Source organism: Cotesia typhae, unplaced genomic scaffold, assembly GCF_013202065.1.
Source record: "Cotesia typhae breed Kobodo isofemale line unplaced genomic scaffold, CoteBio_Ctyphae contig_26, whole genome shotgun sequence".
NCBI classification, from domain to species: Eukaryota; Metazoa; Arthropoda; class Insecta; order Hymenoptera; family Braconidae; genus Cotesia; species Cotesia typhae.
This window is the reverse complement of record NW_027423732.1, coordinates 267438-514195: the sequence shown is the minus strand read 5'-3', so window position 1 is coordinate 514195 and position 246758 is coordinate 267438. Positions and strand designations below refer to the sequence as shown.

Here is a 246758-nt window from a genome sequence, read left to right as displayed (position 1 = left end):
TCAATTTTTCTAAATTTTTGTCAAAAAATAAGAATGCTTTTGTAGTAAGACTTACCGAAAAAACTGCAGTGTCCGGATGAAAATAAAAATGACTATTCGAGCAATGTAGTTTAAAAAAAGTAAAAATAGTTGACAATAACCGAAAGGAAGGCAATAAAAAAAAATATGAAATTTTCGATTACAGGTAGGTGGAAAATGTAATTGTCGAATTCCCCCAAACGGTTGTAAATAAATCTAAAAAGTTTTTTCCTCGGGAAAAATATATGTATAGGTATCCTCGGATATCCGTCCGTCAAATATACCCACCTGAAGCACTTTCAATATCCTGTCTGTATTTTGAGAAAATAAAAACTAAAAAAAAAAGGTGAATGCAAGCCCTGTAGGCATTATAAATCGATGCTTTGACTTTGTCGGTCAATGACATCCTCTATATATATATATATATATATATATATATATATATATATATATATATATATATATATATATATATATATATATATATATATATATATATATATATATATATATATATATATATATATATATATATATATATATATATATATATATATATATATATATATATATATATATATATATATATATATATATATATATATATATATATATATATATATATATATATATATATATATATATATATATATATATATATATATATATATATATATATATATATATATATATATATATATATATATATATATATATATATATATATATATATATATATATATATATATATATATATATATATATATATATATATATATATATATATATATATATATATATATATATATATATATATATATATATATATATATATATATATATATATATATATATATATATATATATATATATATATATATATATATATATATATATATATATATATATATATATATATATATATATATATATATATATATATATATATATATATATATATATATATATATATATATATATATATATATATATATATATATATATATATATATATATATATATATATATATATATATATATATATATATATATATATATATGTATATTAAAAAAGAATAGACTCGTCGCAAGTCGCAAGTCGCAAGTCGCAATGTCGCAATGTCGCAATGTCGTATAAGAGGGTGATTTAGAGTAGATAAACAAAAGAAACGGAATAGTATAATTCAACTTGGCAAACGGTATATAAGTAAAGAGAGAGGAAAAAAGTATAAATCGGTAAGAGCTAGGCAGCAGCAGCGGTTGAGATTGGATGGCAATGGCTTTTCAAAAGCATATAGCTAAATCTCCTCCTAAAGAGGATTCTTCTGTTTTCTGCGAGGTAAGCGACCACCAAGAGGACTCTAAGGCCGAATTCAATCGATTCAAATAGACTAACTAGAATTTCGAGAGAACGCAAGAGGAGAAACTTTAAATCCAATTGTCCGTCGATTTGCTCTAAATTAGCAGTCGGCTTTTATTTTGAAAGTATAATTTTTCCGAGTACTTTATGTATGTTTTATTTTTTTTTTTACTTTTGTATAAATCTAACTTTGGATCAAGGTTCTTGGATCCTCATGTTGATTTTTGAGGGGCTTTACATTTACAGAATGGAATTTATTGAGATGTACGATGTTATATCTCCGGGGACCCAGGTAGATCCGAGAGGAAATTTAACGCGTGAAAACGTCAAGGTTGTACACGCGAGACCGAATATGTGACTCACAAGAACACCCTCGTGCAAGATAAAGCTTCTAAGGGGGAGATACCGCCCTCGTACTCCCTCGTGGACAATCCAAAATTATATCGAAACACTACAATGCTTCCAGTAAATTTTTTATTACCTCACAGTCAACAAAATTCAACCTTTTTTCAAGAGAAAAATGGATTTGACGAGGGTGATTCAGTTCGTTTAAAAAATTTGAATTTCGATTTATTTTCATAGCAAAAAAGTGGAAATATTATTTTTTAAAAATCCAACCACCGGATTTAGCTCATCTTCAAACTGTATCTAGGTATTGATTCATAAAATAAGTCCACTGAGTTTCATAAAGATCGGTCAAGAACTTTAGGCGCAATCCTGCTTACACCCCGCGTTCTCTCCCAAACATGTAAACTCTTGGGCGGATTAAACATATCCAAAAATTTTCTTTAAATTGCGACATAATCCCTACAATATCTAGATTTCTAAAGAAATCTTCCTAAAAAATGTTCAAATTATTATATCTCGACAAAAAAAAAAACGATAATGTGCGACTTTTTATGTAGATTTCATTATAAATCTGTTGCAGAGGTACTCTTGTAGGAATTAACATCAAATTTAGCTATAATGTGTTTTATTTTGTTGAGTTATACCAAAAAATAGCTGAAAAGTTTATATTTGTGATAGAACCGGGTTTGTAAGCACGATTATACGGCCGCAATTCTTGACGGATCTCGATCAAACTCAATACATTTATTCTATGAACGAAAATCTCGGTCAAGTTTGAAAATAGGGGCAAATCGGTCCATTAGTTCCAAAGTTGTGGGTGCGAGAAAAATTTTTTCATTTTCATTAAAATATAAATTTAACGAGATTTTTACAAATAAATTCAAAAGCATAATTGATAACTAAATTCTGGCAATTTAATTTTAAAGTTCATGTAATTAGCTTCAATTTACCTTATTATCATTTCTTTTTTAAATAATTTTTAATATTTTTTCTCCAGCTTATAAAATCAGCAAAAATATGAAAAATAATTATTTTTATGTGATTATCCTCGACATAACTACTGCATAACTAATTGTATAAAAATTCCTAGTGCAAGTTATAGCTCATTAAATAAGTTACAATTTTCATTATTAAATCTATAATTTCCCTTAATTTTATAAATTTCACTACTCTAAAATAAATGAAAGATTTAAAATAACACCATATCAATTGTATTAAATCCGTCAAAAATTTCATAAGCTGTAGATTTAACAGAACCTACTAAAAATGTTAAAAAATTTTTTAATTAATGAAATGGAGCAGGGATTTAAAAAGGATTAGTCTGGAGAAATGTTAAAATAAACAGCCTTCATACTTTTTTTTTTTTTTTTTAATTAAAATTATTCTTTCAATCACAAAAAAAAAAAAAAAATATTCCAGCCTATTTTAACGTTAAAAAAACAACGAATGTTCTAAATAATTTAAATATTAAATCGAAATTTATTGGAATGAGTTACATTGGCAGTAGTAGCGTAAACGTAAAAGCAAAGTGATAAATGAAAACAGAATTAAGTATGTTCACATATTTTTAAACTCGTCAGTCCCGTTGGCGTTTAACATAAGAATATTTGGATTTTCTTTTTCAAAGGCAGTCGCGTCTCTGCCTCCAGGTCTTTCCTCTTGTCCCCATTCGCCTAGAGTTCCTTGCATAACATCCGGCTGTCTTCTCAAAAACTCCTCTTCTTTCTGTGGTATATAACATTACTAAAAAATTTACCCAGAATAATAACAAGCAATTAATAAATTAATCTACAAAATTAATTAATAGAGAAATTGCATATTTTTCTTTTTATTTAATTAAAATTATCATTAAAATGAAAAAAAAAAAAAAAAAAAAATAATAATAATAATAATAATAATTAATTAATTAATTTTTTAGAGTGATTTTTAGATAATAAATTATTTTTAAAATTTGAATTTTCGCGGGCGAATGACGTAGTATATTTAATCCAGCGCGCAGCGCCATCTTACAGAGCGCGGGAAAACTAAAATTTTCAAAATTCCCGCAAAATGAATAAATAAATGTAAAAATCAATAAAAAAAATAAAAAACAAGTTCTCTATTTATTTAAAAAAAAAATTATAATTAAATAATTACCTGTTTATCGGCTTTTGCCATTTTTTCGAACATATTCGCGTAGAGTTTTTTCTCCTGAGCGCGGTTTTTCTGTATCATATCTCGGCAAGCTGCGATCTGTTTTACCGCAGCAGTATTGTTCGGCTTAATCTTAATCACCATTTCAAAATTGCTCTTAGCTTCCTCGGGCTGAGAAAGCGCCAGTAAAGCTTGTCCACGCCTGAACAGAGCTTTCTCATTGCTGCTATCGATCGCGAGTGCTTTTGTGCACGCGTTTTTCGCTTCAAAGTTGTCGTTTATCATCAGGTAAAACAGTCCAAGGTTCAAATAAGCAGACAGGAGCAATTGATCGCGCTCTGGCTTCAATTTCTCGTCGAATTCGCTGTCGCTCTCCAGGTACTCGACAACCTTTCTGCTCATCTTTATCGCCAAGTGATATTTACCAGACTTGAAGTAGTTGGTTGATTTTTCTTTGCTTATCTTCGCTTGCTCGATTATCGTTTCGGGTTCCATTGACCAGACGTCCGCAAGCTGAAATTTATTATTGTAATTATTAATTAAATTTATTTTTATTTTATTTAATGTAATATAATATTGAAAATTATTAATTAAAATTTTCAATTAACTAATCATAAATTATTCATTGAATTGAACAATAAATTGAGTGACAATAATAAAATTAATTTTCAATAAATTTTAAATCAATCAATTTTCAAATTTAATAAACAAAAAAATTTCTTAATTTTAATTAAATAAAATTAAAAAATTCTAGACACTTTAAGTGTAAAATTTTTTTTTAGTAATAATTAAATGACTAAGTACCTTTTCAAAAGATTTCATCTCAACAATGTACTCAACATCAGCATCAGGTGGAATATTAAACTCCTTGTTCCCAGTTTTTTTAAAAGCAAACTTGCTTTTAATAACCAACCTAGATTTTTCCCCAATACGGAACTTGGCCAGCGCAGCTTCTAATCCTTCGACAATTCCTTGGTCTTCACCTTCTCCGAGGTTGAAAGTTACATCTCGTTCCTCGAAGATTTTATCGTTGTACTTTCCCACCAGGTGAACTATAGAAATAAATTAAGTTTAATAAAAAAAAAAAAAAAAAAAAAAAAATTTTTTTTTTTCAATTCCTTATCTAAAAATTAATTAAAAAAAAAAAATTATTATTTTAAATTTTAAATGTAGAAATTAATTCAGAAGACTTTAATAAAATTTTTTTAAAATTAACATAGTAAAAAATTTTTTTTTCAATTTTTGGATAAAAATTAATTAAAAAAAATTCAATATAGAAAAATTTAATTAAAAAAAATTCTAGATAGACGGAAAAAATAAGATGACACTGGATATCATCCCAGATTATACTCAGTGATATCTGGATTATACTCGGTGTAATTTGGATTATATTAGGTATTATCTAAAAAAATTTTTATTTAAATTTCTCTTAAAAAAGTTTAATTAATTTTTTTTTTTTTTTTTTTTTTTTTTTTTAAATTAGAAGTCTAAAATAAAAACTTACTTTGCACCAAAGCACCATCATTAGGATGTCCGTCGTCCTTATTACCAGCAACAATTTGGAACCTCTGAATACTAGCATCCTTGTTAGGACTCAAGTCCTCGCCGATCCAGTCTAGAACCTCAACCTCAAACTTGAGAGTTGCATCTGGAGGAATTGTCGGCGGAGATCCAGCCTTGCCGTAGGCGTACTTAGCGTCGCATGTGAGCATGGCGACCTCGCCCTTCTTCATAGTAGCAACTCCAATGTCCCAGGCCTTGATGACCCGGCCCTCGCCGAGATCGAACTCGAAAGGTTCTCCGCGGTCCTTGCTGGAGTCAAACTTGGTGCCGTCCAGGAGGGTCCCGGTGTAGTGGACCTTGACCTTTGATCCCGGTGCCGGTACCTCTTCCCCGACGCCCTCCTTCAGGATCTCCTTCAAAACTCCTCCGTCGTTGTTCGGCGAAATGTCGACAGCCATTCTACAAGGTTAGTATTTCTATTTTTTATAAATTTATTTAAATTGTTCAATTTATTTTTATACAATTTTTTTTGGCTTGCTCTAGAAAATTCTCAAGACTTACCTGGACAATTTTCGTGACAATTATAATTTATAATTTAACTATTGTCTTAAAATCTCGAATGTTCGCACGATTAGCTTGGTAATTATTATTCTGTTTGTTTCTAGTAGGTTCTATTTCCTATCGCTCTTGTAACTTTTGCGCATGCGCAGATATCTTAGTTTGAATTTAGAATTTTTTTTACGACTGCAGCGCCAGTGTCACCATAGTGAAGTTAGCTGACAGCTATCAATTTTTTATTAAAAAATTTTAATCATTTTTTTTTTAATAAAAAAAAATTATTTTAAAAAATTTGATGCGTAGAAAATTTTTTTAAATATTTTTTAATAATTAAAAAAATAAAATCAATTTTTTTAGTGAAAAAATGACTACAAAAAATGAAAAAATATTTTCATTTGTAAAAAACTTTAAAAATTAGTAAGTGCAATTTTAAAAAAAAATTTTTTTTTTAAAAACAATTAAAAAATTAAAAATGTCAGTCAATTTTATTAATATAATTTATTTAAGTTAAAAAGTTCAACTAATTATTTTTTGACATTTAAATAAGCTGATAATTTTATTTTATTTGTCAAAAAAAAATTATTAAAAAATTGCATTATTTAAATTTCTAAATATCAATTTTTTTTTGTTGCAATTTGTTAAAAAAATTTTTTTTAATTTATTAAATTAATTTTTACAAATAGAATTTTTTTCATATAAAAATTTTAATTTCAGTTAACTTCAGTGTCTTACTAAAACTTACCAGCTGTTGAAGAAAACGGTTGCTGCAAAATGGCGGATCAAGCTTCTTCTATGCAAGTCACTTTGTAAATTTTTTTAATAAAGTAAGTAGTTTTTATTGTAAATAATTAATTATAAATTTATTTAATAATAGAAAAAAATTATTAATGATATTTATTATAAATAAAATGACATTTAAATTAATTTATAGAAAAAAAAATTGCATTAATAGTTTTTTAAAATTTCTAGACAAAATTTTTTTAATTCTTGTAAAAAAATTCCATTTTTAATTTTTTTTTCAAGTTAAATTGAAAAAATAATTTTTTATTTATAAATAAATTATTTTGAGGTTATTGGTGAATAAATTTATCAAGAATTCCTGTTGATCTTGATTTTGCTGTCGGGTGAGTAAATTAAATTAATTATTAATTATAACAATTAAAAGAACCCATAAAAATTCAACAAACAGTTGAACGTCAAATTAACTGAGTGATTATTATTATTATTACAAAAATTAACTTAACAAATAAATTATGGCAAAAAAAATTTTATAAATAAAATTGACATTTAAAAATTTTTAAAAATTACAAATGCAATTTTTTGGAGCAAATTTATTTGTTAAAAAAAATTAAAAAACTGTCATAAATTTACCCACTGAGTTTTATGGAATGAATGAAAATACCTCCTGGCTTTTTATGTTCTCCCAATACAATTTAAGATTTTCTGGCTCGAAATATGGCCGTACGGCGCAAGTTTCTCATTTTTAATCTCATAAAATAGAAAACAACTCTCAGTAAGTGGACAGTGTAACCTAACTTTTATGTAAACTGAAAACTGTAAACAATACAGGTATGTATTTATTTATTTATTTATTTATTTATTTATTTATTTATTTATTTATATATTAACAAATTAATCTACTTTAATATTTTAAATACTAAAAAATTAATTTATAAGATATTTAATCATTTTTAGAATTTTTGTAATAAACAAATTGTGGCAAAAAAAAATTGACATGTAGAAATTAAAAAAAATTTTAAATGCAATTTTTTTTAAATAATTTTTTGGCGCGAATTTTTTTATTAAAAAAAATTTTTTTTAAATAATCAAGACTGCTGTATTTAATGTCATTAATTAATAAAGCAGATATTTATTAAATTTGAAGAATTTTTATGACAAATTGTGTCAAAAAAAAAAAAAAAAAAAAATTGCTGTGCAAAAATAAATTGCCTTTTTTTTACATTATTTAAAAAAAATTATTAAATTTTTCTACAAATATTCTAAAACTGTCAAAGAAAATTATTTTAAATTGTTCAAAAAATTTGTTAAGATTATTTATTCAAAAAATATTCTATGTAAGATTTTAACTAAATTGTGTAAAATACATTGATTCTAAAATTGTCCAAAAATATTAAAAAATACTTGAAATTGACTATTTTAAAATTTCCAATTATTTGTTGGATTTTTCAAAATTTTTAAAAAATGTCAAAATTAAAAAAAAAAATTACATTGAAGAAAATTTTATTGTAAATAATTAATTATAAATTAATTTAATAATAGAAAAAAATTATGAATAATATTTATCATAAATAAAATGACATTTAAATTAATTTATAGAAAAAAAAATCTCTAGCTAAGAAATAAAATTATTAAAAATTAAAAATAAATTAATTAAGAAAGGGAATTTTTAAAAAATAATTTTTTGGAACAAATTTAATTAAAAAAAAAAAAAATCAACTGTTAACTTTAGTGTCTAAATTTCTAGAAAAAAAAAATGGAGGAAACAGAAAAGATGGAGGTAGACTTGAAAGACTCAGACTCTGAATCATCAGCTTCATCGGACGACGAAGCGTCAAATATCGAGCTAAAAAATTTAAAATCAAAGCTGGCAGAGAATCCGTACGATTACTCAAGCCACATTTCCTTGATAGGAAAGCTGCAAAGCTTAGGGGAGCTGGATGAGCTGAGAAAAGCTCGGGAGGAGATGAGCAAGATCTACCCGTTGTCTCCAGACTTGTGGCTATCGTGGCTAAGAGACGAGATGAGAATAGCTATCAGCGTTGAGGAAAAGAAAGCAGTGAAGGAATTATTCGAGCGTGCTGTTGAGGACTACCTCTCTCCAGAAGTCTGGCTGGAGTACGTCCAGTTTGCGATCGGAATCTCCAGCTCTGAGGAAGTCAGAGAGTTGTTTGAGCGAGCGTTGACCGCCACTGGACTCCACGTGACCTTCGGAGCCGTCATCTGGGAGGCTTTTCGGGAATACGAAAGAATCTTGGGCTCCTCGATGGAAGGAACTGCCAAAGAAGAGCAGGTTAATAGGGTTGGAGCTCTCTTCCGAAGACAGCTGGCCTGTCCGCTGCAAGACATGGACAAGACTTTCGAGGAGTATCAGCAGTGGCGGCTAAATGAAGGCAAGGAGGCCAATGTCAGCGATGAGGTCGTCAAAGGCGGCTATCAGCGGGCCGTTAAGGACCTGGAGGATCGCAGAGGATATGAGGACAAGCTCCTTTGTTGCCAGGCTGATGATGAGCGGTTTGATACTTATAAAATGTACTTGGAGTATGAAAAGCTTCATGGAGATCCTGGAAGAGTTTCCGTGCTTTTTGAGAGGGCGATTACTGAGCTTAGTCTTGAAGCCAGACTTTGGGAGGATTATATCAAGGTAAAATAAAATAAAATAAAATAAAATACTAAGGTAAAGGCGCCAATTATTGACACCTTATTTTATTTTAAATCTTATTTATCTACAATATTAATAACAATTTTTATACAATTTAAGAATTTAAAAAAATTTAAGAAAAATATATTGATTAATTAAAATAATAAAGTTTACTCTAGGATTCTGAAACAGCGAATATGTTAACTATTTTGAAGTAAGCACTAAAATTAACAGATTTTTAATTATTTTTTAAACTAATCAAATTAAACATTTTTTTTTTAATAAATAAATTAAGGATTAAAAATTAACAATATCGGTTATTTACATTCAACTGAATGGTTATTAATTATAAAATAATTGGTGTCAATAATTGGTACACAAAATTTAGGCTGGATCTGATATTGACAGGTGAGTTTATACGGCGCTGTAACCTCTCGAATTAGACTTTTCTTATATTATTGTAGTTAGATCAGATGAATGGTCACGCGTAAGCATTAAAGGTGTCAATAATTGGTGCAACGGTATGTCACTAGTTGGATCAATTGATTTATCAGCCTGTCAATAATTGGTGTATCCGGATGATTGACTTTGTCGATTTAAATTAATTATTTTTGTTTCTCAAAAGATTCATTAATATAATGTAAAACAAAAAATTGGACAATCTTAATTTAAAATATGTTTAAAAAAAATTAAATCTTAACTTTTATTAAATTGCACTGTACTTTCTTAAATATTGACGTTTTTGAAGATATAAGCTCATCTTGATGTTAACACTCATCAAGAGCTTTCATTTGAATACCCACATGCAATTTTCATATATTTTTCATATATACATATATATAAATATATAATATATATGAAAAATTGATGTGGGTACTCAAATTAAAGGTCTCGATGAGTGTAATGTCGGAATGAGCTTATATCTTTAAAAATGTCAATAGTTTCCATATTTTAATTTAAAAAAATGAAATCCTGTCTCTTATAGTGTCAATAATTAGTGCTTTTACCTTAGTACAAAAGTTTAAATTGACCAACTTCAACTAACTAATTAATACTTACAGTATTCAGTCTCAACAATAAAAATAGAACCCATCATAGAACGAATTTATCACCGAGCAACGCGAAACGTGCCTTGGTGCGCGAATATCTGGCGCCAGTGGATGAGATCTCTAGAAAAGTGGAACAAACCCCTGATGGAGATCCAAATAAAGCTGGAGCAAGCTCTGACCGCTGGATTCTCAACAGCAGAGGACTATAGGTCCCTCTGGATGACATTTCTGGAATACTTGCGCCGCCGCCTCGACACGGACAACAGAGCCGAAGAGGAAAAAGCGCTGGAGACCATCAGAGCTGCGTTCAATCGTGCAGCAGAGCACCTCGCAAAATTGTTCGGTCTCGCTGGAGATCCCCAGTGTACGATTCTCCAATTCTGGGCCCGTACCGAGGCCATTCATGGCAAAAAGATGGACAAGGCCAGGCAACTCTGGGCTGATATCATGTCCCAAGGACACTCTGAGACCGCTGGAATGTGGCTAGAGTACGTAGCTCTGGAGAAATGCTGTGGTGATACTAAACCTCTAAGAAAATTATTCACCAAAGCTCTTGCCGCGGTTAAAGATTGGCCGGAGACGATTTGTAATGCCTGGCTCGATTTTGAGCGAGATGAAGGTTCTCTGGAGCAAGTTGAGTTCTGCGAGGCTAAAATTAAGGAAAAGATGGAGAAAGTATTGGAACAAAGGGCCAAAATTAATGAGGTTAGTTGTTAGAACAATAATTTTTTTATTCGCTTAAATTTAAAATTTCTATTAAATTAAAATTTTCCCGGGTTAATCAAGCTTTTCAAATTTTCTATAAGATGGCGTTGTGCACCGGATTAGGAACTACGTCACACTCCCGCCAAAATTCAAATTTAAAAAATAAATTCTAATTTAAAACTCACCTGGAAAAATTATTAAAGCTTTTTTTTTTCTCTATTTTATTAATAATTTTCATTAAACTTTAAAATAATTTAAATAAAAAAGTCTTTTTAATTAATTTTGACAGAAAGTTGAAGAAGAAAAAAGTTTAAAGATTCAAAAGCCGGCAAAGAGGAAGCTTCCAGAGGGAAAATGGAAGGACCTGGACGCCAAAATCGCTAAAATAGAAGAAAAACATAAAGTATCCTCTGAAAAACACGACAAGGAAGATGTTGATCCTCAAATCACAGTCTTTGTTAGCAATTTAGACTATGAGTCGACTGAGCAAGATATTCGCGACGCTCTAGTTTCTGTTGGGACTATCACCAAGCTCAAGTTGGTGAAAGACTTTCGCGGAAGGAATAAAGGATTCGCTTATGTCCAGCTCAGTGATACGGTAAGTATTTTTTTTTTTTTTTTTTATTTTACTTTAGATTAGTTTAAGTAGAATGATTGATTTTATCGTTAGTTCTTTTGCAGAAAGCAGTTAGCGATGCGTTGAAACTAGACCGTACGCCTGTCAAAGGTCGACCTATGTTTATTTCTAGATGCGATCCTGATAAAACTACTCGTGGGACTGCGTTTAAGTATCAGTGTGCTTTGGAAAAAAATAAATTGTTTGTTAAAGGTAATTTATTCATGATTATAAGTAACTGTATCTTCTAAAATATTGAAGATAGAACTGAAGTACTAAGACATTTTTTGTAGGAAATTTCCTAAGCTACAATTTTAATCTCTTATAATTTTCTCCTAAAACCAATAGTTTAAGAATTATAGTCACTTTTACCAAAAATTTCAGGATTACCTTTGACAACAACAAAAGAAGACTTGGAAAAAATTTTCCAAGCCTACGGTTCGCTGAAAGAAGTTCGCCTAGTAACTTACCGTAACGGGCATTCAAAAGGGCTAGCATACGTGGACTACAAAGACGAAGGAAGCGCTTCAAAAGCGCTGCTAGCCACAGACGGAATGAAGATAGAGGACAAGGAAATTTCCGTGGCATACAGTCAGCCTCCGGAGCGCAAGAAGCCAGAGTCAAATTCCGACATTCCGAGTCTCCTTGGCCAGATAAAATCCCTCGGAGGTTCCAGCGTCGCTCGGAGCAACCCCGGCCGGCAGAAGACCATGCTCTCGATGGTCCCCCGCAGTGTCGTCACTCCGAGCAACGGTGTTAAAGATAAGCCGAAGAGTAATGCTGAATTTCGGAGCTTGTTTTTGAATAAATAAAAATTATTATTATTATTAATTATAAAAACAATTAAATTTACAAGTGAGTTTTATTAATCAACCCTCGGAGGACACTGGGGGTCTTTTTGACGCTAGATTTTTTTTTCCTAAAATAATCCTAAATTTTTTTTTGAAAATAGGTTTGCTGCAACTTCAAAATTCAAGAAAGAGCCTAGCAACTGGCCTAACTGGGATTTAAAATTATTAAAATTAGTTATCTGGAAAACCCAAAAATCCAAAACATTGTCTGATAGTAGGCCAGAAAAATACTTCAAAGGTAGAATTATAACATTCGATGCTTGTTAAGATCGACCATTTTCCCCCGCCGTCCATCTTACGGCTTAAAATAAATTTTATTATTTTTACAAAGAATTTTTACATGAAAAATTATGTAAATTCTACCTATTTTGTCTGATAGTAGGCTATTAACCAGAAAAATACTTCAAAGGTAGCTTGTATAGAATTATAACATTCGATGCTTGTTAAGTTACATTATTGTAACGTTCTTAATTTTAGTGGGGGTGTAATTAAAAATAATTCAGTGTCTACTCCGAGGGTTAATATAACAATTATAAATGAAGCGCTGATGACCGTTTCTGCCTCGGAGGCGCCACTGGAGCCGGCTCTGGAGCGCATCGAGACCTCAGCCATTTTTTCGCCCGGCCAGAGTGGTAGTAGTACAAGTAGATCAGCCCCAGAGCCGCCAGGACTATCAGGAGACTCGTTCCGGCTATTATGAAGTTCAAATACCAGTATGGAAGAGTCTCCGTGAACTCTGGAGTCTCTGGAGACTCCGTGGAGCTCGATGGCGTCTTCGTGGACTCTGGAGTCTCTGACAGTGATAATGGCGGGTAGTTGTCTCCGATCGTCACGTCAGCGCAGCCACGGAACTCTTCCTGCGGGCCGCAACCCACTGCACCTGTAAAACGTACAGTTACTTTTTACCTTGCGACAGTCGATGCTTCTGCTTTCTAAATTAGACGCTTGTTGAATGCTAATTATTGATATTTCTTGTTTTTTAAAAATTAGATATATATTTGTTACCTGTTCCGTTACCACAGTCGCCCCAATTGTTACCGGCGACGTAACGCCACTGCAGGACGCACTGGCCACACGTCATGTCCTCAGGTAATTTGTAGTATGCCTCGAAGATTTTATTACCGGGTCCCGGGTAATATCGTGCGGTTCCGTTCATCATCTTGAGGATGTTTTTTGATAAGCATTCTTGAGTGACTTCCCGGCCTCGGGTGGTCATTGGGCATACCCCGAACTCGAAGTATCCTCGGTGGTTCGCTGTTATGTGGATTTTTAAAGGTATCAATTGGTTCGTTTTGTATTTACGAACTATTATACTGTTTCCGTATTTTCCGCCTGTTTCATGAGCTCTAGGCTGAAATTTTTGAAATAAATTATTAATATTAGAATTCTTGACATCATATTAAAATTTCATCAAAATCGGACGAGTAGATCCCGAGATATTAACAAAAATAAAGCTGCATTGATTTTGAGCGTCAATGCAGGGGAAAATTGCTATTAATCTCAAGAATAGATAATTAATTTGAATTTTAACGTGATATTTATAATTAATATCACTAAGAGTAACTACATTGACTCAAATGATTTTACATTGATTTTGAGCATCAATGCAGTCTAAAACATAATAAACCTTCTGAAAAATATGCCAAAATTGAATTTTAAAGCGATATTAATAGCATATATCACTATTTTTCTTGGAAAAACATTGACTATAATGATTTTACATTGATTTTAAGAGTTAATGCAGACTTTGACCATCAAAAAGTCCATAAAAACCTTCTAAATTTGACTTTTAAGTTGATATTAATAATATATTTCACTATTAACCGCAAATAGTATCAAAATTAATGATTCTGCGTTGATTTTGAGCGTCAATGCAATCGAAAAACATTCTTAAGCTTATAAATAGCTACTTAAACTCAATTTTAAGGTGATATTAATGGCAAATATTACTCTTAGCACTCAAATCATTGACTTAAAATAATTTTGCATGAATTTTGAGCGTCAATGCAGTCTAAAAATCTAAAAAATTCTTTAGAAACACGCTTAATTGGACTCTTAAGTTGATATTAATGGCATAAATTACTTTTGCTTATCAATACTGTTAATATTGCTAATTCTTCATTGATTTTGAGCGTCAATGCAGTCCGAAAACGTTATTAATTCCTAAAAAACTGACTTGTTATGTAATTTAAGGTGATATTAATTATTAATATCGCTATTAATAATTAAAATATTGACTTTAGATGATTTTTCATTGATTTTGAGCGTCAATGCACTCTTAAACCATCAAAAATCCCATAAAAACCTTCCAAATTTGAATTTTAATTTGATATTAATTACAAATATAACTATTACCCACCAATATTATTAATATTAGTGATTTTGCATTGATTTTGAGCGTCAATGCGGACTCAAACTATCACAAATCTCCTAAATTTGAATTTTAAGGCGATATTAATAACATATATCACTGTTTTTTGTCAAAAACATTGACAATAATGATTTTACATTGATTTTGAGCGCCAATGCAGTCTAGAAGCATTCAAAACTCTCCTAAATTGAATTTTAAGACGATATTAATTACATTAATATGATTTTTCATTGAAAATATTGACTTGAATTATTTTTTATTAATTTTAAGCGTCAATGCAGTGAAAAAAATTCTTTTTTCTCACACAAAGAATTTTTTACTAAATTTCTATTAATTAAAAATCCAATAAATTATTTATAAATTCTGAAAAAAACCTCAGAAAAATTTCCATAAAATATTCCATGAGCCACCTATAAAAGGTGACTAATATTAACAAAAAAAAAAAAAAAAATTAAATTACCGGTTTAATATCCCAAGCGTCGCCACAGATTCCACAATTTCCTTTATTCCGTTGCCATTGTCGCGTGAAACCGCCGCAATAGCACTCATTATCATTGTAATCATGAGGCGAATCAAATCCGTACCTCCACATAGAAGCCCTAGAAGGAGGCTCGATAAGTCGTCCATGTCCTTTAACACTCGCCGCAAAAATAAGAACCACCCAGAGCTTCATTCTGGAGCTCTTCTTCACAACTAACTTAACAAAGTAATTAAAATAATCCTTTATATATTAATTACAAAACACATATTAATTTATTCAATTAAAAACAATACAATTTTAAATATTCCAGTCACAAATTTATCTAGGAATGTCTATTGTATTAATTATTGAATTGACATATTAATTATATTAAATCTCCTTGAAGAATAAGAATTATTGTGAGAGGAGCGTTTGAACCGGTTGTTAAAGCCGAACTGAACTCGACTTTGAGGTAAACTCCGCTGTTGAGAAACTGTACAGTTGGATAAAGAGTATGCATTGGGATTGGGGAAAGGAACACAGCGGAAATTCAATGCATTACCGTACTACGTCCACTTACACCATATCGCTCATCAGTAGGTCACTATTATACACTCGAATATCGCTTGTACATCGCCTAGAACAACTAACCGGCTGTGACCCTGTTTTGTGAATTTTTTTTTAGATGTTTGGAGATTGGTAACGGGTCAAGAATTCAATTATTAGAAAAAATTGGGCGAAAATTGATGATATTGTCCAAAAACAGTAATTTCAAAGATTTTTTTGGGATTTTTTAAGGTTTTAGACTGCATTGACGCTCAAAATCAATGTAAAATTATTTTAGTCAATGGTTTTGACAAAAAAACAGTGAAATATGTTATTAATATCGCCTTAAAATCCAAATTTAGGAGGTTTATAATCTTGTGAGTCCATATTGACGCTTAAAATCAATGTAGAATTATTAATATTAACGGTATCGATAAGCAAGAGTAATAAATGACATTAATATCAACTTAAGAGTCAAATTAACCGTGTTTTTTTTTTTAAGAATTCTTTAGATTTTTAGACTGCATTGACGCTCAAAATCAATGTAAAATAATAAAAAGTCGATGATTTAATTACTAAAAATAATATTTGCCATTAATATCACCTCAAAATTGAAATTAAGTAGCTTTTTATAAACTTTAGAATGTTTTTAGACTGCATTGACGCTCAAAATTAATGCAAAATTATTTTAAGTCAATGATTTGAGTGCTAAGAGTAATAATTGCCATTAATATCACTTTAAAATTGAATTTAAGTAGCTTTTTATAAGCTTAAGAATGTTTTAAGACTGCATTGACGCTTAAAATCAACGTAGAATGATTAATTTTGATACTATTCGCGGTTAATAGCGATATATGTTATTAATATCAACTTAAAAGTCAAATTTAGAAGGTTTTTATGGGCTTTTTGATGGTCAAAGACTGCATTAACTCTCAAAATCAATGTAAAATCATTGTAGTCAGTGTTATTCCAAGAAAAATAGTGATATCTGCTATTAATATCGCTTTAAAATTCAATTTTAGGAGATTTTTTTAGAAGGTTTGTTATGTTTTGGCTTGCATTGATGCTCAAAATTAATGCATAATTATTTTAAGTCAATATTTCGAGTGCTAAGAGTAATATTTGTCATTAATATCACCTCAAAATTAAATTAAAATCATTACAATCAATGTTTTTATTCGAAAATCGTCGTATATGTTATTAATATCGCCGTAAAGTTCAACTTTAAGAGGTTTTAGGAGATATTACTGATTAAAACAATAATAATAATTATAATTAACAGTTTAAAAAAAATTAAATAAAAGAGAAATCTCGTTTAATTTACTCCCACAATTATAAAATTAAAAAACCAATTAGAAAATTTCAGAAATCTGAAACAATTTAAGATAATTTTTTTTTTTTTTTTTTTTTTCAATTATTAAATTAAATAATCATTTATTTTTCTACATTTTTAAATAATTTAATTGTTTTTTAGTAAATAAATAGAAATTTGATCAACAAAAAAATTCCAATAAATATTTTTAGGGCTTTTATCTTAAAAAAAAACTGTTTTAATCATTTAAATGATTAGAATTATTAAAATAATAATATTTTTCATCAATTTGGTTACTTTTAATGTAATTTAATGAATACCGATAGATTTTATTGTGATTTTAAAAACAAATTTCTTAATTTATTAAATTTAAGCCAACACGCGCTTTTTTTTAAATGTATTATTTCAAAATACTTAACACGCACGCAATATTAAATATTGTATTATCAAACATGTAATATAGTTATCAAGATGATTCAGGATATTAGTTAGAGTTGGGTGTAAAATAATAAAATATTGTAATATTGAATAATATGATTAAAAGTATCCAAGGATAAAAGTTAGAAACTAGAATTATAAATAAAACAAGTGAAACTTATTTATAAATAAAATCGTGGGGAAAAATAGTTAACTTTTGAAGTTAATAAAAAAGAAGATACCGGTCTCTGTCTGGAACTCTGGAGTCGCTATTCATTCTATATAATACAAGAATCAAGGCTAATGTGTGAGGTTTTCGACCTCTCACTCCCACGATCTCACCTTTCGCGGTCTGGATACAATTTAGCCGGAAATAATATTTTTTCATTTGTCTTCTATGACTAATTCTTTTCCTTGAGACACAGTCATTTTTTCTGATTCTTTTTAATATTAAATACTTTTTTTTTTGTCGTGAATAATCAATAGCTTTTGAATTAATGAGACATTAAATAATTATTAAGTATTTAGAGCGTGAAATTATTCTAATTTTTGTTCAAAAAAATTTATTTTCCCGCCAAATAAATTTAAACTATCAAAACTCGAGGAATAATACCTTTAATTGAAGAGATTTGAGGTATCATTAACGGATGAAAAATAATTTGAATAAAATTAGTCTTTTTTTTTTTTAAATTCTAAATTTTAGCTCAATGAAATATTTCAAAATAAAATAATTTTAAAATTAAATAAATGTTTTTCCACACAAAAAATATCCCAAAATTTTCTCTAAATTGCGACATCATAAAACTCAACAATTTCATAAATTTAAATAAAAGTTTACTTAATAACAAAATTATTAACTGCGTTAATAACATAATTGAAAATTAAAATCATTAGCTTGAAAAATATTTTGTGAAAGTCATTAGTCTTCAAATTATCAGTGTTGTAATTTTATTTAAATAGTAATCATCAAATTAAAAATCATTTCTTACTTTAAACTTAAATTTTTTATTAAATCATTTTTTTTTTAATTTGTAAATTATTCAATAAATAAAAAAATTATTGAATTTTTAAATAATATTATTATTTAACAAGTAAATTTTATTTATAAAGATACACAGAGTAAGTTTTGATTACAAGTTATAAATTGAGCATTTAATATTTATGTTGAGAATGAGTAACAGACCATTATTCTCTCAGTGCATTGTTACTTAAATTAATTTAAATTACCTATAAACAGTTGTGCGTTGAATATTTAAATATTTTTTTTTTTAAGTCTAGTAAATAGAAGATCTAATTGGTCGGTTTATTAGGTACTAGCGCCGAATAACTCTGAAAGAAACAACTCGTATCAATATAATATTAATTTTTTTTTTTTTTTCATTTTTTTGGTACTGAAATTAGCAGAAATCTGACAATTGTTGAAAAAATAAATTATTTAATAATTATATAATAATAATAATAATAATAATAATAATAATAACGAAATTTTTCAAGTTATTATTATTATTATTATTATTATTATTATTATTATTATTATTATTATTATTATTATTAAATAATGGAAATTTTCTTCAAAATAATAATAATAATTTTCAAAGTCATTATTATTATTATTATTATTATTATAATAATCAGATATCTGTTAAAATCAGTCCGATTTTTTTTTCGTATAAATTAATAATCAATCGCAACAGTAAGTCATCAGAGTTATTAAGGGTACCGGTGAATTAACACTAAATAACAATAAAATAACTTAACGACCTAACGATCTAAGATCAAATAGAATATTTGGCACATCGAAGTCAGTCCTATTATATAAATCGTACATGTCCTAAAGAATATTACTTTCGTTCCTTGGAGTCCTTGTACGCTTGAGACTGGATCACCCTCTCTTTCAGCATCATGTACTGCTTTTGAACGTGAGACACTTTTGACTTTAAAGTGTCAGTCAACTCTTTTTGGATTTGCTGGACTTCCTGCATTTCTTTTCGGAGGTTCAGGTAGTCTTCTGTTATCTCTGATACTGTTTGGATTAATTCCATCACCGAATCCTGTAATAATAATAATAATAATAATAATAATAATAATAATAATAATATCTTAAAAATTTGAGATTTAATAACTTTGCAATTATTATTATCTATTATTATAATTATTATAATAATAAATAAATAACTAAAAAAAAATATTACCTGATTTTCTCCAGAAGGAAATTCTTTTTCAAAAGACTCCAGTCTCCAGGTTATTGATTCAATTTTATCATCCGTGTTTTTTAACTAAAATATAATAATTTATATTAATTATTATAAAAATAAATATTAATAATTAATTTTAAAGGTTAGAAAAGAATACTTACACTTTCTTCGAGGTTCGAAAATGCCTTCTCCATTTTTTTTAAATTTTTATAAAAATTTTCTGGACAATAATCACCAAAAATAATAATAAATAACAACAAATTTCAAATGTTAGTGATTAATTATGAAAATTTGTGCTGGTAAATTTATAATTCCCAATGGAAGGTTGACTAAAAAGCCACAAGAATTCCTGCGTGTTGTTGTGGCTTTTGCGCATGCGCAAGTGAAGCACGCGTGGGTTTTAAATGAGCGGGAAAATTCAAAAAGTTTTAATAATTTATTTTATTTAAATTTAGAAAATTATAAATTTAATTTTTAAATTACAAATAAAATAGACAGATTTAAAAAAAAATTAAAGTAAAGGCGCGAATTATTGACACCTTATTTTATTTTAAATCTTATTTATCTACAATATTAATAACAATTTTTATACAATTTAAGAATTTAAAAAAATTTAAGAAAAATATATTGATTAATTAAAATAATAAAGTTTACTCTAGGATTCTGAAACAGCGAATATGTTAACTATTTTGAAGTAAGCACTAAAATTAACAGATTTTTAATTATTTTTTAAACTAATCAAATTAAACATTTTTTTTTTAATAAATAAATTAAGGATTAAAAATTAACAATATCGGTTATTTACATTCAACTGAATGGTTATTAATTATAAAATAATTGGTGTCAATAATTGGTACACAAAATTTAGGCTGGATCTGATATTGACAGGTGAGTTTATACGGCGCTGTAACCTCTCGAATCAGACTTTTCTTATATTATTGTATTTAGATCAGATGAATGGTCACGCGTAAGCATTAAAGGTGTCAATAATTGGTGCAACGGTATGTCACTAGTTGGATCAATTGATTTATCAGCCTGTCAATAATTGGTGTATCCGGATGATTGACTTTGTCGATTTAAATTAATTATTTTTGTTTCTCAGAAGATTCATTAATATAATGTAAAACAAAAAATTGGACAATCTTAATTTAAAATATGTTTAAAAAAAATTAAATCTTAACTTTTGTTAAATTGCACTGTACTTTCTTAAATATTGACGTTTTTGAAGATATAAGCTCATCTTGATGTTACACTCATCAAGAGCTTTCATTTGAGTACCCACATGCAATTTTCATATATTTTTTATATATACATATATATAAATATATAATATATATAAAAAATTGATGTGGGTACTCAAATTAAAGGTCTCGATGAGTGTAATGTCGGGATGAGCTTATATCTTTAAAAATGTCAATAGTTCCCATATTTTAATTATTTTATATTTTCAATAATTTTTCAGTCAAATTTAAAAAAATTTAATTTTTGCAAAAGTTTTAATAAATTCAGTTAATTTAAGTAATTTACTATCTAAAATTACCATTTTCTATAAAAAAAAAAAAAAACAACTTCCAAGGTCTCGAATTGATCGAGAATGTCAAAGACCCCTGGTAATAATAATAAAAATAAACCCCAAAAAAAAAAAATATACCTCTTGTAATAGTGACAAAGTCTATTACACATTACACAACCACTTAATAATCTTTTTAAAACTAAAGAAACAAAGCTAATCAGCCTTTCAATGTCAAGCGCTTCTATTCGGCTAATAAATTCTGAGACTTCCTGCGGCATATGTTACTAAAAATTATCACCATGTCCCAGATAGACAACATATAAAAGCCTCCAAATAAAAACTTTCATCAGTCAAGCCCCCAGAGACCCGGTAGAGCCTCTACCCAATATTCGCTCACGCCGTGACAATATCCGCCATGTTGTCGTCGACTTTGATCTTTGTAATTTTCGCAATTTCTGCGCCAAGCTCTGCTTATTCAATCAACAAACGCGAGTCCAATGATCTGGAAGACCTCGAGGGTGTCATCAGCCTGTCCCACCTGGGGAACACGATGTTCGGAACTCCGAGTAACAGAACCGGCAGCAGAGTCGCGGAATGGAACCAGGAACTCGGAGTCAATCCAGAGGAACTTGGAGAATACGCTGAGGGCGACATTCTCATTCCTAGGACGGCTTCTGGGAGAAGTGGACTGGCAAACAGCGCCGCCAGGTGGCCAGGTGCCACCGTTCCCTACATGATCAGCCCTTGGTTCAGTAAGTTTTGAATTTAATAGTTCTTATACCTAAAATAATACGATTTAATGTGACAAAATGTTGGAATCTTAATTTTTAGCCGCTAATATAAAGCTTCGCGCTCTATTCATGCAATTATTTTTAAAAATTGCATTTATAATTTTCTTACAATTACTTTTAAAAATCACCAACTAAATTTTAGGATTATTTTCAACAAATTACCTTTAAAAAAAAATTCCACCGAGTTTTTATGAATTTTTTTAAATTATAAAATTGTCAGCTGATCATTTAAAACTTGTGATATGAAAACTAACGATTTAATGTAACTAATCGTTGGAATCTTGATTTTTTTTTTAGGCTACACTGAGAGAAAAATCTGGTTCTCTGAACTAGCAAAATCTAGTTAAATAGCATCACCACTATTTAATAAAAGTTCTTATACCTAAAATAATAAATTATATTGAACCCCAATAGATGATAGTTACTTAAACTATTTTTAGTTAAATATGGGCTTAATAGTAATCTTTATAAACTTAAACTCAGAAAACAGAAAAAAATAATTCTTACAGCCCGGACCGGGAATCGAACCCGGATCTTTTGGTTATGCACCAAGGGCTCTTCCAGTCAAGCTATCTGAGCCATCGTCCGTCGCAACCTTTCAGTCACCTAATTATTTTTTGTTTAACACGACAGAAAAATATTTATTTAAACACACTCCATGTAACTATTTATCAACAGTTACTTAAACTAATGCATAGTTTATAAATAATTTTTGGGAATTTCAGAGCCGGATCAGATGGAAACTATCATGGAGGCAATGGATGACTTCCGAAAGTACACTTGTATACAGTTTGTACCCCACAATGGTGAAAGGGATGATTATATAAGAATCACTGCTGGAAATACCGGCTGCTGGTCCAGTGTGGGTCGTATTGGAGGCCGTCAGGATGTTAATCTTCAGGTTCCAGGGTGTGTGGTGAAAAAGGGGACTGTTATTCATGAATTGATGCATGCTGTTGGGTTCGTTCACGAGCAGAGTCGCTATGATCGCGATGAATTTGTCGAGATTCAGTGGCAGAATATAAAACCAGGTATTTTTGAGATAGATTTTGTACTCTGGTAGGAATTAACATAAAATTTGATATAATAACATATTTTAAAATAATAGGGAACACGATAAATTTTCTGAAAGTCGGAAAAGATACTACGGATCACTTCGGAGTTAAGTACGACTTTGGCAGTGTGATGCATTACTCCAAAAATGCTTTCTCCGTTAATGGACAAGCGACAATTATTCCTAAAGTAAGAATCTAACTTCTAACATTTATTTTATGATTATTATTGAATAAATGGAAAAATTATTAGAACTTATTGAATTTATTGGACCTTAGGAAACAAACGGTGGATTCTTCGGAGCATTCGACGATTTATTCGGTGGAACAAAGCCTTCGTTAGGCCAGCGAGAGGGCTTTAGTAAACAAGATATCAGAAAAATACGGAAAATGTACAACTGCGACGGACCAAGAAGGCGGAACGCGAGGTCTCGCCCCCAGGTTAGTCTTTTCGATTTCTTCTGGTAGTCAAATGAGGGATTCAACCAAAAAAGGAGCTAGTGGACATCTTTCTTGTGTATGATCGAGTGTAACGATGGCTGCTGGTCGTCCTGTCAAACAAAAAAATTATTATTAAGTTATTATTATTATTAAGTAATTGCCAAAGCAATAATTACCTGATGGCTGGTCCAAAAACACTCGGTGAAATGTTGCGCGCGCTCACACGAGTTTGTCAGATCTGAAAAAAATTATTTTAATATTTTTATTTTAATAATTACAATAAAATTGCATGTTTTATGATTTTTTTTCTTTTAAATTTAATAAAAATTATTAAAAAATAATGAAAAAATATTTAAACAATTAATCTAGCTCATTTAAAAAGAAAAAATTATTTTTAAATTTGAATTTTGCCGCCAGTGATGACGTAGTTTTGTATCCGGTGCGCAACGCCATCTTACAGAAATTAGAGGAACTAAAATTTTTTTTCTTGTATAAAACAATTAATTTGTTTATTTTACATGAAAATTAAGTGTTTTATAATTAATTCAAGTGAAATTAATGAAAAAAAAAATTATTTAAAATATTCTTACCTAAATCAATGCACTTTCTCAATAAAATATCGGTGTCATTTTCCGATAATTGAGCTTGGAGCATCCAGGCCTTGATGTTGTGAACTTTGAAGCCTCCATGACGATCCATCTATTAATTCATACTTTTATTAGCTATATTACACAATTTATTTATTTACATTTGATATTTAATAATTACCCAATCGAATTCACTGTAGACGCACAGTAGAAAGCACTGGAATTCATTTTTCATTAATATGATAATTAATTATTTATTTTGATTAATTACTCACCGCCAATGGATGGTGAGATTTCACATGCAGCCGGTTTAGATTGTGGTTCATTAAATAATCATTGAGTACTCGTAAATCAACGGGGTCTGTTGTATTACAAATTCTAACTATCGCCATGTCTTGTCTTATAGCCTGTAATATTTTAGAAAATTGGATTTATAAATTTAATAATTTTTAACAAATATTTATAAATACCATTTCAAAAAAAAAATTAATTTTTTTTTAATATAGTAGAAATATAATCATAATGTTAGTAATTAAACAATATTTTCTCATTTCTAATTTATACGACTGTTTTTTACCGAGCAACGCTCCGCCTTTCATAGCAACAGTATCCATAGAAACGCCCCGCCTTTTTATAAAAACGCTCCGCCTCTTTATAGGAACGCCCCCCCCCCTTTTTTTTTCCTTTATAGGAAAACTCCGCCCTTTCACGACAACGCCCCGCCCTTTCCTCGCAACGAGCTACATTACCATGGAAACGCTCCGCCCTTTCTTAGCAACACGCTATATTATCATGGCAACGCCCCGCCCCTTCCTAGCAACGCCTCCCACTTCTAAAATTAAAAAAAAAATCAGCTAATTTATCTGTTAAAAAATATTTTTTTAGATTAAATAGTTACTAGTATATAAAATTTAACCGATTTAAAAACTTTAACGTTTAAAAGTCACAGGTGGTGTCTTTTCAACCTCAATATATTCAATAGATAGCACTGCATTTTTTTAAATAAATTTTTTAATATATTTAATACTTAACTTGTTTTTGTGAATATTTTCCAAATTTTAATTCTAATTAAAATTACGATTATATTCTTAATAAACACTGCAGAATATAAATTTTTTTTTTTATTGTAAATGTAGTATTAAAAGAAAAAATACTTACACTAGAGAACACAACAGTAAAAACAGTATAAAAAATTGCAAAATAAAAAACAAAAACCATTTTGTTTAAAAAATTCCAAGTGTTTACTGATTCGCGTATCAAACACAACTGGCATCTCGGGTGTTAGATTACCATTGTTACAATATAATCCCTCACATGTGTAAGTAAATAGTTCGTGTCAATGAGTGAATTGATAAGCTGACCCTCGGGTAAATTACAGATAAATACTTTATTATAAATAAAAAAAAAAAAAAAAAAAAAAACATCACATTACAAAGAAATAAATCATCGGATCCAAGTTTTCTTAATAAAATCAGCGGCTCTTTCACCGATCATTATCGCGGGAGCGTTGGTGTTCCCGGAGGTCACTGCAGGCATGACGCTGGTATCTGCAACGCGAACACCACGAACTCCTCTGACCCGAAGCTGGTTATCGACGACCGCAAGAGGGTCATCGTCAGGTCCCATCTTGCAGGAGCCAGCCTGATGGTTCTCCGGAGCGGTATCGCGCTTGATAGCGCATTCCCAGTAGGCGTCGCATCCGAACCTCAAATTCTCGCAGCCTTTGACTGGAGTTCTATCCAGTTCGAACCCGTAGCGGGATAGCACGCGAGTTTCCGCCAATCTTACGCAGAACTTTATCCCCTCCACCAGCCGCTTGACGTCCTCCGGCTCGGTTAGGTACCGCGGGTAGATTAAAGGCTTTGACAGAGGGTCGTTGTCCTTAAGTTTTAACTCTCCGCGGGATTTTGGGTGCAACAGAGTTGGAATCATCAGAATACTTCGGCGGTTTCCTTTTTTTTCTCCCACGGTGCCAGTTTCTGCGCAGTCTGCCAAGTATCCGCCGAAAATTAACTGGATGTCTGGGTGGTCATCTTGAGGGTTTGCGTATTTTGTGTTTATCATTGCAGTTACTTCGGAAATGCCTAGAAAATATGGAAGAATTATGATGCAATGTTCTAAAAAAGTAAAATTTTTAACGAATAATAAGTTAGGAAGGAAGTTTTCAAGTTTTTTGGCTAGGATTGGTAAGCAATGATCGCTAGGGGGCGGTACTTTGCAATGGTTGCTAGGCAACTGTTACCAGGGGGCGTTATTAAATTATGGGTGGTATAAAACTGCTTCTAAGGAGCGTTACTAAATAATAGTTGTTAGGATATTGTTCCTAAGGGGCGTCACTAAGTTTTCTAACATGGCAACTGTTGTCAAGGGGCGTTACTAAATGATAATGGCTGAGAAAATGCTTTTAAGGGGCGTTACTAAATTATCGTTGCTATAAAAATATTGTAAAGGGGTGTGGTTAGGTAACAATTGCTAGGCAACCGTTTCTAAGGGGCGTTACTAAAGTATGGTTGCTATGAAACTGTTACTAAGGGGCGTGTCTAAGGGGAGGAGTGAATATTAAGTATAATTAAAGTCTAATAATTCCCTTATAAAAATAAATTATTATAAAAACATGATCTGATAATATTTATAAGTAAAATAATTTTAGGCTTAGAAATATATAATTAAAAAAAAATTATTCTCGATAAATAGACCGTAAACTTTTATCATTTTTTTTCTTCATACATTTTATCAATGATTATTGAGTAGCCCCAGTAAGTAGTTATTATTAAAACTAAAAAAAAAAAAGAACGAATAAATAATGTATTTAAATTGATGAAAAAAAATGAGAGGTCTTGTTTGATGGTTAAATGGTAAATAGATCAGTTGCATCACGAATAGAGTAGTCACGAAATGAGATCGTATATATTGTGCAATGGACTTTCTCTAGTTCTCCCACGGTATTAAATGAGAAGAAGAGTGCTCTATAGAATGAGAAGTAAAATAAAGCTAAAGTAACCATCCGCTTTTTTTTTTTTATATCCATAAAAGTATAAAATTGTTAATTGTAAATTCTGTATATTTTACCTGTGCCTGACATGAGCCCGTCGCGGAATAACAAGTACTCCATAGCTGTTGCCCAATTAAGTGGCGTAGTGTCTGTATCATTTATTTTGAATACCAACGCGTACGCTACGTGATTGTGGAGATTCTTTCCAACACCTGGCAAGTGGTGGATTATCGGGACTCCTACCGAGGAAAGTTCTTCTCGCGGGCCGATTCCGGAGTTGAGCAAAATTTCCGGTGAATTAACGGCTCCTAAAATTATAATTAATCAAAAAATTGTAAATAATTTTAATTAATTTAAATTAACTCACCTCCACTGACAATAACTTCTTTGCGCACACTAACGCGTCTCAATTGCTGGCTCTTGGAGTACTCGACCCCAATTGCCTGACGGTTGTTATTAAAAATAATCCGTGTCACTGTCGCGTTTAAGAGGATATGCAAATTGGACCTGTTCTTCACAGGACGTATGAACGCACGTGCTGTTGACAATCGGGATCCGTTGCGTGATGTCGTTTGCGCTATTGCAAAACCGGTGTGTGTTCTACCGTTCAAATCGACGTTGTCGTAACCTAAATGTTAATGCAAACATCATTAATTAATCACTTGTAACTCAAGTATATTATAATTATCTTTAAGTACTAAGTTTATACAAACCTAATTCTTTGCCAGCTTCGATCAGAGCGCGGCTCAATGGCGGATGGTACGGAAACTGGGTCACTGTTAATGGCCCGCCGGAACCGTGGTAGCCGTAATCCATTTGATTTATCTGTTGATTATCTTCACTGTAGATGAAGTAAGGCAGTACTTCCTGGTAACTCCAACCAGAGTTTCCTAGACGCGCCCAATTGTCGTAATCTCGCTTTGAACCTCTCATATAGGTCATTCCATTCATTACACTTGTTCCACCTAGTACCTAAAAAATTATTAATTCTATCTTTAATAATATTTTTACTTTATTTTTAATGAATTAATTGAAGAAAATATTTATTTTACAGCTTTTTTGCCACAATTACTGACGCCCCTCCCCCCCCTTTTTTTAGCAACGCCCCGCCCCTTCATAGCAACACACCCCTCCCCTTCTTACGTAAACCCCGCCTTTTCATAGCAACGCGGCCTATTGCCATAACAACACCACATCTTTCCATAGCTACACGCTCCTCCCCTTTAATTAAACCACCCCTCCCCCTCTCACAGGAACGACCCATCCCTTTCTTAGCAACACCCGCCCTCCCCTAGCAACGCTCCTCCCCTTACTAGTAAAACTCCACCCCTCCATAGCAACACAGTATATTTACGTAGTTAAGCTCCACCCTCTCATAGCAACGCCCCGCCCCTTTTATCAAATTTAACAGAAAAAATGTCACTAACCTTTCCGCGAGGCCAATAACATCTTCCTTCTTTATTTAAACAAGCTTCAGGCTCAGGTTCAGTCGAATACTGCCAGTCAATACTACTCCCAAGAAAATTAAAGAAAAAAGAAGGAATTTGCGTGGTCGTAGGCTCGTCTAACCCGGCTTCAATCAGCAAAACAGAAAATTTGTCATTCTCGGCAAGCCGACCAGCAACCGTAGCGCCAGCACTTCCTCCTCCAATCACGATAAAATCATAACTGCAATTAGCGAATAAAAAAAGACATTAGACATGAAATTAATGACAGTAATTACCATTTATCATTTGTGACGGGATGACAATGGAAATCCTTCAAGGGTCACGAATAAAAAGTGAAAGTAACTATTGATTAAATAACTATTTTATTATTTTATTATTTATTTGTAATTTTAGAGTAAAATTTACCTTGTATTTATCTGGTCACGTGACTTTGGCCGGTTGCAAGGATCCTCGAGGTCACATTGGCTGCGTAAAAATACCTCCAGGAGGCCCATGAACAGCATAAATGATGGCCCCCCGCATGCCGATGCTAATGATGGGCCTGTAGGAGCTCCCAGTGGGCAATCGCAACTCATCTGATTATAAATTTATTTATTTCAGTATTTTACTATATCGTGACCTTGAATTTATAAAGCTATAGACATTTAACGCCGTTACGTTCACTGACCGCAAACTTTTGGTATTTAAATTAAATGCAATTTAATTCTCCAATATATAAATCTAAACACGGAAGAAATAAAGAAGAATATTCCGTATTTTTTCTCTTAAATTTTTCTACCGATAATTAAAAATTAAATTTTTTTATTAAAAATCAGAATTCATAAATGAAAATTTTAAAAACTCACCGTAGGAGAGTTTCAAGTCCGTAGTTGATTGTCGAGCGTCCAGAAAGCGACTAGATCCTCGGAGACATCACATTCTCCATCGGAAATCCCACCGGCGAAATTCCACCTCCTAAAGTTCTATATGGATAGTATTCATCCTCATTATACTATTACTTACCATTACCTGTAACCCGTAACTTGCCACACTCTTACAATAGACCAAACTTTCATTCTCTAATAATTATCTCAAATCAGCCTAATTAATTTTTACAATTCATAAGCTTTAGTTGTTAATTATATTGCGGTTAATTGCCCATTTAAAAAAAAAAATTAAGTAATAATTTATTATTCATTTTTACATCATAAATTAATCATTTATCGAATTACTGAATTTAAAAAAAAAATTATAGGATTGATTAATTATTTTATTTGACTCTGGAGCTTCCTCAGGATCATTAACAATGCATACAATTAATCATCGAAGTAAATTTTTAATGATTAATATTTATGAATAGTAATCATAGTCAGAATTAAAGCAAGCATTGCGGAGTTTTGCTAAATTATCAATTATCGTGACCTCGGGGAGGTCTGAATGCCATAAGCTAGAAATTATTATTATTATTATTATTATTATTATTTTTTTTTTTTTTTTTTTTTTAGTTACTCGAACTATGGATTAGTTTAAGTAACTATTAATAAATAGTTACATGGACTGTGTTTAAATAAATATTTTTCTGTCGTGTTAAACAAAAAATAATTAGGTAACTGAAAGGTTGCGACGGACGATGGCTCAGATAGCTTGACTGGAAGAGCCCTTGGTGCGCGACCAAAAGATCCGGGTTCGATTCCCGGTCCGGGCTGTAAGAATTATTTTTTTCTGTTTTCTGAGTTTAAGTTTATAAAGATTACTATTAACCCCATATTTAACTAAAAATAGTTTAAGTAACTATCATCTATTGGGGTTCAATATAATTTATTATTTTAGGTATAAGAACTTTTATTAAATAGTGGTGATGCTATTTAACTAGATTTTGCTAGTTCAGAGAACCAGATTTTTCTCTCAGTGTAGCCTAAAAAAAAATCAAGATTCCAACGATTAGTTACATTAAATCGTTAGTTTTCATATCACAAGTTTTAAATGATCAGCTGACAAATTTATAATTTAAAAAAATTCATAAAAACTCGGTGGAATTTTTTTTTAAAGGTAATTTGTTGAAAATAATCCTAAAATTTAGTTGGTGATTTTTAAAAGTAATTATGAGAAAATTATAAATGCAATTTTTAAAAATAATTGCACGAATAGAGCGCGAAGCACTCTATTATTGACTAAAAATCAAGATTCTAACAAATTGTATTATTTTAGGTACAAGATTTTATTCATATATTTACAAAATTTCTCAGACCAAATTCGTCTTATTCCTCCCCCGATTTGTCGTATCATATACTCCATCCTCGGTGTAATAATCATCCCTGAGTCTCAGAAACCTCGTAGAATTTCCCGATCCATAGTCAACCTTGAGTGTCCCAACTCCTGCAGAAAGAAATTTATTGTACACCCAAAAATCCTCAAAGCTAATTCAATACTTACTTGGCTTAGGCTCAAGATTGTTTTCAATCCTCACAACAATCCTCGGTATAGACTGGTTGACCTTGATGTCCGAAATAGGCTCTCCGTAATCCACCAAAAAGAATTCCGTTTCATTATCAGGATAATCAGCAGGCGTGGCAATAATTTCCACAGTCGAATTATCAGACTCTGAAAATTGTCTTCTGGAGCTGATGTTCTCCGCCAATTTATCTATCAATTCATCAATGAGCACCGAAGGAAGAGCCGGCTGAGCTTTTCCGATCAACTCTCTTGTTTTGTTGATGATATTAACATAACTTTGCCGTTCGTCTCTCAATTTCTGCAAAACAGTGATCACGGAAATTTTTTTCCGGTTGTCCATAACCGCAGACTCGTTAACTAGCTGCTGTATCACGCTCTGTTGATTGTACTCTATTACCGGCGTAATTGCTTCCAGGAGTTTCTCGATTAGTTTCATCACTGACAAGTAGTAGTCATTTGAAGTCATCTTGACGTCCGAATCCGGAGGCTGATTATCAAGCTTCCTTCTAGACTCCTTCGGGTAGAACAGCGTTAGGTTTTTGTCAGGACTCTTCAAGGCACTAGAATTGCCAGGGTCAGTAGAGTTCAAAAAACTGCGCATCTTGAATTCAGGATTGATCAAGTTTTCAGTTTTGTAAGAAAGTCCTTGAGTTTGATCAGACGAATTCCAAAACCCGCCTTTGAAATCCTCCGTTGGAAGCCACCGATGAAAGTGTTCCTCAGTGCTGTTCCTGATTTGCGACAGCCAAATATTGAAAGCCTCATCACCGAGAAGGAATCTTACTGTTTGCAACCACTGTTTGAATTCCGAGAAATTTTTATCCTGCCGAGATTGATCCACCCAGAAGTTTATCACGTCCGATTTGTTGTACAAGTTTTCTAACAACGCAAACAGCAAACTGCTTTTCGGTTTTTCTGATTGAATTTCTAGGGAGTTATTCTTTGAAGTTGTTCCGCAAGTTTTTGAAGATCCTTCAAGGTGGCATTTTTGGCCTCGAGGACATACCCATCCTCTGCATTGCTCGTAAGACGTCAATTCGGACTCTAAAAGCAAGGAAATATCCTTCAGGTAACATTTACTTGAGCGAGATTTACAAATAACTTGCTAAAGTTAGCTTTAAATTAAAAAGTGTTTTTTTTTTTAATTTGAATTTTGGCGGGAGAGTGACGTAGTACCTTTTCCGGTGCGCAACGCCATCTTACAGAAATTTTAAGAACTAAAATTTTTCAAAATTCGTTTTTTCAAGGCTTTATCAACCATATGATTAATTTATTTGAGATTTTACCTTTTAAAATCATTATTAAAACATTATTAAACTCGAACTATGCATTAGATTACCTGTTTGAGCCAAGCAATCTGGCGAGTGAGTGCATTTTGAGAAACCGCAACGTTTTTCAGGTTTTCGGAGGAAACATTCATGAGGTGACAAACAGCCGATTGATTTGCATTTCTCGAGCCAAGTTTTGATATCTAAAAACAAAAACTAGCAATAATTTTTGTATGCTTTCAATCAAATTCCAATTGTATGATCACCTCTTTTGTTGAAGCAAGCCTTGAATAATTTGCACGGTGGCTCGCTGCAAATTGACTCTCTGAGAATGCAATCCTCGCCCAAGGGACACTTGTACCCAGTACAAGAAGCTGGTCCGTCATGGAACTCCATTTCCGTAACACATCTCGCGACCTGTTCTCTGCAAGCTGACAGAATAAATCAATATCTATCATCAATCACCTTGGAAACACTTACTTTCCCAGTTGCATTGCCGAAGTCTCATGGTGCAAACGAACCCATTGCTGCACTTGACGCTATCGCAAGAAGTCGGTCCCTCTAGAGACTCTTTGCGATTTTTAGCGCAGTAAAGCATCCGCGGGCAAGGAAGTGTCTCACATGAAAATTGTCTGGTGACACATCTTTCCTTACTTTTGCACTTTAGCAAACACGGTTTTTCGCTGGAAACTTTAACCACTAGTAGTATCACAGACGCTAGGACTATCTTCATGTCGTTTCTGCTTGACGCTATGTATAGAACTGAAATCGATAAGCGTAATTGGACGCCGTCGATATCCGGACGATGAAAAAAAATATCATTGTTAATTCTTCAATTATTCTTTGAAGTAAACAACAGCTTCGGGAGCAATAACATTAAATGCTAAACATTTAAGTCACCTTTTCTTTCAAGTCGTCGTACAATTCCCTATTTCAAATGCAATTCTGACAGTGTGTCTTCAAAAGTAGAATTAGTTTCCACTTTATTAGAAGAGGAGTCAAGGTCATATTCTGAATCAGTAAGTGCATAGTTTGATTCCAGGGTTTCCATTGGACGTTTTGCTAAACCTTAACCAGATTTTCCCTCGAGCAACTCATCGATATTTTGGTAGAGATGCTGCTCTGGTATTGAATCCTTAGAACCATAATTTGTTTCCGTTGTATCGTCAGAATAGTCGTCAAAATCAGATCCCCATCCGTATGATACATAATCAGGTTCAGGACTTTCCGATGGCACTTTTGCTAAATCATGCCTACCCAATTCATCATTGGGTTCAAATATCTGCAAATCTCTTCTTTGAATCGCCGGTATTTCATCAACCCGGCAAACATATTCAAAAGTCCTTCGATTTCGATTCGTCGATAGAACACTTTTAGGTTGAATTGAATCAAACGCCGACAAATTAACAGACCTGATTTCAGTTGCTGAATCAGACTTCTTGCCAACCTTTGTAACCAGCAGCAAGGACGCGTTTCTTGCAATCATCTTCAACTCATCGGTTGTCGAACTCAAAGTTTTCGACAAACGATAACCTTTGCCCCTTTCTAAACCCAGCAGTGCTTTGAATTGTCTATTGAACACATCAATCTCCAGAGTCCTATCATCCGAAGTGATCAACTCACCATTCTCCAACTTCTTCTTTATCAAATCGAATCTAACGATCGACTTGTTATAAGCTTCAACTTGTTCATTGTAAGTTTTTTTGAAGAGGTTTTTATATAGGTCACTTTCTTTGATTTGACTTGTGTCGAATTACTTTATTATCAAACTGATCTTCATTGTGCTAGCATATCTATCCGTTAGTTCCAAAAGAAAGACATTTAAAAATTTAGTAACCTTTTCGTAGGTCGAAAGTACTTTTCGAACGTCCTTTGTGTTCAAATTAGATAGATATGTCTCGATAACTCTCAACAGTCGGCGATAGTCAATCACTTTGGACTTCAATCCATTGATAAAAATCTTCAATAATGATACGCTTGCGTTTATTTTACTCATTTTTAAACTTTCTTTACTAATAAATAGCAAAAAAAAAAAAGAACAAAATTACATTTAATTTTTGAATTTGAATTTGAATTTTGCCGCCAGTAATGACGTAGTTCCTAATCCGGCGCGCAGCGCCATCTTACGGAGAAATTAATAACAAAATTTTCAAATTTCGCCTTTTTAATGGTTTATAAACTATATTATTAATTTTGCAACTACAAAATTATTGATAATCATTCTCTGATATATACCACAGCTTCGGGACTGATTTTAAAGTCAATATTGATTAGTTCGACTACTGTATTTCTTATATCATCATAAATTTGCCAACTGTCGTTAATTCGTCTGACATAAGCTATGAAATGCGCTGTCTTGTGATCGACAACACCCACAAGCCTGAATTTCTGTCCCAAGAAATGAAGACTGCTTTGAAACAATTTTAGAGTGCAATTTGGATTCAAGTTAATAATTTCAATGTACAATTGATTTTCCAATTTCAGTTTGAAATTTTTTGAGCGACAATTAGGACATTTTGCTTTATCAGTCTGCATCAATTCGTTCAATTTGTCACCGATATAATTGTTCATTTTAATTTGTCTTAATTCTGGATCCGTTTCGTCGATACCTCTGTCAACAATTGAAAAGTAATGCTTCGGCATTGTTGTCATCGGATCACAAGGACAATCGAAATAATAATGACCGACGTGCATCGAATCGTAGTAAAGATCCCAAATTTTGGATAAGGTTCCAAACAAGTTCAATTCACAAACTCCAGGATTAGTTTTCATTAAATTCGACTGTCCTTTATACACTAAGAAGGAATTGCGAATGTGGACAGCTTGCTCCAGATCAGTTTGTGCTTGTAACTTGATTAGAAATTCGGATACTTCATTTTTAGCTAGTATCAACGTGGACTCGTAGCAAGGATCATCAACCATAGCAGCCAGTAAAATTTGGACGATCGAATCAAACCCGCAGGTATTGCTTACCTTTACAGGCTGATTGTTGACCCAATAGACTGGACTATTGAAGCCATTTGGCAGTAGGAAAATACTTTTCGGTGCAGATCGGGGTCGTTTAAGTCGGCAGCTTTCTTCAACTTGTGGGATTGGCGACGGAGTTTTCTGTTTTCTTGAATATGACGTTTCCGCTTCTTTTTTTGAATCTCCAATCTCAATTGTCAGAGGAATGACTTGTTTCGCATCATCAGAAAACAACGGTGGAATTGGAAATTCCGTTTCAACAGCTTCATTCCGAATTGGATTAGCTTGTTCGCGTTGAGACGACAATCCCCTAGATTGGTCTCCGCTTTCAGAACTTTCATTTTTCGAACGCAAATCTCGGTCGACGACAGCCCAATGACCATCATCAGAACTTTTTTGATAAATCTGCATATTTTTAATAATTGCATCCAGCTGGTTTTTACCCTCGCCATTCGTTTTAAATAATAATTCCAAACTACCTTTGATATTAGTCAGCCTTCTAACATACTGTTCATACCTGGCTATTTTTTTGTTAAAACTTTCAACGTATGTCTTCAAGTTTTTCTTCTCATAATTTTTATTCACAGCTATCCTGTCCAATTCCTTCATCATAAATTTTATTTCTATAATAGCCGCTATTGCCTTTTCGTACCACGAATTTGCGTACCTCCGAAAATTCTTGATATCTCTATCAAACTTTTTATACTTGGCTTTGACGATTGGATACTCGACGTGAGAGACAGTAGGCACTCCATTAAGATTTCTTATCAAATTCAACTGATAGTCATCCAACGAAGCGTCCAATTGGTTTTGATGGTAATTTAATCTTTCTACAATTTCAGCTTTTAAATTTCTCAATGATGACAAATCAAATTCTTGTTTAGACATTTTTTATATTTCCATCATTCTCTTACTAAATAAAGGATAAAATAAATAAAAAAATAATTTTAAAATCTAAATCTATTCTCTGACATAAATTACAGCTACCGGACAGATATGCAAGCTAAGATCAGCGAATCCGGACATTGTTCCAAACGAATCGTTGTAAACTTGCCAATCGCCGTTGATTCGCCTGACGTAAGCCAAGAAATGTTTCGACGGCTCTTGCACATTTTCGATCACCCCAGCAAGCCGGAATTTTTGATTTTCGTAATTCAATTCAGTTTCAAAGTAGTCTATAGTAAAGCGCAGTGGCTTGTTAAATGCAATGTCGATGAACAATTGGTCTTCTAATTGTAAATAGCCAGCGCAATTCGCATCGCAGTTGTTAGATATCACAAAATTATCCTTAAACTCCATTAACTTACGAGCAACATTGTCGGTGGTTGAAGTGTTCAACAGATCCACTTTGTGATCGTAGGCGATAATCAATCTGTGCTTGAATCCTCCGTTCTGGCTATGCGGACAGCTAAAAACTCCAGAATTTATCGATGGGAAGCAAGCATCCCATATTGCGACGATGTCTGTTTTCAAATCTAGGATATCCTTGCCGTCCTTTTTGGTCAGTTCCAATCCTGGAGTGTCAACCAAGTATCTCTTGACCAATCCGAGAGAATTTTCCGGATTGGCTTTCAATTGGAACAGCAGTTTAACTTCTCTACTCTGATTCTTCCAAAGTTTCAATTCATAGCATGGATCGTCAATGATACTGGCAAGGAAAATATGCACGACGGAACCGAACCCACAAGTGTTCTTCACGTAGACAGTCTTTCCGTCTTTTTCAAGGCCACTGTCATCTTGATTGGCGTTTGTTACAAAAGGGCAGTCTTCAATTCTCATGTATTCATTTACCACTCGAGGACATGGGTTAGTTATTTTCTCACATTCTTCTAAAGGAAACTCCACATAGCTTCTAAACATCTTAACGATATCATCCAAATATCTCATCAAGACATTGCTATTGTCTCTGTTCCCCATTCTACTCGGTCCAACTACACTCTTGAAGTATTTAATAATTACAATTATGTCCAACGTAAAGTTTTCATTATTAAACACATAAGCCAAAGGTTTATTTTGAATGCCCAGTAAATCATTTTTTAAATTATCAAAGTCCTTGATTTGTTGGTTCAAGTAATCAATTATTGCATTATATTTTTCAAGAGGCGAATTCAAAGATAACATCGCAATTACTTTTGATACTTCATTAGATTTCTGATCTATCAAGTCACGACAGCCATCGATGAACTTGTTTAATTTCTTGCACAGTAAATCGAGTCTGCTGAATTCGATGTACAGATCAAAACGCTTTTCTTCGTTACTCATTAGAATTGAGAGGTAATTTTTGAAGAAAACATTTACACGGTCATGAAACTCGATGAAATCCTTGCTAAGCTTTGATGTTAGCTTCATAAGTTGGTTTAGTTTCTGAAAATTGCTTGCATGCTTATTTACTACCGACATGATGGGTTTTATTTTCAGCACAGGATGCTACTATATAAAGCTTTAGTTCTAAAAAAAATTACTAAATTTTCAATTGTTCAATAGTTTTTTCAATTATAGTGCTGAAATCCGTAAACTTAATCTGAATCAGAATCAGAATCATCACTGCTTTCTGAATCAGAAGCAGTAACATCTGACTTGATTCTTCTTCTTGGTACCATCCTTCTTTTAGAAATTGGTACGTAATGTTCCAGCACATCATAATACGGATCATCGTTTTCCTCCTGACGTCTCTTTTGAGCAAGTCTTACTAAATTGTTAGCTGAATCAGAACTTCCATCAGAATCACTGCTTCTTTTATCCTCAGATTGCAATCCTTTTGAATCAGAAGCAGTAACATCTGACTTGATTCTTCTTCTTGGTATCATCCTTCTTTTAGAAATTGGTACGTAATGTTCCAGCACATCATAATACGGATCATCGTTTTCCTCCTGACGTCTCTTTTGAGCAAGTCTTACTAAATTGTTAGCTGAATCAGAACTTCCATCAGAATCACTGCTTCTTTTATCCTCAGATTGCAATCCTTTTGAATCAGAAGCAGTAACATCTGACTTGATTCTTCTTCTTGGTACCATCCTTCTTTTAGAAATTGGTACGTAATGTTCCAGCACATCATAATACGGATCATCGTTTTCCTCCTGACGTCTCTTTTGAGCAAGTCTTACTAAATTGTTAGCTGAATCAGAACTTCCATCAGAATCACTGCTTCCTTTATCCTCAGATTGCAATCCTTCTGAATCAGAAGCAGTAACATCTGACTCGAGTCTTGTTGTTGGTGCGGCATTTTCACCTGAATCCTCATTTCCGTCTCGATAACTCAAAAGTTCCTTTTTAATCTTCTTTTGACGTTCTAATTCTAATAACTTACCAAATATCGTTTGTCCGGAAGCTATTAAATCTTTATCAACCATATCATAAACCTGCGGTTTTGAAATTTGTGGATTTTCAGGGTTAATTTTACTTTTCTTCCTTAAATTTTTCCTCATCTGATCAATTTTACTCTGCAATCTTTTTTTATTGTTCAAATCTTTCTTTTCCAAATCAAATCTAACCTCTTTACTTTCAGACGCTCCAAATTTATTGCCAAGTTCAGAACTTTTATTTTGGTTATCATTATCTGCATCATTATCTGACTCTTCCCCAAATTCGTCATTAACCCCTCGTAGTAACATAATAGAGTTCCGTGATTTACCTTTTGATTCCTGCCTTCGTTCTTCTCGAATTCCTTCAGAAGTCTTCAATGTTTTCGATTTGTATTTGCTTATCCTAGATCTCTCTGGACTGGATCTATCATCAGGGTCCAAGTCAGTAGTTAATTCTTTATTCCTCAAGTGTTCAACTGAACGATCAATTTCTGACGCTTCATCATTATCCATTTCTTCTCCATTAATTTTTAGAATTTCCATGTTCTGCTGCGAGTTGATCATTCCTGTCTCGCCAGTTTCTTCAAATCCTGACGCTGAGCTTCCTGGTCCCGATTCTGAAACGTCTGAATGTTCCACAATCTCTTCAGAAGCATTTGACGATGATTGTTCGCTTGATAGGATATCATCCTGACTCCTAGCATCCTGTGAACTTTCAAATTGAAAAGCATTTGATGATACTCGTTGCAAATTTGGTAATCCAATTTGAGTTTCATCCAACAAAGGCTTATCGCTAGCTGCCGCGTTTCTTCTCTTCGCTCCATCGATTCCAGAACCATCACCTTTCCTCTTACGTTCGCCCTTATCATCGCTGTCAAAATTAACATCTTCCAATTTAGAAATCCTAACAAACGGAGATCTATACCCACTTTTATTCATCCTCTTCAACATGCCCTTCAAATGATCAGAAATAATCTGGGCCTTCTTCTTATAAGTATCATCACTTTTAACACTCCTAAACTCTGCGATGTAATCCTTCACCGGGATCACAAACTTACGGTCATAATTCGTTGTGTAAATAATCAATTGCTTTTCCAAATGCTTATGAAAAGTATCCAACTTATCAATCTGAGTATTATAAACCACAGCAAGCTTGTCGTGTTTCTTAATAATCCTCTCGATCTTTCTCGCCAAATTCGTCGCTTTTTTAGCAAACTTTTTATCCTCTAACTCAAATTTATCGTATTCTCTCATAGCAGCTCCGTGTTTTACTCTCAAATTGGACAATTCCAATCCCACTGTCAATATGTCTAAATAATCTTGAGTAAAAGCCTCTGAAAACCTGCTCAATTGCTTTTCAAACTTATCGTACAATTTTTCAATCCGTTTATAGTCTTCATAAGAAATGCTTGATTTCTTTTTCTTCAGTTCCAAGTTACAATCCTTATATTCATCCTCCAATATTTTACGATACTCCTCGACGTCTCTCAGTACATCGCACATGAATGTTATCAGCGCTTCTATACTTGCGTCTACGCTTTCGTTGGTAGATAAATTTCCAACTTTTTTACTTAAATCCATCGTGGTAAGACAAGTTTTTCTTTACTATAATAATCACGGAAAAAAAAATTTTTTTCATTCAATTTAATTGTATAAATTCTCAATTTTTTGTTCCAAATCATCACAAATTTTATTTTGGTGTATCAATTCACAATTTTCAACTTTTACTTCAATATCATTCTCTTCTTTAGGCTCCAAATCATCATTGCTAGCATTTTGATGCACCAATTCACAATTTTCAGCTTTGACTTCAATATCATCTTCCTTTTTAACTTCCAAATCATCATTATTACCATTTTGGTGCATCAATTCACAATTTTCAGCTTTTACTTGAATTTCATCTTCTTTTTTAGCTTCCAAATCATCATTATTACCATTTTGGTGCACCAATTCACAAATTTCAGGTTCCAAATTATCACAACTTCCATTTTGGTGCATCAAATCACAATTTTCAGCTTTTACTTCAATTTCATCTTCTTTTTTAGCTTCCAAATCATCATTATTACCATTTTGGTGCACCAATTCACAATTTACGACTTGTACTTCAACAACATCTTCTTTCCCAGATTCCAAATCATCACAATGTCCATTTTGTTGCACCAATTCCTTTTCAGGTTCACTATATTCAATTCTCCTACGTTTTCTAGCAATTTCATCACCATCATTGACATTCCCTTCTTTATTTTCTTCAGCAGTTTCAACCTTACCAACTTTATCATCACTAATCTCCTCCATATCATCATCATCAACCCCCTGTGACTTCAAACCATCCAAATTCACTTCTGCACTTTGCACCCCATTATCCTGCAATCTTCCATCATCATCATCATCATCATCATCATCATTCAGCTCTTCAATAATCAAAGGTTCTCTGCTATCCTCCGAGTCTCTTTCTCCAGAAAGTTGCATTCTAACGCCCACAAATTGAAACCGTCTGAAGGTATCATTGTTGCAATAACTGAAACTATACACCATGTTTCCTTCAAAAGAATCCAGGTCCAAATTTCCATTCTGCAGCTTGACGCTCTTTTCAGATTCCCGCAGAAATTGGCTCATGACCTTTTCATCAACCGAAGCCTCTGAAGATGAAGAATACGTCGAAGAAGAGGAGCGTGTGTACGTCGAGACGGTTTGCAAAGAGCTGATATTGGTTGAAGAGTCATCGTCGGCGTCATAATCATTCAAAACGGTGATCGGCAGGACACTTGAATTATCGTAAAAGCCTCTGGGTAGGAATTTGGTCAAATCGGTTTTGTACCGCGTTAATATTTCCCTGCCATAGGCGTTGCACTCGTCGGCTTGGATCAGCACGTTCAATTGTTCGATCAGCTTGTCTATCGACACGGTGTGCTTGACGCTGCTCTTGGAGACGTAGACGATCGAATTGGTGGATTCGTTGACAAAGTCATTCAGTTTCTTCACGTAGTCGTTGTAAACAGTCGCCATGTCGTTGTAATGAGCCGGAGTGTGCTTGAGCTTAGGATTCAAGTTAGTGAGCGACTTAACGTTCCTGCCGATAACATACGCGTTGAAGCAATCGTTCTCGACGACTGTCGATAACTTATTGACGTTATCGTAATTGGTCTTGCGCTCGCCGTTGAACCTTTGGAACAGCGACGTTATCACCAAATCCGGATTGTTCTTCACGAGGTACACTGACACGCTGTCGTTGTCGTAGTCAAGGTGCTTCTGGAACAGTCCGCGCCATAATATGAACTTACCGACGAAGTTCTCCAGGGTGTTTAAGCTTTGGTTGATATTCGAGCCTGCTAAGTTCACCATTTTTTAAGTTGTCAGTTGTATGCTTTGCTTCTTGTCTATCTTATTCGTTTTAAGGCGATAAGAATTTATGCTATCGCTGGTACGTAATATGTTTTGGCTGTTAATTAGTCGTTGATATGATTGATTGATTGACGAGGTTTTTTTGGACAAAGGAGTTAAAGCGTAAGGCGGGAAATGTTTTGTTGTAACAAAATTATGATAAGAAAGACTTTTGATTATTAAAATTGTTATAACTCCTAAAATATTGATTTTAGGAAAAAATTATAAGAGACCAAAATTATAGCTTAGGAAATTTCCTACAAAAAACGTTTATATTATATCGGTCTATTTTCAATATTTTAGGAGATAAAATAACATTAAATGAAATACCCATGAAAGAATATACTTTACTTAAAAATAATCTTACAACAATAAAGCCTTAAAGTAATTAATCAAAAGACAATTGCCGGAATGACCCATCAATTCCAAAAAGTTCATCAGAAGTCTTGGGTCTTCCAATCCTATACGCTTCGTTAGATTTAACAGACTCCTGTTCCTTGAACCAGGGCCCGTAATCTTCCAGCTTCTTGATCCAAGTGTCGTTGATGGCCTTGATCGGCCCAGCCTTGCCGCCATATTCTTCGGGAAGGATTTCTCTGGGAATAAACTCGTAGAGCGTCTCCATATTGCTGTGCATGTGAATGCGGTTCCGTATTTTCTCCTTGAGGAACGGCTTGACGAATTGGACGATTTTGTCGACGAGGGCGCTGACGTTCACCACGTGGATCTCCTTGAGCTTAACTGGGTAGGCCTCTTGGACGCAGGTTAGGAATTTTTTAACCAAGTCGGGCGTGAACTTAGAGAAGTGCGCCGGTGAGACGACTGACGCGTCGAGGATGTAGACGTCGCCAGCGACACCTACTAGCTCTTCCAACAATCTTACGTCGCCGATCATCATCACTAGTTTCATCGCTTCTGCGACGTTGGGCGTCGGAATGTCTTTATTTGTTCCTCGCATTATTATCACGCGGCGGCCATTTTTTGTCAAGCCTGGCAGTGGCGGAATTTGCCTGCAATTTTAAATTTTATAGTCAATAAATTTTATATTTTTATTATTATTTATTACTTAGTAAGAAATTCTTAAGAACATATTTAAATTTCATCAAAATCGGATAAGTAGATCCTGAGATATTAACTAAAATGTGACTGCATTGATTTTGAGCGTCAATGCAGTTGAAAAATATTATTTCTTTTATAAAATATCGCTTAATTTGAATTTTAAATGGATATTAATAATAAATTATACTGAAAATAATTGAAATTTTTGATAAAATTTTAATTGCATTGATTTTGAGTGTCAATGTAGTCAAAAAACGTCAATTCCTATAAAAAAAAAAAACGCTTAATTTAATTTTAATCATAATATTGATGATAATGTTATTAAAATTAAGTCAAATATTTAAAAATAATTGAAATAATCTATGAAAATGATTGTACATTGATTTTGAGCGTCAATACAGTAGAAAAATATCATTTGTATTATAAAATATCGCTTAATTTGAATTTTAAATGGATATTAATAATAAATTATACTGAAAATAATTGAAATTTTTGATAAAATTTTAATTGCATTGACTTTGAGCATCAATGTAGTCAAAAAACGTCAATTCCTATAAAAAAAAAAAAAAAACGCTTAATTGGAATTTTAGTCATGATATTGATGATAATGTTATTAAAAATAAGTCAAATATTCAAAAATAATTGAAATAATGCATTAAAATTATTTTACATTGATTCTGAGTGTCAATGCAGTCGAAAAAATTAAGTTTTTGTATAAAAACCCGCGAAATTTGAATTTTAAAGGAATATTGTTTATAAATATTGCTAAACATAATTGAATTTAATATAAACTAATGTTTACATTGATTTTGAGCGTCAATACAGTAGAAAAAAGTCATTATTTACAAAAAAAAAAAAAAAAAAAAAAAAACCGCTTAATTCAAATTTTGAAGGGATATTAATGATAAAATTACAGAATATAATTGAACTTTAGATAAAATTATTTTTGCATTGATTAAAAATTATTCTGCATTAATTTCGAATGTTAATGCTGCCTAAAAAATTTTATAAAAAATCAGAGAGTAATAAAAATACTTAATACTTACACATGCTTCAATATTTCTTGCATCTCAGGTCTCGTTACGTCACGGTTTGCAAAAAATTCCGGAGCAGCTCCTCGCATTGTAAAATACATGTCGAGTTTTGTTTTACATTTTTCTAATGAAAATTTACTGCCTCGTAAAAAAGTCATTAAGCGTTGATCATCTGTGAAATAAAAAATAATTATTATTATTAAATTTTAAAAATAATATTTCTAAAGATAGTATTACTTACCGAAAGTGTCAGGTAAATGAGGCTGTTTTTTCAACCACTCTTTGATGTGCTCCAAATCCTGATCTCGAGTTGCGACATTCTCGTTCAGCTCTGCGCGTATGAGCTTAGACATCTCTTCGGTTGGTTGTATTAGCAACATCTGTGAAAGATTTTATAAAAAAAGTTAGTAAAAAGTAATTTTATCTAGGTAGTATTATTAAAAATGGTTATAACTCTTAAAATATTGATTTTAGGAAAAAATTATAAGAAACCAAAATTGTAGCTTAGGAAATTTCCTATAAAAAAAGTTACTATTATGTATATCTATTTTCAATATTTTAGGAGATATATCCACTTAATTAGAGTAAACACAGTCAAAAATGAAAATTCACGATCTAGTCATTAAAAAAAATAATCATAACTCCTAAAATATTGATTTTAGGAAAAAATTATAGGAATCCAAAATTGTAGCTTTGGAAATTTCCTATAAAAAATGTTCATGTGTCATAGGCCTATTTTCACTATTTCAGTCAATACACTCCCATTAAACTTTCCTTTAATAATTATCCTTGATTTAAAAGTTCAAAGTCCACAAAAAAATCCAAAAATGTGACTAAATCCTTCAGATCCTGAACCTTGAACTCTCAACTGATTGCGCAATATCATTAAAATTACCTGCGGTTGAGCACAAATTAAGAAATCGCGATTAAAGTGTCCGTACACGATTGCTTAACCGTCACTTTCTCTTCTTGTTCGGCAAGTAAAAGTTATTTATTATTTCTATTCAATGTACGTACCTTGGTCATTATTGTCATTATAAAATAAAAATCCCTCTTGCAAAAATTAATAAAATAACCAACAACGAATATAAAGCCGCGAAAGACTGAACGCGAATTCTGGGACCGGTTCTTATATATGGAGTCCCCTCCAGAGTTCCAGTCTTGCTTAATTTTGTTGCCGAAACAATTTAATAGTTAAAAAGTAGAAGGCTGATTCTTAAAAAAAAAAAAAAAAAAAAAAAAAAAAAAAAAAAAAAAAAAAAATTGTCTTCGCTCATCCGTGGAACAATTTTTATAAAAACAGTAAACAATAATTAGTGTAATAGTTCAGCATTACACCGAACAATTTTTTATTTCAAATTTAAATAACCGCAAGAGTTATTGACAAAATAAATTCGATTATTATGATTAAATTTTTTGTCAAATTCGATGACGAATTTCGAGGATCCCGATGTTCCTCTTCAGAGCTTTCTTCAGGGCCTTCTTCGGGCTAAAAAACAATTTATAATTTAATTAATTAAATTTTGAAAAATATTTTTAATGTAAAACTTAATTTTAAGCTAATTTATTTTATATTAAATAATTTTTATTAAAAAAAATTTTAATTTAATGTAAAAATTGCTTTAAAAAGGCAAAAAATGTGTTGGGGCCAGTTGCACGACAAAATGGCGGGAGTTTGCAAAATGGCGGAAAAGCGCGCGAATAAAATTTGAATTTAAAAAATTTTTTAAGCTGTAATAAATGTTTTAATTATTGTAAAATTTAAGAGGCAAAATGAAAAAGGATTTCTTATTTAATTAAAAAAATAATGGCAAAAAAAATGTTTAAAAATGAAAAAATGCAATTTTTTGAAAATAATTTTTTTTTAACCTTTAATTTTGATATATTTTTCAAAAATACCTATATTTTAAAGATATAAGCTCATCCTCATGTTATATTTATCAAGAGCTTTCATTTAAATACCCACATGCATTTTTCATATATACATATATATAATATATATATATATATATATATATATATATATATATATATATATATATATATATATATATATATATATATATATATATATATATATATAAAAATATATAAAATATATGAAAAATACATGTGGGTACTCAAATGAAAGGTCTTAATGAGAGTAATATCTGGATGAGCTTATATCATTAAAAATGTCAATATTTCTCGAGATAAAAGATCATTTCTTAATTGTCAATTGATTAAATTTAATTGATACTTACTTGGACTTCAGGTTCCTCGTCGAGTTTATCGTATTGAATAATCTAAAATAAAAAAAATTATTATAAAATTTAATGATGCAAATTATATTGTTGGAAATTACCTCGTCATCATTAGAGCGTATGACGCGTTTTTTAACTCTTGAGAGTGTATTATTACAAAGTCCGGTGCAATTATCTAAAATTGATCTAACCACATGAGGAATTTCGTAAATTAACTTTATACTTTCGAATAACTTTTGATTTTCTGTTGAGAAATACGGGCTCTTTATTTTGCATACTCCGGTTATTATTATTGCTTCGTCCTTCACTTGTTGGAATAATTTCTAGGAAAAAATTATTTTATTGTCAATTTTAGGAGTAGGATTTGTTGGAGAGGTTGACCTTAAGAACAGATTTTAATTTCAAGGAAATCGGATGAGTAGATCCCGAGATAATGATTAAATTATCCTGCATTGACTTTGAGTGTCAATGCAGCATTAAAATTTTTTATTTAATAAAAATATACTTGATTTTTTTAATTTAAAACAATTTTGATAATAAATATTGCGATTAGTAATTTTTATTGACTTAAAATTACTCCATTGATTTTGAGTGTCAATGGCAGCCTTAAAAATTATTTAGACGCTTAAAATTTAACTAGTTTAAAGTTTCAAATAAAATTTTGAATTATAAACAATGTCACTGTTGAAAAAATTAATTAAAAATGATTCTGCATTGATTTTGAGTGTCAATGCAGTATTAAAAATTATTATTCTGTAAAAATTCAACTAATTTACAGTTTAATAATTATTATTATTGTCAGTGATTAAAATATAGATTAAAAATGACTCTGCATTGACTTTGAGCGTTAATGCAGCATTAAAAAAAAATTTAACCAATCAAAAACAATTAAATTTTGGGTTTTAGAAGAATTTTGATAATAAAAATTGCAATTAGCAATTTTTTAATGACCAAAAAAAATCTTGCATTGATTTTGAGCGTCAATGCAGTTAAAAAATGCTATTTATCCTAAAAAAAATCTATCAACTTGGAATTCTAACATGATAATAATAATAATTATCATCATTAATGCTGATAAAATAATTTTACATTGACATTCAGTGTCAATGCAGGACAAAAAATTTTTTTGCAGAAATTTTTACTTAATTCAAATTTTAATAAAATATTATTAATTATTTTGCTTAAAAATGACTGAATTGATTTTAAGCGTCAATGCAGTCTAAAAAGTATTTAAGGTATTTAAATAGGAATATCAACAATTTTCTCGTAAAAAAACTTACATTAAACTCGGTTAAATCGGTGATAACAGCAATCATTAAAAATCTCCGTTTGAATGCCTGTAAATCACTCAGAGTCTTAACAAATATATCCTTCTTTCCTCTGACATCATCACCAAAGTTCACTCCATCAAAAGAAAGAAATTTCTTCATAAAAAAGTCAATCATATCCCAAAGTCCGTTCTCGAGTTCATCACCTCTGTGATTTTTAATTCCCGACTGCTGAAAGTATTCTTTCGACACGGTGCCTGTAAATTAGCGAATTGCAAACAATTCCTCAAAATTAATTCCAATTTTAATTACCAATATTAATCTTCTTAAGTTCCGCCCAATTAATCAAATCATTAATATTGTCCCTGAAAAATTTATCGCAGGTGCAATTTTCGCAATTCTCATAAAATCCTTTAACAGGAAAAGATTTATTATCAAGTTTGTCAATTTGATCAGAATTAACGACGATCCATAAGACGTTTTTGGTTAAATTTTGGGCTTGAACGGAAAATACGAGCAAGCAGACAACCCCGAGGGTAATTTCCATCTAAAAAAAAAAAAGATAAATAAGGTTAGAAGCTAATAATTGCCGTAAATTAGGTCAAAAATATTATCAACAAAGTTTAGGCAACTGAATAATTTAAAAATGACAAATCAATATATTTATATTAACTACTGCCTGAGTAACATAATGCTCGTAATAAATAAATTATTTTGACATTGAAACAAGCTGATTTTAGTGTACATTTGTACCTTTGTAAATAATAAATAATAAAAACGTCAAAGCCAATGTCTTTTACTATATGATCAGTTAATTTCTAGATCGATCCACCGCTCCACTTATTATTTCATCCACCTGTTATTATTTAACAGTTTAAACTACTCCTCCTATTTGTCCCTTTTAAACTTTAATAGTTGTCAACGCTCAAGGCTCTCTAACCAAAATCGGTTCCCTAGCGACTGAAAACAAAAGAAGATGAAAAAAAAAAAAATTAAAATAAAATAAAAACAATTCTAAATTCAAATTACCCATAAGCTTATAAGCATCTCTAAACATTACAACATATAATAATAACAATAACAATAATAATAATAATAATAATAATAATAACAATAAAACTTGTCGATAGTATTGACGGTGAATAATAAATTAAGCTTATAGTCTCAATGGTTCCCCTTGATAAGTATAACACGCATGCGCGGTACCTGTTTCTCCGCTGATTCGTCCACGTTGGGACGATTTAGAGTGGAGGGGATACCTCGGCAGTACTCGTTTAAGTTTCGTTGAAGGAATCGGATTAAGGGGTAGGCTAGAGTAATAAAATTGAGAAGCATTAACAAAGAGAAGCTCATGGTGAAGACATCGCGGGGTGGTCGAGCTAACTCGCTCGGTTTTTATTAATCTTACCTGTTTCTGAAGAATCTACAACCCGTTCAAGGTAAGTTCTTACTGTTTCTGTTCCTGGAACTGAATCCTGTTCCTGGAACTGTGATCTTGTTCCTAAAAATTTGGTCCTGTTCTTAGAACTGGTTCCTGTTCTTAGAACTGGTTCCTGTTCCTAGAATTAGATCCTGTTCCTAGAACAGTATTCTTTTAAAACCTTATTTTATTTGTTGCAGATGATGAAAACAAAGCACCAGGGGCTGGTGGCGGACCTGATGCCCAACATCAGGTTAATGCAGATCAGCGGGCACTTTATGTTCAACTACTACGGCGAGGGCAAGAAATTGATGCACAAAATCTACTGCAGTATCCACTTGTTCCTGATAATGCTCCAGTTTGCGTTTGTTGGGATTAATTTGGTCGCAGAAAAAGAAGACGTGGACGATCTTACCGCGAACACGATAACAATATTGTTCTTTCTTCACACAGTGATTAAAGTTATCTACTTTGCCGCGAGAAGCAAATTGTTTTATCGTACTCTAGCGATCTGGAACAATCCGAACAGCCATCCGTTATTTGCTGAAAGTAATGCAAGGTACCATGCAATTGCGATTACCAAGATGAGGAGGCTGCTGTTTTGTGTTGGAGCTGCTACTATCCTCACTGTCATCAGCTGGACCACTCTTACGTTCTTTGAAGATCCTCATGTTGAGCGGCTGGATAAAGAAACCAATGAAACTTATATTGTTGAGGTTAGTTTTGGTTTTTATTTTGTTTTTATTACCATTATCTAGATGTGCTTGGAATTGTGCGAATTATTGATTCGAGCTTATAGTGCATGTTTTGTGGGAATGGATGAGCTAATATTGATGTTAATAGTCCAACAGTGTTTTATTTCTTATTTTTAAGAATTCAAGGATTATAGTGCGGGAATTTTTAATTATCATTGGAAATATTTTCCAGATTCCAAGATTGCTGGTGCGATCCTGGTACCCATTTGACGCGCGTCACGGAGTAGCGCATATCGGGATGCTAATTTACCAGATCTACTGGCTGCTAGTGTGCACAGTAGACGCAAATTCAATCGACGTGCTCTTCTGTTCATGGCTGCTGTTTGCCTGCGAGCAGCTGCAACATCTCAAGGCAATAATGAAGCCACTTATGGAATTGAGCGCGACCTTAGACACCGTGGTGCCCAACAGCGGCGAGTTGTTCAAGGTAAGACCAAAAGTTATCTAATAATACAAACTCATATTTAATAATATCTGGAAAATAATTAATTTAGGCGGGAAGCGCTGATCATCTTCGTGACAACGATGGTGTACCTGGAGACTCAGCGATGAACGGTGACAACATGCTGGATATGGATCTTCGAGGGATTTACAGCAATCGGCAGGATTTCACAGCGACTTTCCGGCCTACTGCTGGTACCCAATATACCGGTGGGGTTGGACCTAATCAACTTACCAAGAAGCAAGAGATGCTGGTTCGCAGCGCCATCAAGTACTGGGTGGAACGTCATAAGCACATTGTCAGGTAATATTTTCTTCAATTCAAATAATTAATATTTTTTTTTTTAATAAAAGTAACATATAGCATAGCAACTGTTTATATTCACACGGTTATAAAAAATGGATTTGCTAGAGCGCGATATTGACCGTAACGGGGGACGTGCCCTCCGACCAGAACAATTCTATGGGTTGTACAATGTGCAATTACTATCACTATCACAAACAATTTATAGACACCTGCATATACACGCAGTATAGTTTGTAACATAATAGTGTTTGTGAAGCTATAGACTCTCTAGAAGCTATATAACATACTGGTCTCGGGTCAGGGGTTGATTGCAACCACCTGCTCTCGAGTTTTCTCTACTTAAATATTTAACAGCCAACATTTAAAATTTAACATGGAATTATTTTTTTTGAACAATTGAAAAAGTTTTCAAGTTTTTTGTCAAGGCTGTTAATAAAATATTTCAACCAACAATCCTTGATTTATTGTTAACATTTTTTTTTTTTTTCAGACTCGTCACTGCGATTGGAGACGCTTATGGTGTGGCTTTGCTGTTCCACATGTTGATTACCACCATCACCCTTACGCTGCTCGCTTATCAGGCCACTAAGGTAAGTACTTTGTTTAGTTTTTATTTTAATATTTTCTTTATTAATGCTTGTCTTTTTTCTTCCAGGTCAATGGTATCAATGTTTATGCCGCTTCGACTATTGGGTACTTGCTATACTCTCTTGGTCAAGTATTCTTGTTCTGTATATTTGGGAATCGATTAATTGAAGAAGTAAGCTTAAATGTTCATTTTTTTATTAATCATCCCCAGAAATATTTTTAAAATGACAAACTTTGTAAGACACATAATTAATTTTTTAATTAGAAATTATAATTCATGCACCTCTAAAAAATTTTCACAAATTTTTTGGATAAATAACATTTTTTTTTAGAGCTCATCTGTGATGGAAGCTGCATATTCATGTCATTGGTACGACGGTTCAGAGGAAGCTAAAACGTTTGTACAAATAGTGTGTCAGCAATGTCAAAAAGCTATGTCTATATCAGGAGCTAAGTTCTTCACCGTGTCGCTGGATCTATTCGCTTCGGTAAAAAATTTTTAATTTTAAATTTTAAATAATTAAAAAAAAATCTAGAAAATTAATTAATTAATTAATTAATTAATTAAATATTTACAATTACAGGTACTCGGAGCGGTAGTGACGTACTTCATGGTGTTAGTACAACTTAAATAAACAAAAAGTTTTAAAATTTATTTTAAAATTAATTTGTATAATTTTACATATTATTTTATATTATTTAAGATTAATTGTTTATTTACCGTTTTTTTTACGTTGACTGTTAAATTATCGGGAAAAAAAAAAAAAAAAAAAAAAACAAAGAGAAAATAAGAAAAAAAAAAAAAACTGGAGGTGTTTTAGTGTTTAATAATTTAAGAATAATAATAATATTTATTGTGTCTGCACGGTCATCTAGTTAGGGGAAATTTATACGCTAATTAATTAAGCATTAATTTAATTTAAAATTAAAAATTAAATAATTTTGTTTTAATTTATATATATATATATATATATATAAATTTAAATTTTTGTTAATGTAAATATTCATAAGTTAAATGAACCACATTTGTTTTTCTTGTTACTATTGTAATTAATCAATCCACTCTTTTATTCTTATTTTAAAATAATATTTTATGGAATAATAAAAATTTTTTATACAAAAATAAGTTATATTGTGTTTTATTTATTGCTTAAAAATCGAAATTACTGTTCCTGGAACTATTGTTCCTGGAACTCTTGAGAGAAGTCAATTCGATTAAAAATATATTTTATTCCAAAAAAATTTATACCCTAAAAAAAAAAAATATAAAAATAATTTTTTATTTAACTAACATTAAATTATTGAAAAATTGAAAGTATAGTAATTCATTTAAAATTTCAATCGAAATCTCCTGTCACTATTTCTTAATTTTATTATTTCAGTTATCATTAAAATAAAATATTACAATGATGACGTATTCCGACTTAGAGCTACAGTTTACTCGCTTAGTCTATTGCACATAGCATATGCTCAGTTCCCAATATTATGGTACAATGTATAAAATCTACTACTCAACAATTATAAATAACATTCATAATTCCAATAATTCCCAGATACAGCGAACAATATACATATAACTATATAAGTTACCGAACGTATGATATACTTATATATATTATGACTTATTGCACAAGGCTGAATACTTGAGCTAAATACTTTCACTTAGTAAATAGTAAATATTGTAGACGCCTGCAAGTAGTCTAACCTAACTACACTCAAGGTGTATACTCTAACTGTAAAGTTGATTTTTGTTTTAAATAATTGTATTTAAGGTGAGTTTCTTTTTAATTATTAATAATAATATTTTCTTATTGAAATATTAAATTATTTTTGGAGTATTAAATATAAAAAAAAAAAAAGGAATTCCTAAAGTATTGATTTTTTAGGAAAAATTATAAAAAAATTATAATTTAAGCTTCAGAAAATTATAATAATAATTTTAGGAATTCTAGGAGATTTTAGGAGATAAAGTTAATTAAAATTTTGAAAAATGAAAAATTTTTATTCACTTGCTATAAAAATGCCTATAACTTCTAAAATATTGATTTTAGGAGAAAATTGTAGCTTAGGAAATTTCCTACAAAAAACGTTTATGTTATATGGGTCTATCTTCAATATTTAAAAAAAAACAGTGACCTACATATTATCTAGATAACAATAATTAAAAATGCATAATAATCGAACTCTTAACCTTATCATTATTAACCGATAACATTTTTATCATAATAAAATATTACTAATCAGTAACCTTACTCTTCTAGATCTTCACCAAAATGGGAGGCAAGAGCTGCAAGTCATACTCCATAACCCGGAAATCCCCATCGCAGGAGCCGCCATCTTCAGGCGGTTCCCCAGACCAAGACTACATTTCCGGAGTGGTGTGCCAGGAATCGGAAATATCCGAGAACCAGATGAAATTACTCGAACTGAAAGACGGAAGCGAAACGGAAGTAGGAAAAATCCTGCTGATAAAGCAGAAAGGTCAGTTGCACGCGATAGGAACCAAGTGCACGCACTATGGCGCCCTCTTGAACACGGGAGCGCTGGGCGACGGCAGAGTTCGATGTCCTTGGCACGGTGCGTGCTTCAGCATTAAAACCGGCGACATCGAGGACTACCCAGGCTTGGACTCTCTTCCTTGCTACAACGTGACCGTCAACAAAGGACAAGTGATAGTCCGAGCTCGCCGGAAGGACCTTGAAGCAAACAGACGGCTGAGAACAGCCAATATCAATAGCTGTTCCGCGTCAAGGTCAGTTGTCATAATCGGAGGGGGTCCAGCTGGCGCCACCTGCGCGGACACGCTTCGCCAGGAAGGATTCGCTGGTAAAATCCTGATAATCTGCAAGGAACCAGTGCTGCCTTACGACCGGATCAAGGTCTCCAAGATGATGGACTTTGATGTGGACAAATCGCTGCTGAGGAACCAGAGCTACTACGACGAGCACAACATCGAAATAAAGCTAGATGTCGAAGCCGTGAAACTGGACACTGACAACAAAACAGTGAGGTTAAGTTCCGGGGAACAGATCAGTTACAGTTCCGTGTTCCTAGCAACTGGCAGCAAGCCCCGAATGCCCGGTGTTCCAGGAACCGACTTGAGCAACGTGTTCCTGGTGAGAACTCAAGCAGACGCTGCTAGGATCAACAGCCAGCTGTCTTCGGACAAACATGTCGTCGTTCTGGGCCAGAGTTTCATTGGAATGGAGGCTGCTGCTTATTGCCAGAACAAGGTGGCTTCTGTGACAATCATCGGCAGAGACACTGTTCCACTGCGTGCTGTTTTCGGTGAGGAGATAGGAACCAGGATTCTCAAGGAACATCAAGCCAAGGGGGTTAAGTTTGTGTTTAACAACAATATTGCCAAGTTTTTACCCAGGGAACAAAGCAATGACCTTGGAGAAGTGGAACTTACCGATGGAACCAAGCTACCGGCGGATATTGCCATTGTGGGCATTGGTTCCACTCCGTACACTGATTGGCTCCAGGGTTCCAAGGTTCTGCTGCACGAGGGCGCTGTGGTTGTTGATGAGTTCTTGAAGAGCAGTGTTAATGATGTCTATGCTGGAGGCGACATTGCTTACGCGCCGGTATTTGTTTCTGAAGGCTCTAAAGCTGCTATTGGACACTATCCGCTTGCGCATTATCATGGAAGGATCGCTGCTTTGAATATTTGCCAGAGGGTGACGCCTCTGAAGGCTGTTCCGTACTTTTGGACCAATTTGTTTGGAAAGAATTATCGATATGCAGGTTAGTTGCATTTTTTTTTTTTATAATTACTATTGAAAATAATTTTTTAAATATTTAAATTTTCGCGGGCAAGTGAAGTAGTTCCTAATCTGGCGCGCAACGCCATCTTACAGAAAATTTAAGAACTAAAAATTTTAATTTTGTGTTTTTAAGGGTTTACCAACCAACTTTTCAATTTATTAGAGATTTTGAATCAATTGAATAATTTTTTAATTATTTTTAATTGATTTTCAGGTCACGGACGTGCTTCAAGCGTCAAAATCTTCGGATCTTTGGAAGACTTTAAATTCTTCGCCTATTATTTAAAAGACGGAAAAGTAATAGCAATGAGCAGCGCCGGAAGTGATCCGATTGTTTCCGACTTTGCCGAGTACATCTACGAAGGAAATGTACTTACCGAGCAGCAGATCGAGGACAACCCCATCGGGTGGATGCGGAACAAGCCTGTTGAATTGTTGCGAAATATATTTAAAGATAAATTTGATTCGCTAAACAAGTCGTAAGATGTCAGACATAATTTTGTGTATTTAAAACAGTATTTTTTTGGGATTAAATATTGATATTTTAGGTTTTGTAAGGGTATTGGGTTACAAAAGGAGCCACTGCAGAGAACATTTAAAAAAAAGTTCCATACGTTAACCCATAAGCACATAAACAGTCATAAAAGTTATACAATGAAATTTCTACACAAGTTTATTAAATTGAGACTTTTCCGTCCTATTTAATTTTTCTATATTGTTATAGTTATATATAAATATATTTGTTATGATTTACAAAAGTAATAAAAATTATTTAAGAAGAAATTGTTACAGTTATTGTAGTTAAGCTCCGCCTCTTAGCAACGCCCCGCCCCTCCATAGCAACGCACTGTATTACCATGACAACGCCCCGCCCTTTCCTAGCAACGCCTCCCACTACTAAAAAAAACAGTTTAAAAATTCTAAAAAAATTATTATCCATCACACAAAAGATTATGATACGAATAATAGCAATTTTTATTTTAAAATAAATATTTTTTTATTATCAATAATATCTTTATTAATCATCTACTTTAATTAACTTTTCGTTGATTGAATTGACTGTATTTCCTCTCAAGTTCCTCCTCCATGGCCTGCAACTGTTCCCGGTTCTGTTCCTGGGTCATTTGTTCCATCAACTCGTGATTGTACGTCGAGTGGAGCATCAGTGCGAGAACTCCGGCCCGAGTCGCCATATTGGAACGGATCTGGCGTTCCTGTTCCACCAGTTCGTCAATTTTCAACCACTGTCTGACACGTTCCATGTCTATTTCTGCTCTGCGCAGCTTCTCCCACACGTAATGCTTGACGCAGCTCTTCTTCGGCGCTCGGCAGAATTCTCCAGTAGTGTCGAAGACGTTCGTCACCAGAGGGCAGCCACAGACCTCTGTGTCGCTCACTTTTGGGTCTTTGCAGTGCTCGGGACAGAGCACTCGCAGGCGCTTGCAGTACGTTCGGTTTATCGGGTTGAAGAAGTCGCAGAACATCACTTGACCTTCGATTCGGGTTTTGAAGATTGAACCAAATGATGCTTGAGATTCGTACTGTAATCAATGTCCCGTCTTAATACAATATAAAACCATTAAGCTAAAAACCGTTTATAACGACAAATCGCTCATAACGACCATGGTTGAACCATCTTAAAGAAGAAAAACATCGTTTATAACGTCTAAAACATGATTTTGCACTTGTAATTGTGTTTGTATTTGTTTTTCAGTAATTTTGGTTTAAGCACCAGAGGTTCAATAATATACCAATCAGTGGAGCTATTTTACAAGAAAAAGCCAATGATTTTGCCCGTAAATTAGGAAAAGACAATTTTAAATGTACTTCTTCTTGGATAGAACGTTTCCGACTTGGTTATAACATAGTTAGTGGAAAAATTAATGGCCAAGCGGCTGATGTACCAACTGGGACCAGAGAAGAGTGGTTGTCAAAAAAGTCGCCTGTTTTTTGTAAAAATTATAAACCAGGAAATTTTGGAAAAATGCCTTTGAGATTGGGATACTCAATTGAAAGCTCAAAAAAGATAAATTCTTCTTGTGGTGGACAACTGTCCTGTTTAAAATCTACAATTTATTAAGCTAGTATTCTTACCGCCTAATGTGACTTTTTTCCTGCAACCAATGGACCAAGGAATTATAAAATCCCTCAAAATGCACTATAGAAAATTGCTAGTGATGCACTTACTACAAAACATTGAAAAAAGAAAAAAATGATTTGACGATTTTGAATGCGATGTTTAATAAATAGTTGTAATGTATTTTTGAATGTAATAACAATGTTTTTGATTATTAATAATAGATAATGGTCATAACGACCATAAGTAATAATTCATCGGTCCCTTCAATGTCGTTATAAACGGTTTTCACTGTATTATCTTAAAAGAAAAAAATTACCTTATTAAAACACTTCTCCATGTGTTTAATAGCAGTCCTGGAATGAATCTCATGCCCACAAGTGATGCAATACATGCTCATCTCAGTGTCATCATTATCATCAATCTCAAAATTAGGATCAATGGAAGCATTTTTGGCCCTCTCGACAATCCTGTCCAACTCAGCATGTCTCTTATCCAACTCCTGAAGAATGATTCTGACATCCTGCTGTTGCTTTCTGATAGACTCAAGAGAGTGCTGGTTGTTCTGTTCAGCGACGCAAGATGTCAGCGACCACTCCTGGATCCTCTGTGGCAGCACCTGATAAATCCTATTGGTCGCTAATTTAATTCCGCACTCGTCCGAGCAGTATTTGCTCCCCACTCTAGACTGCCTGGTGCAAGCTGGGCCGTAGCATTGCCTCGGAGTCTCGTACAAATTATAAAGCTGCTCCCTTTCATTGCTCGAGTCGCGCTTGCGCTTCTTGCTAGGTTTCTCCGAGCGGTTGTGGCTTTTCGAAGGCTTTAGCGGGATCGCGCCAATGGAACGGCAAGTTCGCTGGATGCAGCGAAGCTTAAGGCGAACTGAGAGCCCGAATTTCTTTAAATGCCGGCAGGGGTCGCACTTGCCGCAGTTCTCAGTTCTTAAGCACCCGCTGCACTCCCCGCAGCGCTTTGATTGCGGCTTTTTTACTATCAGAGCCTCTTCTGCCCACGGCTCGTCGTACTCGTACCTCCCGCCGGTTCCGGTTCCAGTTCCAGTTCCAGTTCCGGCTCCGCTGGTTCTGCCGTCTTTGTGCCGGTACTTTTTGAACCTTCGGTCTTCTTGCTCGGTTTTGCGAGGCTTGTAGCGGGTTATTAATGTTGAGTCTTCTTCTCTGCATCGCTTTTTTTTTTTTTGAAAGAAATTTTATTAATTTTTTTTAGGCTGCTTTTTTTATATTTTTATTTTTTCCTTTAAGAAAATTTCAAAAGAAAGTTTTGAAAAAAATTTTTACTCTTTCCTTTTTAATTTTAGTGCAAAAACTACGTCTCAAAATTAAAAAAAAAAAATTATTAAATTAAAAAAAAAATGATTTTTTTCCAAAAAAAATTAATATAAATATTAATAATAGTTTAATACATACCACACAAAAAAATTGTTTAATATATTTAGCATCTTTTTCAGTAATATTAATACAATCACCATGGTACCATTCCTCACAAGCATCACACCCACTGAAAATAAATCAAATTTTTAAATATTTTAATTTTTATAACCAATTAATTATAAAAAAATTTTTTTTTTTCGAAATTTAGATAATTTTTTGAAATTTCTAAATGTAGAATTTTATTTATTATAATTTAAAAAATTGTTCCTGTTAAATACAGTATCATTAATAACCTAAAAAAAATTTTATCAAAATAAAAATTATATTTTAAAAATTTTGAAAAAATTTTTTAATAAATAAATAAAAAATAATAAAATACTTACATCATAAAACGAGAACTGTCAGAACTGCGGCAAATACAATAAGCCTGTCCATCTTGTTTCAATAAAGTTGCTATTTTACTTTTTCTTTCTGGCAGCATAAATTGCTTTGCAATTTCCTCTTTCTAAAAAAATTAATTAATTAAATTAAATAATAAATATTACAATATTTAAAATTTAAACTTACCGATAATCCATGTCTTTTTTTACTCATATTAATAAATAAATTATTAAGGGTGTTAAGCGTGACTCTCAATGTTTATACTTTATTTACTTTTGCTTGACATCCGCCATGTTGAAAAATTTTCTGATGGTAATCTATTTTTTTTACCACCACAGTTTGTAGTTTAAATTGATCGAACAGATAGCGCCACATTAATCTTTGAATTTCACGCGGTTTTATTTAAAATCTATAAAGTTAGCCGATATTTTCAATTTATTAAATTAGAATTAAAAATTTTTTTTTAAATTTGCACTTTTAAAAAAAAAAAATTGAAAAAAAAATTTTTTTTAATTTAAAACTTCCCGCCTTAGTCAAGTTTTTTAAATTCTCTGTAAGATGGCGTTGCGCACCGGATAAAGAACTACGTCACACTCCTGTCAAAATTTAAATTTAAAAAATAATTTTTTAATTTAAAACTTACCTGGACATTACATTATTATGGTATGTACATTTTTATAATAAACTAAAATAAATTAAATATTAAAATGTCTTTATTAATTAAAATTCTAATACAACACAATAAGGTTACAAAGTGTTTATTCAATATTCACACCAATTTGCAATAAAAAAAATAAAAAGTACAGAATAAATGCACTCTTTGGTTCCGACATTTACATCAGTAAAATATTAACTAATAATAATAATAATAATAATAATAATAATAATAATAATAATAATAATAAAATAATATTACTTTACAATTAAATTAAATGAGTTTCCGAAATCCTCAACAATAAAAAATTACAATTACAACACTTATAGCTTTTTATAATTATAATTCTCATATTTATTTATCGGGACATACATTATTTATATGCACCTACGATATGATATATTTAGACAACATACATATGTAGATATATATTATCAATATAAACTAATTGGTAATTATAATTATTAATAATTAATAATTAATAATGATAAATACATCCTAAAGTATCACATCAGTGAATAAATTGTAGTAATAAATTAATAATCATTCATTTCGTTTAATTGTTAAGTAATGCGATAAGTATGCAGATGGCGTAACGGATCGAAAAAATTCGTACAAAAATTTCCGTATAAATTTATAAAAATTACTTGTATCAGTCTTTGTAGAGTACTATGGAGTTGTAAAAATTTCGATACAAAAGTGAGCGTTGAAAAATATTTTTCTCCATTTTTTTATGGAGATATATTAAGCCTTGCCTTGAAACTACACAAAAAAATGTTAACTTGGATCTTCAAAAAATTTTTTTTACTAAAAAAAAAAAAATTAATTCAAAACGGGACTCGAACCTTGTCCCCGGCCCAGTCTGTTAAAACTGAGTGATACTACTTCGCCAATTTAAAATTTTCAACTACGAGCAAACGTAATTTTTTAACGAAATTTATTAAATACTTAATTAAATAAAACAAATTTCTTGGTTGTATATTAAAAATTTTCCAAGATAACTTTTTTCTGCGCATGCCGAATAATTTCTCCCTGAAGATCCGCATCGATTATCAATATACAATTATACACAAACACACGTAAATCGTGCATCAGCTTCAAATGCGTGTAGCGGTGAACAAGCACAAACAAAGTTTATTAATCCAGCCTCGCGTACCGCGGAACAATGTTCTTCTTGATCCAGAACTCACAATTATCCAGATTATTCTGAGGCAAGATATCTTGGCCGATAACAATTACAGTGCGTGAGCGCGGAACATTAGCTGCTTCGATCATTTTTTCGTTCCAAACAAACTGGTTGAACAACTGCTGAATAGCAGAGACGTGGCGCTTCTGTTCCGGCGTTCTGGCGGTGTAGGAACCTAAGATGGAGGCCACGTCACTGTCTACGTCAGCAAGATGGCCGCGAGGTTGCGTGGAGAGGTAGAAGGGGACGTCGCAATCCTCGTTGCTCAAAGAATGGGTCAAGTTCCAGAGGGGACAGACTACACGGATGTCAGAAATCATGCTCACGAATCCTTTTAAAGAAGTGTTGTAACGCGTAATGGCTTCCTCTGCGATTCCAGTTGTTCCTAGAAGAGATTCACGTACTATTCCAGTGACTTGGGATGATTCTATTGTCGCGTTCGGGTTACGGAATCTTTGAGGCGTTGCAGAGTGCGCTGTTGTTCCGAACATCGTTGGAACTGGTGGGCCATCTCGTTGCAGAACCTGGAATTAATGTAAGTCTTAATAAATATGTAATTATTTTTTAATATTAATTAACTTTATTAACAAAATAAAGGAAATAATTAGTTTTAAATTAAAAAGTGTTTTTTTGAATTTGAATTTTAGCGGGAGTGTGACGTAGTACCTTTTCCGGTGCGCAACGCCATCTTACAGAAATTTGAGGAACTAAATTAAAAAAAATCGTCTTTTCAAGGCTTTATCAACCATATGATTAATTTATTTGAGATTTTAATCTTTTAAAAGAGGTAACATGTGCTTGACCAAGATTAAGGTGCCAGAAATTGAGACCAAACTTGAATCTTACCTGCAGAATATTTTCCTGAACAATAACGCCATCATTAACAATCCACTCGTGCCGCCACTCAGCAGAAGAAGCTTCCCTAGGTTCAGGAAGTCCAATGTCATGCTGGTACCAGTTCTGCGGCACAGCCTCCATGATACTCTCCGCAGTCTTGGTCCTCAGACAAGAAATATCCCTGCACTGGATATTATTCAAAAAGGACTCAGCCATCCTCTCTGAAGCATTGAGAGGCTTAGTGGGGAACATAACACTCCCACTGGAGACCCAAGCCCTGGAGAACAACTTCTTCTCCTTCTCCGTCTCCTTTCCAGGCCTGGAGGCCAACAAAGCCGCGACCAAGGTTCCTCCAGCTCTATGGCCCCAAACTGTGACCTTGTCCTTGTCTCCTCCAAAGTGCTGGATGTTCAGCTGGACCCACTTGAGCACCGCGATGATATCCGAGAGTCCGTAGTTTCCAGAAGTCTGCGGGTAGCTGGAGCGAGTCAGCGGTTCCGCGGCTAGGAACCCGAAGACGCCTAGCCTGAAGTTCGGGCGAACGAAGACCATATCCCGGACTCGGGCGAGTTTGGCCGAAGGCTGCATCACTCCTGGAGATCCTCCGGACAAAGAGTCGGCGCCGATCATCACCACAACTGGAAGCGGATTGTAGTACCTAACCTGCGGCGTGAAGATGTCTAAATACAGACAATCCTCCGAGCCTGAGATTTTTCCCGAGGGGTCGCGCTGCCAGCAGAACTCCGAAGAATTGTGCGCTAAGTACGTTCCGTTCCAGCAGTACTCGATCTTGTTAATCGACTCCGCGGGCTTCCAGCGGCTGGCGTTAACCGGCGGCAGCGCGTAAGGGATTCCCCGGAACGCGAACCCGCCATCTTCTAAAACTCCCTGGACTGGACCGCAAGATGTCGACGCTTCCACCTTCCCGTCCTTCACCGGCGCCTTGATCAGCTGTTGCGGACCCGCGCAGGCCACGCTTATAATTATTATCGTGATCAGCAGAATTAGAATCACCGCAGCTGTAAGTATTATTATTTATTTATTATTTACTGTCATATTTTATTAATTAATTAATATGATTTATGATCCTACCAGTGACGAGGCGGTTTCGCCGAGCGACGGCGATCCAGATGGCCAACGGGTTGCTCTTAGACGGCGGCTCGTCAGTAGCATCCCCACCACCGTCCAATCTCACTGTCTCCATACCATCCTCCGGGTCGGGTTTCTCCCCACCTTCGTCTAGGGTCTCCACGCTTGCCAACCCCGCCGAGGCTCCTAACTCAGCGTCGGTTTCCTGGAATTGGTTGTAGGTGAGGTAAGTTTTTAAATTGAATATTTTATTATTGATTTCAAGTGTTTTATTGTTTTTTGAATGTATCTTCTAAAATACTAAAAATAACGCTATCGTATAAAAACGTTTTTGATAGGAAATTTCTTAAGCTATAATTTTGATTTTTTCCTACAATTTTTTCCTAAACCCATTATTTTAGGAGTTATGACCACTTTTATAGTAACTAGATCATAAATTTTTATTTTTAATTATCTAGTGACTCCTAAAGTATTCAAGATAGACCTGAAAAGTAGGAGTGTTTTGGATAGGAAATTTCCTAAGCTACAATTTTGGATTCCTATAAATTTCTCCTAAACTCAATATTTTAGGAGTTACAGCCACTTTTTCAATTCCTAATCATAAATTTTCATAAAAAAATTTTCTTTTTTTAAATAATACCAATTATAAATCCAATTTCTCCCATCATAATCTCTCTAATTACTTCCTCTCTCTTTTCCCACCCACCAGACCTATCATTAAAAAATTCCCGAAAATTTCCCCCCATCCGGAAGCTAAAAATACCCGTAACATCAAAATACAAGTCATGTCCGTCGGATCAATACCTCAGAAGTTCTCAATCCGTCTTTCTTTCTTCCCTCAATCCCAAACAAGACAACCCACTCGGCAGGTCTTTGAACTCTAGCTCAAGCTTACTAAGATGAAGATAAATAGTTAAAAAAGCCGACTCACCTTTTTTTTCTTCGGAAAAACCGAAACGAGGGGCAACCTAATGGCGTTTAAAATTCCCTTGCGCTCCTTTTCCTTTTCTTTAGCGGGCGTTGTCTTCTCCGGGGGGTTATCTTCTTTAGCGCCGACTTCTCCGGTTTCTTCAGGAGTTCCCTCTGGCTTCCCCTCCTCCTGTTAATAATATAATTTCATTGTAATTCACTCTGTCTAGGATTCCGTCCATTATTTAAAACAATCGTAACCCCTCATTATCATCCCGAGGTTGTCATTCCGGAAACATACCCGACAGTGATGTAGGAAAAAGGTTATTTTCCGCTCCGGTGAACTCACACGAAAAAATTTTCTAAATTTAACAAATTTATTGCTTCTGGTCATATATTTCATCGTTTATTGTCAAAACGCGGGACTAATTCTTCTAAATAGTCACAATGACTATAAAGGTGTTTAGCTGGCGTTCAATAAGTTCCCGCTGGGTCTTTCATAACAGTCAATTGTAGGGAATAGACCCCTGCTTTCATGAAATATGATGACTTTCTTTGCCATATGCTTCAATTATTTTTTTTTTTTTTAATTCAAATTTTATTCGCGCGCTTTTCTGCCATTTTGAAAACTCCCGCCATTTTGTCGTGCAACTGGCCCCAACACATTTTTTGCCTTTTTAAAGCAATTTTTACATTAAATTAATAAATTTTTTTTATAAAAATTATTTAATATAAAATAATTATACATTTTTTACTTGAAAAAAAAATTTTTTTTCTAGTCAAGTAATTTTTTTTTAATTTTCAAGAGCCCTAAAAAATTATTCATATTAAAAACGATGACTCGGTAATCTCAAAATAACGGAATTTTTTTCAAGTTGAATATTTTCACAGAAAACAGCTTTATGAATAATTTTTTATTATTACTATTATTATAAAAATGATTTATTATTGATAAAAAATTGTAAAATATGATTCTTATGCGGTGTTTAATTTATAAACAAAATAAGGTACAAGTAAAACAAGTCCTTCCTGTTACAAGTATCCGAGTAATGTGATACTGCAAACGGACGCAACCCGATATTTTTATAAAGTAAAGAGTAAACCGAAGAATATTAAATAAAACCCTGCTACATACTAACTAGTCTTACTACTTTTAGGATGCTTTGTACGCTACGAGAATATCTGTATTTTTTATTGTGGTCGTTTTTATAGTGACTAAGTCATAAATTTTTGTTTTTTAATATCTAGTCATTCCTAAAGTTCCTGTAACTCCTAAAATATTGAAAATAGCCCTATAAAATAGGAATGTTTTTTATAGGAAATTTCCTAAGCTACAATTTTAGTCTCTTATGAATTTCTCCTAAAATCATTATTTTAGGAGTTACAGCCATTTTTCCACAAAAATCAGCTTTAAAAATAATGTTTTTGATACAATTTTTTTTTTCAAAGATTTTAATGACACATACCGTCTTCTATATTATATTATATTAATACAATATATTTATATATATATATATATATATATATATATATATATATATATATATATATATATCATAGCAGTAAGGCTTTTATATAACTGTAGCGAATACGATTAACGTAATCGTCACCACTTTCTTCGTCAATTAAGCTTATAATAAGACGGATCAAGCCAATTAACCGCCGACTCATTTCTAAATTAAAAATTCTTCCTATATATTTTTTCAGCCCAAAAAATTATTTTTAGTCAAAAAAAAAAATTCAAAATTCCAAAAAATAATAATGTTTTTAAACGAAAAAAAAAAAAAAAAAATAATAATTACACGATAACAAAGATAAAAATAATTTATAGTGTTCCCACGGGTGATTTGCCACAAAATAAAACCCTACAACCTACAACGTCCCTTCAATCGGTCCCCCTGGGTTCTCGAAAGGGGGCAAAAAAAGATCCGTAATGTGACGTCAGATCGCACCTGGCGATCGATCCGGTTTTTCATAAAATAACACGCACGTCCTTTGTATCAACTGGTATGCCATTATTTAAACATTATATATATTATGTATTACATCCTTGTACTCTTATTTGGTACTACATATCATTATTATTATTATTATTATTATTATTATTATTATTATTATTATTATTATTATTATTATTATTATTATCATTATTAGAAAAAAACTAAATTTTTTAATAATTACAATTTTGACTCAAAATTTATTATTATTATTTTTATTATCATAATTACCTTGCAAGTCTCCTTGCTCTTAGAGCGACAGAACCCAGGCATCTTTATTCCTCCAATAGGAATCTTTTTCTTAGGTTTCTCTTCAGATTCAAGATCGGGAGCTGGAGCCGATCCCGTATGCTTTGTGTTCTCTTCATTCAGCATTTTCTCTCGCTCCTCCTCAGCTATTTCTTTCTTATCCATACTTGCGTCTTTTTCTTCTTGACTCATTTCTATTTTCTGTAATTATAATAATCATTATTGTTGTTATTATTAAAGAAATATTAAATTTTTAATAATAACAATCTTGAGTAAAAATTTGATTAATATTATTATTATTGTTTTTATTAATTATTAATAATAAATGTCTATCGTAAGAACATAATTATTTAATTAGTAAAAATCTAATTAATTTGATCTTTAATTTGACGTCAATAATCATAACAATAATTGTCATTGTGATTAAAACATAAACTAAAAATACTTGTATATTGATTTTGAACGTCAATGCAGTCAAAAATAGTAATTAATCCTCTAAAGACCTGCTAAAGTTGAATTTATTAGACAATTTTTGTAATAAATAATTAAAAGTTGAGAGTCATAGGTTTAATATTCTCACGATGACTCCCTCATGACTATTACGATGACAAGCTACCAAATTTAAAAGTCGACGCGTGCGACAGATGCTTGGCACGTGTGACACCCGCGGATGCTATTAAAATTTTTACTCCATATTTTTACTTGAATTATTAACCTTTAGAAAATATTTCCTTTTAATGCATACACTTAAGCTCTTAAAACCTTTATTCGATTTTTAAATAGTATTTTTGGTAATGAATTTTATAAATTCTTCTATAAAATACATTTTTTCGAACAATTAAAAAGAAATAAATAAAATTCAGCATTATTTTAGGAGTTATGACCACTTTTATAATATTTAGTCATTCCTATAATTATCTAGTCACTCCTAAAGTTCCTATATCTCCTAAAATATTGAAAATAGACTCATGATACATAAACATTTTTGATAGGAAATTTCCTAAGCTACAATTTTAGTCTCCTATAAATTTTTCCTAAAATCATTATTTTAGGAGTTATAGCCATTTTTTCAATTAAATATTATTTTAAATTCACAAACAAAAGTCTTAAAACAAAACAAAGATCTAAATTTAATGTGAAAAAAATTTTTTTTTAATTTTAAATTCACAGAAATTGTCTAAAAAAATATGATTCAAATAAAGAATCTAAATTTAACTTAAAAAAAAAATTAAATTAAAATTTTTTTACAAAAATAAAACTAAATAAATTTTTAAATAAAATTGCCAAGAAAAATAATAGTAAAATTTTTTTTTTCTAAAATTTGAACTTAAAAAAAATAAAATAATAACACTTTTACTATAACAAAGCCAAGAAATAACATCTGAATAAAATCTCGCGGATAAAATTATTAAAATTAGTACCAAAAAATGCAGCATCAGCTAAGCTTAAATTTTTTTTTATTAAAATCAATAGTTAAAATAAGATAAATATCCTATTCCCCTGCACATAATAGTAAAAGCAGACAAGAGAGTCGGTTTGCAAGAAGGGTGACGGGCGATGGCGCCAAGGGGATCGCATCGCGTTCGGCGTCGCAACGCCGAGGTTGTTATCTTCCACAACGGCAACACTGCGAACATATCCACCCCAGGGAATATTTTTATCCGTAAAAATAAACACTAAAATACTCCTTTGGTTGTCATGACTATCGATTACACAAAAGCGGAAATTAAAGCTAAAGAATTGAATTAAAAAGAAAATAAAAAATTTATTAGAATTTCTTCCAGACTCCAGAACCATTAAAAATTTTCGAAATCAAGAATTTAGTATAAAAAATACTAAAATTTAAAAAAAACTTACCAAAATATTGCGCACTAAAAAACTTTTTAAGTAAAACCGGTACCGCGAAGTTCGAGCGAGTAAAGAAGACTGAAGAGAAGTGAAGAAGTGAGAAACCCGCTGCTGGATATCGGAGAAAGCTAACCACCGGAAGAGACTATGGGGGGATGCTTTTTTTATATCAAAGGGATTACTAATTGAAGCGCGCGCAGCGCTTGTACGTCACGCATGCGTTTCAAATTTTTATAAATATAAACACAAAAAGTAATTGCTTTTTTTGTAATATGCTTTTTCATTATTCACTATCAAAACTCGCTGAAGAGCTAACCGTATTAAAGTATTATAGCTAACGGTCCATATTGCCCACGAAACAGCTGGTTAAAAAATTTATAACAATCAATTGTGATGAACAATAGAGTTTTAAAAACGATACCACACCCTAGTTACTGGTCCTTTGTTTTAAGCCGGTTCATTGTTTTTTAGAGAAATTAATTTTTTAATTTTCGAACTTTCTTCAACTCCTAATATCTTCCTAAAAAAATTTTTTTAGACTTATAAAATACACAGTATCTTGTAGGAAATTTCCCGAGGAACAATTTAAAGTGGTCAGAATTGCATTTTAAGCAATTATTTTAAGAGTTATTGTCATTTATCTGATTTCAAAACATTAATTATTGAAATGATAACTCTAAATGAAAAAACGACAAAAATTATCCATAATTTCCAAGAATATTTGGATAACTTGGTATAACTTTGGATAAAATTGATGAACAAAGGATATCGTCGATAAATTTTTAACTTTTAAGTGTCCCTTAAAATCCCTGAAAAATTTAAAGCGCTGCGATTTTTTTTTTCACAGTACTCCAAAGCTTTAAATTCTTTTTTTTTTTTTTTTTTTTTTCAAAAATCATCATTATGAACAAGCTTTTGATTTCTATTTCGTCTCTATTAAAATTCTATGTTGGCGGTACTTAAATGAAAGCTCTTTACTAGAATTGAAACTCAAAAAACATAAAATATAAATAAATTTATTAATCCAAATACATTTAAGAAAATTACTTTTTAAAGAAACTCTGAAAATAATCTCCGTCTCCTTTTGTAGCTTGTTTATTTATTTCCTTATGGCGGTCTCTGGATACTATTTCTTCAATTACTTCACCGTCTCCCTTAATTAACCTGCAACACTTATTATTGTTATTATCATTATTAATAATCTTAGGTCATAATTTTATTTACAAAAATACAATAAAATCATAATAATAATAATAATAATAATAAAAGATACCTGTATCTTCCAGTAGATTCATCAAGAACCCTTCTAACAACACTCTGCCTTTTCTCCCATTCTTCCTTTGTCATAGGCGCCATAGATCTCACCTCAGTCTTGTCCTCTTGATCCGACTTGTTGTCCTCAATCACCTCCAACTGCTCCTCGGCGTCTTTAATTACTTCTTTTTCCTTTCTTTTCAGTTTTTTCTTCAGCTTTTTCATCTTTTTCTTTATCTTCCTCTTGTCCTTCTTATACTGTTTCTTTCTCTTCCTCTTTTCTTTCTCAGAATCTGAACCTGAACTTGAACTGGAGCTCCGTTTTCTTTTTTTCGGCTTTTCTTCTGGTGATTTATCCATCTATAATTGTTAGTTTTACTTTTAGTGTTCAATAAATCACTTCGAGGTGAAATTTCAACAGTTTTATTCAAGGTACAATTTCTATTTTATATTCTCATTTTTTTTTTTTTTTTTTTAAACAAATTCATTTATTTTTTATTTTATTATTAAGAATTTTTTTTGCTAATTTTAATATCATAATTTTGGTCATTTTTCTTTAGTCTACTAAAGTAAATATATCTTCTAAAATATTAAAGATAGATCCATATTATAAAAACGTTTTTAATAGAAAATTTTCTAAGCTACAATTTTTATCTCTTATAATTTTTTCCTAAAATCAATATTTTAGGAGTTATTGACGTTTTTGACGAACCTGGTAAAACGACGAAATTTCAAGGTCACGTCTAAATACAATATAAAACCTTTAAGCTAAAAACCGTTTATAATGACAAATCGCTCATAACGACCATGGTTGAACCATATTAAACAAGAAAAACATCATTTATAACGTCTAAGACATGCTTTTGCACTTGTAATTGTATCTGTATTTGTTTTTCAGTAATTCTGGTTTAAGCACCAGAGGTTCAATAATATACCAATCAGCGGAGCTATTTTACAAGAAAAAGCCAATGATTTTGCCCGTAAATTAGGAAAAGACAATTTTAAATGTACTTCTTCTTGGACAGAACGTTTCCGACTTGGTTATAGCATAGTTAGTGGAAAAATTAGTGGCCAAGCGGCTGATGTACCAACTGGGACCAGAGAAGAGTGGTTGTCAAAAAAGTCGCCTGTTTTTTATAAAAATTATAAACCAGGAAATTTTGGAAAAATGCCTTTGAGATTGGGATACTCAATTGAAAGCTCAAAAAAGATAAATTCTTCTTGTGGTGGACAACTGTCCTGTTTAAAATCTATAATTTATTAAGCTAGTATTCTTACCGCCTAACGTGACTTTTTTCCTGCAACCAATGGACCAAGGAATTATAAAATCCCTCAAAATGCACTATAGAAAATTGCTAGTGATGCACTTACTACAAAACATTGAAAAAAGAAAAAAATGATTTGACGATTCTGAATGCGATGTTTAATAAATAGTTGTAATGTATTTTTGAATGTAATAACAACGTTGTTTTTGATTATTAATAATAGATAATGGTCATAACGACCATCGGCTATAACGACCATAATTCATCGGTCTCTTCAATGTCGTTATAAATGGTTTTCACTGGTATAGATATACCAAAAAAATATTTTTGTCCACATAAACACTAAATTGACAACAACAAAAAAAATTATTTATTATTCTGACATACATTTTATACTTACATTAACCCAGCTGGTTAATAAAATCTTCTCAAAAAATATTCCAGCACCTAAAAAACTAAACTCAAAATTCATAAAATTAAATTCCAAAAAAAAATTATTAAAAAAAAAATAAACTAACCTTTTTTTTTTTTTATTTATTTTTTCAGCTTTAGCTCCTTCACTGTCGGAAAAAGCACTGAGAATTTTCCCGCAGCGCCGCGAGTGTCAAGAAATTGGACTAAGTTTACCAAGTAGCTAGAACAGTTGTTATTATTATTTTTATTACTATTATTATTGTAGTCAGTGCGCTTATTATGATTATTGTTGTTACTCGGGTCAGATTTGACAAGAGTATAAAAATGGCGGTGATGTGAAATGGCAGGACGACGGTCTGTTCTTGCGAGCGTTGAATCCTCATCAGGATCTCTCGGGAACCAGCACAGCAGCACGCCGATCACCAGCAGCTTGACGAGCAGCAATGCCATCGCGAGCTCCGATCCGCTACAAGAGTTGTTTGACGCCTGCAAGAATGGAGATTTACCACGTATCAAGAAACTGGTAACCCAAAAAACTGTCAACGCCAGAGATACTTCTGGAAGAAAATCAACGCCTTTGCATTTTGCTGCTGGTAAGTTTTTATTTTTATTTATTTTTTATTAATTAAATTTTTTTTTTTTTTTGACTTTTTCTTAGCAGTCAGCTGATCATTTTTTTTTTATTTATTTATTTATCAATAAAATAATTAATATTAATTAATATTAATATTTTTAAAATAAATTTTTGGAAAAATTTTTTTTTTGTAAAAAAATCAATAAAAAATTTTAAACGGCTAATTTTAATGTCATATTAATTTATGAGACATTTAATAATACTAAGGAATTTTTTAATACATCAATTTTTAAAAAAATTTTTGAATTTTTAAAAATTAAAATTTTTTTAAAAATAAATAAAAAAAAAATGAAATTGAAAATTTTTAAATTACAGATAATTTTAATGATGACATTAAAGTTAGTAGTTACTTAGGAATTTTTTAATTATTAAAAAAAAAAAAAAGTAATTTTAAAAAATTAAAAAATTTTTTTTCAATTTTTAAATATTTTAATTTAGGGTACGGCAGGAGAGAAATCGTCGAGTTTTTGTTGTCAGCTGGTGCTTCAATCCAGGCGAGGGATGACGGAGGCCTGCATCCTCTTCACAATGCTTGCTCCTTCGGGCACTGCGATGTTGTGAGACTTCTTCTGGAAGCTGGGGCTAATCCTAATACAAGGGACAACTGGAATTATACTCCGTTGCATGAAGCTGCTATCAAGGTATGTATTTATTTTTTTAAAGCTAAAAAATTAATTTTTTTATAATTAATTAAAAATTAAAAATGAAATAGTAATAAAATGATTAATTTATCAATTTTTATCCGTTGAGCCGTTTTTAATTTATTTTTCAATAATTAAATCAAAAGAAAATATTTTTTAAAAATTGCACTCAGTTTTTTACAAATAAAAATTTTTTTAATAAAAAATTGTAATTTTCCCTGTTAAAAAATGTAAAAACCTTCAGGGAAAAATCGACGTGTGCATCGCGTTACTCCAACACGGAGCAGACCCGATCATCCGTAACACAGAAGGCAAAACAGCCTTGGAACTCGCGGACCCATCAACGACAAAGCCTGTCCTAACAGGAGAGTACCGGAAAGACGAGTTACTAGAAGCTGCTCGTTCCGGGAACGAAGAGAAGCTCCTCCAGCTCCTCAACCCCTTAAACGTAAACTGCCACGCAAGTGACGGGCGGCGTTCAACGCCTTTGCACCTAGCAGCGGGGTACAACCGCGCACGAGTGGTTCAAATCCTGCTCCAAAATGGCGCAGACGTCCACGCAAAAGACAAAGGCGGACTGGTTCCGCTGCACAACGCCTGCAGCTACGGGCACTTCGAAGTAACCGAAGCTCTGCTGAAGCACGGCGCGGCAGTGAACGCCAGCGACCTCTGGGCCTTCACGCCTTTGCACGAAGCAGCGAGTAAATCGCGAGCGGAAGTCTGCTCGCTGTTGCTGAGCGAGGGCGCTGACCCGACTCAGTTGAACTGCCACGGCAAGAGCGCGATTGACGTCGCGCCTACTCTGGACCTCCAGGAGAAGCTTGCCTACGAATACAAAGGGCACTGTCTCCTCGACGCCTGCCGACAAGCCGATCCTGCTAAGTTTAAGAAATACCTCACCCCCGATCTGGTGAACTTCAAACACCCGCTCACCGGCGACACTGCCCTCCACATCGCCGTGTCAGTAACCTCTCTAGGAAACGCTTCTCCCTCGGCCTTTAACCCTAAGCGCAAGCAGATCATCGAAACCCTGATCAGGAAAAACGCGGCTGTCAACGAAAAGAACAAGGATTTCCTGACGCCGCTCCACGTCGCAGCTGATCGGTCTTACTTCGAAGCGATGGAGATCTTGCTGAGTAGCAACGCGAGAGTCAATGCTTTAGACAACCTCGGACAGACCGCTCTGCACCGCGTCGCGAGGGAGAACAACCTCCAGGCGGCGAAGATCCTTCTGGTTTACAATGCAGACACCACCATCATCAGCCTTCATGGGTACACTGCGGCTCAGCTTGCTTCTGGCAACGTCGCGCAACTCCTGGAGAATCCGCCTAGCAACAGCTGTCTACCTGACGTTCAACTCCTGGAAGCTTCCAAGGCTGGAGATCTTGTTGCCGTTGAACGAATCCTGAATGCCAATCCCCTGGCTGTTAACTGCAGAGACCTAGATGGAAGACATTCAACCCCTCTGCATTTTGCTGCAGGGTACAATAGGGTGCCTGTTGTTGAGTTTTTGCTCGCTCATGGCGCTGATGTTCATGCTAAGGACAAAGGCGGGCTCGTGCCACTTCATAATGCTTGCAGTTATGGACACTATGAAGTCACGGAACTGTTGGTTAAGCATGGAGCTTCGGTTAATGTCGCGGATTTGTGGAAATTTACTCCGCTTCATGAAGCTGCCGCTAAGGGAAAGTGTGATATTGTTAGGCTGCTCTTGAGGCATGGCGCCGATGCTGGAAAGAAAAATAGGGACAATGCTACGCCACTGGATTTGGTCAGAGAGGGCGATCAAGATGTTGCGGATTTGTTGAGGGGCAATATTTCGTTGCTTGATGCTTCGAAGAAAGGAAATTTGGGGAGAGTTCAGAAATTACTTACTGCGGAGAATATTAATTGCAGGTATGGATTATTTTTTTTATAAATTTTTTACAAATATTTTTTATTTTTAATAGAACTGATTTTTTTTTTTTTTTTTTTTTTTTTTTTATTTACTTAATTTCGTTGACATTTAACTGATATTACAGTTTATTTATCGATTTAAAAGAAAATTAAAAAATTTAGTTCTTAAATTGTCTGTAAGATGGCGTTGCACACCGGATACAGAACTACGTTATCACTGGCGGTAAAATTCAAATTCAAAAAAATTATTTTTACTTTAAAAATTACCTACACAATTTAAATACATTTAAAAAATTTTTTTTTAATAACTTTTACTAAATTTTTAAATTAAATTTAAAAAAATTTATTAAATAGATGAAAATACTTCTAATTTCTTTAAAAAATAAATTACAAGTGAAATATTAAACAACCAAAATTAAAATTCTAGGGACGCTCAAGGTCGGAACAGTACCCCACTGCACCTAGCGGCGGGTTACAACAACCTAGAAGTAGCAGAATACCTATTAGAACGCGGTGCAGACGTAAACGCCCAAGACAAAGGCGGACTAATTCCGCTGCACAACGCGAGCAGCTACGGACACCTGGACATCGCAGCCTTGCTGATAAAATACAACACGGTGGTAAACGCGACAGACAAGTGGGGTTTCACGCCGCTCCACGAAGCTGCGCAAAAAGGAAGAACACAATTATGCGCACTGCTGCTGGCGCATGGTGCGGATCCGTTCCTAAAGAACCAAGAGGGCCAGAGCCCGATAGACCTGTCCAGCGCGGATGACGTCAGATGCCTACTCCAAGACGCAATGACCTCGCAGCAGATCGTTCCTGAAACCGTGATGAACCTGACCGGTTCCTTGGTCAGACAATCGGGTTCCTCGATCACCTCCTCGCCGAGTTCCCCCACTCCGTCTGCTCTGCAAGAGACTGTGATCATGCCCTCTGGAGCGGCGATGACGCTCTGCGTTCCACTGCCCAGTTCCAGGAACATCAACACAGAACTGACTCCGGTTCCGCTGCTGGAGACCTGGCTGGACAAGGAAGACCGAGGGGTTACTAATATTCGCGGGTTCCTCAAGAGTTTGGGGCTGGAACATCTTCTGGAACTGTTCGACAGGGAACAAATCACGTTGGACATCCTTGCGGAAATGGGACATGAAGATCTTAAGCAGGTGAGTTAAAAAAAATATCATTGTTAATTCTTCAATTATTCTCTGATGTAAACTAAAGCTTCGGGCGCTATAACATAAAATGCAAAACATTTAGTCACCCTTTCTTTCAAGTCGTCGTACAGTTCCCAGTCGCCGTTAATTCGCCGAACGTAGGATTTAAAATGTTCGGAATCTCCCTCTATGACCCCCGCGAGTCTAAATTTTGTTTTCAAGAAATTCAATTTTTCGGGGAACATGTTTAACTTGCACTTGTATTTTTTATTGCCCGCAGAAATGGTCAAATCGATGAACAAATAATTCTGCAGTTCAAAGTACGTTTCAGACATTTTTCCGCACAAATTACACCATAATTTATCGCTTTCAAAACCATTGAGTTCTTCTTTGATCGAAATCTTTTTAGTCGGATCAAATTTCACTATTTCAAATGCGGATTTTTTGGAGCGGTTTTCCGGATGACAGGTGAAGTGTCTGTAAGCGCTGGGCAGTTCGTCAAAGTACTTCACCCAGACTCCGAGAATCGTCCCGAAAAGGTCGATAACAAGCGAGGGAGCTTTCCCATCTGATTTTGCAAGAGCTATGTTCTTCGACACTAAATAATCATCCCGAAGAGAAGCTGCCTTTGAGCAAGGACCCGCGCGAAGTTTCAGGATCAAATCTATGACTTGTGAGTTTTGCTGCGACGCGTTTTTAAAATTCGGGTAGTCAGTAACGTTCGCTAGGAGGATCTGGGCTATTGAATCGAATCCGCAGGAGTTTTTAAGCATGAATCTCTTTGTTTCCATGAAATAAGTTGGATTTTTGTTCGCGTTAGGCAGAAGACAGCATTCTTGCAAGGGCAGTTTTGATAGATATTGTGCAAATTTTGACAGTGAGTCTTTAAAAGTAGAGTTAGATTTCATTTTATCAGGAGAAACGTATCCTGAATCAGATTGCGGAAATTCTGATTCTTTAGTTTTCAATTCATCGAAAGATTGATATTCATGCTCCAAATTAGAAGTTTGCAGACCAGGTTTTTTAATTTTCTTCAATCGCAATCTTGCTAAATCGTACGCAGATTTTTTATCAATCGGTTCTTTCGGAACTTCGTATTGATGTTCTGAAGTCCACGAACCACGTGGATTCTCTTCCATTTGCTGAAGAACAGAATTATCTAGACCATATTTTTTAATTTTCTTCGATGGCAATCCTGTTAAATCTTGCGTAGACTGTTTTTTGACCAATTCATCGATAGATTGGTATTCATGCTCCGAATTAAATGACTTCGAATCACGATAAATAGGCTTCCTCTCCATTTTAGGAAGTAAAGAATTATCTAAATCAGATTTTTGAACTTTCTTCAAAGGCAATCTTGCTAAATCTTGCGCAGACTCATGTTGCAATGACAATGGCAACAAATCTTCCTCTATTTCTACCCGCTGAATCGGCGGTATATCATCAGGCTTGCAAATATATATAAACGTCCTTCTACTTCTTCGATTCTTCGATCGGCGAATCGATTTAGGCTCCACCGAATCAAAGGCAGACAAATTGACAACCCTTCTTTCCAATCTTTTCATTGCAATTTCTGAATCGGGATCTCTGCTAGCTTTTTCAATCTGCAACAAAGTCGCATCGTTACCAATCAATTTCAGTTCATCGGTTTTAGAACTCAAAGCTTTCCATAAATTATAACCTTCGTCTCTTTTGGAGCCCACCAGTTCTCTAAATTCTCCATTAAACACTTCGAGCAACAGTAATTGACCATTCGAATTAATCAATTTACCTTTCTTCAAATAGTTTCTTAACAAATCGAACTCTGTGATCAACTTGTTGTAAGCGTCGACTTGTTCGTTGTAAGTTTTTAAGGATATGCTTGTGTAAAGGTCACTTTCTTCGACTTGGCTGGTGTTGAACGACTTCATTATCGAATTGGCCTTTAATATTTTAGAATAATTTCTCGTCAGTTCTAAGAGAAAGGCATCTAGAAATTTTATCATCTCTTTTTCGTCGGTCGAAAGTACTTTTTGAACATACTTTTTATTTAAATTAGATACATGTAGATATTTTTTGACGAGTTTTAACAGCCGTTGATACTCAGTGAGTTTTGGCTTTAATACCTCAATGAAATTAATTAAGAATGTCACGCTTGTATTTGATTTTATCATTTTTTAAATTTCTTTACTAATATGTAACAAAAAAAAAAAAAAAAAAAAAAAAAAATTATGTTTAATAGAAAAGATGCATTTTTTAAAATGTCATTTATTAAAATTTATTTGATTTTATTAAAAAAATTAAAAAAAAAAAAAAAAAAAAGTATTTTCAAGTTCTCTAGGTAATTTTTAAATTAAAAATAATTATTTGAAATTTGAATTTTGCCGCCAGTGATGACGTAGTTCTGTATCCGGTGCGCAGCGCCATCTTACAGAAAATTTAGGAAGTAAAATTTCAAATTTTGTCTATTTAAGGCTTTATTATTGACTGTATTATCAATTTATTTTATGTTTTTGTTTACAAATAATGAAAATTACTAATTTTTTTTTATTAATTATAATTTTTTTTAGGTCGGAGTGACTGCATACGGGTACAGACACAAATTAATAAAAGGAATGGACAAGCTTCTAAGCTCAGCGACAACTTTGTGGCAACCTTCGCTGAGTTCAACTCCAGGAACATTATTAGTAGACCTGCTGGTGGACGATAAAGAGTTCCTGGCCGTGGAGGCGGAAATGCAGAGCGGTGTTCGCGAGCACCGAGACAATGGTCACTCTGGAGGAATATTCTCCAGGTACAACATCGTCAGGATCCAGAAAGTCCAGAACCGGAAGCTCTGGGAGCGATACGCTCACAGGAGACAGGAAGTCGCTGAGGAAGTTATCGCAACGGGACCTTGTGGCTCTCCACCGTCAGGTTCCAGCGCTAGTAGAGCGACCCCTACTCCAGCAACGACGATCCCACAGGCCAATGAGAGGATGCTATTCCACGGGAGTTCCTTTATCAATGCTATTGTCCAGAAAGGGTTTGACGAGAGGCACGCGTACATTGGGGGCATGTTTGGCGCCGGGATTTACTTCGCGGAACACAGCAGTAAGAGCAATCAGTATGTTTATGGGATTTGTGGAGGAACTGGATGCCCTGCTCATAAGGATCGATCATGCTATATTTGTCACAGGTGAGTTTTGATTCAATTTTTATATTTTTTATGACTTGAATTTTGAATTTTGAATTTTAATTTATTTTATGAATTAACATTCTATTATTTTATGACTTAATTTTCACTGATTTTATGATTTAATTTTTGTATGATTTGTATGACTTAATTTTTACATGGTTATGATTTTATGATCTAATTCTCACTGATTTTATGATTTATCAATATATTTCTATGACTTATTTTTTACTGATTTTATGACTTAATTTTCTATATTTTATATTAAAATAAATATTATGATTTAAATTTAAAAATTTTTCTGACAAAATTTCTAAAAAAAATAATATTTCCAGACACTTGTTGCTCTGCCGAGTGACCCTGGGAAAGTCATTCCTGCAGTATTCAGCAATGAAAATGGCGCACGCGCCACCGGGTCACCACAGCGTGATGGGAAAGCCGTCTCAAGGCGGCCTGGCCTATCCAGAATACGTGGTCTATCGAGGAGAGCAAGCGTACCCCGAGTATCTGATCACCTACCAGATAGTCCGTCCGCAGGAGTCTAGCAGCCTCGCAGGCGCCCCGGACAGCGAGCCCAACGCCTCCAGGTGAGAGCAGACCCTGGCCCGGCTCAGGCGTCTCTGCTGCTGCCAGAAGCCCCAGGAACCGGCCCCGAGCCAACGCAAGCCGCAAGCCAGCTACGCTTTTAAACTATAATTAATAATTATAAATATAAATAATCAAATTAATTAATTACTTGTGTAATTAATTAATTTTTATGTAACATATGTAATTTTAGGTGGCGGTATTAATTATAATTAATTATAAGTACGTGTGATAAATTATTTTTGACTTTATACATTTTTTTCACTTTATTATTTTTTTTTTTTTTTTTTTTTAGTTCGTTAATTATTATAATTAATTGTTTATTTATTATTATGTCACACTATTATGTCACTATTTGTATAATAAAAATAAAAATATGGCTGATGTTTTTGTTTTTTTTTTTTTTTTTTTTTTTTTTTTTTTTTTTTTTATTATCTATATACAATCAAATTGTAACCTATAGAGGAAATTATTGAAAATTAGAAAAAATTTACATTTTTGATAAGAATGGCGATAACTCCTAAAATATTGATTTTAGGAGAAAATTTTAAGAGACAAAAATTGTCGCTTAGAAAATTTCTTATAAAAAACGTTTTTATACTATGGGTCTATTTTTAGTATTTTAGGAGATATCGTCGACTAAGTAGTGTTAATAAAAATTAAAAATTCACAACAACTCGAGTCTTAAAAATTTGTTTATCATTATTGTCGTTGTTATAATTATCAGTGGAAAATTTCATAGGATTATGGATGAGGCGATAAATCATCTAATTAGCGCGTTACAATTTCATAGATCATTATTCATCTTGTTGTATATTTTTATAGAGAGATATCGGATATTTATGTGACACTTGGATGTATTTAATAACTTAGATTGGCTAATCACAGATTTAATTTACATATATTTATTATATATTATAATAATAATTATAAAATAAGAATGTAGACAGTACACCTCGATAACCCGAAGACCGGCGCCAAAGGCACTCAAAAGACACGTGTCATCAAATTTTTAATTTACCCATTCAATTTTTATTTTCTGATGGTTCATTTTTGGAATTTTTTTATCTTTATGGATTTTGATTATGGCCATCTGCACTACTGAGATAAAGATGACCTATTTTTGTGACAATCTTCCTGTAAGTATGTTATTTTTATTTTTTTATTTAAGTGCAAAAATTTTGAGAAAAATAAATTTTTTTTTCAATTTTTAGATCAGTCGCTTGGAGAATTTTTTTTAAAAGTTCAGAAGATTTGGTTTGTACTATAATATGAATTTATTTTTAAGTCATACATTTTTTAAAAGTATAATGAACTTTTGGGAAATTTTAATCAATTTTTTTTTTTTTTTTTTTTTAATGATTTTATGACTGAACCTTTGTTAATTTTATGACTTGATTCATTTTATCATCTTATTTTTATGACTGAATTTTAATTGATTTCATGATTTTATTTCGTGACATTTTTTCTATGATTTTATGATTTATTTTTTTTTTTTTCTATATTTTAAAACTAAATTTTCCTTAATTAAAATAAATTTTCAAAAAATCAGAAACGCAATAAACTTTAAAAAATAAAAATAAATACAAACTTACATTAAATCAGAATCGCATTAAATAAAAATAATTAATAACAGATAAAATATGTTTTACGACATGTTCACTCGAATGTTAATTTAAAAATAGCAACAAATATTGTTACGTACGTGCGCTCAGTTATTTTTGAATAAAAATATTTACGTATTGATATAATAATTAATAATCACCGATAACGTAAAAAGTTATTAATTTTAACTTAAATTTATCGATCAAAAAAAAATTATTTTAAAATTTAGTAAACAAAATGATCAATGATTTAAAATAAATATTAAATAAAGCAGTTTAAATCAGGGCTTGAATAACTTTAAGATAAACAATCAATTTAAGTGATATTCAATTGCATGGAGATCAGTGACCCCTCTTTGCTTCATAATTCTTATAATATGTAATATAAATAACAATTAACTGATATTATTTTTTTTTATCGTTTCATTCAATTTTTCTATTTATTTTTAATTTTTTTTTTTTTTTTTTTTTTTTTAGCGCCTAAATTTAAAAGTATTTTTTTTTTTAGTTATGCAATCTTTATCGATTTAGATTGCTGACGGTATATCTATTGAATAGTTGAATAATATTGATTATTTTATTGAGTAATGAGGATGTGTAAACAAGTAGACTTTTTAGTTTTTTTTAATGGTGGGCCGGTCCTCAAGATAAATTTGTTTAGATTTTTTTTTTTTTAATTAAATTTAAAACAATTTTAAGATTTAGTAAAATTAATTTTTAATTTTTTAGTTTGAATTTCAATTTCTGGAAAAACTATGGGAAATTTCGAAAAATTATAGGAGACCTTTTTTGTAGCCAGATAAATTACCTCCAACTTTTATTTAAACTATTTTCCTCTAAACTCAATAGCTTCGCTGCAATCCTCCCAAAACCCAAAAAAAAAAAAAAAAAAAAAAAAATATCTCTTTCTTCTCAACAAATCTTAATCACAAAAGTTTATTATGTCAACGGAAAATTATATTACTTAATTAAAATAGTATTAATTAAACTGCGTAGAGTGTCAACAATTGGCAATCGATAATTGCGCCCTTGCACTCTGACTCTTCGTCAATAATTATTAAATAAATAGACAAAACAAAGTGTAAAAAAAAAAAAAAAATAATTGCGAATATAAGGTAAAAGTTTACCTTAAATTATTTTTAAATATATTTAATCATCTGTAATAAGAAAAACTGTCATATAAATTTTTATTAAATTTTAATTAATTAAAAAATTGAAAAAAATTACTTTTAGTTCAAAATATTAAATATTAATTATTAAAAAAAAATTAAGTATTACTGCAGATTTATTTATTTCAATTATAAATAAATCGTATTTGAGCTTTTTGAATTAAAAAAAATTGTTTCTTGTAATTGAAATCTTCAAGAAAATATTTGCATAGTTTTACACGTACAACAATTAATTTGTTATTAATAAATTAAAATTAATTGGCTAGCAGGTAGTAAGCTATATTTTTGTGAGTTTCTGTACGAAAAAAATAAAAGATCTTTTTCTTTACATAAAATGCTTCAAATTTAAAATTTTTTCCATATAAAAGTAAGACAACCCTTCTGTAATATCAGTTATGCATTAAAAATTCAATTTTCATTAATTAATATTATTTATTTAAGGACGCGGTGATTGCTACCAAAAAAATGAACATGCTTGTATTACTGGGAATGTTTTCAATAATCCGCAGTAATATAAGCACCTCTATTTGTATGAATTTCTACCAATTACTAAGGGTGTAAAATAATCCATATATTTTAAATTAAAAAGAAAATATTGCCTGTCAATTGACAGTTCAAGTTGCCTTCAAATTGCTCTTAGTTAAAAATAAATTATAAACAGAAATTGATAAAAAATAAAACAAATAAATCAAAGTTGATAAAAATACAAGCGGTCATTATAATAAAAGAATTTGTTGTGTTAAATTAAGCAGAAAAACTTTAAAACCAAGAAATTTTCATTAAATTAAGTCAATGTAATTTTATTCAAAATTTTTTCTGATTGATTTAAAAAAATTCAAAATGATTTTTTAAAATCAAGATTTGTAATTCTTCGATAAAGCTCATTTTTTTAATTATTTTAAAAACTCTGTTATACATCACTATTCCGGTGATTATTATTAATTGATATAAATTGAAATTACTTGAGGAGTACGTTCTAATCCAGTCATTTTATTAAACAAATAATTATCTTTCAAACGTATTTTATTAATTTCTTATATGATCCCGAAGTTGTTTATAATTGAATTTGATCGTTAGTAATAGGCACGCAGTAATTGCCACGCAGTAATAGAGACAAGCTCCTTTTATGCCCGCAGTAATACATCCATATGAACTTTTTTTTTTAAATGCTTATTATTTAAAGAAAATATTAGTTTATCGCACTCTTGATTTTTTTTTGAGTCAATAATGAGTCAATCTTTGGTTTAAAAAAAAAAAAATTATTGTTATAGGTTTGAAAAATTTAATAAAAATGCTTTTGAAGTAAGACTTACCGAAAAAACCGTAGTAATATCCACACTTACCCCAGTGTCAATTATTGGGACTTTTACCTTAAATAATATAATTGAAAAAAAAAAAAATTGCCAACAAGCTGGCACTCGATTTAGGTTTATTTTTTACCTCACGTGGAACAGGAACCGTTCTATTGGCTAACTCTCTTGGATCACGTGTCAAGCACGCATTAAAGCCGTCCACTGGCGGCCGCCGGAGTAAGAATTACCAAACAACCGGGTAGTGGGGTGGTTAATATCTCAGACCTTTTATATTTTGTTTCTTGTCAAGCCGGTCAGTTGTTGAGAATCTCGCGAGCTCGTACGATTGTTCCTAAGTTTAGTTTTAAATTAAAGTGAGGTGACTTGTGCCAATTTTGAAATAAACAGATCATTTTTACTCAAGGTTGGTATTTTTATATCTTCTCAACAAGTAAAACCAGTTTCACGCTCGGAAAATTTTCTTCAATGGGTGCAACATCCGTTAAGGTTACTACTGCTCAAGAAAACTTGTTTTTTGTTAGATGTCACCATTTTTTTTTAATTCAAAATAGAACTCGGCGGGGCAAAATTTTTGAGTGGAAAATATTTTTACTTTCTCTTCATCTAACTTGACGACTTTCTAGTGGATAACGGGAAAACTATTGTTTTTATGATAATTTTGTATCACTATTTTTTTGGGCTTGAAATTTTTTGTAAAAAAGATCTCTTTATATATTTATATTTATATACTATAATATAAAATTCATGACTGAGTTGAAGTTGGTTAGTATCGAAATATATCGAAATATCGAAAAAATATGGTCCCCGATTCCTTATTGGTCGAAATTAAGGCGCGCGTCTGCGCGCAATTTGAATTTCTAGTGTAATTTAACGTGGCTTGTGAAGACAATAGCGTCTAAAATTCTCAACGGATTTAAATAAAACTTGGTACATTTATTCTTTAGGTAATTACCTTGAACAAGTTTGAAGATGAGCAAAATCGATCAATTAGTTTAGAAATGGCAGCCATTTAAAAATTTTCAAAATAGTAAACTTCATGTTTTTGGTGACTTTATTAATCTATAACTTTTGATTAAAAAGAGATAGCTAATTTTTAAAAAATTCTTGTGATAGCTCATGAAATTACCTTTAATTTGACGTTTATAACGTTGAAATTTTGACCATTATTCGTTATTTTATCAAAGTTAAGAGTGTAATTTTCTTCAAGCTCAAAAGAAATACGATAAAACAAAATTTTTTGAAATTTCAAACTGCGATAACTTTTGAACGAATGAACCGATTTCCACGCGGTTGGCGGCATTCGACACAGTTTTCTAAGCCTCATAAAGAATTTTTAATTTCAAATTAATCGCACAAGCAGTTTCAAAAAAATTAAAAAAAAAAAAAAAAAACAATTTTTTCGATTTCTTTCGTTAACGATAACTCACAAACAAATCAACCGATTTTGACCTGACCGGCGGCACTCGACGTGATTTTTTAATATTAAGAGCTGGTTAGATTTTGAAATCGATCGGTAAAGCCGTTTTGAAGTTATTTCAAAAAAACCACGAAAAAAAAATTTGGTTTTTTTTATTATATTGAGATTTCTCAAAATTTACTTGTGCGAATCGGTCTAAATTGAATTCAAAATCTTAGTTTGGTCAAGCCCTTTCGAACGGCGCCAACCGCGATGGAATCGGTCCAATCGTTCAAAAGTTACAAGCGATTAACAATGGCGTAAAAATAATAACTTCCCGATTTTTGAAAATTTTGAATTTTCTTAGCGGGAAGTCAAAAAAAAAAAAAAAAAAACACGTCAGAGATGAAAATAACTTTAATCAGTATAAACATGTGTCGAGATATAAAATTTTTCCCCGATTCGTCGACTCATTCATAATTCCGATAGCAATAACACGCGGATCTTTGCTCAGTAAAATTCCATCTGGTAAATAATAAAGCATAAACCATAAATAATAAACGTAAGCTCTTGTTTATTGAATAATTATCCACTTAAAAATAAAATCGTATCTAGTAATAATTTAATTTTAACAAAATTGGCGAGCGTCCAAGGGCATACGGACTGTATAATAATAGAAATATATTTACGGGCCAAAATAAAAATTTAAAATTAAAAAAAAAAAAATAAAAAAACACTCGACTGCGTCCTTATTCGTGCGATAAGATACCAATTTAATTTATTGATTAAATATAATTTATTGCTGAATAAATAATTTAATTTTCAGACGAATGTGCTCGATAGCGATGCCAGCGGAGCTGATATTGGGTCACAGTCCTCCAGTCTACGGACACCATCACTTTCTGTACAACCCGCTGATGGTAACGGCCTCGCCTGGAAACGGGATCAGGCCCTGTATCACCTCGACCATAGACCAGCTCTCCGGGCTGACAATCAATCACTTCAATAAACAGCCCAAGAGTGACAGCGAGGACCGCAGGAAGGGGAATGATAAACAAAAGAAGCGCGTGGTCTTCGCTGATGACCGTGGGAGACCTTTAACTCAAGTTAGTTTATGATTTTATTTTTAGACACTACTTATTAAGCTTCTATTGGATTGCTTTTGGTGGTGTGAAGGTTATTGGTGACCTTGCTTTGTTTACTGGGCTGATGGAAGACGTTGCTTTAGGTTCGCGTGATGTCGGAACCCAGCAACATGCCACCATCCTTCTATCCAACCGGCTACTTGTCAAAGGCAATCCGAGACCAGGCAGAAGCAACGACGAACCCCTGGATAGCCCATTTCCAGCAGCCAGCTAGCGACTACCTGGCCTTCAGACAGAAACTCGACCAGAACTCAGTCTGCCTGGAGAACGTGATAATCCGCGAGGCTGAAGAGTGTCTGGACGGGACCATCAAGGTCAAGAACGTCGCCTATAATAAAGAGGTCCTCGTGAGGACCAGCGGAGACAACTGGAAGTCCCACGAAGACGTCTACTGTACCTATGTTCAACAATTGGGCGCCAATGCCATCCAGCCCAAGTTCATTCTATACGACACCTTCAAATTCCGCGTGACCTTGCCCGGAAAGTCCGATAAGATCGAGTTCTGCGTCTGCTATCGCATTAATGGTCAGGAGTTCTGGGACAATAATGAAGAGAAGAATTATATTGTCAAGAAACGTCCTGAGGTAAGACTTTTTTAAACTTTCAGAAAATTGAAGACTTACCGCTTTTTTTTTTTATTTATTTTCAGTGTCGACGTTACTCATTGTTCTCACAAACCGACGCTAAAATTCCTAGCAACGTTTTCAACACCGTAAAGATGAACAACGGAGATAATACCATTGGATCTGGGAAACCCAGCGAGGCAGTCAGGGCTAACATTCTCACCTGGAGCGAATTCGCTTCGTGGCAGCATTTGAATAACGACGCACCTTATTGGTGATTCTGTTAACTGTAATGATAATATATCACAATTTCAAAAAGTCAAGCTAGAGCAGACTGATGAACATGACATTCACTTCCGAGTCCGCGGCGCTGGCTTCTTTTTTATTAGGATTAAGTTATTTTAGCAATATCTACTTACCATAAGGACAAATGCCGCTATTTTAGTTTTTTTCGGTGAGTTTTTGAATTATTTATAATTTTACAGCTTAAATCTTGATACGGTATTTTTATTTTCCTCCAACATTAAAAAACTAAAAAAAAAAAGCAGTACTTGCTCTCATAAATGTACTGGAAGTAATAAATCGTCCGGATCTTGTTCACCCACGTGCGCTATTACGATCCAGACATCCTTGTATATTTTTACCGGCGCACCTTGATAAAATTTTCTCCAGAGAATTTATCACTCTAATATAAATATTTTTCTTATTTTTTTTTTTTTTTTTTTTTTTCAGACTGGTAATATTTACGATAATATAAGACTGACTCAAAAGGCATCACACGATTACTCAAAAGATATATAAACATTAACTAGAGAGATCAACCGCGAGAGTGGAAGACTGATATATATTTACATCTTTATCAATTAATTATTTTAATTATAATCTGTTATTATTTTTTTAGATATATCTAAATATATATATATATATATATATATATATATATATATATATATATATATATATATATATATATATATATATATAAAAATCTATGTTTTTCTAATTAAATTTTAATTAGACACTTGTTACGGTTAATTGTAAATTATAAATAAATTTTTGTTAAATAATCAAGGCCACACTGTTTTTTCTATCCAGTCTAAATATGATGAAACTTTCGTGTAAATTGCAGGGGAGTTTTTAAAAGCGCAGAATTTTCCGAAACTTGTTATTCCTAAAACACTGTAAGTGCAGTATGGTTCACGTAGGACGCGCTGTAAAGGCCCTCCACTATCACCCTGCAAAAAAAAAAAATTAATTTTATAAAGTAATTTTTATTATTTATGATCAAAAATATGAAATAAATTGATTACATAGTCGAGAAAGCCTTAAAAATACAAATTTTAAAAATTTAGTTCCTATGTTTTCTGTAAGATGGCGCTACGCACCGGATTAGGAACTACGTCACGCTCCCGCCAAAATTCAAATTAAAAAAAATTATAATTAATACAAAAATGAATTTTGTTAAGTAATTTTTATTATTTATGATGAAAAATACAAAATAAATTGATAATATAATCGATAAAACCTTAAAAAGACAAAATTTATAAATCTATTTAATTTAAATCTAAATAAAATACCTGACAAGTGTCCTTCCCGCCTTTCATAACTCCAGCACAAATCATTGTGTCTCTCAATCCATCTGGCATAGCCTTACTCCCAACTTCACCTTTAAACTTCTCCCTACATTCTTCCGTTTGAATCCTATCCAGCGTAACTTTCATCAAATCTTCACTCCCCGCTTCCGCTTCTGCATCAAATTATCAGCTTAACCTTCATTCTCTGAAAAATCCACCTTAAAACTCACCATAAGCAGTTTTTCCAAATCCGCTGGCAATAAACTTCTTATCTATCAGATTCTCCTCCACCTCCAAGCACGCCGGCCTCACTTCCGCCGTCAGATCTACAGGCTTCTCTAATTTTAGCAACGCAATATCATTGTACCTCAACGGAACCTTGTAATCAGGATGCGTTAGTCTTTCCTTGACGTTCCTTTTCTGGATAAATGGTCCTGGAGACTTTAAATTGATTAGCCCAATTTGAACTTTCGTCGCTGGACCTCTAAACAAGTCAACCAATCGAGTAATCATCTAATTTCTTTAATAATTTAGTAAAAGGCGGAAAATAATACTTACTTGTCCCTTGAATCCATACAGTGAGCCGCAGTAAGCACAAAATTATCCGAAATTAACGTCCCACCGCATTGCCAAGCGATTTCATCCTTTCCGTATCCGATAACTGCCTAAAAATGTAAATTTTATCAAAACACGCCCTTTTTGCGCTTAAGCCCCGCCTAGTAGGTTGTTACCATAGCAACGCCCCCCCCCCCAGTAACAGTCTTAAGCGTCGCTCATTGGCCAGTTACCTAGCAACCAACCTAGCAACTAGGATAAGCCACACCCACATCTTATTAAACACGCCCCTTTCTAAAAAAAAATTGTCTTTTTTTTATCAATTAAAAGCTCTGGTTTATATTTTTCTACTTATTTTGTAATTTATATTGAATTTTTTGAACTTTTTCGTCACTTTTATGGATATTAATATTAATGATTAATAAATTACCATATGAGGAAATTCTGTAGGCTTAGCTTTAGTTCCTCCGACAATTAAAGGTGTCTCAATGATCCCGCACTTGGAAACGCTGTTTGTTCCTGCATCAAGTCGGAGAACTGGAACGTCTTCGTCGGCGTAGACTAATTTTGCATACTCCGTGCATTCTGAAAAAATTTGTTAGTCTTAAGTGACTATAAAATAATAATAATAATAATAATAATAATAATAAATGTATAAAATTTTAAAATACTTTGCTGAGAAATACGTTCTGAAAAAGAAAATGGTAAAAAGTGAATCAACCAAATGAGTCCGAGTGTTTTCATGTTGACTAACAGAGCTTGTATTGCCGCTGTTTTTACCTCAAGGATTCATTTAATAGTTATTGATTGATAAAATTTATTGAGTTGTTATTACGAGTCATTAATTTTAGGAATATGAGAGTTGAATATAACAAGCTTTATTAATAAATGCAATTTATTTTATTAGATCTACAAAAGATAATCATAAAATACTGTTACAAATTAATTAAAAAAAAAAAAAAAAAAAAAAAAAAAATGAAAATTGATCAATGTGTGCCTTAGTTAGCAATAAGAGTCCTAATAGAATTAACAAATGGGAAAACTTCATCAATGGAACCCTTCTTGGAGCATTGGAAGTCAGTGAATCCATAAACAGTGATCCCTCTAATAACTGGAGATCCAGCACCGACCTGTCGAGTAAAAATAAAATCAATCCAAATCTAAATTTCATCCAAAAAAAAGGATTCGCTTTGAAACTCACCTTCCGCGAGACTTCTTCACCACAAGCGTGATGATCATCAGTGATCCTACAATTTTCATCATCAACGATCAAAAGCTCCTTCTTGAAGGTTTGCTTAGCAATCTTAGCAACTGGAGTGCACAGAGGACTCCATCCAAAGGAAAGATAAGTAGCTCCTCGCTGAAGCTTCTCTTTTGGCAGGTCGTAGACCACGATACCGTCTTCGATTTCATTTTTTAACTGCAAAAGACGCAAAAGATTACCAAAAGTCCAGCATTAAATTCCTTTCATGTCATTATTGATGATTGAAGACTTACAATGACAAGAAGAAGATTCTCTCCTAAGGGCTCAACTTTCGCAACATCGCGGAAGGAATTCTCTTGGTCCCAATTGACGGCTCCAGAAGCTACGGTGACAAGCTTCTTGTCCAGATTGAGATGGCACGCCCTTGAGATCAGGACATGTTTCTTGCTGACGGGAACTCCAACGCACCCGTGGTAGTTAGAGGTCTTTTCTTCGGTGACAATCACGGAAGTGCGGAACGCAGTTCCTATATTCTTGATGGTTCCCCAGCGGTAGTTTGTAGACTTATTTGGTCCAAAGCTGGGATACTCTGCGTGCTGCTCCAGATCGTCGAAACCTGGAACATCCGAAGGTGTTAATTAAAGCTGGACTAGACAAAAAGGTATCAAAAATAGTTACCTTGTGCTGCCGCTAGGGCGAGCAGGGCGCTAATTATCAAGATTTTAGCAGGCATCGTGAGACTAATTCGATTTGAAGTTCGATCAAGATTGCCGAGAATTTATATACAAGCACGTGTTTACGTTGAATCACTTGTATTTTGTTAGATTGTGTTTTATCAGCTGGATTTGAATCGAATGGTTTGGGTGTCAAGCAAGGTTAGCGATGCGGTGTTTGGTGTTAATTGTACAGGTTCGGACGGAATTCGATACGCTTATCTATTGGACTAGATAAATATAGTTTTGATAAAGTGCGCAATAAATTGAATTGATGGTATTTGATTATTTGTTGCGATGACTGATAACAAAATTGAGAACATTGAATTTTTTTGGTATTTTCTAACTATAATATTATTATTACTGTATTAATACCATTTTATTTTATATTATTATAAAATAATAGTAATTATAGTGAAAACCCGACATCATTTGTTTTTCTATATTTTCCAGCTCTAAAGTCGATAAGCTAACCTCTGCTTCCACCAACAGCAAAGTCAATCCACAAGCCTAAAACTCTTAGCTCCCGCCATCTAGCTTCAAAAAGCCGAAGCTCGTCACAAAAACAAACGCCTATACTATATACTAGCATCCGCACGATAAGTAAAAAGAAAACAGTATCTAACCTGATTTTCAAAATAAACCTTGAAAATGTGTCCGGCGATCCTGGACAGCGAAGAGCGATGCCTAGGAGGCATGACATTTTTCGCTCAGAGTCACCCGACGGAGCTCTGCGGAAGCAACGGACTGCCATTAACGCCAAACTCGATCACGATCTACGGAAAGGCCCAGTTCCTGAAGACGGTCCGGCACAAGAATTTGGCTCCGTACCTGGACATAATACGGAGCAAGCACGAGCGGACGATTGTCGTGGCTGAATATACTGGGTCTCCGGTTTCCGGACACATCGGTGATGAAAGCTTCTCTTGGGAGACTATCAAGTACATAGCGTATCAGTGTCTGTCGGCGCTGAGCCACATCCACGACCTGGGACTGACTCACAGGTAAGCTTAATAATTTTATTCACCTGGAGCTTGATAGTCTGATAATTAATGTTGCAGGCACCTGAGTCCGGAGACGATCCTGATCTCCAGGAGCCAGGAGATAAAGCTGTACAACTTCGGACTCTACTACATGACGGACATGGGCCGGAATGTCTCCTTTCCGATCGGGAGCCCGAAGTACACCGCCCCGGAGGTGTTTTTGAACGAGCAAAGCACCCCCAGCTCTCCTAAAGTGGACTCCTGGTCCCTGGGGATGATCATCGCGGAGCTGCTGCTGAAGAAGTCACTCTGGGCGGAGCTGAAGCTGGGCCAATGTCTGTGGAAGCTCCTGAGCCTGCTGCAGTCCGAGAACGGGATCTTCGAACGGCTGGCCCTGGAGTGCAACCGGCATGACATTTACAAAAAGATTCCGCAGGAGTTGAAGGAGTTTGTGGCCAAGGCGCTGGAGGTTGATCCTTCGAAGCGGCTCAGCGCTATGGAGTTGCTGGATCTTCCGATTTTTAACGAGTTCAGGTCTGGGGAGTTCAAGGATCAGGACGAGTTCCTGGATGTTGTTACCAGGAAGATGGACGACTTGTATTACTTGTGGCAGCTCGCTGGAGGCGACATGACTGGCGAGCTAAAGAAACAGGGGCTGATTAGGTCCAGGCCTCCGATTTTGTCCATTCCTAATTTGATTATTTTGCTGGGGCAAATGTTTGGAAGGAGAGACACTGCTGGGTTGCTAGATCTTAGGGTTATTAAGGTATTTATATGAATATTATTTTTGTTATTTGTGATGTTGGATGTCATTTAGTAGTATAGTAGTCATCATTCTCAATTTAGGTACCCCTAGAAACTCTGAAGCAACGTCTAAGCCACGTGCCATACATAGCCAACAGCCCAAAGCTCTCGACAGAAGCAGACTTCTACTTTCAAGACGAACTAACCAACGCGACAACCAAGCTTCCGCTGATAATCCGGGAACGAGACACCGAGTACCAGTTCTACCGACTGGTCCTATTCGAGCGGCTGCTCCAAGCCTACCCAGTGTCTCGATCAGCAATCCTGCGAGAAGCCCACAAGGACATTCCTCCGCCCTTCCGCGGCCAGATTTGGGCAGCTATTTTAGGCGTAATCGGAAACATCCAGAGAAAATACGAGCAGATCGACAAGGAGACTCCAACGCACACTGACCGGCAGATTGAAGTGGACATTCCTAGATGTCACCAGTACAGCGAGTTGCTGTCCTCTGGAGCAGGACATGAACGACTTCAGAGACTCCTCAAGGCCTGGGTGAGGAACAATCCTCAGTATGTCTACTGGCAAGGTCTAGACTCGCTCACAGCGCCGTTCCTGTACCTGAACTTCAACAACGAGGCGCTTGCGTTTGCCTGCCTGGAGGCTTTTGTTCCCAAATACTTGCACCAGTTCTTCCTGAAGGACAATAGCGCTGTCATTCAAGAGTACCTTGGAAAATTTTCGCAGATCATCGGGTTCCATGATCCCAAGCTAGCGAACCACTTAAGAGGGATCAGTTTTGTTCCGGAACTCTTTGCGATTCCCTGGTTCCTCACCATGTTCTCACGTAAGTTCTTGTTCTACCAGATGGCCTTCTAAAGTTTTTTATTTTAACCATTAAATTTCTTTTCCAGATGTGTTCCCGCTGCACAAGATTCTCCATCTATGGGACAAGCTTCTTCTCGGAGACTCGTCGTTCCCTTTGATGGTCGGCCTCGCGATATTGAAGCAGCTTAGAGACGCGCTGCTAAATTCCGGCTTCAACGAGTGTATCCTCCTGTTTTCCGATCTTCCTGAGGTGGACATCGAGCTCTGCGTCAAAGACTCCATGGACATGTACACGAACACTCCGATGAGTATTACCTATCGGAAGTACCAGTTCGACCAATCTAAAGCCACCCACTGGAAGGAACTTGAACCTGGAACTGAGAAGATACCAAGGATTAGTATTGATGATTTCATTAATTATTATGGAAACAAACGGGATAAGATGATTGTTGTCGACATCAGGAATAATATACAGTAAGTTTGCATTTTTACAGTTTACATCTTGGATGATAAGTTGATTTTGACATTTTTAGGTACGAGCGCGGTGCTGTGAAAGGAAGTATTAATATACCGTTCACTAGTGTCCAATTGTCGCATACTAGCATTGAGTCGTTGGGGAACCAAGCTAAGGTCTTGGCTGATCCAGATAATAATGACTGTATTGTTGTTGTTATTGGACCCCATGATCAAAATAATGCTTTAGTAAGTATGGTTTATTATTTTAAGGGGGTATTAATTAAGATACTGCCTGAGAAATTATGATTTTCATTATCTTGGTTGGGAATACTGACTACTATAATACTACCGAAGAAATTATGATGATAATCATCAATTATTATCATAAAAAAAAAAAAATACTGACTACTATACTACCGAAGAAATAATGATGTTGATAATTATCAGCATCATCATAACAAACTAAACTACCAAAAAATAGTAATAATTAAGAACCTTTTTTTTTTTTTTTTTTTTTTTTTTTTTTTTCTAGTTCACTGAATTCCTGATAAAATGCAACATATCAGGAGTATGTTCCCTCCAAGACGGTATCTACGGCCTAAGATCCAAATGTCCGAATCTTTTGGTCCCAATTCGTGACCAGATATTCCTGTAAATAATCTATAATTTCTATTAATACATACATAATAAATTGTAAATATTATTTTTGTAAGTAATAACTGTTATCATTTTAATTTAATAATCATGTTTATATAACCCCGACACTGGTAATTTTTTAAAACCTTCGGCAATTTCCATGACTTATTACAGCAATCATAGATTATATCATTACATGATGATAATAGTATAAGTTTGTCAGTTGCGAAAACTAATTGATAATCTGTTATCAAACAACAATGCGTTTTATTATTGTTGGCCTTTTAATTTTTCATGGAGCTATTGCTTATCATGGTAAGTATCATTATTATTATTCTTGTTATTATTATTATTATTATTATTATTATTATTATTATTATAATGTAATTTATTTTTTAGAAACGGGCTCAAATCAATGCAGAGATGAAGAAAAAAAAAAATAGAAATTCCAACAGAAGACGCGGCAAAAGGTTTCGCTCGAATTAACGCTGCAGAAGGGATTGAGAATGCAACTGAGCTTGTCTTTGAGTCTAACAGCAACGGGAAGGTAGAATACTATCCATGTCCAGGAGTTATGGTAACCCTGATTAAAAAAATGAATTAAAAAGTATTGGAAATAACGAAATTTGAATTCTTTCCAATACTTCTGAATACTTTAAATACTTTTGAATTCTTTATCTTATGGAAAATTAACATTGTCAATCGGTTTGAATTCTTTTTTTTAATCAGGGAACCCTTGCGACTTTCAAATCATTCTGAAATCAGTTTGAAAAAATTCTGGAAACGTTATGGTATCATAATGGTTCCAGAGTGGTTTTGTGCCTATTTTCCAGCATGAAACCAGAGTGAACCCAGACTAAATTCCACTAAAGTGGAATCAAATAAAAAACAACCATTACCCTCGGGAATCGAATCTGGGACCTGACGCTTGAAAGACTAATTCTTTACCAGTTTACCGATGAGAATTACTTGAATATCAGGGTTTTTAACAACTACAAGTAATGCAAATCGTATACATGATCAATGCGTAATGAACAAAATTTTTTATTTCGTTTGTAAATTATTAATTATCAATATACACTGATAGAAAGATTTATTAACTATTAATAAATTAATTTATTTGAAGACAATTATTTAATTGTCTAAATTGGTTAAATTTTATTAATTTAAAATTTAGCTCGATCAAATATTAAAAACAAATACATGTAATGACATATAGTTATATATAAATTATATGTAATTATATGTAGTTATATAAAAATTATATATAATCTTAAAAACGAATGTATGTAGTGATCGGAATTGTACTGACATACAGTTATATATAAATTATTTGCAATTATATATAGCTTTATATAATTACATATAATCTTAAAAACAAATATCTGTTTTAATATATATAACTGTCTTAAAAAAATATAAATAGTTAGATAGAAATAAAGTATAATATATATAATTTTTTTTTATTTATTTATCTATATAATTCATCTAATTAATTAATAATTTAAAAAATTAACTTGTTGAATTACAATTTCAATAATTTACAATTGTAAAAATATTTTTAAATTTAAATTCTCCCGCTAATTTTTGCGGCGCTGGCCGCGCGTGCGCAGACGCCATTTTCATCGACAATAATAACAATAACCCCAAAAAAAACATCAAAACTCGGCAGTCCATGATGTCGAATGTCTGATTACTTGCTACTAAGTAAATTAAGTACACAAGTGCACTTTTTACAACAATATTTACCCACTAAATATACATAAAATATAAAATATATAAAAATAAAATAATCAAGGCAGAAAATAAAATAAAATAATATTTGAGGTGTCAAAATATTTTCGGCAACATTTTTAATCCTGGAGGAAAAAATAGCAAGTAAAAAATGTTAATTTTTTAAATAATTAAATTAATGTGTAATTAATAAATTTGATTAAAAAAAAAAATTAAAAAGTGTTAAAAAAAAAATCAAAATTTTTTTTTACTAAAAAAAAATTTTTGAGTCAGCGAAAATGACAGAAACTAATGGAACGAATAATTCTAATATCAAAAATGGAAATTTTATCTGTGGAGTTGTCGAGGGTAAGTATACATTTTTAATTATTAATTTGTAAAAATTTATTTTATTTTTTAAGAAATTTATTTTCTTGAGTTGATGAGCATATAACCTTGTATAGAGGATTGAAAATCTTGTGGATTGAATGCTCGCAAGCTAAATATTAAAATAGCTTATAAATATTTTATATCTTCCAGGATTTTACGGCCGGCCATGGACTTCCGAGCAGCGAAAAGACCTCTTCCAGAAGTAAGTCACCTCCGTCTTCCATGGTATCAAGCGTCTTGATCCTCCGAGAAAATATCCAAAATAATACAGTCAAAACTGCTTAAAGCGACATCAATTAAGATAACGACAAAATTTCAAGGTCACGTCTAAATACAATATAAAACTTTTAAGCTAAAAACCGTTTATAACGACAAATCGCTCATAACGACCATGGTTGAACCATCTTAAAGAAGAAAAACATCGTTTATAACGTCTAAAACATGATTTTGCACTTGTAATTGTGTTTGTATTTGTTTTTCAGTAATTTTGGTTTAAGCACCAGAGGTTCAATAATATACCAATCAGTGGAGCTATTTTACAAGAAAAAGCCAATGATTTTGCCCGTAAATTAGGAAAAGACAATTTTAAATGTACTTCTTCTTGGATAGAACGTTTCCGACTTGGTTATAACATAGTTAGTGGAAAAATTAGTAGCCAAGCGGCTGATGTACCAACTGGGACCAGAGAAGAGTGGTTGTCAAAAAAGTCGCCTGTTTTTTGTAAAAATTATAAACCAGGAAATTTTGGAAAAATGCCTTTGAGATTGGGATACTCAATTGAAAGCTCAAAAAAGATAAATTCTTCTTGTGGTGGACAACTGTCCTGTTTAAAATCTACAATTTATTAAGCTAGTATTCTTACCGCCTAACGTGACTTTTTTCCTGTAACCAATGGACCAAGGAATTATAAAATCCCTCAAAATGTACTATAGAAAATTGCTAGTGAGCACTTACTACAAAACATTGAAAAAAAAATAAAAGAAAAAAATGATTTGACGATTCTGGATGCGATGTTTAATAAATAGTTGTAATGTATTTTTCAATGTAATAAGAACGTTTTTAATTATTAATAATAGATATTGGTTATAACGACCATCGGCTATAACGACTATAATTCATCGGTCCCTTCAATGTCGTTATAAACGGGTTTCACTGTAAGATATTATCCGAGGATGTTAATTTTGGGGATATTTTGTCGGAGGATCAAGAATCATAGAACTTTCTTCCATACTCTCCAAATAATAACTAATCTAATTATATTTTCCAGAATGAAAAAATGGGGCATGGATTCATATTTGTACGCTCCAAAGGATGACTACAAGCACCGAGCGTTCTGGCGCGACCTCTACACAGTCGAAGAAGCGGAGCATTTAACCGGATTGATAACTTCCGCTCGGGACTCAGGGATCACCTTTTACTACGCTCTGTCCCCAGGTCTGGACATAACTTACTCCAGCGTGAAGGAAGTAACAGCCCTTAAGCGAAAACTGGAGCAAGTCTCTCAATTCGGTTGCACGGCCTTTGCCCTGCTCTTCGACGACATAGAGCCAGAAATGTCTGAAGCTGACAAGGAAGTCTTCCAGTCGTTCGCTCACGCCCAGGTCTCGGTGACCAATGACATTTTCCAGCACCTGGGACAGCCGAAGTTTCTGCTCTGTCCTACTCAGTACTGCGCCACAAGAGCCATGCCCAACGTTCCAAGTTCCGAGTACTTGAATACTCTAGGGAGCAAGCTTGCTCAGGAGATTGACATCATGTGGACCGGGCCTAAGGTCATTTCCAGGCTCCTTACTCCAGAGAGCATTGAAGAGATCACTGAGGTACTCAGAAGGCCGCCGGTTATTTGGGATAATCTTCATGCTAATGATTATGACCAAAAAAGAGTCTTTTTGGGGCCTTATTCTGGAAGGTAAGTATTATTATAATTATTATTGATGTTATTAAAATATTAAATAAATAATGAAAATAATTTCAGATCACCAGATTTGATTCCAAAATTACGAGGTGTCTTAACAAACCCAAACTGTGAATACGGCGCAAATTTTATCGCAATCCACACTTTGGCCCAGTGGAGCCGCTGCAACGTTGACGGAAAACGTGACCTGAGTCTCAACGACACAGTATCAGCGGATATAAAATTAGAAACTGAGACTGAAGACGGTGTAGTGGGGGAAGATGTTCCGAGTACCTTGTCACCAAACATGTATCACCCACGACACGCTCTAAAGGCAGCTATCAAAGACTGGCTGGGAGAATTTTCTAAAAAAAAGGCCGCCTGGGGTGTGATCGCGAAACCGCAGCCTGCAGTGGCACCCACTGTTCCAATCCCGATAATCCCCTCAGTGAACACTTGCATGAGTCTAACAGCGACCTCTACAGTGTCGACAGTATCCAGTGCGCCAATCACCGCCCCGGGGAACACGAACCACCTGGCGGCACTGGCAGAAGTCTGTTCCAGCGTCACTAGCGACTTTCCAGGACCCACTGGTCCAGCTATGAACAGCCTGGTGTCGGATAATAAAGTGGAACCGGTTGATACTGGCACTGGAACCTCAAATTCCGGAATTGGAACCGCCTGTTCCGAGAACGGGCCTGGAACAGTTGGAACGGTCGGAACAGGTGGAACCGAGGCTCAGAAAGTTGGAACTGAAGATGGAACCGGTGCTAGGAACCAACAGGAGAACCTGGAGTCTCCAGAAATAACGGAACCGATGGACTGCAATACGACTCCTAGCAATTCACCAAGTCAAACGGTCAAAGATGACGAGGCTATGGTTGAGAACACCTCCACCTGCAGTGGAACATCCGGAAGCATGCAGGTCGAGGAAGTCAATGGAACTCAAATGATTGTTGAGACAGATGGTGCTGACGGAGAAGGGGAGAAGGATAAAGATAAGATGCTTACGATAGAAGACCTTGGGTTACTCTGTGACCTGTTCTATTTACCGTTCGAACATGGCGGCCAGGGGATTCAGGTTCTTCAGGAATTTAATTGGCTGAAAAGTAATGCGCATGTTGTCTTGAAGAAAAAGGACGAGAGCTGCAAGGCTGATGTAAGTTTAATTTTAATGTTCCAAGAACAATATTAGGTTCTAGGAACAGTGATAGGTTCTTGGAACAATATTAAGTTCTAGAAACAGTCATAGGTTCTTGGAACAATATTAAATTCTAAGAACAATACTAAGTAATCATTTCTAATTTTTCAGTACGAAGAATGGCTATCAAGAGCTGCAAAATTCAATGACATGTGTGAGGCAGTGAACCGGCTGTTCCAACGAATGACTTACTGTGACAACCGGGAACTTCTTTACGACCTATACTCGTACATCTGGGACATGAGAGGCGTAATCTCCCTCCTTAATTCGTATGTCAAATGGCTGGGTAAGCACTTTTCACCACCATTGATCACTGAATCATCAGCTATCATTAATGAAGCAATTTCCCCCACGGAACCTAATCAACCCGCTTTGTAATTAACATTAGTAACTAATTGTTAATCATTAATCATCAATTAATAACTTTTTTTCGTCTACTGTTCATAGCATTTGGAAAATTCCAGTCATCGATGACGACGTTTACTCAAGGCAGCTACACATGTACGGGAACTTTTTTTTTTATTAATTATAATAATTAATTATTAATTGTTTAGACCGTTCATGATTAACGTAATTAAATTAATTAGCAGTACATATGTTATCACATTAATTTGTTTTTATACTTAATTACGTTAATTATTAAGAAGCAGAGGCCTGAAGATCTTGTCAAATTATTAATTTTAGATTAATTATTATTTAAGAGATTAATTAATCAATTAATTAATATTTTGTGTTCAGGGTTCTCTAATGGGTGGAAAGAGACTTTTATGAGTGGTGATCAAGAGCCATGGGTTTTCCGGGGTGGATTAACTGCAGATTTGCAGGTATTTAATTTTTTTAGTAATAGTAGGTTCTTAGAACAAGCTCGGGTTCCTAGAACAGTACTAGGTTCCAGGAACAATGACAGGTTCCTAGAACAATAATAAGTTCTAGGAATAATGATAGGTTCCTAGAACAGTATTAGGTTCCAAAACGATATACCGTTCTTAGAATAACATAGAGTTCCTTAAGGAACATTAATAGGTTCCAAGTACAAAATTTTAAATATTTTTTCAGAGATTAATACCAGTAGACAGTGGAAACGATTTATTTGTCTACAAAGCTCCAGAAGTTCCAACCAGTATCATCTACACCGTCAGACCTTACTTACCTTCTGATGAGGATGCAGTTTACGCCCTTTGTAACCAGATCACTGGAGTTACGGGAACTTCTGCGGTTGCTGACAGGTAAGACAAAATGGTGATTAATGATTCTAAGTATTTAAGTTATAGATTTATCATTTTTAATTTTTTTTTTTTTCTCTTTTAGGTTAGTCGGCGGGTTCCTGACAATCAGCCCAGAGTTCTGCATGATGGTTGAAGATGACTCTGGCCTCGTAGGCTATGCACTGACGGCGCTTAATATTAAAACTTACTACAAGAAAATGGCCGTCGCTTGGATCCCGGAATTAAAGGCTAAATATCCTTTGGAAGATATTACTAATGATCTTCCTGAAAGTGTTCAGGTATGTTTTGTAATTTATACAAATAATTATAACTCCTAAAATAATTATTTCTCAAAAAAAAAAAAAAAAAAAAACCATAAATTAATTTCCAGGAGGCTATAAGATACTTCCACTCGTTTTCTCCGGAGGTTCCAGAGCAACTGTCGCAGCAGTTCCCATCTCTAGTAATGTGTTCCTTACTTCCAACAGTGACGGACCAATCAATAGCCAAGAGACTGATAACCTGTTCCCTGGCGGCGCTGCGAGCAAACGGTGAGTTTTTAACCTCAAAAAAAAAAAAAAAAAAAATCATAATAATTAAAATAATTATTATAATCGCATAAAAATATTGTTGTCAGGATCCTTTGGGATCCACACGACCATAAGCGCAATGGACAAAGAATCCCACGAGTTTTACGGGAAGCTAGGGTTCGTAGACTACAACCAAGGTCAGGAGGAGCTTCCAGGGGTGGTCACCATGTCACGGAGCTTCTAACACAAGGCCAATTCCTCGGTTGTTTTTATAAACAAGCTATATTTGCTTAACTCACTGCCCGGCATTAATCTCCTCAAGCTCCTCCACGATCCCACTAATCTCTAACCCCTCACCACTTTTGGTCTAAGCCCATAACCTGGTTCATATACATAATCCGTATTTTTTAATCAGTAACCTTTTTTTTACTGATTAACGATCAATAAAATGCAAAATAATTAATAATTATAATAATAATTAATATTACTAGGAATTAAGCACTAGACATGATGATGCACATATTTATAGTAATTTTAAAAATTAATATCATGTAATATTTCAAAACAATGTGATCATTTATTAATAAAAATGAAATCAATTTATTAATAATAGGATACTTTAAATCAGTTTTATTGCATTTTTTTGTTTAGGTTCAATTTTAGGTTGAGTTTTTTATGAAAAAAAATTTTTTTAGGGTTTTTTTAGGTTAAATTAATGCTTAGTTCCAAATACAATATAAGGTTCCAAGAACAATGTAAGATTCCAAGAACAATGTAAGGTTCCAAGAACAATGTTAGGTTCCAAGTCCAATGTAAGGTTTTATAAAGAACTGTATAAGCTTCTACAAGATAGCAAGTGAAAGATATATTTAGGTTCCTTGAAGAACAATGTTGCATTCTCTATTAGATTCCAGGAACAGCCTATAGTTCTAGGAATAATACTAAGTTCTAGGAACGATACTAGGTTCTAGAAACAGTAATAAATCATAAGAATAATGTTGGGTTCTAGGCACAGTAATAAGTTCTAAAAACAATGTTAGGTTCTAGGAACAAAACTAGGTTCTGAGAACATTAATACATTCTAGGAACAATAGGAGGTTCTAGAAACATCGCTGGGTTCTAGGAACAATACTCGGTGCTAGGAACAATAGTAGATTCTAGGAACATTGTTAGGTTCTAGGAACAATACAAGGATCCAAGAACATAACTAGATTCGAGGAACAGTACTAGGTTCTAGGAACAATTGTAGGTTCCAGGAACAATACTAGGTTTCAGGAGCAATACTCCGTTCCAGGAACAATATCAAGTTCCTAAAACTCAATTTCTAGGTCTCAAAATAAGACAACAACTTTCAACTTTTCTTAATTAAATTCATTTATTTCATGTTCCTTTCAGGTTTTCTTTAAACCCATTACAATTACATTCTTTTGAACCCCGTGTATGGGGCCATAACCTGTTTATGAAACCCAAGATAATTTTCTACAAACCCTAGGACCCAATTAGGATCCCCCAGCTTCATGGGCCTCAATTTAATAACCACCCCGTCATTAGTAACAACATTGTAAACCCGTTCCTTGATTTGGATGTCCTCGATCCGCTTCATCTCTGCCACTAAGCTAATTTTCTCCCTCCTAACCTTCCCTCTCTCTAATCCTTCTCTCTCCTCTTCATCTAGATTAACCGTCAGTCCCAAATCTTGCTTATTCGGCCCCCAGTTCTTGGAACCCAAGTAAGTTTCTTCATTTTCCAAAAATTCTTTGTTCCTCTTTGATTTATTTTTTACCATGTCGACCTTCAATTGGTACTCTCCTTCGGAATATTCTTCTACAAAATCTGGGGCCTTATTTTGAGACTTAGCCAGAGAATTTACGCAATTTGGGCATAAAAGTTTCCGAATTTGCGGGCATTTGTTCGACGGTTTGTAGTTTAACCTTCGCGATTTTGAATTTTTTGGAAATTTTGGACTTCGGGGCCTGAATTTGGGCCTCTTGGAACTTCCAAAGATGTTTTGGGATAAAATTGGAAGCTTTTCTTCTGAAATAAGAGCAAAAATTTAAATTTTTAAGTAACTTAATTCAAAAATTTGATTTTTTGGAACTCAAAAATTTTCTTTTTTCAAATTTTGACCCTTAAAAAAATTTTTTAAAGATAATCTAATGAACTTATTTCATAGAAAATTTAATTGCCTACAAAAAAGGTTGAATTGTATTTTTTGATAAAATCAACCCTTAAAAAGTTACAGCCCTTTAAAGTCAAATTTAAACCAACCTTTGCGAGGTATATACTCTTCCGGGTGATTTTTGTTCCACTCTTTTCTCAAAGCCTCCATAACTTCTCTAAACCCCTTCTTCCAGACCTCCGGGGGTGGAAACACACACCCACCCCCAACATTAACAGCCTTTAAATTTTCTAAAGTGCAAAGTTCCTTCGGAAGTCTCTCAATCTCGTTTCCTTGGAGCAAAATTGTTTCTAAAGAATTGTGATTTTTTATTCCCTTCGGAAAAGTTTTCAACTTGTTGTTCCTCAGATCCAACCACTCCAAAAACTTTAATTTCTCGAACAATTCATCAGGTAAATTTGTTAAATTATTGTTCCCTAGGTACAGCATCTAAAATTCAAATTTTACAATTTTGATATCAAATTTCTAAGCAGCCATCGTGAAATTTAAATTATAGAGGTCTCACAATGCCAAAAATAATTTTTTTATATTTTTAAACCATTTTTTTAAAAAACTTCTTTAAACTTGCGAGAAAAATTTGCGACAATGCGCCGCATAGCGGTAAAATTAAAAACTAAAATTGTTCTAATTTCAAATTGCGATATCTCTTTAACTATCAAAGTTACAAAAAAAAAGTTTTATACAAAAGTTGTAGAGACAAGTCTTTTCTACAAAAAAGATATCTTACAATTTTCTTCTAAACCCAATAGTTTTCTCAGAATTTTAATTTGAAAATTTTCCAAAAAAATCCAAAAATTTTTTTTTTTTCAAAAATTTTCAAACTTTGATATCTCTTCAACTATAATAGTTATAAAAAAAATGTTCAAACAAAATTGATAGGAAATTTTCTCATCTACAAAAAGGTTTTCATTAAATTTTCCTCTAATCCCAATAGTTCTCCTAGAATTTCCATTTTAAAATCCCTCAGCTCCAAAATTTCTAAATTTCTTCATTTTTTCTCCAAAAATTTAAAATAAAATTCATACCTTGACATTTTTAATCCTCTCGATCAAATCCAAAGGAAACTCTTCTAAATCATTGTTCGAAAGATCGCAAAAATGTTCATTAAAAACCGGAATTTTCTTGAGCACTTGCGTGTCAATTCTCGATTGCCTAAAATTTTCTTTTTCAAAATTTCCCCCTCTCTTTTTATTTCTAACTTTCGACTTCACACTTGAAACTTCGGAATAAGTATCCAACATATCCTCCTTCTCAATTCCAATTTGTTGCTTCTCATTATTATTATTTTCACTGGCTTCATCCAAATTTTGAGCGCTTTCTTCATCAAAATTCAAATTTTTAAATTCAAAATCTATTTCCTTGTCAACTTCGTCGATTATCGAGACCTTCAACAGGTTATGAGCCGTGACTTCTTCGGAAGAAGTGTTAACCTGTATAATTAATTATTAATAACTAGCAACTTTACTTTTTTGAATTTCTTACCTCGCTGATCAAATTTTGAGAGCTTTCGTCGACGGAAGAAGAAGAAGAAATCGATAATTGAGGCTCTTCAGTAGTATTTCCAAGGTAACTGGTCAATTTTGAAATTTTTGGTCCATTTTTTGGTAAATTAACCCCGTAGAAATTTGACAGAAGGTTTGTCGCGGTTTCCATTTTATTGATTTGATTTGCAGCTGTTTGGGTTGCTAAGTACATATTGATCGGTTAATACTCTTATTTAAAATTAATATTCTGGCTAAACTATAAAAAATAGAGAGAAATTATTCAATATTTTACCCAAAATTTTGATTTTGAAATTTAAATTTACTATTTTTAGAAAAAATATCAAAGGTTTGTTTTTTAATTATTATTATTATAGCTATACTGTTCAAGATAGAAAAAAATGTTTCTCACAAAAGTTGTAGAGCATTCAAGTTCCTAAAAAAAAAGGTCTCTTATAATTTTTTCATATTTTCAATATTTGGCCCAAAATTGTGAATTAAAAATTTTGGCTCAAAATTTGACCTTGAAATTTTTTTTTTTTTTAACTTCAAATCAAAATTGTGACTAAAATATTGGTCCTATAAAAAAAGTTCTGAACAAAAGTTGTAGGAAATTAAATTTCCTATCTAGTAATGCCCAAAAAAATTTTTTAGGTCCCATAGGTCCTATAAAAAATCAAAAACAAGTGATAGTTACTCTAAATGCTTTATTTCCGAATACATAAACGAAATTCTACAATAAAAATAAATAAAAATACACAGAGATTCATATTTAAGTAAATAAATTATCTATTACACAATAATAATTTTTCTAAGATCATCTAACATTCCAATTAGAGTCCGCATATTAAATTAGAGTTCAAAATTTCCTCATCGATCGCCGGCCGTACAAAAATGCTTATTGAGTTGTCGAATATTCCGCTAGAGGTCAGCCTGATCGCAGTAACTCCGCAGCCAATGAGCTTGAAGCTCCGTTCAGGCTTGGAAGTGAATCCGCAGACGGAATCTAGAAGTTCGAATTTGGAAGTATCAAGGCCGTTGGATCCGCCGATTAGAACCTGGTCCATCAATCGGTGCTTGTCGCAATGGTGGATTATGCCTGAGTCGAGTTGCCGGAGGTAGTTAAGGCCCTCTAGTTTCTTGGTTCCGACGTTCAGGGCGACGATCTGAACCGCAGAGGGGTAGATTGTAGCCAGGGTACAATTTTTTCGCTCTCCGAAGTTCCGTAGGGTAAATGTGTCCATTGTGCTGTTGACTAGGATGTTACACGCTGGAAAAAAAAATTTTTTTGGTAAAAAATTATTTTTAGCCGCACTGATCCGCACGGCAAAATTTTGATCCGCATGAAACCTCTGGTGTACAATTCTTTTGATTTGAAAAATAATTTTTGGACTAAATGATAAAATGATCCGCAGAAAATCCGCACAGATCCGCACGACAAAAAATTGATCCGCAATAATCCTCAAAAATACAATAATAATTTTTTTAGCAAAAGAAAAAAAATGATCCGCACAAAATCCACCCAGATCCGCACAATAAATTTTTAATCCGCACAGATCTGACCAAACTCAACATTCTTATTAAAATTTGTTTCTTAGCCTCACAAATTTTTTGTTAATTCTACGGAGCGACATAAAATTTTTTTTAAGCCGTACGGCATAATAGTTAAACTTTTGAGCCGCACAAAAACACATTTAGCCTTACGGAATAATATTGAGTTGTACAAAATAATTCTAAAACTTACGAAATGGGTTTTTCCGGTAGCGAACAAACATAGTAAAGCCCTTGCCCTTGACCGGAATTTTATACTGGACCAGAGCGCTGTTTTGAGAACTCAAAAACGTGTGGCTAACTCTCGATCCACAGAACTCGGTGACTCTTTTCTCGAACGGCAGCTCGTGGTCATTCTCTGATGGGAAAAACTCCCCATTTAACTCCCAGCCATCAACGAACTGAAAAAACAAATTTTTAATTAATTTTCTTTGAGCTTGCGAGAAAGTTACAGTGCCATGCGCCGCCTAGTGGCGAACTTTGTAACTAATTTTTTTTTTTCTTTTTAATAGTATCAGAATGTTTCAAAACTTTGATATTTTTCATTAATTTTCAAAATTACTAAGTAGTTTTTCTAATACTCACCGATACAAGGCCGTCTTGCTCACAAGGAACGTCGAAAGAGAGAAAATTAACTTCTATTCGTTTATCGGGATCAGTTATTAAATAAACTCCGCAGACTGTAGGTTCGTCGCTTTGCGATTCGTAGATAAATTTTCCGGGCTCTGATGTCACAAACACGCAGTCTAAAAATAGTAATAATAATTTTGATGTAAAATTTTTGAGTAGCCATCAAATAATTCAAGCTCTAGAGGCTTGACAATATCAAAAATAATTTTTCCAGATTTTTAAATCAATTTTTTTTAGAAATTCCCTAAATCTTGCGAGATAAATTAGCGCCCATGCGCCGCCTAGTGGTGAATTTTGGAACTAATTTTTTTTTTTTCCGGCTAATTGATTCAAAATGTTGTAAAACGTTATTATTTACATTTAATTTAAAAAATTGCCAGTTTATTTGCGGTGAAAATTGCAATTGGAGTTTTACCTGAGATAATTATAGACGGTGGTACAATTTTTCCTATTCCTTTGAAGATGTAATTAGTTATCGAGTCTGGAGCCATCTGTAACGATATTCTAAATTAAATTTTTTGAATTGAAAAAAAAAAAAAAAAAAAAAGTCACTTGTGTGACATTGATTAAAGTATATTTCAGGATGCAATGAGTTGATAATTTTTCCTGTCTTTCGTCCCACTAATCGATAAAACTCATTTATATATATATAGCTGTAAGATAAAGTAAATATAGAAAATCCTTATTAAAAATTGATACTCGTAATAACGAGAGCAGGGGATGGATGAAATATCATTTCTTTTTTTTCCGGAAATTTAATATTTATATCACAGCGTGATACTTGACATTTCTATATCAAAGAAATCGGATTAAAATAATACGTTTGATTTTAATTACAGAAATTTCATTTTTTAATTTTTCATTTCAAATTTTTTATTATTAATCTTCAAAATTTAAATTCTAGAGGCCGAAAATAATTATTTTCTATTTTTTAAGCCATTTTTTCAAAAAATTCCCTCAAACTTGCGAGAAAAATTCGCGACAATGCGCCACATAGCGATAAAAATAAAAATTAAAATTTTTCACATTTTAAATTAAATTATCTTCTAAACTGTTAGAGTTACAAAAAAAAGTCTTAAACAAAACTTGTAGGAAATTCTTTAATCTAAAAAAAAAAGGTGTTTTATAATTTTTTTTTTAACTCAATATTTTCCCTAAAAAAAGCTAAAAAACAAAATCACATAAAAAAAGTAGTTTGAATTGCGATTGCACTTAGCGTCAATTTCGCCCTAATATTGATTATTGAGTATTGATAACTTATCTATCTAATAAAAGTGATATTGTATATTAGAGCTTAATAACAAATTACCGTTATCAGTATCAATATCAATTTGAGTATAATATACAAAGTAATTTAAATTATTTCAATGAAAGAGAAGAAGGGGAGATAAAATTATATTAATTTAATAAAATGACTAAAATGAATCTCCAGTGACCGAGTTAGAAAAAGTAATTGAATTTATTTGATAACTGTCAAACTTGGTCACCAGAAAGATTTTTTATTTAGCTAACTAAATTGATTGCTGGGGAATCTTTTAATCAAACTTTTTACATGTAAGGTAAAAGCCTCAATTATTGACACTATAAGAAACAAAGTTATGATTTGATTTTTTTTAAGCAATCAAATATTAATATCGTAGGAGGGTGTGTAGGTATTACTGCGGTTTTTTCGGTAGGTCTTACTTCAAAAGCATTTTTCTTAAATTTTTCAAACCTAACAATAATTTTTTTTTTTTAAACCAAAGATTGACTCATTATTGACTCAAAAAAAAAAAAAAAAAATCAAGAGTGCGATAAACTAATATTTTCTTTAAATAATAAACATTAAAAAAAAAAAAGTTCATATGGATGTATTACTGCGGGCATAAAAGGAGCTTGTCTCTATTACTGCGTGGCAATTACTGCGTGCCTATTACTAACGATCAAATTCAATTATAAACAACTTCGGGATCATATAAGAAATTAATAAAATACGTTTGAAAGATAATTATTTGTTTAATAAAATGACTGGATTAGAACGTACTCCTCAAGTAATTTCAATTTATATCAATTAATAATAATCACCGGAATAGTGATGTATAACAGAGTTTTTAAAATAATTAAAAAAATGAGCTTTATCGAAGAATTACAAATCTTGATTTTAAAAAATCATTTTGAATTTTTTTAAATCAATCAGAAAAAATTTTGAATAAAATTACATTGACTTAATTTAATGAAAATTTCTTGGTTTTAAAGTTTTTCTGCTTAATTTAACACAACAAATTCTTTTATTATAATGACCGCTTGTATTTTTTATCAACTTTGATTTATTTGTTTTATTTTTTATCAATTTCTGTTTATAATTTATTTTTAACTAAGAGCAATTTGAAGGCAACTTGAACTGTCAATTGACAGGCAATATTTTCTTTTTAATTTAAAATATATGGATTATTTTACACCCTTAGTAATTGGTAGAAATTCATACAAATAGAGGTGCTTATATTACTGCGGATTATTGAAAACATTCCCAGTAATACAAGCATGTTCATTTTTTTGGTAGCAATCACCGCGTCCTTAAATAAATAATATTAATTAATGAAAATTGAATTTTTAATGCATAACTGATATTACAGAAGGGTTGTCTTACTTTTATATGGAAAAAATTTTAAATTTGAAGCATTTTATGTAAAGAAAAAGATCTTTTATTTTTTTCGTACAGAAACTCACAAAAATATAGCTTACTACCTGCTAGCCAATTAATTTTAATTTATTAATAACAAATTAATTGTTGTACGTGTAAAACTATGCAAATATTTTCTTGAAGATTTCAATTACAAGAAACAATTTTTTTTAATTCAAAAAGCTCAAGTACGATTTATTTATAATTGAAATAAATAAATCTGCAGTAATACTTAATTTTTTTTAATAATTAATATTTAATATTTTGAACTAAAAGGAATTTTTTTCAATTTTTTAATTAATTAAAATTTAATAAAAAATTTATATGACAGTTATTCTTATTACAGATGATTAAATATATCTAAAAATAATTTAAGGTGTCAATATTTAGACCCCTGTGAATAGTCGGGACTTTTATTTTATTTTACGATCAAACTTTAACATGTATGATTCACCATAATACTCGCTAAGTATTATTATTATCTTTTATTCGGGGTTTTATTGAAAAGTGATTTCTGATGATGACGTCCGAGACTCTCTGATCTCTGCTGATAATCCCGGCTCTTTTTTTAAGGATTCTTGGAAGGCTATGACCAATAATTTATAGTTAATAATCATAACCGGATAAGTGAAAGTGAAATTGGGTTTTTTGGGATTCAATCTTGATTTATGAGGAAATAATAGGAGATATGGAAAAATTATACGAGACATTTTTTTTAGGAAATTAAATTTACTACAATTTTTGTTTAAAACTTTTTTTTGTAACTTCAATATTTCATTCACAAATTTCAATTAAAAATTTTACTAATTTTAATAATTTTCCGAAAAGATTTTCCAGAAATAAAAAAAAAAAAAAAAAATAAAAAAATAAATCAATTACTCACCTTGCCAGCAGGTGCATGACGGTCATGCAAAACAATGCTCGCATAGCTGAGCGTAATCGCAAAAAATACGAAGATAAGAATGAAAACTTCGCGCCTCGGCATCGCAAGCTTAAACAATTATTTATTTACTCAAAAATTACGCGTACTATTTATAATTATAATTACAATTACAGTTTGTTATTAATAACACGTAATATATTAAGATTTTTTATTCCCGTCAATTCGATTTAATTTATTATTTTATTTACTAAAGAATTTTATTTCTGACAATTTAATTACACACTTGGTAATTTGAAGATACAAGTGTGTCTGGAGCCTCACGACCCTTCACGCTTCTTTTTATACCGAGGATACCCGAGAGGACACTAGCGCGCATATCCCAATTGTCATTATTTTTTTTTTACATTTTTTTTATCACTAAAAAACTATAAAAATAAATAATAAAAACAAATTTTTTTTCTTTCAAATTTTTAAATTTCTGTGGCCGGAAAACTAATTGGAATAATTAGACACTTGAGGAGTGAATTGGATAGGAAATTTTCCGGGCTACAAAAAACTCCTTTGTAGTACTTAATTCGTAAATTTAATACTTCGGCTGCAATTAACGATTTTCTGAAGTACTATCAATTTTACAGAGAAAATTTTTTTTAAACCCACTAAAACTTCTTGGAAAATTGGAAAAATCACAATTTTAATTAAGAAAATAGTAGAATCGATATAAAGGTGATTAACAATGTTTATAAAATATTTCTATCAAGTTACTTGACCCCACTTAACTCGATAATCGATATTTAATTATTAATAAATTCGCATAATTAAATTTTTATTGTTTATTAGATTCACGCTTACGTCAACGATTAAAGTGAAAATAAATGAACAAACGTCACATTTCGAGGTAAACATTTAAATGTTGATAATATTATCAGATACTAAATTAGAAGCGTGATACAGATAGTTGAGTTTACTTGCGATTAATTAATTAGTCAATTAATGAAAGAATTTGTTTCTTTGATTGTTGACAAATGACTCTGTTTACTGTTTACTCCTTCAATCCTGTTTGCTGGGACGAGAATAGAAGCAGAAAAAAGCGAGATAGATTGCGAAAGAAATCGAGCAGTCCGAGTGTTGAATTAATGATTAGAAAAAAAAAATGTTTTGTAATTTTTTTAAATTATTAGCACTGCGACCTAGGGTTTGAAATCCCGAGTAAAATGAATATGCACAACCTCTAGTAATTAATATTTGTTCATAGAAAAAATCGCATTAATAATTTATCAAATGATCTATAGATCATTCATCAAAAATCGACCTGCGACCGATCGGGTCGTGCGACGGCTCATTTTTTTCAGAATTCAAACGAGATCAAAAGTGGTCCATCAATTTTTATGTCAAATCATTCCCTGGCCCAGAAATTGAGCATTAATCACTAAAAATTAGACAAATTTTTAATTTTTAATATAAAATTCATTTATTAAGTCTTTTTTGTCTTAAAAAAATATAAATAAATTAAATAAATAAATAAATAAATAGACAGTCATAGGGTATAATTAAATTAGTTAATAATTAATGTCGAGCTAGGGCAGCGTAGGGAATTTCATACTGTGCCAGAGGATCTACCAGACGGCTGCTTCGTTCGTGCCACCCATCGCTAACTGGAGCGTGGTAGAGCCCGTAATTGACTCCATTGGTCGCGATTTTCTTCAATCCCTGGATAGAGGACAGCATCAGCGCCAATTTAGCAAGCAAAAGGGCTTTTCCTCCCAAGACAGCTAAGAACTGGAATCCCATTGGGATCAAAACTGATCCCATTACTAAGACTCCCATCATCAACATTGGCATCAAATGGTTTTGTCGTTTTCTGTGGTGGCGCCTTCGTCCTAAAAGATTTTTGTTAATTTAATTTTGAAATAAAAATTAATTTTTTTTTTTTTTACCTCCTACGATTTCGTTGGACTCGTCAACAAAAGTTTCGGGATTGACAATCCTGTCGATGTCAATTTTAAGAACATGAGTCTTGAACAATCTTGCGAACCTTCCGAACACAATTTCAGGCCAGGTTTTTCCGTTAGCTCGCGCTGTGTTGAATGATTCACTGGAAGATTATAAAAAAAAGGTTTTTTTTTTGAAAATTATTGCCACCGCGACCTAGGGTTCGAAATCCCGAGTAAAATGAATATACATAACCCCTAGTAATTAATATTTGTTCATAGAAAAAAACACGTTAATAATTTATCAAATGATCTATAGATCATTAATCAAAAATCGACCTGCGGCCAATCGAGTCGTGCGACGGCTTATTTTTTTTAGAATTTAAAAAAGATTGAAAGTGGCCTATTAATTTCTCTCTAAAATCAATGGTTGGCTCAGTAATCACTAAAGTAATATTTTTTATTAAAGAAATTAAATTCTCAGAATCAATCGTGTAAAAATAATTGATCTGACTTAACGGGTGTTAGCGTGTGAGTAATTACATCTCCCGCGACAAACTTCTAGGTCATTTCTGACAGAATAAGTTCTCATCATTTTCCGCTTAACCAGTAATATCACTACAAACATTTAATTAACTTACTTGTAATCCGTGGCATTAGTATCGTTGAATTTCAGCAAATCAACGCCGTTTATCAGGGGAATAACTTCTTCAGAGAAAAACGCGTCCATTGCTATAACCGCTCGCTTTTGCAAGCAAAATTTAAGACTCTCTAAAAAATCACTTTTTAAATTTTCTTTGTTGTTATTAATTTTATTATTAAATGTGTTGTAATTACTCGCGCAAATTTTTAACAGTCTCGTTAGACTTTCCGACCAGCCTCCAGACTCTTCCGCAGTCGTTCGAGAGGCTAGTAAATTAATTACCACAAAAATCGCTAAGGAAAACTTGAAAACTGCGAACATCTGAAACACAAATCAAAAAAGTGATATTTTCTTGGTCGGAAAATTTTTTTTTAATTTTCCGGGGTATGAGGGTGTTAGAGGGGATCGTGGGGAGTAGTTTGAGTACAAACACGATATGGTTAGTGTCAATTTTTTCCAAAAAAAAATCGCGTTAATAATTTATCAAATGATCTGTAGATCATTAATCAAAAATTCACTTGCGGCTGATTGAGTTGTGAGATGGGTCATTTTACTCGGGAGTTGTAGAAGATTAAAAGTGGTCTATTATTTTTTCTATAAAAAAAATTCCTAGATCCCTTAATCACTTCATTAATCATTAATGAAAAAAAAAAGTTTTGAATTTTTTAAAATGATTAGTACCGCGACCTAGGGTTCAAAATCCCGAGTAAAATGAATATACAGAAGCCCAAATGATTAATATTCCTTCATAGAAAAAATTGCGTTAATAATTTATCAAATGATCTATAGATCATTAATCAAAAATTGACCTGCGGCCAATCGAGTCGTGCGACGGCTCATTTTTTTCAGAATTTCAAGGAGAATATAAAAATGGCTTTTTTTTTAGACAATTTAGGGAATTTTCGGGACTCTAGGGACGAAATTTAAGACCCAAAAAAATTTTTTTTTAATTAATTTACCTTTTATTGATTAGTAGCACTGGTATTAATATTTATTGATTAATAAATAAATAAAAAACTAAATTAGATGTTCACGATAAGGACTCCGGTGACTCACTGGCAAAAAAGAGACTGAGTCGGTTATTTATGTCCGCAAATAGGCTAATATGTCACCGTAATATGTAATATCTAACATAGTTAACCGTATGAAAAATATGTGTATTGAGTATTTATTGATATAGAAAAAATAAAACAAAACGGGGTAGCGGTCTGAACTTTATGTTCGGCCAAGCTAACATGTAATTTACATGGAATTAAATTAATAAGTTGACGGTATTGTTATCGGTAGCAATTTAATGATCTACCCACCCGTAAGAATTTTTTTTAGAAAAAAATTAATATTTACCGACTTGATACAGAAATCGGCACTTTTTTTTTCGATAGATCGGGTCTACAGACCACCCCAGAACTGAGGATACCAAAAGATCGGCAGCTTTTTGAAATATCGGTATGGGACTTTCGGGAATTAACATCAAGGATAAATTATTTTTTGTTATTCTAAACTTTAACTGGGTTTTTCTCAGCTTTGTTCTGATGAAAGTGGGGGTTTATATACGTCATTTCACGCGGAGTTTAATGCAGAATAAGGTATGATGATTCTTTTTTCAGCAGAAAAATTTTTCTGACCCCCTAAACCGGGTTAAAACGGCCACAGGAGTTGTAAATAGTATCTGACATAAATGTAACTAATTTTCTTTTAGTTATTTTCAAATTTCCGGGTTAAATATCGAGTTTAGAGGAAAATCCAATGAGACATTTTTTATAGAGCACTAAATTTCCTACAAAAAATCTCTACAAATTTTTCCTCTATCTCCCATACTTCTCCCACAAATCCAATTTAAATAATCTAAGAATTTTAAGGTCATCCCTGACATAAATGTAACTAATTTCCAACCTTTAAATCCCTTATTACTCCGCTGTTTCCCATCAAAAGTATGGACTTATATACATCATTCCACGCGGAATTCAATTCTCTACAACCCTTTGGCTGCAATTTTCCAAAAAAAAATTTTTTTGAAACCCAAAATCAGGAAAAGCTAAAAAAAAAATTTTTTTTTAGTGTATAAAAATTTTTATTGATCCAAAAAAAAATGTTAACATTAACTAGCAATCACAGTAATTGAACGTCACATATTTTTTACTAGGAGTGTGCAAAGAAAATATTAAACAAAAATTTGACCTTGAAATTTTGTTTGTTTATTTTTTATAAAATTTTCATCGATTAAATTTATTTTAGTATCTACAAATTACTTCCACCGAAACAATTACTCTTAATTTATTTTTTATTTAATGTAACGATATAACTTAACAGTTATCGTCAATTATGATTAATAACCAAAAAAAAAAAAAAAAAAATTATAATTATTTTCGCCCTTAATTATCTTACAATGCACACCCCAATAAATAAATTCTAATTTAACTCTATTCAGAATTCGAATTGAAAGACAGATTACTGATCTCAGAAATAACTGAAAAATTACACGGAGTGTCCTCCGTTGCAAAGTTCGCCATCTCGTCGGTGAGTACAATCGGTTCGTAGCTTTTCATCCTGGGGGAAAATGTTCTTATCGTTCCGTTGATCGGGTACCTTGTTCCTCGCTCCTCATTCAGAAAATTCACGTTAGGAACCTGAAACCAAAAAAATGTTCCTTATTTCAAATCACTGCTCAAAATTAAAACTTTAAATTTCTCCCTCCAGGAAGCTTGGAAGGAATTTTTAACCAGCTTATCATAATCCTGAGAAAATTTCCTTTAATTTGAGCACCCACTCGATTTTTTCAAAAATCCAAAAATTTGGAAAATTCCAAAATTCCAAAAAAATTTTGGAATTTTCCAAAATAATCGACTGGGTACTCAAATTGAAGCTCTTACCCTCAGGATTATTGCACACTGCTTATAACCCCCCCCCCCTCTGAGCCTTCTAACGCGAGTAAATCCTCCTTTTAACCTCCGCGGTTAGAAACTTACCTTCGGAACAGCGGATCTGATGCACTCGGCGAGAATATTCTCCTCTTCGCCTTCCGAGAGACTCAAACTATCCACCGAGGGAGACTTCTGTACCTCCTGCCGCGAGGTCGTCGGCTTGTCAGTCAGAACTCTGCCCTTGGGCATCGCGGACTCTATACACTCTGCCAGAATCGCGTCGTCGTCTTCCTCCGAGTCAAAGGAATTGTTTCCCTCTTCTTCCTCCTCCTCCTCGTCCTCCTCGTCCTCCTCTTCTTCTTCTTCCTCTTCTTCTTCTTCCTCTTCTTCCTCTTCTACTTCTTCTTCATTAAACTCCCTCCGCTTCAAAAAAGCCTCCGCGGTGGGACTAATACACTTGGACATCCCCGAAGCGATGCACTGCCCGAGAATTTCTTCATCCCCACTCTCCTCCGAGCCGGCCAAGCTTCCATTTTCTTCGTCCTCCGGTCCGCCATTTTCTTCTTCCACTCTATCTTCAAGAATGCTCGGCATGGACAGCGCGGACAAGTTTGACTGAGATCCAACCGGAGAAATGTCTGCTGGAGTGTCTTCGGTGCAGTAGACGTGAACGGAGTCCATCGAAACGTTACCTTTCTTCGGAGACTCGTCGCTTAACCGGTCCAAGGTCGTGCTTGTTTGATACCTGATCAAATTGCTGGTACCTTCAACCCTTTGATGCTGCATTCCAATATTGATGCAAGCCTTGAGAATCTCTTCATCTTCATCAGAGCCCTCTTCCTTCTTGATCAACCCAGCTTTGACCTTGATAACTTTTTCCCCCTCCTTGCCGCCCTTATCATCGTCAATCGTCAAAGAACTGAGACTGGTAGCATTGCTGAACTCGAGAGGTGTGTTTTCCTCTTTAAAATTCTCCAGCCGGTCCTCGAACATCCCTAGGCTCTTCTTCTTCCTGGGACTGGGAGGAATAGTCTGAGTAGGGGAGTCTGGAAGCTCACTTGGAGAAATCATCCCGCTGGTCATCCTGCTCAAGTCGCTGATGATAGAGCTGTGGTCGTCGACAGAGTTCGCTTCGAACCCGCTGAGACTTTCTGGAGAACTGCTCCTGGAGAACATCAGCGGGGTTTCCTTGTCGTCAAAGTCCTCCTTGAAGGTCACCATCTTCTGGGTCTGGTCTTTGTCCTTCTCCGGGTCCTGGTCCTGAAGGTCAGGTTCTAAGGGGTCTTCCTTAGTCAAGGAGCTCAGGGAGTTTACTCTGGATAGGTACAATTCTTCCTTAACTTCCTCCTTGACCTCCTTCTTGACCGGGGGCTCGCGTAGGTCGGACATTGATGTCGCTGTTGAGAAGTTTCGGGGAGTTCCTTCGTAGGGTGTACCTTCCGTGCAGTAGGTCTTGGTCACGTCCGGCTGGAGATCGTCTTCAGGCTCCTGGTCTGCGTACCTGCGACAAATTTCAAAATTATTGCCACCGCGACCTAAGATTTTAAATCCCGAGTAAAATGAATATAAACAACCCCTAGTTATTAGAATTCCTTAATAGAAAAAATCGCGTTAATAATTTATCAAATGATCTATAGATCATTAATCAAAAATTGACCTGCGGCCAATTTTGTCGTGCGACAGCTCATTTTTTTTTCAGAATTCAAAGCAGATTCAAAGTGGCCTATTAATTTTTCCCTAAAACCATCTCCAGGTCCAAAAAATCTCTAAAAACTAAATCTTACCTCAAACTATAGTCCGTCGGTTGATCCAAGTCAGTCTCAGCATAGTCCCCGCGCTTCTGCTCCAAATATTTCTTAGAATAATCAATGGGCTGGTCCTCAAAGTTCTCACTCAAAAAAGTCCGCTGCCTAGCCGATAAAAGATTCCTAAGAGTCGCACTGGCTCCCATAGAAATCATCTTGTGCTGCGAATGAACCAAGCTCCTTAAAATCTGCGCAGTCCCAAGGTCCCACAAAGTCTTCTGATCAACCGCGTTCCTCGCGGACAAGTTCCACAAAGTTCCACAGACATTGCTGACAACAGTCAAACTCGGAGACCTCAGAAGCTGAACCAGAACTTGAAGGGTTCCTTTCTTCCTCAAGACCTGTCGGTACTTCTCCTCAACAGCCACATGGCTGGATACATTCCTGAGAATTCCTCCAGCGTTTTCGACAATTGCCAAGCTTGATTTCTCCTGAGTATCCAGGAGTTCCACCAGGAAGTTCAAGGCACCTTGAACTGCGCAGACTTCCGCCTTGTTCCTGGCACAGTGGGCGGACAGGTTCCAAAGCGCGGATAGGATGGCTCTGAGGATGGATTCCCTCTTGCTCCTGATTGCGGCTTCCATCAGCACCCGAACTGTTCCTGATTCCCTGAGGTGCCGCTTGGAGACATTGTCTGCCCTCCAGGACAAGTTCCGGAGAACTGAAGCAGTCACCTGGTGCGCGTCGTCCTGCGGACTTCTCAACTGAGACACCCAAGCTCTAAGGAACCCCGGGAAGGAACACAGCAAGCTCTTGTTCTTGGAGTCTCCGAAGGTCAAGTTCGTCAAAATCTTCCCACAATACTTCCTTACGGCGAGACAACTCGGGTTCGTCGTCTCCGGAGTGTAAAGCTTATAATCCGTCTCTATAAGCTCCGCTATCGCGAACAACCCTCCCATTAAGCAAATCGTATGTCTGTAAACGTCGACGTACGACAGCTTTGTCAAATCAGAAAGCGCCGAGAGAGGGTGCTGGTCTCGCGGCTGGTTAGGCTCCAGGAAACTGCTAGAGTAATCTCGCAGTTGATCCACTAACGTTAAAATGTGGAGTTCTTGTCGGTTCTGCTTCTTGTTCTCCGTGGAATGGATTATGTTGTAAAGGGCGCGACTTGCGCTTCTGCGCACTGACTGTTCCGGGTTCGGGGCGTGGATTAGACGCACCAATAAGGAGATACAACCTGAAAAAGGAGGAATTTTTAGATTAAATAGAGAATTTTATAATAAATTAGGAAGAAAAGGAATTTTGGGTAAAAAGTGGGGGGTTTAGAGATTTAGGAGGAGTAGGGGGAAGGAAATTTGGTTTGGGACTTTAAGAAGAAAATGGTTTTGTAATAGGGAGTTATTTATAATATTTTAGGAGATATAGGAGCTTTAGGAATCACTAGGAAGTAAAAATTAAAAAATTATTATTTAGGAGCTAAAAAAATGACTATAACTCCTAAAATATTGATTTTAGGGAAAATTAATAAAAAACCAAAATTGTAGCTTAGGAAATTTCCTAAAAAAAATGTTACTATTTTATGGGTCTATTTTTAATATTTTAGGAGCTATATCAGCTTTAGGAATCACTAGGAAGTAAAAAATAAAAAATTATTATTTAGGAGCTAAAAAAATGGCTATAACTCCTAAAATATTGATTTTAGGGAAAATTAATAAGAAACCAAAATTGTAGCTTAGGAAATTTCCAACAAAAAACGTTGGTATTTCATGGGCCTATCTCCAGTATTTTAGGAGATAAAAAAATTTACAAAAAAAACTTACCAGACTGTCTCATAAGAACACAATTATCCACCGAAGTACTTAAAGACAACAAAGTATTACTGGTGTCCTTCGGCCCAGAATTATCGTTCATCAGCATCTCCAGCAAGCTAACGATCATGTTCTTCTTGACGTCGTACTTCTCCGCGACGTCATGGTCGTCCCCCTGCGCCTCCTCCTGCTCGGCTTCCTCGGACTGCAATCCGTTGAAGCTTATAACACTTCCCGGGTGATTTTCCACTTCAACTTCAACTTCATTAATAATTTCCCTCTGGCGGTTTCCACCAGGGGGAACCTGGCTCCAGGAGTCCCGCTCCAGAGGCCAAGTCTCGTGGTATAACCGCTGTCTCGACATTCTCGATGAAGATGCTTCCAACGTCGGCGAACAAGGTGAGCCTTTTTCACTCCAAGACATTTTTTTTAAATCTTTAAATTTTTAATAAATAAATATTTTTTTATTTTATAAAATATTCATTTTAATTTTAGAAAAAAATTTTTTCTTACCTTTCTATTAAATTTGCATTTGTTACTTTTATTAATTACTTTTTTTTACAACACTAATTTTATTTATTTTAGATTATTTGTAATTTTTTAATTTAGTCAATATTGACATTTTAATATTCTAATGTTATTATTGTTTTTCTTTTTTTTTTTTTTTTTTTTTTTTTTTTAGGTTATAGATGCTGACAAGACGAGTGTATACATTTTTTTTTTATATACTTTAGACATCTGTATTTACCAACGCAGTCGGTAAAAAATTGCTGACCTTGCGCGGGAAAATTTAAAAATTTAATTCAGCTATTAAAATTATAGGCTGATGCCTTAACCACTCACACGACTGATTTTTTAGTAATTTAAGATAATTAGGGTGAATATTAGGGAAACTATTGATTTTAGGAGAAAATTATAAGAGAGGAAAATTGTAGCTTAGGAAATTTCCTATCAAAAACGTTATTATACTATAGATCTATTTTCAATATTTTAGGAAATATAACAACTTAAAAAATTATTAGGAAGTGGAAATTAAAAAATCATTATTTAGGAACTCTAAAAGTGATCATATCTCCTAAAATACTGATTTTAGGAGAAAATTATAAGTAGCTTAAAAAATTTCCTATCCAAATTACTCCTACTTTTCAGGTCTATTTTTAATATTTTAGGAGATATTCTCAGATTTTAGAAAAATAAAAAATAATTCTAATTTGATGCCTTAACTACTCACACGACTGATGAAAAATCATAATTTTCATCACCCTAAAAAAAATTCCACCTTACCAACAGCCAGTAAAAACCCGGCTGTCGGTAACCACCCGGCTTTCCATTTACGCGCGCCGCTTTTTCAATATAAACCTAATTTATAACAAAATTCTATAAATTCTCTTTTAAAAATTAAAAAAAATTCTATTTACTCCTAAAAATATTTATTAAGCTCAAAAATGATAAAAATTTTTAATTTAATTTTATTTGAAATTTTTTTTTTTTTTTTTAAATTAATGAATGATTTAAGTTGTATGCACTGCGTCCAACCTTGAGAGTAGCTGTACAATTTTAACACACAAGATATATTATGTATGTTTGTATATAAAATATATATATATATATATATATAATCCACACATTTAGAGTTGTAGTATGTGAAGCATCAAGATAAAGCCATGTTAACATAACGTCATAAAATATTTATATATTTTATATAATAATTAATAACTTCACACATTAAATTGTTCCATTCAAGTTAAAAATTTTTATTCATTAATTTTTTTTTATATTTTTATTCTATTTAATTATTTATTAAATATTGTGAGTTTATAATATTTTTTCTGGAGTTTTTTTTATGTTTACAGCGTTTAATTTTTTTTTTTAATTAATTAATTTATAATTATTTTTTAAAAGTGCCTTAAAAAAAATTAAAATAAAAAAATAATGTCTCGAAATGGTGAAAGAAGTTACGCACAAACTTATAAATTAGTTGTTGTTGGAGGTGGGGGTGTTGGTAAATCTGCTATAACAATACAATTTATACAAGTAAGTAAAAATAAAATTTTTGAAAAAAAAAAAACCTTTTGTTTTTTTTTTAAATATTATTTTGTAAAAATAATAATAATAAAAATTATTATCGTAGGAGTAGTGTCGTAAGAATTAATAAAAGTTTGCGTAGGAATTTTATTTTAATTTTTTTATTTTATATTTACATTATAAATATATCAAATATTTGTTCTATTAAAAAAAAAAAAAAAAAAAAAAAATAAGATGTATCTTAAAAAAAAAAAAAAAAAATTTTTTTTCTAAATTAAAAATATTTCCTAGCAAAAAGTCAAAAAAAATATTGACTAAAATTCTATTTATAAACTTGAAAATAATTTTCACGGACATAACGTAATTCCTGGCACTCTTCCACCAGATGTATCCTTATCACAGCTTTTAAATGTCTTTTATCTCCTCTAGAATCATTTATTACCCATAAATCGTGATTAAACTTATAAAAAAACTATTTTTTTATCTTCAATAATAACTCCAAACATTTTAAAATTTTTCTTCTCAAAAAACTATTTAAAAAAAAAAAAAATTAATTATTTTATGACTAAATATTCTTATTGGCCATTACAATCCCTATAAAGGCATATTTTTATTTTTTAAATCCGAGGTAGGTCACGAAAATTGTATTGGCGAGTTGCGAAATTCGCTAAAGTTTTATTGAGACAGTCCAGGGTTCGATTCCCGATCAAAGTAAATTTTTTTTTATTTTTTTTATTTATTAAATAATTAATCCTTTTTTTTTTTTTTTTTTAATAATAAATAATAATAATTTTCATAAATTTAAATTTATTGTGACCTAGCATAAATATAAGATCTTATAAATAGAAAGAAAAAAATTGAATAAGTCATTGAAATGGTAATTTCTTCATTTCATCTTATGTATTATACATTTAATTTTTTTTTTTTTTAATGAGAAAAAAAAATAATAAAACTATTGATGAAATAAGTGTGGGCTTATCTCACCCACGTTATTAAATAACTTCATTCATATTCAATGAAACAGAAAATTAAAAACTTTCTTTCAATATAAAATAATAAAAAAAAAAAAAACTTTTTTTTTTAAGTATGAGTCATAATCATAAATATAGTGTACCATTTAATATAACGGTTGCACGTCCGTAGAGCTAAAATAGATTAAAGCCCGGCTTTTATCCGTCTGTATAAATAATTCTTTTTTATTATTTATTTTCAGTAAATATTGAATCCAAAATAAATAAACATTCTTAAAAAGAAATCTTTAATAGGTCGAATTATTTTTAGAATTGTGTTGATAAATATTAAAAAAGAAAAATTTATAATATTAATTAGAAAAAAAAAATTGATTACCCTGACGGAGAATCGAACCCTGGACTGTCTCAGTGAAACTTTAGCGAATTTCGCAAGTCGCTAATGCAACTTTGGTGACCTACCTCGGATTTAAAAAATAAAATTATGCTCGTATAAGGAATTTAATCGCCAATAAGAATATTTAGTCAAAAAATAAATAACTTTTTTTTTTTTAATAGTAAAAATTGTTTTTTTTTTTTTTTTTTTTTTTAGAGTTATTTTGTCACGGATTATGATCCAACTATCGAAGACTCTTACACAAAACAGTGCGTAATAGATGACGTACCAGCCAAGCTGGACAGTAAGTACATCAATTAATATTTTTTACAATTAATTATTATCGAGTTTAATTAATAATTTCTCTTTAGTTTTGGACACTGCAGGGCAGGAAGAATTCAGCGCGATGCGGGAACAATATATGAGAAGTGGTGAAGGATTTTTGTTGGTATTTTCAGTAACAGATCATTCTTCTTTTGAAGAAATTGCTAAATTTCATAAGCAAATTTTGAGAGTAAAAGATCGGGACGAATTTCCGATGCTTATGGTTGGTAATAAATCGGACTTGGATCATCAAAGATATGTGAGTTTATATTTCCAAGAAAATTTATTAAGACGTTCTCATATTAATTATTTTAATTTTTTTTTTAGGTGCCAATGGATGAAGCACAAAACTTGGCTCGCGTGTTAAAAATTCCCTACATCGAATGCTCGGCAAAATTGCGCATGAATGTCGACCAAGCGTTTCACGAGCTCGTAAGAATCGTAAGAAAATTTCAACTGTCCGAGCGGCCGCCTCTCAAGCCTAATTATAAGAAAAATAAAAAGAAATGTTGTATGTTATAATTACTATTAATTACATTACATTTCACTCTACATAATATTCAAATTAATTACTAATTTTTTAATTTTATTTTATTAACATAATATTTTATCAAATCAAAAGTTTGCACAAATTTTTATAAAAAAATATAGATTTATATTTACAAATTAAAATAATATTTTTGATACTTTTAAAAAAAAATTTAATTAGATCTTTTTTTTTTTTTTAAATTTTTCTAGCATTAAAAATTCACTGCCTGAATTATTTTTAATAAAAATATACAATTTAGATTTAATAATTAGATTAAAATGGGTTTTGTTAATTTAATTTAGATAGTAATTAATAATAATAATAATTATGAAAAAAAAGGATTTTTAATTTAATAAATGAAAAAAAAAAAAAAAAAAAAAAAAAAATTACCTTGACTGAAAATCGAACCCTGGACTTTTGCAGTGAGACTTTAGCGAATTTCGCAACTCGCTAATGCAATTTTGGTGACCTACCTCGGATTTAAAAAATAAACAATTGCACTTGTAGGGAATTTAATGGCCAATAAGAATATTTTGTCAGAAAATGAATAACTTTTTTTTTTTTTATAGAAGAAAAAATTAAAAATTTTTTTCATGCAAAATAAAATAAGTTTTAACTGCACTCATTTTTTGTCTCAAAATTTTGAGCTGCTTAAGCTGCCTAGAAATTTTCTTAATCCATTTTTGATGTTCCTGTCTCACGACTTTTTGATACTCCTTTAATCCTACATTTTTCTTAATCAAAACCTGGCGATTAATTTTATTTTTCACAATTTTCTTTTCCAGGAATTTTTCTCTCAATTTAGATTTTCGTAATTCAAGCTCCAGAATTTCATTCTTCAATTCTGGCTTTAAAATTTCATTTTTGTAAATTTCAGATCCAGTTTCTCGAATTTCGGACCTCAATTTCCCAATTTTGAACTCTAGACTTCTTTTCTTTAATTTAAAAAATTTAATTTGCTGGATCTTTCCTTCCAATTGTTGGGTATAGAATAATTTCTCGGCTTCTAGACGCTCGTAGTCTGTTTTCGTTAAATTTGAATTTTTCCTGATTATTGAGCTCAGATTACTATGAAGATTGAAGAGTTCATTTCTGAGTTTGATCTGCAGAATTAAAAAATTAAATTTTATTTATAAGCAAGATTTTTTCGCTCCAGGAATTTTTTAGAGCAAAATGAGTAACATTTTTAAAATCCTTAGAAAATTTCCGAAAAAATAACGTATCGCACGACTCAATCGGCCGTAGGTGAATTTTTTATTAATAATCGATTAATAAAATATTAATCAATTAATTTGCTATTAATAATTACCCAAACATCCAAGTGTTTATATTCATTTTACTCGCGCTGACAATCTCTAGGTCGCAGCCTGCGTGGATTTTCAAATTTCTTCCAAAAATTTTCCTCGAATTTTCTTTTTTGAAAAAAAATTAAGAAAACTTACATAAGCAAGCCGGTACTCTGAGACAATCCTCATCTTATCCAACTGCCGATTGATCAAGTTGAAAATTTTCCTCTTTCCTTTTTCCTCCTCCAGATTTTCCCGAATTTTCCTGTGATTTTCCACAATTTCCGCGATTAACTCTTCAATTTTCCCTTTTTTCTTCTCAATTTCTTCTTTAAAAGCCTCAAGCTCTTCCCCAGAAATTTCCCTAAAATTTTCCAGCTTTTCCTGGTAAACTTTCAACTTCTTCAAAATTTTATAATAATTCTCAACTTGCTCTTCATCCTCCACTTCGCACATCACATAGCCCATCTGTTTTCTTTCAAAAAAGTCAATCAAGCGCTCTGTTAATTGAAAATTCCTCACCCGAATTTCCTCCTCTTTTTTCCTAAACTCCCTCAAATTTTCCAGCGCTTCCTCGCGGTTCAAATCTTCCGAAATCGAAGACAGGAAACTCGTCTCCTCATAATCGGAATCTGTGAGGAATTTTTGAGAATGAGAACTTAAAGAAGATTCTAAAGATTCTAAGGGGGAATTTTCCGGAGGGGAAATTCCTAATTTTTCAAGAAGATTTGTTAATTCTGATAAAGTCGGACGCCAGTCTTCATCGTCGGACATTTTTACTGGTTACTAAGAACGGTTAATCAATACTAGCTACCATAAATAATAAAAAAAAATTTTTGTCTGGAATTTAATTTTTTGAACAAAAATTTTTAATTTCAAGGTCATTCAAATAATCCATAAAAAATTGTTTTTTTCGTTTAAAAAATAATTGTACTGATACCTTATCTAACTAATAAAATCATTAGTAAAGTAACAGCTCTTCGAATTAATTAATCGGGAATTCCCAAAATTAAAAAAAAAAAAAAAATAAAATGTGGGTTTTTTTGTTTTTAATTTATTTCGTATAAATACTCAGTACAATTTTACTTCCTTATCAGTTACTTCTTCTATTTGGTGAGTAAAAATTTTTATAAAAAAATTGTATAATTAATTTGTAAAATTAATTTTTAGCTATCAAAAATTGAAATAAAAAATGGCGAAATTATTGCTGGCAATTTTAGCATTGGCGCTTCTTATGGGAATTGTAGCGTGCTATCGCGAGGAAGACATAGAGCCATCAGAGTGGTTTGGAGTACGGAAATTAAAAGTCGGTGCAGAAGTAAGTGTAGAAAAAATTATTATTAATTAGATTAATTTTAATTTATAATTAAAATTTATTTCTTAGTGCAAACGCCATGAAGAGTGCAAATACGGAATTTGCAGAGATCCAGTGGGTCTAGGTTACTACAAATGCCAACCATTAGATTATTATGAAAGACATTAAGATTATGTATCATGAAATACAATAAATGTCTGAATAATCATTTACTTGTTTATAATTATTTATCTTTAATTAATAATATTCCTTAATTTATTAATTTTTAAATATTTTTTTTCTATAATCTAGATTTCTGAGCTTCAAAAATTTTTTAGAGCAAAATGAACAATATTTTTGAAATCCTGAGAAAATTTTCTAAAAAATGACGTATCGCACGACTCAATCGGCCGCAGGTCGATTTTTGATTAATGATCTATAAATCATTTGATAAATTATTAACGCGATTTTTTTAATGAAAGCTTGGGAATTAATACACAGTCCAAGGAGTCATTTTACTCGGGATTTCATGATCTAAGTCGCAGAGTAAAGCATTTATAAAAATAACAAAATCTATAGATCTATAGATCTATAGATCATTGATCAAAAATCGACCTACGGCCGTGCGATAAGTCATTTTTTAGGAAATTTTCTCAGGATTTCAAAAATATTATTAATTTTGTTCTAAAAAATTCCTGAAGCTCAGAAATCTTTATAATTATGGCAAGAAAAATTTTAATAAATAAATACAATTTTTTAAAATTAATTCAAATTTTCACAGTCCGCCATTTAGTCCCGCCGTAACGATCTTACTCGTAGTTCAATAAGCTTCAGTCGGCATAATTAAGCCCTGAAGTACCCTCCGAGCGGCAAAACCTCTTATTTATAGTACCAGCTTGCGTCGCAGTCGTGGAGACACCTGATTCGTCAGTTGAGCTCACAAAATCTAAGAAGAATCTTTTATACAATTTACACACACTCGACAAGTCACTAACTAAAAATCTAACTTGAAAATAACAAGCCGCTTGCCGAATGTCAATTTTATTTATTAAAATTAATATTTATTTATTTATTTATTTATTCATAAGCAAGTAAGTTAATTTTATTTTTTATTTTTATTTTTAATAAATTTAATTAATTTTTTTTTTTTTTTCAGATTCTAAAAATTAAAAAAAATAAAAATGGATTTCTGGACCTGCTTTTGTATATTTTTAATAAATATTTTTGTTACTTTCGGGGTTGAATCTACTGAGTGGAACACTCATGATTTTATGAAGCGGGAGCATTCTTTGGTAAAACCTTATCAAGGTAATTTATTTTATTAAATATTAAATATAATTTTTAATTAACACGCAGTTAATTAATAATGATTATGTTAATTTAATGATAAGTGACACAATAACATATATTTTTTTTATTTGTTGTTATATGTAGGTTATAACATTGCATTCTGCCAAAAATAAAAAAAAATATTTTTATTAAATTTTAAAAATATTTTTTTATTTAATTTTATAAAAAAAAAAAAAAAAAAAAATTATTTTTTAAAACTAAAAATATAAAACTAATACCCACACTTATATCGTTATTTTTATTACCACTTTTGTCATAATAAAAATTAATATTTTTTTTTTTTTTTTAGGAATGGGTATGACGATACCTTACTGGGATTTTCTAGGCAGTACTATGGTCACTAAAAATTACATAAGGTTGACGCCAGATTTACAGAGTCAACAGGGAGCTATTTGGAATTCAGTGGTAATTTTTTTATTTTAATTATTTAAGATTTTAAAGTAGTATTAATTGTGAATTTGATGGAGTTGTTGAAAATTAGTTATAACTCCTAAAATATTGATTTTAGGAAAAAATCATAGGAATCCAAAATTATAGCTTAGGAAATTTCCTAAGAAAAATGTTTTTATACTTTAGGTCTATCTTCAATATTTTAGGAGATATAGGAACTTAATTAGTACTGACCTTGAAAAAAATTAATATTATTATTCCCAGCCATGCAACATCAGAAATTGGAACCTAGAAATTCACTTCAAAGTTCATGGAAAAGGCCGTGACTTATTCGGCGATGGTTTCGCGATCTGGTACGCAAAAGATCGAATGGCGTCAGGTCCAGTGTTTGGAAACAAAGATTTTTTCCACGGACTCGCTGTTATTTTAGACACCTACAGCAATCACAATGGACCTCACAATGTATGTTAAATATAAATTATAATTTATAAAATTAATTAATTGAGTAATTAATTAATATTGATTTATTTCAGCATCAACACCCCTACATATCTGCAATGATTAACAACGGGTCTCTGCACTACGACCATGACCGTGATGGAACTCACACTCAATTGGCTGGTTGTGAAGCCAAGTTTCGTAATTTGGATTATGATACTCATATATCTATCAGATACGAAGGCGATACTCTAACAGGTAATTAAATATATTTGAAATTAAAATCTTTAGGAACTATAAAAGTGATCATAACTCCTAAAATATTGATTTTAGGAAAAAATTATATGAATCAAAAGTTGTAGCTTAGGAAATTTCCTATCCAAAACACTCCTATTTTTTAAGTCTATCTTCAATATTTTAGGAGATATGGTGACTTAAATCGTGCATAGGAGTGCGTAGATCATTACGCACAATATAAATAGCCATAACTCCTAAAATATTTAATAGGACTTCTAAATAATAGCTTAGGATATTTTTAGAGATACAGCCGCTTTTATACTTCCTCAATAATTTTTTTTTTTTTTTTTTTTTCAGTATCGACAGACATATCCAACAAAGCAGCCTGGCAAGAATGCTTCAAAGTAAACGGCATTAAATTGCCCACGGGTTATTACTTCGGAATATCCGCTACTACTGGAGACCTATCAGACCACCACGACATTCTCTCTGTTAAATTGTACGAGCTCGATTTACCTGACTCTGTAAGTATTAAAAAAAAAAAAAAAAAAAAATTCAATCTTACTAAAAAAAAAAAAAATAATTCTAGCTAAAAGACACTGAAGACAGATCTAACATTATTCCCTCAGCGACATTCTTCGAATCTCCAAGAGGCAAGTACCCAAAATGAAGTTTCTTTTAAAAAAAAAAATTTTTAATTTTCTTCTAATTAAAATTTTTTTTTTTTTAGATCATGTGGAAGATCCAAAGCCTTCTTCTCTTTCCGGTATCAAGATCTTCCTGCTGATGTTGGTAGCTGCTCTAGCAATTATTGCCTGCGTAGTTATTGGAATAATGTTTTATCAAAAGCACCAAGAAAACAGTCGCAAAAGATTCTATTAATTAATTAATTAAAAATTAGATAATTGTGACAATTAACTAGGTAACAATAACAATAATTAAAAATTTTATATTTCCATGTAAATAAAATAAAATATCAAGTTCTCTGGGTTGTTGTAAAAAAAAAAAAAAAAAGTCGACTGAATTTTGTTTAATTGCCGCTAATGTGAATGTTTAAGACATTGTAATTAATTAATTGATTAATTAATTGAGAAATTTTTTGAGAAGATGCTGCTGCCAAATACGAACGTAATTGTAATTAATAAATCTATTGTAATTTAAGATTAAGAATTTTGTAATTATTTTGTTATAATTTTTATAATTTAAACCTGAATTTTGTTACTTTGCTTTTGAATTTAATTTTATTAATTGTAAAAAAAAATTGTAATTTTTTTGGGAAAATAAAAAAAAATTTCCGGTACCGGGAATCGAACCCGGATCGCCTGGGTGAGAGCCAGAAATCATAGCCATTAGACCATACCGGAGCTTGTGAAGGTTTACCTTCGTACAGCAAATTTAAAGTCTAATTTTCCTCCTACGTCACGCTACGCTGCGGCAAGTTCCCGCCAGGTCGCGCTGCGAGATAGTCTGGTGAATCGATAGTTTGGTAAATATAACTAGCTAACCTACGAGATAAACAAATAGTGTTTGCAAGTACTTGTTTTAAATTAAAAAATTTAATTACAGTGATTGTAATTATTATTTAAATAATTTTTTAAGATTAGAAAGTGAAAATTGTTAAAATATGAAATTTAGTTCAAAAAAATAATTTTTTTTAGTAAAGTATCATATTTTAGATTTTTTTTTTTAATTATGGCTGGAGTTGTTCCTATTTCTGGAAAACCCTTTAGGAAACAATGGTTTTTACAAGGTAAAATTTTTTTTTGTATTCTAAAGTCAGTATTTATTTTTGTTTGGGTGTTGTAGAGCTTGAGAAAAATTTGAGCGGGAAAATTTAAATTTTTATTAAATACTTGACAAATTTAAAATTATTTGAACTTGTTTAAAAATGTTCATTAAAAAAATTAAAAAATGTAACATTTTATTTTTAGACGGACCACGAGGATCTCTCCGAGGCCTGCGTTCCCAATTAGCCGAAGACGGCTGCGCAGAATCGCAAGTAGTATTAGCAAAAAAGCTCCTTGAAGAACGCTGCGGTAAGTAAAGTCCTTCTGGATTGAAACTTTCTCTAAAACTCTCTCCTTGCAGACCTGGACGTCGACACAGAAGAGAACGCTAAACTAGCGGTCTACTGGCTGACGAAAGCCTCAGAGCAAGGTAACCTGGAAGCGACGAAGATCCTCCAGCACTGTTTCATAACCGGGCATGGAATCACGGAACACAATTACCACGACGCTAAATCTTGCCTGGAGATGTCGCAGCAGGAGAAGCTAGCGCGTAACGCGGCCCGGCTGCTCTTCACAGCGCTCTCTAACGGGGAGGATTGCATAACCTCCGAGCAGCTGCGACGTCACTTGTGCGTCTCCTCCCCCGCGCGTTCTCCTCCTCCGCTAGAATACCTCTCGGACCCAGAAAGGATCTCCGAGTCGCAGCTAGTCTCCGCCGCAGCCTCATACTCCCGGGGCTTACTGCCATCTTTATCTCCCCCTCTTCCTCTGACTCCGTTCTACCCCCCCTGGACGGAGCCGTTGAGCTTCTGCCGACGGCTTTACCACAAGCTCCTCCTCCTTTCCCAAAACTCCGCCCTGTTCACCTCCCGAGCGTTCACCTTCCTCCTAGTCCTCACTTACTGCCTCCTAGGAACCGAATCTCTCCTCCTGTTTGTCCCCCTCCTCGCCTATTATCTCTCCTTTGTCCTAATGACCTTCGCAACCCTCCAAATGCTCCACTCAGGAACTGAGCTCTCCGCGTTCCGTTCCTGGTCCCGCCTCTTTATCTCCTACTCCTCCGCCCTGGACCCTCAGGAGGCGGAGTTCCAGTTCTGCCGGAACAATCTCAAGCCGTACGGCCACTTTTTTCTTTCCCTCCTCCTGAATCTCATGATCTACCCTCTGATAGCCCACCAGTGGACTCCTCAGTCCGAATTTACCCTCATAGCCTTCACCCTGACCCTCCTGACCCTCCTGAATTTCTCCTCGCCTGACCCGTTAGTCCTCTTTAGCTTCGCGATCCACGTACTGGCCAAATATCCCTACGAACTGGACATCGTAGTCGCTCAAACTTGGCGATTCCTCGACATTCGCGTCCCCACTTTCGCCTCCTACGTCATCGGGAACTCCATAGAATTCTGCCTGAACTTTCGTGCGGTCTTCTACTTACTCATCCCCGCGATTTTTCTGAAACTCGCGGCTCGCAACTCCTGGAAGGGAACCTACCAATTACTAATCCCTCACTGTGTAACCTTAAGCTGGTGGCAAATCGCCATTTTGAGTTCCCAGGGCGCGACAATGTACGGCCTGATCCGTGCGGCTCTGGCTCTAGTGGGCGTCGTCATGTTCCTGCCCATAGTAGGCGTGGCCTCGATAATCCTGCCCATTCTGGCGTTGACAAAGTACCTCCTAGCAGACTGGCGGAACAATTTAGCAACTGCTTTCCTCGGTGCGGCTCCTTTTATAACCTTCTGGTATCGCCGTCGCTGGTTCAGCGGCGCTCAAGTTTTCCTGGGACTTATCGCGGGGGCTTTCTTGATCTGGCCGTCAACGAGCATAGACCCCGCCCCGTCTGAGTCACTCTCCTGGGAGGCGTATCAGAACTTCTGCCACCAACCGGCCTGGGAAGAAGCTCCGAAAGCTCAAGTTCAGGTCGCCTGCGACGCTCTGACGGATCTGCCAGTCACCTGGGAGGGGTATGTCACTGACGTCAAGCTCAGGCGAGTCAGGAACCCCCTCCGCGACTTTCTAGGCGGAGCTTGGGTCCCAGAAGGCGTGGCAAGGAAACTCAGCTGCCTTCTGGGGGGGAAAGCCGACTGTAAAGAGGGAAATTGCGGAGTTCTGACCAAACTCAGGCCTTGTAACGTCGACGGGTGGAACAAGTTTGAGTTTGAGGTATTTGTTAAGATGAAGAGCAGCTTGTGGGGGAGCCACAGTGAAATTGTGCTCAATGCGGGGCATGAGTTTAAAAACTTTAGTCTTAATATCTATCCTGGGGACAAAATTTGGTTCAAGGGGAGGCTGACCAATGAAGGAGAGAGGGAGAATTTACTGGGTGGGGTGAGGCCCCATGTAAATATTGTTGAGGCCCAGTGTCTTTTGTGCCATGTGGGGGAGCTCAGGGCGGGACAATTGGGCGGAGTTAACCTAGTGGGGGTAATTATAAGTGGGGGGAAGTCTGTGCTTAATTTTGTACTGAATCCGCTGGTTATTTTCCGGTGAATTGTTAAAATTGTTCGATGTGCCTTTTGTAAAAAAATAAAATTTATTTTGAAAGAAATTATATTTTTTATTATTGTGGCTTATAATATTAGACCCTAGGCTTGTTCAAGACTTGTCAATTGAATTATTAAGAATTGTAAGTATCGTTGATAATAATCTATTTTTGGTGATTTTAATTGGAGATATTAGTATTGATTGGAGGGGGATATTTTATTTCAAGGATATGGGAGGGCTTTATTGATTTAGTCGACAATTTGCTGATACAATTGCACACTCAAGTAAATTAATTTATTTTACTATACCCAATCAATGCGAGATACTCTGTAGAGGATGTTAGGACGAAAGGGGTTTTATTGAGTTTGTTAAAGTATGATATTTATATTAGATAGGAAAAGAAAAGGATTTTTTATTTACAACTCCTGTGGCCGTTTTAACCCGGTTTAGGGGGTCAGAAAAAATTTTTATTGAAAAAAGAATCCTTTTACCTTGTTCTCCATTAAATTCCGCGTAAAATGACGTATATAATAAACCCCTACTTTCATCAGAACAAAGCTGAGAAAAACCCAGTTAAAGTTTAGAACTTTATCAAAACCAAAAAAAAAATTTTTAAAAAGTTCGCCATTTTGAAAATTGAAGTCCTCGCGACCTAGAATTCTTTGTCCCGAGTAAAATGAACCCCCATACTCTATATTTATTCCCAAGTGCTCATTAAAAAAATCGCATTAATAATTTATCAAATGATCTATAGATCATTAATCAAAAATTGACCTGCGGCCAATCGGGTCGTGTGAGGTGTCATTTTCTTCAGAATTTCAAGGAAATCCAAAGTGGCCTACTATTTTTCTTCTCAAAAATAATTATCACCTCATTAATCCAAAAAAACTAAAAAAAAAATATTTTTTTTTTAGAATTACAAGATTGTTGATCTTTGGAGGGCTGTAACTTTTTAATCGTTGATTTTATCGAAATTTTCAATCAGATCTTTTTTGTAGAGAATTTAATTTACTATATGATGAATTGATCAGATTATTTTTAAAAAATTTTCAAAAGCCACAATAATAAAATTTGCGGTAAGAAGTTGGATTCGAGAGTCTTAATTGGATTTAAAGGTAAGTAAAATGGGTTAATAAATAATTCTTAAGTACACTAGCATGCTTAACTCATAAATACAAATAAAAAAAATGTAATAAAGGTAATAAATGTGACATGTTGCGGTTATTGTCGGTGGCTAGTGTCCACGGATCGCGTGACACCAATAGATTACGATTATCTTTTTAGATTGTAATACCTACTCTTTTATACTCAACAACCTGTTTTTACGGAATTATTACTGGATTATTCATCGAGAGAATGTCAATGACAATTATTATTAATTACCTCACTCGCACGAATTTTTTAATTATTTTTTTTTCTATGAAAAAAAAATTTTTTTTTTTTATTTTCACCCCTAATTATCCTTCTGGAGCACCCCCAGGACCTCCCTAATTTTTTTCGTTCAAAACTGACCACTGGAATCCTTCGAACTAGCAATTTAGAAACTGTTACATTTATGTCAGAATTTTTTTTTCTATCGTCAGAATTGATTTAATTATTATAAAAAAAATCCGGTTATACTATATAAGAAAAAATATATATTGTACCGAGTTTATGACGGGTCTTATGTTCGACATGAGGAGCATAAAAATTTATTTCTCTCAATGCCTTGATACGTGTTTCGAGTAATAAAACACGCCCACGTATCTCAGAATCAAGATAAAAAATTCTATTATTTTTTTTTTTTTTTATACTATTTACTAAAAATTCGTTATTTTTACCCTTGATTATTCCTCTAGGCACTTGACAGAAGCCAAAAAATTTTAACCGGTTCAAAAAGACCCACTGGAACCCTCCGAACTCGATATTTTGAAACTGTTACATTTATGTCGCTCAAAAAGTACTTTTTTCCAATTTTAAGTATCAAAAAATTTTTTTTGGAATATTTGAATGACTGATATCGATAGGAAATTAAATTCCCTACAAAAAAGGTCAAATTGACTTTTTTGATAAAACCAATCTTTAAAAAGTTACACGCCTCCAAAGTCAAACTTTATGAATTTCTTGTGATTAAAATTTTTTCTGTTCATAATTTACTACCTTAGGTTGATGATTTTTAAAGCAAATATACTTGAGATAAACAATATTTGATTCCCAAGTGTTAGTGCATGAAATTAAAGCAAACTTAGTTAGTGTATACGAGATAGTATAATAAAGCTAGCGAATGTGTGTATATGAAGGAAATGGGTAAACTTCGCACTAACAAACTCGCTCTATAATAACCTATATTTCGGGAAACGCGATTATCATTGATCTGTTTCGTCCGGACAGAGCCAGTACTAACCCAATTTTTATAAATAAAAAAAAATACAGATGACAGACTAACAAAATATTTATTTTAGTGTCTTACGTTAGCCGGATCCGGGCTTCCTTATCCATTCCGTATAAATAAATTCCGGTCGATAATAAATGAACTGCTGTTACAAGTACTATTATTTAAATAGACTCAATCGACGTCTGTGCTGGTTTTAAATTAAAACAATTATTTTTGGCTTGATTGATAAATAATCCAAAAGATTTTAATTTTCTATTTTTCACCCGCAAAAAAATTAAAAAAAAATTTTTTTACCCACTTTCCTCAAAGGAAATTTAGTCCTCTACAAAAAAGGTCCTTTTCATTTTTTTGAAAAAAAAAAAAAACCCTTGATAAGTTACAGACGTTTAAAGATCGAAACTCCTGAAATTCTAAAAAAAAAAATACGATTTTTTAAGTAGTTTTTTTGTATAAGTAGTTTACCAAAATTTCCTCTTTTTGGCCCAAATTACCCCTATAGGTACTCAAACAAAGCCCCCAAATTTTGTCCCGTTCAAAAAGGACCACTAGAACCCTCCGAACCAGCAATTTTGAAACTGTTACATTTATGTCACTCGAAAAGTACTTTTTTCGAAATTTGAGGCTCAAAAAAATTTTTCAAAAATATTACAACTAATTTTTTTGATAGGAAATTAAATTCCCTACAAAAAATGACTGATTGACTTTCTTGATAAAAGCAACCCTTAGAAAGTTAAAGCTCTTAAAAGACAAACTTTACGGATTTTTTCTTCCAAGCCAGTGAATTTAATATTTTTTCTCCGAAATTAAATAAAAAATTAACAAGTCTCTTATTTAAATTATTAAACGTGAATCTTTAATGTCTCTAATTTCCCAGCGGTGATTAATAATTTATAATTTTACTGGGGAGTTTTAATTTTTAAATGCTTTTTTTTTTATGTACTTTTAAAAGTTTTTTAACTGGGACATATTTAGTCAATACAAATAATTTAATTTCCGTTTTGTTACCTCCAAGGGACTCTATAAATGTCCCTGAATAAATTTTTCGAGAAAAAAATTTTTTTCGCGATAAAAAAGTCAAAAAATCGTTTTTTTTTTTTTTTTTTTTTTTTTCAGTCGGATAATTTTCCTTTGAAAGGAAAATATTTTTTCAAAATTCCCTAAATTGGGTTCTTGGGGGTCTTAAATAGGCTCTAGGGTCCAAATTTAGGGAATCAAAAATTTTCCGGGGGTGTTGGAAGGAGAAATAGATCAAATTTCGTGGAATTTTTCAGATGTAACAAAGAAAAGTTTTTACTGGTGAATTTTTCCGGGATTTTTTGTGCTGGACTGCACTCCTTGGATCCCCAGACACCGTATAGATTCGCTAATCCCGGAGAAAATTCCGTCACATTTGTGTGACACGGAAAATTTAATGAAAATTGTCACTGCTGGAAAAAATGATGCGGAAAACTCGGAAAAATTGTAATATCGGAACAATGAAGGACACTCTGTAGGGAGGGCTATTAAATAGTTGAGATGTTTAATCCAGTGAGACAATTTCGCTGAGTAAAGTAACAAACGTCAAAGCTGGGGGTATGAAAAATAAAAAAATAATGGAAGAAAAATAAGAAAGAAATAAAGAGTTGAAGACGCATCACTTGACCTAGAAGGTAATCTGAAGCCGAGCTGTAGCTAGAAAAAATTCAAGATTCTTGGAAGCTGCTCAACCTGCCCGAACTTGTGTGAGATACGGACGGAAAATAAAAAGTTTGTGAGCCAGGGTAGGATTCTAAGTGCCAGATATGACGGCGGAGCGAGAGAGACACCGAGGGTGCTAGAGGGAGAGATATTCTGCTCCCGGCAGAGATATTGATCGGTTGGGTCACGCAACAGGCTGGTTGTCAGTTATACTCGACAGCATACCGAGCCCTATCCTGAAGGCCATCGTGCTTACTCAAGAGCTTGATGTTGATACTGCCGATCCTAATTTTTGATAACCGAGATAACGTGACTGCTTTCAGATAATTCCCTTCTTACATGAAAATTACTAACACTGAGTCTAAAATTCACCTAAAATTTTTTTCAAAATTAGCCCAACTTACCTCAACATTACAAGTTTATTCCGAGCTTATGTGCTCTAAAAGTTGTCAAGGGACCTAAGGAACGCAGCTAAGGAACAAAAACCCGGAAAAATTCCTCCAGGAAAAACTTTTCTTTGTTACATCTGAAAAATTCCCCAAAATTTGTTCTATTTCCTCCTCCAGTTACTCCGGAAAATTTTTTCTCGCCTCGGGATGGCCCCAAAATCTTTCCTTGAGGTCCCAAGTGCCCTAAAAAAAAATCCTGATTAAAATTTAAAAAATTAACCCTTGGAAAATTGAAATTTTCCGGAAAATTTTAAGTTTTTTGACTATATTACCCCCAAAAAAATTTTTTTTTAGAAAAATTTTTTTTCCAGTGGTTTTTCCTGAGAGGGCTGAATCGAAAATCAATATCAAACTCTTGGAATAATTAATCACAAAAATGGTTATTGTGACTGTTATTCCAGGCACTCAGACACGTTGGTGGCTTATTACCCCGGAGTGACTGGTGAATTGCTCTTATCTTTATCTCGGGGGTTGACTCGTCCAACACAGAGGACAGGAGGAATCACACAAGACACAACACATTAAAATGATATACAAAGGTAAAAAATACCGACGAAACCGGCAAAGCAAACTCGAGACTCTTCTGACCCGGTAATTGCGAACGGGGCTAACTCAAAATAACCTAGGTCACCAACCAGGTCATTGTTTACGTCATTGAAACCTTTTTTTGAAGAATTATTTAGATTCTTCGAAAAAAATTGATGAAATTCCAAAATTTACATAAATGTAACAGTCAATTTATTATTATTTCTCGAAATTTAACCGCGTATTTTTTGAAATTTTCGATCCCAAACCTTGCTAGCCGCAAAGGAAGTCATGTAGAATCAACAAAATAATTACCGGGTGAGAAAGACGGGGAAGTAGGCCAGAAATCGATACGAGGCCTGGTTTTCTGGTTTTTAGGTAATTAAAGGTGATTTAGTTTATCAGGAGGAGTGGTGAGCTTTTTATATTGTTAACCGGTAAATTTGAATTTATATGCAATGCTCTGGATCTCGAATTCGGACTTTAGTTGGGTAAGTTATGATCGAGCTGTCAGCATCAATGTTTTGCTCCTTGGTAAAGTTTAACTGGTTTGCGCCTGTATTATTGCGGTTTAATGGAGTTTAGTAAGATTCTTGAGTTTGACGCGGGAGTTATTAATTTTTTTTGTACATTAATGATAAAAAAATCAGAAAATCGGGTGTAGTTACCGATCTAATACAGAAATCGGCACTTTTTTTTCACTAGATCGGGTCTACAGACCACCCCAGAGATGAGGATACCAAAAGATCGGCACTTTTTTGAAATATCGGTATGGCACTTCCGGGACTTAACATCAAGGATAAATTATTTTTTGTTATTCTAAACTTTAACTGGGTTTTTCTCATCTTTGTTCTGATGAAAGTGGGGGTTTATATACCTCATTTCACGCGGAATTTAATGCAGAATAAGCTGAGAGAATTCGTTTTTCAATAAAAAATTTTTCTGACCCCCTAAACCGGGTTAAAACGGCCACAGGAGTTGTAAATAGTATCTGACATAAATGTAACTAATTTTCTTTTAGTTATTTCTAAATTTCTGGGTTAAATATCGAGTTTAGAGGAAAATCCAATGAGACATTTTTTATAGAGCACTAAATTTCCTACAAAAAATCTCTACAAATTTTTCCTCTATCTCCCATACTTCCCCCAAAAATCCAATTTAAAAAATCTAAAAATCTCAAGGTCATCCCTGACATAAATGTAACTAATTTTCTTTTAGTTATTTCTAAATTTCTGGGTTAAATATCGAATTTAGAGGAAAATCCAATGAGACATTTTTTATAGAGCACTAAATTTTCTACAAAAACATTTGCCCAAGATCGCTGTAAGTCGAATATTAAGCTTAATATTTCCGGTAATAACCGACGGGGACAAATGCTAAAAGTACCTTGAGAAAAACACAATAGCAATATTTGAGGCCAAGTTAAAGGTCACGTAGGATTAAATCGATGACCGTCGCGGTGTCTCTCACGGGTCTTTATACCATTATTGTATTTGTTTATTATATTTTAGTTCCCTCGAAATTTAAGCCCCTACCCCCTCCCCCTTCCTAACTTACACTTACTTACTTACCCAGCAATAATAATGATACAAATCGAGTATGAACGATTTAAATTGTCAGCGGAAGAGACTCGTTATGCCCTCGAGCTTCAACCAATCGTTAGCTCGTTCGTCCACGATCATTGACGATCTTCCACGCATTTATTGTTTCTATTAAATTATTACTAGCTCTGACTTAACAGCTTGACTCATTCATACGCCCAGTATTTCGATAGCTAATTTTGTTTTTTAAAAAAAATATCTCATTGAATTTTTCTCTAAAATTAATATTTTATCCAGAAATTTAAAAAAATCAAAAAATAAAATTAGTTACATTTATGTCATATTTTTTTATTTTTTAAATATTTTGAAAACTATCAAAAATATCAAAAAAAAAAATTATACATTTTTTGTTGGAAATTTAATTCTTTACAAAAAAGGTCTCTTTGACTTTTTCTCTAAAATTGATATTTTACTCAAAAACGCAAAAAAAAATTAGATACATTTATCTCATATTTTTTTTTAATATAAATAAATAATGTTATTAATTAATTTTCCACGCAGAAAAGGATACAAAATCATGTTTCGTGAAACTAATGAGCACGCATCTTTGTACAAAAGCCCTTTGAGCAGAGTAATTACCGCGTACTACCGTATTCTACCTGAATTTTAATAGCGTTAATTAAGTATTGTAATTTGCTCGGCCTTTCGCGGTTATTTTTAAGTAAAATATCAATTTTAGAGATAAAGTAAGGGACCTTTTTTGTACAGTACTAAATTCCCGACAAAAAAGTTCCATAAAACATTTAAAAATTTTCCAATTTTAAAAGTTGACATAAATGTAACTAATTTTCTTTTAGTAATTTTCGAATTTCCGGGTTAAATATCGAGTTTGGAGGAAAAACTAATGAGACATTTTTTATAGAGCAGTAAATTTCCCACAAAAAATCTCTGAAAATTTTTCTTCTATCTCCCATACCTCCCCCAAAAATCCAATTTAAAAAATCTAAAAATCTCAAGGTTACCCTTGACATAAATGTAACTAATTTTCTTTTAGTTATTTTCAAATTTCCGGGTAAAATATCGAGTTTAGAGGAAAAACCAATGAGACATTTTTTATAGAGCACTAAATTTCCTACAAAAAATCTCTACAAATTTTTCCTCTATCTCCAATATTTCCGGTGAAATCAGCGTCTTCGAACAACAACTAAACTTCCATAAATTCAAACTCTAAAAGGTCCTAAATAATTTTCCATAATGACAATTTTCAATGAAACGCTCGTTGATTATAAATTATTATCCGTAGTTTGAATATGAGTACAAACTTTAAGTCTATCGATAGACGCTGGCCACTAATCATCAAAAAGTTTGCCCCGTCTCTCGCGATATAAAAAAGTTTTACGGTAAAAATAAATCGATGAGCTGGGTCATAAATCACCAGGTTGGATTTTTTTTTTTTTTTTTAATAAAAAAATAGTTAAAGTTTTATAAAAATCCCTATAGAATTTCAAATTGTCGTTACAAGTTTCACCCAGGTGTCAGCGACGTCCACGTCACACACGGTTAATTTATAAAAAGAATCTGTAAAAAATTACGGAAGGAGAATTTATTGGGAATAGCGATCGTACCTTTGGAGCCTCCTTCCCTTCTTACCGCCACGGAATCGTATCAATTCAGACACAAGTGGTATTCAAATTCAGCTACACTGTTGCACCATTACTGAACGGTGTATTGAAATATTACGGTGCATTTCATGCATTTTACTCTTCGAACTTTGCTTTAAATTATTCATTTATTAAAAAATAACACTTCACTTAAAGTGTTACATTTATGTTGAATTTAAAATTAAAATATCTTGGAAATTATTGAAGATAAAAAATAATTTTTTTTTAAATATTTTGTAGGAAATTTAGTGCTCTATAAAAAATGTCTCATTGGATTTTCCTCTAAACTCGATATTTAACCCAGAAATTTAGAAATAACTAAAAGAAAATTAGTTACATTTATGTCAGATACTATTTACAACTCCTGTGGCCGTTTTAACCCGGTTTAGGGGGTCAGAAAAATTTTTTATTGAAAAACGAATTCTCTCAGCTTATTCTGCATTAAATTCCGCGTGAAATGAGGTATATAAACCCCCACTTTCATCAGAACAAAGCTGAGAAAAACCCAGTTAAAGTTTAGAATAACAAAAAATAATTTATCCTTGATGTTAAGTCCCGGAAGTGCCATACCGATATTTCAAAAAAGTGCCGATCTTTTGGTATCCTCATCTCTGGGGTGGTCTGTAGACCCGATCTAGTGAAAAAAAAGTGCCGATTTCTGTATTAGATCGGTAACTACACCCGATTTTCTGATTTTTTTATCTAAAAATCCTCTTTATACCCCGAAAAGCCTTCTACCGATTTAAAAATTTTTTTTCTCAATAATTAAAAGTAAATAATAAACAGTAAGCATCGGGTTTATTTTCAAAGTAACCCAGTAGCTTGCCCCTGGTATATTTCATATAGAATCGAAGGGAAAAGGGAAAAGACGTACCCATGCGCCGACGCTTCTTCTATTCCCACCCTCGCTCCCTCTTACACATAAAATCTAACTCTAACCCACATTAGACATATGTATATATATATATATATATATATATATATATATATATATATATATATATAACACACCCTCTCGTGTACACAAACTGTTCCACGATCCACGATCCACCTTATACCTTCCACCTCGTAGCCTGGCGGCTCGCGGCTGGCGGTAGTTCAGTTGACCCCGTGCATCGCGGCATGTCGGTCGTAGTATCAGTATCGCGTGTCCGCGATAAACACCTCTCGTTAAAATCGTGCCTGATATAAAATAAAAAACATTATTTATTTCTAAAAATAAAAAAAAAAAATTGCATAGTGCTACTATTAATACTATTAATAAAAAAAATTTATAGGTTGGCAAATTAATTTTAGTGACATAGTACTACTATTAATTTTCACTATTTTTGAGTGTTACTATGATGGAAATAGTGGCTTGATAGTTTTTAAATTTTATAGTGATATAGTACTACTATTAATAGTAATTACTATTTTAGTGTCAATATAAAATATATTGACATAGTACTACTATTTTAATAGTGAAAAAAATTTTTTTTTAGTGATACATTATTATTGTATGTAATTACTATTAAAATAGTGATACTATTAAAACTATCAAATTTTTAAAAATTTTAATAGTTATTGTGATATATAGTGTTACTATTAAATAAAAGTTTATTTAATTTAAAAAGTCACTATTTTAATCTATTAACTATTGATAGCTATTAATTTGTAACTATCAACTACTATTTCAAAATCCTTTTCTAAGCTAGCATAGTAGCACTTAAACTATCATCTGTCACTCTTAAAGAGACATAGTGACGGTGTAGTTAGTAACTATCACTCCTAAATTGATGTAGTGACGTTATAGGCACTAACTATGCCTCCTAAATTAATTTAGTGACGTTATAGTCATTAACTATCCCTCCCATTAATTATAGTGACTAACTATTACTTCTTAAGTGATTTAGTGACATTGTAATCACTCACTATCACTCCTAAATCAATATAGTAACGTTACAGGCACTAACTATCCTTCTTAAAATGACTTAGTGACGTTATAGTTACTAACTATCACTCCTATTAGCTTTTAAACTATCACTTACTACTCCTCAATTAATTTAGTGATGTTATAGTAACTAACTTTCACTCCTAAATTAATTTAATAACGTTATAGTAACTAACTATCACTCCTGAATTGATTTAGTGACGTTAAAATCACTAACTATCGGTCCTAAATTAGTTTAATGACGTCACAGTCACTAACTATCACTCCTAAATTTACGCTATGACGTCATAGTCACTAACTATTACTTCTATTAGCTTTTAAACTACTAACTATCACTCCTAAACTACTATAATAACATACAGGCACTAACTATCACACCTAAATTACTATAGTACCTTCCTATCTCCAAACTATCCCTCCCAAACTACCATAGTACCATCTTCGTCACTAACTATCCCTCCTAAACTACTTGAGTACCCTCCTACTACCATAACTATCTTTTCACCTCCCAAACTATCATAGTACCACTCAAATTTTTAATCTAAAAACCAATCTACAGTGCTCTAGTGTTCCAAAAGTGTCAAGTGCAATGACAGTCAACTGACCATCTATAGTATCACCACCAACGCTTCACGATGTCGTCAGGCCGAACTATCATCCTCTTACTTTGCGTGATCAACTTCACAACCCTCGCCAGGTCGGACCCGTTAATAATCGAAACGACCAGCGGTCTGATCCGCGGAACCTCCAAAACAGTACTGGACCATGAAGTCCACGTGTTCCTGGGGGTTCCATTCGCAAAGCCGCCAATTGGGCCGTTGCGGTTCCGGAAGCCGCTGCCGATGGACCCGTGGCACGGAGTACTGAACACGACCAGCCTGAGCAACAGCTGCTTCCAGGAGCGGTACGAGTACTTCCCAGGGTTCGAGGGGGAGGAGATGTGGAACCCAAACACGAACGTGTCGGAAGATTGCTTGTACCTGAACATCTGGGTGCCGCAGAAGTACAGATTGAGGCACAAGGAGACCCCGGAGGACCACCGGGGGATGCCGCTGCTGGTCTGGATCTACGGAGGTGGGTACATGACTGGAACCGCGACCTTGGACGTGTACGACGCGGACCTAATGGCGGTCACCAGCAACGCTATCATCGCCTCGATCCAGTACCGGGTGGGGGCCTTCGGGTTCCTCTACCTGAACAAGTACTTCGGCTCCAGCGAAGAGGCCCCGGGAAATATGGGCCTCTGGGACCAGGCCCTGGCCCTCAAGTGGCTCAAGGCCAACGCCAAGGCCTTCGGAGGCGACCCCGAGGCCATCACTATCTTCGGCGAGAGCGCCGGGGGCGGCTCCGTCTCCCTCCACCTCATCAGTCCCGTCACTAGGGGCCTGGTAAGGAGGGGCGTCCTCCAGAGTGGGACTCTCAACGCACCCTGGAGCTTCATGACCGCTGAAAAGGCAACAGATGTCGCAAGGGTGCTTGTTGATGACTGCGGGTGCAATTCTACTATGCTGATTGACAATCCTGCCCGGGTCATGGCTTGTCTAAGGTCCGTTGATGCCAAGACTATCAGTGTTCAACAGTGGAACAGCTACTGGGGGATTCTTGGCTTCCCCTCCGCTCCGACTATTGATGGCATTTTTCTGCCTAAACATCCGCTCGAGCTGTTGAAGGAGGCTGACTTTAAGGAGACTGAAATCTTGATTGGGAATAATCAGAATGAAGGTAAGATTTTCTAAACTCAATATTCAACCCAGAAATTTAGAAATAACTAAAAGAAAATTAGTTACATTTATGTCAGATACTATTTACAAATCCTGTGGCCGTTTTAACCCGGTTTAGGGGATCAGAAAAATTTTTTATTGAAAAAAGAATCCCCTTACCTTATTCTCTATTAAATTCCGCGTGAAATGACGTATATAAACCCCTACTTTCATCAGAACAAAACTGAGAAAAACCCAGTGAAAGTTTAGAATAACAAAAAATAACTTATCCTTGATGTTAAATCCCGGAAGTCCCATACCGATATTTCAAAAAAGTGCCGATCTTTTGGTATCCTCAGCTCCGGGGTGGTCTGTAGACCCGATCTATCGAAAAAAAAGTGCCGATTTCTGTATTAGATCGGTAATTACACCCGATTTTCTGATTTTTTTTTATCTAAAATTAATATTGAAGGGGTTCTAGAGTTTAAAATTGGATAAAAAAGTGCCAATTTTCATGATTGATGTTGAAAGATAAATTAAAGTGAACACGGGAGGTAATTTTGGGAGCAATATGTCTCAATCGAGTCAATCCTCAGGTCTGTCTGCTCGAGTGACAGCTTTTTCAATAAAGAAGTTTGTAATCGATACGCAATATCTTTCAACTGACTACTTCATAACAGATAATATTTATAGTGACACACTGACCCAATTATTGCCTCAGAATTCATTGATGCGCTGGATAATTGACAGCTGGATGAATTAGTGACATGTTTAATAAATCTGTAACAGCAAATTTAACTATACTCAGCCTGGTAATTTTATTATTTATTAAATCGATTTTATGTAGCCGATTTATGGGTAAACTATGCGAGATATTAAAAAATCATTTAAATATTTTTTATAGAAAATTAAATCGTCTATAATTTTTGTTTAAAAAATTTTCTTGTAAACTCAATAGCTTAGCCGTAATTTAAATTTGAAAAAAAAAAAAAAAAAAAAATTACAGTGAATCTTCAGTGACCCAGAAAAAAATTAAAAAAAAAAATTAACAAATGAATTGATCTGTAAAAAGATAAAAGAAGTTTAAATATAAATGTAAAACGAATCAAGAAAGTTATTTAACTTTTTTATTCTTTAGAGTTCTATGACAAGGAAGAAAATCTTTTGATGCTTATACTCTGACTATTTTCTGTTACAATGCAGTCACATGCTCGACGTAATACTTAAGCTCGTAACTTTCCTCGTGACATTTACGGATGATTTAATGCAGGATTCAATTTCCTCCAAGAAACCAATTAGTTCACGTTTTGTTTCATTCACGTTAAGCTTTCGTTAATTATTTTTCTTGTTATCTCGCTGTTTGTCTTAGTTAGATCGATCCTAGATGTATTCTCAGAGTGTAATTCATTTTAGAAAAAAGAATTTTTTTAATCCTGTAAGTTTATGAGATATTGAAAAAAATGTAACTGTTACATTTATGTCAAAATTTGATTTTTTGTTTAAAATATTTTTTGACGCTGAAAGGTTGTTCAGGATAGTCTACAAAAAATATTCCAAGTGGAAATTTAAAAAAATAGCCAACCAGTCGTTCACAGTAATAAAAAATGTAACTGTTACATTTATGTCAATATTAAATTTTTTGTTAAAAAAATTTTTTTAACGCTGAAAGGTTGTTCAGGATAATCTAGAATTAACATCTCAGAAGGAAAATATAAAAAATAACCAGCCGGTTGCTTGCAGTAACTAAAAATGTAACTGTTACATTTATGTCAAAATCAATTTTTTGTCAAAAAAAATTTTTTTGACGCTGAAAGGTTGTTTAGAATGATCAAAAATGAAGATTAGAATTAAAATATCGTCAAAATGTTGATCCAGTTGCTTCCAGTAGCAAAAAATCAACTGTTACATTTATCCCTGTAATTTTATCGACTTGTAATACTGAAATCGTATATTGTAAGTCATAACTCTGTTAGTAGGGGATGAAAGTAAACATATATGAATCGTAAGGTCGACAATTGAAACCCACAACAGTATAAATTAAAAGCAGTGGTTAAAGTGAAGCCTAAATTAAACTTTAGTGTTGGCTCCCGTCCAGATTCAACAGATGCGAACAATCAGCTCCACCCAGCTAGCAACTCCAATTCCCGATTAGGGACATATTGGACACTACAATGTCTACACCGAGAAACTGGTCAGTTAATTGTGTTAATGTTACAGGTGTCCGAGGCTCCTCCAAGATCTAAATTACTCAATCGGGTAATAAACGCGCTGAGAAAATAAGATAATCTAAATAGTGATCGCAATGATAATAACAGTAAATCTAAATTGGATCGAAGAGCCCCCGCTGGAGGTTTATCCATCCAGACACATTAATCTCGAGAAATATATAAATGATGAAATAGATCAGACGCTATTGGCTAAATTGCCGGATTCCGATTCGAGAAAGTTAAACGAGGCGCGGTCGATAAATTTGCTTTAAGTCTTACGTACTTTATACTCTTATTCCAAAACCACCGGATTTATTTTCACCATTCATACGCCCCGATTTACTCACTCAACTACAAGGATTACAACTAACCTGACATCAATGTAATAGTCACATTTTTGCTATTCTCAGCAACTGGTTGGCTGGATTTTTAGATTTTATACTTTCGATAGTCATTATGGACTGTCTTTAACAACCTTTCAGCGTCAAAAAAATTTTTTTTCAAAAATATTGAAATTTGACATAAATGTAACAGTTGATCTTTTACTACTGGAAGCAACTGGATGACCATTTTGGCGATATTTTAATTCTAATCTTCATTTTTGATCATTCTAAACAACCTTTCAGCGTCAAAAAAATTTTTTTTGACAAAAAATTGATTTTGACATAAATGTAACAGTTACATTTTTAGTTACTGCAAGCAACCGGCTGGTTATTTTTTAAATTTTCCTTCTGAGATGTTAATTCTAGATTATCCTGAACAACCTTTCAGCGTCAAAAAAATTTTTTTAACAAAAAATTTAATATTGACATAAATGTAACAGTTACGTTTTTTGCGTTTCTCGGCTTCTAGTGGTCGCATTTTAAAAATTATTGATTCCAAAGCCTTCTTTTCACCCTCCTGATCCCCCTAATGCCTGAAAATGGCAGCAAAAAAAAAGGTAAATATTATTTCTGACGCTAAAAAATAAAATCGTAATTAACCAGCAATTGGAAGTTTGATATAACGTACAAATATTTGTAGATAAAATTCACCTGTGAATTTGGTATGAAACAAGATCGTTATTCGTGTACTAAATACCCGTGGGAGTGACAAAAAAAATATTATTCTGTCACAACTGTCATTGGCAACAAATATAAAACGGGTTGTCGATAGCACTAAAAATCAAATACATTCCGTTATTTTGTTCGTTCCGTTTTAATATTCCGTTCGTTTCGATATTAAACATTAAAATGAAATAAAAAAAAATGGATAAAGTCAATTTAAATTACGATATGGAAATAATTTTAAAATGATTGAATTTTACGATTGGATAAATATATACCGAATGAAAAACGGTCATTTAAGTTGGAGAAAAATTTTTTATCTAGCACTACCCTCCGTCCTATATGAAGCAATCAAAGGTGAGAAACCCGGTAGACCGTTAAAATTATTTCCTGAGTATGTGCATTTACGGATCATTTGGCGCTGAGGTGAATCAGCTTTTATTCCGGAGAGCACCACTCAAACACCCTACACCCTACACTTTCAACCTGTTGCCCGAATTGAGAAATCTTAGATTCTTTGGTATTGATTCGATTCCGCTCGAGATTATTTATTCTCTCGGCTGCTTTGAAGTCTCTGAGAACCCAATCAATCGTTTGAGTCCGATTTTGAAGGTTTATATCCCCACTAGAAGCTGAGATATCAGCAAATTTCAACTGTTACATTTATGTCAAATTTCCATATTTTTGAAAAAAATTTTTTTTTTTGACACTGAAAGGTTGTTCAGGACACTCTAAAATTAAGATTCCAGAAGAAAAATTTGAAAAATAACCAGCCAGTTCTTCACAGTAGCAAAAATGTGACTGTTATATTTATGTCAAAATTCAATTTTTTGTCAAAAAATTTTTTTGACGCCGAAAGGTTGTTCAGAATGATCCAAAATAAAGATTAGAATAAAAATATTCTAAAAATTGTCATCCAGTTTCTTCCAGTAGCAAAAAATCAACTGTTACATTTATGTAAAAATTTCAAATTTCTTAAAAATTATATAAAAAATTTTTTTTCCTTAAAAAAGAGAACAATGAATATAACATCAAATATTGCAATGAATTAACATAAATGTAACAGTTTCATTTTTTGTAATTGCTCGAGCCAAATAATGCAAAGTAAGTTCCGACTTAAAAGGCGGATATCATAGCCTTTGGCGGTGGAAAATCACTTAGAACAAGGGGATTAATAGTCATAAGAATATTAAATTTATGAAGATGTTCTCGGTGTCCGTAAAATAAAATTACGTTGCTAATGTTTTCAATGCTGACCTACATTTACCTTTCTCTCCTCTACTTTGGTGCGTTAATATTTTAGGGAATGCTCTGATTGAGATGTTTGAATTATTCACGAGGTAAATTGGGGGTTGCAGTCACAGTTATACGTACCACTTATATCACTTGATACTCTGGAAAGCCAAGTGATGTTTGAATTCCATGAAATGGGGTTAAACATTCCCAATTTCAGTTTAAAAATCATTTTTTTTGACATAAATGTAACAGTTTTTTTTTTTTTTGCTACTGTGAGCAACTGGTTGGATATTTTTTTAAATTTCTTCTTGGAATATTTATAGGAGACTGGTCTGAACAAGCTTTTAGCGTCAAAAAAATTTTTTTGGAAAAAAAAATTACTCTGACATAAATGTAACAGTTACATTTTTTGCTACTGGAAGCAACTGGATGACTATTTTTGGAACATTTTACTTCTAATCTTCATTTTGAACCATCCTGAACAACCTTTGAGCGTCAAAAAATTTTTTTGACAAAAAAATTGATTTATGACAAAAAAAATTGAATTTTGACATAAATGTAACAGTTACATTTTTGCCGTTTCGGGGTGAAAGACTGCTCCGATTTGAAAAATTCCAACTTTAATGACTAGAGGCTAATAAAAAGAGACACTGTAGGTTCATAAATCAGAAAAACTGTCAATAGGGGCAAAGTGGGTCGCCCATAAACACCCTAAACAAAGCGATATTTATTTTTCTTTGGAAAAAAAAAAGCAAATATTCAGCAGTCATGACATTTAACCTCTCAAGTTATAACTGAATAGTTAAAAAGATATAGAAAAAGACTTCCGGTATATACAACATGTCTATACAAGTTATATATCCCCCTGTGTGTAGACACGTGAAATTATATATACGACCTAGTTAACCGTGTACATACAACTGGAAAACAACTCACCAACTCATACTTCTAAGGCTATGGTCTTGCTGTAAGACGCTCCCGGCTAGGGGCGAGGGTGGAAAAGTGTAGGTTGCAATACTCACTGACTTTTCACTCCGTAACCCCGTGGCCTTTTAATCACACGATCGATTCATTTATTCATTTTCACCAGAGGTAAATGCCCACTACTGGTTTTTTTTTTTAATTTCATGGCCCGTTTTACCCCTTGGGAATTTTTTTACTGCTTTAGGTGTGCAGTATCAATATTCTAGAGGTTATACCTTTTATTTGAGTCCTATTTTGTTCACTCCTTCAGCTTCAAACTCCAAAAATGTAACTGTTACATTTATGTCAGAATCAAAATTTTTGGTCAAAATTTTTTTTTTTTTGAAAAAAAATTATTTTGACGCCAAAAGGTTGTTCAGGACACTCTAAAACAAACATTTTTGAAGAAAATTTTAGAAAATAACCAACCAGTCGCTCACAGTAACAAAAAATGTAACTGTTACATTTATGTCAAAATTCAAAATTTTTTGATCAATAATTATTTTGACGCTGAAAGGTTATTCGGGATGGTCTATAATAAATATTCCAAGTAAAAATTTTGAAAAAGAATCAACCAGTTGCTCACAGTAACTAAAAATGTAACTGTTACATTTACGTCAAAAAAATTATTTCGATCACGCCGATAAATCTAAAAGCGTCAAATTTATGACAAATTAACAACGAACTTTAACATTCAGCATCAATTATTCTCGCGACCTTATCTATGTCTGTCGGGGCCGAAAAAAAAGTAACTAAAGATTAAAATAAATTGACTTTTTTAAATAAACCGTAACCGAGTTTTACCATCCGATCAACGTCACTGTATTTTAATTAAAGAATAAAAAAAAAAAACCCAAAAAGAAATTATCGGTATTTTTTGAAAAATTAAATCCAAGCAGTCATTTTATTAAAAATAGACGTGTCCTTTCGTTCTTGCTTTTTTGTGGATAATGCATTATCAGAGATATTGATTTTCTCTTTACATCTGGCGTCTCGCTCGCGATATTGCCGCCGGGTGAATCTTGTTCTCGTTGTTTTATTAGTTATTTTTAGGATCCATTATCTCGGAATTATTTAATCGAGATAAACAGACTCAGTTATTTGATAAAAATCAATCCCTATTCATTATTACGCCCATTTTTTATTTACTCAACGCTCGTTAAAACTCGGATTTTCTCGGCTCTGGTTGGAGTTACGGTTTAGTGGCTTGCGGATTCTTAATTCTGAGGAAATTCCGCGTAAAATGAGTACCCACAAGCCCCGATTGCGGCAAACTCACACGTGTGCGTCATGTGTGCTCGTGTGTGCTCATATGACAGAACCCAGGCTTGTGGGTACTCATTCTTCTCGTCTCGGGCTCCTCTTTGTCGTGAGCTGACCAACTTACCCCAAATGTGAACTCACAAGAATATAATCGAGTTTTTTTGTAAGGAAAACCGCAGAAATGAATTAAACTTGGTAAAAGGAGAGCAGTGGGTGGAATATCACCGGAAATTGCAGTCTATTGTTGTCCCTACAATTTACTTACCATTCAGCTTTCAACCTCTCATCCTCTTTAAACTCTCGGAGCTCATCTGACTCTTGTTATCCTTGTAATTCGACTTCCACTGTAAGAAACTCTTTGACAGACTTTTAATCACTAAAACTCTCGGGATTAACTTTCAAGAGATGGCGTTGGTGATAAGTTTTTTAAAAATAACTTTTTAACTATTGGTTTTAATTAAAAATAGTTTATATAAAAGTTGTAGGAAATTTTATTCTCTACAAAAAAGATTTCTTATTATTTTTTAGGATTTTTGATATTTTGGCTGTAAATTGAATTTTTGTAAAGTTGGAAATTTTTTTGAAATTACCAAAATTATGACCTTGAAATTTAATTTTGAATTTTACGCGGAAATATTGATTTTAGGAAAAAATTAATAGATACCAAAATTGTAGTTTAGGAAATTTCTTATCAAAAATATCTAAGTACTTCAGGCCTATCTTTAATATTTCAGGAGTTATCTTTACTTAATTAGTGATAACCCCAAAAAAAAAAAAAACTGGAAAATCCTTCAGTCAGTTTAAAAATAGCTATAACTCCTAAAATATTAACTTTATAAAAAAATTATAAGAGACAAAAATTCTTTACAATTTAATTTCCGTCAACTTTTGTTCGAACAATTATTTCGTAAACCCACTAATTCACCCGCAATTTAAATAAAAAACCGGAAAAATTTATAATGATAATAATTATCGGATATTAGTATTGATTATTATTATCTGTCGATTATCGACAATTTCCATGTCAAACGAACTATTCTATTTCCGGGAGTTGATCCGCGGAATTTAGTATAATTAAAGTAAAGAGAAGGGAGCGTAGAACTAACTCAAACCACTGCAATCTCCTGCGGAATTTAATTTTCTAATTTCTATTTTATTTTCCTAAAATTCAATTTTAAATTAAAAAAAATTAACCTTCTGACTTTTAACTGACTCGTTAAAAATTTCAATCGATATTTATTGGTGCATGGAGTGGTTTTTATACACTATTTACATTCAATTTAATCCAGATAGTGGACAAGTGGGCCGGATAATTCTGTTATCAAATAATCTGCGGTCATTTTATAAATTTTTTCGCGGAAAATTGCACTAAAACGGTGACAATTTACAGTAGAAAGGCCGAGGAGTGGGGGAAGCGCGAGTCCCGGCGCCGGAAATGATAGCTTGTGATCCAGTGATGCGATTAGACGGTCTTTATAACCCTCGATATAAACTGGATACTTTAGCAAGCCATCATCATTATTTACACACTTGGATCTGTATATTAATGTCATTATGTTATCAACCCTCCTATTATTTATTGTGTCATTTTATCAGCGGGGTACAAAGGATTTATTTAGTTTTAAAATAGTGCTTATTATGCAGAGACTGCTTTTCATTGTTATTTTATTTTATACCTTTTTTTTTAGATATTAAATAACAATTTTAGGGGTCATGATCGATTTTGCTGAGTTATCATTATTTAAGTTACGATAAATCCTAAAGTATTGAAGATAGAGTTGAAGTACGTTAATATTTTTTGTAGGAAATTTCCTAAGCTACAATTTTGGTATCTTATAATTTTTTCCTAAAATTAATATTTTAGGAGTTATCGCCATTTCTACAGTACTTGGTCATCTACGCACTACTGCGCACAATTGAGGTCACCATATCTCCTAAAATATTGAAGATAGGGTTGAAGTACGTTAATATTTTTTGTAGGAAATTTCCTAAGCTACAAATTTGGTTTCTTATGAATTTTTCCTAAAATTAATATTTTAGGAGTTATCACTACTTTTAAATTAATTTAGTTCTATTTTAATAAAAAAATTCTGTTGTAAATATAAATAAAACAGGACAAGACAATAAAGATTATTAAATAAACATAATCTTCATCGGGTATGCTCCTATAGAACACATACGAAGAAAATCGGTATTCAGAGAGTGCACACCAAACTACAGCTGTAATGAGTTTCCAAAGGCTTCTGGCGGTTCCCGAGCTGTCCACAGTACAAAAGAGCTTTTATCATTCCCGCGGGTCGTTTGGCTTTCCAGTGACTCGTATCATAGCGTCACACATTTTTCCGCTCGATTCTTTGTTCAAACGCAAGAACAAGAATAAAAAAAAAAAACAATAAATTATTTAATTATTTATTATTGAAAATTTATTAATTTTTTTTTTTTTTTTTTAATTTAACCAACGTGAAGTTAATTTGCGATAAAATGTCGCGCCACTGAGGCTCAGGGACACTTCCGGTTGCACTGGCATCCGGAATTACTCGATGAATTATTCAAGAGTTTAATATTGCACCTGCGATATTGTGCGCTCCGTGCTTACATTATTGCATTCCGATGTCTTACTTTTATTGCTACCATTTACAGACAAGTCAATAATAAATTAGCTTTTTTGTAAGAGAGTGTGAAAAAACTTTTTTTTGTACTTAGTAATTTTTATCATGCAAAATTTTTACAGTGGAGGGGGAAATTTTAGGAGCGTGGTAAAAATTATTGTGCCTTTTTTTGGTTGTGGTCATAAAAATGACGATAACTCCTAAAATATTGATTTTAGGAAAAAATCATAAGAATCCAAAATTGTAGCTTAAAAAATTTCCTACAAAAAACATTCACGTACTTCAACTCTATCTTCAATATTTTAGGAGATATGGAGACCTAAAGTGTGCGTAAGAGTGCGTAAATCATTACGCACAATATAAATATTCATAACTCCTAAAATATTGATTTTAGGAAAAAATTATAAGAGACAAAAATTGTAGCTTAGGAAATTTCCTACAAAAAATATCTAAGTACTTCAACTCTACTTTCAATATTTTAAGAGTTATCGTCACTTGAATCCAAAAAATTTTCTGCTAAAAATTTTCAGCAAATATTTTAGGAAAAATCTGCACAACCCATAACTGTAATTAAAAACCTGGATTAATAATTTCAATTAACATTCAAATCTAGCACGACAATGACCCTTGAGGCTTATATTTTTTATTTGTCCCTTTTTTTATTTCTCGTTCTCTCTTGTGAATTTTCACTCCGCCGATACCATGCGATAATCGAATTTTTGTGACCTGGATTCCCAGCTCTGGTTCGACAGCTTTTATTTCGCCTGCGACGTATCTGCCACCGTAAAAATATTATTTTATTTTAATTATTAAGATATATAGTCTATTATTATTATTATTATTATTATTATTATGATTCATAATAATTACCATAATAACAAAAGCAACAGTTAAAATTGTTGGAATGTTAATTAAGATATTTTTCGATAATTTATTACACCCCCGCGCATAATTATTTTCATGTGGGAGGTAAACGATGAATATTCATGCTACTTGAAATGTAATTTCACTTAAATGACGTGTGACGAGCGGCAACTTTCATAACAATTTGCTTCGGTGTATCAAAATAGGAATTTCATGTATTAAATATGGAATTTTCAAAATTCTCAGAATAATTATAAGAAATTATGCTTTTCAGATTATATTAGAGCTTTTTTATTTATTCAAGGTTCCTATGGTATTTTAGAACTAGATAAAGTATATAATCAATATAAAAATTTGTCGGGCTACAATTATTGACTCTTATGATTTTTTCCTAAAGTGATTATCTTAGGAGTTATCACCATTATTATAGTGCATAGTTAACTACGCACGCCTACGCACGATTTAGGTCTCCATATCTCCTAAAATTTTGAAGATAGAGTTCAAGTTCTAAGACGTTTTCCATAGGAAATTTCCTAAGCTACAATTTTGGTCTCCTATGATTTTTTCTTAATATCAATATTTTAGGAGTTATCGCCATTATTACAGTGCGTAGTCAACTACGCACGCCTACACACGATTTAGGTCTTCATATCTTCTAAAATATTGAAGATAGAGCTAAAGTGAGAGAACATTTTTTGTAGGAAATTTCCTAAGCTACAATTTTGTATTCATATAATTTTCTCGTAAAATGAATATTTTAGGAGTTATCGCAATTTTTCCAACGACTAGTCCTTGGGTGACTACTTTATCCCACAAGCTCTCGTATTTCCTCACACCCTAGCCCTTGAACTTGCAAACAACCCGAAAGCTTTTGCAATAACAATCATCTGAAACCCCGAGCTTGCGGATTAAGACCCGAACTTCGTGAAAAATAGTAGTTTTTACTAGCAAACTACCGGATAGCCTTGAAGTATTTAACCCATTAAAACAGCCGTAGCCTGAAATCCTGACCCGAGGCTGACCACTCAATCAATTAATCCTCAAAGCCTGGGAGATCTCCAAGCCCATACACTCAACCACGAAACTATCCTCAACGACACCGTATCTAGTCCGAGAAGTTGTTATATACACACTGTGGAAGCCAGGAAGCTCGCAAATTGAAATTAATGTTTGGTACTTCGGTAACATATCACGATCATCAGCAACATCAACATCAGGCGCAGCCTTAGCCGCAGCTCGGGCTTCGATACCAGAGCCACTAACAGTGCAACATAAACAGCACTCTTGAACAATAATCCTCGTTACATATTGTGATCGTTATCTGGCTATGATTATCATTATTGTTATACTGACATATCCGCCGTTTATCAAAAGCTATCATAACAACCTGACTCTATTCAAAAGCTAGGATCATTAGTACGAACTAGTATCGGTGTCATAAACACGTTTGCATTAGTGTAATTATTTATTATCTTCTTTTATCGGGAGCTTTTGTACGGATCTTCTACAATAGCTGCAAGCTCAATGGTTTGAAAAGCTTTTATGATAGGAAATTTTCTAAGCTACAATTTTGGACTCTTACAATTTTTTCCTAAACTCAATATTTTAGGAGTTATCGCCTCTTCTACGACTAATATTAGAAATTCGAAAAAAAAGCTCTAAGATATTCCTGCGTCATTAAAATCTCAAGTATAAAAGTTACAATCAACAAACTTGAAGAATTCGACAAGTGAGTCAAGTTAAACTTGCAAGCTTTCAGGTTAATTAAAGTCTTTCCCCGCAAGCTCTGGTATTTTTAAAATCCCGAGATCCCGTACTTTTCATTGGTACTCGAGCTTTCATGCTAATGAGCTCACGGATGGTAAGCTTGCGAGTTGAATATTTTCTGCATTACACGGGCAATAATAATAGATAACATTGGGTGAATATTATCGAAATGCCTGAATTATCAAGCATTTATCGAGCTGCAAATGATTTTAACATTAGCTATTGATTCGGTGATTACGGTCTCAAGGCCGAGCTTAATCGATAGCTGTGACGAGCTTGAGTAATAATATTTTAATATCGTTAATTATTCAAGCTCAGTTGGTGCTAGCTTTCCAAAAAATTTAAATACTAGGTTGTATTCATTATTGATAAAATTTTAATCTTTAGCTTGCAAGCTCACCGGTTAAATAACAGTGAACACCGCAAGCTCGCATATTATTATGATCTTTGGGTTGTCATCTTCAAAATATACATTGAGCTTTTAACGTTGAAAGGTTTGTTTGCTGAAAGTTTGCAGCTCAACAACGAGAAACCAGAAATTTTCTGTAAATTGATAATTGCTTGAAATGTTGTAAAGGATTTGATGTAATATTTCTTAAGATTGAATTTGTAAAAAAAAATCTTGAAGAGAGCTTTGGGGAAAAGCGTAAAATCGTAAAGGGGAAAAAAAGTTAATTCGTGTGACGGAGAAAATTGTTTCTCCAACTTTCTCTTTATCTCAATCCTCTTATCTGGAAGACTGGGGTTGATTATGTTCTCAGCTGTGTGTTGTAAGTTTCGTCTACGTCTCGGACTATTTTCTAACATCTTCAATGTCTTTTCTTCTTAACAGTAAATACTAGAGTTTGTAAGAAACTCAACTTCTAGTGATGCAATTTCAACTACTGTCATGAAACTTTTGCTATAAAAAATCTTTTCCTAATTTTCAATTTTTATCTTGCAAGCTTTCACTCTAGATACGTTCAAATCGTAAAAGCTCTTGGGTTTTTTTAATCTACTGACCTCGATATATAAAATATACCTGGAGCTTGCAATCAAATGTCGTTTCTTAACCCAGAGCTTGCAAGTTAAAACAACGATCTTTTACAATAATCATAAAACTCTAAAGAAAGTAATCTTTTTTATCTTCAATATTTTCCGATTTTCTTTTGCAAGCTTTCAGTCTACAAGCTTGTGAATCACGAAAGCTCGCAACTTTTTTGAGTCTTCTCACCGTCATCTACAAAATACATATCGAGCTTTTGATCTTGCTCTCATATTTCACCGAAAGCTTACAAGTTTTAATTACCAAGTAAAATTTACTCACGTAAAATTGACAGAATTAATTGTTCGCACTCGGAGAAAAAGCTCTTGGGGAGTTAATTATGAAAACTGTGAACGTGAAGAGAATAAAAAAGCTCCGATACGATTTACAAAATGTCTAGAGAGAAGCAGAGGGTCAGGTAAATTGGTGCGGTTCTACCTGAGCAAAAAGAAAAGATAGGGCTTGCAAGGTTTTAGGCTATTTGATGTTTTATCTAGCAAGCTTTTACCTATTCTTCCACTTGTGACTCAAGCTCTCACTAAAAGCTCTTACAAGCTCAAATATATTTTTACATTCTGCTAACTTCGGTACAAGTCAACTTGCTGAGTTTTTGACCTCTGATAGCTCGATATTTCGTTCTATCAGCGCTGTGGTTAAGCTATAGTCACTTTGACCTACAAGCTCTCTATAAGCTTATTTCTTCCTGCAAGCTCCAGGGAATTATGATTTTAATATTTTTTAGTAGGCTCTTTATATCTTCTGAAATATTAAAGATAGAGATGAAGTACAAAAACATTTTTTGTAGGTAATTTCCTAAGCTACAATTTCAGTCCTATGAAATTTTTTCCTAAAACCAATATTTTAGGAGTTATAGCCAATTTTATAGCACCCACCTGACCATTAACAATTTATATCGTCAAACCAGCCATAATTTTTTATTATACATAAATATTACATAATGTAGGAGCAATAAAAACAAAATTACTTATTTATGGGTTTTGCAATTAAATTTATCTCGTAAAACAGAGATGTATGTACCTAAAATAAATGGTTTCCGAGAGTGAAAATGGGTGATTTTTCTCGGAGAATTCATTAAAAATCACTAAAACATGAGATACATAAAAACATAAAGATAAAAGATAATTAATAGTTGTGTGAAAAAAATAAAAACAAAAAAAAACGGGGATGATATATAATTTGAAAGGAAAGAAAGTCCAGCGCACACAACGGAAGTGTTAGAGGTAGCCAACAAGTTGCTAGTGTCGAATCGATAGAGGCTGGTGAGCCTGGGGGTACTATGTAGGCAGGTGAGAAGGTCGTGCCTCCCGGTTTTACCCTCACTCTACTAGACGTGGCCATCATCCCCTGCCAGCATACACCGATATCAGCTGAAACTTTACTGGGTTTAAAACTGTGCTTAAAACAAATTTAATTCTTTAAAATATTTACGAGATTATAATTTTATAATGAATCACTACAATAATTGTAGTTAAAATGGCGATAATTCCTAAAATATTGATTTTAGGAAAAAATTTTATAGGACTGAAATTGTAGCTTAGGAAATTTCCTATAAAAAACATTAACGTACTTCAACTTTATCTTCAATATTTTAGGAGATATGGTGATCTAAATTGTGCGCAGCAGTGCGTAGATGACTACACACTAAAATAATGACCATAACTCCTAAAATATTGATTTTAGGAAAAATTCATAAGAGATTAAAATTGTAGCTTAGAAAATGTCCTATAAAAAACATTAACGTACTTCAACTCTATCTTGAATATTTTAGGAGATATGAAGACTTAAATCGTGCGTAGGAGTGCGTAGTTATCTACGCACTGTTATAAAAGCGATAACTCCTAAAATATTAATTTTAGGAAAAAATAATAAGAAACTAAAATTGTAGCTTAATTAATTTCCTATAAAAACCATTCTTGTCATTTTCATCTGTTTCGAATATTCAAGGACGTATGAAGAGTTAATTCACATTTGCGTCAAAACTCATGTTTCAATTATTTGTTTTTCAAAAAAAAAAAACAGGTAGTTATAAATTCTAATGAGCACTAAATTGCAATGCATCAGCATACCTTTGAATAAAACGATAAAAAAATCTGTATAATACACCGAGAAGCATGAAAACTGACATTAAACAGACAAAACAGACAATGTGCTGAAACAGAGCCTCCATATATTCACAATAAAAGTTTTCAGCTCCGCGAGGGTAAATAAAAAGCAAAAAAATAAAAGAGAAATGAAACATTTTTTATCCGATCCGTTCCGCAGATGCAATAAAAAAAAGGAGAGAAAAAGTCTTTTGATACACGAGAGTACACGGGCGGTGACGGGCAAGGGTAGAAGAATTGAGGGGGAGGGTAAATGTGCATATGTGTACGGAATGTACTCGCGTTTTTTATCAACATTTATAAATGATGGCATTAAAGTTGTCGAGTAATTTCCAGCGACAACATTTTTTCTCCATCATAGAATTATTTACAGCGAAAGCGTCATCGATCCGGCCTTACTCTACGGTCATTTATTTTTTTTTTCAACGCCAGTGATAATGATAATTATTATTATTATCATATAGATTATAAATTGAGAGAGAAAATGGCTATTTTTGGGTTTATGGAATTAGGGATAAGAAAAATGGCTATAACTCCTAAAATATTGATTATAGGGAAAAATCATAAGAAACCAAAATTGTAGCTTAAGAAATTTCCTATAAAAAATATTAACGTACTTCAACTCTATCTTCAATATTTTAGGAGATATGAAGATTTCAATTGTTCGTAGGAGTGCGTAGATATCTACGCACTGTATTTAAGGCGATAACTCCTAAAATATTGATTTTAGGAAAAAATCATAGGAGACTAAAATTATAGCTTAGAAAATTTCCTACAAAAAACGTTCATGTTGTGAACGTCTATCTTGAATATTTTAGCAGCTACATAATAATTAATTCTGACCCATTACAACCCATAGAAACATCGACCCTTCATGTAGCAAAAAAGCTCCTTCTCATCTATCTTGCCTATTGAAATTTCGTGTAAGTGCATTATTTGTATCCCGTCCAGAAGTAACTCAACTACATCGTGGAAAAATGATTTCCAGAGAGAACAAAGAATAAAAGAAGCAGGCAGCCAGAGGAGAATATTGTGAATACAAATGCACGTGTTGACATTTCTTGTAGCTAATATATGTCACAAGCATCTTTCCGGAGAGAATGCCAGAAAAGAGTGCAGATAAAGTGCCTCCAGGTGGTGAAAGAGCATCCGCATTTTTCCCGATATTTTGTCGTACATTTCTTATCACTTCCTCTCGGGGGTAGAAAAAAAAATCTAAATTCAAGTCGTAATTATTTTTTTGTTCCAGGAACGTACTTCATTTTGTACGACTTTATCGATTACTTTGAGAAGGACCAGCCGAGCTTTTTACAACGAGAAAAATTTCTGAGCATCATAAATACTATTTTTAAAAACATGACTGAGGTCGAGAGGGAAGCTATCGCGTTTCAGGTAAGAATTATTTTTATTTTCTCTGCAGTACTGCGGAAAATTGTCTACAAGCTTATACACGAACAATGTCCTTTGTTTGGAATAAAAAAAATTCATGTCCGATTGGGCTTTTACATCGGCGATACGGGCGTGGAGGTTGGAAGAAATTAAAGCCGAATAAAAATAATAGAGGCGAAACGAGCGGAAAAACCGGAATACAAACAATGCTAACAATGTTTTTGTTTTGTTTTATTTTAGAGGAATTTTTGCAGTGATTTTTTTGAGGTTTAATTATTAAAGGTAGTATAAAAGTGGCTGTAACTCCTAAAATATTGATTTTAGGAAAAAATTATAAGAGACAAAAATTGTAGCTTAGGAAATTTCCTACAAAAAACGTCAACGTACTTCAACTCTATCTTTAATATTTTAGGAGATATGGCAATAATCACTAGGGAAAATTTATAGATCCGTTAAAAAAACGTAGCTGTTTTTGGGTCGACGGATTTTGAAACTGACGTCAAAAAGTCTTAGGGATCTTCAAAATAAAGACTTCTACAAAGTTTGAACCCAATCGGTTCAGTAGTTTTTAAATGGGAGCGATTTTAATTTTCAAAATTTTTCCTAATTCATCAATGACGTCACGATATCTCGTCAACGGGTTGTCAGATTTGAAAACGCCGACGAAGGTTTGTCGGGGACGGTATACTAGACACCCTTATAAATTTTAAAACCAATCTGATCATTAGTTTTTAAGTGGTACGAAAATTAATAAAAAATAAGCAGTGGGGGAAATCAGAGCTTTTAAATGGGAGGAAAAACGCGGTCTGGTCTTCCATAAAATTTTAATTCGTGGTTAATTTCCATAATAGAGGCCTTAATAGTTAATTCCACGCATAATTTCACAGAGATTAACATTGACAAGAAAAAACAGAGTGACTCAAGTTGAGTAAAAAATGTAAATACTAAAGAGCGAGAGTTATGCAACTAGCATGAAAAAAGGGCTTTCTAATGCTGGATTTTAATTATGTAAGTAACCCACCTGTGGACATTGTCTTGGCTTTGTTCGGTGCTTCGGCAACAATTTAAATGACAAGCTTTGCCGGGAATGCTCAGTTCCTTCTTCCTCCTCCCCTTCCTCCTTTTTCCTTTGTAATTGTACTGTGACATTCTCCCAGCATTCTAAAGTCCAGACACATTTTCCGGATTGCTAATTATACTTTACATCATTCAACATTCATTAACTTGAACAAACATTTTTTTTTCCGTTTTCCGATGTCAAAAAATCCTTCATTTTCCCCCACTCCTTTTGATTAATTCTCGTACCACTCAAAAACTACCAAGCCGATTGGCTCCAAAATTTACAAGGGCGTCTAGTATACCATCCCCGACAAACCTTCGTCCGTGTTTTTGAATCTGACAACCCGCCGACGAAATATCGTGACGTCATTGACGAATTAGGAAAAATTTTGAAAATTAAAATCGCTCCTATTCGGAAACTACTGAACTGATTGGGTTCAAACTTTGTAGAAGGCTTTATTTTCATGTCCCCTAAGACCCTTCGACGTCAGTTTCAAAATCCGTTGATCCAAAAAATCACTCAATTTTCCCCCACTCCTTATTTTTGATTAATTATCGAACAATACGGAAACTATTAACCGGATTGGTTTCAAAATTTACAAGGACACTTAGTACACAAAGACAGAGGAAGCTTCGAGGCGGTTATCGAATTGAAAAGCTCATTAGAGAGATATCGTGGTTATAATGATCAATAGATACATCGGGTTTTGTTTTAGCATTAAAACTTGGACAAAGTTCCAATTGGGACTAACGAAGGGTTGGAATAGATCAATTAGTGACGGAGGTTGTTGGAGCGCGACAATAGACAATCAGAGAAGAGTTCTTGGGGCGAATTGTTGCATAAAATAATTGATAGGGAGAAGTTATAAAATAGTCAATTCTCAATAGTCAATTTAAAAATGATTATTATTTTCTGCACAAGCTGCACTTGATTACTGCCATCAGTTTTATGTGGGAGAGCCGAATAGAAATGCCCTCCAGGATAATGAAATAAGTTAGTGCTTCTATTTCCGTTTTCGCTTCTCGCGGGTCTTCTCTCCCCCGTTAAAAACCCACCACCAACGCCCATTCAATCGATTCTAATTCATTTAAACTATTAATTCACATTAACAACACTGCCAATCACTTTTTTGTTTCCAGAGCTTTTTTATGTTTGCTCAATGGAGTTTTATTAATCACTTTTTTTTTTTTTTTTTTTTTTTTTTTTTTTTTTAAATGGCTATAACTCCTAAAATATTGATTTTAAGAAAAATTTATAAGAAATCAAAATTGTAGCTTAGGAAATTTCCTACAAAAAATATTAACGTACTTCAACTCCATCTTCAATATTTTAGGAGATATAGCTACTTAAGTGGTGTTGACCTAATGGAAAATGAAAAATCAATAACTAGTATTTATTAAAGAGGCGATAACTCCTAAAATATAGAATTTAGGTAAAATATTGGATTAGTAAAATTATAGTTCATAAACTTCTGATATTTTAAATCCACATTATTTCTACTTAACCTATAATTATTAAAAGTTTCAGAAGCGGATGAATAAAATAAAATCACAAGTATTAACTATTCCGAATATCTTTGTATTAATTATAAAAGCATTCTACTAATTAAAACCTGTTTGCACTATTAATTAAACTCGCTTCCAATATCGTGACGTCATGTGTTTAACAAATATTTATGTTTGCTATGCATTGCCACCAGAGGCAAAAGTAATTTGATTCGATGTTTACGATACCTGACTGTCTACTCTCACGCAATTTGCAATCTTAATTCTAATTTCAATTACACTTTCCATTAACCTGCTTAAGAATTAATGATTTTTTGGTAAGTGGTGGGGGAAAAGTGGGTGATTTTTTGGGTCAACGGATTTTAAAAATTACTTCGAAGGGTCTTAGGGGACATGAAAATAAAGAATTCTACAAAGTTTGAACCTAATTGGTTCAGTAGTTTTTAAATGGGAGCGATTTTAATTTAAAAAATTTTTCCTGATTCATTAATGACGTCACGATATCTCGGCGACGGGTCGTCAGATTCAAAAACGCCGACGAAGGTTTGGGTAAGGTACTATCCTCGATGCTCCTATAAATTTTCAACCTAATCTCTTGAATATTCTCCAAATCATTTAGGAAAATCAAATTTAGAAAAATACAAAATTTTAATCTAGTCGCTTAAAAATTGATTATAACTCCTAAAATATTGGTTTTAGGAAAAAATCGTAAAAATTGTAACTTAAGAAAATTTCCTACAAAAAATATTAACGTACTTCAACTCTATCTCTAATATTTTAGGAGATATGTGCACTTAAATAATATTGAATTTTAAAATGAAGAATTTTAACTAAGAGAGTCTAATTACCGAAATTATTTATTGCAGTACACTGACTGGGAGCGGCCTAAAGATGGTTACAGATATCAGAAAGCAATCGCTGATATTGTTGGTGATTATTTTTTTATATGTCCGTCCACACTCTTCGCTCAATTGTTCGCCGAGCGCGGAATGAAGGTCTACTATTATTTCTTCACCCAGGTGAGTCAATTTATCAATTTTTATAAATATTAATTCAATTTAAAAATCTAATTAGGAAGAGAAAAGAGCAAAGGGGCGAGAGGAGAGGCGTTGTAACTTAAATAGCTCGGGGGAAACTCCGGAAGTTGTAGACTCTGTGATATACGTTGTCGGACGCGTTTCAAAGAGTTTTATAAAAGTTTATAGAAGCGCTTGAGAGCAAATATCACAGTGCATTCTGTATGGCCGTACACACTGCGTATTTACTCACCCTGTTTACTCCGGAGCAATCCTGTTACCTGAATAAATACCGGCTTTGAAAAAGAGATAAGATGGAAGCGGAGCTAGATGGGAAGTGTCAATTTTGTGAGTTTAAGGAAATTGTTTAAAGGAAAAAAGGGGTGATAACTCCTAAAATATTGGGCTTATTTTCAAGATAGGAACTTTAAGAATTGACCAAAAACATTACCCTCGAAAGTTTTAATGTCAAGTGAAATTTAAATCGTCTATTTAAATAATTCAACTTCTAGTTTCCTAACTCTCGGCCCTATATATCCCGGATATACATATAGTTAACATCTGTAGCAACCAGATAAAGCAGTTCCCGAGAGATTAAATCATTTATTATACCCTTTAATAGCTTGCATTTAAGTTAGTTGGTCTCCATATAAAAAAAACTAATAATAATAATTGAGATAATGTCATTTTAATAGATAAAAATTAATCAAAAACCGAAAAAAATCATTAAAATCCCTATTTTTTAGGTTTAAAATAGGATTTTTTGTGACAAAAAAATTTTTTTTATAAAAATTAATGCATGGACTGTATAGTGTATTCAATAACAAGTAAATTGGTGTATAATTTTTGATATATACACCAACAAAAACCCAAAAAAATCACTAATTACCAAAAAAAACTCATGAAAATCGCTATTTTTTGTACTTTGTAGGTTTAAAATGAGATTTTTTTGATGAAAAAAATTTTTGTTGAAAAAATCAATGGATAGAGGTTGTAATGCATTTAATAACGAGTAAATTGGTGTATAATTTTTGATATATACACCAACAAAAACCCAAAAAAATCACTAATTACCAAAAAAACTCATTAAAATTGCTATTTTATGTGTTTTCAAGGTTTAAAATGGGATTTTCTTGATCAAAAAAATTTTTTTTGAAAAAACTAATGGATAGAGGTTGTAGTAGATTTAATTGCGAGTAAAATGGTGTATGAATTTTTAAATTTTTACCAATAAAAACCCAAAAAAATCCCGATTGAAACTCAAAAACCTTACAAATCTGCATAATTTCGTGATTTTTTTGGTATTTACTTCGAAAAAAAAATATTATCCCACATAATAACATTAATAATGAATAAAGGAGAATATTTCACAATATAAGTGAATCAGTTTTGGACGGATGATAAATGGATAGCGAGATAACTCGACTGAGCTTTAATGCGAAAGGACTTTAAACTGGTAAGAAAATCTGCGATTTGGTCGCACTCTTACAAGATTCAACTTGACGTGTATGAGTAATGGCATCCTCGGTATCTCTCTTTATATTTAAGCCCTCTATTACCGACCCGCAATATATATACTTGCCTGGAAGCCACCTTGCCTTGTCATAGCCCTTTAAAAGCACGCTATAGTGTACACGTGATGAATTAGTTCTCTAATTACTCACTCGCTTGGGGCGTTTTATCTAAAAGACTACATATTAAGGTCAGAAAAAGCCGGCGGATTCACGGTTTAAATTAAAAATCATTATCAAAATTGACAAAATAATTAACTTGCAAGCATATATTCTCCTCCTACTCCACCTCTATGCGTATTTTCATCCCTTCAAAAACCGGGCATTCTTCTTATTACCCGTATCATATTCAGGAGCACCATTCCTTAGTTAGATAATCCGAACCCCCGACACGGAGTTTAGAACTTCCGAGCCTTTAGCGGCCGACAACCAGCTCTCGCCCTAATCTTATATGCTCCCAGATACCTGAGCTTAATTGCCCCCATTCACGCACTCGTCGCTGCTCATTAACCCAATTACTCTAATCACGGGCATTTAAAAATTTAGAAACCTAAAAAATCGAAATTTTACGTAAAAATTATTATACAGGAAAAAACCGAGATGAGAGTATTAAAAATACTGAGGAAAAAGTTTGCCCGGAGGATTAATGCTGTCTGTTCGTGTAGGGGACAATTTATAGCTGGATTTATCTTGGCTGAGTTTATTTTCTTCCAAGGACAAGGGCGTCTAATGGCGAATCGATCGGGGAAAAATTTTTCTGACGACTAACGAAGCCTAAAAATTGTTCCTTGGTTCATTTAAAATGTAATTATGTGGGTAAATACATTTATTTTGGATTAAATAACCAGAAAAATCATAAAATTACAAAAGTTTTTGAGGTTTTGCGATTTCAATTGGGATTTTTTTGGGTTTTCATTCGTGGAAATGTAAATATTTATACACCATTGTACTCGCAATTGAACCGACTATAACCTCTATCCATTGATTTTTTCAAAAAAAATTTTTTTGATAAAAAAAATCCCATTTTAATACTAAAAAATACAAAAAATAGCGATTTTCATGAGTTTTTTTGGTAATTAGTGATTTTTTTGGGTTTTTGTTGGTAAAAATTCAAAAAGCCATATACCATTTTACTCGCAATTAATCCTATTACAACCTCTATTCATTGATTTTTTCAAAAAAAATTTTTTTGATCAAAAAAATCCCATTTGAAATAATGAAAACTCGAAAAAAGTAAAAATTCGGAGTTTTTTGCATTTAAATGTGATTTTCGTGGATAATTATTCTCTGAAACATAAAAAGTTATACATCATTTTACTCATGTTTAAATACCCTACCAGCTCAGTACGCTTACGATCCTAAAAAAAAATAACTTCCCCAAAAAAATCCCAATTATTCACTAGAATAACTTTTCTGACTATTGTTTCTCGTAATTTAAGAGTACAAAAAGTAAGCTTTCATAAAGAGTAAACAGACATGTAAACGAAAAATAAAGAATAACAATAACAGGCCAACATTTTCATTAAAAAGTTGGCATCCGAAAAGAATTTTGCTAACATACATAAGAGTAAATATAATTATTATTCAAGTTTAACAAAATGAAAGGAAGCATGGTGGAAAAAAGGAAGCATAGGAAAAAAAAAAAGTAACTCGATGCAGAATATTAAATCCGTTCCGTTAAACGCAAAGAAATAACTTTTTTTTTCGCCCGAGACGAAACGAAATGAGGAAATTGAAATTCTTTAAAAAGCCCCGGAGTTACCGCAATTCTTCAGTTATTCATGCGTTCGTATCCATATACTTATCTTTTTTATCGATAGTTCTTAACCGGAAGTTTTCTCAGATAACTGTTCTTATAAAACATTAGATTTTGTTTAAAAATCCGCTGTAGAAACATTTAAAGTTGACTTAACAGACAAACCCTCAGGATTTTTTGATTTCAAATGGGATTTTTCTTATTAAAAAAATTTTTTATAGAATAATCAATGCATGGAAGTTGTAGTACACTCTTCAATGAACACAATGATGTATAATTTTTTACATTTCTACCAATAAAAACCCAAAAAAAATCATTAATGATCAAAAAAAAAAAAAAAAAACTCATTAAAATCACTATTTTTTGTGTTTTCAACATTTAAAATAGGATTTTTTCGGTCAAAAAAATTTTTTTGGAAAAAATAAATGGATAGAGGTTGTAGTAGGTTTAATTGCGAGTAAAATGGTGTATGAATTTTTAAATTTTTACCAACAAAAACCCAAAAAAATCACTAATTACCAAAAAAACTCACAAAATATCACAATTTTTTAGTTTTTCTGTTTTTAAATGTGATTTTTTTTCGATCAAAATCAAATTTTATTGTAAAATAAATGCATGGAGAATATAGCCCATTAAATTCCGAGTAAAGCTGTCCATAAATTTTTATATACCCACCGATAAAATCCCCAAAAAATCCCGAATAATCTCAAATATATATTTTTAATCTAATAAAAAAGTAGGTTAATTATTATTTTAATTAATCCCGCAATTAAAATTCAGTATTTATATGAAATAATAAATTACCTCTTAGAAGGATAATAAAATAATACAATCCGGTAATTTAGTGGTCAATTAAAAGCATTCATTTAAAGTTTGGGTTCTGTGCCCGCATTTGAATACAAACTTCAATAGTGACCCCCTACCTCTTTCTGACTCAAATCCGAGCAACTCCCCAGGACTATGAGTTGACCATTGTTCAATAGTGCGTTCATTAGAGCATAAAGGCCACGTCAACTTTCCTCATTAATATCACTTGTAATTATTATTATTATTTTCATTCAAAAATTACCTCTGTAACTTGAACTACTCCTCAAGAGCTTTCATTTGAGTACCCACATGGATTTTTCAGAAATTCCAAAATTTTGGAAAAATTTTCCAGATTTTGGAATTTTTGGAAAAATCGTGTGGGTACTCAAGTGAAAGCTATTGAAGTGTACTTTGACGTGATGAGCTTATATTTGAAAAATAAGTGATATTTAATGAGAAAATGAGGAAAATTTTTTCTATTGATTAAAAAGAAATTTTTTATTTTTCAGAGATCGAGTACGAATTTGTGGGGAGAATGGATGGGCGTAGTCCACGGCGATGAAGTCGAGTATGTTTTTGGACACCCCTTGAACACCTCCTTGAAATACACCGACAAGGAGCGTGAACTGTCCATGAAAATAATATCCGCATTTTCAAACTTCGCCTTTACCGGGTAAGTGAAGGACAAAAACCTTTCAAAGTTGTTTTAATTTAACGTAAAACGAAGAAATGTATTAGGTTTTAGCGATAAAAATAAGAGGATCTTTAAAGAGATATAACCGGGCATAAAAATATGTGTCGTGGTATAGTTACAAGTTATAGGGGAAGACACGTTACTTTAAAGATAAAACAGCCCCACGACTCGAGTATTAAGAGTTTATATTTACTCGATACCTAACCGAGGGTTAATGTTTTTCTTTTATAACTCGGCAAGAGCTTTCGATGTTTAAAAAAAAAAAAAAAATTTTTTTTTATTAACCCTCGATTTTTGAGTCAACAAATGATCTCACATAAAAAAATAATAAGCCGCTCTTGATCTCCTTAAAATTCCGAAAAAAATGACACCTCGCACGACCCGATTGGCCGTAGGTAGATTTTTGATTAATGATCCATAGATCATTCGATAAATTATTAATGCGATTTTTTTAATAAAAGCTTCGGAAGTGATATATAGTGTGAGGGTTCATTTTACTCGGGATGAATAATTCTAGGTCGCTATAAGCTTAGATTTGAAAAAAATAAACTTTTATAAAAATATAAAATATTTCTTTAATTGACATGTCAACGGCCTTTGACACGCAAAAATTTATTTTCAAGTGAATTTCGGGAGAACTTTTCACTCACGTAAAATCAATAAAAACTACTAAAAGACACCTGACTTAAGACTACGTGACTCCTCAGTGATGTCTTACTAGAACGTGTATACAAGTGTAGCAATTGCACGTTCCTTCGATCGCTCGAGAGAAAAAAAAAAAGTTGAATAAAAATAAAACTTTAGCTTCTTTTCTCGACATCAGAGTTGGCTGAGTCGGTTGTTTTCCCTCTATTTGTTTTGAATTATTCTCAAAAAATTTGAATATTATTCATAAAATTTTATTTTTATAATTTTTGTATTTAAATTCTCTCCAAGTTGCATTAAGTTATAAAAAATAATAGATATTTGTAACGTCGATAAAATCCCGAGTAAAATAAGCCGTCACACGACAAGATTGGCCGTAGGTCAATTTTTGATTAATGATCTATAGATCATTTAAGAAATTATTAACGCGATTTTTTTAATGAAAGCTTGGGAATAAGTATAGACTGTTTGGGTTCATTTTACTCGGGCTAGCGGGTTCTAGGTCGTGAGGATCTTAAATTCATAAAATGATAAACTTTTTTGAAATCGAGAAATTTTTATTGAACTAAAAATTCGTTATAAGACTCAAAATTGATAATTTTGGTTATTCATGATGAATGGTGGCATTTGGAGACCCTGAGATCTAAAGAATTGAGCTATGAAACAGTTGAGCTCAGCTTCATTCGGGAATTGTTGTCTTGTGAATACTTCATAGTTAACGTTGCTGTAAATTAACAAATAAATAAATTACCTGTTAGTTAATTACTTTTATTAAGCAAAAAACTTACTGAGTGTTTCCTTGATTATCGCAATGGTACAAAATCATCCATCTGATGTAATCTACACCGAAAATAGTAAAGTCGACGTCAACTATTCCTAAGACAGGCACGTGGTGTCTGAATGTGGGACTGTTCGCGTTACCTTCCACGATAACTGATGTGATCTCGTTAGTTCTAAGAAACATCACGTAATTTTAATAATAATAATTATTATTATTGATTAATGATTTCGGTTAATTTTTAATTACATGGTCGAGATACTCTTGAGGGTTAAAGTGAAGTTAAATGCATAGGGTGGATTCCAGATTATGCGACCGCATTTTAGTCCTCCGTCAGCGAAGGTACCACTACGGCTGTGCAAATACCAGACTCCAGGAGCCTAAAATTAATAAGATACTCGTAATGTAGATAAAATTCTGAAAAAAATGACGTATCGCACGACCAGATTGGCCGCAGGTCGATTTTTGATTAATAATCTATAGATCATTTGATAAATTATTAATGCGATTTTTGATAGGAAGAAAGATTAACTAGGACAGGTTGTAGGTATTAATTTTACTCGGAATTTTACGCTCTAGGTCGTAGTATCATCAATACTCTAAAAAAAAATTATTTTTAAAACTGTAATATTATTTTCTCAAAATAAATTTTTTATATAAATATATTAATATTTTAATTTCAACTAAAAATACTTAAGGATATTCAAATATTAGTCCAACTGTAAGATTAAGTGAGCCAAAAAAAAAAGTAAATACTTTCAAAAATTTTATTTCTATACAAATATTACTTTCTGATTATTTATCCAGCTGTTACTGGATAAATACCCTGATTTTTATGATTAATAATAGGAATTTTAAAAAACCAATTATATATCTTAAAAGCTGACAAAATTCCGAGTAAAATGATCTATAGATCATTTGACAAATTATTAATGCGATTTATCCGCATTAATACTTTCGACCAACCAGGGTTGTGAGGGGTCATTTTACTCGGGATTTCAAAGTCTAGGTCGTGGATATAATTATTTCCAAAATTTTCAAAATTTTTTTTTTTTTTTTTTTTTCAAAATTTTCCACAGTCCTCCCTGTTGATCAGCACCAAGTTCGGGATATTGATTCGTCGTTTTGGGAACACTTGAAGTATTTTTTGGACAGTTCTGTCATCTGGGTTGGGATTTCGGGTCACCACCACATATTTTTGAATCCTAAATTTTGAAATTTTTCAAATTTTCAAAAATCATCAAAATTTTTATTAATCGTAATAATTACCCATAGTTTTGATCACAACTCATCAGAACCGTGTAATCGATATAATTTGTGTCGATAATGTAGTACGCTTGATCATAAATGCCAATCAGGGGAAATCTATAATCAAAAACATCGCTACTTTTTGGAACAATTTCCGCAAGTAATGATTTTTCGGACATTGGAAAATTATTGTAAGTCATTCTACAGATGCACTGATCAGATCGATGGAAAATTACGGTCGTACATGTTCCATTAGTGATTAAATTATTATCACTGCGTTGGAACTCGTACCAAGTTCCAGAAGCCTGGAATTAATTTTATTAATTTTTTTTTTTTGATTTATAAAATCATGATTTTTTCTTTACCAAGTTCTGATCGATGATCACGCGAACACTTGGACATCTAGGCACCGCGGCAGCGATAGCGCAGGAAATTAACACTATAAGGACACGCATTTTGAACACTACTTATGTTTTCTTCATCTGAGGGATTATATAGACTTAATTGAGTATTGTGATTGCAAAATTTGAACAGCTGGCGTCGAGACACGTAAAATGAATATCCACATGTATATATTCCAATTAGGTCAGATTAATTGATTAATTGGTTAATTAAATATTAATGTCTGTTTTTTGCTTAAGAAACAATTTTAATTATAGACTGTGGGTACTTGTTTTTTTGGGGATTTCAAGATCTTGGTCGCGAGGTCAATGATTTTTAGAAGGCCGGTTAATTTTTTTTTGTTGATCGTTAATGAAATGATTAATCGAGCTTGGATGGGAAGGAAGGAGAGAAGCAGGGGGATTATTTGAATTTCGAGAAAATTCTGAAAAGAATGACGTGTCGCACGAAGTTATTGGCTGCAGGTCGATTTTTGATTAATGATCTATAGATCAATTGATAAATTATTAATGCGATTTTCTTAGTGAAAGCTTCGGAATTTTTGATTAAGTGTAAGGAGTTGTTTTACTCAGGATGGAGAACTCTAGGTCGCTAGGACTTTATTTTTAAAAAATACAAAAATTTTTTTTTCTATTAATGATTAATCGGTGATTAATCGATGCTAGGAATTACTTTAATGAAAAATTTTTTGGAAAATTTTATTCTCCTCAAAATTGTGAAGAGAATAAACCGTCGCACGAGTCAATTGGCCGCAGGTCAATGATCTATAGATCATTTAGTAAATTATTAACGCGATTTTCTTAATGAAATCTCGGGAATAAGTATAGAGTGTTTGGGTTCATTTTACTCGGGCTGGCGAGTTCTAGGTCACTAGCACTTCATATTTAAAAAAAAAAAAACGAAATTTTTTTTTTCCTAAAAAAAATTCAAGGAAAATTGATGAGCACTTAAATAAAATAGATTGTAAGCACGATTCTCGGGGGCTTGAGGATCTAACTGAGATTAAAAAAGAAACAGTGAATAAAAATAAATGGGAAAAGATTTATAAGCTAATAAATGGAAGAAAAAAAAAACATTAGCAAAAATAAATAAATTATAACTTTGTATCGTATAAAAAAAATATAAAAATATCTGGTAGCTAAACGACAGTATTTATCTTCAGAATAATTCCCAAGTGGGTAATATAAACCCTAGTCACATATGTTCTTTCCACTCTTTTATTTCTAAAAAACTTTTTTTCTTTTCTATATTCCGGTAAAGCTACCCTTCAAACACGATGATAAATTTCAGACTAAATTCCGATTTACCTTTTACTATTTTTTTGTTTTTTCAGAAAACCGACAGAGGGCGATGATTGGCCAGCTTACACTCGCGACGAACCTCAGTACTATATTTTCAATGCTGAAAAATCGGGACTGGGAACCGGGCCCCGATTGCCGGCTTGCGCATTTTGGAATGAATTTTTGCCGAGATTGGAAGGAATACCAGGTAAGACTTTGTCGATGACCTTGAAACTTTGATCGTGATTTCTGAGTTAAATATTGAAAATTTTTAAAAATCATCTCAGACATTTTTTATAGGAAATTTAATTTCCTACAACTTTTGTTTCAAACGTTTTTCTCTAGGACCTAAATTTAACCTAAAAAAAAATTAATTTTTCAGATCCATCACCGGAGGCGTGCAACGGCGCAATAGCGTCAAGCGTATCAGCTGGAGCGCAAGAATTGCGATCAAAATTGCTCCTAATGCTCGCATTGATAATGATCACCGGCATCATTTAGGTCCTTAAAAGGACCTTAAATGAAATAGAGAAAAATAAAATTGAATAAATATAACAAAGGTCGAATGACTTAGCAAAAGATTGATTAAAAAATCATCACGGCTGATGATCGTCAGGATAATCGGAGGTAGGATTTGACGTGAAGGTTCATACCTTAGGTTAGGTTAGCTTAGGCGGTAGGAAAAAACAAACGATAAATATAAAGATATTTTTTAAATAAATAATGCCTAATGTAATGATTAATTATTAAGTGACAATGATATCATGTTCTAAAGAATTATCGCTTTTGATTGATCGGTTAGGAGAATTAAAAGCGTAACTTGAATCTTCCATTTGGTACATATCACCTAAAACAAGTAACATTACGAGTAATTTACGTAGATTAGGTTCATTTCATCATTTGTATTTCGCTAGGTTATTTATTTTTAAGAGGATTAAGGGGATTGAGAATATCTAATATCTTGAGATCTATGGGAGATACATTAGCAAAACATCAACATTTTTAATAGGAAATTTCCTAAGCTACAAATTTGCATTCTTATAAATTTCTCCTAAAATCAATATTTTAGGAGTTATAGCTACTTTTATAGTTCCTAAATTATGATTTTTCATTTTTTATCAAGTCAACACTATATAAGTGGCTGTATCTCCTAAAATATTGAAGATAGACTTAAAAAGTAGGAGTATTTTGGATAGGAAATTTCCTAAGCTACAATTTTTGATTCCTATGATTTTCTCCTAAAATCAATATTTTAGGAGTTATCGCCCTTTTAAAAAAAATTCTCAATCCACTAAAAGTCATAATAAATATTTAGAAAAAAAAAATAAACAAATATAGAATAAAAAAAAAATATATATATATATATATATATATATACATACATATATACATACACACACACTATGTATTATTTTTGACTCATTTATTGTGAGCAAAAAAAAATTGGTTATTAAAAAAAATAATTTATTTTGAGGCTGGTCCTCAGTTTTTTTATAAAAAATTTTAACTCGGTTGCTAAAAAATTTTAAAAAATTACGTCAACTTATAAAATAAATTTATCTAATTGTTTAAAATATATATAATAAGTACTATACATATATATATATATATATATATATATTTATATATTAGCTTCACCCGCCTTTACTTCCGGTCACATATCACTAGAAAATCAAAGTAGGACATAAAAAAACATTTAAATGAATATATATATATATATATATATATATATATATATATATATATATATATATATATATATATATATATAAGATATATTTATTTTGTTTATTTTTTAAATTACGAGTGCCTGCAAATCCCTGTTTATATTTTATTAGTTTTAATCTGTTGCCAAATAAAAATAGAAATGATGAGCTAGTTTTTCTTTCCTCGGCTTTTCTCGGGATAAAAAGTTATTGGATAACTTTAATAAGAAAGTTAATAAGGATAAAAAGGGAGACTTATCAATGGGGAGTTTATCGAAGAATATTATTAGTTATCTTGCTAAGAATATGAGATATATATAAAAGTAGGAGGGGGAGTTGGTTGGGAAATTTACCGAGCAATAATTTTCATCTCTTATAAATTTCTCCTAAAATCAATATTTTAGGAGATATAGCCACTTTAGTGTCTTTTTTAAGTCAACACTACTTAAATGGCTATATCTCCTAAAATATTGAAGATAGACCTGAAAAGTACGAGTGTTTTGGATAGGAAATTTCCTAAGCTACAATTTTAGTCTCTTATAATTTTATCGTAAAACCACCCCTTAAAAAGTTACAGGCCCCCAAACTCCAAGAAAAGAAAAACTAGCATCTTAATATTCTTAGCACGTAAGCACAGTCCTCGTTCTCAGCATTGTCTCATCCCTTATTGTCATGTATTGTCTAGTTGTACAAGTTTTCCCCCACCCTAAAAAACAAAAAAAAATCCTAACGTCGTTTGTTTCGAGTTAAACAAAAACTTAAGTTTCTTTCCCTCATCAGAAGAAAATCAATCACCGGGAAGGGGTACTTGTTATATATACACAATATATATATATATATATATATATATATATATATATATATATATATATATATATATATATATATATATATATATATATATTTATATGTATATAAGGGTGTGAGTTTTACAAAAACCAACCCCCGATAAATACAATCAATAATAATTAATAACGAGCTTGAATTTGGCATTCAATATATATTTAAAACAATCATAAATTTTTTAAATTAAAAAAAAAAATCATAGTTCAATATCTGTGAGGATCAAATAAATGATAATAATTATGTATAAATATATGATATATATATATATATATATATATATATATATATATATATATATATATATATATATATTATTAAATGTATGAGGCATATATTTACCGTAGATGATCCTCACGACTCCTTCTACAAAGTCAAAAGACAATTAAAGCTACAATAACTGTAAAAAATGTCACTTTTACGGAGTTTTTTTTGAAATTCTGGTGCTGCAATCGCTCCTACGAAAAAAACAAACTATACAATTTTGTAGGGAATCAAATTTCCTATAAGAAAGTATTAGGTTACTTTTATCGTAGAATCGATATTTAGCTCGGAAAATCGATTTAAAGTTTTCGACAAGATGGCGGCCGCGATACACAAAATGGCGGCCTAAAAGCTACAGGGAAGTCAATAGGTGGATTTTATAGGATATTTTCTGCTCTATGACATGCACCTACTGACTTTTCTATATGATTTATCTTTGAGGGGTAAAATGGCGAATTATACTGTAAAAAAAAATATATATATAAAAATGTATGATATCTATATATATTTATATTTCCTGTCGAGCTTGCAAGAATACTATCAATTAGAAATTATGAGATAATAATAATGATAATATTAATGATGATAATAATAATAATAATAATAATAATAATAATAATAAATATTTAAATTGTGTAATGCTTGCAATCAATTATTTAATAATTAAAAAAAAAATGCTTGGCTAGATTATTTAGGAATTAATTCTATGTAAGTTTTATTTGGTAGAAATGTATAAAATGGTGGAATGCAGCGGAAATTTTAGGAAAATGGCAGGGACCATGTTTAAGTTCTAAGCGTTGCACTCTGAATTTTTTTAGAGAAGGTTAAGTAATTTTTGTGGTAGGAAATATGAAAATTTTCTAATAGGAAATTTCCTAAGCTACAATTTAGGATTCTTATAAAATTCTCCTAAAATCAATATTTTAGGAATTACAGCCATTTAAAAAATTAGTCTAAAAAGAAAAATTATTTAACCTTCTTTAAAAAATAAATCTAATAAATTAGATAGAAAAATAACACGTGGTATATACATAATAATAATTGATAACAATAATAGTCAATTACGACAGGCTTTAAAGGTCGTAATACAACGATCTTCGCGTGCAATCTTGGCTTCTAATGAAGTTTGTACCTATTTAATCTTATTTTTTACTTTTTCATTTATTTTTCACTCCCGACTATTTTTATTTCTACTTCTAATTAACAATTATAAATAAATTAACATAAACATTTTTATTTTATTTATTATACTTTTAACATTGTATGTAATAGTATACTGTAATTGTAGTTAAGAACAAAAAAAAAAAATATATATATATATATATATATATATATATATATATATATATATATATATATATATATATATATATATATATATATATATGTATATTAAAATAAAATAAATAAAATGAATGAAATAAATAATTAAGTCATAGATCATTTTTATTTTTACCAACTTCTTCTGATACCATTTTTTTTACCAATTTTTGTTTATATTTTCTTAATTAGATTTCACATTAGAACTGATAAAAATTGCTTTATTATGCCGTGACTGTTCTGCGTTTTACTTTTTGAAATTTAAAATTTAAATTTATTAGAAAAACCGCGAATTAAAAAATTTTGAATTTTTTGAAATTTTAAAATTTTTTCTTGTAGGAAATTTAATTTCCTACAAAAAAGGTCCTTATCCGCGAATTAATTGGACCAATAGTTAAAAAGTTACAAAAAACCGCGAATTAATAAAAAGAGCAATTAATAAATAGCTCTTAATTAATAAAGAGCAATTGTTTTTCAACGGAAAGTTTTGACGAGTGTTTAAAATTTTACGGCCAGCAGAAGAACGTCGAAATAAATATTTTCGAGCCGCTGGTTCAAAAGCTTAATGAGAGTTACAATGACGGAAGTTGATAATTAATAGAAAAAAAATCAAAGTTATTTGTAACTTAGATTTTATTGGAATTAATAAAAATCGAGCTTAAAATTTCATGCGGCTTCCGCTGAGTTCTTTGACGTACCGCTCGATCTCGTTGACATTTTTCATGATTAACTCTTCGTAGTTGCGAAGGCAATTAGAGGTCTTGAGAGTAGTGAAGCATTTGTCCCTAAGAAAAAATTTTTTTTTTAAAAAAAATCATTCCTAAATTATGATTTTTTAGATTTTCTTGTCAACACTATATAAGTGGCTATATCTCCTAAAATATTGAAGATAGACCTAAAAAGTAGGAGTGTTTTGGATAGGAAATTTCCTAAGCTACAATTTTGAATTCTTATGAATTTTTCCTAAAATCAAAATTTTAGGAGTTATAGCCCTTAAAAAATAAAAAAAAAAAAACATTTACATGCACCGCCAATAGACGTTGTTCTTCGTCGGTTGCATTTCGACGCAATAGGAGCACAGTCCTTGCATGACCCTTCCCATTTGCTCATGGTAGCTTCCGTTGCACTTTAGGTACACATAGAACCCCGGATCAAAGTGGTGGATCCTGCTCGCGCCCTTAAAGTCCTTCAGGAACTTTAAATAGTGCGTCGACTCTATTACTTCTGTTTCATTTACCACCACGGGTTTTAAATTTTTTTCTGCCACTTTTTTGGGCGGCTCTGAGCTTCTAAAATTTTTTTAATTAATTAATAATACACTAAAAAATTATTTAATTAATTAGTTAATTAATTACCCAGATCCACATTGAAGAGCGCGATGAAAATTTAAAATTACTATCAGAGCAAAAAAAAAATTTTTTGGGTCCATTGTTTTTTTATTTTTTTTAGAAAGTGTCGCACTTACAATCAAAAGTTTATTGTCTTAGATTATTCTGTTTTTTTTTTTATAGATAAAAAATATTTATATATATAAATATCTATTAAAATTTAATAACTTTTCTAATAATTGTTTTTATCAGCGGATGTCTCTTATTTTCTAATTATAATTAATTTAATAAAAAAAAAAAAAAAAAAAAAAAAATGGACTTTTTTTTCAGAAAAAAAAAGTAATTATAATTAGTGATGCGAGACTAAATAATGATAATAATTTGTGAGTTATAAATAAATAAAATTTGGCTTTTTAAATAATGATTTCTGGTAAATTGCACTGTACTTTCTTAAATATTGATGTTTTCAAAAATATAAGCCCATCCCAGTGTTACATTGATCAAGAGCTTTAATTTAAGTACCCACATGCATTTTTCATATATACATACATATAATATATATAAATATATAAAATATATGAAAAATTGATGTGGGTATTCAAATAAAAGCTCTTGATGAGTGTAACATCGGGATGAGCTTGTATCTTTAAAAATATTAATATTTCACGAAATATAAGGTCAATTCTTAATTATGTATCTAGAGATATTTTCAAATTCAGCCTAAATCTCTTAATAATATAGGTTGATTTAAAAAAATAAAATCATAATTTAATTTAAAAAAAAAAAAAATTTACCTTGACCAAGAATCGAACCCTAAATTATCCCAATAGTAGTTTAACCAGTTTTGCAACTCGCCAATGTAATTTTATTGACCTGCGTCATATCAAAAAAATAAAAAATTGTACTTATAGAGAATTTAATCGCCAATAAGAATATCAAATCAAAAAATCAATAACGTGATTTTTTCTTTTTTTAAAATACTAATAAAAAAAAATTGATATTTTTAATTTACAAAATTTAATAATGATAATAATAATGACATTGACAATCCGGAGAGTAATAAAATAAAGTAAAAAAAATGATGCGTTAATGAATAAAGAGAAAGGAAAGGACATCTCAGTTGTAATAATAAATATCTGTGAATATATAACACACACAATATTTCATCTTACTTGTAAGATGATGAAAATTTCAAGGTAAATTATCAACTTAAATTATCAATGGTCACTTGGTCACTGACATACTTTAAATACGCAGTTTGTTTTTAAGTTCGCGTAAGTACTCTTGTCTGTTGTATAAGTGCGCCATTTTTAAAAAAAATTATGAAGCTTGTAAGTGCAATTTTTGTGATAATATTAGCGAGTGATTTGAATTTTATTAAGCAGGGAATAGGAATTTTTTTGAACGACTACTGCGACAAGTGGAAAATAGACGGCAGGATTAAGTTGGAAGGAAAAGTCGCTGTTGTTACGGGAGCTACGGCGGGAATTGGCTTGGAGACTGCGAAGGATCTTTATGGACGCGGTTTATAAATATTATTCTTAATTATTGTGATTTTTGGATATAAAAAACTAAATTTTAGTATAAAGAAGAGTGCAAGTTTAGATTTTTTATTTTTCCTAAGTCAACACTATATAAGTGGCTATATCTCCTAAAATATTGAAAATAGACCTAAAAAGTAGGAGTGTTTTGGATAGGAAATTTCCTAAGCTACAAATCAATGTTTTAGGAGTTATAGCCACTTTTATAGTTCCTAAATTATAAGTTTTCATTTTTTATTAAGTCAACACTATATAAGTGGCTATATCTCCTAAAATAATTAAGATAGACATAAAAAGTAGGAGTGTATTGGATAGGAAATTTCCTAAGCTATAATTTTTTCCTAAAATCAATATTTTAGGAGTTACAGCCATTTTTACATCAACCTCTCCGATTTTCACTTTAAACTACAAAAAATGACCAAATTTTCACTCTTTTTCCCCCCTCCTACCCTCCTAAATCCTCAATTTTAATTTTCTCAAATATTTCCAGGCGCTACACTGATAATTCCAACCCGGAACATTCCAAAAGCTCAATCAGTCTCTGAAGAAATAAAAAAAAGCTTCAATTCGTAAGTTTAATCTTTTAATTCTTCAAAAATTCACTTAAAAAGTTACAAAAAAATATTTTCAAGGTCTGCCAGGGTGATTATTTATCAACTGGACCTCAATGACTTCTCCAGCGTCCGCGCATGCGCGGAAAAAATTGCCTTGGAGTTCTCGCGGATCGACATTTTGATCAACAATGCTGGAATTGTAGTTCGCGAGTTCAAAAAATCTAAAGATGGCTTCGAAACTCATCTCCAGACGAACTACTTATCGCCATTTTTGTTCACCATGCACCTGCTGCCCTCTCTGTCGAGGTCCGACCACGCGAGAATTATTAATTTGTCCTCTCTGCTTCATTTCGGTAATTAAAGTCATTTTTAAAATTTTTATTTCAATAATTTTAAATAATTTAAGAGAATTTTTGGATTTTTCCAGTCGGAAAAATCAACTTTGAGGATCTTAATTTGGAATACGAGCAGTTTAATGTCTGGGCAGCGTATTCTCAAAGTAAACTCGCCATGACGCTGTTTGGAAATGAGTTAGCGAGGAAATTTGAAGGTTAAGTATGGTGGTTTTTATCTTTTAGGTGGAAAAGTGGCTATAATTCCTAAAGTATTGATTTTAAGAAAAATTTATAAGAATGGAAAATTGTATCTTAGGAAATTTCCTATGGAAAATGTCTTAGTACTTCACTTCTATCTTCAATATTTTAGGAGATATAGGAACTTAAGTAGTGTTGACTTAATAGGAAATAAAAAAAATTGAAATTTAGGTATAAAAGTGGCGATAACTCCTAAAATATTGATTTTAGGAGAAAATCATAGGAATCAAAAATTGTAGCTTAAGAAATTTCCTACAAAAAACTCTACTATACCATAACCTTATCTCCAATATTTTTCCAGATATCAGCGTTTCAAACATCCACGTGTACACCGCGGACCCTACAATAGTCCGAACAAAATTATTCGACGACTTTTTTCCCGCGGAGATATCAAGTCTGATCAATCCACTGTTAAAAAACACGCGACAGGGTGCGGGAACTACCATCTACTGTGCAACGAGTCCTCAAGTTGCCGACGAAACCGGGCTTTATTATATGTATTTATAATTTATATTTTTAATAACTAAAAAAATTGTAAATTAAAAAAAATTTTTTTTAATTTCTTTAGAAACTGCGATACAACAGCGCCATCTCTGTACGCGTCAAGTCCAAGCCTTGCAATGAAATTATGGGCCCGGACAATAGAGCTCGTTGGTCTGCCCAACAATTATTTGTCAACGATTTTTTTAATTTAATTATTATTATTATTATTATTATTATTTATAATAATAATAATAATAATAATTATATTTTACTAAGAAGAATATGTTTAATTGCAAAGGGAGGGGGTAGAGGGAGTAGAGGGGAGATTATTTATGCATCAGTCTAGAAAATAAGAGAAAGAGAGAGAAAATAGAATGAATGAATTTTCCAGTCGTGCTCAGAGTTAGCGAAGAATTAATTACTGCTATTAATTAGCGCTAGCAAATGACCTGGACTGGTGTAGGTTCCTTCCTTTTTGTCTAAACTGCAATAAATTTTTAGGATGGATTTTTAAATTTTAATTATTCGCGGGGAATTAGTCAATTTTTTTATGTTAAAGTTGAATTTTTTGGATAATTTAAGGTTTATGATGTAAAAGTGATGATAACTCCTAAAATATTGATTTTAAGAGAAAATTATAAGAATTGAAATTTGTAGCTCAGGAAATTTCCTATCCAAAATACTTCTACTTTTTAGGTCTATCTTAAATATTTTAGGAGATATAGCCATTTAAATAGTGTTGACTTGTTAAAAAATAAAAAGTTGTAAGCTAAGTGTATTAAAACTATAACTAAATTTTCTTTTTGCTATCAGAGGCCTAAAATACATAAAAAAAATCTAATAGCAACACACCCAGCATTTATTCAGCTTCACCTTGATACACCCGGAGCAAAGTGATATAAAGCCGGTGAATTTTATCCGCGGTCCATTAGTTGACAAACCTGTCGACACATTCCGTCCTACCGTTTTTTTAATTTTTTTTTTTTTGTAAAACCACAGAGTGTTCTTCAAACTCCGATCACATTTTTCATCGTAAAATTCCATCGATCAAAAATGAATTTCTACGGTGTTTTCATTGTTTGTGGAATTTTCTCTGTTACCTACGCTTGTTTTGGAAAAAGCGTTCTTAGTAAGTATTTTTTTTTTATTTAGAAATAATTAATAATAATTTTAAAATATATTAAATATGTCATTTTATTATTTTGTTACTACAAAAATGGCTGTAACTCCTAAAATATTGATTTTAGAAGAAAATTGTAGGAATAAAAAATTGTAGCTTAGGAAATTTCCTAACTAAAACACTCCTACTTTTTAGGTCTATCTTCAATATTTTAGGAGATATAGGAACTTTTATAGTGTTGACTTCCTAAAAATTAAAAAATCATTGTCTAGGAGTTATAAAAGTGGCTATAACTCCTAAAATATTGATTTTAGGAAAAATTCATAGGAATCAAAAATTGTAGCTTACTAAATTTCCTATAAAAAATGTTTATATACTTTCGGTCTATTTTTAATATTTCAAGAGATATAGTAACTTTATAAAGTAGAGCTGACACAATGAAATATGAAAGATTATAATAATTCTTGCCTTAACAATATTATTATTGTTATTTATAAATAAATAAAGAAGAAATAGAGTATTAAATATCGTGTGAATAAACTAATGCGACATGAACGTAATTCAGGGGATCTTAACGGGTCAAGCGCTTCTTAAAGGCTTTGTTTAATGCCAAATATTTTATATTTATTTATTTATTCATTTAAGTATCTTTCTGCTTCAATTCGTGTTTATTTAAATGAAAATAAATAAAAGGAGAAAAAAAATAATACGGAAATTAGAGGGCACGGCTGATAGGCGTTACGTCTATTGTAGATCGCTATTAGGCCGTGGGAAATTTAAGTTAATGACATATTTATTTATTTTTTGAATTTTTTTGATCGCAATTTATGATTTTGGTTTGAATTTACAGAAGCGGGAGCTGTTTCGTGTCAAGATAAGCAGACGATATTGGATGAGCATAATCGATTACGGCAGTTAATAGCATTAGGGCAAGTACATGGCCAGCCGCCCGCGACAAATATGATGGAAATGGTAAAAAAATTTTAAGTTAATTAGTAATTATATATTATGTGCTGTAAAAATTACTATAACTCCTAAAATATTGATTTTAGGAGAAAATTGTAGGAATGGAAAATTGTAGCTTAGGAAATTTCCGATCCTAAGACACTCCTACTTTTTAGGTCTATTTTCAATATTTTAGGAGATATAGCCACTTATATAGTATTGGCTTCCTAAAAAATAAAATTTCAGTGTTTAGGAAATATTAAAGTGGCTGTAACTCCTAAAATATTGATTTTAGGAGAAAATTATAAGAATGGAAAATTGTAGCTTAGGAAATTTCCTATCAAAAATGTTTCCTATCAATTATACTATGGGTCTATTTTTAATATTCTAGGAGTTATCGCTATAAAATAATTCAATACGATATTTCGTGATAATGACGGTAATATTTTCCGATAAAGAATTCCTATAAAAATTTATCCGAGATTCCTAGGGTTTTATCTAAGACAGATTCGATTGTCTCTGTATAAGAGGGACCACTGCCAACGTTGCTGGGTTTCTTCTGGATAGCGATAATCCTAAAACAAACCCCCAATTATAATTATGATCGTAATTCCGGCTGATTTTCCGTAAGGATTTTTTTGTTAAAAAGGATGAAATTTTATCAAGGACTTATACATACTGTAAGATCTCCCGTGTAACAATTAATACTCAAAGGCTCCGTTTGATTCGTCATAATAATTAACATACAATGTAACGGATCGTTGGAAGAGCCGCGGCTGTACATAACAAGTATAGTGTATCTTCTTTCAGTTCCAATAATTTGAACTCTTGCACACTGGACGTAAAAATTATGCCTGTCTCTCACTCCTCTGGTTCTTCCTTCAGCGACTAATTTTTTCCAGCCATCTCCCGCGAATTTATGCACATCCAGATCACTTCCAGATAATAGCAATTCGTATAATTCATTATTTTCTTCATAATTAGAATTATTCGTTGAAAAAGACAAAGACAAGCTTGCCGTTAAAATTAACGACATTAAAAATAATTTACACATTTTTATTTTATTACTTGCTTCTAAATCGGGGAACTAACGATTGATGGAAAGAATAAGTTCTTTGTAAAATTAATTTATCTTTTAAATAACCCTCAATTCCATTATTAGCTCATTTTTTTCTTTATCTTCTAATAAAATTGGTATTAAAGTAATTAGTACAAAAATTCCAATGCCACGTGGCTTATTTAATGTACTTTACTTTAAAAATTACTTTAATTTTTTAAAACATTAGGATGATTATTATTATTGTTGGAAAAAACAAAGAAAAAATTTTTTAAGTCGTAAATAATTTAGTTACTATAAAAATGGCGATAACTCCTAAAATAATGATTTTAGGAGAAAATTATAGCTTAGGAAATTTCCTATCCAAAACACTTCTACTTTTTAGGTTTATTTTCAATATTTTAGGAGATATAGAAATTTTAATAGGGACTAGGAAGTAGAAAATTAAAAATTATTGTTTAGGAACTATAAAATTGGCCATAATTCCTAAAATATTGATTTTAGAAGAAAATTATAGGAGATTAAAATTGTAGCTTAAGAAATTTTCTATCCAAAACACTCCTATTTTTTAGATCTACTTTCAATATTTTAAGAGATATAGGAACTTATAGTGTTAACTGAGGAAAAAATAAAAATACATTATTTAGGAGCTATAAAAGTAGTCATAACTCCTAAAATATTGATTTTAGGAGAAATTTTTAAGAATAAAAAATTGTAGCCTAGGAAATTTCTTATCGACAATTTTTCTATACTATGGAGCTAAATTCAATATTTTAGGAAATATAGCCCATTTAATTATCAGCTCTTTTTTTTTTAATGCTCACCCATTTAATCTCCCAAAATAAACGAAACAGCAAATGCATTAACGGCTTAAACTGTACATTTAAATCCCCTTAAATTTTCCTGTTAACATGTCTGCTCTTCCATTATTTATTATCACCATTACTGTCGCTATAATTTCAGGTTTGGGATGACGAGCTCGCTTCTATTGCGCAAAAATGGGCCGAAACCTGCCCGGAGTCCCACGATACTAATCGCCACGTTCGTGAGTTCAATTAATTAATTTTTAATTAATAAATAAATAATTGAAAATTAAAAATTTATTTTTTTTTAGGAAGATTCGCGGTGGGACAAAATATTGCCCGAACTTGGACCACAAGGCCCCCGGGGCCTTTTGACGCAGAGCCGAATTGGCGGAGACAAATTTCCGGGTGGTTTAACGAAGTTCAATTTTTTCAAACGGGAATACCGAGATCTTCGGGGCACTTTACACAAGTAAATATTTTTATTTTTCTTTTAATAATATAGATTAATTAAAAAAAAAAAAAAAAAAAAAAAAAACCCCGACCCAGGATCGAACCCTAAACTTTCCCAATAATACTTTATCGACTTTCGCAACTCGCCAATTCAATTTTTTTACCTACGTCGGATTGAAAAAATAAAAAAATGCACTTATAGAGAATTTAATAGCCAATAAGAATATCTAATCAAAAAATGAATGACATTTTTTTTTTATGACTGAAAATCAATATTAATATTTTTAATTTTTTTTTTTTTAGATTGTATGGAGCGATACTTTTTTAATCGGCTGTGGATATTCTTTCTACTACGATCCCGCGAAGGGGTACACTAAAAACTACGTCTGCAATTATGGACCGAGGTATAAAAAAAGAATTTTTTTTTTTTATAGAGATTGAGTAGATTTATATGCAATTCAGAATATGGAAAATAGAAAATGAATTTTTCAGCGGAAACGTTCTTGGCTACCCGCCATATCAATCTGGGCAGCCCTCCTGCGGCAACTACGGGTTATCTTACTCCAACAGATACGCCGGACTGTGTTGTAAGTTGATTAAAAAGTTTGATAATGGAAAGGAGGAAAAAAAAGTTGATCTTATTGTGGAAATTATGTTTCAGCTCGCGGGAACTATTATTATCTCGGCGCGCTCTGCGGATACGGCTATTGAATTGTTATTGTTATTAGTTTGATAATTATCAGATTTAGAAGAATTATATATGAGTCTTAAAATTTTTTTTCTACAAGCTGTATCACCGAAAATATTGAAGATAGGGTTGAAGTACCAAGACGTTTTTTATAGGAAATTTCCTAAGCTACAATTTTGTATTCTTATAATTTTCTCACTTATAATTATTACATTAACTCACAATGATAACTCCTCACCCCTGAAACAATTATTGTAACCTTTCAAAACTATTTATATCCCTTTTCAATTAATATCCCAATAATAATAAAATTCAATAAGTTAATTAATTACACAAGCTCCCGCATCTCTAGAGTTTAAAATAGCAATAACAATGTTAGAAAAATCAACTGTAATTAACGCGAGCTATTAATAAAAAATAAAAATAAAACTGATGACTAAATCAATTATAACCGTAACAAAAAAGCAGCATGTTTAGTTTTAATGACCCTTGTACTTTTAATTTCCAACCAAACAATCAAACTATCGTTAATTACAAAGAACAAGACAAATTAATTACCGGGATCGTAAATTCTGATTTAACGAGCTTCGCGGGAAATATAACTGCGGATCTTCGGGCAGCTAGCGGAGTTTGTTCAAGTCAAAAATTTAATTAGTATAAATTTTTTTCAAAATGATGGTCAAATTTTTTTTGGTAAGAATTTATATATTATTTGCGATTTTTATTTTGAAAATCGATGGAATGAAAACTTATTGTCCTGGAGTTGAAGTTTTAGGTAAGTCTTACTTTGTTATATTTTTTTTGTAACAAAAAAAAAATTTGGCAAGCTCATGTGTTAGACTTTTAAGTAGCATCGCGACATAGGTCCTGAAATTCTGAGAAAAATGAGTACTCACACTTGATATTCGTCTTTCAGCTTTGAGTCAAAAAATCGCGTTAATAATTTATCAAATGATCTATAGATCATTAATCAAAATTGACTTACGACCGAATGAATCATGAGACGGCTCGTTTTACTCGGGAGTTATCAAAGATTAACAATTTTTAATTAGTTTATTTTTAAAAAAATTTCTAGATCCATTAATCGCCTCATTAATCATTAATGAAAAAGAAAAGTTTTGTATTTTTAAAAATTATTAATACTGCGACCTAGATCTTTAAATCCTGGTTAAAATAAGTACCTACAACCCTTATTAATTAATATTTGTTCCCACTAAAAATCGCATTAATAATTAATTAAATGATCTATAGATCATTAATAAAAATCGACCTGCGGCTAAATGGGTCGTGCGACACATCATTTCACTCAGAATAAAATAATCTTAAAGCCTAGCTACCTTATTTCACCATAAAAAATTATCCAGCGGAAATATTCCTTTATTTGTTCATTAATAATTAATTTTTTTTTTTTTTTTTATAGAAACTGGAGGAATTTCTTGTGAATTAAAAAATGAAATTTTAAAAAAACATAATGAGCTAAGAAATTTAATAGCTAGTGGAGTAGTTGACGGACAGCCTCCGGCAGAAAATATGAGAGAATTGGTAAGAATTTTTTAATTAATTTTCCAATATTTAATCTGAAATTTTCAATACATATATATATGGCCGTGTAATTTGAAATATGCAAATTGTGGAAATTCACGTTCAATCGACCGGAAATGTTGTTATATATATTTAAATGCAGGAATAATATATGTACTTTGTAGATGTATGTATTTACATATGGATGATGATATGTATGTATGCATATAGGACGGAAAATAAATATATACATGTGTATGTGCATGGAAAACCGCAGCAGTGATTAGAGTAATGTGTCTGACAGTTCCAACAAACCACATTTCATTAAATGAAACCCTGTTTCTTGGTATTGTTGTTATTATTTTAGATGTAAGCGTTATTGTTGAGGAAGAAGAAAATTTTGAAATTTATGGAAGATTGCAGAAAAGTGGCGATAACTCTTAAAATATTAAGTTTAGGAAAATTGTAGCTTAGGAAATTTCCTATCCAAAACACTCCTACTTTTTAAGTCTATCGTCAATATTTTAGAAGATATAGCTACCTATATAGTGTTGACTTAACGAAAAATGTTCACTAATATTTCTATTTTTAATCGATTTATTTATTAAAGTACTGGGATGAAGAACTAGCAAAAGGCGCTCAAGAATGGGCTAATTACTGTACATTTGCTCACAATCCCGAAGATGAACGTCGCGTTGGTAAGAAAATTCTTTTAAAAATTCAACAAATTATTTAATTATTTTTTGCAACAGGGCGATTCAAAAAAGTGGGTCAAAATATCGGAATAACTCGAAGCCGTGCAAAAAAACCGCCGACGAAGAAGGACTTCGTGAAGCAGATAAAGAAGTGGTTTGACGAGAACGAGTCCTTCAACTTCAACCCTATCAACCCTACAGATATCGCGACATCTGGACACTATACTCAGGTTAGTAAATAAAAAAAAAAAAAAAATAATTGTATTTGTGTTAAATCAAACTTTTTTTATTTTCCGGGAATCGTCTAAGCTTGCGTGGGCAAACACCTATCTAGTCGGCTGCGGGTTCTCTAGATATCGATCTCAAGGGGTAACTTACCGACTGTACGTCTGTAATTACGCCGTCGGGTAAGTAACATTAGTCAAATTATTTATATTCAATCGGTAAAATAAAATTCTAAAATAACTAACAATTTTACAGAGGAAATTCCTTGAAAACTCTGCCGTATATCAAAGGGGAGTATAACTGTCCCGAGGAGTTCCCACCGTCGGCAACTTACCCTGCGTTGTGTGGTAAGCTTTCAAAGCTCGGAAAAAAAATATTTTGATCCAAAATTTCAATTTTCTGAAATTTTTTTTCTGATTCTAAAAACAGTCGAGCTTGCAAGCTCAACCTTTAACTTGAAGATTTCTTGAAAGCTCACAGATTTTTGGGTTCCTCGATGTTTAATTAACAAGCCCTCAAAATTTGGAGCATTTATATTGATTACTTCTTGCGAGCTTGCAACCTCAAAGCTTGACAAAAATTATCATTTCTAGAATTCGCTCCTGAGTTAAAAAAAATGACAGAGCTTTCAGTCGGAGCTTTAAATGGAGAGCTTTTGTAATAGATCCCATGTTTTTGAATTCTTAAGAGCTTACTTATTGTTCCCTAAAAATTTGAAGCTTCTATATTAATTATTTCTTGCAAGCTTGCAGAATGTTTGAAAAGATTTCTAGATATGAATACAATTGAGCTTTCAATTTTTAGCTACAGAAGGTCTGTCAGAATCCACCTGCGATTTAGATGAAGATAAATCGGTAAACTCGGCGATTTCGAGCCTGCCTCCAGCGATTGATTCACGAAAATCGCTAGTCGACGAGATGGAACAGTCGGCGATTGATGACGAAGAAATTCGACGAGTTTTCGGTCCAGAAGAAATCGAACCTACCGAGCTGGGGTCAGAAGGAATTTATGTCAGAGATTTGCACGTCGACGCAATGTACAATATTTTTTACTACTTAAAATCGCGTGACTGATTTTTAGTAGATAAATTTTCTGTTATCTTAATGAAATATATTTTATGATTAAACAGTTTAGTCTTGATAAAATTTTTTTTTATAAGAATTATAGCGCCTGCGACCTAAATCTTTAAATCCTGAGTAAAATGAATACCTACAACCCTTATTGGCCATTCTTCCTTCTTTGAAAAAATCGCGTTAATAATTTATCAAATGATCTATAGATCATTAATCAAAATCGACCTGCGACCAAATGGGTCGTGCGACACATCATTTCACTCGGAATAAAATAATCTTAAAGCCTACCCACCTTATTCCAGCCCAAAAAAATTTTCCAGAGGAAATATTCCAAAAAACTAAAAAAATTTAATTAAATTGAATTAATTATCAATGATAAATTTATTACAGTTTATTGTATTTACAATATATGTACCGGTTTCGTGTATTATTTATTAATATTTTTATTTAAAAATGAACGCACTGGGTGCAAAAAAAATATATTACTTTGTTTATACATTAATAATTAATATTTAATAATAAATTTTTTTTAGTATTTTTTATATATTTATTTATTAGGAATTGGTCGAGGGGCAGCTTGGAATCGGGGCAAACTAAGTCCAAATTTGGTCTCGATCCCTGAAAATATCGGAACTGCGACCTCGTATCCACCGATATGGTCGCTGTTTTTTGATTTTAGATCATCTGCGATTCCGGTAGATGGCACTTTTAAGTCAGACCCTGTTGGCCGACTGTAAAACATAATTTTTTTTTTTAATATCTCTTTCTACTCTTAACTAACTTACAAACTAATTTTCTTCGGTAGTAGTGGTCAGTATCCACAAAAAAAAAAAATTAATTAAAAAAGTACTCACGATCCACCAAAATCGACGACAAATAACCTCTGCAGTAACTCGTACGTAAACAAAGTAACTCCGAATTGCGGCGAAGATCTAAAAACTCGAGCTAAAAAAATAATTAAAATTATTAATGCCATCATTAATACTCAATCAATTAATATTAATTTTATTAGTTACATTAAAATAAAAAATCAAAAAATTATCACAGATTTTAATGACGACAATTAAATCCCAGGCAACATTTATAATAATTACTATTACTTACTGACGTAATTAGCCAAAATATTTATAAAAAGTAGAAGGTGGGGGTAGGGGGCCGATAAACCGAAACAAATTTTTTTAAATTAAAAATTACCCGTAGTATTTATTTAATCTTAAATGTTTTTAATTATAATTAATAGTGAGAGTAAGGTTAATACATACCTGTTGCGCCTTTCCAGAAGGCTCGTGCGCCCTCTTCGTGGTAAATTTTCCGCGCACAGTCTATCAACCCGCTGTAGGTTGTCTGTCCTTTCCTGGCTACGACCTTAAAAAAATGATTAATTCATCAAAAATTGACCCACGACCAAATGAATCATGAGACGGCTCATTTTACTCGGGAGTTATTGAATATTGATAATTTTTAATTAGTTTATTTTTAAAAAATTTTTAAGACCCATTAATCGCCTCATTAATCATTAATGAAAAAAAAAAAGTTTTGTATTTTTAAATATGATTAATACAGCGGCCTAGATTTTTAAATCCTGATTAAAATGAGTATCTACAACCCTTACTAATTAATATTTGTTCCTACCAAAAATCGCATTAATAATTTATCAAATGATCTATAGATCATTAATCAAAAATCGACCCAAGAGGAATCAGGTCCTGCGATACATCATTTTTTTCAGAATTTTGTCTACTTTTTAACTACCTCCTTTATTTTCCCCTCCAAAAAATTTAAACACCCTTAAATCACTTTTTTATTAAAAAATAAAAGATACTAACCTGCAATCTGGTTTTAATAACGTCGGCAGGTGTCACTAACGCTGCGGCAGGAACTCCAGCTATCGCGCCAGCGCATAGCAAGGATAACGGCGTGTTATAACCTCCTTCATCAGCGAGTTTTGCTTTGGTGTGAGCGTACATCGGGAAGTATATTGCGCTGAATGGAACGTCACGAAGTAAACAAGCTCTTGCTCCCTTGTAGAGTCCAAAGAGTCCCAATTCTTTTACCACCGTCCATGCACGAACTTTTTGAGCCCCCGCAATTTCTCCAGCTACTTGAAGCCTGATTTTTACTATCTCCAGGGGGTTGGTAAAAATTACTTGTGATCCTCCAGCCTGGAAAAAAAAATTTTTTTCCAAAATTAAAAAAATTTTTTTTTTTTCACAATTCAAAAAAAAAATTTTTTTTTTTTTTTACTTACACAAGCCCCGGAAATAATTTCCCCCAAAAGTTCAATGTTTCCATTTTTGTCCATAAATTTATCTCTAACAAAATCATTAACCGTGAGCTTGATAGCCTTCTCAGGAGCGACTCCCATCAATTGAGGAACAAGACCTCGATATAAACCAAAGAATCCTTCGTGCCTGATAACTTTTTTACAGCAATCAAAACTATTCCTGTACATGAGCTCCCCAATGAAAGATCCCGTGCGTTGATTTTGCATTCGCGTTTTCACCAGGTCGATAGGATAGACTGCTGTTGCTCCTACAGCACCTCCTATGGATCCCAGGACGAATCTGTAACCTGACTCCAGAATTTGGGTCCCTATTCCACGGTCAGCTGGACTCTGAAAAATAATTGTTAATTATAAATTAATAATTAATTATTTAATAAAAAATTTAATGCTTACCGAAACCGCTTTGATTTCCGCCAACCGCCTGGTGATATGTTTGAAATATTGCTCCGGAGTGATGGCCACAAGGTCGTTGTAAATAATCTTGGTGTTTTGCCGAAGCAGGTCGCACAAGTGAAACAGGATGTCGACCTCCAGGGGAGTGATCTGGGACATCATCTGGGCGGAATACAGGAACTCCTCCTTGGTCACTTCTTGGTATCTGTGCCCGTTGGTCGCATTCAGGTAGATTCTTTTCACGAGCTCCATGTTGTTTAGGAGAGAGTTGAAGGCCATGAAGTACGGGAAGCTCACCTGTTAAAATAACTTTTGAGTAGCTTCGCGACCTAGATCATGAAATTCTGAGAAAAATGAGTACTTACACTTGATATTTGTGTTTAGGCTTTCAGTTAAAAAATCGCGTTAATAATTTATCAAATGATCTATAGATCATTAATCAAAATTGACCTATGACTAAATGAGCCGTGAAACGGCTCATTTTACTTGGGAATAATCGAAGATTAATCATTTTTAATTAGTTTATTTTTAAAAAAATTCTAAGACCCATTAATCGGTTCATTAATCATTAATGAAAAAAAAAAGTTTTGTATTTTTAAAAATTATTAATACTGCGACCTAGATCTTTAAATCCTGATTAAAATAAGTACCAACAACCCTTATTAATTAATCTTTCTTCCTATCAAAAATCGCATTAATAATTAATCAAATGATCTATAGATCATTAATCAAAATCGACCTACGTCGAATCTGGTCGTGCGACGCGTCATTTTTCTCAGAATTTCATCTACTTTCCCAAAATCAACTTTATAAAACCGTAAATCTTACCTTACGACCTCCATGACCCGTAGTTGCTGCAGCGATCAAGTTTTCCTTGACTTCCTTGGTCAGCAAGTGACTTTTGATGCTCATCATGATCTCCTGGAAGTCCGTGATGGAGATAAACCCTTGCATGTCCTTATCGAACTTCTTGAAGGCTTCCAGAGCGTATTCCTCGTGGAAGTCGTGGAGAAACTGGCTGAACTCTCCGTAGGTTATCAGCCGCTTCCGATCCTTGCCGAAGTAGAGCTTTATAAAGCTACTGTCCATGTTGAAGGGCATTTTTTTATGCAGCTCGGTTTTTTTCATCACCTCAGCGAACTCGTCTGTAATTTATTTATTTATTTATTAATTGTTTATTTATATTAATTTTTTATTTAGTTATTTTTATTACCAAATGCAACCATTCCATTTCCATTGGTGTCGAACAATTGGAACGCTGTTTTGTACAACGCATCCGGGACACAAAGTAATCCTTCAAATGCTTGAAATTCCGCGAATGATATGAGTCTGTAATTTTATTTATTTTATTATTTTATTATTTTAATTATTTTAAATTATTAACTTACCCATCTTTAGAAGTATCAACGATTCCAGCGAGTAAAGCCACTGAATCTGGATTGTAGTCAGAATCTGTATAAAGTCCCAGGTAACTTCGTACAAAATCTGACGGGGTCATAAAACGTTCTCCATTTTTTTCTTGAGTTGCATACTGGAAAAAAAAAAAAAAAAAAAAATTAATGAAATTATTCTTAACACATAATTTCTTGCTTTTACTCAAAAAATTCCAATTGATAATCTTTAAGTAGTATTCCGTGACATAATTAATTATCAATATAAATATCGATAATATAGACCTTAGACCTCTGATTATTAAATAAAATTTTTATAAATTAATTAACTTATTTGACTTTATTTAAATCCATATATTTATTTTTTTTTTATAATAAATTGTTTTTAAAACTAATTTAATTTACAAATAAAGAAAAAAAAATTATCATATGTCTGATAATATAATTAATTCAGTATAATAAAATATAGTAATTTATTTACCTGATCAAATATTTCATGAAGACGCTCACTGTTTGCTCTCTTCAGGTATCCGGCTCCCTAAAAAAAAAAAAAAAAAAAAAAAAAAAAAAAAAAAAATTGTTAGATGAAATTTAAATTAGAATATATTATTTATTTTTTTTTAATTTAATTTATGATTACTGTCAACATCAAGGTCATTTTAGGTTATTTTAATATTTTTGTTTTATTATTATTATTATTATTATTATTATTATTATTATTGTCTTTTTTTTTAAGTTACAAAATTGAATAATAATAATAATAATAATAATAATAATAATAATTAAAAAAAATTTTTTTTTGCATTATGATTAATGTTATTATTATAATTTTTTTTTGTACACCTTACTGATAAATTTCATATAAAATTTTTAATAATAATTATAATTATAATAATAACAATAATAATAATAATTGTAAAAAATAAAAATTTTTTAATAAATTAAAAAATTTTTTATATTTTTTAACAATGACCTTGAACTAAATAAATCAATTACAAGTATTTATAGGTTACACATTTTGTAACTCAAAAAAAAAAAAAAATAAATAAAAACTGTCATTTTAACAGTTTTTATTTTTTTATAAATTTTTTTTTGTTCCAAAAAAAAAAATAAAAATTTAAAACAAAATAATTTTAGTAAAAAAATAAAAATTCTGAGAAAAAAATATTAAAAAGAAAAATACGTACGTTTGAAGGCATTATATTAAAATATTAATAAAAAAATGGCGGGTTTAATAAATACTTATAAAAAATAATAATTAATAATAGTTTTCTAATATATTTTATATTTTATATTTTATATTCCAGTGTCAATTGGTAAAACGTGACACTCACACACACACACACTATACTAAATTAGCCGAGTGCTTACCAGCAGACCAGCTTGCCAGTGATGAGCGATTATGAGACGGAAGATGGAAGAAGAGGAGAAAAAATTAAAAAATGAAATGGCAGAAGAGTGGGAGTGGGAAGAGGAAGGAATTTTATTCAATAGTACTAACGTACTAATTTGTTGAAACTTAGAGCGGGTGCTGGTGTCTGGTGCAGGGTACGTATAGTTTGATAATGTGTTACTTGTTGTATAATATATGCTGCTCTAATGTTTTCTTTCTAATTATAGATTATAGACGCTGATTTTAGTAACGGTTTTTTTTTGAGGTAAATTTTTAATTTTTTTATTATTTATTTTGCAATTTTTTAATTAAATTAATTTTTTTAATTTAATTCGACATTTAATCATTTTTTTTTAAAACAATTAGAAATTAAAAAAAAATATTAAAATGAAGTTAGCTGACATTTTAAAATTTTTATAAATTTTTAATTGATAAAGTTTCAATTAAATAATAAAAAAAAAAAAAAAATTTCACATGTAAAAAACTTTAAGTGTAATTTTTTAAAAATATCTTTTTAATTGTAATTTAATTAATAAAAAAAAATCAAAAATTTTCAGCTGATAATAATTTTTTTTTTTATATTAAAAAAAATTCTTAACTTTTTTTTTAATTATTTAAATTAATAAAAATGAAATTAAAGAATAGCTCCTTCTACTTTAATTATATTACAATAATTAATAAATAAATTATATTAAAAAATTGCATTAACTATTTTTTTTAAGCTTCTTAAAAAAATAATTATTACAAATTTTTGCTAGGATAAATATATTTATAAACGACTTTAATTAATCTATTATATCATTTTACAGGTAATTATATTCAACGGGATTGATTAATTATTGTGAAACTTGATTAACTTCAGTGATTTATCGTAATACAGTATGACACCTTAAATTACGGAGATTTTACGGCAAAGTACGGAGATTGTACAGTAATTTATTAATTTATCGTTATTGTACGATAACTTATCGTTAAAATAAGGTATATTTGACGGTAGGTTACCATTGGAATACGGTAATGCTAAATGGTTAATTATTAATTATTATTTTTTTTTTTTTTTTTTTTTTTTAAGAAAAACATCAAGATGAATGTTGACCAAACCAAGAATAAAATTTACTAAATTTAATTTTTTAATTTTTTTTTTTTTCAAAATTGCCTTCTCAGGAAGTATCCTCCCTGATTAAACAAATGATTTGATATAATTAAAAATGATTATTTTTTTAATTATTTTTAATCCTGTCAAATCATGTAAATCATTTTTAATCATTTTGTTTAATAAGGGCTTTCTCTTGGCAGGAGTTCATATACATTTTTTCTTTATATTTTTACATATACATATTCAAATATAGATACTCATTTAATTTAGTCAAATAATACATCTCAAAAAATTTTAATTAATAGGTAACTATTTTTTTTTTTTTTAAATATATATATTTAAATATAATTTAATTTTTATAATTAAATATATTTAATTTTAATTAAAAAAAAAAAAGTCAACTAATTTTTTATTAAAATAAAAAAATATTCATTAAATTTTTTATATAAAAACCCGGGAATTTTTGAAAAATAAATGAAATTTTAATAAAAAATCAGTGATTTTTTTTCTATAATAAAATAATAAGTGATAAATAAATAAATAATAATAATAATAATAATAATAATAAAAAAGAGTAAATACAGAATTTATTATCACTTGTTACTATAATTATAATTATCACAGTTGACTTAAAGAGACATACATGTCTGTTAATACGTAATAAAAATTGCAGGGGGTCTCTGCTAAGTCTTAATACAGCTCACGGCCATATCAGACACTTGCACTGATAATAATAATTAAAAAACAATTATATATGATATTATGTGTTTGCTTTAAATTTTTAAGTCCCCGATTAAATGTAAGTATAATAATAATTTTTTAAAAATCTTTTTGAGTGCATTGCGAATTTATTGAATAATTACAAGGTCAGAGTGTAATTAATCTTCCACTTCCGTGTGTAATTTTTCTGATTGATGTTTTTTAGGAAGTATTTATTTGTAATTGATCGATAAATTTTTTTTTTTGCAGGGGAAAATATTAAATTTTGCGAGGTCGTTTTGGAAAAATTGGTGTAACTCCTAAAATATTGATTTTAGAAGGAAATTATAGGAGACCAAAATTGTAGCTTAGAAAATTTCCTATCCAAAACACTCCTACTTTTTAAGTCTATTTTCAATATTTTAGGAGATATAGACACTTATACTGTTGACTTGATAAAAACTAACAAATTATTATTTAGGAACTATAAAAGTGGTCATAACTCCTAAAATATCAATTTTAGGAGAAATTTATATGAAATTAAATTTGTAGCTTAGGAAATTTCTTTTCCAAAACACTCCTACTTTTTAAGTCTATCTCCATTATTTTAGGAGATATAGCGACTTAAATAGTTCCTAACACAATTATTAATTAATCCCAAAATTTTCTATTGAAAAAATGAAAATTTTCATGACCCTGAAAATTTATTGACTAAATCTGAGAGTTGAAAATTGATAGTCCCAGTGACCTCGAGTACACATGTATATACTCGTGCAAATAAAATCGATATCCGTGTCACTCCGCGGCTCTCAAGGATAATTAAAATAACTAATTAATAAAAAAGCCAATTACTAACTAAAAAATGATAAATTTTATTTTAAAAAACTTACCTACCTCTTGACAGGTCGCGTTAACGATAAAATCATTTAACATTCCCATATAAAAAAAATTTTTTTTCAAAATTTATTGCACTTAATAAAAACCTCAATTTTTTTTTTATTAAAAATTATATTATTATTTTATTAGCCAACAAGATTGATATTTATAGCGAGCGAGGGCTATGATAATTTATTTTGAATTTATCTTCGGGTTTAAATTATTAAAATAACACGAGTGACGTTTGACCGACCAGTGAGGGACGGAGACAAATTGAACTGTATTTACTGATCTTGGTATTTAAAAATGGCCGCTAAAATTAGTTCTTTAGTTTTTCGATAGATGGCGCGGCAGTTTAATTTTTAGCGCGAAAAATTTAAATTTGAATTCAAACTCTGTGTATCTTCTTAACCAGCTCTCAATTCTGGACCAAATGACTACCCACAAGCTTATATTATCTCAATTTTTGCCCAATTTGCGGAAAATCGCGGAAAAACCGCGAAAAACTAAAATAAAAAAAAATCCTTTTTTTTTCAAATTTTTTTTTTCTTAAAATTTTCCTCTCCCCTCCCTAACAACCTTTTACCTCGAACTTTTCAAAATTTCATCAATTTTCCAAAAAAAAAATTTTTTTTATTTTTCCAGAAAATTAATTTTCTTTATAACTTTTCCAAAAATAAAAAAAAATAATTTTTTCTTTGAAATTCTTAACCGGCTCTTGATTCCGGACAAAATGACTACCCACAAGCCTATATTATCTCAACTTTTGCCCAATGTGCGGAAAATCGGTATTTCCGCGGATTGGGCAATAGTTGAGATAATATGGTCATGTGGGTACTCATTTTAAAGCTCTCTTCGTGGTCTTTTGATTTCCGGACCCCCTGACCATCTTACCCCAACAGAAAATAAAAAAAATAAAAAAATCTTCCTGATCTATTTAAGATAGAAAAATTTTCTTTTTTATCATCAAAAGTATTTAAAAAAAAATTTTTTATCCTATTTCTCCGCAATAGAGTGACGCAAGCGCTATAATCCTGACGCAATAAAATCAATATATAAAATATTCCAGGGGACTGTGAACCGTGCGCTCCCGAGATCTCTCACTGTACGTTGTCACACCGGCCGGTACACTCACATATTAATATTACGCAAAATATATAACACTTAACATAACACTTAAAAATATAATACTTACCGCACACTTTAATTCGCGACGTATTCGCACGTTAGTTGATTCTTCCACAATTACACTTATTATCCGCATCGCACTCTACAATTAATTAATAAATAATAATAATAATAATAATCTTCCACTGACCAGCATCTACGAATTGATTAAAGAGATAATAATTATACAACATACCAAAAAATATAAATATTTAAAAAAATATATCGTAAGTGTTGACAAAAGCTTTGAAAAAAAAAAAAAAAAAAAATATATATATATATATATATATATATATATATATATATATAAAATATATTATATATTTATTGAAAAGAGGTTACAAAGCTTTAAAAATGTCTGGTAAAAATGGTAATTATTTTAATTATTTATCCTAGATTTAAGATTAGGGTTGAAATAATAAACTTTGCTTAATTGTTTATGCGCAGAATCGTACTCATTATCTGACAAAGTTGTCAAGTTAGTAGGGAACTATTTCGAGTTGTCAAAAATAATTTAATAGCAGAAAATCACTTGCACTCATTTAGGCGTGTCCAATTTTCCGATCAAGGATCTAATGATTCTTGTACGGAAAATTGACCATGGTGTAGGCCTACTGGGGATCCCGCCATGTTAAATAATGGGAACGCATCTGGCACAGTACCTCTTTGGTGATGTGGAAAACTGTGCAATTTTTTTTTTTTTTACTAATTTTTTTCGAGTTAGGGTAAGATGGTCAGGGGGTCAAAAAATCAAAAGGCGATGAAGAGAGCTTTAAAATGAGTACCCACAAGCCTATATTATCTCAACTTTTGCCCAATCCGCGGAAAAACCGGTTTTCCACACTTTGGGCAAAAGTTGAGATAATATTGGCTTGTGGGTAGTCATTTTGTCCGGAATTAAGAGCTGTTCAAGAATATTTAAGAGGAAATTGATTTAATTTTGATTTTGAAGAGTTACACGAGCTTTTATTGCACTAATTATTTTAAAAAATTATTTTAGAAGTCGGAAATGAATATACAAAGTTACAAAGTAAGAAATGACCTCTGAAAATGGTTCAAAAATAAAATACTTAATAAAAAATCAGCAACTTGTAGATTTAAGTTTTATTTTAAACAAGCGGATGAATTTTATTTAAAGAAGATGCGCGGATAAAGTCAAAATAGATGAATCGATATTTATTTGCATGAATTATTTTCCGATAATCGGATACTGTATACGTTGGCGTTAACACGCTCTCGATTTTTATAGGACATGCGGCTTGTAATTGTTTGGTGAGTTAAAAGTGTCACTTGCAGATATTGATCCGATTATTTTAGTACACAGAAAAAAAATTTTTTTCCTCCTAGAAAATTTTTTCCTATGGTAAAAAAAAAAAATACCAAAGCTTACTAAATACTATCTATAGGGATAAGTTTACTGGATGCAAAAAAATTTGGTACTCTTATTATTTAAGTACTAAAATCAATATGGCCGACTTTTAACGTCACTTGGTCGACACGAATCCTCACGATAGATAATTATATAAGATAACATACTTTTATAATTCTTTATTTATAAATAATAAATCATACTAAAATTAATTTATTTTCGATTATTTTAAGAGTTATAGGAACTTTAGGAGTGATAACTCCTAAAATATTGATTTTAGGAGAAAATCATAAGAAACTAAATTTGTAGCTTAAGAAATTTCCTATCCAAAACACTCCTACTTTTTAGGTCTATCTTCAATATTTTAGGAGTTATAGGAACTTTAGGAGTGATAATTCAAGAAAAAATTCAAAATTATTATCTAATGACAATAAAAATGGCGATAACTCCTAAAATAATGATTTTAGGAAAAAATTATAAGAGACTAAAATTGTAGCTTAGGAAATTTCTTATCAAAAACATACCCTAAGTCTGATCCTAACTTCAATAATTCTCTAGTTATCACCAATTAAAAAAGCCGCGAATTAATTTCCAATTAAATAATAATTAATGACCTTATAAATAAATGTATAATTCGTTGAAAAGCGAGCCAAAATGACTCCTCGCTGCAGGCTCCACCGAGCAAAGATAATTGGAAAAATAAAAAAAAAAATAAGAAATCGAGCCGAATGCTTCACCGACCTTTATCCCGGCCCCCACCTTTAATTTTATTTATTTTATCTCTAACTTTACAATAAAATCATCCTGGAGATATACAATAAAAATAATAATAATAATAGCCTACCGAGTAATAGCAAAGGCAGAAGAGCATATGACCCAATTGCACACAATGTTATTTTATTAAATTTCCGATTCTTTAATTTCAATTCTTCAAATGAAACTTTTTAATTAAATTTTTTAATTGAAAAAAAATTTATTAGAAATTTTTTTTTTTTTTTTTCATTTTTTTTTTTTAAAGGGGAATTTATTAAATTATTTGTTGTGTAATTAATTATTTAACACAAATTTTTCTGAGGATAAATATGGACAAGTAAGTCGAGTACACTTGAGTTAAGTACAACTCATACATGACCCACTTGAATGAACGTCATGTAATTGGAGATAGAAACTCTTTTTTTATTTTCGTATTATTATTATTTGTTTTGTAATTTTAAGTGATTTTTTTTTTTATAAGTGTTGAGTCATTTAGGTAATTGTTGGAAAAAAAGAACTATTGTTAATCCTTTTTTAGTTAAACAATGTTTTAGGAGTTAATTTTGGGGATTAGAAGAAGCGTTGTTTGAGTTATCACTCCTAAAGTTCCTATAACTCTTAAAATATTGAAGATAGACCTAAAAAGTAGGAGCTTTATGGATAGGAAATTTCCTAAGCTACAATTTTAGTCTCTTATAAATTTTTCTTAAAATCAATATTTTAGGAGTTATCCTAATTATTATCTCCCTACTAATCACTCAATTTACTTCCAAGTAAAATTCACCAATTTAAAAATTTTTTTTTTGCCTAAAAAAAAATAAAAATTGATGATACAGATGAAAAAAAATGGATTAAGATGAGCAGTAATAAAAAAAAATGCTTAGGGGGATAAAAAATTCCTGGGTAAAGGTGAATCGATTATCCGAGGATCGTTTGCAAATCGTTTCAGCTCACGTAATACAAACTAGAGGAGGATCGTGCTGAGCATTATTAATTATATATTTTTTTTTATTTTCTTTCATTTTATTTTTTGCAAGTGAAAATACACAGAACCTTTATTTTTGTTTAGTGAAAGTTATTTTATTTTTTTTTATTCCAACCAAGAGGGTCATTGTTACTTGCGCGGGCGTGATTAAGTGCGGGTTTTGCGTTTTGTTTGGAAAAATAAAAATTAAAAAATATAAATAAATAAATTTATGTCAAGTGTTTTTCTTTTTGTCGGAATTAATTGCTGAAAAAAAACTGTTTTTATTTTTAGAATTTTATTACGGCTAAGCTGTTGATCTTATGAAAAAATATTTCAAATAAAATTTGTAGGAAATTTTATTACCTACAACTTTTATTTTAAATATTTTTTTCTAAATTCAATAGAAAAGTCAAAATTTTGCTTTTAAAAAAGCATTAAAAAGAAAATTTTTGCATTTTTTCCTATTTTTAGAGTTTTTCCGAATTTTTGGAAAATTTATCAGTCCTATGGAAAAATTTTTCCTACAAAAGTTATAGGAAATTTAATTCCCTATGACTTTTGTTCGAAACTTTTCTTCCTAAAACCAAAAGGAAAGTCAAAATTTTGATTTTAAAGAAAACAGTTAAAAAAATTGAAAAAACAAATGACCTTGAAATTTCAATTCGTAATTACACGAAAACAATTAGAGATAAAAAAAAATTTTTTTAAACAAAAATTATAGGGAATTTAATGCTATTTAACTTTTATTTAAATCATTTTTCTGTAGGAGTGGAAATTTTCTCAAAATATCAATTTAAAAGTGACTTGGTCAAAAATAAAAATTTTGAATTTTAAAATTAAATTTTCTTGAAAAATATTAAAAATAAAAAAAAATCATAGGATACCTTTTTTATAGGAAATGAAATTTGCTATAATTTTTATTTGAATTTTTTTTTTTATAGGAGAAATATTTAACCTAGAATTGAGGAAAAACATAACTCTGATGCCATGATCATTGCTCGTGAAAAACTTTTCAAGATTATTTATTTCTTTAGCAACCCAGCAATTACAGAGATTACTTTTTGAAATTACCTGCGAGCACGCAACGACTCCCCTGGTTAAACTCTGAGGATCTCGGGCCATCTGGTCCGGGCCAATATTCATAATAACAATAATTATAAATATTATCGGTATAGTGTTTACAGCTGGTTATTTCGCTTACATTTTTCTTGAGGTTAACGAACTCACTTTTTGCGAGCTAAATTCACCGAACATGCCCAGGACACATACCTACTGGGTTCTTAAGTACCTCACGTACCTTAATTACCCATCAATACTCCTTTAAAAGCTATAAATTATAATGAAACTTTAAATTCCATCACTGAAGTACGCAAAAAAAAAACTGTAATTTACTTTTAAATTTCAATTATTTTCATAAATATTGAATTTATCGAAAAATATTAAGAGACCTTTTTTGTAGCTTGGAAAATTTCCTATCAAAAATGTTTTTATACCATAGGCTTATTTTTAATATTTTAGGAGATATAGATTTATTTTTATAGTGCCTAATTAATAAAAAATTAATGATAATTATTTAGGGATTGTAAAACTGGCGATAACTCCTAAAATATTGATTTTAGAAAAAATTTATAATTTAGTAATTTACAAATTTAAAATTTGTAATTTAGGAAATTTCCTATCCAAAATACTCCTACTTTTTAGGTCTATCTTTAATATTTTAGGAGATATAGCCACTTATATAGTGTTGACTTAATAAAAAATAAAAAATTATAATTTAGGAACTATAAAATTAGCTATAACTCCTAAAATATTGATTTTAGGAGAAAATTATAAGAGACTAAATTTGTAGCTTAGGAAATTTCCTATGAAAAATGTTTATGTTTTAGGGGTCTATTTCCATTATTTTAGGAGTTATAGGAACTTTAGGAGTGATAACCCAAAAAAAAAAAAAAAAATAAATAAAAAATCATAATTCAGTTCCTCAAAATAAAAAATTTGCCGCTTTTAAAACTTGTACTTCAAAGTGAATTGAGTAATCAGTATAAGATGACAAACAAGAAAATAATTATATAAAATTAATTACAATAGCAATTACAGCAATAACAATAATTATAATTACAATAATAATGATAATTGTAATTATAATTGGCTGTAGTGTAAATAGATGACTGATAATTTTCTCTTGTTGCTCAAGAATTATTTTAATTTCTTCTTTCATTTCTTGGCCTCGTGAATTAAACGCCGGACATATTTATCGGCATTGAGCCCCAATTAAGAAGGAAGCGGATGAAAAATGCGATTCGCCGTTCGTTCCGTTCTGGATATTGTTCATTTTATAAATTAAACCGCTTTTTAATTTACTTACACATGCTAGTCCTTGTTTTTGAATGAAAAAAAAATTTTCACTTAAAAAAAAAAAAAAAGAATAAATTTGCCGCCTTTTTTTTTTTAAAAGGGATTTAAATGAAATTTTCCATTTTCAATCCGCTTAACCTCGTGATCTAATTTTTTCAGATCATTGCCTTGATGTGTGGTGAAAGGATGCTCTCCAATCCATATACACTTGTAATCATTATAACAATGATAATAATAATAATAATAATAATAATAATAATAATAATAATAATAATTAACAATTGTGAAAATTTACACCATTTTTTGTTACAGTTTTTTTTTTTTTTTTTTTTTTTTTTTTTTTGGAATTTACGGAAAAACTATCGATTTTCCTGGAAAATTTTTCCTTAAAAAGTTCTAGAGGGTCCAATTGCCTACAACTTTTGTTTAAAAAATTTTTTTATACGACCAATAGGAAAGCCAGAATTTAAATTTGAAAAAAAATTCAATTTTTTCCGAAAAATTTGACCTTGAAATTTTTTTTCCAAATTCTGAATAAACTATTGAGTCTATAAAAAAACATTTGAAATAAAAGTTATAAAGTGTTCAATTCTCTACAACTTTTATTTAAAAATTTTTTTTATACGACCAATAGGAAAGCTATAATTTAAATTTGAAATTGGTACAACGATTTGAGATGATCTAAATTTTAAGTTCAAAGTATAAATAACGAAAATCAATTAAAAAAATCACGACTCCCCGCAAAAAGGTATTTATTAAAACTAAAAAGACATTAAAAAACTTTCTCTTGGTTTGTTATAATGGAGAAAGCCAAATGATTATAGAGTTTCGATTACAGAGGGAATAAATTTAATAACCAAGAATTATAAATATTTATTATTTATTATTCTTCAGTACTTAGCTTGGTAATTACAGCACTTTTATATATGTTTATTAAACGCTCAATAATGTAATTACAATAATAAAGTAGTAATGAATATTTAACAATCGCATGAGTCATACCTGTGCATAGTTATATCTCCATAATAGAAATTATCCTCTATTATTTATATATGCACATATAAAAATAAATATATAAATATGAGACCCGACTTTCCTCCCTTTAGTTCTCCTTATTTAATTCCTTATCCCCTCCCTATTTCCAAACGGCTACCGGGTCCCTTTTTACTTGCTCGACAGTTCCGCGAGCAACGAACTACGGACAATTAACATTAAAAAGAGAAGAAAAGTTAAGTATCTCGAACAATAACAGTTGTGTATTAAGTACACAATATGTTTATGATTTCGAAAGCGAGAGCGGGCTCTAAACCAGCCCCATCTAATGCGATCAAATACCGCGGCCTCATCATCACAATCATCCACTGTCTCACTGTCTAGTCAAGTAGTCGTTACCGTGCGCTAATTTGGTGAAAGTTTCTGCTGGGTCTCATTAAAAAAAAAAAAAAAAAGAAGTTGGCATTTCAAAATCATCTACAGGCGTTGGCTTCCAGGTATCAACGCTCTGAAACGCTTCAAAGTTTAAATAATTGCATTAGATCCTTCTTAAGATACCTTTTAAGCATTTAATATGTCCAATTTAACCTTTAAAGGTTCGCAGGGTCAAAATTCACCCTTATCGCAAATTTATACATTGAAGACTAGGTACTCTGTTAATTTAAAGCAATTCGATTGACATTTACCCAGAAAAAATCCTAAAAAATGCAAAATCACGGAAATCGAATTTGGACAATTTTTGGAAATTTTGGAATTTTTTGATTGTTTTCTCATCAAGGGGCTTGGAAATTACCCCTGCATAAAAATAATTCACCTCACGAATGAATTGTACCGGTAAAATATTAAATTGTCCATGTTTTGATAGCCTAAGGATACCTTTAAGGTTTTTAACGTGTCCAACTTACCTTTTTAAGGTTCGTACGGTCAAAATTTGCTCTTATCGCAAATCTTTATATGGAAAACTAAGTACTCTCTTAATTTGAAGCAAAAGGATCAATTTTTTTTCAGAAAAAATCGAAAAAAATGCAAAATCACGGAAATTGAATTTGGACAATTTTTAGAAATTTTGAATTTTTTTGATTGTTTATCCATCAGGGGGCTTAAAAATCAGCCCTGCATAAAAATAAATCACTAAGTGAATCAATTATACTTAATAGTAGAATTTACAATTATCCAGGTTATGGTAACCTAAGGATACCTTTTGCGTGTTTATCGTGTCCAACTTGCTTCGAAATGAGTTTTTAGCTAAAGTAGCGCTAGTAAATCATTGGGTACGTGGAAAACAAAGTTCCCTGAGACTTCAAAGTAAATTGACTGACTTTTTCCCAGAAAAAATCCCAAAAAACACGAAATCACAATTAACGAATTGAGTAAATTCGGAAAGTTTCGTAACTTTAAATGCATCTAAACCTCAGAAATGGTTGTTGAGATAATGACCATAACCGTTAGACTTCCATTTCCCCAGTGACCTTGTAATAGCATATTCCACCGGAAGTGCAATAGATATTCTCTATGATATTTAAAATTGAATAGTATCAGATATTGTTTTACTGGGCATAAACCGCGAATTGGTCCCGATCCCGATGACCTTGAATTTTATGGGCATTGGAGACCTCTCTGGGCGTGTAATGGCCTCATACGAAAACAGGAAGGAGGAAGAAGCAGTAAGTAGTAAATAAGTAAGTAAGTATAGTGTTTACTTGAGTGTGTGTTGTGTGACGGAGGACCGAGGACGGTCGTCTCGCCGACTTGAGGGGCCCCCGGACCCTTTCCCTCTCCAGATGCCCCTTTCGCGACCCCACTCCTCAAGGCAGAAGTGCCAGAAGACTCAACTCAGTTTCCTGAGCGCGTGAAACCACGTTCATTCCTGGTCAGTACTCCGGATCGTCATTTGTTAATTTTTATTTAAGAGTGATGATTTTCGTACCATTAATTCGCGCTATTATTCGCGGGTGCTGTGTTTAAATAATTATTTTGGGCATTGGGTTAAAAATTTTTAGTGAGTGGAATGAACAGATAATAGCAGAATAATATCACGCATATGGGGTAATTATCACTAATTATTATTAATATAATTATTACTGTCATTAATATTAATTTTTATTGTTATTAAGACTGTAAGTAATTAACAAATGGTTACTTTGTAAAGACAATCCGTGAATATGTGTCACTTTTTACGATACACCGGATTGCGGTGGCCGTTGCGGTGCCCGTGGCCTCGAACCCCATAACACTGAGGCCCGTTTAAACAAAGACAGACGTTAGAGAGTATGAGATACATTAAATAAATAAAATAAAAAGCATCTACGCACTACAGACAATCGCCCCAGTTTCATGATACCTTTTTATCTCACATACCCAATTGTACTTTTAACCCACTAACTATCTATATTCTCAGTCTTAATTGCCCTCAGATTCTTAGAAACGCGCTTACTAGGCCTCAAGACCCAAAAAAAAAATCCGGAACAGAACGCCCACCGTCGCAAAAAACTCAGATTAGGCAATCGAGAGATATCTTTCATTCTTTTACCTGGTCCAACTTACCCTTTTCAGGCTCGCAAGATCTTTATTTACACTGTTCCTGTTTCCGCAAGCTGAGAACTAGGTTTTCTTAAGTTTACCAGAAAATTTGAGCAATTTTTCTTGGAAAAAATTTGAAAAAATGCAAAATCACGGAAATCGAATTTGGACAATTTTTGGAAATACTGGAATTTTATAATTGTTTAACCATCAGGGGGCTTAGTAATCAGCTCTGAATAAAAATAATTTGCCTCGCGAAGGAATTATACCGGTGGAATATGAAATTAGCCGGGTTTTAATAGCCTAAGGATACCTTTAGAGTATTTAACGTGTCCAACTTACCCTTTTAAGGTTCGCACGGTCAAAATTTGCTCTTATCGCAAATCTGCATGTAGAAAACTAAGTACTCTCTTAATTTAAAGCAAAACGATCGACTTTTTCTCAGAAAAAATCGCAAAAAATGCAAAATCAAGGAAATCAAATTTGGACGATTTTTGGAAATTTTGAATTTTTTAATTTGTTTATCCATCGTGAGCCTTATAAATCAGCCCTGCATAAAAATAATTTACTACGTGAATGAATTGTGCCGATAGAAATTATAATTATCCGGGTTTTAGTAGCCTAAGGATATCTTTTGTATGTTTATCGTGTCCAACTTACCCTTCTAAGGTTTGGAAGGTCAAAATTCGCACTTATCGCAAATCCGCACGTGGGAAACTATGTTCTCTGTAGCTTCAAAGCGAATCGACACACTTTTTCCTGTAATAAATCCCAAAAAACACGAAATCACAATCTTTGAATTGAAAGGTACTCGGGGATTTCTTAGTTATTCTCGGTGTTTATGCTTAATATGGATTTATATGCATACTCATAAGCATATCCATACGCTGTTGGCTCTACACAGGTACCGCTTATATATATATATAAGATATAATTCCCAGTTGCGTATAACCCTCTCGCTTTTCCCGTTATATTTCTCGTATAACCGCGCCCGTAAAACCTAACACTAAGTAGCCGAGTATCTCTCAGCAAGTGCACTCTTATCAGGATCAAATCACCTAAATATCACTTGATATGTATATGTATAAATAAATAAATAAACAATAATGTCAACGTTTAGATTAATTGACGGGCTTAAGAAAGGGATTTGTTACGGTGATTTTAATCCTCGGTATAACTACTATTGAATTAACACAATAACAGACAGGTTACCATTGTCATGGATTTAACACAGTTGTCTAAATCCCTTCACGGTAATATTAACACCGGATAATACGATAAATAATAATAATAATGATAATAATAATAATAATAATAATAATAATAATAATAATAATAATAATAATAATAATAATAATAATAATAATAATAATAATAATAATAATAATAATAATAAGATTAACGCGCTAACAACGCGGTGACTGTTAAGAGATATCTAGATCAGTTAAGATATCACTTGATGATTAATACATCAACTGAGCTCTACAAAGCGAGCTGAGCTAAACCGTTTTTAATTAAATCGAATCGGTGATATTAGGTCAGACGATTCGATTCGATTCCCAAGCAAGCTCTACGAAATCTCTGCTAATCTTCAATTATCATTTTCATACCATTGCGAATTATTATTGGCCCAACTTACCCCCCAGGGGTTTTCGGGATCAAAATAGCCTCAGTATATTATATTGCATATATAAAACTAGCTCTGAAGTAAAACGATCCACTCTTTCTAAGAAAAAATCCGAAAAAATGCAAAATCACGGAAAGCGAATTTGGACAATTTTTGGAAATTCTGGAATTTTTTGATTATTTATCCATCAAGGGGCTTAGAAATCACCCCTCGACAAAAATAATCCGCCTTGCGAAGGAATTGTACCGGCAAAATATTAAATTATCCGGGTTTTAGTAACCTAAGGATACCTTTAGGGTGTTTAACATGTTCAACTTACCCTTTTAAGGTTCGTACGGTCAAAATTTACTCTTATCGCAAATCTGCATGTGGAAAACTAAGTACTCTCTTAATTTAAAGCAAAAAGATCGATTTTTTCTCCGAAAAAATCGCAAAAAATGCAAAATCACGGATATCGAATTTGGACAATTTTTGGAAATTTTTGAATTTTTTGATTTTTTTATCCATTAGGGAGCTTAGAAATCAGCCCTGCATAAAAATAAATCACTAAGTCAGTGAATTGTACCGGTAGAATTTACAATTATCCATGTTTTGATAACCTAAGGATATCTTTTGCGTGTTTATTGTGTCCAACTTGCCTCGCAAAGACTTTTTGGCCAAAGTAGCGCTAGTAAATCATTGAGCACATGGAAAACAAAGTTTCTTAAGACTGCAAAGTGAATTGATCGACTTTTTTCCAGAAAAAATCCCAAAAAACACGAAATCACAATTAACGAATTGAGTAAATTTGTTCCAATTTAAAATTGGTATTTTAAACTTATCAATAACTATTTTTAGGAACCAGGATGCGGTGGATAGGTTACGTGGCCACGATTCTCTGGTGGTCGAGCGTCGTTACCTGTCTAAGCACCTTGAACCGAGGTCACAGCTACAAAATAACTCCGAAGCCGTGTTTGGTGGCTGGAAAAATTCAGGGGACCTGTATGTTTGTATGGGAGTGCATAAAGTCTCAGGGTATTCACCTGGGGGTCTGCGTCGACACCTTCATGTTCGGGAGCTGCTGTGTCCATAACAACCAGACAAACCCTTCCCCTCCCACCACTCCTCCATCTTTATTTTCAACTTTTTCAACTTCGGCCTTGACAATCACTACGAGACGGCCCAGTAACAGGCCAAAGAGGCCTTCGGAGTTCCAGTTCCCTGCGAGGCTTCCCGATGACGGCAAGAACCAAATGGTCGAGGAAGACCCAACCAGGCAGCCGTTTTCCCAGACTAGCCAACCGGATCCGGATCCAGAGGAGAATCTGATTAATGTGAGTAGAAACTTTCTAGTCATTGAACTTTTGATTATTGTTTGTCTTTATTTAGGAGAAAGATCAGATTACTTCCGCCAGTGGGGACTCTATTCGCACTGAAAAGCCTTGGACCAATCCTACCTTCTCTAAAACTGGGAGTTTTGGTTATGACAGGCCTAATTTTGTCTCCAAACCGGAGACCAAACCGATTAAAGTTTGGACAACGACTACTAGGTAAGACTTTTTTAATTTACGGTTTTCCTATTGGTCCTAAAAAAAAAAAGTTTTATATAAAAATTGTAGGAAATTTAATCTCCTACAACTTTTGTTTCAAACTTTTTTTTCTAGCATCAATAAAAAAGCTAGAATTTAAATTTGAAAAAAAAAGCTCCTGGATGAGGAAGTATTTGACCTTGAAATTTATTTTGGAAATTCCAGCGAAACTATTGAAAATATTTAAAAATTGTAAGATATATTTTTTGTAGGAAATTTAATTTTCTACAACTTTTGCTTGAAAGTTTTTGCTCTAGGACTGATAGTTTTCCCAGAAATTAAATTTAAAAAGAGTACTGATTATTTTCAGCACGGAAACAGTCCATTGGACAATAACAACAGAGCCAGCGTTTATAACAAAAAATAAACCAACAAGCCGGCCATCAATATGGTCATCATCGTGGACGACAACGGGGCATCGACCTTGGCCGAGTGACAGCGACCGGGTCGCAGATGACGAAGACCAAAATCTTCCCTTGACGGATCCGCCGCCCACATATGTAAGACACAAGAGTTTTTGCCTCACTTTCCAATAAACTAGTTAGAAAATAAACGCTTTCTCAAGATAACTAATCCGTTTTCTCCTTCCTATTTAGCACAAGCCACTGTTGCATCCGCCATCATTATCATCATCATCATCATCATCGTCATCATCGATATCTTCTTCCCAGAGCCATTACATCACAACAGCGGACAAACCGACCCGCAGAAAAACCCCTCCCCCGAGAATAGCGACTACATCAACTTCCGCGCTGCCTTCCTCGACGACAGCGCCATCTACGACTTCAACCTCTTCAACTTCGACCCCGCCCTCTACGACCAGGAAGTACCAGGGCTCAGTTCCGACAGTCTCCGCTGCGGAGAGCCGGCACGGGCAGTGTGGCGTGCCCCCACTTTTTCCCCGCCCCGAGACTCGAATCGTCGGTGGTAAGGATGCACATTTTGGAAGGTGGCCTTGGCAGGTCAGTGTCAGGAGGACTTCGTTCTTTGGGTTTTCTAGCACTCACCGCTGCGGCGGCGCTGTTTTGAACGAAAACTGGATCGCTACTGCTGGACACTGTGTTGACGAGTTAGTGATTTTGGGGTTTTGTTACCTTCGCGACCTAGATCTTTTAATTCTGAAGAAAATGAGTACCCACACTTGATACTAAGTCCCGATGATTGGTAATGAAAATCGCGTTAATAATTTGTTAAATGATCTATAGATCATTAATCAAATTCGACCGGTGGCTAATTGAGCCGTAAGACGGGTCATTTTATTCGGGAGTTAGAGTAGATTAATAATTTCTTAATAGTTTCATCTTAAAAAATTTTCTTGATCCATTAATCGCCTCATTAATCATTAATGAAACAAAAAGTTTTGCTTTTTTTAAAATTACCAGTACAGCGACCTAGATCTTTAAATCCTGATTAAAATAAACCCCTACAACCCCTATTAATTAATCTTCCTTCTTCTCAAAAATCACATTAATAATTTCCCAAATGATCTATAGATCATTAATAAATATGGCGCTGGAATTGACCCGTAGCCAAACTATATCATGCCTATACTCATTTTAAAGCTCTTGAATTCCCCTTTTCAAATTTCTCTATCCCAAGTCCCTAAAAAATTTCTACTGACAATTATTCAACATTCTAGCCTGCTGACCTCACAAATCAGAATCCGCGTGGGCGACTACGACTTCTCGAGTGTCCAGGAGCGACTTCCCTACGTGGAGCGCGGAATCGCTAAGAAGGTAGTGCATCCTAAGTACAATTTCTTCACCTATGAGTACGATCTGGCGCTAGTGAGGCTAGAGACCTCGTTAGTGTTCGTTCCCCATATCTCTCCGATCTGTCTTCCGGCGACTGATGACCTTCTGGTGGGAGAAAACGCTACTGTTACCGGCTGGGGGCGTCTTTCTGAGGGAGGCACTCTACCGTCGGTATTACAAGAAGTATCTGTGCCGATTGTCAGTAATGATAAGTGCAAAAGCATGTTTTTAAGGGCTGGGAGGCACGAATTTATTCCGGATATTTTTCTTTGCGCTGGATATGAAAATGGCGGACAAGATTCTTGCCAGGTAAGACAAAAAAATTAAAAAAAAAAAAAAATTTTTTTTTTGGATTTTCAAAATTTTTTTTTTTTTGAAAAAAATTTTTTTTTTTTTTTTTTTTTCAATCATAGTCATGTGGGTACTCAAATAAAAGCTTACAAAATTTTGGACTTAAAAATAATTTAAAAAATTTTTTTCAGGGTGATTCTGGGGGACCACTCCAAGTCCGAGGTAAAGACGGCCGGTATTTCCTGGCCGGAATAATATCCTGGGGAATCGGCTGCGCCGAAGCAAACCTCCCGGGTGTCTGCACTAGAATATCAAAGTTCGTTCCCTGGATACTTAAAAATGTTACATAAAAATAATTATTTAATTTAATTAATTTAACAGGATAAGGTTTATTTATAAATTTAATAAATATACTCTAGGATATTTATAATTTAAATAATCTTTAATTTTATTTTGTATAACGTTGTACACTTATCAATAATATATACCAAAACAATATAAGAAAAATTGTAATTGCACTTGTAATTAGATTATATAATCCGTGAGTTGAGCGGGTCGTTAATGCGCCCGGCAATCAAAGATACCGAGGTCTCGGTGTCGATTATAAAAAATACGAACGGACGATTTGCGATGAAAGGAATTGGTTCACTCCGAGGATTTCCTGAAATTAATTATTTTTTTTTTTTTAGTAAAGAGGAAATGAAGAATTTCTGGGGTGGGGGAAAGAGGTTGGCATTTTCATTAAATTACTATGATAGAGGCTGGAATTTTTATTGCTGGAGAAATATGTATGGGATTGTCTTGGTTGAGAAATTTTATGATATGTCATCTAACGGCGTTGCTTTTAATAAAATAAAATTTTTTTTTAATTAAAAAAAAAAATTTATTTTGAATAATTTTGAGAAAAACAATTTTTCGAAAAGTTTTGGAAAAATTTCTTTTTCATGAATTTTGGAGAAATTTTCTTTTTCATGAATTTTGGAGAAATTTTCTTTTGGATGAATTTTGGAAAAATTCTGGAAATTTTGGAAAAACTTTTTTTTTTCTTGAATTTTGGAAATTTGGAAATTTTAGACAAACTGTTTTTTCCATGAATTTTTTGAAAATTTTGAAAAAATTTTGTTTTCATGAATTTTGGAGAAATTTTGGAAAAACTGTTTTTTCCAATTTTGGAAAAATATTTCTTCATTAATTTTAGAGAAATTTAAGAAAAACTGATTTTTCCTAAATTTTGGAAAATTTCTGGAAATTTTGGAAAAAATTTTTTTCTATGATTTTTTGAAAATTTTGGAAAAAATTAAAAAAAATTTTTTTTTAAGAAATTTTGAAGTTTTCTCTGAAGAAAAATTTGACTTCTAACCTTCAAAAATATCAACTTACCCTTCTGAGTATCATTAGCGCCATCTGGTTCAAAGTTCCTAATATTAACGCCAATACTCTGATGAACATCCCTGGCATAAACTCCTAAATCCGGCGTCATAATACTCAAATCAGCTGCCCTAGGTTCAAAAGCGTCGACGATGCCCAATTTCTGGAGCCAGCCTGTCAAAGTAACAAATCCCTTCAACATAAACGACGGAATGGCGGCCTTGATCCAACATGGCGTCAGCGCTTGCCTGAGATTCCTCAATTTGACCCTAGAGGCCCTTAAGGTCTTAACCAGAGTCTCTACATCTGAATCAGGGAGCAGAATTACTACTGTATACCTCGGGTCCTGGAACATAAATGAACTTCACTCTTCCCCCACTCTTCTCCCCTTTTTTGTCTTAAAAGTACTTACATCAAGTGGAAATTCCACGACAGCTGTTCCTAAAGTTGGAAAGTAACAAAATGGAAGCACTGTTGTGTACATTATGGTTGATATTGAAGTTTCATCGACTCCATCGCTAAAGAAGTTTAGTTCTGATGGTCGGAAGGCGGAAGTGTCTGTGTCTAGGGCTATTCCGTTGATGTTAGGCTGCCAAGGAATTATAGGAAGCCAGTTTTGGTAGTCTGGGTTTGTTCTTCGGTGTCTGTTGGGTTGGAAAGGTGGTAAAGTAGATTGCAGTGGGGGTAAAGAAGATTTACCTGTTGTTAACGTTAATTCCCCTCCTTCCGTCGACAATTCTCCTAAATCTGCCGATAAAGTAGTTACATCTACCCCCAACCCCCCACTTTCTTCTATACTTCGTCTCTTCCTCCCCCCCACTGTCTCATTCTGCGATTCTATTGACGCTACCGTCGGTTCCAACATCCCCAAGCTCGAATTCTCACTTACCATCACCACTGTCGTCACCTCCGCTGACATAGTCACGTCTACAGTCGGTAATGAAGTCTGCTCCGTCGGTAACATAGTCGAATTTTCACCTAACCCAGTCAAATTACCTCCTGGACCAGTCTGAGCCCCCAGAACTTCAATATCTGGGCTAGATGTCGTACTAGTTGACGGGACTGGTCCCTCCGTTGAGTTTCCAGCTTCAGTAGTAGCGTTAGGCAACGTCGGATTGACTTCGAAGCCATAGAACCTCAGAAGGTCTTCGTAATCTTGTCTTAGAGTGACGTCATCGCGGTTTAGCGTCAGTCCACCGAGAAATGCGTTCGCGTTTAAGTAACTCTGTAAAAAAATCAATAAGATTGTGGAATAGGAAGAAGAGAGGGGGAAGAACTTACCCGAAGCCGGCGATGGATGTCTCTGAGGCCGATTCTAGTGACCTGCTTTTCCTGCGGAAGGTTCAACACTTGCGCTATCTGGCGCCTTGTAGCTCCAGCTGAGGCCTCATAGAGGGCAGCAAGGACAAATGTCAGCCCAGTGGGGGAAAATGCGACGTTGCCGTGGTGGTGGGGGGAGTAGCAGCTCAGGACCTTGACACCCAGGTCGTTGATGACGTCAGTCATAATATTCACGGGGGTTTCTTCAATTGGATAGTAGGGGTAAGATTCACTAGTCAGGTTGCCACTTAGCAGGTACAGGACCACGAAACCTAATTTTAGATTCATTTTGATCTTAAGGTGTTAGACTTTAAGCTCGAGAATTAAAACGGTGTTAGATCTTCGGAATCTCACAAAAGACTGAATTGTAAATAATTTAAAGAGAAGGGTATGTTGCCTTGTGAGAAAAATCACTTATATAATAATAATAATAAATATAATTATTTATTTGTTTGTTAATTCACACGGTTGAGATACTCCGTCTGGTAAAATAAATAACAATTATAATTAAATTTTATATACTAAAGTTTGTTAAGTAATCAGCAATTACTATCTTTTGTGATCAGTCAAGAAAAGGACGGATTAATTTACTCTCTTTGTTTAACTTTCGGTGTCGTCGGTAAAACTCGGAGAGCAAGGCTACGCTGCCTGTTAAATAGCCTGTGAAATTGAGATATTCTTGGAATTAAGATTAAGATTTGTTGGAAGGAACTTACCGATGAATAATACGAAAAATATTCCTTGCATGTCGTAAAAGTCTACTTGGTGGTTTGAGGTTCCTTGGTTTTCCATTTTGTCATCGGAACACTCGTCACTTGGATTGGGTAGCCAGTCTTCAAGCCATTTGTTTATTAATCCTGATTCTTGCATTCTTTGTAACCTGGAACAGTTATAGGAACTCTAGGAACCATAATGGAACCATTAGGAACTTAAGGAACCGTAATGGAACCATTAGAAACTCGAGGAACCATAATAGAACCATTAGAAACTTTAATAAGACCCGTAAGAACCTTAGAGATAAAAATAGTGACAAGAACATTAGGAACTATTAAGAGAACCATAGGAACTCCGGGAACCATTTATAGAACCATAGAAACTCCAGGAACCAAGACAGGAACCGTAGGAACTAAAACAAGAATCCTAAGAATGCTAAGAACCATAATTAAAACAATAGGAACACTAAAAAAAACTCAAAAATAAATTTTAAAAGCCATCATGAGAACCATAGGAACTCTAAGGACCTTAATAGGAACTATAGGAACATTAAAAACCATAAAAGGAACCCTAGGTACCATAACAACAACAATAGGATCACCAGAAACCAAAAAAGGAACTTCAGAGGCCTTAATCGGAACCATAGGAACTTTAAGAACGGAAAAAAGGAACACTAAGAACCTTATTTGGAACAATAGGAACTTTAAGAACCATAATAAGAAGTCTAGAGACACTAATTAGACTTATAAGAGCTGTAAAGATGGAAAAGGAACATTAGGAACCATTCTAAGAACCATTTTAACGCTAGGAACCTTTAGAGGAACAGCAGGAACCATAGTAAGAACCGTAGGAACACCAGGAACCATAAAAACACCAATAGAACTTACTGCTGATCAATAATACCCAAATAAGGGCTTCCTTTAGGAACAGCAAGTGCAATAGGTTCCACCAGTTCCAGAACATTGGTTCCAATAGAAAAGAAGCAGGTTCCAAAGTTAATTTGGTGGTTCCTCTGTGAAATTCTGAGCGCAGTAGTCCAGTCAATCATCACGTGTCCTCTAGCCTTGACCTTTTCAACATTTTCATTGTAACTAGCTGTCCCATGAAAGCTAGCATGTCCATCGAACTCAGGAAGCAGCTGCTGGTAGTCGCTAATCTCCAGAAAGTTCTTCAGTAAACTTCCAGCAGGAATGCTCCAGGTAAACTCTTCCCTCCGAGCTAGCAGGTCATCAACAGTGTTGACAGCTGGGTCCATCCTTGGGAAGGTCAAGAAAGCGACCAGCGTTCCTGAGTAAGTGGCTACGATGATCATTACCACCAACCACCAGGTCCCGACAATCAGCCTGGCGCCATCTGTTGACGGAAGATGCATCCCACCTTGCTGAAGCAGAGCTCCGTAGATGTACCAGATGCACTTGGATGGCGATCCTAGGCTTAGCATCGCCGTGGACTCTGGGTTCCTTGTCTGTTCGTCAGCTTTGCGAGGACTCAGAGTGTGGACGAAGTACAGAGCTGGACCCACCAAGACTATCGACGACGCCAGACACGCCCAGGCCTAAAAGCAAGTCCTGGAGATCAACATCCGCCAGAATGAGGTTCCTCATCAAGAATCTACCTCGTTGGAGAACGGAGAAGTGAACAGCAGCGTCCTGGTCATTGCTTTCGGCCTTGGAGCCAGGATCCCGTAGCTCTGGCTGGTGATCACCCGGGTGAAGTTGATGTTCTTCTCGTTGACATACATGCTGGTTGCGAAGGAACACGCTGCCATCATCACCTTTCCGGTTTTTACCAGCTCTGTTAATGCTGCTGGGACCTTGTTGGCTGCTGACATTACTGAGTTCTTTGGATCCTGGAAGGTTAGCACAGTTATGACGGAGAGGAGAGACTACGTGGTGGTAAACTTACACTTTTGGCTTGCATTGCTTCTGCTGGGACTTCGATGACTAGATATTTTATTGTGAAGTTTAGATTCTTGGCTAGTTCATTCAGGATATTGATCATTAGGCCGTCCCAACGGGATTTAACGTTGAAATAGTTGGCAGTTTCCAGGATTTCGAACTGCCATGGTGGATTCTGGAAAAAAAGTTGTTAAAAAGGTTAAGGAACATCATGGACCAGGTTAGGAACGAAAGGAACATCAAGGACCTGGTTAGAAGCACAAGGAACATCAAAGACCAGGTCACTTACATGATAAGTAGCAATTTCAAGTTCTTTTCCCAAAAACCCAAACTTAGTATGTGGAAAAATCAAACCGACAGCTTCAAAACCAGGATCAGAAGTCCATGATCCAGTTTTCTGAAGCTTAAAGCTCGGTTTTTTGGCCTTAGACATCAACCGACTGCCCCAGGTAATAGCAGAATCCAAATTCCAAGTTAAACAGCTGCTACAAGTGCTCCTCTGACCATTAGACCTTGACTCGTTGTACAATTCATTCTAAAAAAGCAAAGCTCTAGTAATCATCATCAGATTCATCACAATCAAAACGTACCTTCATAAAATTAATAATGTTCCTGCTCCTGACCAACTTATTGATCCCGCTGGCTTCATACTCCTCTTCAGTGACACTCTCATACAGTATCAGTTCCTGGCTCAGGACCTTCTCCAACGCGACGGTCAAAGCTCCAACCAGCTCCCTAGCATGACAGAAAGCCCTGGCGGAGCAGCGAGTCCCGTTTTTCTTGGTAGAATTGTAAAGGAACGCCAGGTTCTCCCCTTCGTCTAGGTAGTCTAGCAGGTAAGACACGTTCCCTTTATTGTGATCAGCCATATCCGGTATGACAAACAACCACTGGCTTTTAGGATGAAGCAGTCCCAAGGATTTAGCAACCTCGATGATCAAACTGACGAATTTGTGACCCACAATCACCAAGAACTGCTGGTCCAGGGCCCTGCGGCTGGAGAACTTGGTCAAAAGATCACGAATTGACCTCCTGGTGGCTACTTCTGACCTTCCTCGGGTGAATCCTGACAGTAATTGAGACGCAAGACCTAATTTCTTCGGAAAGTCGGTAGAGAACGCCTGGATGACCTTGGTGATCGGCTGGTTGCCATCGTGGATGAAGTTGATCCGGTTCCACTTCAAACTTTGCTCCAGACGCATATCAAAGAATATCTGAGGCAGCTCCTCCCCGGGATCGACCAGTGGAACTGTTATAGCTTCGTTGATCGGCAGCCGGGGGCAGTCTAGGTCTAATTAAAATTTCTACGGTTTTTAAAATATAATTTAGACAGCTGCAATAAATCCGGCGTGAAAAAACGAAGAGATTGAATACCCATATCGATATATTCGGCGATAATTGCCCAATGTTTGCACTGTGCATGCGCGAGACAAGTGACGTCACTATGACTTCATGCTCAGGAGTGGGGATAAGCCAGAAAAAACTTTAAACTGCTGTAACTCCGGTTCTAATTGTCCGATCGGGACCGTACAAAGTGCGTTGTGTGTCGTTAGGATGTTTAGTTTCTTGTACTGGGGGTCAATTACTTGAAAAAAATTTTTAAGAGTACTTGCAAGTAATTAAAGGTCAAGTACAAAGTAACAAAATTGTATCTTTGGTCCAAATGGTCAGAATTGAATAAAAAAAAATTCTTATAAGGTTTTTTTTGTAGCAGTTTGGAAAGATTGAGGAGAGAATGAATGTGTTAATTACCTGTAATTGCTAAATGCACAAGTTTTTCAGCTCTAGCTCGTTTAAACAACTCCCAAGCAACTTGGCAAGTGGTCACAGACAATAAAATCGTGTAATCTTTAACATAAGCCGTAAAATAATGTTGTAATTTAAATTTAAAGTCTTTTGTTCTGTAATTACCTTGCTTAAGATTTATTCCAGTGTCTTGCGATAGATGAATAGATAGCCCGCTGATATTCATCCGCTCTCGTGCCACTCTGGTAGCCAGGCTGCTGAACGAAGCAACACTCTTTTCATAGGCTTCTATTGTTAGGCTCGGGTACTCTTTCATCACCACTTTGCGTTCGAAGAACTGCTTCTCGATTACGATTACTGGTAATTAGAATTAAATTAACAAGTCTGGGTCTAGGTCTGGATATATTATATAAACTTTACTCATTGTTGCGTTGGTGACCATTAATGACGGAAAATCGTTGACACAGGTCCCGGATGTTAGGAAAATAAAGGATATCAGTGCTATTAAAGCTGGCTTCATGGTTCTACTAGCACTGACAGCTCAATCGATGCTCGTGAATTTTTTATACTTCTGGCGTTCAATTATGGATCTAGAAGGCTTGATTAGCCGTTATATTATTCAGGTAGTTATCAAGAACAGATTTAATAAAATTGGATATTTTATTTATTGAATAATTTAATTTTTAAAGCTTGTTTCAATCACTTTAGCGGGAATTTTGCCACTTGCAAGAATTAAACCTAAGGAACAATGACTGTACCATTGATGTTCCCTCTGACCCTATAATCTAGGTTTGCTTCCAATCAGTGTGGCCAGAACGTGCTCTTTTTTTACCCCCACTTTGTAGGACACTCTCATCTGACTACATTGAAAGCGGTACAAAATGGGGGTAAAAAAATCGCACGATCTGGCCACACTGCTTCCAATTGGTTCTAATAATGGGGCATAAGAATTCTTGTTATTTTGTTGTTCCAATGATTAATTTTGTCGTTCCTATCATTTCTGATTAATTTAATGACTCGCTGTTGTTCCAAATTAATAGATTTGTTATTCCTATTGTTAATTTTGTAATTCTTGTTGTTCCTGTTGTTCCAATTATTAATTTTATTGTTTTTGTTTTTCTTAATGTTCATTTTATTGTTTCTGTTAATTTTGTGGTTCCTATTATTTTTAATATTAATTTTACTAGCCTTGTTATTGTTCCTGTTGGTAATTTTTGATGTTATTTTTGTTGTTCCTTTTGTTTTTATTAAAAATTTTGTTGTTCCTGTTATTTTTATGGTTAATTTTGTTATTTTTCGACTAAATCATGTTATTATTGTTGTTACTATTATTTCTATCATTATTTTGAAAATTTTGTTGTTCCTTATGTCTTTGTTATTCCAATTACCCCCTCCACAAGACTTAACACCAACATTCCATCACCAATAATCTAATTCCAAAAGCCTCCACAAATATTCCCTAAGATGATAAAATCATTTTTTCTTGTTTTTCGTTTTACTTACCCATCGTGTCCTTAAAGCCGGTCAACCTCCCAACAGATGTCACCAGCAACCACGCGCCTTTCTCTTAAACAGTTATTACCATCCACATCCACATCTTCTTCGTCACTAGTCACTATTACCATTAACCATTCTCATTCTCGGCATCACCATTATCATTATTATCGCATTTACATGTATATATGTATATGGTACTGATCCAGAGATGCTGTAGCGGCTCTATTGTCCATCGATTCCATATCGATCCTCTATTCCTCGGGTTAAATCCTTGGAATTTTAAACTATTAAATATTTTTTAAGTGTCAGTGTCAAAATAATTTATAAGATGTTCAATTTGGGATTTTTAAGGCCCAATAAAAACAACAACAACAACAACAACAACAACAATCATAACATTTACTAGCAAGTGTAAATCTCAGGTGAGTTTAATCATTTTTATTTTATTTTATTTTTTATTGTTTTAATAAGATTAAAAATTTTTATTCAAAGGTCGGGTCATCGACCTAAATTCAGTTCGCGAAAATTCGACTGCAGCTTGTGAATTTTTTTTATTTATCCCGTTAATAATGGACCAGGGAATTATTCACCTGAATTCAGGAAAATTTTTTCGGGCTTTATTTTATTTTTGCGGTTTTTATTGTTTTTATTTTTATTATTGTTGTGTTGATGGAAATTTAAATTGTATTTAGAAGCGTGGATACCTAGTCGAATCGTAGATAGGGGGACGGAGTGAAAGTCTTTTGTGTGTAGAGTGTAGATGTACCTGGTCCGTGTAAAGGGAGATGGGATTTTGTCCGAGGAATGCAGTTACCGCGGTTGTGTACCTCAATGTCTTAACTCTTAACTGTTTACGGAGATTAAGTTGGGATTGGTTGATTTTTTTTTTTTTTTTTTTTTTTTTTTTGATAATTTATTTTTTATTTTTTTTTTTTTAGATTTTTTAGATTTTTTTTTTTTGAGGGAAAATTTTTACCTGAAAATTTTCAGGTGAAATTTTTCACCTGAACCTGAATTTTCTTACTGAATTTTTTAAGAATTTTAATTTTTCAAAATTTACCTGACCAGGTAAATTTTCCAGGTGCAGGTAAATTTACCTGATTTTTTAAATTGGATAAAAAAATTAATTTATTGTAAATTTTTTTAGATTTTTTTTTTTTTAGGGAAAATTTTCACCTGAAAATTTTCAGGTGAAATTTTTTACCTGAACCTGAATTTTCTTACTTAATTTTTTAGTATTTTAATTTAGGAAAATTGTCCTGAACAGGTAAATTTTTCAGGTGCAGGTAAAATTTTTTAACCAGCCCCTAAATTTTTCTTATCTAATTTTTTTACGAATTTTAATTTAATAAATTCGTCTAGAGCAGGTGAATTTTCCAAGTACAGGTAAATTTACCTGATTTCTCAAATTAAATTAAAAAAAAAAAATTAATTTTTTGAAATTTACCTGAGCAGGTAAATTTTCCAGGTTTCCTAAACTCTTAACTAACCATAACTGGGTTCGATTCCCGGCCACGAAAATCAAACCTCATTTTTTTTTCTTCTTAAAAAATCTTTTTTTTTTTTTTTTTAATTTAATATTAATTAATTAAATAGATTAATAAAATTGAGTTTTTAAATAAATTAAAAATAATTTAATTTGTAATAAATAAATAGAATAAATAAAATAAATGAAATAAATTGAAGACAATTGATAGAAAGCACGAGTTTTTTTTCATATCACACTAATTACTCACGACAATTAATGTCTTAGTTAATGACGATGATAATGACCTTCTAGGAGTTTTGTTAAGATTGTAGTCTAAGCCCGTGAAAGTGCAATAACTTTCCACTCATTGTTCTACTCCGACTTTCATCGCAAGTCTCTTTAATTTAAATTAAAAATCACACAATAAATTAATCAATTTTAATTATAATTTATTATTGTTACAGAATATGGAGGCGTATGGACACCCAGAGTTGATAAACTCTCGGCTGTCGCCCCAAAAAATCCAAAGCCAACCTGAGCCTGGTCACGAAATTCTCCGGCCGAAACCTCGCAGGTAAAAATTATAAATAATAAGTAAAAATTACAATTAAAACTCAGGCTTTTTTCTAAACTCCCACGATTATGCTACTGAAGATTCTCATGGACTTTCTTCTATTAATACTCTCGGGATTTTGTTTATGATATGTTTATGTCGGTGATGTATGATTTATTATACATCAAGAAAGCTATTATATGTTTGTGTTACATTACTAAATTGTGAGCCTGAAAGAAAAATCCGTCATGCTAAAGAGAAGGTATATCTTCTATCTGGAAAGATTATAAGCAAAGTTAATTGTGTGTTACTGTTATTTTGATGTCTGGAATTTTAATTCTGAATTTTACAAATTCTTTGTTTTTTTTTTTTTTTTTTTTTTTAACTACAATCTTAATTTTCCACAATTTTCCTAAGTTATTTTCTTTAATTTTTTTACAAGATTTATTTATTTATTAAAAAAAAAATTTTTTAATTTTCCGATTTTCCCAAAATTTTTTCTCAATTTTTCGATTTTCCTAAAATTTTCCATTTTCTTTTATTTAACGACTTTTTTCAATTTCCTCAAAATTTTGCGGAAAATTTATAAATTTTCCTAATTTTCCTGCCATAAAATTTTTACTTCTTCTAAACAAATTAATTCATAAAATTTTCTAATGAAAATCTTGAAAAAATTTCCCGAAATTTTCCCGCCCTTTAAAAAAAAAAAAAAATCAAAATGTCCCACGCAGGAACAAACGGATAAGGGAGGAGTAATTTTATTTATGATAAAACTGTTATGATGATACGACAAAAGATAATGACACTCATAAAACAACAATTAGAGAATAAAGTAGAGTATCCTACACACATGTCACGTGTGTATAAGTGTATCAAAGAACATTGGTAACCACTTCCTGCCCCCACTTTTCCGGAGGAAATCGTTTCACCTGGTACAACGGAAACCACTGACACGCAGTGTTGCTTCAGTCGTATGTATTGCCATCAGACTGATAAGTCGCATCATCGGAGCTATTTAACCTTTATATCATGTTTTCAATCATCAATCATCATAAAATCATAAAATCACCAATCACCAATCATCAATCATCATGTTTGACATCCTAAAAAAAGACAACTGTAAATTGGACTGTAAATGTGAACTCTGCCGAGAATTATCCAGTTCAGGGTTCAGTCCCAGGTCTGACTGCTGTTCATCACCAACAGCGGAAATCTCGAAGGTCTTTCGGCCAATGGACAGCACCAATTTCATCCTCAGGCGGGCCATGCCCTTTGTCAGCCGGGCGCCTTCCAAGGAGTGGCAGGAAGCTACCATGGTGGATGATTACGGGACCATGTCCACGCTTGAGGACACCACTAAACTGCTCGATCTCAGGCTGACCAGTAGTCCCTCGCCAGTCAGAGGAAAGATTATGGACGGTGACTATGGTAAATTCAAGCCGAGCAGACCTGCGCCGCCAAAACCCGATCAACATCCTAACAAAATTGTGATTCATTGCGGGGAAAATTCACAAGAGGAAATTGTGGTTCATGTCAGTCCTAGTAGGGAAGATGTTTTGAAGATTGAAGAGGACGAAACTAAGATTGAAGATTACTGGTCTTTGCCTGGAGATACTACTGGGTTCAAGGCTGACTGGAGTTTTGTGCAGCAGTGGCGGCTTCGTGGGTAATTTTTCAGTGGGCGGAATTTTGAAAAATTTTTTTTTATGGTTTTGAGTTTGTTGAGGGATTTTGAGTGATTTAAGTACTCGCATTGATGTATTTTGATAGTTGCAAGTTTGAGAAATTTGAAGTTGAAATTGAAATTTTGAAAAAAATTTTTTTTTAATTTTTGGGTTCTTTGTGAGATTTTGAATTATTTAAGTACTCGTATCAATGTGTTTTGACGGCTAGAAATTTGAATAAAATTTGAAATTCAAAATTTTTTCAAAATTTTGGAAAAAAATTTTTTTTTTGTTTTTGAGTTCCTTTTGACACTCCAAGTGATTTAAGTACTCGCATCAATATGTTTTGACAGCGGAAAGCTTGCGAAATTTTGCGAAAAAAAGTTGAAAAAATCCAAATTTTCAAAAAATTTTTTTTTGCATTTTTAAATTCTTTATGATATTTCAAGTAATTTAAGTACTCGCATCACTATGCTCAGACGACTAAAACCCTTTTAAAATCTCGTTTTCCAGACCAACCGGCGCGAAGGATGTCTACTGTCCTCCGTACGGCAAGGACAGCCCAGAATCGGCTCGCCTTGAATCAGACCACCCGGACCACAACCACAGCTCGCACTTACGACGACCAGAATGCACCGGGAACAGTTCCTCCGACGAGAACCGTTCCTCTGGCCACGCGAGTATGTCGGACACAGGCGGCCACAGCAGCAGCTCCCCCTATCGAGCGCGAGAGCAATTAAACTCAGTCCCGGAAGACGACAGATTCTCGGCGTCAGTGACCCAGCGGCGAAACCGCGGCCCGAGCCGCAACAGACACCGAGCCACACCAGCCAAGGTAAGTCTCACTTTCCCCTTAACCTTCACTCCCTAACCCGAGTTCCAGTTGCAGGTTCCCTGGAACGGTTCCGGCCTGGAGGACATAAAGCTAGCCATCCAGCAGCTTACAATGCGGTCCCACACCTCGACTTCAACCTACTCATCGCTAAGCGGATCGGAAAGCTCAGAGCCGGCGGTCCGGCGGCTGATGCGGCACTCCAGCCTGGAGACAATCAACACTAACGTAACAAGCGCGGACGAGTTCGTCTGGGTGGATTCTCACAACCGCCTAGTCGAGCTCCAGAGTCTCCCTTGGAGCCACCACGACGTCCTCCGAGTCCTTCAGACCGGTCGCGCACGAGAACACATAGACCTAGTCTCCATGGACACCATCCCCAGGCTGTCCTACCTTCTCCAGCGGGCCCTGGTCCGTGTGGCCCGAGAAATCCAGCGCCTGGCCCGCCCCCTGGGGCTCTGCAGCAAGCACGAGGTCGCCAGCGCCCTAAAGATCGTCCTCTGCCCAGCTCTTGCGGACTCCTGCACCAAAGCCTGCCTCAGAGCCGCCGCCATGTTTGCAGTTTCCGGGGACCAGCTCCGCCAATCAAAATCTTCACGCTCTGGACTGACTCTTCCAGTCGGGAGGTTCCTCCGCTGGATGTACGACGTGCGGCTCGGCAAGATGGTCCACGAGTACGCGGCTATCTACCTAGCCGCAGGGATGGAGAACCTCCTGGAGGAAATCCTCCTCCAGTGTCTCCCTCCAGACGCAGTGACCTTGACGGCTACCATGCTGGAACACGCAATCGCCAACAACGGCGACCTCTGGGGCCTGCTCCAGCCCTACGCCCACCTAAACGCTGGCCGTACCGCTTCTGGGGCCTTAGCCATGCCCAGGTGGGCCTCAGTCAGCAGCCTGAACTCTTCGACCTCCAAAGGAAGCCGGGAGTTAGGAAACATTGAGCCTTCTTTGCTCACCACCTGCGTAGGGTCGCTTTCCGAGCTCCTTGAACTGATCTCCAAGCTGACCCACGCTGGAAAGTGCCCCACCCCGTTGACCTCCAGGGCCCTGAGCGCTCTCTTTTACTACATGCGCTGTTCTCAACTGGAACACGGAGACAAAAGCGCGGGAATCCAGGAACTTGCCTACGAAAGGGCGTACGTAGTTTTACCCCCGCTTGTCGAATGGCTGAGAGTCTCTGCGGCTCACTCGGAGTACCGACATGGGGGCGTAGTCGACCACGATGACGTCAATCAAGCAGCCAGGCTCCTTCTTCCAGGCGTTGACTGCCCCGTAAGGCCCCTTTGTTTTGAAGAAGTCAGCTGCCGTAGGGCCGACGATGATTATGTTAAACGCCTGACCTTGGACATGGCCTTCAAAATGTTGACCAGTGGCCGTAGGGATTTAGTCAGCCAGGCGTTGCCCCTCCTACCTCCTACCAAAATCAACACTGTCAATGATTCGGGCCTTACGGCTCTTATGCTCGCCTGTATAGCCAATAATGAAGCCGCTGTGACGACCTTACTGGACGCAGGGGCGGATCCTAACATCGAAAGCCCCTCCCCCGGAGCCACGCCTCTTAAATCCTCCCCCAAAGGGCAGAGTTTTAATGCCGAAACCCAACACTGGACCGCCTTGACCTTCGTGTCTCTGTTAAGCCACTGTCAAATTGCGAGAATTTTACTGGAGAGGGGCGCTAACGTCGAAGGCGGAGCCAGAGTGGGGGAGGACAAGTGTACTGTCACTCCCCTCCAAGCGGCTACGGCTACCGGATGCCATGAAATGGTCGCGCTGTTACTAGCTAACGGCGCGCAGCCTTTTTTATCAACGATCGTCAAAGACGGGTTCAGTTACTCCGGTGCGGCTCAGCGCGGCTGCTACAGCGCCATCTGTGTTGCCACCGCCCACGGCCAGAGGGCGTGTCTTCACCAGCTGCTGTCCCACCCACTGAACTTTTCCAAAAAGGACAAGGAGGTGCTAAGCTTGGAGGAAATCCTCGCAGAGGGCAGCCCTGAGCCGCTGACCAAGACAAAGGACCCGGTGTTTAATAAAGTCCAGAGCAAGGCCCTCCAGGAGGCGATGTATCACAGCGCGGAGAGCAACCACCTGGAGAACACCATGGAGCTAAGAGGGCTAGGTGTCGCTTGGACCCTCCACTGCTGGATGGCCAGTTTAGCGACCGCCCACGAGATGAGGATCGACACCGTCATTGACCAGCTCCTCCAGGACTTCCTCCAGGTCTGCCCCGATGACTACTCCTCCCAGTTTGTCCAGGAGTGCCTGCCATTGCTGTTCAACATCTTCCGCTACAATAAGGTAAGTTTTTTTTGTTTTTTTTTTTTTTTTTTTTTTTTTTTTTTTTAGGGAATTTTGGATTTAAGTATTAATTTTTCCAGAAGGAGGGAACCACGCTCCTTCTAGCGGACATTTTCTGTAACTGCTACAGCTGGGAGCCAATAAAAAAGATCCGGGATACGACAGTACCGACCGAGTCAAGGATAGACCCCAAGTTCGTTAACAATCCCGAGCTTAGTGATGTTCAGTTCCGTGTAGAGGGCCGCGTTTTTTACGGGCACAAGATTGTGCTGATCACCTCCTCCCCCAGGTTCAGGAACATGCTCAGTTCCAAGCTTTGCGAAGGGAACCCCCCGATTGTCCAGATTAACGATATAAGATATCATATTTTCCAGGTGAGTTTTCTAACCTTATTTTATTTATACAATTTTGTATTTATTTTTAAAATTACCGACAGATGGTAATGGAGTTTCTTTACCACGGAGGCTGCGCCAGCTTACAAATCAACCAGAGCGACGTCTTGGAACTCATGGCTGCGGCTAACTTCTTCCAGCTCGACGGGCTTTTGAGGTACTGCGAGGCTCAGTGCTCTTCTATAGTCGACCTGGATAATGTAGTCTCCATGTATATCCACGCCAAGGTAAAAAAAATCGATTTTATCGACACTGGCGTCTGTTTTAACGTCGCTAACTTATATTCAAACGGAATAGGGTTCGATTCTCGGCTTGGAATTTTTTTTTTTTTTTTTTTTTTTTTTTAAATATCCATAATTTCCAGGTGTACAACGCTAACCAGTTACTAGAATATTGCCAAGGTTTTCTTCTCCAGAACATGGTGGCGCTGATGACCTACGACGACTCGGTAAAGCGATTATTATTCGCTAAAAAATTACCAAATCATGACGTACTTGCCGGACTGCTTGCCACGCTTCAATCGAGAATTAAATCACGGAAGCAATATAAAAATTAATTTACATATTTTTATTTATATAATCGATTTTATAAAAAAATATTTATCATGTACATAATTAAATTTAAAGTGGATAATTTTAATGGTCTTTAAAAAATAAATTCGAAAATATTAATACATAATTTTATTAACAAATGACTTTGGATACATATTTTTTAATGATAGTGATTATTTATAAATATGTACAAAATGTAAATTAAAAAAAAAAATATTTGGAATGACGTGAAAGGTCTCTGTACAAAATAATCAAATAAAATTTACAATACAGGCCTTATAATTAATTATTAATTATTAGTCTTTTAAAAAATTAATTATTATTGATTAATATTGAGAGATTATCATAAATATTTTAATTTTATAAAATAATTTGCAATTGCAATTTTTATATTGGTAGAAATTTTTGTTAACTATATTTTGTGACTAGGATTACTATTAAAATAATTACGACAATTATTGCTAAAATTAAAACAAAAAATACTTTTTTACGGTACTTATTTTGATAACTACTCGCTCGGGAAAGCTCTTGAGCACCTAGACCAACATTACCGTGGACGTTCTCTATGCTATTTTCAATTGTATCTGGAAAAAAAAAATTTTTTTATTAATTTTATTGAAAAATAAATTTTTTTTTTTTAAATTTATCAAAAATAATAAAAGAATATTTAAATAACTTGTTTAGATGAATTTTAAATAAAAAAAATTTTTTTGAATTTGAATTTTGGCGCGAGTGTGACGTATTACCTTTTCCGCCGCGGGCAACGCTATCTTACAGAGACTAAAGGAACTATTGAAAAAAATTTTTTTTTTGTTTTTAATGAAAAAACGGATTAAATAATGAATTTTTAATGAAAATTTGTGTAAAGTTTATTATAAATAACTACCAATTGAACCTCCTTGTTGATTAACTAAAGCACCAAGTTCACGCATTATCTGATTAACGTCCAAAATATCACCCTCTAGCTTCTGAATCAAGTCTTCACGCTCCAACAAAATTCCTTGTTCAAATTCCAGGGCTCTGAAAAATAAAATAAATTTATAAAATTAATTTAATATTATTAATTAATTAAATTAATAATTAATAAACCTTTGCTCGTTTCGGCGAAGTTGATCTTGTTTAGCAAAGGCTATCTGCTCGTCCTCGTCTTCGTCGCTCTCGAAGCGGTAGTTATCGAAGTCGATGTCTTGTAAAACGTGACGCTTCATTTTTTGTAGCACCGACTGAAAATAAATTAATAAATTGATTTTAGTAAGTTATTATTAATTAGTGGGAATTATTTTAAACTAACCTGTTGCATGTCGGAGTATCTTCTAAGGGCGTCTTTGAAGTCGGTGGTGAGCTTTTCTATTTGTAGCTTTTGTTCCTTGTCACCTCGCTTCATCAGAACTGCTATTCGGGCTATGTCACGGCTTGTTTGGGTTACTACGTTGTTTGTTGCCTTTTGGGTTACTTGGCTGAATAAGAGAAGGGGAAGTGGTATGATTATTGGTAATTAAATCAATTAAGGTAGGTGGATTTTCTTAGAAAGGGGCAATGTAGATATTTTCGGAGAAAATATCAATATAGGAAATTTAATACAGATATTTTCTGAGAAAATATCATTATAGAAATTTAATACAGATATTTTCGGATAAAATATCATTAAAGAAATTCAATACAGATATTTTCGGAGAAAATATTACAGATATTTAATATAAAAATACCAATACAGATTTTTTTAATGAAAATATTACAGAAATTTAATACAAATATTTTCTGAGAAAATATCAATACCAGATATTTCTTAAAAAAATATCAATAGAGAAAATTTCCAAGAAAATTTCCAAGAAAACAATAAAAAAATTCACTACAGAAATTTTCTTAGAAAATCAATATAAAAATTTTTTAAGAAAATATTATTACAAATAATTCTTTAAGAAATTAAATCCAGGATTATTTTTATTAAATTTATTTGTAAATAAATATTCTCAGAAGTAATTAATACAATAAATTTCTAAGAATTACTCGAGAAATTTTTTAAGAAAAATTTAATACAGAAATTTTTTCAGAACTGAAGACAAAAAACAAAATTGAGAATTTTTTAGAGGTAAAATAAATAAAAAAAACTCTCAGAATTTCTCATTAAAAAAAATTGTTAAGGACAGCCAATAAAAATAATTGAATTTAATAAAAATAAAATTAGCTAATGGAAAATTAAAATTTTTTTTTTTTATTAAAAAAAATTTTAAGTTTGAAGTGTATAATTTTTTTATAAATAAAAAAAATGTCAATGACAGCCAATAAAATTCTAAAAATAACTCACACTTGATCGCGAAGCTCCCGGGTGTCTCTGTTGGTCCCGATGTGCTTAGCAGCACGCTCCATAGACTTCCAGCTGGCGTTAATCGCGTAGATGTTGGTGGTGATGTTCTCCGTGAGGCTATAAAGCTCTGTTGGGCTGAACCCGACATCGGGGACCGTCCGCTGGTCCGTAGCACCGTAGTTCTGCCCCATGTACGCCATCCTAGTGCAGGTCACGTATAATTAAAATCTAACCTCAATTCTTACAGCGAATTTCGCAGCAGAGCTCGCAAGCACTAAAAGTAAGTGTCTTATTATTTATTAATTTTATTTCTAAAGATGACATTGCCATTGTCATCATTAAAAATTAATATTAATTACCTTTTATTTTGTTTTTTTAGACAACCTCACCGATGACAGATCCAGATTACAGATGACAGCAGCGCTCCCACCAGATTTTAGTCATTTTTCACCTTCTGCGCATGCGTTAATTATTCACAGCTTCAGTCAAGTAAGGATTTATTGTTATTATTAATTTACTAAAATTTAAATTATTTAAATTTAAATAATAACAAATTTTATTTGCTATTATTAATTTATTAGAATTTAAATTTGCCCGCGCAAACGCGCGCTTAAATATAAAGTTTACATATATATTTTCATTTTTATGATATATATTCGATCAATCACATCATAAATAAATTAATGCCACATTAAAAATTAATTTAATAAAATTCACCTTTAAATTTAATTCACATTTTTTATATTAAATTAGTATTAATTAATTTATTTAAAAATTTTAATATTAAATTTTTCTTAAAAATTTTTTTAATTTATTTTTTATAAAATTTGATATTTTTTTTTAATTTTTTTAATTTAAATTATTTAAAAATTTTTTTACTGAGATTTTGTTATAAAAATTTTATACTTACATTTTTTTATAAAAATTAGCAATTAATTTTTTTTTTTTAATTTATTATTTATATTGATATTTTCTTATAAAATTTTTTTAATCTAAAATTAATATTAATTAATGTCTTTAAAAATTTTAATCATAATTTAAAAAAAAAATTTTTAATTTAAAAATTCAAATTTTCCCGCCAATTTTCAAGATGGCGCTTTAGCCTTCAAAAAAGACTAAACTATAATACAGAAATATCTATATTTCACATATATTTAACATAATATAAAATATATATATATATATATATATATATATATATATATATATATATATATGTAAAACAAAAGTTAAAAACCAAGGTGAAAACAAGTGAACAGACAAGACACATAAATACATAAATATATAAATATAAAACATTTACCTAAGAACTGAGGTTGTATCACTTGATCCCAATTGGCAGTTCTTCGATAATTTCTCCATTTTCTTGGATTGCAAAAAACAAATTCAATTTTTATCTAACCTCTCTGGAATCTGAAAATAATAATAATAATAATAAATTAATAAAAATTAACCTCAAAAATTAAGTGATGGCAATTTTTAGCGTGAGGATGACTGAAGATTAATTTAGCAATCAGCTGACTGGGTAATTATTTTTTTAATTAAATTATATTTAATTTTAATTTTATTTTGAGGTTATATTGATCCGTTTGCAGCTTTGCAAGAACTGCTGGTGAGTGGAGAGAGAGGAGAGAGCTTGAGGAATTAAGATGGCGAACAACAGCGAGGTCTGGGTCCAGTGGTTCACCTGCTGCCTGACGCACCAAGGACGCAGCTCCAGGAGTCAAGGTCAGCGCCGGGACGAAGCCAAGGGGCGACAGAGGCAGCGGCTCAGAATTGATAGGAGCATGATTGGAGCGCCGATGAACTTTCAGCACACCGGGCACATCGGCAGCGGCGACTTGGACATGGAGAGCGCACATTTGTCCGTTATTCAGCACCAGATGCAGGGCAAGGGCGGCTACGAAGCTTCTTTTGGAGTTAAGGTACCTTTTTAATTAATTTTTTTAATTTTTAAGCCCATAATTAATTTTAAAAATTATTTTCAAATAATTAATCACATAATTAATATTAAAAATTAATTTTATTTTTTTTGAACCCACAATTAATCTTAAAAATTAAATTTTTAATATTTGATTCCAAAATTAATGTTAAAAAATTAATTTTTATTATTTGATCCCAAAATTAATGTTTAAAATTAATTTGAGTAAAATTTTTTTTTTTTAAACACTTACTTCATTTAACAATAAAATTAATAAAAATAAATTTATTTTTCAGGCATGCTGAGGACCTCGTTAGTATCGAAAGAGTCTACACACTCGTGTAAATACAAGGAATAAATTAATCTTAATCCGTTGGACTACTTACCCCATACTTGAGACTGTTTCTTCATAAATGTTAACCCCGTAAAAATAATAGCCGCATCTTTACCCTGAAACGTCCAAATTATGCTCAAAATTAACGTTACAATTGACGCTTGTGCCTTCCATAAGGAATTGGGAATACTTGCTCACTAAGAAAACTATTTTTGCCATAGACGCATTAATTATACAAATTTATACTAATTCTTCCAGAAAATTGCTCATTACATTTTAAATAATGAGTGATTTAATAAATCATTTAATTAACTGCCGTGCGCAAGCTTTTTTATCGACTTTACAAATTCAAGTCTCGGTTTTTTAAAATGCGTTATTATTTATTGTATAGAATTTAATTTATATTAATTATTATAGAGTAGAAAATACGATTATTATTATTATTATTATTATTATTATTATTATTATTATTATTATTATTAATAATTTAGCATTAAAGATAGTGCAATAGGTGATCAAATTAATTTATACATTTTTCCCTATTTTTAATGTTTTTTTTTTTTTTTAAGTAATTTACTGTCTATTGTAACTTTTTTATGTACGAGGAATAAATTAAATTAATTAATAATTTATTGTCAAATTTTTGAGCCCAGAATTAATTTTTTTTTTTTTTATTTATGAGCTCAAAATTGTACTAAAAAATTTATTTTATTAATTTTTGAGCCGAAAATTTTAGTATAAAATTAATATCTAAAAGATTGAGCTCAAAATTAAAAAAAAAGTTAATTTTTCAATTTTTGAGCACAAAATTTCAACAAAAAATCAATATTTCAATTTTTGAGCCTAAAAATTTAATAAAAAAATTAATTTTTTAATTTTTGAGCCGAAAATTTGGAGTAAAGATGAATTTTTTAATTTTTGATCCCATAATTATTGTCAAAAATTAATTTTCAATTTTTGAGCCCAAATTTAGAGTCAGGATAAATTTTTTAATTTTTGAGTCTAAAATTTTATTAAAAAAATTAATTTTTAAAATTTTTGAGCCCAAAATTAATTTTTTAATGTTTGAGCTTAAAATTGATCTTGAAAAAAAAAAAAAATTGATAAATATTTCCACAGCCCAAAATAAAATCCTAGCCCTCTTTATTTATAAAAAAAAATTACATAACAATTGTATAAAACCTAAAAAATTTCCTAGAACAGTAGAAATAAAATTCTAAATCTCCCGCTGAACCTTAACCAGAAATCCCTAGGTGCCTACAACTTGGCCTTGAGCAGTTCAATTTTCTTAGCAGCGCGCTTCTGAAGGTCCGGAAGCTTCATAGCAAGGCCCATGTTGCCCTTGATCTTGATCTTCCCCTGGAAGAAAGCCTGCTGGGGATTGAGCTTTCCAGAAATGAAGTCAACAATATCAGTGTCGCTGATAGTGAAGACAACATCGGGTTTTTCCTTGCCGTCAAACTCGACCCTGCCCTTTCCAGCCTTGGCGTTGATGATCCAGTAGCCCTCAGCGCCGCCAGGTCCGTTAATGATCTTGAATCCATAAACTCCGCGGTACTTTTCAATGAGCCCGTCTTCGTCATCCTGCATCGCGACTTCAAACACTTTGAAGACTTTGTTCGCCTGGAACTTCTCCGGGGAAACTTTTCCGCTGACGAAATTGACCTGGGGGCCGCCAACGAACCCTCGTTTGTACAACGCGACGACCACAGCGCCTCCTAGGCCGATGTTGTGCTGCAGAGCGAGCTTAGCTCCAGGAACTTGGCGCTTTCCAGCTTCCCCGCGCAATTGCCAGCAGAGTTCGGCGCACTGGGCCAGCCCGGTGGCTCCCAGAGGGTGACCCTTGGAGATCAGGCCCCCGCTGGGATTGATCACGTACTTACCGCCGTAGGTTGTGTTCCCCGAGTCGATCAGCTGGGCTGCTTGACCTGGAGCGCACAGTCCAAGGGCTTCGTAACTTATCAGCTCGTTTGCTGAGAAGCAGTCGTGCAACTCGATCACGTCTATGTCCGAGGGTTTGTAGCAAACCGAGCTAAAGACCTTCTCCGCGGCGATTTTTGTCATGTCGTACCTAAAAGTATTTAAAAAATCAAAAAAAAAAAAAAAAAAATTATTTAAATACCCCAAAATGACCTTTTAAATAAAAAATGATTTTTTTGAATTTGAATTTTCGCGGGCAAGTGACGTAGTTCCTAATCCGGCGGGCGCAACGTCATCTTACATATTTTTTCCGAACTAAGTTCTTAAATTTTTTTGTTTTTAAGCGTTTTTAATCATTTTGTTTTTTTTTTTTTTTTTTTTTTTTTTTTTGTATAATTAATTTATTTATTAATTTTTAATAATTAAAAAATTAATAAAAATTCTTTATTATAATATAAAATTAATCAAAAAGAACTAGTTCCGAATCCTGACTAGGGTAAAAATAAAATAAATAAAAAATATAAATTAAATCTTACCCAACAAGCTTAATACTGCTTTTTTCCGCAAAAGTAGATGGCGTGTCAGTAGTCATCTCCATAGCAAGAATTTCTACAGCCTGATTTTGCAAATTGTGTTTCCTAACAAATTGCTCATTGGCCAGGATAACAGCGGCGCTGCCATCTGAAGTGGGGCAGCACTGAAGCTTAGTCAAAGGCCCAAAGACTTTAGGGGCCTTGAGAATTTCCTGGAGGCTGTATTTATCCCTGAATTGTGAGTAGGGATTATTAACAGAGTGAAGATGATTTTTGTAAGCAATCTTGGCAAAATGCTCGGGCTTAGTTCCGAACTTCTCCATGTGCTCGATGGCGGCGTTGCCGAACAACTGAGCGGTGATTGGCCCGTCGGAGATTCCAGCCAGCTCGGACATGAGTCCCACGTGCTTGTCCATGGGGTTGGTCCGGTCGAGGAACTTGGAGGTCAGCGAGCCGCGGTCCATCTTTTCGAAGCCGACTGCGAGGGCGCAGTCAGCGCGCCCGGACTCGATCATCTGCTTGGCGACCATCAGTGCCGAGGCACCGGTCGAGCAGTTGTTGTTCACGTTGAAGATCGGGCATCCTGTCAGGCCCACTTCGTAGAGGGCGCGCTGTCCACAGGTTGAATCCCCGTACACGTAGCCAACTGCTGCTCCTTTTATTGAGTCGTACGGCACTCTCGCGTCTTGGAGAGCTTTTGTCACCGACTCTTTCACCATTTCCGGATAGTCGAAATCGTCACGGGTTCCGGGCTTTTCAAACTTCGTCATCCCCACTCCTACCACGTACACTGGCTCTCTTCGCGTCATTTTTCTGCAATTATTTTTAAATATTAATTAATGGTCAAAGATTGGCCGTTAAAAATTAATTAATGGCCAAAGATTGGCCGGAAAAAAATTTTAATTTTTTTTTTATCTTCTTAATTATTTTCAAAATCAATATTTAAAAATTTTTTTTAAATAATTATAAAATAAAATTTCCCAACTCACTGGAACGTAAATATTAATTACACAACTATCCACTGAATAATCAAAAGTCGTAGCAAAATAAACACTCTTCCTCTGAAATAAAAATTAAAAAACATCAAACTTACAAAATAAAATTAAGTAAAAACTTTCATTCGATAATTACCTGGAATATTTTTCCTGATTGTGACAATTGAAACAAGCGATAAAATTACGATTAACAAGCAAACGCCTTGCGTGGACTTTGGATACTTGTAGAATTAAATGTCTGAGTTGCAGATCGATTTAATTTTTATAATTATTTATTTAATCCAAGTATCAGCGACCTTTGACCGGTCTAACAAGTTCGCAAAAAATATATTAAACTTGTTTAGAGTCTTAGATGCTTTACCAGTATTTAAATGGCGTAATTATTTATTTTATGCTGGCACTTATGCTTGTGATTGATAAATAATGACAGTGATGGTTATTGAATACAGTTTATGCGGGAAATTACTTGCAGCGCTCTTTTAAAAAATTGACAGATCTTTTGGCGGTTAATTTAAATTTTAAATTTTTTTAAGAGGGAATTTTTTGCATAATAATAATAATAATAATAATGATAGAATTTTTTAATAATTAAAATTGATAAAATAATTTTAAAAAAAATTTTTTTTTAGTGGCAATAATTGTAGTAAAAAATTTTTTAAATTATACATTATTAAAAAGAAACTTTATTATTTATATTAATAAGTAAGATACAAAATAATCTCGTCAAATCGGTCATATCACCTAATCACTGTCAGCATCAGCCTTTTCATTATCTCCACCGCTCTCAGAGCCACTATTAGAACTAGCATTAGACTCTTCATCAGACTCCTTCAACACCTTGCCTTTAACACTTTTCCGAGGTCTAGTTGTTTCAAAGTCAGACCCTTCTTCGTCCGACGAGTAAATATTTGATGCAGACACTAAAAACAAGGTAATTATTAATAAATAATTAAAAATTTTTAAAGTTATTGAAAAAAAAAAAAAAAATTATTTAAATGCATAAAAGTGATTTTTAAATAGAAAATTATTTTTTTGAATTTGAATTTTCGCGGGAGTATGACGTAGTTCCCTATCCGGCGCGCAGCGCCATCTTACAGATTTTTTTCCGAACTAAAATTTTTAAATTTTTATTTTTTCAAGCTTTATTATATTTAGCATCAATTAAAATAATAATAAGCCAATAATTACCTTTAGTAGCAACAGCACCGCCTTTTTTGTGTTTGCTCTTAATAGCAGCCAGCGAAATAGCGCCTTCGTCATCGGAACCATCGTCATTATAAGCATCAGCAGCGTAGCTGGCGCTTCTACCAGCACCCCGGCCACTTCCAGTCTTCTTGGTCTTCCCCTGGTTCTTCAGCGCCATCCTGAGCTTCTCTTCTTCCTTTTTAATGAGCTCATACCTGTTCTGGTCCGGGTTGTGGCCCACTGTGCTGAGCACTTTTATTCCCTGGAGCTTCTGGGACCTGTCGGCCAGAGACATGGTCATCTTCTTGTGGGTGAACGAGTCTGTAGAGTGCGGTCTGAAGGTCAACTTTGTCCTGAAGACCGCTTGACCTTGCAAACCGGTTCCTTGACGGATGTACAGGTGGTTGTGGTCGCCCTGCAGCGGCTGTTTGTACACGTCGAAGATTTCTGAACCTAAATGGAGACTCATGCTGCCATCTGACCACCTGGAAATTTGGAATAAATTTTGGAATGAATTTAGAATCAATGTCAAAAGACTTGCAGCTCACCTAACAAACCTAGCGTTGCTTTCCTTGACAGGTTTGCCATCCTCCCCAAACTCTTCCCTCCACCTGATGGTATTCTCGACCTTGAGCTTCAACCTGGCTCTACCCTCCTCATCGAGGGTCTCCTCTTCGTCAATCTCATCCTCATAGGTCTCATGATCAAAGGGCCGGGTCTCAACAGACAAAAAATTAGGAAGCTTAACAAAATGAATCTCCTTGCCGAGGTCGGTGGTGATCTTCGGAATGAGGACGTCAATCCTGGTCTCAGGCGGAGGTTCAGGCTCGTCCTCCTTCTCCTTGTCCTCCGGGTCTTCCTGGCGCTCCTCGCTGCGTCCACGGCTGCGACTCCTAGACCTGGACCTGGATCTAGACCTGGACTTGGACCTGGACCTGGATCTAGACTTGGATCTAGACTTGGACCTGGACCTGGACCTGGACCGCGACTTGGCAGACTTTTTCTCGTCATCAGAGCTGATGTCCGAAGCGTCTCCAAAGAGCGCGTCTGCTGTCGGCTTGACAGTCTTCGCTGGAGTCTCTTCTTCAGAGTCGCTGTCGATCAACGCTCGGTGCCGCTTTGCTTTCTTTGCCTCCACGTCTGACTCAGTCGCTTCCAGGTCAGCGAGTTTTCGCTTAGCGACTTCTTCGTCGCTGTCGTATCCGGATTTAGCCTCTCCTTCTGGAGATTTTGATCCTCTAGGCTTGCTCACTGGAGATCCTGATCTTGATCTTTGATCTTTCGGACTTCTTGGAGATCCTGACCTTGACCTCTGATCTTTAGGACTTCCTGGAGAACCTGATCTTGACCTCTGATCTTTAGGACTTCCTGGAGAATCTGATCTTGATCTCTGATCTTTAATACTTCCTGGAGAACCTGATCTTGACCTCTGATCTTTAGGACTTCCTGGAGAATCTGATCTTGATCTCTGATCTTTAATACTTCCTGGAGAACCTGATCTTGATCTCTGATCTTTAGGACTTCCTCGAGATCCTGACCTTGATCTATCACCCTTGGCACTCACTAGAGATCCCGAACGTGATCTATCACCTAATAATAACAATTAATAAAAATATGACACAATTTTAATAATAAATTTACCTTTTGCACTTCCAGGAGTTCCAGATCTAGACCTGTCTCCTTTATTACTCCCTGGAGAAGCAGACCTGGACCTAGATCCAGACCTGGACCTGAACTTCTTGCTTCCAGGGCTTCCTTGGTCATTCCTGGGACTTCCTGACCTGGACCTGGGAGTCGCTGATCTGCTGCGAGAGCTGCGATTGTTTGAATTATTACTCGCTGCAGAAGCAGACCTGGATCTTGACCTGGACCTGGACCTGGACCTGGACCTGGAGTTTGAGTGCCGGCTCTTGGGTGAGGACCGTCTGCTTCCTGGAGAAGCTGCTCTGCTTGAGCGGCTGTGGTTGCTCTGGTGGCTGCGTACGGAAGCGTTAGAAGCATTTGAAGCTGGAGACGCTGATCTTGGACTTGGACTCCTGGACTTTGACCCGCTGGACCTGCTGGAGTATGATCGCGCTGGAGAACCTTGGGACCTTGGGCTCGACATTTTTTCTGGGGTGAATTTATTAATTAATTAATTAATTTTTTTTTTTTTTTTTTTTTAATTATATAATAAAATTAAAAAAAATTTTTTTTTCTTATTAAAATTTTTTTTTTAATTTTATAGCAATTTAATTATTATAAAAAAAATATTATTAAAAAGTTTCACATGTGAAAATTAATAAAAATTACAAATGAAAATTTTTTGAAGCATTTTTTATTGAAATTGATTGGTTAAAAAAAAAATTTTTTTAAATCAACAGCTGACGGTTAACTTTAGTGTTATTATAAATGACAAAAAAAATTTTTTACTAAAATTAGCTTGTAATTTTTTTTTAAACAAAACATCTGACAAGTGTCTTATATTTATTTAGTATAATAAAAATTTACTCACTTGTTTATTAATAACAATATTAATTATTTATTATCATTGAAATAATAATAATTATTACAGTTGAATTTGTCACATGGATTAAAATGTAAATTTATTTATTTACGTTTGTTTTTTAGGTTAAGATGTTGGTAAATTCCGGTTGGAGTTGAATAATATTCTAAATTATTTTACGCATGCGCAAAAGTTAAAAGGACGCCGGCGCTTTTTTAAAAAAATTTAATTGTAAGTATTTTTTAATATTTAAATTATTTAAATTAATAAAAATTTTTTATTTAATATTTTAAATAATTTAATTTTTAAAAAATAAAAATTTTAAAAAATAAATAAAACTGTCATTTGAATTTAGTTTAAATTTTTTCCACCAGGCGTCGCAATATATCAATGTCCCTGAAATTGGAATAAACAGAATTGCACAAACTATCTTAAAAAAGAAAAGAAAAAAAAAGAAAAAAAAAAGAGAAAAACTGAGGAAAAGGGCTTGGAGGGGTGAGTTAATTCATTGACAATTCCCACAGTCAGTTGGAGAGGAGATCGGCAGGAAATTTATTCCAGTAACTAGCAACGAGTAACCTCTCAACTAAAACCGCAAACACAACAGCTAGCGTAGATGAATTTTCATCACGCATGACACCTGTTGCTCATCTCCAGAATAATTCAAAATAATTGTTGTTAATAATTAATAATTATCAATGGCGGGATCCTTGGAGATAAAAATCCTGCTGTCGAGGCACAAGGCCTCCTTGTTGCAAGAATTAAATTCTACAGATCTGCTGAGTGTGCTAGTGAAACGCGGAGTTATTACTGACGTTGACAAGGACGCGGTTGCCGGGAACCCGGAGCAGACCGTCAACGCGGACATCGATTTATTTATCGACATCGTCGGCGCTAAGGGCTTTGATGCCTTCAGGGAATTTTGTTTCGCTCTTGAGGCTGAGTGTCCTCATGTTTTGACTGATCTCCTGGTGGATCAGCATAGCGTCACTGGTAAGTTTTTTTTTTTTTTTTTTTTTTGACAGCTAAAAATTTTTTTCTAAAAAAATTATTTTTTAATTTTTTGTAGAAAAAATTTTTTTTTAATAAAATTAATTACAAAAATTGCATTAAAAATTTTATTAAAATTTTTAAATACAGAATTTTATTTAATTTCCTAAAAAAAAAATTTTTTTTAAATTGTATTAAAATTTTTTTTTCACTTTTTGTAAAAAAAATTTTTTTTTTTAAATTAATTGTAAAAATTTTATAAAAAAATTTTAAATATAGAATTTTATTTAATTTACTTAAAAAATGTTCTTTAAATGGTATTTAAATATTTTGTGTAATTTTTTTTCATTAACAATATTTATTTTTTTTTTTAGGTGAGTATCAACCAAATGAAAACAAGGAACCAAAAGAAGAAAAAAAGAACGAGGAAAAAAACAGCCAAGAAAATTCATTAGTTATTGTTGAAGACGAAGATACCAAAAATCCGGATATTATTTACAATGATGAAGATAGTTCTAAAGATTGGTAAGATTTTTTTTTTTTAATATTTATTTTTAAAATTAAATTTTCTATAATTTATTTGTTTAAAAATAGTAATAAAATTTTTTAACAAATAAATTATTAAAAAATTCTAAGAATAAAAATTTTATTGTTAGAATTTTAATCTTTTATGTATTAAAGTAAATATTTGTATTTGGTAAAATCAGTTCGTCAAAGAATCATCTGTTTTTATTGAACCAGCGTCTGACATTGAGTTTTAATGGAGCTCCATAAGAGTTAGTACTGGAAAAACCGGAAATCGCGGAAACTAGTCGTTACAGAGTATATAGTTATTTTTAATACTTTGTATGCTTGATTTAACATGTTTAAAGAGGTCGCTTTTGTAGGAAAGTTTTTTTAAAAGTAGATCACTTTTTTTTTTTTTTTTTTTTTTTAAAAGAAATTTAAATAGTTATTTTGGGATTTAATTTTTTTTTTTGAATATATTTTAATATTGTTTATTTTTATGGAACTGTAAATCAAAATTTTTTAATTTATTTAGTTAATTAATAATTAATATTTAAAGATATTGATTTTATTATTAAAGAAAATTAAAAATTTTTTCGAGGAAATTTATTTAGTTACTATAAAAATAGCTATAACTCCTAAAATAATGAGTTTAGGAGAAAATCTTAAGAATCCAAAATTATAGCTTATTAAATTTCCTACAAAAAACGTTTTTATTTTATGGGTCTATCTTTAATATTTTAGGAGTTACAGGAACTTAAAAAAGTCATCAGATAATAAAAATTAAAAAATTAATTTTTAGGAATTATTTAGGTTTGGAAAAAATGGCCATAACTCCTAAAATAATGAATTTAGGAAAAAATCCTAAGAATCCAAAATTGTAGCTTATTAAATTTCCTATGAAAAATGTTTGTGTTATAGGGGTCTATCTTCAATATTTTAGGTGATATAGTAACTCTAGTAGTATTGAGATAATTAAAAACAAAAAATCTTGATAAAAATAGCCATAAATAAAAAAAAAAATTTTTTTTAATAATTTAGACCTTCCGAGACAAAGATAAAATTTAACAAAATTTAAAACTTCCAAGAAAAATAATTATTTAAGATAATTAAAAAGAAGGAAGGAATTGTAGCTGAGAACCGGAAAAACGTATCATATATATACATATACATATATATATATATATATATGTATATAAACGAATCTTTTGTCTATATAATTATTTCTTATTCACATGATTGTAAAGTAGACAGTGATGTAGCTGGTACTCGAGTGTACGGCATAACAACCACTGGGTCAATGATCACTGGGATTACAATCACTTTAATTGGTTATTATCTCTTTATCATCCTCAGTTTATATATATTATACAATATAAATAAATTATTACCACCAGTGGACTCGCCAGAGCTTTTTAACATCCAGAGTCTCACTAAATAAAAATGTTACCAAAATAAACTCCAAAAATAATATCGAGGAAAGAGGAAAGAGAAAAGCAACAAGACAAGTAGGGCCGGGTATTTATAATTTCGCTTCATAGTCACTCCAGTCTTCGAGCGTCCGTCAGATATGCTCACAATAATAACCGGTAATTGGTAAATAATTTATTTTATCCGAAATGAGCCTCAAAATCTTGTAGGAAATTTTATTCTAGACAAAAAAGTATTTTTTTACTTTTTCCTAGCTTCAATAGTTCACCCGGAATTTAGAAATTTATAAGTGCACGCCTCAAAAAAAAAAAAAAAAAAAACAATTTTTTTTATTATTAAAAAGTGTTTATTTTCAATACAAGTGACTTGTGAGTACATAGTACACAAAATGTACGCTAATTATGACAACTACCTGAACAAATTGGACTATTCTCTGATCTTAGAGTCCTATAACCTTCCGGGCTACCGGTACAGGCAAGTTTTAGTTTAAAAAATAAATAACCTTAATTTACTAATATATATATATATATATATATATATATATATATATATATATATATATATATATATATATATATATGTTATGTCCGAAAAATATAATCTTAGAATTTGGTAGCTGGACTATCGGAGGTTCGGATAACAGATGAATTTCCCTAACGAAAGGATCGTTAGGTTTTTAATTTATGGGTTCGCGAAGGTGAAAACCCCGGAGAGGGCCCCTTGGAATAGACAATCGACCTCGGAAATAGTGATAATATCCTCCACTTACTATTACGAATTGAATGATGATTCGTCCTTCGATTGGACTTTATACCTTTGACTTCCGCTACTTGGCTTCTCCCTTCCTCCTTCTGACTGGAGATTGAAGATCGAAAGTTGAAGGATGAATAGCTTCTTAATTTATAAATGATGGGACACTTCGATTCGGGTTTTTAGTTTATATATTCTGATTAACTGGCCCTATGGGCAAACACGTCTTAATTTACACTTATCACTTATTAACTAATAACAATATAACGTTGTATTGAAAGTATATGAGTTCGTAACCGGAGTAACGACTCCGGCAAACAAAAGTTCGCCGATTATAAATTCACAGAAGAAGAAAATAATTTGAGAGGGGACCTGGTCACTGGGACTGCGGGAATCTCGATTATCGTCAAAACGAATCGTGGCTCGAAGAATCACTATCACAGAACTCAGAAATACCGTTAAGGAAATCGAAATGAATAATTAGGGAAAGGATGACTAATTAATTTAATAATTGAAGTCTGCCTATACGTGTCGGGGTATAGGACTCACCCGGGCTTTAAGGCAGAACTGTTACCTTGTAAAATAAGCTCGTGAATTATGGTGTTCGCGGTTTTTATCACCTCGGTCGCGATTTGAAAGAGGGGCTACTAATTAAACAATTGGTTCTTTTGATGAGGTGACAATGCGCGATAATGTGTATTCTTCAGCCACGCGAGAGTTGTCGCGCAGTCCCGTTAGTGGTTCCCTAAATATGCAAGCGCTGCACTTTTCGGCGGGAATGGGAGGCCCTGTATTATATACGGTATGCCGGATATAACATATATATATATATATATATATATATATATATATATATATATATATATATATATATATATATATATATATATATATATATTTACACTACACGGAAAAAATAAGTGGGAATTTTTTTACGGCTTATAAGACATTTTTTTTTGAGTTAATTGCATTTTTTTTATTATCATTATTATTATTAATCTTTAGTTTCGATTAAAAAAAAAAAAAAAATAACCCTAGCCAGGATTCGAACTCAGTTCCTGCGTAATAGTTTAAATTTTTATAATTTTTTGAGGTATTATATTAAATTTAATACTTTAATAAAGAATTTTGATTAATTTTTTAACTAAAAACTGCTAAATTAATAAATTATTAAAGATAGAATGGTCAAAAAAGCTTGAAAAACAAAATTAAAAAATTTTAGTTCGGAAAAAATCTGTAAGAT

At 32.8% G+C, this 246758-nt stretch overlaps 48 protein-coding genes, 2 long non-coding RNA genes and 1 other non-coding gene across 82 annotated transcripts in view; 19 read left to right on the top strand and 32 right to left on the bottom strand.

Annotated features, from left to right (window-relative positions):
* Positions 1 to 3185: 3185 nt before the first annotated feature.
* Positions 3186 to 6080, bottom strand: Fkbp59 (FK506-binding protein 59kD). Of its 3 annotated transcripts, none has more exons than XM_074240038.1 (5): positions 5924 to 6080; positions 5364 to 5821; positions 4664 to 4911; positions 3863 to 4372; positions 3186 to 3451 (listed from the first exon to the last, which is right to left on the bottom strand). In XM_074240038.1, the coding sequence occupies exons 2-5, from the start codon at positions 5818 to 5820 to the stop codon at positions 3284 to 3286; spliced, it is 1383 nt and encodes a 460-aa protein (XP_074096139.1). In that variant the 5' UTR covers position 5821; positions 5924 to 6080; the 3' UTR covers positions 3186 to 3283. The 3 variants fall into 3 exon arrangements, with proteins under 3 accessions (XP_074096139.1, XP_074096140.1, XP_074096141.1); XM_074240039.1 differs by having other exon boundaries at positions 5364 to 5838; positions 5924 to 6076; XM_074240040.1 differs by having other exon boundaries at positions 3312 to 3469.
* Positions 6081 to 7386: 1306 nt separating this feature from the next.
* Positions 7387 to 12761, top strand: LOC141525515 (squamous cell carcinoma antigen recognized by T-cells 3). The gene is made up of 7 exons (XM_074240035.1): positions 7387 to 7489; positions 8406 to 9302; positions 10361 to 11053; positions 11343 to 11651; positions 11735 to 11882; positions 12054 to 12524; positions 12622 to 12761. Exons 2-6 carry the CDS (start codon positions 8415 to 8417, stop codon positions 12479 to 12481), a joined length of 2466 nt encoding a protein of 821 aa, XP_074096136.1. The 5' UTR covers positions 7387 to 7489; positions 8406 to 8414; the 3' UTR covers positions 12482 to 12524; positions 12622 to 12761.
* On the bottom strand, positions 12464 to 25536 carry LOC141525470 (uncharacterized). The gene is made up of 8 exons (XM_074239983.1): positions 25364 to 25536; positions 24481 to 24612; positions 24387 to 24422; positions 24209 to 24317; positions 23795 to 23856; positions 15352 to 15612; positions 13526 to 13871; positions 12464 to 13400 (listed from the first exon to the last, which is right to left on the bottom strand). The coding sequence occupies exons 1-8, from the start codon at positions 25421 to 25423 to the stop codon at positions 13051 to 13053; spliced, it is 1356 nt and encodes a 451-aa protein (XP_074096084.1). The 5' UTR covers positions 25424 to 25536; the 3' UTR covers positions 12464 to 13050.
* LOC141525519 (uncharacterized) lies at positions 18699 to 20186 on the bottom strand. Its single transcript, XM_074240042.1, has 4 exons — positions 19983 to 20186; positions 19819 to 19902; positions 19472 to 19677; positions 18699 to 18955 (listed from the first exon to the last, which is right to left on the bottom strand). The coding sequence occupies exons 1-4, from the start codon at positions 20013 to 20015 to the stop codon at positions 18940 to 18942; spliced, it is 339 nt and encodes a 112-aa protein (XP_074096143.1). The 5' UTR covers positions 20016 to 20186; the 3' UTR covers positions 18699 to 18939.
* LOC141525518 (low choriolytic enzyme) lies at positions 21245 to 23754 on the top strand. Its single transcript, XM_074240041.1, has 4 exons — positions 21245 to 22086; positions 22851 to 23156; positions 23234 to 23367; positions 23457 to 23754. The coding sequence occupies exons 1-4, from the start codon at positions 21750 to 21752 to the stop codon at positions 23643 to 23645; spliced, it is 966 nt and encodes a 321-aa protein (XP_074096142.1). The 5' UTR covers positions 21245 to 21749; the 3' UTR covers positions 23646 to 23754.
* Positions 25537 to 25554: 18 nt separating the features above from the next.
* On the bottom strand, positions 25555 to 29734 carry LOC141525516 (glucose dehydrogenase [FAD, quinone]). Its single transcript, XM_074240037.1, has 7 exons — positions 29491 to 29734; positions 29051 to 29220; positions 28625 to 28865; positions 27911 to 28169; positions 27565 to 27825; positions 27275 to 27505; positions 25555 to 26289 (listed from the first exon to the last, which is right to left on the bottom strand). The coding sequence occupies exons 2-7, from the start codon at positions 29218 to 29220 to the stop codon at positions 25649 to 25651; spliced, it is 1803 nt and encodes a 600-aa protein (XP_074096138.1). The 5' UTR covers positions 29491 to 29734; the 3' UTR covers positions 25555 to 25648.
* A 169-nt stretch (positions 29735 to 29903) lies between these two features.
* Positions 29904 to 33090, bottom strand: LOC141525616 (uncharacterized). Its single transcript, XM_074240169.1, has 5 exons — positions 32827 to 33090; positions 32613 to 32777; positions 32418 to 32549; positions 31058 to 32122; positions 29904 to 31000 (listed from the first exon to the last, which is right to left on the bottom strand). The coding sequence occupies exons 1-5, from the start codon at positions 33077 to 33079 to the stop codon at positions 30867 to 30869; spliced, it is 1749 nt and encodes a 582-aa protein (XP_074096270.1). The 5' UTR covers positions 33080 to 33090; the 3' UTR covers positions 29904 to 30866.
* Positions 33091 to 33415: 325 nt separating this feature from the next.
* LOC141525469 (uncharacterized) lies at positions 33416 to 34126 on the bottom strand. The gene is made up of 2 exons (XM_074239982.1): positions 34104 to 34126; positions 33416 to 34001 (listed from the first exon to the last, which is right to left on the bottom strand). The coding sequence occupies exons 1-2, from the start codon at positions 34124 to 34126 to the stop codon at positions 33416 to 33418; spliced, it is 609 nt and encodes a 202-aa protein (XP_074096083.1).
* A 246-nt stretch (positions 34127 to 34372) lies between these two features.
* On the bottom strand, positions 34373 to 36201 carry LOC141525619 (uncharacterized). Its single transcript, XM_074240171.1, has one exon. It carries the CDS (start codon positions 36199 to 36201, stop codon positions 34564 to 34566), a length of 1638 nt encoding a protein of 545 aa, XP_074096272.1. The 3' UTR covers positions 34373 to 34563.
* Positions 36202 to 36249: 48 nt separating this feature from the next.
* LOC141525620 (uncharacterized) lies at positions 36250 to 37713 on the bottom strand. The gene has a single exon (XM_074240172.1). The coding sequence runs from the start codon at positions 37711 to 37713 to the stop codon at positions 36274 to 36276; it is 1440 nt and encodes a 479-aa protein (XP_074096273.1). The 3' UTR covers positions 36250 to 36273.
* LOC141525615 (uncharacterized) lies at positions 37691 to 40234 on the bottom strand. Its single transcript, XM_074240168.1, has one exon. It carries the CDS (start codon positions 40194 to 40196, stop codon positions 37830 to 37832), a length of 2367 nt encoding a protein of 788 aa, XP_074096269.1. The 5' UTR covers positions 40197 to 40234; the 3' UTR covers positions 37691 to 37829.
* A 3-nt stretch (positions 40235 to 40237) lies between these two features.
* LOC141525617 (uncharacterized) lies at positions 40238 to 42000 on the bottom strand. The gene has a single exon (XM_074240170.1). The coding sequence runs from the start codon at positions 41955 to 41957 to the stop codon at positions 40260 to 40262; it is 1698 nt and encodes a 565-aa protein (XP_074096271.1). The 5' UTR covers positions 41958 to 42000; the 3' UTR covers positions 40238 to 40259.
* Positions 42001 to 42323: 323 nt separating this feature from the next.
* Positions 42324 to 45225, bottom strand: LOC141525621 (alpha-tocopherol transfer protein-like). Its single transcript, XM_074240173.1, has 4 exons — positions 45107 to 45225; positions 44331 to 44469; positions 44102 to 44261; positions 42324 to 43006 (listed from the first exon to the last, which is right to left on the bottom strand). The coding sequence occupies exons 1-4, from the start codon at positions 45122 to 45124 to the stop codon at positions 42385 to 42387; spliced, it is 939 nt and encodes a 312-aa protein (XP_074096274.1). The 5' UTR covers positions 45125 to 45225; the 3' UTR covers positions 42324 to 42384.
* Positions 45226 to 45402: 177 nt separating this feature from the next.
* Positions 45403 to 48720, bottom strand: LOC141525202 (uncharacterized). The gene is made up of 7 exons (XM_074239590.1): positions 48630 to 48720; positions 48354 to 48560; positions 47913 to 48147; positions 47613 to 47857; positions 46434 to 46655; positions 46333 to 46374; positions 45403 to 45578 (listed from the first exon to the last, which is right to left on the bottom strand). The coding sequence occupies exons 3-7, from the start codon at positions 48145 to 48147 to the stop codon at positions 45450 to 45452; spliced, it is 873 nt and encodes a 290-aa protein (XP_074095691.1). The 5' UTR covers positions 48354 to 48560; positions 48630 to 48720; the 3' UTR covers positions 45403 to 45449.
* Positions 48721 to 48914: 194 nt separating this feature from the next.
* On the top strand, positions 48915 to 52174 carry Orco (odorant receptor co-receptor). The gene is made up of 8 exons (XM_074239589.1): positions 48915 to 49039; positions 49221 to 49736; positions 49948 to 50202; positions 50270 to 50520; positions 51014 to 51113; positions 51179 to 51283; positions 51444 to 51599; positions 51696 to 52174. Exons 2-8 carry the CDS (start codon positions 49221 to 49223, stop codon positions 51744 to 51746), a joined length of 1434 nt encoding a protein of 477 aa, XP_074095690.1. The 5' UTR covers positions 48915 to 49039; the 3' UTR covers positions 51747 to 52174.
* Positions 52175 to 52723: 549 nt separating this feature from the next.
* On the top strand, positions 52724 to 55663 carry LOC141525178 (apoptosis-inducing factor 3). Its single transcript, XM_074239554.1, has 4 exons — positions 52724 to 52883; positions 53373 to 54861; positions 55096 to 55360; positions 55430 to 55663. Exons 2-4 carry the CDS (start codon positions 53385 to 53387, stop codon positions 55584 to 55586), a joined length of 1899 nt encoding a protein of 632 aa, XP_074095655.1. The 5' UTR covers positions 52724 to 52883; positions 53373 to 53384; the 3' UTR covers positions 55587 to 55663.
* Positions 55647 to 59027, bottom strand: LOC141525179 (CXXC-type zinc finger protein 1). Of its 2 annotated transcripts, XM_074239556.1 has the most exons (6): positions 58914 to 59027; positions 58730 to 58851; positions 58383 to 58473; positions 57278 to 58141; positions 55912 to 56422; positions 55647 to 55778 (listed from the first exon to the last, which is right to left on the bottom strand). In XM_074239556.1, exons 1-5 carry the CDS (start codon positions 58938 to 58940, stop codon positions 55913 to 55915), a joined length of 1614 nt encoding a protein of 537 aa, XP_074095657.1. In that variant the 5' UTR covers positions 58941 to 59027; the 3' UTR covers positions 55647 to 55778; position 55912. The 2 variants fall into 2 exon arrangements, with proteins under 2 accessions (XP_074095657.1, XP_074095656.1); XM_074239555.1 differs by lacking the exon at positions 55647 to 55778 and having other exon boundaries at positions 55833 to 56422.
* A 428-nt stretch (positions 59028 to 59455) lies between these two features.
* Nrt (Neurotactin) lies at positions 59456 to 67592 on the bottom strand. The gene is made up of 6 exons (XM_074239551.1): positions 67507 to 67592; positions 65632 to 65850; positions 63426 to 63593; positions 62498 to 62699; positions 61415 to 62424; positions 59456 to 61092 (listed from the first exon to the last, which is right to left on the bottom strand). Exons 2-6 carry the CDS (start codon positions 65839 to 65841, stop codon positions 60520 to 60522), a joined length of 2163 nt encoding a protein of 720 aa, XP_074095652.1. The 5' UTR covers positions 65842 to 65850; positions 67507 to 67592; the 3' UTR covers positions 59456 to 60519.
* Positions 67593 to 68497: 905 nt separating this feature from the next.
* On the bottom strand, positions 68498 to 70632 carry LOC141525182 (uncharacterized). Of its 4 annotated transcripts, none has more exons than XM_074239560.1 (4): positions 70535 to 70632; positions 70417 to 70471; positions 68771 to 69111; positions 68498 to 68661 (listed from the first exon to the last, which is right to left on the bottom strand). In XM_074239560.1, exons 3-4 carry the CDS (start codon positions 69109 to 69111, stop codon positions 68541 to 68543), a joined length of 462 nt encoding a protein of 153 aa, XP_074095661.1. In that variant the 5' UTR covers positions 70417 to 70471; positions 70535 to 70632; the 3' UTR covers positions 68498 to 68540. The 4 variants fall into 4 exon arrangements, with proteins under 4 accessions (XP_074095661.1, XP_074095662.1, XP_074095663.1 ...); XM_074239561.1 differs by having other exon boundaries at positions 70417 to 70473; positions 70538 to 70556; XM_074239562.1 differs by lacking the exon at positions 70535 to 70632 and adding an exon at positions 70030 to 70121 and having other exon boundaries at positions 70417 to 70459.
* Positions 70629 to 78881, top strand: Tnks (tankyrase). Its single transcript, XM_074239544.1, has 6 exons — positions 70629 to 71023; positions 71503 to 71705; positions 71950 to 73601; positions 74029 to 74767; positions 77308 to 77915; positions 78248 to 78881. Exons 1-6 carry the CDS (start codon positions 70771 to 70773, stop codon positions 78501 to 78503), a joined length of 3711 nt encoding a protein of 1236 aa, XP_074095645.1. The 5' UTR covers positions 70629 to 70770; the 3' UTR covers positions 78504 to 78881.
* LOC141525177 (uncharacterized) lies at positions 74777 to 76926 on the bottom strand. Of its 2 annotated transcripts, XM_074239553.1 has the most exons (2): positions 75927 to 76926; positions 74777 to 75776 (listed from the first exon to the last, which is right to left on the bottom strand). In XM_074239553.1, the coding sequence occupies exons 1-2, from the start codon at positions 76909 to 76911 to the stop codon at positions 74803 to 74805; spliced, it is 1959 nt and encodes a 652-aa protein (XP_074095654.1). In that variant the 5' UTR covers positions 76912 to 76926; the 3' UTR covers positions 74777 to 74802. The 2 variants fall into 2 exon arrangements, with proteins under 2 accessions (XP_074095654.1, XP_074095653.1); XM_074239552.1 differs by having other exon boundaries at positions 74777 to 76926.
* Positions 78882 to 79381: 500 nt separating the features above from the next.
* On the bottom strand, positions 79382 to 82980 carry LOC141525183 (uncharacterized). Its single transcript, XR_012478814.1, has 2 exons — positions 82584 to 82980; positions 79382 to 79634 (listed from the first exon to the last, which is right to left on the bottom strand). It is a non-coding gene; the product is annotated as an uncharacterized LOC141525183 (long non-coding RNA).
* A 2236-nt stretch (positions 82981 to 85216) lies between these two features.
* Positions 85217 to 85965, top strand: Gbs-70e (Glycogen binding subunit 70E). Its single transcript, XM_074239981.1, has 2 exons — positions 85217 to 85708; positions 85774 to 85965. Exons 1-2 carry the CDS (start codon positions 85217 to 85219, stop codon positions 85963 to 85965), a joined length of 684 nt encoding a protein of 227 aa, XP_074096082.1.
* Positions 85964 to 93503, top strand: LOC141525175 (TBC domain-containing protein kinase-like protein). 3 transcript variants are annotated; one of them, XM_074239547.1, is made up of 7 exons: positions 85964 to 86141; positions 90187 to 90737; positions 90795 to 91482; positions 91563 to 92304; positions 92372 to 92759; positions 92819 to 92987; positions 93274 to 93503. In XM_074239547.1, exons 2-7 carry the CDS (start codon positions 90385 to 90387, stop codon positions 93394 to 93396), a joined length of 2463 nt encoding a protein of 820 aa, XP_074095648.1. In that variant the 5' UTR covers positions 85964 to 86141; positions 90187 to 90384; the 3' UTR covers positions 93397 to 93503. The 3 variants fall into 3 exon arrangements, with proteins under 3 accessions (XP_074095648.1, XP_074095650.1, XP_074095649.1); XM_074239548.1 differs by lacking the exon at positions 85964 to 86141 and adding an exon at positions 89927 to 90068; XM_074239549.1 differs by lacking the exon at positions 93274 to 93503 and having other exon boundaries at positions 92800 to 92928.
* LOC141525180 (serine protease snk-like) lies at positions 86385 to 88731 on the bottom strand. The gene is made up of 6 exons (XM_074239557.1): positions 88488 to 88731; positions 88247 to 88401; positions 87820 to 87926; positions 87492 to 87745; positions 87265 to 87434; positions 86385 to 86922 (listed from the first exon to the last, which is right to left on the bottom strand). Exons 1-6 carry the CDS (start codon positions 88558 to 88560, stop codon positions 86755 to 86757), a joined length of 927 nt encoding a protein of 308 aa, XP_074095658.1. The 5' UTR covers positions 88561 to 88731; the 3' UTR covers positions 86385 to 86754.
* On the bottom strand, positions 88742 to 89837 carry LOC141525181 (uncharacterized). Its single transcript, XM_074239558.1, has 4 exons — positions 89699 to 89837; positions 89314 to 89636; positions 89018 to 89236; positions 88742 to 88946 (listed from the first exon to the last, which is right to left on the bottom strand). Exons 1-4 carry the CDS (start codon positions 89751 to 89753, stop codon positions 88815 to 88817), a joined length of 729 nt encoding a protein of 242 aa, XP_074095659.1. The 5' UTR covers positions 89754 to 89837; the 3' UTR covers positions 88742 to 88814.
* A 1448-nt stretch (positions 93504 to 94951) lies between the features above and the next one.
* Oga (O-GlcNAcase) lies at positions 94952 to 100920 on the top strand. 2 transcript variants are annotated; one of them, XM_074239545.1, is made up of 11 exons: positions 94959 to 95459; positions 95631 to 95682; positions 96748 to 97389; positions 97456 to 98533; positions 98687 to 98861; positions 99023 to 99076; positions 99314 to 99399; positions 99632 to 99801; positions 99884 to 100079; positions 100172 to 100331; positions 100418 to 100920. In XM_074239545.1, the coding sequence occupies exons 1-11, from the start codon at positions 95390 to 95392 to the stop codon at positions 100552 to 100554; spliced, it is 2820 nt and encodes a 939-aa protein (XP_074095646.1). In that variant the 5' UTR covers positions 94959 to 95389; the 3' UTR covers positions 100555 to 100920. The 2 variants fall into 2 exon arrangements, with proteins under 2 accessions (XP_074095647.1, XP_074095646.1); XM_074239546.1 differs by lacking the exon at positions 99023 to 99076 and having other exon boundaries at positions 94952 to 95459.
* A 775-nt stretch (positions 100921 to 101695) lies between these two features.
* On the bottom strand, positions 101696 to 104184 carry LOC141525466 (uncharacterized). Its single transcript, XM_074239980.1, has 4 exons — positions 103972 to 104184; positions 103515 to 103919; positions 102579 to 102918; positions 101696 to 102344 (listed from the first exon to the last, which is right to left on the bottom strand). Exons 1-4 carry the CDS (start codon positions 104182 to 104184, stop codon positions 101728 to 101730), a joined length of 1575 nt encoding a protein of 524 aa, XP_074096081.1. The 3' UTR covers positions 101696 to 101727.
* A 476-nt stretch (positions 104185 to 104660) lies between these two features.
* Positions 104661 to 110021, bottom strand: Crh-bp (corticotropin releasing hormone binding protein). Its single transcript, XM_074239676.1, has 5 exons — positions 109694 to 110021; positions 106567 to 106642; positions 106107 to 106267; positions 105715 to 105922; positions 104661 to 105240 (listed from the first exon to the last, which is right to left on the bottom strand). Exons 1-5 carry the CDS (start codon positions 109793 to 109795, stop codon positions 104804 to 104806), a joined length of 984 nt encoding a protein of 327 aa, XP_074095777.1. The 5' UTR covers positions 109796 to 110021; the 3' UTR covers positions 104661 to 104803.
* Positions 110022 to 111135: 1114 nt separating this feature from the next.
* On the bottom strand, positions 111136 to 144683 carry Osi23 (DUF1676 domain-containing protein Osi23). 3 transcript variants are annotated; one of them, XM_074239679.1, is made up of 4 exons: positions 144663 to 144683; positions 112263 to 112585; positions 111628 to 111785; positions 111136 to 111570 (listed from the first exon to the last, which is right to left on the bottom strand). In XM_074239679.1, the coding sequence occupies exons 2-4, from the start codon at positions 112583 to 112585 to the stop codon at positions 111257 to 111259; spliced, it is 795 nt and encodes a 264-aa protein (XP_074095780.1). In that variant the 5' UTR covers positions 144663 to 144683; the 3' UTR covers positions 111136 to 111256. The 3 variants fall into 3 exon arrangements, with proteins under 3 accessions (XP_074095780.1, XP_074095778.1, XP_074095779.1); XM_074239677.1 differs by lacking the exon at positions 144663 to 144683 and adding an exon at positions 114158 to 114312; XM_074239678.1 differs by lacking the exon at positions 144663 to 144683 and adding an exon at positions 113224 to 113578.
* LOC141525263 (uncharacterized) lies at positions 114368 to 119333 on the bottom strand. The gene is made up of 5 exons (XM_074239661.1): positions 119192 to 119333; positions 118691 to 119113; positions 116910 to 118107; positions 115231 to 116626; positions 114368 to 114891 (listed from the first exon to the last, which is right to left on the bottom strand). The coding sequence occupies exons 2-5, from the start codon at positions 119100 to 119102 to the stop codon at positions 114685 to 114687; spliced, it is 3213 nt and encodes a 1070-aa protein (XP_074095762.1). The 5' UTR covers positions 119103 to 119113; positions 119192 to 119333; the 3' UTR covers positions 114368 to 114684.
* Positions 120322 to 123286, top strand: Ras64b (ras-like protein 2). Its single transcript, XM_074239680.1, has 5 exons — positions 120322 to 120487; positions 120581 to 120712; positions 122264 to 122351; positions 122419 to 122630; positions 122699 to 123286. Exons 2-5 carry the CDS (start codon positions 120611 to 120613, stop codon positions 122891 to 122893), a joined length of 597 nt encoding a protein of 198 aa, XP_074095781.1. The 5' UTR covers positions 120322 to 120487; positions 120581 to 120610; the 3' UTR covers positions 122894 to 123286.
* Positions 126432 to 129065, top strand: LOC141525268 (vesicular integral-membrane protein VIP36). The gene is made up of 8 exons (XM_074239675.1): positions 126432 to 126571; positions 126637 to 126788; positions 127120 to 127235; positions 127485 to 127682; positions 127754 to 127916; positions 128253 to 128419; positions 128485 to 128548; positions 128626 to 129065. Exons 2-8 carry the CDS (start codon positions 126662 to 126664, stop codon positions 128775 to 128777), a joined length of 987 nt encoding a protein of 328 aa, XP_074095776.1. The 5' UTR covers positions 126432 to 126571; positions 126637 to 126661; the 3' UTR covers positions 128778 to 129065.
* On the bottom strand, positions 129188 to 129259 carry Trnae-cuc (transfer RNA glutamic acid (anticodon CUC)). The gene has a single exon. It is a non-coding gene; the product is annotated as a tRNA-Glu (tRNA).
* Positions 129377 to 133009, top strand: Wfs1 (wolframin ER transmembrane glycoprotein wfs1). Its single transcript, XM_074239669.1, has 3 exons — positions 129377 to 129645; positions 129827 to 129931; positions 129984 to 133009. Exons 1-3 carry the CDS (start codon positions 129588 to 129590, stop codon positions 132104 to 132106), a joined length of 2286 nt encoding a protein of 761 aa, XP_074095770.1. The 5' UTR covers positions 129377 to 129587; the 3' UTR covers positions 132107 to 133009.
* LOC141525267 (retinol dehydrogenase 12-like) lies at positions 137112 to 182002 on the top strand. 3 transcript variants are annotated; one of them, XM_074239674.1, is made up of 6 exons: positions 137112 to 137139; positions 180643 to 180721; positions 180785 to 181059; positions 181134 to 181256; positions 181601 to 181796; positions 181868 to 182002. In XM_074239674.1, exons 1-6 carry the CDS (start codon positions 137127 to 137129, stop codon positions 181992 to 181994), a joined length of 813 nt encoding a protein of 270 aa, XP_074095775.1. In that variant the 5' UTR covers positions 137112 to 137126; the 3' UTR covers positions 181995 to 182002. The 3 variants fall into 3 exon arrangements, with proteins under 3 accessions (XP_074095775.1, XP_074095774.1, XP_074095773.1); XM_074239673.1 differs by lacking the exon at positions 137112 to 137139 and adding an exon at positions 173741 to 173777; XM_074239672.1 differs by lacking the exon at positions 137112 to 137139 and adding an exon at positions 179901 to 180135.
* On the top strand, positions 141448 to 173671 carry Ache-2 (acetylcholinesterase 2). Its single transcript, XM_074239670.1, has 7 exons — positions 141448 to 141604; positions 142817 to 143979; positions 160309 to 160451; positions 163880 to 164032; positions 168613 to 168776; positions 173204 to 173358; positions 173533 to 173671. Exons 2-7 carry the CDS (start codon positions 142893 to 142895, stop codon positions 173649 to 173651), a joined length of 1821 nt encoding a protein of 606 aa, XP_074095771.1. The 5' UTR covers positions 141448 to 141604; positions 142817 to 142892; the 3' UTR covers positions 173652 to 173671.
* On the bottom strand, positions 169992 to 198729 carry Aralar1 (calcium-binding mitochondrial carrier protein Aralar1). Of its 6 annotated transcripts, none has more exons than XM_074239663.1 (14): positions 198513 to 198729; positions 194912 to 194968; positions 194428 to 194570; positions 194253 to 194368; positions 193868 to 194184; positions 193040 to 193336; positions 192611 to 192976; positions 192189 to 192524; positions 191625 to 191727; positions 191217 to 191307; positions 190655 to 190700; positions 170470 to 170600; positions 170231 to 170395; positions 169992 to 170166 (listed from the first exon to the last, which is right to left on the bottom strand). In XM_074239663.1, the coding sequence occupies exons 1-14, from the start codon at positions 198555 to 198557 to the stop codon at positions 170028 to 170030; spliced, it is 2352 nt and encodes a 783-aa protein (XP_074095764.1). In that variant the 5' UTR covers positions 198558 to 198729; the 3' UTR covers positions 169992 to 170027. The 6 variants fall into 6 exon arrangements, with proteins under 6 accessions (XP_074095764.1, XP_074095766.1, XP_074095769.1 ...); XM_074239665.1 differs by having other exon boundaries at positions 198509 to 198728; XM_074239668.1 differs by lacking the exon at positions 198513 to 198729 and adding an exon at positions 195802 to 195820.
* Positions 171256 to 171923, bottom strand: LOC141525448 (uncharacterized). Its single transcript, XM_074239960.1, has 3 exons — positions 171834 to 171923; positions 171490 to 171773; positions 171256 to 171425 (listed from the first exon to the last, which is right to left on the bottom strand). The coding sequence occupies exons 1-3, from the start codon at positions 171921 to 171923 to the stop codon at positions 171284 to 171286; spliced, it is 516 nt and encodes a 171-aa protein (XP_074096061.1). The 3' UTR covers positions 171256 to 171283.
* LOC141525273 (uncharacterized) lies at positions 177415 to 179895 on the bottom strand. 5 transcript variants are annotated; one of them, XR_012478830.1, is made up of 5 exons: positions 179784 to 179895; positions 179406 to 179484; positions 178639 to 178678; positions 178306 to 178572; positions 177415 to 178068 (listed from the first exon to the last, which is right to left on the bottom strand). XR_012478830.1 is itself a non-coding variant. In XM_074239683.1 (5 exons), the coding sequence occupies exons 3-5, from the start codon at positions 178710 to 178712 to the stop codon at positions 177942 to 177944; spliced, it is 468 nt and encodes a 155-aa protein (XP_074095784.1). In that variant the 5' UTR covers positions 178713 to 178821; positions 179406 to 179484; positions 179784 to 179895; the 3' UTR covers positions 177415 to 177941. The 5 variants fall into 5 exon arrangements, 3 of the variants coding, with proteins under 3 accessions (XP_074095784.1, XP_074095783.1, XP_074095782.1); XM_074239683.1 differs by having other exon boundaries at positions 178639 to 178821; XM_074239682.1 differs by having other exon boundaries at positions 178639 to 178776.
* On the top strand, positions 182788 to 190377 carry LOC141525341 (uncharacterized). Its single transcript, XM_074239792.1, has 14 exons — positions 182788 to 182911; positions 183753 to 183874; positions 185868 to 185949; positions 186019 to 186179; positions 186464 to 186564; positions 186653 to 186747; positions 186822 to 186868; positions 187521 to 187623; positions 188269 to 188390; positions 188980 to 189067; positions 189122 to 189294; positions 189374 to 189471; positions 189545 to 189636; positions 190094 to 190377. Exons 1-14 carry the CDS (start codon positions 182836 to 182838, stop codon positions 190360 to 190362), a joined length of 1629 nt encoding a protein of 542 aa, XP_074095893.1. The 5' UTR covers positions 182788 to 182835; the 3' UTR covers positions 190363 to 190377.
* On the top strand, positions 195840 to 198499 carry LOC141525274 (uncharacterized). 3 transcript variants are annotated; one of them, XR_012478831.1, is made up of 3 exons: positions 195840 to 195978; positions 196051 to 196088; positions 196633 to 196804. It is a non-coding gene; the product is annotated as an uncharacterized LOC141525274 (long non-coding RNA). The 3 variants fall into 3 exon arrangements; XR_012478832.1 differs by adding an exon at positions 197593 to 198499 and having other exon boundaries at positions 195880 to 196088; positions 196633 to 196816; XR_012478833.1 differs by adding an exon at positions 196896 to 197208 and having other exon boundaries at positions 195880 to 196088; positions 196633 to 196816.
* Positions 198730 to 207847: 9118 nt separating the features above from the next.
* Positions 207848 to 214353, top strand: LOC141525543 (serine proteinase stubble). The gene is made up of 7 exons (XM_074240085.1): positions 207848 to 208144; positions 211083 to 211558; positions 211614 to 211774; positions 212124 to 212313; positions 212410 to 212882; positions 213453 to 213876; positions 214050 to 214353. Exons 2-7 carry the CDS (start codon positions 211091 to 211093, stop codon positions 214206 to 214208), a joined length of 1875 nt encoding a protein of 624 aa, XP_074096186.1. The 5' UTR covers positions 207848 to 208144; positions 211083 to 211090; the 3' UTR covers positions 214209 to 214353.
* LOC141525548 (uncharacterized) lies at positions 214288 to 216942 on the bottom strand. The gene is made up of 4 exons (XM_074240091.1): positions 216508 to 216942; positions 215639 to 216451; positions 215239 to 215572; positions 214288 to 214519 (listed from the first exon to the last, which is right to left on the bottom strand). The coding sequence occupies exons 1-4, from the start codon at positions 216832 to 216834 to the stop codon at positions 214389 to 214391; spliced, it is 1605 nt and encodes a 534-aa protein (XP_074096192.1). The 5' UTR covers positions 216835 to 216942; the 3' UTR covers positions 214288 to 214388.
* Positions 216943 to 217012: 70 nt separating this feature from the next.
* Positions 217013 to 221493, bottom strand: Ir93a (Ionotropic receptor 93a). Its single transcript, XM_074240072.1, has 10 exons — positions 221325 to 221493; positions 221070 to 221261; positions 220911 to 221006; positions 219749 to 220449; positions 219448 to 219693; positions 219166 to 219333; positions 218876 to 219109; positions 218148 to 218815; positions 217263 to 217426; positions 217013 to 217206 (listed from the first exon to the last, which is right to left on the bottom strand). Exons 1-10 carry the CDS (start codon positions 221422 to 221424, stop codon positions 217109 to 217111), a joined length of 2667 nt encoding a protein of 888 aa, XP_074096173.1. The 5' UTR covers positions 221425 to 221493; the 3' UTR covers positions 217013 to 217108.
* Positions 221494 to 222546: 1053 nt separating this feature from the next.
* LOC141525529 (ankyrin repeat and BTB/POZ domain-containing protein 2) lies at positions 222547 to 230214 on the top strand. Of its 4 annotated transcripts, XM_074240064.1 has the most exons (7): positions 222547 to 222823; positions 224334 to 224443; positions 226600 to 226921; positions 226970 to 229216; positions 229297 to 229590; positions 229653 to 229835; positions 229973 to 230214. In XM_074240064.1, exons 2-7 carry the CDS (start codon positions 224337 to 224339, stop codon positions 230162 to 230164), a joined length of 3345 nt encoding a protein of 1114 aa, XP_074096165.1. In that variant the 5' UTR covers positions 222547 to 222823; positions 224334 to 224336; the 3' UTR covers positions 230165 to 230214. The 4 variants fall into 4 exon arrangements, with proteins under 4 accessions (XP_074096165.1, XP_074096163.1, XP_074096164.1 ...); XM_074240062.1 differs by lacking the exons at positions 222547 to 222823; positions 224334 to 224443 and adding an exon at positions 225439 to 226088 and having other exon boundaries at positions 229300 to 229590; XM_074240063.1 differs by lacking the exons at positions 222547 to 222823; positions 224334 to 224443 and adding an exon at positions 225441 to 226088 and having other exon boundaries at positions 226976 to 229216.
* A 184-nt stretch (positions 230215 to 230398) lies between these two features.
* On the bottom strand, positions 230399 to 232928 carry Syx13 (syntaxin 13). Its single transcript, XM_074240121.1, has 6 exons — positions 232824 to 232928; positions 232465 to 232665; positions 231451 to 231616; positions 231249 to 231382; positions 231046 to 231179; positions 230399 to 230743 (listed from the first exon to the last, which is right to left on the bottom strand). Exons 2-6 carry the CDS (start codon positions 232662 to 232664, stop codon positions 230568 to 230570), a joined length of 810 nt encoding a protein of 269 aa, XP_074096222.1. The 5' UTR covers position 232665; positions 232824 to 232928; the 3' UTR covers positions 230399 to 230567.
* Positions 232929 to 233691: 763 nt separating this feature from the next.
* On the top strand, positions 233692 to 235169 carry Spec2 (CDC42 small effector protein Spec2). Its single transcript, XM_074240134.1, has 3 exons — positions 233692 to 233989; positions 234060 to 234389; positions 234682 to 235169. The coding sequence occupies exons 2-3, from the start codon at positions 234114 to 234116 to the stop codon at positions 234688 to 234690; spliced, it is 285 nt and encodes a 94-aa protein (XP_074096235.1). The 5' UTR covers positions 233692 to 233989; positions 234060 to 234113; the 3' UTR covers positions 234691 to 235169.
* Positions 235170 to 235845: 676 nt separating this feature from the next.
* Positions 235846 to 238371, bottom strand: Scpx (Sterol carrier protein X-related thiolase). Its single transcript, XM_074240088.1, has 4 exons — positions 238304 to 238371; positions 238162 to 238233; positions 237176 to 237985; positions 235846 to 236790 (listed from the first exon to the last, which is right to left on the bottom strand). Exons 3-4 carry the CDS (start codon positions 237979 to 237981, stop codon positions 235977 to 235979), a joined length of 1620 nt encoding a protein of 539 aa, XP_074096189.1. The 5' UTR covers positions 237982 to 237985; positions 238162 to 238233; positions 238304 to 238371; the 3' UTR covers positions 235846 to 235976.
* The window catches only part of Atu (Another transcription unit), an 11094-nt gene continuing 2497 nt past the window's right edge, over positions 238162 to 246758 (bottom strand). Inside the window, exons 1-6 of one of the 2 annotated variants that reach the window (XM_074240077.1) lie at positions 241847 to 241982; positions 240994 to 241464; positions 239901 to 240942; positions 239356 to 239837; positions 238304 to 239087; positions 238162 to 238233 (exon numbers count right to left, since the gene is read on the bottom strand). In XM_074240077.1, coding sequence (XP_074096178.1) covers positions 238909 to 239087; positions 239356 to 239837; positions 239901 to 240942; positions 240994 to 241459 — 2169 coding nt within the window. In that variant the 5' untranslated portion in view covers positions 241460 to 241464; positions 241847 to 241982 and the 3' untranslated portion in view covers positions 238162 to 238233; positions 238304 to 238908. Of the gene's footprint in view, positions 238234 to 238303; positions 239088 to 239355; positions 239838 to 239900; positions 240943 to 240993; positions 241465 to 241846; positions 241983 to 246758 lie in introns of those variants that run through there. The other variant, XM_074240076.1, reaches the window with a different exon arrangement.
* The window catches only part of Pyd (zonula occludens-like protein polychaetoid), a 19539-nt gene continuing 15169 nt past the window's right edge, over positions 242389 to 246758 (top strand). For all 3 annotated transcript variants that reach the window (XM_074240057.1, XM_074240056.1, XM_074240059.1), the window contains exons 1-2: positions 242389 to 242830; positions 243202 to 243352. In XM_074240057.1, the coding sequence (XP_074096158.1) occupies positions 242536 to 242830; positions 243202 to 243352 (446 nt within the window). In that variant the 5' untranslated portion in view covers positions 242389 to 242535. The remainder of the gene's footprint in view (positions 242831 to 243201; positions 243353 to 246758) is intronic.

What these genes read in the sequence shown, in the direction of transcription:
- Fkbp59 (XM_074240038.1), bottom strand. Translation starts at nt 5,820, where the DNA reads ATGGCTGTCGACATTTCGCCGAACAACGACGGAGGAGTTTTGAAGGAG. An exon ending in AGATGAAATCTTTTGAAAAG is followed by an intron (nt 4,373 to 4,663) that starts GTACTTAGTCAT and finishes AATAAATTTCAG; the next exon opens with CTTGCGGACGTCTGGTCAAT. An exon ending in TGGCAAAAGCCGATAAACAG is followed by an intron (nt 3,452 to 3,862) that starts GTAATTATTTAA and finishes TATATACCACAG; the next exon opens with AAAGAAGAGGAGTTTTTGAG.
- LOC141525515 (XM_074240035.1), top strand. Translation starts at nt 8,415, where the DNA reads ATGGAGGAAACAGAAAAGATGGAGGTAGACTTGAAAGACTCAGACTCT. An exon ending in AAAGGGCCAAAATTAATGAG is followed by an intron (nt 11,054 to 11,342) that starts GTTAGTTGTTAG and finishes TAATTTTGACAG; the next exon opens with AAAGTTGAAGAAGAAAAAAG. An exon ending in AAATAAATTGTTTGTTAAAG is followed by an intron (nt 11,883 to 12,053) that starts GTAATTTATTCA and finishes CAAAAATTTCAG; the next exon opens with GATTACCTTTGACAACAACA.
- LOC141525519 (XM_074240042.1), bottom strand. Translation starts at nt 20,015, where the DNA reads ATGGAGAAGGCATTTTCGAACCTCGAAGAAAGT. An exon ending in TTTCGAACCTCGAAGAAAGT is followed by an intron (nt 19,903 to 19,982) that starts GTAAGTATTCTT and finishes ATTATATTTTAG; the next exon opens with TTAAAAAACACGGATGATAA. An exon ending in TTCCTTCTGGAGAAAATCAG is followed by an intron (nt 19,678 to 19,818) that starts GTAATATTTTTT and finishes TTATTATTACAG; the next exon opens with GATTCGGTGATGGAATTAAT.
- LOC141525518 (XM_074240041.1), top strand. Translation starts at nt 21,750, where the DNA reads ATGTTGTCGTCGACTTTGATCTTTGTAATTTTCGCAATTTCTGCGCCA. An exon ending in CATGATCAGCCCTTGGTTCA is followed by an intron (nt 22,087 to 22,850) that starts GTAAGTTTTGAA and finishes TGGGAATTTCAG; the next exon opens with AGCCGGATCAGATGGAAACT. An exon ending in AAGCGACAATTATTCCTAAA is followed by an intron (nt 23,368 to 23,456) that starts GTAAGAATCTAA and finishes ATTGGACCTTAG; the next exon opens with GAAACAAACGGTGGATTCTT.
- LOC141525470 (XM_074239983.1), bottom strand. Translation starts at nt 25,423, where the DNA reads ATGGTTTTTGTTTTTTATTTTGCAATTTTTTATACTGTTTTTACTGTT. An exon ending in TTACTGTTGTGTTCTCTAGT is followed by an intron (nt 24,613 to 25,363) that starts GTAAGTATTTTT and finishes AAAATATTACAG; the next exon opens with GCTATAAGACAAGACATGGC. An exon ending in GTTTTTGGACCAGCCATCAG is followed by an intron (nt 15,613 to 23,794) that starts GTAATTATTGCT and finishes TAATATATAAAG; the next exon opens with GATTATTTTAATTACTTTGT.
- LOC141525516 (XM_074240037.1), bottom strand. Translation starts at nt 29,220, where the DNA reads ATGAGTTGCGATTGCCCACTGGGAGCTCCTACAGGCCCATCATTAGCA. An exon ending in CGTGACCAGATAAATACAAG is followed by an intron (nt 28,866 to 29,050) that starts GTAAATTTTACT and finishes CGCTAATTGCAG; the next exon opens with TTATGATTTTATCGTGATTG. An exon ending in CGGGCTCATGTCAGGCACAG is followed by an intron (nt 26,290 to 27,274) that starts GTAAAATATACA and finishes CATATTTTCTAG; the next exon opens with GCATTTCCGAAGTAACTGCA.
- LOC141525616 (XM_074240169.1), bottom strand. Translation starts at nt 33,079, where the DNA reads ATGAAGATAGTCCTAGCGTCTGTGATACTACTAGTGGTTAAAGTTTCC. An exon ending in AGATTGCTTGGCTCAAACAG is followed by an intron (nt 32,123 to 32,417) that starts GTAATCTAATGC and finishes CCTTGCTTTTAG; the next exon opens with AGTCCGAATTGACGTCTTAC. An exon ending in CAATCTTGAGCCTAAGCCAA is followed by an intron (nt 31,001 to 31,057) that starts GTAAGTATTGAA and finishes TTCTTTCTGCAG; the next exon opens with GAGTTGGGACACTCAAGGTT.
- LOC141525469 (XM_074239982.1), bottom strand. Translation starts at nt 34,126, where the DNA reads ATGAAGATCAGTTTGATAATAAA. An exon ending in AAGATCAGTTTGATAATAAA is followed by an intron (nt 34,002 to 34,103) that starts GTAATTCGACAC and finishes GTCGATCGTTAG; the next exon opens with ATTCGATTTGATAAAGAAGA.
- LOC141525619 (XM_074240171.1), bottom strand. Translation starts at nt 36,201, where the DNA reads ATGTCTAAACAAGAATTTGATTTGTCATCATTGAGAAATTTAAAAGCT.
- LOC141525620 (XM_074240172.1), bottom strand. Translation starts at nt 37,713, where the DNA reads ATGTCGGTAGTAAATAAGCATGCAAGCAATTTTCAGAAACTAAACCAA.
- LOC141525615 (XM_074240168.1), bottom strand. Translation starts at nt 40,196, where the DNA reads ATGGATTTAAGTAAAAAAGTTGGAAATTTATCTACCAACGAAAGCGTA.
- LOC141525617 (XM_074240170.1), bottom strand. Translation starts at nt 41,957, where the DNA reads ATGGTGAACTTAGCAGGCTCGAATATCAACCAAAGCTTAAACACCCTG.
- LOC141525621 (XM_074240173.1), bottom strand. An exon ending in TCATTTACCTGACACTTTCG is followed by an intron (nt 44,262 to 44,330) that starts GTAAGTAATACT and finishes TTTATTTCACAG; the next exon opens with ATGATCAACGCTTAATGACT. An exon ending in CAAGAAATATTGAAGCATGT is followed by an intron (nt 43,007 to 44,101) that starts GTAAGTATTAAG and finishes TTAAAATTGCAG; the next exon opens with GCAAATTCCGCCACTGCCAG.
- LOC141525202 (XM_074239590.1), bottom strand. Translation starts at nt 48,147, where the DNA reads ATGGAAATTACCCTCGGGGTTGTCTGCTTGCTCGTATTTTCCGTTCAA. An exon ending in TACGCTCTAATGATGACGAG is followed by an intron (nt 46,375 to 46,433) that starts GTAATTTCCAAC and finishes TTTTTATTTTAG; the next exon opens with ATTATTCAATACGATAAACT. An exon ending in ACGAGGAACCTGAAGTCCAA is followed by an intron (nt 45,579 to 46,332) that starts GTAAGTATCAAT and finishes ATTGTTTTTTAG; the next exon opens with CCCGAAGAAGGCCCTGAAGA.
- Orco (XM_074239589.1), top strand. Translation starts at nt 49,221, where the DNA reads ATGATGAAAACAAAGCACCAGGGGCTGGTGGCGGACCTGATGCCCAAC. An exon ending in CGTCATAAGCACATTGTCAG is followed by an intron (nt 50,521 to 51,013) that starts GTAATATTTTCT and finishes TTTTTTTTTCAG; the next exon opens with ACTCGTCACTGCGATTGGAG. An exon ending in CGCTGGATCTATTCGCTTCG is followed by an intron (nt 51,600 to 51,695) that starts GTAAAAAATTTT and finishes TTACAATTACAG; the next exon opens with GTACTCGGAGCGGTAGTGAC.
- LOC141525178 (XM_074239554.1), top strand. Translation starts at nt 53,385, where the DNA reads ATGGGAGGCAAGAGCTGCAAGTCATACTCCATAACCCGGAAATCCCCA. An exon ending in AAAGAATTATCGATATGCAG is followed by an intron (nt 54,862 to 55,095) that starts GTTAGTTGCATT and finishes ATTGATTTTCAG; the next exon opens with GTCACGGACGTGCTTCAAGC. An exon ending in TTTGATTCGCTAAACAAGTC is followed by an intron (nt 55,361 to 55,429) that starts GTAAGATGTCAG and finishes TTGATATTTTAG; the next exon opens with GTTTTGTAAGGGTATTGGGT.
- LOC141525179 (XM_074239556.1), bottom strand. Translation starts at nt 58,940, where the DNA reads ATGAGTAAAAAAAGACATGGATTATCG. An exon ending in AAAAAAGACATGGATTATCG is followed by an intron (nt 58,852 to 58,913) that starts GTAAGTTTAAAT and finishes TAATTTTTTTAG; the next exon opens with AAAGAGGAAATTGCAAAGCA. An exon ending in TTAAACAATTTTTTTGTGTG is followed by an intron (nt 58,142 to 58,382) that starts GTATGTATTAAA and finishes AAAAAAAAAAAG; the next exon opens with CGATGCAGAGAAGAAGACTC.
- Nrt (XM_074239551.1), bottom strand. Translation starts at nt 65,841, where the DNA reads ATGAGTCAAGAAGAAAAAGACGCAAGTATGGATAAGAAAGAAATAGCT. An exon ending in GCGAAACCGCCTCGTCACTG is followed by an intron (nt 62,425 to 62,497) that starts GTAGGATCATAA and finishes TAATACTTACAG; the next exon opens with CTGCGGTGATTCTAATTCTG. An exon ending in TTCAGGAAAATATTCTGCAG is followed by an intron (nt 61,093 to 61,414) that starts GTAAGATTCAAG and finishes CATTAATTCCAG; the next exon opens with GTTCTGCAACGAGATGGCCC.
- LOC141525182 (XM_074239560.1), bottom strand. Translation starts at nt 69,111, where the DNA reads ATGGATAAATCACCAGAAGAAAAGCCGAAAAAAAGAAAACGGAGCTCC. An exon ending in GAATCTACTGGAAGATACAG is followed by an intron (nt 68,662 to 68,770) that starts GTATCTTTTATT and finishes TAAGTGTTGCAG; the next exon opens with GTTAATTAAGGGAGACGGTG.
- Tnks (XM_074239544.1), top strand. Translation starts at nt 70,771, where the DNA reads ATGGCAGGACGACGGTCTGTTCTTGCGAGCGTTGAATCCTCATCAGGA. An exon ending in GCGGAGAATATTAATTGCAG is followed by an intron (nt 73,602 to 74,028) that starts GTATGGATTATT and finishes TTAAAATTCTAG; the next exon opens with GGACGCTCAAGGTCGGAACA. An exon ending in TCATGCTATATTTGTCACAG is followed by an intron (nt 77,916 to 78,247) that starts GTGAGTTTTGAT and finishes TAATATTTCCAG; the next exon opens with ACACTTGTTGCTCTGCCGAG.
- LOC141525177 (XM_074239552.1), bottom strand. Translation starts at nt 76,911, where the DNA reads ATGATAAAATCAAATACAAGCGTGACATTCTTAATTAATTTCATTGAG.
- Gbs-70e (XM_074239981.1), top strand. Translation starts at nt 85,217, where the DNA reads ATGTCGGAACCCAGCAACATGCCACCATCCTTCTATCCAACCGGCTAC. An exon ending in TTGTCAAGAAACGTCCTGAG is followed by an intron (nt 85,709 to 85,773) that starts GTAAGACTTTTT and finishes ATTTATTTTCAG; the next exon opens with TGTCGACGTTACTCATTGTT.
- LOC141525180 (XM_074239557.1), bottom strand. Translation starts at nt 88,560, where the DNA reads ATGAAAACACTCGGACTCATTTGGTTGATTCACTTTTTACCATTTTCT. An exon ending in AGAACGTATTTCTCAGCAAA is followed by an intron (nt 88,402 to 88,487) that starts GTATTTTAAAAT and finishes AAATTTTTTCAG; the next exon opens with AATGCACGGAGTATGCAAAA. An exon ending in CTACAGAATTTCCTCATATG is followed by an intron (nt 87,927 to 88,246) that starts GTAATTTATTAA and finishes TTACATTTTTAG; the next exon opens with GCAGTTATCGGATACGGAAA.
- LOC141525181 (XM_074239558.1), bottom strand. Translation starts at nt 89,753, where the DNA reads ATGCCTGCTAAAATCTTGATAATTAGCGCCCTGCTCGCCCTAGCGGCA. An exon ending in AGAATCTTCTTCTTGTCATT is followed by an intron (nt 89,237 to 89,313) that starts GTAAGTCTTCAA and finishes CGTCTTTTGCAG; the next exon opens with TTAAAAAATGAAATCGAAGA. An exon ending in GTGAAGAAGTCTCGCGGAAG is followed by an intron (nt 88,947 to 89,017) that starts GTGAGTTTCAAA and finishes TTTACTCGACAG; the next exon opens with GTCGGTGCTGGATCTCCAGT.
- LOC141525175 (XM_074239547.1), top strand. Translation starts at nt 90,385, where the DNA reads ATGTGTCCGGCGATCCTGGACAGCGAAGAGCGATGCCTAGGAGGCATG. An exon ending in GACCTGGGACTGACTCACAG is followed by an intron (nt 90,738 to 90,794) that starts GTAAGCTTAATA and finishes TTAATGTTGCAG; the next exon opens with GCACCTGAGTCCGGAGACGA. An exon ending in GTTCCTCACCATGTTCTCAC is followed by an intron (nt 92,305 to 92,371) that starts GTAAGTTCTTGT and finishes TTTCTTTTCCAG; the next exon opens with ATGTGTTCCCGCTGCACAAG.
- Oga (XM_074239545.1), top strand. Translation starts at nt 95,390, where the DNA reads ATGACAGAAACTAATGGAACGAATAATTCTAATATCAAAAATGGAAAT. An exon ending in ACGAGAGCTGCAAGGCTGAT is followed by an intron (nt 98,534 to 98,686) that starts GTAAGTTTAATT and finishes CTAATTTTTCAG; the next exon opens with TACGAAGAATGGCTATCAAG. An exon ending in ACTTCTGCGGTTGCTGACAG is followed by an intron (nt 99,802 to 99,883) that starts GTAAGACAAAAT and finishes TTTCTCTTTTAG; the next exon opens with GTTAGTCGGCGGGTTCCTGA.
- LOC141525466 (XM_074239980.1), bottom strand. Translation starts at nt 104,184, where the DNA reads ATGTACTTAGCAACCCAAACAGCTGCAAATCAAATCAATAAAATGGAA. An exon ending in CTCAAAATTTGATCAGCGAG is followed by an intron (nt 103,920 to 103,971) that starts GTAAGAAATTCA and finishes TTAATTATACAG; the next exon opens with GTTAACACTTCTTCCGAAGA. An exon ending in AGAGGATTAAAAATGTCAAG is followed by an intron (nt 102,919 to 103,514) that starts GTATGAATTTTA and finishes TTTGAATTTTAG; the next exon opens with ATGCTGTACCTAGGGAACAA.
- Crh-bp (XM_074239676.1), bottom strand. Translation starts at nt 109,795, where the DNA reads ATGCCGAGGCGCGAAGTTTTCATTCTTATCTTCGTATTTTTTGCGATT. An exon ending in AGCAAGACGGCCTTGTATCG is followed by an intron (nt 105,923 to 106,106) that starts GTGAGTATTAGA and finishes TTGTTTTTTCAG; the next exon opens with TTCGTTGATGGCTGGGAGTT. An exon ending in CTACCGGAAAAACCCATTTC is followed by an intron (nt 105,241 to 105,714) that starts GTAAGTTTTAGA and finishes TTTTTTTTCCAG; the next exon opens with CGTGTAACATCCTAGTCAAC.
- Osi23 (XM_074239677.1), bottom strand. Translation starts at nt 114,190, where the DNA reads ATGGGAAACAGCGGAGTAATAAGGGATTTAAAG. An exon ending in ACTAATGCCACGGATTACAA is followed by an intron (nt 111,786 to 112,262) that starts GTAAGTTAATTA and finishes ATAATCTTCCAG; the next exon opens with TGAATCATTCAACACAGCGC. An exon ending in GTCCAACGAAATCGTAGGAG is followed by an intron (nt 111,571 to 111,627) that starts GTAAAAAAAAAA and finishes AAAATCTTTTAG; the next exon opens with GACGAAGGCGCCACCACAGA.
- LOC141525263 (XM_074239661.1), bottom strand. Translation starts at nt 119,102, where the DNA reads ATGTCTTGGAGTGAAAAAGGCTCACCTTGTTCGCCGACGTTGGAAGCA. An exon ending in CCGACGGACTATAGTTTGAG is followed by an intron (nt 116,627 to 116,909) that starts GTAAGATTTAGT and finishes AATTTGTCGCAG; the next exon opens with GTACGCAGACCAGGAGCCTG. An exon ending in TCAGATCCGCTGTTCCGAAG is followed by an intron (nt 114,892 to 115,230) that starts GTAAGTTTCTAA and finishes TTTTGGTTTCAG; the next exon opens with GTTCCTAACGTGAATTTTCT.
- Ras64b (XM_074239680.1), top strand. Translation starts at nt 120,611, where the DNA reads ATGTCTCGAAATGGTGAAAGAAGTTACGCACAAACTTATAAATTAGTT. An exon ending in TAACAATACAATTTATACAA is followed by an intron (nt 120,713 to 122,263) that starts GTAAGTAAAAAT and finishes TTTTTTTTTTAG; the next exon opens with AGTTATTTTGTCACGGATTA. An exon ending in CGTACCAGCCAAGCTGGACA is followed by an intron (nt 122,352 to 122,418) that starts GTAAGTACATCA and finishes ATTTCTCTTTAG; the next exon opens with TTTTGGACACTGCAGGGCAG.
- LOC141525268 (XM_074239675.1), top strand. Translation starts at nt 126,662, where the DNA reads ATGGATTTCTGGACCTGCTTTTGTATATTTTTAATAAATATTTTTGTT. An exon ending in TTTGGTAAAACCTTATCAAG is followed by an intron (nt 126,789 to 127,119) that starts GTAATTTATTTT and finishes TTTTTTTTTTAG; the next exon opens with GAATGGGTATGACGATACCT. An exon ending in CGAAGGCGATACTCTAACAG is followed by an intron (nt 127,917 to 128,252) that starts GTAATTAAATAT and finishes TTTTTTTTTCAG; the next exon opens with TATCGACAGACATATCCAAC.
- Wfs1 (XM_074239669.1), top strand. Translation starts at nt 129,588, where the DNA reads ATGGCTGGAGTTGTTCCTATTTCTGGAAAACCCTTTAGGAAACAATGG. An exon ending in GAAACAATGGTTTTTACAAG is followed by an intron (nt 129,646 to 129,826) that starts GTAAAATTTTTT and finishes TTTTATTTTTAG; the next exon opens with ACGGACCACGAGGATCTCTC. An exon ending in GCTCCTTGAAGAACGCTGCG is followed by an intron (nt 129,932 to 129,983) that starts GTAAGTAAAGTC and finishes CTCTCCTTGCAG; the next exon opens with ACCTGGACGTCGACACAGAA.
- Ache-2 (XM_074239670.1), top strand. Translation starts at nt 142,893, where the DNA reads ATGTCGTCAGGCCGAACTATCATCCTCTTACTTTGCGTGATCAACTTC. An exon ending in GGGAAGCTATCGCGTTTCAG is followed by an intron (nt 160,452 to 163,879) that starts GTAAGAATTATT and finishes TATTTATTGCAG; the next exon opens with TACACTGACTGGGAGCGGCC. An exon ending in ACTATTATTTCTTCACCCAG is followed by an intron (nt 164,033 to 168,612) that starts GTGAGTCAATTT and finishes TTTATTTTTCAG; the next exon opens with AGATCGAGTACGAATTTGTG.
- LOC141525448 (XM_074239960.1), bottom strand. Translation starts at nt 171,923, where the DNA reads ATGCGTGTCCTTATAGTGTTAATTTCCTGCGCTATCGCTGCCGCGGTG. An exon ending in TGATCATCGATCAGAACTTG is followed by an intron (nt 171,774 to 171,833) that starts GTAAAGAAAAAA and finishes AATTAATTCCAG; the next exon opens with GCTTCTGGAACTTGGTACGA. An exon ending in AGTTGTGATCAAAACTATGG is followed by an intron (nt 171,426 to 171,489) that starts GTAATTATTACG and finishes TTCAAAATTTAG; the next exon opens with GATTCAAAAATATGTGGTGG.
- LOC141525273 (XM_074239683.1), bottom strand. Translation starts at nt 178,712, where the DNA reads ATGGACCCAAAAAATTTTTTTTTTGCTCTGATAGTAATTTTAAATTTT. An exon ending in GCTCTTCAATGTGGATCTGG is followed by an intron (nt 178,573 to 178,638) that starts GTAATTAATTAA and finishes AAAAAATTTTAG; the next exon opens with AAGCTCAGAGCCGCCCAAAA. An exon ending in AACGTCTATTGGCGGTGCAT is followed by an intron (nt 178,069 to 178,305) that starts GTAAATGTTTTT and finishes ATTTTTTCTTAG; the next exon opens with GGACAAATGCTTCACTACTC.
- LOC141525267 (XM_074239672.1), top strand. Translation starts at nt 179,934, where the DNA reads ATGAAGCTTGTAAGTGCAATTTTTGTGATAATATTAGCGAGTGATTTG. An exon ending in GAAGGATCTTTATGGACGCG is followed by an intron (nt 180,136 to 180,642) that starts GTTTATAAATAT and finishes AAATATTTCCAG; the next exon opens with GCGCTACACTGATAATTCCA. An exon ending in ATAAAAAAAAGCTTCAATTC is followed by an intron (nt 180,722 to 180,784) that starts GTAAGTTTAATC and finishes AATATTTTCAAG; the next exon opens with GTCTGCCAGGGTGATTATTT.
- LOC141525341 (XM_074239792.1), top strand. Translation starts at nt 182,836, where the DNA reads ATGAATTTCTACGGTGTTTTCATTGTTTGTGGAATTTTCTCTGTTACC. An exon ending in CGCTCTGCGGATACGGCTAT is followed by an intron (nt 186,869 to 187,520) that starts TGAATTGTTATT and finishes ATTTTTTTCAAA; the next exon opens with ATGATGGTCAAATTTTTTTT. An exon ending in AACTTACCCTGCGTTGTGTG is followed by an intron (nt 189,637 to 190,093) that starts GTAAGCTTTCAA and finishes TTCAATTTTTAG; the next exon opens with CTACAGAAGGTCTGTCAGAA.
- Aralar1 (XM_074239663.1), bottom strand. Translation starts at nt 198,557, where the DNA reads ATGGGAATGTTAAATGATTTTATCGTTAACGCGACCTGTCAAGAG. An exon ending in AAATGGAATGGTTGCATTTG is followed by an intron (nt 194,185 to 194,252) that starts GTAATAAAAATA and finishes AATAAATTACAG; the next exon opens with ACGAGTTCGCTGAGGTGATG. An exon ending in CGGAAATCAAAGCGGTTTCG is followed by an intron (nt 192,977 to 193,039) that starts GTAAGCATTAAA and finishes ATTATTTTTCAG; the next exon opens with AGTCCAGCTGACCGTGGAAT.
- LOC141525543 (XM_074240085.1), top strand. Translation starts at nt 211,091, where the DNA reads ATGCGGTGGATAGGTTACGTGGCCACGATTCTCTGGTGGTCGAGCGTC. An exon ending in CAGAGGAGAATCTGATTAAT is followed by an intron (nt 211,559 to 211,613) that starts GTGAGTAGAAAC and finishes GTCTTTATTTAG; the next exon opens with GAGAAAGATCAGATTACTTC. An exon ending in CGGATCCGCCGCCCACATAT is followed by an intron (nt 212,314 to 212,409) that starts GTAAGACACAAG and finishes CTTCCTATTTAG; the next exon opens with CACAAGCCACTGTTGCATCC.
- LOC141525548 (XM_074240091.1), bottom strand. Translation starts at nt 216,834, where the DNA reads ATGAATCTAAAATTAGGTTTCGTGGTCCTGTACCTGCTAAGTGGCAAC. An exon ending in TCGTGGAATTTCCACTTGAT is followed by an intron (nt 215,573 to 215,638) that starts GTAAGTACTTTT and finishes TTTATGTTCCAG; the next exon opens with GACCCGAGGTATACAGTAGT. An exon ending in CGCTAATGATACTCAGAAGG is followed by an intron (nt 214,520 to 215,238) that starts GTAAGTTGATAT and finishes AATTAATTTCAG; the next exon opens with GAAATCCTCGGAGTGAACCA.
- Ir93a (XM_074240072.1), bottom strand. Translation starts at nt 221,424, where the DNA reads ATGAAGCCAGCTTTAATAGCACTGATATCCTTTATTTTCCTAACATCC. An exon ending in GGTCACCAACGCAACAATGA is followed by an intron (nt 221,262 to 221,324) that starts GTAAAGTTTATA and finishes TCTAATTACCAG; the next exon opens with TAATCGTAATCGAGAAGCAG. An exon ending in TGGAATAAATCTTAAGCAAG is followed by an intron (nt 221,007 to 221,069) that starts GTAATTACAGAA and finishes CTTATGTTAAAG; the next exon opens with ATTACACGATTTTATTGTCT.
- LOC141525529 (XM_074240061.1), top strand. Translation starts at nt 225,514, where the DNA reads ATGTTTGACATCCTAAAAAAAGACAACTGTAAATTGGACTGTAAATGT. An exon ending in CAGCAGTGGCGGCTTCGTGG is followed by an intron (nt 226,089 to 226,599) that starts GTAATTTTTCAG and finishes CTCGTTTTCCAG; the next exon opens with ACCAACCGGCGCGAAGGATG. An exon ending in ACCGAGCCACACCAGCCAAG is followed by an intron (nt 226,922 to 226,969) that starts GTAAGTCTCACT and finishes CCCGAGTTCCAG; the next exon opens with TTGCAGGTTCCCTGGAACGG.
- Syx13 (XM_074240121.1), bottom strand. Translation starts at nt 232,664, where the DNA reads ATGGCGTACATGGGGCAGAACTACGGTGCTACGGACCAGCGGACGGTC. An exon ending in CGGGAGCTTCGCGATCAAGT is followed by an intron (nt 231,617 to 232,464) that starts GTGAGTTATTTT and finishes TCTCTTATTCAG; the next exon opens with CCAAGTAACCCAAAAGGCAA. An exon ending in CTTCGCCGAAACGAGCAAAG is followed by an intron (nt 231,180 to 231,248) that starts GTTTATTAATTA and finishes TTTATTTTTCAG; the next exon opens with AGCCCTGGAATTTGAACAAG.
- Spec2 (XM_074240134.1), top strand. Translation starts at nt 234,114, where the DNA reads ATGGCGAACAACAGCGAGGTCTGGGTCCAGTGGTTCACCTGCTGCCTG.
- Scpx (XM_074240088.1), bottom strand. Translation starts at nt 237,981, where the DNA reads ATGACGCGAAGAGAGCCAGTGTACGTGGTAGGAGTGGGGATGACGAAG. An exon ending in AGCAGTATTAAGCTTGTTGG is followed by an intron (nt 236,791 to 237,175) that starts GTAAGATTTAAT and finishes AAATACTTTTAG; the next exon opens with GTACGACATGACAAAAATCG.